The sequence below is a fragment of the Corvus cornix genome, chromosome 6, assembly GCF_000738735.6.
Source record: "Corvus cornix cornix isolate S_Up_H32 chromosome 6, ASM73873v5, whole genome shotgun sequence".
In the NCBI taxonomy this organism is placed as follows: domain Eukaryota; kingdom Metazoa; phylum Chordata; class Aves; order Passeriformes; family Corvidae; genus Corvus; species Corvus cornix.
In genome coordinates this window covers 16,224,767-16,449,983 of record NC_046336.1, presented here as the reverse complement: position 1 = coordinate 16,449,983, position 225,217 = coordinate 16,224,767, and the positions used below count along the sequence as shown (strand labels likewise).

The 225,217-nt window shown below is 37.7% G+C and overlaps 3 protein-coding genes across 8 annotated transcripts; 2 read left to right on the top strand and 1 right to left on the bottom strand.

Moving 5' to 3' along the window:
- The first annotated feature begins 9,416 nt into the window (after positions 1 to 9,416).
- Positions 9,417 to 51,254, top strand: TBC1D12 (TBC1 domain family member 12). 2 transcript variants are annotated; one of them, XM_039553864.1, is made up of 14 exons: positions 9,417 to 10,315; positions 26,710 to 26,833; positions 33,563 to 33,619; positions 38,458 to 38,573; positions 40,252 to 40,334; positions 41,955 to 42,072; positions 42,413 to 42,519; positions 43,133 to 43,213; positions 44,691 to 44,785; positions 45,473 to 45,544; positions 47,387 to 47,515; positions 47,843 to 47,952; positions 49,076 to 49,334; positions 49,574 to 51,254. In XM_039553864.1, the coding sequence occupies exons 1-14, from the start codon at positions 9,486 to 9,488 to the stop codon at positions 49,640 to 49,642; spliced, it is 2,250 nt and encodes a 749-aa protein (XP_039409798.1). In that variant the 5' UTR covers positions 9,417 to 9,485; the 3' UTR covers positions 49,643 to 51,254. The 2 variants fall into 2 exon arrangements, with proteins under 2 accessions (XP_039409798.1, XP_039409799.1); XM_039553865.1 differs by lacking the exon at positions 33,563 to 33,619.
- A 127-nt stretch (positions 51,255 to 51,381) lies between these two features.
- NOC3L (NOC3 like DNA replication regulator) lies at positions 51,382 to 67,829 on the top strand. 2 transcript variants are annotated; one of them, XR_005602149.1, is made up of 22 exons: positions 51,382 to 51,434; positions 52,696 to 52,903; positions 53,264 to 53,390; positions 54,806 to 54,963; positions 55,080 to 55,136; positions 56,121 to 56,251; positions 56,698 to 56,859; positions 57,601 to 57,694; positions 57,896 to 58,071; positions 58,284 to 58,412; positions 58,874 to 59,005; positions 59,375 to 59,455; positions 59,996 to 60,096; positions 60,560 to 60,632; positions 60,705 to 60,768; positions 60,856 to 60,927; positions 61,902 to 62,083; positions 62,318 to 62,446; positions 63,056 to 63,153; positions 64,962 to 65,046; positions 66,758 to 67,534; positions 67,628 to 67,829. XR_005602149.1 is itself a non-coding variant. In XM_039553596.1 (21 exons), the coding sequence occupies exons 1-21, from the start codon at positions 51,426 to 51,428 to the stop codon at positions 66,884 to 66,886; spliced, it is 2,397 nt and encodes a 798-aa protein (XP_039409530.1). In that variant the 5' UTR covers positions 51,382 to 51,425; the 3' UTR covers positions 66,887 to 67,829. The 2 variants fall into 2 exon arrangements, 1 of the variants encoding a protein (XP_039409530.1); XM_039553596.1 differs by having other exon boundaries at positions 66,758 to 67,829.
- Positions 67,830 to 71,275: 3,446 nt separating this feature from the next.
- Positions 71,276 to 218,068, bottom strand: PLCE1 (phospholipase C epsilon 1). 4 transcript variants are annotated; one of them, XM_010410588.4, is made up of 33 exons: positions 217,986 to 218,068; positions 183,704 to 185,301; positions 146,108 to 146,399; positions 119,966 to 120,282; positions 110,759 to 110,904; positions 108,708 to 108,966; positions 107,818 to 108,026; positions 102,921 to 103,587; positions 102,208 to 102,390; positions 101,239 to 101,356; positions 100,704 to 100,857; positions 97,407 to 97,529; positions 97,185 to 97,321; positions 96,017 to 96,255; positions 94,953 to 95,014; positions 94,619 to 94,784; positions 92,730 to 92,837; positions 92,198 to 92,314; positions 91,957 to 92,115; positions 90,824 to 90,947; positions 88,573 to 88,697; positions 87,772 to 87,889; positions 83,385 to 83,516; positions 81,967 to 82,257; positions 81,085 to 81,248; positions 79,912 to 80,173; positions 78,889 to 79,007; positions 77,634 to 77,762; positions 76,677 to 76,886; positions 74,733 to 74,894; positions 74,356 to 74,574; positions 73,405 to 73,616; positions 71,276 to 72,196 (listed from the first exon to the last, which is right to left on the bottom strand). In XM_010410588.4, exons 2-32 carry the CDS (start codon positions 184,889 to 184,891, stop codon positions 73,437 to 73,439), a joined length of 6,879 nt encoding a protein of 2,292 aa, XP_010408890.3. In that variant the 5' UTR covers positions 184,892 to 185,301; positions 217,986 to 218,068; the 3' UTR covers positions 71,276 to 72,196; positions 73,405 to 73,436. The 4 variants fall into 4 exon arrangements, with proteins under 4 accessions (XP_010408890.3, XP_039409527.1, XP_039409528.1 ...); XM_039553593.1 differs by lacking the exon at positions 217,986 to 218,068 and adding an exon at positions 209,674 to 209,815; XM_039553594.1 differs by lacking the exon at positions 217,986 to 218,068 and adding an exon at positions 209,674 to 209,815 and having other exon boundaries at positions 107,824 to 108,026.
- Between the last annotated feature and the right edge of the window lie 7,149 nt (positions 218,069 to 225,217).

Sequence of the window (225,217 nt, the reverse complement as noted above, 5' to 3'; positions counted from 1 at the left end):
TCAGACTTAACAGAAATGATTTGAATTTGTCATCCAATACAGAGTCCACTCTGTAGCTCTTCATATATATTTTCATATATATATGGTTCTCTCAGTGATTTCACTATCAGATGTTTAACAAATCAGCTCATGAGTTTGGAATACCTTTAAAGTTAAGTAAGGATGAATAAAAAATATGTAATAGCCAACCAAATTACTTTTCTGGGAAAAGTGCCTGGCTTCTCTCCCAGATAGAAAGGCCAGAAATACCAAATTCACTTTTTGGAAAGCCTTGCCAAGCATTACTGTTTGAGAGCTTATGTGTTCCAGTCTGGAGGGGTGCTGTGATGCTTTCTATGACCTAATTTGGAGAGACACTATTTGCATTTGGGATTCTTGTGTAAGGGCATTAGGACAACAAAAACTATAGGTAAATGGCTTTCCTGCAACACTTGTTGGTATCACAGCACAAGGGGTACTCAACAGTGAAGATGCCCCCTTTTTCTGGCTGGACCACTAAGCAGCTGAACTGATTTCCTAGAGAGATAAAGAGAAGTTGCACTATTTTGACCCTTCAGGTCTCACATGAAAGCTGCATATTTTTTCTAGCACCAAACCACTTAATGTGTAAGTGCTTTCAGGGTTCTTGGGTATGCCACCTAGACAAGATGACTCTTATACTTTTAAAATTATAGGATTGCTCTGATTTATCTTACAGATATTACTCAGTTTGAGAGAATGCTTTCTTTTCATTACTGAAAAAATTAGAGCAAGAGTAGCTCTCTTCCCATCATGTCTTCCAGTTTACAACTGACACAGAGAAGAAAACTCTCCCCTTCCCAGGACTGCCCAAATCCTCTTTGATTATCCCCTTTAACCTCTAGTGATACAGGAAATGCACAGAGCCATTTAGAGCCTTACCAACCCTCCTAATTGCTTTCTTATTCTCTCTCTGCTATATTCTACTGTTCCTGGGGCTGTTCTCAGTATTCAATTTTGGAGCTGAATCCCAGAATTCAAAAGGACTGCACTTTGGTTTAGCTTTGAGTAGACATCAATCATTTAGCCATCTTGGGGTTTTTGGCATATTGCTTTTCAGTGATAAGGTCATTCCATTGCTTTCTTTTATCTTGATTTTATTTATTTTATTATTCCTCAGAACTAGCATAAGTGAACCTCTTGGTTTTTCCCTTCTGGTGTTCTTAGAGGCCCATCTTTTATCAGCTCTCTTGGCTCAGTTCTAGTTAGCTGCCTCCCTCAAGGCAGCTCAGATGAGAGATCAGGGCCGGCAGTTTATCCCCTCTGGCCCACCAGATCGGGCCCTCCTGGGAGCGTGCCAGTGCCTGAACAGTATTTTTCACCTTCAGAGCAGATACCCTTGCCAACTCAGGCAGGGATGAAATGCCCATTGTGACATTTAGGTACAGTCCCAAATCTAGAAGGTAAAACCAGAAGCTTTAGTTGCAAGACAGCCCCGTGACAGTGCTCTTAACTCTCCTGATCTTGAGCACCATTCTCTGGCAGCTGTGGAGCATCTCTGCAAGGCAAAGCAGCACACATCTCTCTGCAGGAATGCTGGGATGGAGTTGGCTCCTGACACAGCCCAGTGGTTTAGGAGGCAGAGAGATGGTTTTAATTCAGTCCTTGCTTTCTTTGAGTTGCACTTTATTTAACAAAGAAATGTGTTCAGCTGCTTGGATATTTTATGACAGTGCCTGCCATTTTCCAGAGACACATCACAGACAAGAGCTTTTTGATTTTGTTTTCTAAAAAGAAATGCAAAACACATGGCACTGCTATAGTAATCTGTACCTATATTATTTTGACTAGTGTTTAATCTAGTTTAGAGTAACCAAGATAATGTGAAAATCAGTCTATAATAAAGTGCTGACCATTTCAAAATGCTACCTCTGTATACTTTAAGATACAAATGCCTCATTGACTGTTATTGCATTTATAAAACTAGCTTTAAAATTAAGATTAAAAGATGCAATCCACCCCTTGTTTCCAACAGAGGGCACACACAGATCTTGAAGAATGAAAGATTTTTGAAATTCACTCTTACCAACTGATGTGGCAGAACTATTTCCAAATCATACTCAGATCCCTGTAGGAAGTATTAATTTGTCTCCACTTATGATGACACATTTCCAACGTAGCAGACAAATGATGTCTTTGGTTTGCTTCAGAATATATGAATTTTAATAAACTAGAAAATCAATGTGTGTTTTCCTTATTTTTTGCCCATGTCCCCACAATGTGTAAATAGTTTTATGAGAGATGATATGCATTATTTTTAAAGGACAGGCTGCAAATGGATTTTCTGTCTACATGGGGCAGTGCCCAGCACTCAGAATTAAGAAGTCAAATTTAATCTCTAATCAACATGATTTGACTTTAAAGAATTTCAGAAAGCCACAACATTGCTTTTTGTTTTGTGTTCATTTATTTCAGAGATTTAGTGAAACAGAGCCTGTGAGCAAGCTGGAAACCTTTCTAGCATCTGGGAGATGTGATACTTGATAGGCACTGAATTTCAGTGTTTCATAAGGACCATTTCAGTCTCATATCTTGTTACAAGTGTGCACGCAGCCCCTATCAGACCTGGTTGGACTGCACAGTCACACTACATGAGCATGATGCACAATTGTTTCTGTCCTGAAGGGAAGATCCTGCCACTGCCACTAGTAAGGCTTGGTGCTTGGAAAACCTGTGTTTGAGGATTAGCAGTGGAATACGGTACACAGAATATAAGCACGGCAGAAGTGATGCCAGGAGGCAGATAAAAGCCTTTTGATAAAAAACCCATATTCACTCTTCTCTCTCTGAAGATTCCACATCCCTATAATCTGTCCAACACATATTTTAGAGCAATTTTTGAATTCCTCACACTCATTTGACAACACAAATTTTCTATTACCTAAGTTAGGGTATGAGCCCATACTGGCAAGCCTAACTTACCCACTTACTGCAAGCTCATGGCTAGACCACAGCATGTAAAGTAACTGGGCATTTATGCTCAAGGATACTTACAGACATGTAGGCACAACAGATAAGGTTCCACAGCCTACACTTACTACTTTGGAAATTGATTCCGATTCAAGTTCTTCTTAATCTGAAAATTAATCTGGGTTTCCCCAAACTTAGTGCTGGTAAAGGACACCGAAAATGCTCACAGTAAAGATCATGGTAGGAATAACTACTTGGAAATTATCTCTGGTCAGAAACAAATCCAACCTGCAGGAGTCCCTTGATTATAATCTTTGCCCCAGAAGTTCCAACAGCTCACACACCTTGCCACCTAGTGCTCCACGTTCCTTCTCTAGTAAGAGCTGAACAAATTTTTGTTTGGGATAAACAAGAGATAAACAAAAGCCCTTATCTGTAGGGCTTCCTTTCCCATGGTAGAACATGCCAAATATCAGTTGCACTGGCTATAGCTTGATTGCATGATAGGTACTTTCCATGAGACTGTTTAGACTGGGGACAGGTCTCTTTCAATTCTTCCTTGGTGCTCCATCTATGGAAAAGGTTACACAGAGAAGAGGAGCCAGGATGTATGATTGGTTCTTAAGACTGAGTCAGGATAAAATAAGTTATACCCCTGGAACTGAAAAATGAGAAGTGTTCTACTGTCACGCTATTCAGCCACAGCCATCGTCTAATAGCTGCATTTACAGCCATTATGTGATGCAGTGTTGGATTGGGACACTTCAGTGATGAGCATAACATAAAGCTTTATAGAATAACTCAACAACACAAGCTCTCAGTGCTGTCTGGAAAATAGCTCAGGATATGTGTAGGATGCAACACTGCATAATTAGAAGGTGATATTTCTGCGTAGTAAATACACGCCTCTTCTTTTTCATTTTTTTTTTCTCATTTCCCTCATTCCTGTCCATCCATGGTGCCAAAAGTTGCATGTTGGTTTGTACAAATAGACAAACATTTCTTAGCAAATATACTTAACAAATGCCCTTAATAAATAATATACTTTAAAAGTTTCTCCCCTTTTGCACCGCCTGTGATTAGTCCTACTCCTACTGGCTGTGCCTGGCTGCAGCATTTCCTGAGGGACTGTCTGCCAGTTTAGTGCAGCTTAAACACACAGCAGTAAATTGAACCTTACCCTTTCCAACTTTCCAACCACTCCCTCTTATTCTGTTTGCCCAAGATAAGGGATACTTGTTCTTTTAAGAATAAAATTTTTTTACTATTATTTAGGACCTGGTTCAACATTCACAAGCAGTGCTTAGTAAACTGAGGTAGGCAGCTCTTGCTTCCCCCTATTTATTCCTGTATCTGCATCTCTCAGCTTCATGTGCTGTGAAACCAACAGAACTTCTAGGACAGTAATGCAAAAAAAAATAGGTAATTTTGGATCTATGAGTAAGATCAATTCACACCAATATTGTCACTGAAAACTGTTCACTCCTTTGGTCTTGTACATTCTGTGACAAATTCTTCAAATTTCTATGAAAGGTTTGAAAGATTCTATGCTGGTCATACCTCAAGACAATAATTTATAATAAAATCCAATTAAAAGTTTTCATGTGCAAATAGTCCTAAGCCCCTTTCAGTTCTCACTGAGTTCAGGAGGAAAGACTCTTTCAAGTTTCATCTTAGTGGACTTTTTTCTTACAGGAATTCTCTTGCCACTAAATTTATCAGACAGAATTTGAGAGCACCCAGGATCTGATACTCAGTCTTGGGAGCATTTTAGAGTCATGCTGTATATTCATACGTGGCATCTGTAGGTTCAGGGCAGATTAAAATCAAATCAACTAGATTATTCCTAAATATTTAAAGTGAACTTACCTTATGAAGTGAAGAGGATGTGTTTGGAGAATGCAAAGACAGAATTCTGTTCTCATAGCCCCCAATGTGTGTTACAACATTATTTTAAAATTTTAATTTCACAATATAAATGCAATATAACTTGACTAAAAAAAATTAAAAGGAAAATTCCCAAGAATCATTTTTTCCTGCTTTTGCTTTATTGGCCATATAAGTGATTTTATTAGTATTAATGACAAGTAAGCAAACAGCACAAGACTGAGACAGGAATTTGTTGTAATCACCATAGGGGAGGACTAACAAATCTTTATCAACAACATATTAACTTTAGAAAAGTAAACACTCTCATTGCACATGACAATATATGTTGGCAAGAAAAGTGCAAAGTAAAATCCCTGCAGCTGAATGAGCTCCCACAAAAAATGGGTACTGCTGTAGGCTAGGAATAATGCTGCTATCTTGCCTGAAAAACAGAAAGTTTTTAAAACCTTCAAAACCAGTTGAAACTGAATATATGTGATTCAAGAACAGTGGATGAAATATGTAGGAGAATAATTGTTCTTGGTCCTCTAAACCCCCTATACAAACCCAAAAGAGGTAGGTAGAGAACAGCTGGCCAAAATGTTCTCAGGGAAAGGAGAAGAGGGCTCAGGTCTTCTCCTCATTACAGTGACCTCCCTTTCACTTCCTTCCAAAAATATGTCTCCCCTAACAACACAGGGTTACTGCCTGAGCAAGTGAGGATCTCAGGCTGAGAAATACAAGGTCCTGTGTTACGTGTTGACACTTGTTCCTTTGCTTCATCTGTGTCTGTTCTCTGCCCATTTTGGTGCACCTCAAAGGGTGAATTTGTACAAAAAGAAAGAGAAAACTCAAAGTCTCTGTGAACACAGCGTTTCTGGCAGGCATGGACAGAGACTGTGGATCAGGTAAGTAAGTGTCTGATTGGTTAACTGGATAGAAAGAGGAAAGCAAAAGACTTTTGGATCATAACAGAAGTGGATTTTAAATTGCTTTCATTTGTTTCTTCTATGCTGTTAAGAACCTGTGTGCTTACAAATCTGTTTTGGATGTGGTAATAAATATTTCTGTTTGTTTCTGTTCTAAACTGGTTTCAGATAAGGGTGATTTCTAGATAACTCTCTGTCCATATGGGTATAGTGACATTTAAACCAGGAATATTTGGATACATTGCAGTCTTTGGCTTTTCTGTATTTTGATGGTGATATCCAGAAGGAAACAGAAGTCTATATATAGGTATGTCACCTAATTAGCCCAGTCTGGCAGTGGGAAACATGGAGGTTACATGAAAGGAGAGTCTTCCAGTGACTGTCAATAACCTGGAAAGGCTCCTGGTGCCTAACAGAGCAATGGCAAGTACAGCTTAGCCCACAGCAGTGCTCAGGGTGGTTTTGGCACTGTTTGAACCACCACAAGTGTAAACATACACAAACAAAGTAATACAGACTGAATTGCCTTAATACAGGTGTACAAAATGTTTGATCCACAAGCAGTGTAATTTAATTCTAGGACTGCAGCAGGACTGGGAGTGTGCCAAGGAGAAACTTTCAGTGTGCAGGATTCTGTCAAATAACTTAATTAATTGTTAGTTACACTCTGCGATGAGATCTTGTCCAGAGGGCTTTGTATTAGAAGTGCGAACTGCTACTAGTGGGGTGCAAGATGTTCTTTCCAAAGCAGCATTTCCAAAGAAGTGAAAGCCTCAGGAATGAACTGCCAGAAATCACAACTATATTGCAAATAGAAGAACATCTGAGGGTTTGGGAGCCCTAGGGTACAGCTCTTCCTATACATTGATTTGAGGAAGCCATTCCATATTTTAATTACAGAAGTAATGAAACAGCTCTGAGAAACCATCAGCTACATATTGGTTATTGGGTATACCTGTTAAGTGGGTATTCCTGTTAGCAGCATTGATTGGCATAAGAGTTAGACTAATATCTGAGTCTTTGTTATGTTGTTCTTTTGATAATGAGAAGTTAGTGATAGGCATTGGCTTATTAGTTGTACATTTTGTTGTTTGGGTTTTTTAACAGACTAGTGTTGTTTCTCAGTCTTTGGGAAAAAATTGTAAATTACAGTTTCCTCACTCATAATCTGCTATTTAGTCCCACTTCTTCCCTGTGGATTGCTGACGATGTTCTGCAGACTAGCTGCTCATTTTTGCTCATTCAAATCAGACTGAGCTGAACTAGATGAACACTTGCCTGTCAATGGGAAGTGCTGAATGAATTCCTTGCTTTGTTTTGCTTGTGTGCACAGTTTTTGCTTTATCTGTTAAACTGTCTTTACCTATGGATTTCCTCATTTTTACACTCCCCCAACCCACTGGGAGATTGAGCAAGTGACTGTGTGGGCCTTAGTTGCGGTCTGGGATTAAATCACTGCAGTCCTGGAGGTGGAAATAAATGCAAATTCAATTAACCAAATTGTCTTATTTTGTGCAATACAATGTGCTGTTCTTTGGAATCCCTGGCATAATTACCAACTATCCCTTCTGCACTGACTGAAATCAGTTCACCATAAACCAGCCCTGCGTTATACCCTCAGTGCCAGTCTCCATTTTGCTTAGCTTGTTTAACATCTAGTACTGCTTTGCTGCTGCTGCATTAATGAAATCACTGAAGTCTATTCAAAGGTGACACTGCCATAGAGCATCCCAGGTAAACAATGAACCCTTGGTTGAAAGTGAACGCGGACACTCTCTGGATCTGAGTGTTTCCTTAAACCTGAAATCCTCACTGGTAAAGGTAGAGAGCCTCCAGGATGTACATTCACTCTGCAGGCAGAGTGATCAGCCTCCACGTGTCTGAGAAGACCCGGATCACAGTGGAGAACAAAAAGCCTACCATCTTAGTTACAGCAAAAAACCTTAACTAGAAAGCTTTATCTAACCAAAAAGCTTAATTAGCTCCTCTCTGTTAATGGTTTCTTTTGGCCAAAGTAGCCTACAAAGTGTTCCCAACAAGCAGGTCAACTGTCATATTCGAAGGAAAGGCAATTCTGCGAATATTTACTGGGCATTTTTGCAAGCAGCCGAGATCAGTGGTCCCTTGTCTGGCACAGCTGTAGCTGGATGAGGCTGCATGCCTGCTATCAAGATAGTCAAATCAGATTTGAGATCGCAAGTATTTGCCAGTTAGTCACATCAAAAGGGATGAGATCAGACTTCCTGGTTGCATGTAGAACACCAGTGTTGCACATCTGACCTCAAAAGTGCAGTTACAAGATGACAAGAAAAAATCACTTTTTTTTTAACTCAAGCAAAGCCCAGAAGATTTTTTATTGCAAAGTGCTAACAAGAAGTCATAACACAATAAAATGCATCAACTTTTTATTTAGATGAAGATTCCCAGTTTAAATCTTTCTTTCCAAAATGCTCACAATTTTTAGGAAAAAAAAACTAAAGAGAGGATGGCTGTTTCTTCCCCGTGGTGGGTGATGCCTCTCTCTGGGCATGCCCCACTTGCCTGCCTTTAAAAGGAGGGCCCTCCACCGCACTGGAACACATTAGAAGGTGGGTTTATTAGATGGAGAATTTCTTTGGCCAAGGATTCCCAGAAGAATGGCACTTCCCTTGCTACGAACTGTATTTACTGTTGGAATACGTAAGTTATCTGTTGGGTTGAGGTGTCTCTTTTTGTGTTTGCCTTGGATGAGGGGTAGCCTACTAGACCAAGCATGGGACCTATGCTGTTCCTGCTCTTCTGGGGACTTGAAGCCCCTTTGCCTTTTCTTTTGCGTGTGACTTGTGCCCTGGCTCTCCTGCTGGGCAGAGGGGACTGTAATAACTTGGTTTATTTGAGAGATGTGGTGGGAAACAGAGCTGACAGGACCTGGCTCTGTAAATGTCCTCCATCCACCTCTCCAGCGTTAACCTGAGGAGTTGTGACACTCCATCGCTTGCTCAGGAGAGGATTCACCCCAAGATTTCGAAGTGTCGATCTCATTTCTCTTTTCTCCCTTCCCGTTTCCCCCAAAGCTCAGGTAGGTCCTATCTACTCCAAAAAGCGATGCTGTCCTGCCCTGCCCGTCCCCGCGGGGACACGGGTGCCGGGGCTGCCCGGACCCTCCGCCGCCCTCCTCGGAGCCCGCCCCGCTCCCAGGGCTGGGACAGCCCTCCCCGGGCTGTGCCGCGGCCGGCTCCCCGGTTCCGCAGGCGGGGCGGGCGTGTGCAGTAGGTACGCCGGCTCCCGGCCGGCGGCGTGCCGGGACAGCTCGTACAATCCCAGCAGGAGCGGCTCTGGGGCAGGGACAGAGGGACGGAGGGATGAGGCCGCCGGGCTGGGCTTTCAGCAGCCGCGGCATATCGGCGGAATGCGGTACATGCTGCGCGCCGCGAGTCTTTCGATGCAATACGGTAGCGGGGGGGCGGGGGCGCGGCCTCCATAGCGCCTCTGGCGGGGAAGAGCCTGTCTGGGTGCCATCTCTATGGTTCGGGGTGCGGCCCTGCCGCGAACGCGAGCGAGCGGGCGGGCGGGCGCTTCCTGCCCGGCCTCTCTATGGTGACTTTCCGGGGGGAAGAGCCGGCGCCGCGCGCCTGCGTGTGTCGGGCCCGCCCGCCCCCCCGCCGAGGCCGCTGCCCGACGCTCAGAGCGGCGCCGGCTGCCAGCGCTCGCGGCGCCGCCGGTGCGGAGGAAGGCGCGCGCCCCGGCCCCCGCCGCGCCCCCGGGGCTCCGCGGCGGCAAATGGTGGGGCCGGACGATGCCGGAGCTCCGGGCGGCGCAGCCGTGCTTCCCGCGGGCCGGCAGGACGCGGCGGCGGCGGAGGAGGAGGCGGCGGAGGAGGAGGAGGACGGGGAGCGGGATGGGAGCCGGGGCTCGAGCCGGCGGGGCGGCGGGCCGGGGCAGGAGCGGCTGCTGCAGCGGTACCTGGCGGCGCTCGGCCCCGCCGCGGCGGCGGGTGGGAAGCGCTGCCCGGAGAAGCCCGCGAACGGGGCCGCCTGTGCCGTGGGCCCGTGCGGGAGGATGACCAACGGGGACGTCGGCTTCCTGCTGCCGCCGCAGGAGCCGCCGCCGCCGCCCCCTCGGGCAGGACGGGATGAGCCGGGGCCGGAGGAGGAGGAAGCGAAACTGCAGAACGGGGGCTTCCTCCCCTGCCCGCCCTGCCCGGCGGGAGGCGTCCCTTTGGGAACAGCCTTGGAAGAGCCGCTGAGGAGCTGCCGGCTGCGGAGCGAGGCTGAGCGGCGCGGGGGGGCGGTGGCCGAGAGCCCCTCGCCGCCCCGCAGCCCGGGGGGCGACGCCGGCAGCCGGGCGCTGGCCGCCCTCGGCGCGCGGACCTGCGGGGACCGGGCGGAGCCCGCCGCCCTCCCCCCGGCGCCCCTCGGCTTCACGGACGTGAACCTGAACTCCCGCAACACGTACGAGGTGAGCCGCCGCCGCAGCGCCCCAGAGCACCTGCCCCACGGAGGGACCGCGCCCGCCGAGGCGGCACCGCCGCCGCAGGAGCCCGCGGAGAGGGCCCGGCACCGGGTGGGCATCGCCGGCGCCGGCAGCAGCTTCGCCGAGTTCTTCACCAGGTAAAGAAGCCGGCGGCGGGGCCGGTGAGGGCCCCCCCGGCAGAGCCTGGGGCGAGGGGGGTGCAGGTTTGCCGGACCAGGTCACGGGCAGCCGCGAGTGGTCTGCAGGAGCGTGTCTCGGGTCAGCAGGGTCTTACTGTGGGTTACACGAAGAGCGATTCCAGCCCTGACAGGCTCTTTCGCCAGCAAGCAGATACTTTTAGGGCAGGACAGAGGCTTTGGACGTGGGAGTAATATGATAAAGGACCTTTTACTGCTGCAACTACATGGACCTCAAACTGGAATTTGCTTCCCGTACCAGGGCATTTCATTGTCTGAATGATCACAGTGGTACTGATTAAACCGCTTGGAGAATAAGGTGGAAGTTGTTGGTATTGGAAACTCCTTTCAAATACCCGTGGAAATTGTGAAGTGTTATAAATCCTTTGCTACTTGTTGACGGTGTAGATAGAGTTTACTTATTTAGTTCAAAGTGTGTTACGGAAAGCTTCAAGGACTATGCTTTGTGCTTGAATTGACTTCTCTTAAGTTTCTAGCACAAAACTAAAAGCTGTGGGCTATCCAGCTTTGTCGCCTAGGATCTTTGTCACATTACTCACTCTTCAGCATACTACACAGGAGGTGCAGCTGGACTCTAATAGTTTATGGCACATTCTATATTACCTTTATCATGTACGAAGTGAGGAGTTTAATTTCCAACAGTTTTTATTCTCCCAAACTGAGGGGTTATAGTTATTGTTCAAGTCACTCTGATAGAACAGTAGGCCCCTAAATGTTTTAAAATGTCAGAATAAGATGAATCTATTAACTGAAGAATTGAGATGGGAGAGGTTTGATCTCAAAGTGGGATCCCAAACGGAAAAACGGGCTCCCTCTGCCAACTCTCAGGAAAGGAGGAGATGGACTCTTGATGATAAGGATAGTAGCAGTTGAAGAGAAAGTTTGGTGCATCCACTTCGTTTCAAGGATGGACTGAGAGATGTTCTGCTATTCCTACTATTCCCTATTAGTGTTCTTCCCTCCCATGCTTTTTTTCTTTTTCCCCATGTTATGTGAACTGCAGTATATTGTATGAGATTAGCTCAGCTGGTCGGAGCAGGTGCTAATAACGCCAGGGGTGTGGATTTAATCCTTGTCTGTGCCATTCAGTTAAAGAGTTGGACTCAATGATCCTTGTGGGTCCCTTCTAAGTCAGAATATTCTGTGAAACTACCTTCCTTTTGCCTCACTACTTGAGCACAGTGACCAGTAACATTTATATTGTTGCTTTTTGCCTCAAAGAGATAACTGATTGAAATTCTGGAGCATTTTCCTCATAGATGGGTTAACTCCAGGTGGCAACTAAGCACCATGCAGCTTCTTGCCTACCACCCCCTTCGCCCCTGGCTCCTCCTCCCTGGAGGAGAAGCAAAAGTAAAATTTGTAGGTTGAGGTAAGAACAATTTACTAATTTAAACAAAGTAAAATATAATTATAATAGTAAAAAATAATAATGATAATATAAAGAAAAACCCAAGTGATGCACAGTATAATTGCTCATCAGCCACTGATTGATGCTAGACCCTGTCCCCACACACTGATCAGCCCCTTCTGGGTAACTCCCTCAGTTTATATTCTGGGCATTAGTTTTTATAGTGTGGAATCCTTTTGGCCGGTTTGTATCACCTGTCCCAGCTATGCTTCCTTCCAGCTTTTTGTGTACTTCCTCACTGGCAGAGCATGAGACAGAAAGTCCTTGACTTAGGATAAGCACAACTTAGCAACAAACACAACATCAATGTTATCAACATTGTTCTGGTACTGAATCCAAAACAGAGCTCTGTACGAGCTGCTGAGAAGAAATAAACCCTATCCCAGATAAAACAAGGACAACAGAAAAGTTAGAACTTGGTGTGCAGTAGTAGTCGTTGTCAATATATATATATTGATACTCACTGTTTTCAGTAAAGGCTTAGGTAATACATGAAAAAAATTAATTGCTTCTATCCTGACAAAAGCTATGGTACAGACACCTCAGTGAAAGAGTGGCTCTCAGCAAATGCTATTTCACAGCCCATGACTGGTCCAGCTGGCTGTGCCTCTGGTGCATTTGGCCTGGTGAGCAATACTGGCTTCAGAGACTTTACCTTCAGCTCTGCCTATACATCCATAGAAGAGCCAAAGTTACAGCTGATTTAATCTCATCAGGTGAAATGAGATTGATTAATGAAAACTTTCAGTGATTTTCTTTAAAAACAAATTCAAACTTGTGTTGCTTGATAGATTTGTCACTAGATACATAAATACTAGAGTGGGTAATATCCGTTGTTATGAAAAGTGGTAATAAAACTTTTTTAACTTTTTCAGTAGTTAGTGCTTGTCTTCTGAACCAGTATTTCAAAAGCTTAGACTTCTCACTTTTATTTTAAACTGCCCAGATTCATTCAAATTCATTCAGTTGCCAATGTAAGTGGGTTATCCTGCAGTTCTTAAAAAGAGGATCTCAGTAATGAGGGCTGAAATGGTATAAAAATTGTCCTGTGTTTGAATGTTTGTAGCAACTCTACTTCCTTGTGAAGCTTCTCAGGAGAAGGTTGCTTGTATTTTTGAGTGAGCACAGAGCCATAAAGGATGTTGCTCCCCCAAATTTAAGTTGTACCAAGTGGCTGTGTACCTGAGAGAGAACAACTCATTTGTGTTTTGTCAGAGTGTGTAGCTGCTCCCACAATGTCCAAAAAAAAAAAAAAACGATTCTGGATGTGCTACACAGGTAGCCCAGCAGCCTGGACTGTCTTATGTAGGATGTTTTGTCTTGTCGAGTTTGCAAGCTGTCTAAAATTTGGTATCTCCCGTTGGTTTTTTTTCTAATAGCCATAATTATATGGAAATTCTTCCAAAAGCTGGACATTTCTTGCAGTTACTTAATAAAAAAAAGAGAGAAGGCAAGGGCGAAGTCCTACTGCCCTCAGCTTTATTGTTGTAATTGCAATGACTGAACAGTCTGATCAGACAGATCTGGGTTAGGAGGCTGCTGTTTCCAGCTGTTCCAGTTTGTTCCCAGCTCTTCAGCTACCAGGCTGACCTGCTTCATAGTTCTTTGAAATAATCCATGTTAATTGTCTGTTGTCATTTCACTAAACCGGAGATGAAACTGATGAGCTCAGGTCGGGGAAAAAGCAAGCAGCTGTCTTCAGATGCATCTTGTCCAAACTCTGTGACAGGGAGAGTGGCTGTGCTCTTGAGATCGTCATTAATAATTAAGATTCTAGGAAAGTTTGCATTAGTGACTAAAACTTTCTCTTTCAGGTAAGTCTTAGGTATGATATTTCGCCCTGGGATCTCAAGTTGTATTTGTGCCAAATCATTAAGCCTGTCAAATCAATGCTGGCAACTTTTAACTGCTCTGCATCTTGTTTCTCTCCACATGTGAAGTGGGATGCCAGAAGTAGATCAGTATGTGGAGCAGAGTGCCATGGCAAGGAAAATTGCATGACTGTGGTCACTTGTCTCCACTGTGCTACTGTTTTGGTCAGAGTAATAAATGGATTGTTGAAAGTCACCTGTCACTGCTTTGTAGTCCTGTGTATGATTCATAATATAGTCATATACAGGCATTGTTCTTATGGTTTGTGGTCTTACCTAGCAGCTTACTAGGGCAATGCTCTGTTATTGGATCACTTTTGGGTAGGCCCAGTGGGTTGCTATTGGGTGCACAATGGTTCAGTGAGCAGGAACATTGCATGGATAGTTGAATTAAAGCCATGATGATTACCTTGACTGCAGTATGCTTTGCATGTGCTGCTCTGGGGGACAGAGCAGAACAGTAATACGAAAAGGTCAAGCAGTAGCAAGTAATCCAGGGCTGAGATAAAGACATGGTGATTCTGAACCTCTTTTAAAGATGAGTTTTACTTCATAGTCCTGCAGGTAGGTACCACACATTTTTCCAGCTCGTATAGATATTATACTTTTCTGAATTGTGTATTTGCTATACAAATCTAGGTATCTGGTAGTTGGCAAAGTTTCTTATTCCTGGATTCGAAGTTGACAACTGTTATATTTGTATTATTTGTATATTTGCATTTTTGTAGTAGAGCACCATTTCCCCAAATACTTTTTTTCCAGTATTCACCTAACAAGATTCACAACAAGCTTAATTCATCATTTCCACTTCTTGTAGGTCTTTGGGATGTGATGTGAGAAATAGGTGTAAGGGGTTATAAGCATGTATGGCTAGGTAGCACACATATTCTTATGGGAACTGTCTTTAGTCTCATACTTCCTTCATTGCCCAGAGTGGTTGTGTTTATTGTCCAGAAGTTTTGAAAAATACTTGAGGAGATGATGGAAAGTTGGGAGAAGTCAGTATTTATAGGCACAAAGCACTAAGAAATCACTGAAGCTCACATCTTTGTCTCCCTCATTGTAAACACAGCCCTGTGGTTCCATGAGTAGGTAGCTCTTCAAAAGCTGCTAATCTTCTTGCCTTTACTAATGTCCTTGGCAGAGACTGTGGAGGGTTGCAGGGAGGTTCACTGAGTGTTGTTACTCAGTGCACAGTAGTGTCTCTAGCTCTGAAGTTTGTATTTCAATGTATTGCTAAGTAGTGCTTGCAGCTCTTTGCACTGCATAGACATCTACCTAGATGTGCCTTGTGAAGGTTTAGTACCAGAGTCAGTGTTTCTCTTCGAGAAAGGCTCTGCGTACTTAAATCAGCATGAAACTACAGGGGATGTACTGTGCATCTATGGAGAAGAAATATGTTTAGTGGACTTTTGATCAAAAATGAGTCAAGTGGGAATGAGCTGTCTTAGTTGTGACATATCTTCTAAACCTTCCGTTCATGTAAAGATAAGAGAACAGATTGATGGGGTCACTTCACAGAGCTTAACTTCTATTGTGGTATTGCTTGTGCCTTTATCTTGGTCAGAACTTGCTGAAAAAACTTGTGTGTTTTATTTTTGATTTTGGTGTTGTTTTTGCATTGTCCAAATTAAAACAAACCAAATGGAAAAAAGTACAAATATACTGTCAATATATTGGAAAGAGAGAGAGGAATTAAGGGAATACAACAAATCTTCCCCCCAGAAACCATGAGGGCACCCTTCACCGTTCTGTTTTTGGGTGCAGTATGTTTGCTTTCTCTGAGTAATCTTGTAATCTAAGAGAACAAATGGATACATATAATAGCTTTGAATTAAAGATGACTGGAGAAAGTAAGCAAGAGTACCTGGACCCAAATCTGTGGGTAACTTGAAACAGTATTTTTTTTTCCTGAGTTACACACATAACTTGATATAAATAGGAAATGGCATTCATATTATCGAGTTGAGAAGCTCCTCTGTAGATTCTTCGCTGTTTGCTAAGAATTATTTATTTTGTGAAGTTGTGTTGGCATGTTGGCCAGTTTCTGGCTTTCAGTGGGTGTTTCATCATAGGTAAGATGCTATGCACCCATAGAATCATTTTGGTTAGGATATCTGTTTAGTAGCAAATCGAAGTTGAATTTCAGGAGTGCAAGCAGAAGAATGTTATGCTGATTTAGTTCTGTATAGGTTTTGGAAGGCCATGTGGCTCCAACTTCTGTGTGCAGCAAGTCTTTCCCCAGCTACCCCTTCTAGAAAAAGAAGCTGACTGAATAGATGTCACTTCCAAAACCTTAGAGCCATATGTATAGTCTTCATCAATCTATAATGCCTAAAGTATTATCAGCAGTTTTTCTGTTCTCCGTGGTGGACAGCGTAATGGACAGTGTTATAGTCTACATTGATACATGTATTTACACTAGGAGTTTTTTAATCCTAATATGAGTTTTCATGAAGTAAGTTCTCATTAAACTAATGCTGTAGTTTTTTTGTGGGGAGCTGTGTGGGTTTTCTCAAGCCCAACAGCCTAAATTGCTGCTTAGTGTGCAGCAAACTGTTGGAATTGTAGTTTGTTTTGCTAAGGAGTGTTTTGCAGAGGCATTTAAACTTAATCTGAAAGCATCTTCTCTTCTCCCCTGCCCCTTCATTTTGCAGAAGGCCTTTTCATTCCGTGATCTCTTCTGCTTATTTGGGGTCACAGGATTTCTTACAGACTCAATATATTGAGAGTAGTGTGACAAAGTGAATGGGACATCTCTTCTGAATAGGCTATGACTAAAAGGAGAATGTTTTACATGGGAAATAACAACCAAAGGAGGTCACTTAAATCACAGCTGGCCTCTAAGAAAATGATCGTTTTATGCTTTTGCTCTCTTGGCTGTTCAATTATTCATTAGGTTATTTTGTCTTGATTGCTTAAGAATAAAAAAGAAGTTTAAGAGTTTTTGGTCACATTTCATTCACATGGATGTAAAAATTGTTACTTCTCTCTTCAATTTCTTGGAACTACTGAGACGTTCATGATATATAGTCTGTCCTTTTTTTCTCATAATTGGTCTTGTTTGTTGTTCAGCTGGGAAGGGACTAGGTTTGTTGCACTGGGTGGTTGTCATTGCTTTAAACTTCTCAGCCTCTGTGTGTGCATCTGTCTCTTTATTATTGCTTTCTAAGGAAGTGAAGCGTGGTTTCTGCTTCATCTCTCTCGTACTGCATGCAGCCTGTTACGAGGTTCAGTCAAACCTCTCAGAGTTTGAGAGAGCTCCAGCATAAAAATCCTACAGATTTTTGAATGAAGTCTGAACACAAGGAGAGCCTGCAAAAGAGACTGATAATTTGGCTCTGTATTTTCAGAAACCAGTCAGCTGTGCAAGCCACCTGCAGAGCATTTTGCTTCTGACTCGATATTGGAATAACAGTCTGAAGAAGAGTGTGGATGTTGTGTGTGTGAACTTATGACTTCAATTAGTAGAAAACTAATTTTCATGGTTACAGATGAGTTTATTCTTTTAGAACTTCTGAGAGCTAAACACTCAGACTGGTGTTCTTCTAAATTCCTTTCCTACTTTCTTATGGCCTGACTGAAAAGAATAGCTGTAGCCTAGAGGAGTACTTTCCTACCAATTTTCTCCCTTCTCCAAGGTACTCCTTTATTAAGAAGAAGCTATGTTCAGTTTCCATTGTTATATTGGGAAGTTTTATTTAATGTGCTCTTGGGTAAGTGAAAGAGTATCTTTTGATCATGTAGCATAGTAAAAGCTTTCTTGTTGGCTCTCCTTGCCTGGGACATTCTGCTGGTCAAAACTTCCTGAAGGCCAGCTGTAGGAATAGGCAATCTAAGCTTGGCTCTGGTCAGGCCTCAGACCTTGCAAAGCTCTGTCCTATCTGTATTGCTTCAGTTGCCTAATGCATTCATTAACGCAGGATCTTGTCTGTCTTGCTGCTGGGCAGTAATGTAGCAGTTTGTATGCTGGATGCCAGAATGCTTTAAAACTCAAACAGTCCACTAGCTATCACAGGTATTTGTGTGATTGGCATCTGTGAGATGGGAAGCAGTGGAGATTCCAAAGCACAAAGTATCTGCTTTAGGTAGCTGAGGGAAGTGGGGTGGTTTAGTCTGGAGAACAGGAGGCTGAAGGGAGACTTGTCACTCTCTACAAATACCTGAGAGGAGGTTGTAGTGAGGTGGGTGTCAGCATCTTTTTGCAGGTATCAAGTGATAGAATGAGAGGAAACAGCCTCAAGTTGTGGCAAGGGAGGTTTAGGTTGGATATTAGGAAAAACATCATCACTGAAAGGCTAGTCAAGCATTGGAACAGGCTGCCCAGGGAAGTAGTTGAGCCACCATCCCTGGAGATGTTTAAAGGTCATGTAGGTGTGACACTTTGGGACAGGGTTTAGTGGTGATCCTGGCAGTGCTGGGTTAGTGGTTGGACTCAATTATCTTAGAGGTCTTTTCCAACCTAAATGATTCTATTATTCTAGCTTTTTGTTGTTGTAAACTGTGTTTTGCAAATGGCTTGCTGTTCCTCAAATTCTGTAAGTAGCGGAGTGGTAGATTAGAAAATTTCTTCCTCATTTTTTAAGAAGCTATCAGGCAAAATTGAATGAAATCAGGCCCCTGCATTCTCATATCAGCTAACAGATCAAAAATGAATTCTTGTGTTTTTAGTATTTCTGCAACTGATCACTGAAGCAATGACACAAAATATATTGTGAATTGCTAGCTGCAGCAGAAACCTGATGCACTGAGTGGCTGTAAAAGTACTACAGTAACACCTTGTAGTGCTACATTGTGCAATTGCGTAGTTGACAGGCACTCTGTCGGGCACCAGAAGGGAAAAATACTAACTGAGGCTTAACCAGGCTGGTCAGAGTAGCAATCACCCCTGGGACAGTCTTCAAAATAAAACTCTGCCCTGTGTTTGAACTTACAGTTCACAGACTTGTAGGCCATGTCAAAGGCTGGAAATCTTTACCACCTTTTTCTTGAAAGTATACATTGTATAGAAACATTTGAACTATAGGCATAGTGACTGCCCTGATAAAACCGGTGAGTTTTGCTTTAACTGAAAGTGAGTCACTGCTAGAACAATTTCAGGTAGTTTGTTTAATCAAGTTGTACTTGGTGAGTTATCTTGGTGAGCTGATTGAAGAATTTGCTATTGTCAGGAAACAAAGAAAATGTTTCGGCCCTGCTTCTGGTATTTATATGATCCTCAGTGAGCTGTTGTAGCTCATTAGGCTGGAGAGTGGGAAAAAAAAAAGCTGATGGTTTTCTGTGGGATTAGTGAGTTGGATTGACTTCTAAGGTATGGTCTTGGAATTGATACAGCAGAAGGGATTGTAGGACATTACTTGTGCAAGGAGGAGAAATGGGCTTCCCCATTATGTGGGTTTGTGGGAGGAAAGGATCTTGTTCCTCTAGCACTGTTTTGCTTGGAGCATGTTGCTCATTAACTAGCTGTGACTTTGCTGGAGTAGATATTCCTGGCCATACAAAAAATACCAGAATATACAGATATACAGAATATCTGTAGTCAGCTGGTAAAAATTCTCCACTTCTTGCAGGATTTTGTTTTAGATACTGTGGCCAAGTGACATTTGATCTTTATTAGAGAAGATTGACCCTAGTGTTTGGTGTAGTGTCAAAATAGCTTCTTAACTGCCTGATCAAATATGAAGATGATAGAGCAGTTTGGCATAAAGCTTTGTTTTGCTACTTCACTCTGAAAAGTAAAGGCTGATTCTCTTCCTTTATTTGTATTAAAGCATTCTGAAATTTAACCCTGTCAGTCACCTTGCTTATGTGTCTGCTTGTTTATGTATGTTTTTGAATGCTTGAGCTGTTTGTAAAGCTGACCTGTGCAACAGCTCTTTGTTAGGAGTATAATGTAGTCTGGTAAAATACTGTTTTTCAGTAAGTGTTCTGTACAAAGTATTCTGTAATACTGCTAAACATTGTCAACTCTTAAAAATTCCCAAGTGTTTGTGTACCTGTAGTAAAACTGTTTTGCCAGCAGAGTTTGTAAAGCCCCTTTGGGACTGGTATCCACTAGGAACTTGATAAGAGAGTTGATTTGTTGATTTAATTTAGTCTTGTCAGTGCAGTTCCATGATAGTTCTGTTAATCTTTCTGTCCTCTCCAAGGCGCCAGAAGCCATCTCCTTCCCAGCCTCTCAATCCTTAGCAGCTAGTCCTTGACAGTTCATTAAATTTCAGGTATACCTAATTATAGCTGAGGCTTTAGTTGACCACTAATATAAATGGAAACAACATATTTAATTAAAAAAAAAATACTACAGTCTTGGTCTTGCTGAATGTGGTTGTTGTTCTGGGTAGGATTTTTTTGTTTCCTTATTTTAATTTTTTGGGGAGGGGGGGAGGGGGAAGGAAGGAGCCAAAAGCTTGCTTGTATAGCACTTCAGACTGCAAGTTTAGAGTATTACAAACATTGGAGTTCCATTGGAGAGGGTGGTTTGGGATCTTCTTTGGGTTGTTGTGGTGCAGAGAGAAAGAGGAGATCTTCTACTTCTAGAAGGTGCTAAAACTAGAAACCTCCTGTAACAAGTCTGTGGTTGGGGTAATAAAATTAAAAGAGAAGCTTGTATCTAGCTGCTGCTTGTAGCACAATGGTGGAAAATGTGAACTGTAAAATTGATTGGGTCACATCTCTTCCAATACAGGGCAGAACTTAGAAACTTGTGCTGAGAGCAATCATAAATGTGTTGGATCAAAATGGGCTGACACTTGAAGCTATTGAAATTAAAAATGTAGAATGCCTGTTGCTCTCCAGGTTTTGTAAGTGGCTAACCAAAAAGGTTTAATTTCCTTTCAATGATTCATTATTTATACTTAGAGTTGAGTTACATTTGTTTCTGCATGTAAATTATTGAAAAGTCTTGTTTAAAGCAGAGGGGCTAATTCTGCTTAATAAAGCAATGGTTTTTTATCTGCTGTTATTTCCAAATTATTTCACGTAAGGCCTTAACAGAATGGCCAAGACTGGAGTATGGAGAAAAATTCTGTTGTGTTCTTAAGCAGCTTTTGTGATTTGCGCATGGTAAAGAGATAGCCAATACTTGGCTATAGTTGTGACAGAATATGGAATTGCAAGCTTGTAGGGGTCTTCAGAATTTGTTCTAAAAGCATGGTTTTAAGTAAAAACTACTCATTTCAGTGTGTTCTATCTGTAGAAATCTATCTATAGCAATTCCTGGACCATGCCTCTTCTAACTCCTCGCTGATACAGCTCTCTGGATGAAGATTATTGGGTAAATAAGTAATTTCTTTATCAGCTCGTCTTTCAGCTAATTCAAATTTCAGCAAGTTTCAAACATAGACCTATGTTTTTATGCCTATGAAGCTTATTAAAAAATTAGCATGGGGTGGAGCAAGAGCAGATTGCGTGCACAAGCAGAACTCTGTTCTTTATGGAGATGCAAAATCAGTTGTTTTGTAATACAAATGCAATCTTTAATGAATTTTGTTACTTCATTCCTCTACAAGTTCTGAGGTTTTATTGGAATCAGTAGATTTTTAATGTTATTGCAGAGAAATTTAACTTCAGGGCTTTTAATTGCCTTTTTTTAACTACATTAAAAACACAGAGAAAGCTTACTGGGTTTTTTTGTCCAACTTGATGCTCATTTGTAGCATTACTTCTGTGCTGGATCTTCCTTCTAAGCCTTTGTGATTCTGTGAGGAAAAATTATATATGATAGAGTGAGCATGTTCTTAATAGGATGCTGATTCCTTCCTGTTTGTGTGTTGCTTCCCTGGATTTAAAACGATGCAGTTGTCTTATGCAGTGTTTACTAACAGGTACTAGGTGCTTAATCAAAAGGAAAATCTAATCAGCCCTCACTTCCTCTGTCAGTTCTTGTGGCTTTCAAATCTTGTTTCTCAGCATAACAACTTCCCTGTTATCAAAGCTCTTGAAAGGTGGATGCAATGAGAAGAAATGATTGATGATGGAAAGTGACAGTACACCAGATTGTTGTATGTAAAGTAAAAGTCAGAAAAATATTTTGACAGTTAGCTTTTTTATCTAAAAAAAGTAACTTTTACTATGCTAGTATAACTTGAGGTCTCTTTTTGGAGCTATTTTATTTGTAAATTAGTGAGTAAACATTTTGAACAAGCTCAAAGTTATGTTGTAAGGATAAGAAATCAGAGAATAGTAGTTTACCTTTCAGCATTGAGATATAAACACAGTAGTAACTTATTTGTAAGAGAACCCTAAATTCTGAATATTTTATTTAGAAAGAAATTGATTCTTTGGTGCTGCACTGTGTGTTTGCTTTCCAGGGATGCCCATAGTTTAGTGGGGGGTGGGTTGGTTGGTTGGTTGGTTGGGGTTTTTTTGTTTGTTTGGGTTTTTTTTGGTGGGGTGTTTTTTTGTTCGTGTTTTGTTGCTTTTTTTTTTTTTTGGTCTAGCATGATGCAGCATTTCAAATTAAAGTTGAAAATTTAATTTAAGGAATTAATTAAATTAATTAATTTAAGGAAGCATACTTTCCTCATGTGTAACAGTAACGATGATCACATGGTTTATGCTCTCTTCTGAGACCACTTGAATTTTGCCATTTTTCTGTAGTGCAGGATAAATAAATTAGAGAAAGGTAGGCTCATTTTTAGTATGCTTTATACTGATATTTGCCTTAAAAGGCTCAGGTGTAAGATCCAACCTTCCTGTACACCTGAAATCTGCCTACAGATTGCTAAAAGCGTCAGAATAGGTGAAGCTTGAGCCTGAATGTGGAGTTCGAATGACAGGGAAGGAAAGCTACTTAAGTAGCTGGGATACACAAAGCAGTGGAATACTGATAGCCTGCTGTTTGTGGCACCCAGTGGAGTTGTACAAAGGGAAGATCCATATATGTGATCTTTGTTGAAAGAACTGTAGCAAAATGATGTCTAGCTTGAAACTAGATTAGTTTGACATTTTTGGTCAAACAAAAGATTCTTGTAAGACTCCTGGTCTTGTGGAGAGGTGACTCAATTATGTCTAGAGGCAAAGTGCTCGAGATGTATCCACCCTGGAGCCTTTCCTACCTGCTGATGTTCGTGGTTGCTGCTGTTCAAAGCACTTCAGCTTTCTTTGAGTGGCTGTTGTGCAAATATGGCACAGTCTGGTTTTGGATAAAATTTAAGGTCAAGCTTGAAGTAATTGTCATATTTTCCCCTAAATCTTGGAAATCTGTCATCCTCTTGGACTGACCTATAGCTAGCTTGGAAACTGGAAAAAAGTTTTTTGTGTTGAGATTTTTGAGGGGGGGAGAGGGGAAGCCAAAACCCCAAAGTAAATAAAAAAATTCATTAAAATATCAAGTTCCACCTATCCCCTTCTGACACATAATTCTATTTGCATTTAGACTACAGTAATTTATCTTAAATAGCAACAAATGTGATTTTTAAAAGCAAAAGTGGAGTGGAAATAAGCAATTTCATTAGTTGAGCATAGTGTTAATGCCACCTGTAGAAATGGTTAACGTTTTTTAATTACTGTACCACCAGTATGGTGAAACTTGCCCAGACTGCTGTGGGCACAGGCAAGAATAGTTGAAGCAACACTGTTAAAACAAGGAGAAAAACCACCAGTCATAGCTGTCGTTACAGCCACTGTAGTTGTGTGATCAGAGCCCATAGGTTTTTGTTTAGTGTAACCCAAACCATGTTAGCAATAGAAGTCTTGGTCTGTGCCAATGACTTCTCATTCTGTGGTGCTTCATTTAATTTTTGAGCTCTTCAAGGCACCTACTGAAACATTTTGGTGTGTCATTTGAGAGTGTTAATATGTGTTATATAAAAGAAGCAGGGGAAAAAAACAACCTTGCAGCTTTGCCCCTGGGCTTTTGCAAACTAGAGCTTAAATCAATGAACTAATTTAATACTTCTATCCCATGGGTCCTTGCAACAGAAAGCATTGTCTAAAGTGTAAGCTCTTTTTTAAGGAATTTTGAGGTTTTTGCGTGGATTTTGAGATTCTTTACCAAAATGCTATTGACTCTTCAGCCATTTCAATGGTTGACTCTTCCCAGGACCAGTGAAACTCATTAATATTCTAAGCAGCAAAAAATACATCAAATGTAGTACACTTCCTGCAGTTCAGTGAATGCAACTTGTAAGCATTCACAGATGCTGTTCCTTAACAGGGCTTTTGTAAGGCTTTACTGCTGTCAAGAACACATCAAATGTGATACTGTTAGCTGCCAAAACAATGTATTAAAAAGTGTCCTTTCATCTTCAGCAAAGTTTATTTGTAATCTCTCATTAGTTTCTTTTGGATTAGAATTCCTATGTGAAGTTTATTCTGACATGATACAAAGTTTTACCAGCTTTCTGCCTTCACAAGAAACAGACTTCATTGAATATGTGCTCAATAAAAGTAAAACTTCTTTCCTTCCAGACTACATTCTGGAAGGTTTGTTTTAATGTTTTATTTGTTTAAAAAAAATTAAAAATGAAAACTTATAAAAGCTATGAGCATGCCTAATTCTTTTATATAGAAATATTAATTAAAACCTTCTGTATGTTTACACATTTTTTTCCTTTTAAAAATCTACCAGCTTCCTGGTTAATAATAAACTGGCTTTGATACAGTGACAGGTTGCCATCAATATTAAATGCAGCTTTCAGCTTCTACAAGTGCTAGAAGCAGTGGAGTTCAACTGCCAAGTAATCCTGGTGGTATTCCATAGTAGGTACAGAGACTGGATGGTTATTGCTACCCATGAAGTCAAGAATGGTACTCCAGAATGCACCTTCCTGCATACCTGCTTTTGGGGGTAAAGGTCTTCCCTAGTTAGGTTCAAATACAGCTGCTGCAGAAGTTGCAGATTTAAGGGCAAGGCTGTGGGGTAGTGCATAGTGGCATGTTGTCTTTAGAAAACGTCTGTCTTGTTTTGTTGATGATTCTTTGAATGCTCTTCTTTCCCTCCTGAAGACAATGTAAAACACTGTGAAAGGTGTCTTGTACTTGTGAAATGAGCCTTTGTTATTTATGTAAGCACACTCTTTTTTTGGTCTTACTGAGTGGATCTGTTCATTTCACTAATGGTGTGCAGTCCTGGGATTGACTGAGGATAGTATTTTTTAAAGGCATGTCTTTTTCACTGTTCCTCCTTTCCAGGCTTTATATCAGAAATCACTGTCTTGGAGTTTCTGAGTGCTTACTTCGCTTCCACAGGGATGGGCTAAGATATTGCAAGTTTCTCTGATGGGGACAGAGTTGTGACATGTGTGGTTATCAACCAATGCTTACTAGAACAACTCATGTTAATTAAGTTATTATTAATAGCAACAACTAGATTCCATTGATGACAAACAACTATTCAAACCATGCAACCAATTATTCCCAAGTGTGCTTTCTCAGTAACTGGGTTGGAACAACATCTGGGAGACTTCCACAGAAGTGGCACAGTGTACTGAGACACCAACAGCTTCCATCTGGGCATTCCAAAAAAATCTCTCATGGTGTTCTCTTTCATCAGGTGTGCATGTGTAGTCCTGTACTCCCTGTCTGCTTATAGCAACTGCTGTTTTCTTGAATGCAGTTTTTTTGTTTGTTTGTTTGTTTTTTGACAAGCTGTTGATGATGATGATAGTAGTGTGCAGCAGTGGCCTCAGATGGAGTGAAGAGAGTCTTGGTGTTCTGGGTTTCTTGATTTTTCCTGGATTCCACAGGACCACCAATCTTGAGCTTACCAGTTTTTGGGAGGCTTCCATGCTCTATCTACTTCTCCATCTCTCCAGTTTGCTGGTGGCTAGATCCTCAACTATGCCAAATATACAGTCTGTAGAGTTCATTCACGCAAACTTGTACAGAAGGGATTTTTGACAGGCATTTGCTCGTTTCCCAAATAACAAAAAACATTCTGGGAACTAAAAAGATAGCTTGTATTTGAAGATCGTACAATGCCTTAAAAACACTAACAGTTCCTAATTGTAAAACTATGCTGCCTGGCTAGAAACCCTGACAGCACTGGAATTTAAGAGCCCTGAGCACTTATCATCCAGATTGTGGTTGTTGAATCACGCTTCTTTTATCTGGGCAAAGCCAACAGATTGTTTGCTGTGTGTGTACGTGACTGCATCCAATTTGAAAAGGAATTATATTTTAAAATACAGCAAATACTTTAAGTGAAGAAATCTGGGATCTCTTTCCAGAAGAAGAGTGTGAAGTTAGCTAGTTAACACTGTACAAAAACATCTTCCACTAAAAGTGCTCCATATTCTGCTCTCTGAGGTAAGCTTCCTGAGAAATAACCTTACAGACTACTGAGCTTTTAATCCCTTTGCGTTATGAGTTTCTGGAAAGTAACTTTCCAATATTCAGAATAAATACACTTCTTTCATTTTTAAAGCACTCGTACATAACATGCTCTGTGGGAGCTTGTGATTGGAGTCAAATAGTACAGCTGAGTATCTGACAAGTGGTCACTAACACGGTCTTGTGATGGTTGGCTTTCTAAGAAGTAAGAGCAGTGCAGTCATCTGCTCTTTGAGTGTAATTGCTATAGGCACTGCTAAAGGTTATCTGCCAAACCGAAGCTGTGTGATTGTTCCCTGGTTTTCTAGTCCATGCTATGAAAGTTGAAGGTGAGAAGATTGATAGAAGTAATAATTCACCATTTTAAAAAAACCTCTTCAATTACAGCGTTTTTCAGCTGTTTTCATTTCAGTCTCCCAATAAGTTAGGAAGATACACTTAAAGCAAACCCCAAACAAAAGTTTGAGAGTCTGCTGTATGCTGTTTATATTTAAGGAAATGCTTGGTATTACTAAAAAAAGCTCTGATACTGCATAAAGTAGTTTAGGGGTAAGGTTGAATGTTAAGTACAAATATTAGCATCAAAGCACCTGTAATGAAAGATGCTCCACTTCAAATTAATTATTTGAAAGTAGAATGCACTATGCATTTTCTGAGCAGTAAATCTCTACAGTTCATCCAAGTGATAAACTGGCGGGGAAATTGAAGAAATTTAAGTGGGCACAATATACTTTTATATGCTTATAATAAACAAAAGGAAAACCTTCCTCTCTTTTCAGAAACTTTTTCACTAAAAGGACAAAGGAACTCAAACCTGCTGTCCAAAGTGCTCCTGGTTGGAAGTTGTTTGGAAAAGTCCCACCCAGGGAAAACCTTCCAAAAGATTCCAAAATTATCCAGCAGGTGAGTAAACATCTCACAACTCTAGGTACGGAAATTGTAAAAATGACACCCAGGCACTGCATTTCCCTGCTGTTATGTCCACATTGGTGTTGTTTGACCATGGGGTGCTCTGAGAGCACTCTTTTGGGGCTTTGCTTAAATAATAGTAATTACTAAGGAATCTTGTGTTTTATGATTAGCTCGTACATTCTTCAGTACATCTCAGTACTTACAAAAAGTACTTACAAAAAGGTGGTGGTACATGTTCAAAAAGAATGTAACCTGTTTTTGTCAAGACATTAGAACTTGTATTAATTTCCCATAAATTTTTGTCTTATTTAACATGGTATGCTGCAGTCTGGCTCACTTTTACATAGTCATCCTTGCCTGGAAGACTTCCTATGTAGGTAACTTGTGACAAATTGCTTGGAATTCTGAAACAAGTCATCTTTTTAAATTTAAAGTGTTAATTTCACTCAAGATACTTTGTTGCAAAATAATATTGTATATTGAACTTGTTTTGGAGCTACTGGGATTCTTCACAAAGGTACCTCTGATTTCCTTTCTCTGTCACAAAGTTGCACTTCCATATATTTGTTCCTGTGGAGTCTGTCTGTGGTAAAATGTCAGTCTTCACAGGTGAGCAATTGGTAACGTATCTTTGGTGTAATGTTAGCATGCAAACCTGAAGCTGAAACATTAGTTGACATAAGAAATATGAATGTCCCCTGTGTTGGTTAAAACAGTAACTTGAATCTCTTGAGAGCTGCTTTCTCTGTCTCCTTTCTTGAATTCCAAATAAGCTGATGTGTTTGCCAGGTGCAAATGGCTGTGAATGACGCAGTGTTCAGTTATCTCCTTGAAAGAGCTTTATGGCAAAGAGGGTGTTTTGGGAGCAACTAAAGTGAAAAACGAGAGAATCTTTTTGAAGGAATTCAATGCAGTGGGACTTGTGACTCAATAAAATGTTGCAAGAAAATGATGAAATTACAGAAAGTACAGTCTTGTCCGTTGAAACTACGTGACCTTTAAAGGTCCCTTCCAACCCACATCATTCTATGGTTTATACTGTGAAGTAAACTGAATGCTTCTTGTACATTTTCAAATACAATTTTCTTTTTGAATGTTTTTCCTCTTTGGGTGGGAGAGGGCAAGCATTCTTAGTTTGCGTGCAGGTGGATGCTGTTGGCCTTGTGCTGTGAAAATACTGTGGTAAAATCCAGATGTCTCTTCCATCCTGAGAAATGAAGAATCTGCACAATGCAACGTGTCATCTGCTTACTGTTTTCTAGTAATGAAGATATTTGTTCTGGAGACCATGTTATAATAGAATGGTTTGGGTTGGAAGGGAGATCTACTCTCCCTGCTATGGGCACCTTCTAATAGACCAGGTTGCTCAGAGCCCCATCCAACCTGACAGGGATGGGGCATTCACAGCTTTCCTGGGAAACCTGTTGAAGATGATGATCTGAAGAAATTGTCCTACTTTCCTGTTCCATTGTCCCTCAGTGATTGTGTTTGTTTTAAACTGTAGTGTTCCCATTTTTTTTAACTTCTCCAAAGTGTCAGAAAAGCAAATGTATTACAACAATGTATCTTTAACCATGATTGAGTTGCTCCTAGTCATGTGGTTTGTGCTATAATGTTTGCCAGATTAGACTCACTGCTGGATTTACATGATCTTGAGTAAAGTATCAGTAATGGCTAATATTTTTAGCTTTCTATTTGGCTAAAGCATGCATGGTCTTTAGATAAAGCCTCATGAGCTAAGAGGCACAGTTACCAAAGGGGAACCAGCCTGACAGTATGCTCTGCACACAGTTAGAGCTACATACCTAAGGAAATTGGATATTAAACTGAGAAATGACCCTTATGTCTCCATAGTTAGTATATGTCAAATGTCTTGCACGTGTGTTTAGAATTTACTATATAGCTCCTTGTGCATATGCCTTTGAAGAAAAGCCAGTGGTTTCTTTCGTTGAAAAATGTTCAAATTTGCTAAGTTGGTGATGGGTTAGAATGAATATAGGCACACTTGGTTATTGAAGATCAGTGGGGAATAGCATCTTCACTTTCAAATGGCTGACTGTAGTCTCTAGACTAATTCCTCATTAGGCAGAAAATGTGAGTGAAAAGAATATAAGGCCTTGAAGAAGCTAATAGAAATATGATTCAAGCTTAATATGTTTTGTTCACATGCAGTTCTGTGAACCTGTCAGGTTACTTCATAACCTGCATGGAGTGTGTCTCAAAAGCTGTACTTCGACTTTCTAAATTAGAGTGGAGGAATCAAATGTGTTCTGAAACAGAAACCCCACATTTTCCCCCAATTTTTCTAGCTCTCTGTGGTCAGAACCATGGTTACTTCTTGTTAGCCAGCTTTTGTACAATGAACTTTAGGTGTAAGACTACAAGGCAGTAGGAAAGCTGCCTGTGAGGGAGTTTATGGTAGTCTATTGTTAGCCACAAATCTTGCCGTTCCCGAACATTATTTTTCATGGTTGGACATGGTCCTTTCACTCTGCTGATGTCAGTAGCCAGCTTTGGGAGGGTGCAAATAAACACTTGATTAAGGAAACTCAGTAATGAGTCAGCATCCTGCGTGTAGAAGATGAGATTTTAAGAAGCCCTGTTGCAAGAAAAATTAACTCACAACAGGAAAAACTTTGCAATTAATAGGATGAGGAAGTCTTTTGGATAAGGATAATACTTACATAGAAGTTTTATGGCAATATCATGAAGCATGAAGTACTTTCATATTAGTAAAACTGAGAAATTGCGTCACTGTAGATTTACAGCCAAAAGACTCTAGTAGGGCTTCTGTGCCCCTATTCCATCCCGGCTGAAGGAAGCCTCCTTTGTTCTCTTTGTTATGGTAAGGATGATGTAGTAAATTGCTAATTACATTTAAATGAATGCTTGTGGCTCCCAGTCACTGTCTATCAACTAGACACTGCTGCATGTGCCTCTCCAGAGAAGTCAGGTAGTGATTGTAATATCTTGAATAACCTCCAAGAAAATCTGGAAACCTGATTGCGGATACTGTTTCAGACATTTTTCAGATGACGATGCCAGCCAGCTGTGCCTTCAGAGACTGCCTCATGAATATTATTGCAAATTATTTCTTTGCAAGCCTCTTAGCCCGTGTAGAAGATGATGAATGTTTTTGTGGCACAGCAGCCTGTGGGGTTTGCCTGCACGGTCCCCGCAGCTGCGCTGCCTCGGGCGAGATGCGCTTGCTCAAACTGGGTCAGAGGTTGAAAGTTCTTGGCAGCTGCATCTCCCCGCTCGCAGCTGCTGGCATGCTCATCTCTCATTGGATTTAGAACTGCCCAAGCAGGATGTGATTGAGGCCAACTCTTTTGCTGGACATCTCCTTCCTCTGGGCTTCTTTCCTTCACTGTTTTTTTGAAAAGGGAAAACAACTCCCCAGGACTGCAAATGTCAAATACATTTGATGGTTTTAGGAAGTGTGCCTTTTTTCATGAACTGCAGCTAATAAAACTAGCTATTATAAGAAGCATGTTGTCATTAATGATGAGTTTGGTAAATTCTTTTCAGTCTGTACAGAAATCTGCTTTAAATTAGACTGCTGAAATACTTTAATGCAGAAGCATTTAAAGCAGAAACAGACTTGTGGGCTGATATATAACATTTTGGAATGTATTCACTAAAGTCCAAGTTCTGTTTAAAAATGCAAGCTCAATTTCAGTTTTTGTGCTTACGGTTAAAGAAAAGAGCTTTTAATCTATGGTAAATTTTTTTCTGAATATTAAGTCATTAAGTTTAGCTTACTTTATTAAAGCAGGCATGCATACCTTTTATTAATTTTATTAATTTGTTTAAATTACCCTAGTATGGTGGGGTTTTTTTCTAATATGCCTGAATTAAAGTAAACTCAAAATATGCAATTACACGTTGCAAAATTTAAAAAAAGTAAAATATACACCAAATTAGCTTTATCAGCAGTTTTAATAACACTGTTCTCAGTGGCAGCCTTAAATGAAGTGGAAAAATAAAAGCTTCTTTTCTACTTAAATCTGCCACACCATTAAAAGCTTGCAGTGAATTTAGAAATGACTGCTTATTCAGAAGTGAAGCCATCTTTTCCAATAGCTGTCACCTTGTGTACAAAATGGAAGGCTTTAATCTTAGGCCTGTAAATACTAGCTTTGACTGGGTCACTGTTTTACATCTAACCTCTGAAAATGTGCTGGGGTAGCTCTGAAATCTTTACAAAAAATAAATACTTGAGGGCTAAAAAACTTTAGTGTCTTCACTTGCGTATTTTTCCAGTGTTGTTATCTCCAGTCTGAGATCTAATGGAGAAATTGCAGTCACTGGTTCGGCAGAATTCCCGTGGTTTCCCAGGGACAAGGGTTTTCAGAGGCTTCTCTTCAGAGGAGCAGATGTGTTTTGAATCGGTTTTTGTATGACTCAAACCTTCTAGCTTGCAATATTAACTCTTCACTCCAAACTTGGTTGTTAGAGTTTAGAAGTGCACAAAGCTCTTAATGCTTATAAAAATGTGTATGTGTGTAAACAAACAATGTAAAAATTGTAAACAAACCCAAGGACTGACTCTCTCAGAGAAGTTGTAAAATGCTTTTTCACAGGAGTGGTTCTTAAGTAGATTGTTATTTAGAGGTCATGTTGGCTCACCTTGAACTACTACTGGAGAAAAGAGAAAGGCAAGACTTCTGCCTGTTTGCCAGATACAGGGTAGAAACACATTGGTAACAAACTGCCTTGAAAAAGGACAGATAATAAATGGGGGTATTGGGTCTTGCAAGGAACCTGTAACACCTGAATAACAATTAGTCCTACCAGAAGCAGTGAGGAGGCTGGGATGGTTTTCTTTGTAAATGCTGTAGCAGTTCAGATTGTCAAGAAATTTCCCACGATTTGAGAATTGCATGTAGTTAATAAAATATCTATTCTAGAGGTAAACCAAAGACATTCCCCAGAGTTTTAGATTTCATCAGTGATGATCTTGTCAGTAAATGGTAATGAAACTGGTAGGACCTCAGAGTGACAAATGCTTTCTTTTGTTTTGCATAAAGGCTGTAAAGTACAGTTCAGCTCTTACTGCCAGGACATTCCCAGTTTGACAAGGGAATGTTGTTAAGGAGAACTTCTTACTGTGTCAGTGCTATGTTGGTGGCACAAATGTATCTTCAGGGAAGCACCTTACGGGGGGGGGGGAGGGGGGGAGATGGGGAATCAGTGTTTTGAAAATAACATGGAGGTATTGAGTCTGCTGATGTGAATTCTTCTGATTGCTGTTTTTTTTAAAAAACAAAGTCTTTGAAGACATCTACAAAGAGTATTGAAGCAACCTTTCGTTTGCTAAGGCTTGAAAAATAAAGCATAGGCATTGTATGTATTTTCATTTCTGTTCCTGACAGTTGCTGTATTTGGAGGAAACAAAGAATATAAATTGAGGTAATAAAATTATAGAACTTATTTTGCTTTGATTTGGTGGGACATGATATTTTATTTTTTGGTCTGCTGGATTCTCTTTATGGGATCCATCCCCATCTATGGGGCCTTTGAATTTCTTTAGCAAAGCATGATACATGGATTTTTTTCTTCTCTTAAAGAACTGAGCATTTGTGGGTTAAGCAGACATGCTGCTGAGCTTGAGGTGCTGAGATAGCAAAATTATCATCTAGGCAGGCTGTATCAAATTCCAAAAGGATAGGTTCAGGTGGTAAATCTGCTGTCTTTCATGGACATTTTTGTAAAGTGTGGAGTTGTGGGGTTTTTTTGTTGGTTTGTTTTAATATAAACCTTATCCTTCCAAGGCTGGCATGGTACTTCAGTATTGGAAAGGAAAAATAGTATGGCAAGGGAGAAGAAAGACATTAAAATTATTTCTGTTATTGGGGTATGCATGGTACAGAACACTGTAGATATATTTTGTTGAATTCATGATAAAAATCTGATTTTTCCTTCTTCCAGGCGGTATAATTCAATGCTTAAAAGCAGTGGGCTGTGTTTGTCACCTCCCCTGCACCCCATCTTTTAGCTTGGCTTATCTTTCTGTTATAAAACCAGCTTTGACTTTTGATTGGAAATCTGCAGAGCCGTGGTTGTACAGGGTCTTCTGTAGCTGGGCTTGCTTTTACCTGGTTGCCTTGCTGCTTGAGTGGTGCTTAGAATCTTACTTTTAATGGAAGTGACTGTTTCTCAAAGCCTTACAGATACGTCTCAGTTCTCACCAGCTCACCACTAAGGCTGAGGTGTAGCCCACTTTTGAGCTTTCCGTTTAGAAATACTGATTATAACATGGCAGGGGGAAGCAGGGGACAATGTTTTGTTTTTCCTTTCCAACAGTGTGTACCTTCCAAGGCTAGTGGTTAAGTAAGACTAATATCTGTGAGTAGTGTGTACTAGGGAGACACAGGGTGTATCAGGGACTGCCTTTTGTCATGCACCTGGAGAAGCACCAAGGAAAAAACATCCCTTTGGGCAAAGGTGCTGAGTACTGAAAACATAAAACATCAATTAAACCAGAAAAACAATCTAGTCGATGTCTGTACAGATCTTGCGCGAGTGGGAAGGCTTTGTATATGTGTCTATTTCGAGAGCTGGAAAAGGAGGAGGGACAGACACATCCGTGTTTTTTCAAACACACAAGATAAATACTCTACATGTGAATTTAAATTTTGGCTTGCATGTTGCTGTATTGTAATGATCTTTTCCTTCATTTGTTCACTAAGGCTCTGCTTCTGTTTTTCTTATTAGGATGACAGTTCTGGCAGTCTTGCGTCGATATCTGCTCTCAGTCTATTAAACGCAGGGGTATGAAATTTAATATATACTTTTTCTAGTTGTATTCGATGCCGTGCATGGGACTGTGTAGCACTCATTGAAATAGAACAAACATCACATTTTCACAGTAGCATGAATATTTTATGGCACTAACCATCAACTCATTAAAAACCATTAGTAAAATAAACAAGTTTCACATGTGAATCTCACTAACAACTTGAAGTGATAGAGTATTATTGTTTACTGTTTATATTGCATGTTCTTGAATAGCAAGAAATAGGTAATCACAGAGCTTGACAGTAATTTACTTCTATGTTTGCTGTGCCTCATTACTTAATGGTGAAAGTTGAAAGGCTGATGTGTAGTATTTTTGAACACCTTATTAAATTTGAAAATTGATATATTAGAATCTTTTTTCTGTCACTAAGCCACACAACCTATTAACAGTGGCACTTCAGAACTCCAGATGCTTTTAATCACTATTTCCAATGTGAAATTGGAAACCTAGAAAAGCATAGCTATTGAAATTTTTGTTACATTTTACATTATTTATTTGCTGTGTCTGGGATCCTTCTGAAATTGCACATGTCCATTACTTTGTAGACTTTTTATGTAATTCTGCACTCTATGCTAAACATGAATAGCACAGATTGGCTTTTTAGTTCTATGGAACTGTGAAACAGAGCAGTCACGTAACTGCTGGTTGATTCTGATGCCTGTGGTACACATTACATGGCCTGGCCACTCTCAGCATGTCTTTATTGAGCCCAGGGCTGGTGGCTTCTCATAAACAAAAGAAGATGAAACTTGATGCACCTTATTAAATATCCAATTGAGGAAAAAATACAGCAAACAAAGAATTGAAGGTGGATGGTGTTAACTTTGGAAGATTGTCCTAGAAACTCTTAAGTGTCTGTTTGGTTGTCCTTTTGTACTGTGTGAAGATTAGTATTTTCTTCTCCATCAATATATTTATTCTTTCTATTTCACCTGCAAATTAGGCAAGAATGTACTGTTCTGCCTGTCCTGACAGCATCTGGAATTCTTATTTCTGGGAAGGTGTCTAGTTTATGACTCACAGAATTTTTCAGTGACATCTACTCTTGCTGTAAACACTTCTTTGTTTATAATCACCTTGTAGTCAGTGCTAGCTCAGCAATTTTAACATTTAACCTGGAGGCAGCGTGCATGCTGGTGTAAGATTATGCATTAGCAGAAATTCTTCTTACATGGATGCACTCCTAGGTGATTCTATTAATGCTTCTATTCTTGGATGATCAACCTTAATTCAAATGACAGCATATAATCCTTCTGATGATATATCTAGTTAGCTGTACGTCTTGAAAATAATCATATAGATGTTTCATAGACCCATCTGCTGCAGTCACGTGTGTAGAGAGGAGAGAGGTTTAAAACCATTTGCACAATATATGGCAATCCCCATTCTCTTTAGTCAGCAGAAGTCACAGTTGATTGAATAAAATCTGTTTTAGTATCAGGCTTAGCATTAGAGAGGAGAAAGCATGTTAGAAGAAACTGTCATACACAGGATGTTTAACTGGAGTATTAGTATGCCTTGACATCTACTTTAAATAGAGGCAATCCTTAAGATAGGGGAAGTTTATTCAGTGTTGTGTTCTTTAGTTGCATAAATTCTCTACATGTCAGATGCCTTTCTCCTCCAGCATACTTAAAACATAATTGGATGTTTGGTGTTTTGTCTGTATAATTGGTACTGTGAGAACTTCCACAGTCCTTGTAACCAAAGGCTTTTATCACTCCTTCCCAGGAGTTCAACTTTTGTTGCTGGATCATAAATAGATCAAACTTAATTCCAGATTCATGTTAAATTTTATGGTTGGTATTTATTCCTTTACAGCTGTATAGTTTGGCCTCTGTAGATTCAAGTTTGTCTTCTAACACTGAATCCCTGTGTTCACACTTAGCTAAATATTTTATCCCAACAAGCATACCCTACTTCAGGTCTCCTAATGCTTTTGGAATGCTGCAATGCAGCTGGAATTCCTTTCTGTAAGGACATTGGCTTACGTGTTGGAAGAAGAGGCTATGAGCAGTTACTTATAAATGTTACACAGAGCAATCCAGTGCTGTTTAGCGATACCTAAAATTATTCTCAATGGTCTGTCCTTTATGGTACTTCAGCAGAAGGATGACTGAAACTTCAGATTTGCATGTTTTCCGTGTAGATATCTAAAAGGTGCAAGCAATAAAGACCTCTGTGGCTTTTGTTTTGGTTTGGTTTTTTTTTTTCACTTAGAACACCAGGGCATTTTTGTGGTGTTCTTTGCTGTGGTGGTGGATTTTTTTGGGGTTGGGTTTGTGGTTTTTGGGTGGGATTTTTGTTGTTTTGTTTTAAGAAGATACTGTTCGAGATATTTTTATCTTCTTAAACAAATGCAGTTTATAAGAAAAAGACATTTTCCCAGCCCTGGTTACCTGTCTGTAGGTTAATAGGCTTATCTATATCTCTGCAAGAATAAATACCAGAAATGCAAGTCCCTCCACATACCAAAAGCACTCTTAAGTATATTGTCACAGTGTTTTCCAGAAAAAACATGGTTTCAGCTTGTTACTGGGTTAATTATTGGCAGTGGATAAGAGGCTGCAGTTCCAGACATAGTAAGAAGATAACTGGTTTTACTTTATATTAAAGCTGAAATTTGCTTTTCTTTATTTTGTAATTGTGAAGTGTTCTGGAATTTTCAATAAATGCCTGATACGTTGCAATAAAGATTTTTAAAAATAACCTTCTCTTAAGTTTGTGAAACCATACATGTGACACTTCCAAAATAATTTTTTTACATATACAGGTTTTTACATAATCTTGAATCTTAGCTGTCAACTGTTCTGTCTTCTGGCACATGCCCTGCGTATTAAGCATGTGACAAGACATTTGACTTTAAACTGTATTTTACCTTGTTATGGGAGAGTATTAGCTCACATCTTTCAAAGTGAAATTTAATGTCAGCTCAAGCTTTTTAGATTCTGCATCAAATGCACCATTAAGGATATTGGATTCTTTACATCTAGTCATACAAAGTATTCCAGAAAAAAAATTGATACTTTATTTGCGTAAGTTCTCCAGACATCTGATGATTGTGGGATCTAATCTTCAAATAAGTTTTCTAGAGCACAGGCTTTTTGAGGAAAAAGCCTCTTCCTTTGGAAGGTTCTGATACTTTGGAATGTATTTCAATTTGGGGAACGGGCAGCCATGACAGTTTAAGCCTGAGGCTATTTTTGTCTCTGTTTTGACTCTTTCTAGTAACACTTACAGTTTTCCTTCTCTGCCCATGTGATCTCTATTTACAAAACCCAACTGTTCATGATGTGTACTTACTTTCAGAAACACAGTTGGATGATGAGTTCTGCCTTTTGTGAAAATCTCTGTTGAAGAATTTTTAATTTTTGGGTTTTTTCTTTCTCTGTTGCTTTGGAAATAGTGTATCAGTTCTTAGCACAGGTGATAGCTGGAAGCACTAGCATTGTTCACATGTATTGCTTGTATTAAAAAAGGTAAGTGGCTTTGTTTCTGATGTACGTCTTGCAGTGATTTTTTTCTTTTTTTTTTTCTTAAAAATTTGCATACAAGTTAGATATGTAGCGATGTTGGAAAGGTTGCTGATGTTTGAGCTTTCTCACCTCTGACCACTAAATGAACTTGATTATGTGGCTCTTGTTACAAAGGAGAATATGGAAGTAAATCAGAACTTCTACCAAGAGTAGGAGGGATGGCATTGCTACTGTATGGCAGGCTGGATGCTGATCTCGAGGTGTTATCACAGGATACGTTCCTAATTTACAAATGTACTGGAGTGTCCTGAGGTATACAGCATGACAGGAGTACAGATGTTGTTTCTGTTTTTAAGTGGAATGAAATAATTTAGGCTTAAGAATATGTGTATTCATTCATATGGTGAACATGGATTTTTTTTGATTTTTCTTGTGCTTGTGTGAATTACAACAGAACTCTACCAATCCTGTGTCCAATTGTTCAAGGTACTTGTTTGTATGTGCTGAATAGTGTTGATGCATATTATTCCATTAATTTGGTAGCACATTTTTATTTACAGAGGCTAAAAAGAAGGGGATGTGAGATTTGAGGTTTTTATCTGGCTCCGTTGAGCTTTTTTCCTAAATATTGTGTCATATTTCTGTTTTGTTGAGTTGCTGTTGTGGTAAAAGGGTTAGAATTCTTTCTTCCTCAGAATCTTGTGTGTATTGAAAGCAGTTAAATATTTCTTTCTAAGTAGATTGCATGTGTTAACCTCGGAGAAAGGAAATTACATGAAACAGACTTGTAGTGATAAATACTGGTATATTGTCACTGAGTGTAGTGTAGGTGGTTCTGGTTAATGTGGGTGTGATTGTGTTGCTAAAGGCCTCAGGAACATGAGGTGTACTGGATCTTAAAGGGGGCTAGAATCAGGAGGAAGAAACTGGGAGAGACAGATGTTCTTGATTAGTGGTCTTTGTTGTTAGTGCTGGGGGTTTTTTTTTGTCAACTTTACATATTCATATACTTGTGCACTAGCTAGGCTGGGAAGATTATGCAGATTTCTTTACTACCTGATCCTGGGATGCTCAGCTGTAATATTGAACTAGAATAGATCAAAGGTTAAGTTGATACAAGAAACTGCTTTCTCATTCATCTTTACTTAGCAGTCCTGGAAAGCTGCACTGTTGCTATCAGCAATTTCAAGTTTTAGTGTTTGCTGCTTGCTGTCTTATTAAGTAATGTTAAAATATTTCCTATGACATTATTTATGCATTAAGTAATACTGTGCTTACTAATTTGGAGTGAGGCTGAAAGTTGAAATTTAATTTTTATCAATAATGTTGTTTAGGAATATGAAGCACGGACAGGAAGAATGTGTAAACCTCCACCCCCATCAGCAAGACGTAAAAATATTGAATTTGAACCACTTTCAACTACTGCTTTGATTCTGGAGGATCGACCAGCGTAAGTATGATTCTGCTGTGCAACTGAATGACTGAATTTTAGATACATTTCTGATGAGCTAAAATTCACACGTCTTGTGTGAAAGAATCTTTGTATTATTCTGTCCCACATAATAGCCTAACAAATACTTCCAGAAGTATTTGTTAAGTGTATCACGGTCTATATGAGGAATTCTTTCTCACTGTAATGGAGGCACCATTCTGTTATCTACTGTATATCACAGCTGTCTGTGGCCATGCTCTGGGCATCCTCAAAGTCTTCAGTAATTTTCTTGATCAATTTAATAAAAAAACATTAGGTAGGTAATGCCTAAAAGTGCACCTGAAGGCAAGGAAACAGAAGGTGAAGATGTAACAAAACTCACATTAAGTACAAATAAGAATAGTAATGAAAAATGGGTAATAAATTGGTCAGTATTTTCAGCTATACAGTCTTCAGCAATTTGAAGAAAAGAGAAAGGACCTGCTGACTAGGAACGCAAGCTGAGGAAAACAAATGGAGCAACACTTTCAAATTGCACCATGAAAAAGCTTGTGATGGCACTGTTAAATGTTTGCTCTAATCACTTCCAGTTAGGAAATGGAAAATAGAACATATTCGTGTTTCTTTCAGTATTCTCTCTAGGGGTATATAAGCTCATTCTGTGCTAAGACAGAAATATCCTGAATGGAATTATGGGTTGCTATGAGTATTTGTTTTCATAAATGCATTATTTCTTTTACTGTATGGTAGAGAGTAAGATATGCAATAACTGGATTGCTGATGTTTTTCTTTACTTTCATAGTATTACAATTCACAAGCTAGGATAAATATACTTTTGCAAATGACACTTGTTTCAAATTGGAGTGCTATCCCAAGCGTGTAATGTCTTGCTGCAGTCTAGCCTTTGAGAATATATTCTGCACTCACTTTCATTGACAATATTAATAAGTGATTCTGTCTGCTTGTATGAGAGGAGAGAGAAAACTTTTTTAATATTAAAGTGATAAAACTGTTTTGTATTTATTTTGGACCAAAGTAGACTAGAGATTGGGTAAGAGGCTGAGACCAAACACTGTGTTCTAATTTGGTTTGAAGTGAGTTTCCTTGGTCAGGAGGTAGTGTGTTTGGCAATTAGGGGATCATTATGCAGCCGAAAAACAAACACATTTTTATCTGGTGAACTTTTAGACTGCACCAAGCTTCCTTAGCTTTAGCTCTGACATCAGTAGTGATCTAGCCTTTCTTCCTTTGGGAAACCTATCATCTTTTGTGAGAGTTTTAAAGGGTTAACTACAGTGATTAAAAACCTTTACCTTTTATTGAAAATATGTCATCATAGATTTCATATGAACAACTGGAGTATCAACAGGCAGGTATATTTAATGATTAAAATACACATGGGCAAAAATGCATTGGAATAAATAACTATATGGTATATCAGCATTTCCCTTTTGTCACTTCATTTGAGCATCATTCCAGGTGTTCAACAAATTTAATAACCTTACTTTGGGGGAAGCTCTAGGAGAACCAAAAACAGGAGCAGCAAACATCTAGTAGTTCTCTACAGCTGTCACTGGAACACTGGCAGTGTGACAACCCCGGAATTCACCTTAGAGAGAAACCAAATTTAAACCTGTTCTGAAATGGTCCAGAATGTCATTTGTGTGTATTGAATTCAGGAACAACTTGTTTTCAGAAATCTTCCTGCCAAATCAGTGGAGGAGGCTTTACGTCATCGACAAGAATATGATGAGATGGTGGCGGAAGCAAAAAAACGAGGTATGTTAACTGCCAATAATCACTGTAATTCCTCTCAACTCTGCAGCAAAAATAAAGTAAATCCTGGCTTGTAGGCAAGTAGATACATTAAAGAACCTCTTGTTTAGTATCGGGGTTATTCTGTGGTGCATAGGGGCACGCAGTTTAAAACAGAGCTCAGTTACAAAATTGTTATTCTGCTACAATGAATGTAGCTGGGTTCAGAATGCAACTTAACCTTTCATTTACTTTTTTAAGGAAAAACTTCCTTTTTTTTTTTTTTTTTTTTTTTGTTAAGGTACTTACATAATGTGGTCACCTAGAAACTTTCTGGATATTTGGACTCTTTGTTCAAGCTGTGTTGCTACAGTTGCCACTAAGGGCCAAAGTATAATAAAGCTGACTGCTTAAAGATCTGGTTTCTTAAGAATTTCAGATCAATTTCAATGTGAAGAGAGATGAAAACTTTGGGGTTATTTTTCAATCAGCTGTACCTGTGTGAACCTTTTTACTCCCACTAGACATGATTAATTTAAAAAACAGATTTGTAGTATCTGGTACTGTGTCAATCTATGAATAGTTGTTGAAAGGGCTTTTGTAGTCTTGTGCCTAGTATTCAGGGAATAAGCTATTTTAAGAACCTGTGCTGCATGTTTTACTTGGGCTGTTGTCAGAGATACAATCTTCTGAACTGATTGATCCTCTATGGATTCATGGCAGCTTACTTTGAAAGATGTAATAAGAAATCCATGGCATTTGACAATGCATTTCACTCTGCTCTTGTGATGTGTATCTTTTAAGTTGTGATCTGTCGTCTGTGTTCTTTACTAACAGCATCTTTGGAGGTTCAGCCATGTGTAGTGTTTTCATGTGTGTGCCCTGGTTTATTAACTGTTGCTACACACCCAAAGCTTCAGTAAAAACTTGATTAAGCTGGTCGGCCATATCTGTTTACCAGGGAGGGCATGTTTACTCTCTTGATGTGTCTAATGCATGCTTAAATAGAAAATGTCTTGCAGTTTCACAGTGGTTCTAAGTGATGTCAGGAGAGCACTGCTCTGTCCTTCTTTTAGCCTTTTTAATAGGAGGAATCTACAAATGATCCTTTTTTAACAGAAGGCAGGACATTGTTCTCTTGTTCAGCATTGTGACTTTGTCTTAGGTCTTTAGGTCCTGTTTCCAGAAAAGAAAATACAGAATCCTTTTAGGTGGAAGCTTCAGTAAAATTTGAATAATTTTAAAATGGGTGTAGAATTGCACTTTTAAATAATAAAATTATCTATAAATATTGCTGATTAGTCTAAGTAATAAATAAGGCTCAGATAGAATATGGTATGAAAATCATGAGAGGAAAAACAGCGCTGATGATGTCCTTGCTTTTTAGTCATCCTGTGTACTGCAGAAGAGAATTCTCTGAGTTTCCTAAACTGATTTTTGCTTGTCTAAATCACTGTATTTGAACAACTTAGCTTAAAATAAAAAATGTCCAGAGAAATACACCTACAATCAACAGAAATAGTATGTGCAACTGTAATTTACCCTTGATCTTTTAGACACCCAAATACTTGGGTAATAGCTGAAAAACTTGCCTAATAATTTCTGTGCACTAATACAGAATTATTAACATGTTATGCCTAACAGAAATTAAAGAAGCACATAAAAGGAAAAAAATAATGAGAGAGCGTTTCAAGCAAGAAGAGAATATCGCTAGTGCTATGGTGATTTGGGTCAATGAAATACTACCTAACTGGGAAGGCATGTAAGTAAAGTTCTATTTTGTAAGTGAGGCAAGCGTGGTTTGTTTCTCCTCTGGAAACTGAGGACCCACATACCTTATTTTCCTTTTCTGTGTTGTCAAGAAGTCAGTTTTTGTTGCCATGATATAGTGTGAGGTCATTACAGAGCAACATGAAACGTGCTTTCTGGGAGCTGAATGTTTGGGGGTTTTTAATGGGGCTTTAGCATACACAGAGATCCTTGAATACTGATTTGGTAAATAGTATGTTATTTTGCTTGTAAATTGCCCAGTGATTTTAGAAAACAAGATGTGCAATATGTGCCTTTTTTCTTTCTTTCTTCTCCCTGCTTCCATATATTAGGCGTGCTACCCGAAGAGTTCGAGAGCTGTGGTGGCAGGGATTGCCCCCAAGTGTTCGTGGGAAGGTTTGGAGTCTAGCTGTGGGAAACGAATTAAACATCACTCCTGGTATGTTCCTAACAGATCACATGTTAATGCTAAATTAAGTTGGTTATTTTCAAAGAAAAAGGTACAGTTTTGTTTAAAAAAATATAAATCAGGGTATATTTTTCCTGAAGAAATGTATTTTGCAAGGTTAGGAACATTTGTGTTTTACAATTAGACATTGTAGCCTCATAAATTATGGAAACAAGGTTCAAAACCTGCTTACATAAACATTTAGTATTAAAAGAATTAAGGTAGTGCTTCCCCCCAGAAAATAATTATGTTTAAAATTGAGAATTTGTAGCTTTGCTTTCTTAAGGGGGTGAAAAGGGGAATTGCTTTATTTCATAACTAATGAATGATGAATTGTAAGCATTTTATTCACAAAAATAGAAATCTGAATCATGTAAGGCATGATTTCCCTGTCATAATTAGCATGTTCACCTCAGCAGAAAGCACAATACAGTCCACACTATAAAACTGTGTATAGTGGTAAACATCTAATAGATTCTTCTCCTGCCCTCAGTGATGAAACCAAGTAACCAGAGTCAAGAATACTTAGCATGCTTTTATCTTGGATGGGTGCTTTTCTTACTACTTCCTTTTTGGTTATTGGTTTTGTTTTGCTTTCTTGCAGAACTTTATGAAATCTTCTTGTCAAGAGCTAAGGAACGATGGAAAAGCTTCAGTGAGACAAGTTCTGAGAATGACACAGAAGGTGAGATCTCCTGAGTGCTCAACAACTCAACTCAATTCACTTTTACAAACCCAGGAAGTCTCACAAGTTCCTCTGCAATTGCAGCATTAGGAATATTTGTTAAAAATTCTCGAAGTCATTCCCTACTTAAATGTTTGCTGTCTTTCAACAAGTCAATGAGTAAGGGGCTTGGCAGTACTAACTGTATCAATAAATGACACATTAAAGTAGTGCATGTGCTACTTTCAAATTAATGTTTTCCTCTGAAATACCAAGACTCAGCTCTCATGAAAATGTTAGATGAAATACAAAAAGAAGAAATAGGAAACTACATTACATGCTCTTGCTTAGCTCTCCTTAGATGGCTTCTCCTTAGTTGGTATCCCTTCCACGATTATGGGAAAGAACAAAAATCTTCTATTTTTTAGTTCTGAAACTGAGAGGTGAAAAATAGGAAACATGACACATTTCAGATCCCACTTCTATTTCCTTGCCTGCCCAGGTGGCCTTTCCTCCCAAATCTATGAAGTGGAGATATTAGCACTCTTGTGTGTAGAATGCAGTTTTGCTGTCTCCTGTGGATGTTCTTTCTGTGAAAAATAGTATCAGTGATGTTTTTAACGTTGGATATACCCTTGTTATAAAGGTTAACTCCTTGTGCTGTTGATAAATATTTTTTTTAATGCTGCCCTGTGATAGTGTCTTTTCCATTACTTCAGTTGTTTGCACTTGCCATAGCCAGTTTGACTGTAAATTATTTGGTTCTTCCATAGGGATACCTCTGTGATTCATTTGAAGGTTGTCTAGAGACAAACAATTTATAAAAAATTCTGTGTATACATGACTGTAAATATGCTTATCCTTGGAAAACATGTTTGTAATGCCTCTTGGTCTGTGGGGTGGCAGTTTCCTTGTTCTGTTGTTGTGGGGGTGTGGGCTGTCTGTGGGGGAAAGCTTAGGTAATCTGTTTCTCTTGGAAAGGTAGTAGTTCTGGATGGGAATGAAGGGAGAAAGGGCTATTTTAATTGTGCCGGATGTCCTGGGAAATGTAATAATAAGGGAAAACGTGAGAGTGATAGAATTTTCATCTCTGGCTGAAAAGCAAGCAAGCTGATAATGCTTACTACTAATCTTTGGTATCAAAGTCTGGAAGACCAACTATCATAGTTTTAGGAAGACTGGAATGAAATGCTGCTTTCCAGGCTTCAGCAGAGCAGGTTCTGTTTAGCCTGTTCATCAAATCGTCATCTTCTGCTTTCCAGTTGGCTCTTGTCTGATTTAAGCCCTCTGAAAGAGCTTTTTCCCCAGGTGCTACCTTTTTCCCCACATCATCACTAGTGTTTGTATCACATCCCTATGGCCTATTCAAGGGTCAGCAGAATTTTTTCTGGTGGTTCTTGAGTGAATGCTGCCTTCTTTATCTTTATGTGCCTGCAGGAGTTTTGTTCTGAAGTTTGTAGAATTTATCAGCTTTAATAGGTGTTGGTTTTGCTTGCAGATGCAGGTGCCTCTGTTGCTGATCGTGAGGCCAGTCTGGAGCTAATTAAGTTGGATATATCACGCACATTTCCATCCCTGTATATTTTCCAGAAGGTGAGATTCCTTTAAATTTAGTTATGACAACTTTAGAATTCTGAATAGTTAAACAAGAAAAGAAATACAACTGGTCAAATACAGAATATTTTTAGGAGCTGTTTGGACTTCTTAAATGTTTTTAAGTGAGAATAAAGTAGAGACTTAATGATGGACTATAAGAGGTTTTTTTTCTCCTTGAAAATCATTAATAGGAGGTTCCTATTAATGATTATGAAACTACAGGCAGAAATGAGAATATTCTCACTGCTACAGAGGTCTTGATGCTTTCTAGTACACCATTTCAGGCTTTATGATTTTTATATAGCTATAATATGTGCACATGCATGTATATAAAATAACAGATAATATTGTAATATGGTAACTTGTGCTGCTAAGTATTAAAATATCCATTGTCTCTGAAAAGGAAAGACCAACCTTGGATCTGTACCAGATATCCTCATTTTCCATTATGTACTGATTTCCACTGAATTATTTCATAGGTTTGTTGTTACTTTTCTTTTAACATCTCGAAAGCATTTGTGGTAATGCTTGGAGTAAAAAATGGTATTATTCTAGATGTGAATAAAGCAACAATTCACTGGCTCACTTGCATCTTAAAATATCAGCTTGTTCCTTTCCTATATTTTTAATATGATTTTGAAAATAATTTTTTTTTTTTCTTCTTCCACTCTCTCCTCCTATTAGGGTGGTCCTTATCATGATCTCCTGCATAGTGTTTTAGGAGCATATACATGTTACAGACCAGACGTGGGATATGTAAGTATTTGATGTAAAATGTTTATAACATAGCAAATAAGCTTAAGATGTCATGTATTAAAGTATATTAAGTAAATAGGTTTTCTAAACTTTATGCTACTAGCACTTAAATAAACTTTGGCAGTTATTTCCTAGCAGTCACCATGGTGGTAGTTCTTAGAGATAATGAAATAGCTGAAAATGTACTGAATGTCAGTGATGGGTGTATTACCTGGCTCACATGGAAAATTTTAAATGGATGTGTTCACAAGGCATTATAGTTCTGACAGAGTATCCACAGGAAAAAAAACTCCATAAGACGTTAGTGGACTTCCAGTTAGCACTTCACTGTTCTTACTGTTGCTTCCACTGTTGCCATTTCCATAGTGATACTCCCTGCTTCACTAGTGCACATCCTAAAATCCAGAAACTCCTCCTTGGTGTCTTGCTGACACAGAATAATCACTCCCTCTGAGTTCAGTGAAGATTAGACAGTTTTTAGTGAACATTACTCTGTTTAAAAACAAGCAAAAAAACCCCCAAAAAATAACTGTCAAAATCCCCTGAACAAACCAACTAAACCTAACATCTCTCAGAAGCTTTTCAATAATGCTTACAGAAGCATTTCAATAATGACCAATAATTAAGAGAAGGATTTTTTTTCTTCTTTGTTCCTGGGGGTATCTAGGAACATCTTTCACAAGCTCTAATGCTTTGGGGCTCAAAAACACTTGAGAAGTTTTAAGTCATATCCATGCAACAAAGCATTATTTAGCACAGGGTGTGTCTTCCTCTCTAAATCAGATATGCTTGGGACTCTGCATAACTAACTAGTCGGTTTTTCATGTTCAAATGTTTTTAGGCCTGAATTCTGTCATCTGTGACCTCATTTTTGGAGACTCTCCCATATTTTTTAAGTGAGATTACAAACTCTGCAGGTTCTGAGACTGCTTGTTCCCAGGGTAGAGTTTCAAAAGGAAAATAAGTAATTTTTCATGGATAAGTCTTCTCTTTTTCATTAGAAATACAGCTAGTCTCAATATTTCTCATCACTTTTTTTTAATGTTAATATGGCAGTAAATGTAGTGTAATCTTATTTCCACACCTATTTATCCCCCAGAAATGAAAAGCTGATAGACTATTTCCGATGCATATCAATACTCTTTTCCCTAGTTGGTTAAAATGCTGAGTGCATTCTTTTTTTTAATGAGGAGGTGGCAGCATGAATGTTTAGAGACAGTGGAATAAAGATGATTGCAATTGAATTTGGTAAAATTATTGTTAGCATAATGGGTATTCAGATCATCACTTAGCTACAAGAATCATGCTCTTCACTTTTATTGCAGGCTAAAGTGTTTTGGGAGAGTAATGGTGGAAAAATGTAAACTTGCATTGCAGCTAACCACCAGCAGTAATTTTATATATTTGAAAAAATACGGTTTGGCAAGTGGAGAGACATGTATTGACTGTTCTGAAACAGAATTTTGTCTCAATTCCAACATATCTGTCTGGGTCTAAACTGTCCCATATGTGAAGTTTTTCTCCATGACTGCTTTTCCCATAATTTAACAATGAACTTGAGGCCAGGTTTTGTCTCTCATGAGCTCTGCATTCACCCTGTGTGGTTTTAACTTTCTTGTATTTCAAATCCTGAGGACTTGTGGTCATGAGACCTCCCAGAGCGTCTGAACTGCTGAAATCAAATTGATTGCATGCATAAAAGTAATTTATCCATGTTGTTTCTATTCATCTGGAAATGTTATGCAATGGTATTTGATAAATTGCAAACAGTAAATATTTCCATTTCCAAAGATGTACTGAACCTACTCACCTATATTTGCCTGATGCTTTTCCCACTTGAAGGTACAAGGGATGTCCTTCATTGCTGCTGTGCTCATTCTCAACCTGGAAGAGGCAGATGCTTTCATTGCCTTTGCTAACCTTCTAAACAAGCCATGCCAGCTGGCCTTTTTCCGTGTGGATCACAGCATGGTATGCACAGAGTTTCCAGTTTTGAACCGTAACGTTCTTTTGACTTGAAGAATAGTTGTTTTATTGATGACTTCCTTTTGTCCTACTGAATAATGGAGAACTTTAACTTGTGATTACAAAACTGAGAATACCAGATACTAATCCATAAAACTCATTCTCATGTTTTGATTTCTCTTCTAGAAGCATTTAATAATTTTACTTATCCTAAGGAGTCACATTGTGCTGACATTCTCAGTTCTTGGTGGGGTTTGTGTTGGTTTACAACTAAACATTCTTCTACAATGAAACATAACATTTTGCTTATGATGTGCTTTACTATCTCTACAGATGCTGAAATACTTTGCAGCCTTTGAAGTGTTTTTTGAAGAAAATCTACCTAAATTGTTTCTTCATTTCAAATCATACAGTCTTACTCCAGACATATATTTGATAGACTGGTGAGTTCACAGAACATAGAAAACCTAGCCTTAGAACTGTCAGAACACTGTCTATTTTGCTATAGGTTTTTCAGCACTAGAAATAAAGCATTAAAAAAGGCATTCAGTAGGTCTTGTGAAATCATGATGAACTGTTTTGTGCAACTGCAGTTCCTCTGGCAGGCTTCAAGCTTTATTAGAAGGGATGTATTCAGTTAGAAAATGAGACAAACAGGAGTTCTCTGTGTTCATTTTCTTGTTGCTGCAGTTGTGTGACATAAGTAGGGGAGAGGAGGCTACTACACCATAGTAGTATGGTGTACTGTGATTGTAAGTGACTTGATGAAATGAGCATAGTCAGCTACTGAAGGAAGTATAACTACAGGAATAGAGACTTTAAAACAGAGGGAGGATGAAATTTAGGACCTGGTTTGGGGAGGAATAAACTTGAAAATACAGTGAACAGTTTGAAGTAACGAATGTTCTAAAGCGGAGAGTAGCAAGCTGTGTTGTTTGTAATGGAAGGTAGTAATGCAGGCACCCATGAATCATGGGCGTGCTGTCAAAGACAGACTATCTGTTTGTGTGTATAAGGATGAGCTTCATATAGAATTATTATTAGATTTTTGTGATTTTAATGTGGATAGAAATTCAAAAATGTATCACAGAAATGTAGCTATTGATTTATCATTGGTACGTTAGTGGGATGCAGCCCTCTATTGAGATGATTTATGGCTTTAGATTTAGTTTAGGAAACAAATGATGAACAGAGCTGTTAAACAATGTGGCTTAAATGGGAAAGGTTAGGTTACACAGTTGTGATCTTTGTTGCTTATGTGTGTTTTATACTCTGAGTACTAAGAGGTTTGTAATTTCTTTAGCCAGAGCTTTCTGAAGTAGATGACATTCAAATGGAGGATTTCCTGTTGCATAAAAACAGATGGGTTTCAGAGTACAAGTCCTGATTTAAAAAACTGGAGACTTGTGGATCATTGAAATAGGGGAAAAAAATAAGATTGTATGAAATAACTTGTCATCTGCTTACACTGAACTAATGTAACTGAGATTTAAAGGAAGTTGTCATTCCATTTTTCTGAAATAAGTTGTAACTGTTCCTATTTGTTTGTTTTTTACTCATTTGTAGGATTTTTACACTCTACAGCAAGTCATTACCACTTGATCTGGCCTGTCGTGTCTGGGATGTTTTCTGTCGAGATGGAGAAGAATTTTTGTTCAGGACAGGATTAGGAATCCTGCGGTTATATGAAGATATTCTCCTACAGATGGACTTTATTCATATAGCACAGTTTCTAACAAAACTTCCAGAAGATATTACATCAGAAAAGCTTTTTAGTTGTATTGCAGCTATTCAGATGCAGAATAGTAACAAAAAATGGGCACAGGTGAGTTTCTTGGAGAGATATATATATATCAGTTAAATCAGACATGTCAGCACATGAATATGTGGGGCTCTTCTCTTCATAACTATTTTATGCTGCTTGTCTGACTCCCGAGCCATGGGCACTTCCTTTCTAGTGTCTCATTCTGGAAATTAATCTCCATGCTAATATTGTGGTGGTTAATCTTGATAGTATTAAAACACTGGCAGTTTTTATTTTCATCAAATAATTTACTTTTTCAGGTCTTTTCCTCACTGATGAAGGACAACAAAGAAGGGGACAAGAACCATAGCCCAGCACCGAAAAGCTAATGTGGAGGTCAATTGGAAATGTGGAAAACCACTTGATGACAAAGAAGTCTTCACATCACTTCTGTATGGAAAAAGCACTATAGAAAATGTGAAAATGAGATGGAAAAAAGACACAGCTCTCAGTGGAGTAATGAACTGATGAAATCTTCACCCTTTTGCCAGTATTAATTTTTGCCATGGGAAGATCTGATTTCACACAGAATACTAAAACCTATGAGACTGAGAAGCGGGGAGTTCATATTTAATACTTTAAAAGAATCAGCTCAATGCAATAAACATTTGTAATAACTTCTGTTGGTACTTTAAAAAAAGTTTTTGAGGCATAACTGTTTTTACAAATACCGCAAAGGCACTTTTTGGAGGGGATGAGGGAACTGCTAAATCTTAAGGCCCCTGAACTGCTATCCAAACGAAATGCTTTGGTACAAACATTACCTCCACAATTAACGATTTGCAAGTATTGAGGACCAAATAAGGTGGTTTGGTATGTTTATGTGCAAGGTGGTTAAAATTTGGGAAGGGGTATTGTCTTACTTACTTGTTTGGTTGTTTTTTTTTTAAGTTGCAGCTTCGTTCTTCAGTCTGGGCAAATGTAATTAACTCAGGAACCATAGATGTATTGTGCCCAAACCTAGAGCAAAAATAATATGAATTTTGAACAGTGGTAAGAACAGGGCTGCTATTTTCACTGTACAGCTTTCAAAGCAAGTGGTGTTTAAGCATTTGTTTTGGTGTATTGGTTGTGAAGTAAATGGAGTAGGTATTCTGTGAAAGGGTTTTGTCACCAGAAGTTTTATTTTGTTGAGCCATTTCCAACTAAAAAATACTTGTATGTAATGGTGAACACTAGAAAATGACAAGGCTATTTACAGCTTTTGTGTTTTCAAAGAAGCAGCCACTTTTAACACTTGGAAATAATGCAGACACAGAATTGTTTTTGAAACTGTCTTTTTATTTGTGTGCAATACTGAAATCCAAAAAGCATCTGGTTTAGTGATAACTTAATTCTTTAACATCTTTTAACTGTGAGACATAAGGTCATACTGTATGTGTCACGGCAAATATTTTCAAACATTTCCTGTTCTTGAAGATGCTGTACAACAACCTGTGGTTGTAGGGGACAGAAATTTAAAATGGATAGCACTGCAGGTGAGGAACACTTGCACTCTCTTGATCCATTTTTTGCTAATATTTAATGTAAATAAATTCCTTACATGTGGGTTTTTGTAACTGGTCCCTCTGGAAATCAAGTAAAAATTACCATTATGTATTTTTAAGTGCAGGAGGCTTCCAGTTGTCCGGTGTTTTAAAAGCAGAGTCTGCATAATCGGGGTAAAGATTTAGTGTGGTGTAACTTGCATTGCTATCTGGTTTAAAAACTACATATATGCTACTCATAACATTACAATTTGAAATGTAAATGTCAGATTTTCTTAACTTATGTATTCACTACTTTAATTGGATCCGATTTGTCTTATATTTTTGTGTTATCTTGTACAGTTTTCTTACTTTTCAACTATAAATCTGTATATAACTGTAAATAGAAGGATCAAGCCTTCCTTTAAGACCACTAGTAACAATTCCTGTGTAAATAAAACTTAAGCAGATGCGCGCTGCTGTTGTGTTCCGTTCCTGTGCCGTTCGCTGCGGGCCGGGCTGCGGCGGTGGCGGAGCGCTCGGTCAGCGAGGGCGCGCTCGGCCTCCGCCGCCAGGGGCCGCTGTGGCCGCGCGGCGCCGCGCGGGGAGCGCTTCCGCCGGCGGGCAGCACGCGCGGGCCGCCGCCATGAAGCCGGTAGGGGCGGTGAGGGGAGCGGGGCCCGGGGCTCACGGGGGGGACCGGCGGGAGGGGGAGCGGGGCCCGGGGCTCACGGGGGGGACGCGCGGGAGGGGGGGAGCCGTGGCTGGTAGCGGCCAGTGCTGCCGGGGCTCCGGGAACGGCAGAGCAGTGCGGGTGCTTTGGGTGAGCACCGGTGGTGAGCCGGCAAAGCGCAGGCTCGTCTCTCACCTCGAGGCGAACGCTGGCCTTTCAGCGCTCTCCCGATAGCCCAATGTAGAAAGGGAAGCTAAACTTGAACTGACTCAAATTCCGGACTCAAAGATTGACAGGATTTTGTTCTCAGTTGGGAGGGGCCCGCAAGGATCATGGAGCCCAACCCTTAAGTGACTGGCCCGTTCAGGGAGTGATCCCACAATCTTGGTGTTACTCGCACCATGCTCCAACCAACTGAGCTAAGGATTCGAGAAACCCCACACTGATCCAGCCACTTGTCCCCTTTGTGAAGGGACACATCACCCGTACCAGCGCTTCGATGCCCAGTTTCTCTGCACAGCCTTTGCCTTCCCATGGCCCTCGTTGGGTGATCCCTTCTGTGTCCATTCCCATCCCGAGCACTCTTGGGAGTGTTTTGCAGGTTTGGCAGAGGCCGCCTATATTGACCCGCGCCTCTGGGCTTTCCCTGAGCCCGATTTCTCATACCCACCGTGCCTCCCCCAGCTCTGGCCTCCGTAACCCTGTTCTGGTACTGCTGCTGTTGTGAGCCTTGCAGCAGGCAGCCTCGCCGGGTCCCTGCCGCTGCTGGGCAGGGGGAGTTTAAGGGAGGAGGAAGCCAAAGCTCAGCCTGAGGAGGTGTGCTGCAGGAGGACATTTGCCCGAGCCTGTGGCCTTGGACATTAAAGTCCCCCGAGGTACCTTATCATGTGCTGGGGAACAGCAGCACCCTGAAAAGAGAACAAAGTGCTTGGGAGCTCACAAAAGATTGTGCCCTAACAAACTGTGTACCATACCTTGAGTGTCCTTGCGTCTAAAAGTGATGGACATAGGGTTTAATAACAAAGTTGTCAGAGAATGTTTCTGTAATACATTTGTCATGGTGCTCTCCTCTCAAAGATGTAACACAGTTGTGTAAATTTGAGGCTAACTGATGATACTGTTAGCAAGAAACGTATTGTTCGGTCCTGATAGAAATAGAAACTCAGAGATCTTAAACAGTGAAATAAATTTTACAAAGGCTGTTAACATGTCAGTGACTTGTAGTTTTCTGTTTGTTTTCTAGAGAAAAAATACAAAGCGAGTTCCAAGTTTTCGCAAGTTACTGAGAACTAGTCAGATAAAACTTGACAATAAATTAAAGAATAAACAGTACAAGCAGAAGAGTGCTGCTAAGAAGTATCGTAAAGAACAAAAGAAGCTAAGGGAGGCTGTCAGAGATGCTATTTCTAAAAAGCCTTTTCCATTGGAGGAATGCAAGAAAAAACAAGTTGGTAAGTGTTTGTTTAGGTATGGGTGTTACTGAGTATCCTGCTGCTTCCTGTTGTAAAATTCGAGAAAAATACACTTCATTTTCTGTATACAGATAGTTACTGTTTGTGTTGAAAGAGAGGGAGACTTGTGAAAAATACAAAATGTAGCCATTCTGGTACCTAGAACTGTCTGTTAAAGATGGTAGAAATGTGTTTGCACTGATCACTGTTGGATGTCACACTAAAGGGGCAGTTTTCTGGGATAACAAAAACCACATGCATAAAGGTCAGTGAGCTCCAGGTTGAAGTAAAGTGTAAAATGGTCTCAAAAGTGACTATGCATATAGGATCTTAATCTGTAAACATCTTCTTCTAAAATAGCTGGAAAATGGGAAGAAAAAGAGGAAGAAGATGCTCTTCCACTGGACATGATGGATGAAGATGACTTAAAATTAATGGAGGATTTGGCCCAAAAAGCATCCTTTTTAACCAGAGATCTTTCTTCTAAGTGAGTTGTGATGTCTCCTTTTCACGCTAATTCAGCCTTGCGTGGTCAATATGTAATTAATACGTAAAGTCATGCATTTATCAGGAGGTCTCTTTCAGTCTGGTGTTTCTTTGCAGCTCTGGTGTAGTGTTTCCTCAGCCTGTCAGTACTTCAGTATTAATGTATTGATGTGTATCAGTACATTCAGGTGTTCTGCCTGACCTTCAGGATACTGTTTCTGCAGTGTTCCTGGGAGGTCCCTGGCTGTGAAGTGAGTAGCATCCCTCAAACTGAAAAGAAGTGCTTTAATCTGTAAACAGTCTTTTTTTCTATATAGAGTATTTGGGACATTCCCTGGACAATGGACCACTATACATATTGCACTGCAAATTGGTGGAAAAAAATAAAAAGGGTTATGTAATCCATGTCTATAAACACATGCAACACCAAAACGTCCATACAAAAAGTTTGTTACCAGTTTTGTGGACCAAAGCATTGGGTAGAGTTCAAAGTGACAATGTAGAAAGACAATGCTCCTAGTTGTAGAATAGTCTTTACAAATACACTTCTACAGAGTTGTCTGGTTACATGATTGTTTGAAAATCTTAGCTTGCTTTTTTTTATGGATGTGAAAAGACTCTATGCCTAGCTGCTGTAGGGTGGTTTTAATTTGTTAATGCTGATTCTGCTTAGTAATTAATAATTTTGTCTCGTTTCAAAGGAAAGTAGTAGATTTTTTATTTCCAAAATTGCAGTTTTGCTGTATTCTACTACATGGTTTCTTGTAGCCACGCTGCAAGTTCTTGAATTAGAATTTTATTTTAAACCTTCCTCTTTCCCCAAACTAACTATGCGTGACATAAGTTTAAAGTCTTATAAAACTCCAAATTTATTGTGTGGTTTTATTTAGAGACATATTGCAAAATGTAGTTCTGTGTGTCTTACATTCATTATACTAGAATGTTTTTAGAATGGTAGGAAAACAGTGGAAGTGGTTGCTCTTTTACCTGTTTTACTGTTACAGGCTTTTAGCTCCTTTCATAGTGTTCCCTTAAATTGGAGAGCTTGTCTTTTCAATCTGCTTTACTCTGGTCAGCTATAATCTGTCTTAAAGACCTGTCAGATATTACACCACTTACAGACTGTGTATTCATAGTAGCACAGACTAATTACTTACCTTCTTGTACACTTACATGTTGTTTAGGAGCATATCTGTGGAAGGGTGACACGCCACACTGTTACTGCTGTTGTCCTTGCAGAGAGGGGTGTGACACAGGCTTTGCCAGTAGTCAGAGTGGGGGAGCCCAGAAGGGAAGGAAGGACAAGTAAAACAGCACCCTGGCCTGGGTGAGAGGCAGACACTTAATCCAGCTGGTCATACATGGTTCTTGTCTAATTACATGGCCAGTTCATTTAGTTTGCCTCGTATTTTTCAGTGAACCTGTTCACGTCAAAAAACGAAAACATGAAAGTGTGATTGAGAAATACGAGAAGGTGCCAAGACGTTTGCAAACAGAGCCAGAAAAAGAACTCATCCATCTGCTCCCCATCAAAGATAAGACTGGCATTATTCCTCAAGCTGTGGAAAAGCCAGGTAAGACACAGATTCTGGAAATGGTATAGTATAGTAGCCAAGAAGTATATAATTTATTCTTTTAAAATTTCACAGTGTTGATTATGTGCTTGACACTAGAAACTCTATTTTTGCAGTTCTCAATGTTGCACATGATGAAGAAGAGGACACAGAAGATATGGAGGAAGCAGAAGGTAATAAAACATTGTGTTTGCTTTTTGTTGGTTTTTTTTTTTCCAAATCACTGACGTACCTGAGCAGTACTTTGCTGTTTCCCAAGGAAGTCTGTAATTGAAGTGTATTTGTTCAGGATGTTTTTGAATATGTTCACGATCATGTTGCCACCAAAGCATGACCATTAATCAAAGCTTGCATTCTTACTTGTTAGAATCTCAGGAATGGCTGGCTTCAGATTCTCTTTCTTCAAAATCATTCTGATTTTTCACTTGGAAGTGATGCTTGCATGAAGTTCCTTTTATCCTTGTATCATCTTTGCTAGTAAGCAGGAAGATATTGGTCTTACATAAAGAATGTCTGCATGGTTCTATTTTGATTACTCTGAGATCATTTTGAAATGCAGTTCAGGACAGACTTTTGTAGGCTTTAAGTGTCTGTCTTTGTCTTTGAAATTTTTACTTAAAACATCAATACCAGAAAACTGAGATTTTGATTTGCAATTGGCTATCGAGTTAATAGTAATTTTCAAGAGTCGTTGCTACTTCTGGGTCCTTACTGTCTAAATATAATCTGAGGTTGAGGAAGGAGATACTTGTAGCAAAATAATATTCAGAAAACACAAACAAAACAATTGGATTTTTAAAAGAAAAAGTGAATGGTGAATAATTTGGTACAAATTGCAGAGTGCTGCAGTTTTTTGGCATGGTTGGAGTAATATGCTGAGTTTATATGTTCCCACTGTACTCAGAGAGCACCATGGGCAGATTCAAAATCATTTAGTCCACTTCTTTTTGCAAGCAAAAGATTTTGAAGTGGAGCAAAAATTAATCTGTGGGTTAATATGAGCTCTAGCAAAGTCATTCTTAAAGCTTCTTTGACTGTGGAACTTCTTGTGTTACTCCTGTGTGGGCTTACCAGGGTACCCTTCTGAAATGCAGTATCTGCAACATGGTATTTGTTGAGTGACTTCCCCTCTTTTCTAACTCTCACATCTGTGCCAGACTTTAATGAGGAACCCCTGCCTATTCTCACTCCTGAGGAAATGGCTGCTGAAAGGAGAAAAAAGCTGCAGGAGAGGAAGATGCACATAGCTGCCTTAGCATCTGCCATTCTCTCAGAGCCAGACAGCAATGTAGGTACATTTACTTAACCTGCATGCACCTGTGTCTGTGTTGTGCACTAAGTCAAGAAGTAAAGATATGAAGTGAGCAAACAGTAGCAAAAGCACAAGAACATGTGGGTAGAACAAGGAAAAGGTCAGTGTTGTATCACTTCTGTTATTTTCTGTGCAAGCTACTTTGTTCCTTAAGCATGACCCCCATGTAAGCTCTCATTTCGGGGTTGTATCTGATAGTTCTCAATGTTTCAAGATATACTAATAATTTTCTATAAATATGTGCAAGTTTGGAATAGCAGGATATTTTGAACATTCCTGAGATTAAAATTTCGTTGGGATATCTCCATTTCATGGCTCTTCATGCAGTAGATTCTGAGTAACTGCTGAGTTAACGTACATTGTGCTTGTCCCTTGGTTTGCAGTTGATCTTCATTCGATGTCTGCCTATTTTCTTCAATCAGATTAAGAAGTTGAAGGAGCTGCGGGCCATGCTGATGGAACAGGATCCTAATGTGGCTGTGATTGTTCGGAAGCTGGTCATGGTGTCTTTGATGGAGATATTCAAAGATGTTGCGCCTTCATACAAAATTCGGCCTCTGACCGAAGCAGAAAAGGCTACCAAGGTGAAATATCAAGTCTATTTATAGTGTATGTGAGTAGTTAAGAGTTTTTTCAGCTATGCCAAGTACTAATACTGATTTGTTTAATATGAATTTATGGTTTTGAGCAAAGGGGACAAATACACAAATACTTGTGGAAGCTCTGAAGCTATGATGCTTTCAGGAGCAGAGGTTTTTGTCTTGAACCTTTAATTATTCCTTCAATAAGTTGGTGACATGCAGGTGGTAATGGAGGGAAGAAGTAGTGTCTGAAAGTAGTATACCACACCTGGGTGACTTTCCTCATAGACCTTGGAATAAGGTCCTGTGCTGAAGAGCATTAGAAAGAAAGCAAATGATGCAATATTTTCACCTAACTGGCATGGATTTCTTTGAAATGTGTTCACCAATTTGCGAAAAAAATGCAGAGCAACTTGTTTTCTGGAGCTTGTTTTTAACCAATTATTTAGAAGGTTGAGTATAGGTTTAGTGCAGTTTAGAGTCACGGTTTTAAAATAACATCAAGTTGATAATGTTACTTCAAGCTCTATAAATGAAATAGGCCTAGTTGGAAAAGGCCCTCTGAAGACATCTGTAGAAAAATGCAGAAGTATATATTTTTTAATACATTTCTAGGAATGTCTGGCTAGAAAAAAAAGCTACCTAGATATCTGATACTTGGTTTAAAACTTCTTTTTTTTCCACCACTGGCTAATTTCAGTATTTAGCTCTCCAAATAAAATCTCATTTCTGTTATGTTTAAAGGTTAAAAAAGAAACTCAGAAACTGAGAGAATTTGAAGAAGGTCTTGTAAGCCAGTATAAATTTTATTTGGAAAATCTGGAACAAACAATTAAAGGTACAGTCAACACTTCCCATTTTTTTAGTAAAGGCAAGATTGTTTGCAGCGGTTTCCCTCCTCTGAATGTATGCTACCTTCTGTCTTCGAGATAGCACTTGCATGAAGTATGCAGGAGAATGCCTGCAATCACTGAAAATTTAAATATTTACAAGCTCATTATCTCTGAACAGTAATCACTAAAAATAACATTTTGTGCAGATTGGAAGCAAAGGAAGTTGAAGAAAAGCAATGTCATCTCATTAAAGGCATATAAAGGTCTAGCAGAGGTAGCAGTGAAGTGTCTGTGTGAGCTGCTTGTGGCCCTACCCCACTTCAACTTCCACAATAACATTATTGTTCTCATTGTTCCACTCATGAATGATCCATCAAAAATGGTAAGTGATTTTCTGATTAGAGTTCTTGTTTTGCATGAAAAATAATTCTTTCTGAGCCTTATTCCACAATATCCAGATCTTGTGGCTGGATCTTTTCACTATTTTAAAGGCTGTGTGCACTTTGTAATTAGTAAATACCATGAGTGTCATCTGTTAGTAGCTGTTGTTGTGGACTTGGCTTTACAGCACAATTTATGTGTTTTGCTTTTCAGATTTCTGAATTGTGTGTTGAGGCAGTTAAGAAGCTCTTTAAACAGGACAAGTTGGGCTATGCTTCTCTTGGTGTAGTTAAGGTCATTTCTGGCCTTGTGAGGGGTAGAAATTACGATGTCAGACCTGAGGTAAGAGTCTTTCTGTTGTACATCACAATATTCTTCAGTCAAAAGTTTAAAAAAATCCAAATGTTAAAGTTACTGCAGCTGCTGGCTACAGACAAGCAGAATTTCGTCACTCTGTCAGACCACAGACAGTTCAGGATTATGCTGAGCCAGAGAGTTAAAGAGAGGTATGGGACAAGGGAAGGAGGAGGTGGAGATCAGATCCTGCCAGAGATATGGGTTAAGTCAGGCAGGGAGACTTGAAGTGAGAGGCAAATGGAGGAATGGATAGAAATGGACAGTGCTGGGGAAGGAACTGGGAACAGGGATTAAGAGATACAGGTATGAAGGAATGGGAGGGGAATAAACAGAAGAACCTTTGACCAGCAAAGCCCACTAGCTGGAATGGAATTCAGGATGTCTTACCTTTTGTTCCTATGAGGTTGTAGATCACCTTTCATTGTATTTATTTTATTTTACAATAGGTGTTAAAAGTATTTCTTCACTTAAGAATTAAGGAAGTAGAATTACAAAAAGATTCCGAAGACATTGCACCTAAGAAAAAGTTCATGACTTACAAAGAGAAAAGAAAAAATCTTTCCAGAATGCAAAGAAAGGTATGACATGTGGTTTCTCATGCTCTACTTCTGTTACTTTATGTAGCAATTTTTTCCAGCAATGATTGCACATCTGCTGTTGCCATTGTTAACTCTCAGCATCAGTCATCAGATTTTACATTATATTTGAAAATTTATGAGGTCCTACAGGGAATTTAATTATCTTCCTATTTTTTTCCTCTTTCCTGTGTTGATAATGCTTTTGACTGGTTGTTTGTGATAGGGGGGTTTATCCTGTAGAATCACAGGGTGACTTAAGCAACTCACCAAGTGTGGAAAATTTGTTCTCTGGGTATCTTTGCAACCTGGGTATCCAGACTGGTTGGAAACATTTGATCTGTTGTCTTAAAATCAACTGTATATTTTCAGTGGAAGAAAGCTGAAGAGAAACTGGAACGAGAACTCCTGGAAGCAGAAGCATCAGAAAGTAAAGAAAAGAAACTGAAGTTGGTAAGTAATTGAGAGATTATTTCCCTATTTTTGCAGAATGGCAGCTTCTAACCCTTTTATAACTAAGTGTCTTCCCTTCATCCCAACCTGTCAGCATTCCACATCTTTAAATCATGCTGTCAGCTAACAAATGCTTTGCCTGTGACAGAGATTTCAGTAAACCACTCTCAGTTTACCCAGGAAGGCCAACAGCCATTTCTATTCCCTTCTGCTCTCTGCTCAAAAAGGTATTGAATCCATTAGCAAATGTCCTCCAGGTGCCCTACTCCATAGGACACTATGTAGTGGGTGTTACAGCCTCTCGGAGTGGCCTTTAGGCAAAGGAGGAGTGTGGCTGTAGTCAGGTGAGAGTCATGGGCAGGAGGGCACGTGAGGACTTGAGCTTTTCAGCACAAGAAGAGCAGAGAGGGCAGTGCCAGGACTGGTTTGGAAGGCCTGAGTGCAGGTTTGGACAGAGAGAAGCATTTCAATTGAGTTTAAGTGAAGTGGAAATGTCTATTTTACATGATTAAGTATTTAATTTTGTTTTCTTTCCTTTAGCACACAGAGACCTTGAATATTGTATTTGTAACTTACTTCAGGATCTTGAAGAAAGCTCAGAAGTCTCCACTTTTGCCAGCTGTGCTAGAAGGTCTTGCAAAGTAAGAACTGACTGCCTTCTCTTGTGTGTATTGGAAAAGACATAAAGCACTAAAGAAATTTTTGTCTCTGAAAGGGATTTAAGCAGTGAGAAAAGATAGTCCCTGACAAATAAGTTGAAATTCTTTTATTTCTCTGCTGAAGTTTTCAGCTGTTTCCAAAGGCATTTCAATGTGATTTGAAATTTTCCGTGATAGAATTGATGCGATGCAAATGCCACAGAGGATGATGTGATTCCATTATTTTGTCTGATTAATTGCTGAAGGACACAAGCATGTTGTTAATGCTCTAGAAAAGCCATGATTAGCATTTTGGGGCTGAATTGTGCTTTCCTGTGAAGACAGTAAATGTTCAGCATTTGATTTAGCCTGCTTTTAAGATGTGTGTCTTGGCAATTCAGAACACTTTGAAGTGAATTTTCAGATAATGTCTATAGTTTAAAAATGAAAATCTCTTTGATTCAAGGTTTGCTCATCTGATAAATGTGGAATTTTTTGATGACCTATTGATTGTCCTTCATTCTCTTATTGCATCTGGGGTAAGTTGAGTTTTATAATAGTTTTCTTAAAATTAGTTTCTTTTGGTTACTTAATCAGTTTTGTATTCTTAGGATTTAAGCTACCGTGAGAGTCTTCACTGCATTCTCAGTGCTTTTCATATACTCTCTGGTCAAGGTAAGAGATTTTTAAAATCAAACTTTTGTTTAGTATTGCCATTTAAATAAATGGAGTAAATGTGTTTATTTGGGATTGTATTAATAGGTGATGTTCTTAACATTGATCCGATGAAATTTTACACACATCTTTACAAGACACTCTTCAGCCTACATGCAGGTAATTCCAGAGTCTTATTTTCACTGTTCACCTAGATGTTTATTCTGTTTCTTTGCTATCAAAGCCTTTATGTAGCATTAATAAACTACACTTTTTTAAAAATACCTGATTTCTGAAAAGATTATTGTCTGGCTTAAGCTACTTTTTTTCTCGGGTTGCACACTGCATTACTCCAATACAAATACTTGAAGTATTATTGTAATACACGGTTCTAATTGTGTAATTTCAGTAGGAAATGCCAAGTATGTGATCTTGGATAAGCATTTATCCTGTCCTCAGTTTAAATTTTTTTAAATCCTTATAATTACTTCTTTCAGGGGTATTTTAAAAATTCTTGTCTTTTTTCTCTAATTCTTTCTCCAATAAAGAAAAAAATACCCAATTTTTCCAATATAATTAAAAAAAAATTAAATTTAGATTCTGTTTGCTAAGATTTTCTAGTATATATTTCTGATTTTTGTAATTATAACATTTTAATTTTCTAATCTAAATTTTCCAGTAATTATGAGAAGTTGAATAATTGATGAAAAAAGAGATTTATAAAATTTGAAATTAACATAATTTTAATTAACTTCAGAAATGTGAATTCACTAAGAATTAAAAGATTAAGAATAAACATTCTGCAGATCTGGATGGGTAAAAGACTAAACCTTTGCGCTGTTTAATAGTTTATAGAAAACGATACAATGAGTGCATTTAGGATTGAAACAGTAGCTGTGTTTCATGTTTAGACATTTTTGATGGAACAAGTCTTTTCTTAGAAAGGAGCACAGAAACAATGGTACATTTTTTTTGTTCAAAGCTGGACTATTTTGATCAAAAAAGGGTGGATGCTTAATGTCTGAATCACGAGAAGTGTCTGAGCCTCACAGCTTTCATGCTGTTCTCAGTTTCCAGTGCCCAGCCTGTAGCAGATTATCCAGCTGTATGTCCATGATGTGGTTATTTACTCTGTATGAAATTCTGCTTTTGAGGTGGCACCAACGAGGACATTGAGATTGTGCTGCAGTGCCTGGATGTCATGTTTGCCAAGAGGAGAAAGCAAGTGTCTCAGCAGCGAGCTCTTGCTTTCCTAAAGCGACTTTCCATCCTTGCTCTTCATGTACTTCCAAATTCCAGTGTTGGGATCTTGGCAACAAACAGGATATTCATGCAAGTAAGTTTTACTTGTTGAAATGTTTAGCTTACTGGCTAAAGGTTATTGAATTTTTTGATAAATTGATTTTATGCAAAACTTTTTAAAGCATCTTTAACTAGAATATGAAAACAGAGTATCCTTAAATGCTGCTGAGACTGAATAATGTGGAATGAATCCTGAAACTGACTTAGCCGTGTTATAATTGGGTGTGTAATATAAACAACTCAGTTTCTGGTTTTTTTTGTATTGTAGACATTCCCAAAGATGGACCTCTTACTAGACAATGAATCTCAAGGCAGTGGAGTTTATCTCCCAGAATTAGAGGAACCAGAGCATTGCAACGCCCAGAACACAGCCCTGTGGGAGCTGCATCTACTGCAGGTTCATGAGTAACTCAGGGATTTGGGAAGTAACAGCAGTAAACAGCTGCTCAGTGTTTAGGTGCTTTACACAAATGGAGAACAGAGGTCTTCAGCCTTATCTGTCAAGTCTTGGCTGACATGAGCCTATTCCAACAGAGTGGAAGACCAACACAGTGGTATGGAAGGATGAGCTCAACAGGAGATGTTACACATCCCCTATGATAATACCACACTGGGTCTACTGCAGGTTGCCTTATTAGATTCCTTTGGAGACTTTTTAAATCTGTTAAGTTCGGTTACAGTCCAGCCCTTGTTCCAGGAGGAACTGACACCTTGATTTGTCATTCCAGTCAGGGTTTGGAGAGGGCTTCCTCTGCCCTTTCTCCCTGTTTTCTGGGAGTAGGAGTTAGATATGTAGCTATGGAGAATCATGCTCACAGCACGATATGAGTGAATAAATGCATGACTGGGTGTTCTTACTCAATCCCACAAACTGACCGATTTTGAGGTGCTCAGTTTCTAAACTAAAGGACCTTCCTTACAGAAATGGAAATAAATATGAGAATCTATAGATAAATACATTATCCCTTACTGTCTGTCTAGTGCCTTCTTTCTTTCTTTCTTTCAGAGACATTATCATCCAACAGTGCAGAAATTTGCATCTCACCTTATTGCTGGAGCTCCAACTGAAGGTTCAGGAGCTCTTCCACTTGATATGACCCAAAGGTGAGTTATCAAAGAGTTCTTATTTTTTTCAAAATAGGCCCTGAAAGGAAGCTGTTGCTTATACTATATTAAAGGAATTCCTAAAAATAATTATCTATGAAATTAAGGACTCTGATCTTCAAACTCTCTTTGTTCTTCTGCCAGTACAGAATGTTGGCTGCCTTTTTCTTTTTTTTTTTCCCTTTTGAGACTTGTTGCCAGGCTGTGACAAGGGTAAACATCTCAAAGTGCAGTGTGTTTTCTTCCCCCGGGAGCAAAATATCTTCAGCAGCAGCCCTGATCTGAATATGGATCAGGATCACTGAACTGGGGCTGTCCAGTGGAAACTAGAACCCAAGTTGCAGTGTAAGGTCTGTAGCAGGTTAAAACATGAGAACAGCCATCCAGGCTCAGACGAAGATCTAATTCAGCATCCTATCTTTGGCAGTGGCTGGCAGCAGGTGCCTTGTGAAAAGTAAAACCAGGGCATACACGTAAGACATGCTCTGAGCAGTGTCCTGGCCTCTGACAGGTTTCAGCTTGGTGGATTTCCTGAACCTGATACCATTTTCTGTTAGTGCCTCTCTCTTCATGGAGTTCTTTCCAAAACAGTTCCATGTTCCTTGAATCAGAGCACACATGTTGCAAATGCAGCATTGTTTGGAAAGGGTTCTATGAGTTCACAGCTCCTTATGGTAAGATCTGCTTTCTTTTGTTTTGAACCTTGTGCCAGTTTGCTTAATTTAACATCCTCTGGTTCTTGCTCTGGGAGCTAAAGTGAACAGTCTGATCCATCACACTCTTTCTGTGCCTCATAGGACTTGGCAGACCTCAATCATAACATACCTCCATCTACTGTCTCTCCTGGATGGAGGGATCCAGCTCAGACAGGAACTGTTCCATATTTTCCATCAACTTTATTGCATGTTCCTGTACTTACACCAATTTAAGCATTTCAAGATTAAATTGGAGACTTGCTTGCAGTATTTGAGATGTGGGTGATCTGTGGATTTATACACTGATGTAACTAATTTCTATTGTGTTTGCTGTTTCTTTTCAACTCCAAACAGCACTAAAGTCACAATCCCATAAAAGTATCTGTCCTAACAAGAAGATTTTTTTGTTTAAGTGATAGTGGTCAGCTCAGAGCATACTGTTTTTATGTGGAATTGCTTTTTCCAACACTAAATTTCATTTGCCATTTTTCTGATCATCTCATAGAGTCTGTCTGCAGTTCTCCACCCAGTAGCTCATTCTTACTACTACAAATAACTTGGTCTTCTCCAGCTCTTTTTTGAGCATGTTGGAAAGCACAGGTCCTGGAAAAGACCTTGTGGAAATCCAGTTTCTTCCTGCCGTTGCAAAAACTGACCATAGACTCCTGTCCTCTGTTTCTTGTCTTTTAACCAGTTCTTTTCTGTGATGGTCTTCCCTGTTCTCCCATGGATGCTTTTTCATAAAACCCTTTGGTAAGGAACTGTTGGAAATTCTGGCAGATTGTGTCAGCTACATAATCTTTACCTGCCTTTTTCCTCCTCCCCTTTTTCAAATATGCACAGAGCAGAGCTCTGGGAAGACAACAGAACAGTTTTCTTGTCTCCCCCAGCTGAGTATTTAGACACATTTTACTTACTTTGACTCACATTGTTTCCCAGCCCTTGGCTTCTGATCTTTTCCAGGTGATACTCATTACTCTGAGGAGTTCTCCTAAAGTGTGGTGGAGGGGGGAGAGTGGGGGGAGTGTGAGAAGTTGCTCTTGGAGTGGTGATAGATCAGCTGAAGTTGTATTTATCTAATGCCATTTTTCTTTCACTGTTTATTTACTGTAGGTCTGCTACAGAACTTTTTGAGACATACTGTATGAAGGGAATGACCTTTAATCCTCCTGTTGCATCAGTAACACCTAGAAGAAAGGTACTGTCTCATCTCTCTGTATCCTTTTCTAACTATGTGACACACCAATGTAACCTGTATCTTCTAGCTCACTATGCAGTGCCCAGACGTTGGCACACTGAGTTTGGCTTCTGGTTTCTGTACTTTTTGCATCAAGTATATTTTTTTAACTGGCATAAGATAGGACTGAGTATAAGGAAGGAAAAAATAGCTGTATAAATAGTCCTACCTCCCACAGCATCAGTTAACATAGCAAGACTAATACGGTAGCTGTTATTTTGCACTGTGCAGTGGTTCAGTGCAGATTTCTTGGCTCTTTTCTGTAATGATGAACTAATGTTTGTTCAAAAAGCAATAATAAAAAGCCATCTCTTTCCCCAGGGTGGGTAGTTGCCAAGACAGCTGGATTTCCAGAGCATTTGATTCAGTGTGTCGAGGGATACTGATCCCTGTTAGTGTCACTAAGTGGAAATTTGAGGGGAACGAAGAGTTAATGTAAAAAGAGGAGAAATGGGGAAAGTGTGTTTATATCCTCAGCACTGGATGTGTTCCAGATGCCAGCCTCCATTAAATGCCCAGTGAGTGGTGTGTCCTTTAAAAAGTGATAATTTTCCTTCTTTCTAATGTAAACAATATAACCTATTAACATTGTCAGTGCTCCACTTTGTAACTCAGTAATGTCAGTTGAAGCCTTGAAAGCACAATTTTTCTTTCCATTTTAGAGAAGCAGCTTCTGAAAATGTGTTTGTACTTAACCTATTCAGTTGTTTTATAATGACTTCTTGATGTGTGTGTCCTGCTAGGGAGTTACACGAGCGGCTCTGACAGAGCAAGGCTGAGAACAGCAGATGGGAGAGAAATTTGGGTTGAATAAGAAAATGCACAAGCTCTTTTAGGTAGCAGGAACAATGGAACAGGAAGATAACAAAGTGTCCATAGATGGCTATAATGGACCTAACTGGGAAAATTACCTTGGGGTCTTGCCTGTTCTATGGTTGTTTGGCTCATTTAACAAATTTTGGCAGTATCTAAGCTTTCCACACTCTGTCCTGCGTGTCCTCTGTGTGCCAGGCTGCCAGTCAGCATCTCCCTGCTCTTGACAGAAGCTCTGACTTAGAGCCCTGTGCACCACTAAAGAGAGGCTCTCATTTCTCTATGAGTGCACAAAGTACTTGACTCTGGGAATTTTAAGACTTTCACAGGGAAGTTTAAATCATGTGCATGACAATCATTCCTCATCTGAGCACCAGGAAAATGCACGGCTCCAGGTGTGGCTGGAGGCAGAAGGGCCAGGGGATTCCTCTCTGACTCACAACCTGTGCTGTGAGCATTGTTGCTTTCACTGGCCTTTTGGTCAGAGACGCTTGATTGATAAAGGTGTGCTCTCACCAAACTGTGCTTGATTTGTATTTATAAGGTGTGTTGAACAGGAGGCAGTGTGTGAACCCCCCAGAGCTGGAAGCCATGGCTGTGTGTAGTAGGTAATCTTTTAAGGCCCAGCTTACCGGAAAGCAGAAAACCCTCACCAAACCCATGAGCTTAGGAAGGACTGCTTGACAGTGCTTGCGTGCAGCCAAGGGAAATTTACTGCAGGCCAGGGAGGAGTGAGCTGCCAGTTCCAGTCTGGTCCAGATGACTGGGACCACGGGAGAGAAACAAGACTGCTAATCTAAGGTAGGCATGGAAAACATGGCCTTGCTTAGTAATGCAACTAATATTTTGTATTTTTCAGGATACCTTCTCACAAATGAATTCATTTGTAGATGAAGAACTAAACAAACAGCTTCAACATGTCAGTCAGACTGCTGCTCACAAACCCTTGGATTTTGCTAAGCACTTGAAGGAATCATCCTTGGCATAAATGTACCTATCAATCAAGTTCACTTGGCTTCTTAATTATGGAGAAAGATTGGCTGAAAGAAATCACCACTCATCATAAAAGGAATAAAAGTAGGCTTTTGTGTGAATACAGAAACACACAAAAATGTACCAGCAGTTTTTCACACAGCTACAAGCCTGTGCCCCTAACCACCAGGCCCATGTTCAGGGGGCTGGGGCATCACAATGAACTGTCGTGTCAGTATTTTAAAAACAAACCCACATAATTTAAGAATTGTTTCAACCATGCATAATTGTATTTTTGTTTATGTATTTTTCTAATTTTTATAACAGAATACAGATATATGTGTTTCTGGGAACTCACTGGGTTGTGTTGATAACTTAATAAATATTTTGAAAATGTTAACATAATACTGACTTTTTGATGTCTAAGTTACCTAGACATTTGGAAAATGTATTGCGTTTTTCCTGTTTTTCTTCTGATGACTTCTAACCATTTGTCTCATCTTGAAATGATTTTGCATTTGGTGGGTTTTTTTCCCTCTGATGAATCTTGGTATTAGCAAATTAAGAATATTGAATTTCAGTTCTATACTGTCATTGTGATTGAATGTTCTACTGCAGTGACTTGAATAAAGCATTGCTGTCAAGAATACTGGACAAATACAAGGTAAGAATGTTTTGAGGTTTTTTTATGTAGGTAATTCTCTCCACATTCCCCAAATATTATTTATTGTCTGATTGTTTTCGAATCCATTTTCAGCTGCATGTTGGCTTTGCGAAGAGCAGGTGAAATATATGAAATAATTTAAAGGTGAGTACTGTCTCTATGTGAATTCCACTGTACAGTGGAATGTAGCTGGCTGACAGCTAATCCATGTCTGTAGTGCCTAATCTGTGATAATGGTACCTGTGTAAGTTTTGCAAAGCTTTCCTGTAAGTCAAAAAATATCTTTTTTTCTCTAGGTTATTTAGTCCTTTATCCTGATTTATGGTTCTTTGATAGTTTTGCAATTTATTTCTCTTTTAATATGTTTTTAATATTAATCACACTGGTTCACCAACTTCCAAATAATTAAACATAAATTTACAAACATTTTTAGAACAGACAACTGTGTATTAAGGGATTAGAAAATACCTATTTCACTATGTAGACTGCAAAACTGCATACATAATCCTGGTGGTTATACATGTGTTTCTGTCTGCTTGGGCTGTCATTCCCATAGTTTTTGAGTAGTTCTTTAGTTGTTACGTGTTTGCAAATACAGATGTGATTTAAATTCTGCAAAATTCCAAGGGGGCCATTTGTCAACACCACTGTCAGTTCAGGAAGGCAAAAGCAAAGAGTCAACATCTTAAACCATTTATTTTTTTACAACATATACAAATACAAGTTTATTCTTCAAGTCAGCAAAGAGAAAACAGTCCAGGTGGAAAAGTCACTTTTAAAATCGTTCATTTTACATAGTTTCCAAACATATAAAGACTGGCACGTAGTGATGTTGCATTGTCAGAATATTTTGACATGCTTGAAGAGACAGAGGAAGACAACTGTACAAATTCTGAAAGAGCCTATACATCTACTGGAGCAAAATCTATTTACTGCTGTCTATTTTTGTGTTTAATTTGCTAACTCTGCCAAATGTCTATCACTATTTTAAGTTACAAAATATTTATCACAGATAGGAAAAATTGCCACCATTGGTACATTTAGTGGGCTACCCTAAAAGTAAACTGAGTTTTATAGTGGAATAGTAACAGACAGTGATTAAAAACCAGATGTTAATTGAAGCATTTGAAGAGCAGAACAGACAGTTGAGTTTCAGAAGCTGCAGATTTAGCCTGTAAAGCTACCAGCAAGGTCTTCTCCTTTTGAAAATAAACTATGAATGTAAGAGAAAGTGTTCTTGAAATATTTGGATATTGCTGTGTTTAGATGTTTAATTCTTGAAAGCCTGTGAATCCTAGAAGCAGACACCTTTCTAAAAGTGGGTATTCAGACACCTCACCTAGTAATATTTGTAGCAAGAAAAAAGTCACTAGGCTTAAAAAAATTAAAACTGAGATAGTATTTTGTAGTGTTCTGACTGCTCTAATCTGGGGTCAGTAAGATAGAAACAGGAAGCCCTTTGGGCGGTAGAGGAAGCAGCTCCTGGAGTGCTCCAGTTCCTACATGTGGAGCAGCTCTGCACGCACACAGGAACTGCGACTGCCCAGCTTCTGGCCCATAGAGGCACACCACTGCAAGCAGCACGTGCTGCACAGGGAAAGGGTAGGAAATTGGTAGAAAAGTAGCAGTTTTTAAATAGTACAGAATAAAATACTTCTGTGGTTTTGCCAATAGGCAATGGAGCATGAGAAGCAAGAGATTTCCACCTGTAAAGTGTGCAGTGCAAGGCCTGCTACTGCTCGGAGACTGCCTGTTTCTGGAAGATGTTGATTATTCACATTCCTTTCTTTCAAACTTTATCCTGGAAGCTGCTTCCTGTAAATAGTTTGTAATGTAAAAATGAATGTATTTTCCTAATTGATGTCCATACTCAGCCAAAAGCATGGAAAAGGACAAAGATTTTTTGTCAGTTTTGTCATAGGAATGTGTGGAGAGATTCCTGCAGCAATAAAATCCGTGGCTAAACAGAATAAACTTTCCTATTAGCATAATAACTTAGCACATGAAAGCCCTTTAACTGGGCTTTCACAAAAGTTAACAACCCCCCCTTGCTGTTTAATGCTTCAAGTGGTGGTGTATTTCCACTACTTGGAACCAGCAAAAGGAAGGGCACTGCAATTCTTTTCCAAATTCACCCCAAAGTGTATCATGTTTCACCAAGACAAGTTTACCTGGGTATTTACCAATACTTAAGTTAAAAATCCCGGCACAGGTTAATTAGCCTTACACAGTTCCAGCTGTCTATATATCTACAGTTAGGGTTTTTTAAATAAAAAGCCAAATATTTTGCTGTTTTCTTTCACTGTGATAAACAGCAGTAAAAGGAGGTTTTGATTGTGCTTGATGAAGATACTTGTAGTAATAAGCTATTCCCACAGCTAGAAAAATTGTGTTAGCAGAAATAGTACAAAACTGCTGACTTTAAATGGCCACCAGACTTCAGGCTGGTGTTAGGCCTGTGGTACACAATGTGACATGACTACTGATGTCCCCTTTGACTTCCCATGATTGGTTTTTTTGCTTTTATATCTGGGTGACAGAAAAGCACTAGTGGATGACAACATGGACATAAGACCAACATTGAATCCAATTAATTAGCAAGGGTATCCTCCAGCCTACTGTGACACTACAGGTGATGTTTAGAATTTTCAGAGCTGCTAGAGATTAAACCCCCCCCCCCCCCCCCCCCCAAAACCCAAAAAACCACACCACCACCACCAAAAAAAAAAAAGCTAAACAGATAAGGGCAAACTACAGGAAATTAAGAGTTGTTTCTAAAATGCCATAAAAACACCAAAAGGGAAAAATTGTCAGTGATACCAAACTGCTATTGTGTTAAAATAACAGAGAGAATGAAGCTAACATTAAAAAAAAATGATTGCATTAGTTGAATTGTGCAGCAGGTTGATGTAAGTATTTCCCAGTAATTCCAAAGTATTCCAAAGCAAACTATGCCTATAAAACTATGGGTAAGTTGTCACTTTTAACACTTTACTTGGGATCAGTCTTTCCTTGGGCAGGGCAGGGAGGGAGCACACATCTCTCACAGCAGCTGCTACTGTTGGAAATGCTGAGCTGGTTGGGGACTTAGCTGGGTCATGTTGCTGATTTGCAAAATGCTGTTTTGGTACATAAGTTCAAAACTTTACTTTTGTGAAAGATGAGCAGTGGGAAGTGCATGGACTCAGTGAGGAACTGCCACTCAGAAATCAGACTTTTTTGTATGTCTGTGGTTATTTTTTCTGAAAGCTGGAAGTGACCTCAAGAGGGCACTTTTTTGCTTTGGTAATGGCTACTTTATAGGCATTTTCTGTAGTGTATAGAGAAAGACTTCATCGCTTCTGGTGACAGAACGCAGATTCTATCTGTTTATATGCCAGTTAATAACTTTGCTTTCTTTTAGTTCATTTTCTTATTCATGGGGGGCCATTAGCTGTCATGAGACTACTGCCTGTAACTTTGTTCCTCTGTTTAGGGTTTGCTGTACTGAAACAGAACATGTACGGAGCAATTTGTTCCCCACAGACACATTTCTTGTGGGAGATCAAAGGGATGGCTGATTGCAGCAGCTGTTCAATTTGTGCCCCTGTAATGGATTGTTTTAAATAACTAAACACATCAGTAACTCCCATGGAGGGAAAAAAAAAGAGATTACCACAACTAACTTAGATAACAAAAGATGAATTCAGCACACATAAAACTTCACAACAGTGTTTCTATGTAAACAGAAATTGTCAAGAGTTATAGTGTAAAGTTCTTTATACTCTCTGGGTTTAACAGACAAGTAAAAAGACAGTTCCTGGCTATATGCAAAAATGTGGTTTGAATTCAAAATATTGAAACATTAATCACACTTACCAATGCATTATTTTGGATTTGGTCAGTACTGGATATTAAACACCTTGTGCTGAAAAGAAACAACCAGAAACGTTCAAACATTTTTTTCCTCTAAATCCAGAGAAAGATAAAAAGTTTGCATTTTCTAAAAAGTAGTATATGATAAATATACTATACAATGGCATGTACTTTGGAACATGATAATAAATATTCTTTCTTTAAACACAAGCCTGGAAAACTAAAATTTATAAGAAGGAAATGTTGTTCCTTGTCCAAGTCTCACTACCAGTAAGGTGTATTCAGCTATTGTACATTATTTTGTTAATGTAGATAAACCATAAATAATTTCGAGTGTTTTGTGTATATTCACCAAAGTTAAAACAGACATATGAAGGAAGTTACAGTATATTTAAATCTCTTTACAATCACTTAACACAGTGTTTAACAATGATCTTCAGGTAAAAGTGCGTTATTTTAATATAATACACATAAAAGAACACTCTGGTTCTCTGCCTTCAGATTCTTTAGAGGCAATGAGCTAAAATTATCTTTTGTTTAAAAAGGGGAGGGTGATGACACGTGTTTGTTTACAACATACAGTCCAAGAAAACTTCTCCATCCGCCTATGGACAGTCTGCAGATGCAAAGATACAGGAAGAGAAGAATCTTCCAAGAGCTGACAGGCATCTTTCCAATCCACAGTATCCCATTTAGGATTCCCAGATTCTGGATGTTAATCCAGCAGCATTGCCTGGATTAAGCATCTGTAGCACAGGGCACACAATTGCTGACCAGTTCAGTCCACAGCAGGATTCTTCAAAGGCACTGCAGAAGGATTCAGTGATGTAAATTCCAGGTTTGAGTTTCACAATTAAAAAAGAAAAAAAAACAAAGCAAAACAAAAACAAACCAAAAAAACAAACAAAAAAACCCAAAATACCCCCAAAAACCCCAAACAAAAAAAAACCCCAAAAACCAGCCAACCAACCAACCAACTTACAAAAAAACCCCAAACCAAACCAAAACCCCAACAAAACAAAAAACCAACCAAATGCAGAAGAAGGAAAGTGACTGTGATCTTCCTGTAATTTACTTTGCTTTCCTTGAATTCAGATTGTTTTAACGCATTAGGGGGTTTATAGCAGCCTAGAAATAAGGTATCAAATTCATCCCTTCCTATTTGAAATACCTTGCAAATGAAAACGGTGCTTGAATTCTGGTAATTTAATGGCTTAGCAGCAGCATTACAGTGCATGTCAAATAATGCTTTAATAATTAGATGTATACAGAAAAAAAAATATAATCTTAAATTGGCTGTATGTGAGGTGGGATTATCAACACTGAAAAAGATTTCTTCATTTATAATGAGCTGCAACTTCCCAGCTGCTGTCGCAGTGCCGTAGTAGCACTGTGCAAGTGTCTGGTTAGTGTACATGGCTGGGCAAGTGGCACTTACTGTCTCCATATAAATGGGACAGTCTTTGTTGTGTATTTCAGTTGTTTGAAGTCAAGCAAGATGGAAAAAATTGAAGAGATACAGAAAGGATAAGTGTAAATGTTTAAACAGTTCTGGCAAGATGTCCACAGACAGAAATTAACACTATAAACTTGTTCTAGCTAAAAAAGAGATAACCAATCCTGATGATTTTATTATCTGGATGTAACAAAAAATAGTAAAAGCTCTACTGCTCACTTCCATTTGCCATGGCTCAGAGCAAAAGAGTAACAGAACTTCACTAATTAAGCACAATTGTAGATAAAAATGCATACTGCAAAATCAACCAGGATGAAACATTTTGGATTAAATGGACAGAGAAAGTGGATGAAACTCCACCATTCTGATTCACTGGAGCAAATTCCATAATAAAGGATTGGAGACCTTCCTGATGTCATTGTGCCTGTGCACACCAGTCTATGAGGCTTTTATGGATCATTCTGCCAGTGCTTGTGTCTCACTTGGTTTAATCACCTACAGCTTGGAGACAGGAATGCTCTGTGAATGCCTGCTCAGTGCTCGAGCTGGTGTCTCGTACCTGGGCAGGCCTTGCCGAGGCAGCAGCCAGCACTACTCCATGATGTCACTGAAGGCCAGGGCGCACGCGGCTCTCTCGTCCCTGCCCTGGGGACTGTCCGACAGCACCTGCAGCGAGGGCGACACGAAGCCCCGGTACTGCTTACTCGACTTGGTCAACTTCTTCAGTTCGCTGGTGAAGGAGATGCCTTTTCTCTTGTCATCTCGTGCTGCCTGGAAGAATTAAGATCATAGAGGTGGTTTAACAGCTACTTGTTCACTGTGAAATACCAAAAGAATATGAAAACACCTAACATATTGCTAAGCAGGCCTCCCTTTAGGAATTTAGTATGGCTGTGCTTTCATCCAGGCACATCCTTCTGATTGTTCTGAATAAATTAATTTAAAATTACGCATTGTTAAAATATGTTTAGCAAATTTGGTAATCTGTGTTTATAATACAGTTACTTTAAAGCAACAGCGGCTGTGCATTGGTGGTGTCTGCTGGAAAGAAGAACACAGCTCCTTCTCCCAGTAGACACATACTTCATTCCTGCCATTTTTTAAAGCCTGATACAAAGCAACAGAACAACTTTTTCACTGGGCAGGAATAAAGGGGACCTTATTCCAGTAGCTTATAAGTTCTGCCCATTTGAATGGTCCTTTATTATGATGGGGAACATGCTCAGCCAGAAGGTTTTGAGAAACAGAAAGCTGGTAGCAGACAAAGGCTGTCCTGGATTTGCAGGCTGTGAGGGAGTTGTGTTGCTGAGTGTAACTGATACAGTTTTGCAAAGGAAAAAGTAAGAGGGGGTCAGAGAAAAGAGGAATCTGCTTTTTGCTGTAGTCTGTCAGTCTGTCCTGCCCACCTGCCCTCATGCCAGTCATGTCTCCCTCCCACCGAAAGCAGGTTCCCATTAAGCTGAATCACACACCACCTATAACACCTACAGCAAAGTATTGCATCTTTTACCTGAACCTGTTCTTTGAGCTTAAGGATAAATTTTCCTGCTCCCTTCCACTTGCTTTGGGCCTGAAACACACACTCTTGATCAGAGAGAATCCTCTGAGATGGTTTAGATGTTGAAGACTTTTTATTTGCTGGTTCTTTTGTCACCTCTTCCAAGAGCACATAATCACTTGGGTTTGGATTACTCAAAATGCTGTAGGAGTATTTGGCTTTGCAGAGAGTCTGTTTAAAAGCAGAAAAAAAAACCACCAAAAAAGAAGGCACTCCATCAGATTCAGGTTGGTAAACTGATTCCTCAGCTAGTGCTGAGAACAAACCCCACCTTGGCTTGTTTGAAACCAACTTCCACCCCACATGTTAAGGTGGGCACGTGCCCTTACCTGCTGTATGACATCCTGAGCCGTGCTGAGGCGTGGAGCTTTGATCACGGTGCGTGGTTGCTCTGGGGAGACATCATGTACCTGAACAAAGAAACTGTCATCCTCAGAGCTGATGGCTGCTTCTTCCTTTGCTTCTTGAAAGATGTTTCTCTCATTTAAATTCTACAGAGAAAATGAGAGACAAATTCATTTACTTCAGAGAGGTAACTAATAGCTGGTGGTCACAAAAGGTTTTTACCACGTGGAAATTGGAGACTGTGCAGTTGCCTCAGCTCCATTTCATTAAATACATTATTAGAGAGTTTTAACAAGCCACTATTGCTAATAAAAAATAATAATAATGCTAGTAAATACCTGTATTTTCTAAAATCAGTATCTGAAATACCTTTCATAGTAGGTGAGGAATGGAGATGTTTGCATAGCACCGTATTTCACAAAAATGGTCCCTTAAATCCTTTCCTTATGTGTACAAAATGATATTTTGTCATGTAATGGTGCTAGTACAATGTGAGATGGTGGAAAGGGTTATTTTCTTTCCTGTCCCTGCACTAAAGCCAAAAGAATTTAGAGAGCCAGAATCTGAGTGAACATTTTCCTGTGATGTGGAACAAGAGGAAGGCTGCTTGTTTCTCTCTCCCTCTTCAATGACTACTGCAGACTTTAGACAGAATTCCTCCCTGAGCCTTCTCTCAGGGAGTGCATTCCTGTCCAACGCCTTGGAACATGGCTGGGATTCATAAGGGGTAAATATGTGCTGTGTATTGCACCCTGCCACTGGACCTGCTCCTTGTTTTCCAGTCAGATTTGCAGCTTCATTGCCAGCTCCAGGATCTGAGGTGCTGCTGTCTGCAGAAAGGCTCAAAATTATGGATAATGCTTTGAGGTACATCACAGGACAGAACTACAGCATAATTGTCACGTGTGCTAAGACAGATTTTAACCCGTTTTCTGAAGGAATGGGGCTTGGCAGGACTGTGTGGCAGCGTACACTGACAGAGGCAGTGCTGCAGTCAGTGGAATTCAGCAGGCTACTGTTTCCATAAACAAATTTCTACCTTGTCATTTTTGCTCCAATTATTAGATGTAAAGGAAACCCAAATGTGGACTTGCGTAATATAAAAGCAATTTGTCAAAATTTGAAGCTGTATCAAAAGTTCTGTCAAAATAAGCAAAAATACATTTTTTTCAGTTTAAAGTATACTAGAGGACCTCTGTAATTTATGTATGTAAAATCTGTGTACTAAGCAAGCATTTTTATTTGCTGAACTGACCAAAGAAAGTGCCTCTGAAAATGGGATCATTAAGTGTCTTTCTCCTGCTTTTTTTGTCTCTGTCTCACAAGCCTGGGCACTAGCATATTTTAAGCTGTAGATGCTTTGCTCATAGTCTAAACTGAAGTCATGTTCCACCTTTAAATTAAAAGAAATCACCTATTTCATTATTTTAGGCTATCATTGGTAATTTAATAATCCTTTGAGGCTTTTAGACTTATCCTTTAATATTAAAATTATTTCTAATCTTTCTAGACAGATAAGAAGTTGCTGCCATCTAAATTGATGGTGGTTGTCTGGAGTTCTGTTATCTATGATCCTTTGGTATTAACTATTATCTTTATATTAATTTCCAATGATGGCATAATCTAGATTTGCATTAAATTAGAACTGTCACTCAAAACAGAGGCACTGAGCTGGTGACTGAGCCATAATGAATAAACACCCCACAGCTGCTACTGGAGCTGAGGGAGGTCCAGTTGGTGTCACATAGGTGTATAAAGTCCAGCTGTGGTTGCTCACTCAAGAGTTAAGTTTGTTTTTAAATAATGTACACAGCATTGACATTACTTACCAAGTAGTGAAATAAATACTGCACACGCTTTTGTTTCCTGGTCCTAAGAGCTATTTTTAGCTACCTTTATAAATAATAATTTATCTAAAACAGACTTACTTCCTCTCGGGTTTTAAAGATAATTCTTCCAACATATCCTTCTTCTGGGAACCAACTGTTCAAAAGCTGCACTAACCCTTCTTCAGGACCAATCACTCTCTGGAATGGTGGTTTCCTGCATTCACTCTTTTCTTTAGATATAAAACTCTTCTCTTCCATCAGAAAATAGTCTGCAGCGCATGACTTGGTGCCTTTTATGGTAGCCAAGAGCTAAGACAGACAACACACAACAATTAGAATGCTAAATATAAACACTGCATAATTAGTAGTTATAAATGAGAATGAATAAGGAAGCTTTAAGAATCAGTAACTATTCTGACAGTGCAGGCAGGATTTCTGATGTGCTATTTATTATTCAGATATTTCACTCCGGGGTAATGTCCTGTTCTCTTTAGCCCAGCCAAGCAGTTCAACTATTCCAGACAAGGCAGTACTATTTAAGCTTATTTCGGTCCTTTTTGGCTGGCCAGAAAATTTATTCATAATCCCAGGACAGTACAGTCTTTTCCCACTGCTAGAATAACAATCCCTGCTGAGTTAACTGGTTTTTCTACTCATGAACTTAGCCCTCTAACTTTTACTCTCTCTTCCTACAGTGCTTCAGTTCAAAGAATTGTGCAGGAATGTTTGCCCTTGTTGTAAGGAGAACCCACTGCCCCCATCAACTAGAGAGATTGTTCTTCTCATCTGCATATGCCCAAATATTAAAATACTAAGAGGGAATATGTTCTAAGATTATAAACCCATTCTCTGAAGCCAAGATTGGGAAAATTCCACTGATTATACTCTGTGTTTGCAATGTAATTAATTCCACAGCAATGCATTTCTAACCACCCCTTGCTGTGATGAATGAACTACAAGGACCCTGTGTGTGAGAAGTGCAGGGAGACAGAAGTCCAGAACGATGTTAGTGTGGATTCTTGCAATGAAGAGTCTGCAATTCAGCAGGAAGCTCACCTGATGGAGCAGCTGTGCAGCCGTGGTCCCTGCACTTACATTGAAAACAGTGAAAGGCTCCGGGCCTGGAATTCCATGAACTGTCACTTTGTAAGTCACAGGAGCTTTCCGTTCTCCCAGGCTAAACAACTGTTCAGACAACATTCAACAGGTTACTGGATGTTTTCACACAGGCATGTTATTTCTAGGTTGCTTAACAGAAACTGTACAAACAAGTTGTAAGGGCCTTGACAAAGAAAAGCTGTTCAGTTAATACATGGCTCTTTCTTACACTATGGATTGAGGCATTTAAAAACCCCCAACAAACCCTCCAAAAACCTCCATCCTACCTTGAAGCTGAAGAGAAAAGGGAATTTTTCCAGTGGGAATATATAAACTGCCACTGGACGAAGGGCCAACCTCCATCACTCATTCCCCACGCTAGCTGAGCTCAGATATTTGGATTCAGCACACAGATTACTGGATGAAAAGGTATTGCCTTGTTTTAACCTCCAAACAACTTGTTCTTCCTTTCTGCCCCAGTAATTCACCAAGATACAAGTTTGGTATGTATTCACAGGAGGTAATATCTGCAACACATCTGCTGCACACATGGGAGCTCAGGAAGTTTTATGACACTTTAGGAGTCAGTAAGATGATAAAATACATGTTTACAGTTGCCAAAACACAAGTAACTCAGGTAATCTAACAGTAAGGGCTTTTAAACAAAAATCACATCCATCTATGCATGCATACATACGTATTTTTAGATATACAAATACCTGTATGTATGTATACATATGTGCACATACATACATAAATCTGTATGTATGTACAGAACCACAGAGTTCATCTTTTCTTGTAACAGAAATCAATTTTACTCTCATTATTTCAAAGTTGTTGGTAATTCGCATCTTTCTTTTTTTGGTCTCAAATGCTTTGCTTACAATTCATGGACAAAGGAATGCACGAAGCAGCACTGAACCTCACTGCTCATCCACACTCCCCCAGTCAGGAGTGTATTTCTTGTTCTATACCTAAATACAGCAGAGAAGCCAGACTTTGGAAAGATTTACCTTCCCACCGTTTAAGCCAGGTGGGATAACCTTAATTCCACCAAAGCCAAGAAAACGATAGTCATCAGGGTATGTCTGAAGAATGTGCAGGTTTGAGGGCTAACATCTTTGAACACTCTGGCTCTAGAGATCTTCACATCATAGTAGTTACTAAACTAAGAATACAGGTAATTCACACACACAAACAAAAGTTAAATTACCATAGATGCAGGCAGATTGTTTCCAGAGGGACTTTCTTCCATTCTCCGACTGTTTATGAACAAACTGGAAATTTCCAATGTTTCATTGTGTAGGTTATGGAGCTGGACATGTCTGTAGCCTAAAGAGGAAAAATCCTTCTGTATAAATACTTTGCCACATCCTAGGACACAAGTCTCGTAACTGGAAAACTCAAATTTGCTGTATTTATAGCTACACTTTGCGACATGGGTAGGATTTAAAGCGCTGTAATAACACTGTGTTCACACTCTGTACAACAGTGTGACACCAATCCTGCTGCCAAGTGGCTCATAGAGCAACCTATGTTTTGCTGTAACATTCAGTATAGTTATACATTAAAATATCTAAATGAATGATTTCTAAATATCAGAACATGAATGAAGCAAGGTCAAATTCTTACTGGAAAATGCATGTCTATGGCCAGATCTCCACATATACCAACCCAGATAATTGTGTGGTGTTACAGTGGCACAAAGCAAATGTAGAAGAGCTACTGGCAACATGGAAACTCCCACCCCCAGGTGTCACACAATTAGTGATGTTTCCTCATCTCTCTCTCACTTTTTTCCACCCTTCCTTCAACTCCTCTCCAGCCATGGCTGCGAGAAGTGCAATTCCCCTCTGCCCAGTGATCAGCTGTTACAGCAGTTTCTTGGGCAAAGAGCAAGGCAGAAGTGGAACCACTCCAAGCCTCCTAAGGGAGCAGCCAGTCTCCTGGTGAACATAATCTCAGGAGCACCCCCAGAATTGGAGCAGGTGTGTACAACACGCCCCTGCCTCCACAAAAGCACAGGATCAGACTTTTTACAAGTCACTGGGGCCAGCTCCCAGGAAGCCTTAGATCAGCCCTGTACTGCCAGGCCATGGTATGCTGTCTGGCGTTTGTTCCCTGTCTCCTCTAGAAAAATGCAATCAGCTGATTAAAAATTTCCCTCTGGAAGGACCCAGCCCAGGAATCTGCTGGACCATTTTGGTACAGGGTGCCACCAGGAACTACACTGTACCTCTCTTCAGCGCTTTTAGGGGAATGATTCTCTGAGCTGTAACAGCTGAGCTGTTGTTTTCAACAACCGCAAACCGCAGAAAGACCAAATCTTCAAAGTGAACCCGGAAAAGGAACTGCTCGTTCCACATGGGGTTCAGAGTGTTGCGGTGGATGGGCTTCGTGCGGAAGTGGCAGCTGTCCAGGGGCATCCCCAGCACGTCGATCTCGATACAGGGGCTGCCCGTGCTATTGCTGGGGCAAACATTCTGGCCAGACACAATCTGAAGCCGAGGAGGACAGAGAACAATTAGTGCAGTAATCCCTATGCTGTCATGATCCTGAGCTAAATACTGCTCAGCACACCCCTAAGCACAGTTCGTTAACATGCTGATTTAATTACAACACTCACTTTTGTGATTGCCAGGGCAGTAACTTCAGAAGCAGAGCTTCCTCAACCCTCCACCCCCAACACTACTTCTATGGTATCTTTCCCCTGAAAAAATACACTACACATAGTGAGTGTAACTGTTCAAGGCATCTGAACATTAATCCAGAAAGAATGTACCAGTAATGTAGTCAAAAAGGATCACATTTTCTTCTCCATTACTCTGGGGTGATGGCACTGAGTTCTGGCTTGCTTTGGCATACACAACACAAGAATTAAGTGTGCAATTACCACAGCTGGGAGAATTCTGATTCTTACGAATCTCACTTTTCTGGCACATTTCCTGGAAAGGACTAGCTTCTGAGAATACTTTGTTTTTGGCCACAAATCCATGAATTATATATATTATATAACTTACAAAAAATATTTTTTCAAGATTCAGTACAGCTTTCCATAACGGCTTTTTGTGCAGCTTTTCAAGTGTTCACAAATGTGTAAAACATCAAGGCACGTGTAATTTTACACAATTGTGTAGTCCCAAGGAAAATGCTTTCAGAACTAGGTTTCAACAAATACTGTGAAGGAAACATGAAAGTAACTACGGATACAAATCAGCCAACACAATAAAATAAAGACAAATCTTTGTTCCTTCCCTCTCCAATTTCTGTTAGTTAGGCTGACCTTTGGAAGCAACATTTAAAGATTCAATCTTTTCATTTAGAAGGATGACTGTAATGCTGGTTAAAGACTGTAGTAGCAAATTGTCTCTCTGTTTGCCTGTATGAAATTCCCTTTTCATGTACTTACTGTTAAAGAATATATAGCTGGCTCCTTATTATCAAGGTCTCTTTCCAATGGACAAAACTGCTGGTACATTGAACAGTTTTTATCCCACAGAACTGGAGGTTTCAAAACATATCCACAGCCGCCGTTAGCCTCAAACATTGCTGCATTGAGTTGCAGAGGAAGGTCTGTGAAAGTAAGGCAGCCAAAATTGACAGAGAGCAATGATACAATGGAAAAACTGTAACAGTGAAAACAACGTCCTGTTTGAAGTACCTTTCTAAAAATTATTTTAGTTGTGTGCTATTCCTGGTTTTCAGAATTAGCTGTGATTTATGTATCCAATCTATCCAAGTAATTACACAAAACTCTAAGAACAGTTCATTCTTTTCCTTTCCATTGTCTTTAATGAACTGCAGAATGAAAGAGCACTGTAGATGACCTAATGGATCCCCCACTGAAAACGTGAAGGAACACAAGATAGGATAGCCAATAGTCCAAAAATGTTTTGGTCAACATTAAACCAGCATCCAGGCACTTCCAAGTTAAAAATAGTTCAGTACCTTTTTATTCTTGAAATTATCAGAAAGGGATAATAGTTACTCAAATTGGGGGAAAAAAAACAACCTTCAGCAACAGAATAAAAATAAAAATGGAAGGTGTTGCTGTCCAGGCACTTCTGGTTTATCAGGGGACCTGGTGCATTGGCATAAAGCTCCTGGACTCTGGGGTCAAGGCTCTCAAGGACCAGATTGTTGTGGTCTGAACCTGCTTGTGCTGGGTTGCACAGATACAGGTAGATCCCCTCAGGAGAGCAAGGAAAAGTAAACAGGGAAAATACAAATTCATTACTTAAGGCCTCCTAGCACATTTAGAACATTAAAACCTGAGTTTGTGTAGCCTTACCATCTGTTTGGTAGTTAAGAGCCACGAGCTGTACCCCGTGGAGCCAGAAGATCAGTGGGTGGGGATTGGAGGAGTCGATGCGTGTGGCAGCGGGGTAGGTCCTCAGGAGCTGGCAGGTGGTGTGCTGGATCAGCTTCTGGGAATAGCGCCTGCAGAGCCGCTTGGCAGCGTTCTCGTTCAGGGACGAGATGTGATAGCACTTGGGCGTCCTGATAATGGCACTGAGGGAAGCTGGAGAGTTGTAAGGAGAGCAAGGATCTTCCCAGGTCTGCCGCATCGCATCAAAGGGACCTGGAAAATAAACAGTGCCCTCAAGGTACAGCTGCAGGTCCAGAGACTCCAAAAATTCAATGTTTTCTAGTGGGTGTGTGTGTGTGTGCTTTGGTTCCAGTAGAAAAAGGTGATCCTGGAAAATGACACTACTCAGGGCAAGTGTCACAGTCCTTACACAGTAAGAACAATCCATAGGAGGAAACACAACGTTCAAATATTGAAGTAATACCATGATTAGATGTGCTAACAACCACTTTCATAAATAAATACCTAATTAGCATTTGCCTGAATAAAATAAGAGAATAAAATTCCCTTCTTCTCATTTATATATTTTACATGAGGAAGAGAGGCAAGACTGAAAGCCATCTGCTAATTGTCCAAACAAGCAATCTACAGAGACCGCAAAAGTTAGGGGACAGAGGCAGCAAAATATTTATATGCCTTACAATTAGGCACCAGACTTCTTCACTTTTAGGACACTGGCCACAAGAAGGAAATCTTTTCTGTCTGATGCAGTTGTGCCCTTGGGCTGTAAGAAATGCAACCCTCCTTGAGTCAGAAAATGAGTTCAAAATATCTGTTTATGGCAACCACTTCAAAGGCAGGGGATCTGGGTCTTATTTCTGCTCCAGAACCTTTTCTGTACTTTCTTTGTATTTCTTTACATCTGTTCATAGGCAGAAGCACAGTTTCCAGGTTCACAAACTGAATTACCTGCAGAGTCTAATTTGCACAATTACACATTTGGACTTGGCTGAATTTTAGGCCGCTAAGTTCTACTTCAGACAATAAAAATTCTTTTCTGGACCAGCCCAACAGTCCTGGCTTCCATTTGTACTTTGAAAACACTCACTTAGATCTTTTAAAATACGAACTTCAAGATACATCACTTAAAATGTACATTAGTTTTGAACTGTTTATGAATTAGGGTCATCATATTTCTGACCAAGTAATGCTAGTATTCTGCACTCAACACTTCAGTTGTAATAGTGGTACTGTAATAGCTGCCGTGCTAACGAGAAACCATTCCAAAGTTTAACGTCTTACACATTGCAAAGCATTTGATCTTTAACAACTTGGTACGGTACATGTGTTGCATTACAGAGTCATTCCATGTGACTGGTGAAAGAAGATGCTAACTTTACCTTTTCCAGATGCTTTGGCAAGAGCAGCTGACTCCCCAGGGCTCAGCCTGCCAGGATTGTTGCCAAAAATGGACTTCCTGCTTTTTCTTTCTTTTCCTCTGTTAGAGCCAGATGGGTTTAGAGTTGACAAGCCTGTTCCCATAAATGTAAAATAAATGAGCCAAAAACATGACCAAGAGGGCATGACATTTTCCATCGTATTTTACATTATTTTTGAAGGCATGAATACTCTTGTTATATAGTACACAGGACAAGGGTACTATAGTGTATTTTTCCCCATAATTTAATTTTAATATCTTTACATATATACACACTTTTATATATGTATATATTATGTATGGTTTTATATGTAATATATATATGTATGTATTTCTATCATGTATATAGAAACTCATATGAAGCAGTACAATATACAGCTCTCTCTCTGTGGTATAATTTTTTCTCCATTTTACTTTTTGGCTTGAGGAAGGTGGCTTTCTGTCAAATTACTGAATTGTCCAAATTGATACTAAAAAAATACAGTCCCAATGTATTCATCCTAGGAATAATTTAAAAAAATAAAAATCTTTTCTACAGAAGCAATAAATCTGTACAGTAGTGAATATCATGGAATTCATCAAGATTACTATATCTATATAATTAAATAAATGTAAGATTATTATTTTAAAACATAATATAACATCATATAACACAACATAACATAACATAACATAACATGACATGACATGATATAATATAATATAATATAGAATGCCCAAATGCTGTTGGTTAAACAGTTTAACTTCAAAATGTTTTCAGAGTCATCTTCTGTGTAGGGAAATACAGTTAGGTGTGCAAAATCCATTACATATTTAATGGCCAATATGTACTAGGAGTGGAGCTGGAAAACTCATGCTATTATTCAAACTTCTTCATTCTAGAAACATAATCATTAAAATCATGACCTGAATCCTGGTGAAGTAAACAGACTTAATCCCACTTAAGGTTAATTTCTTTCTGTTGGCTTGGAGAGAGCGCACAGCAGATCAAAATTAAAGTGCACAGTAATTATTCTGACACCCACAGCAGTGAGGTATGGGATGCTCTCAAAGACCCAAGATGCATTTGTGATATAGAATACAACAAAGCAAATACACTGTATATGCCTAACTGTGACTCCTAAAACGTTCCTCATTAATTCACATCAATTCACACCTGCCTAAAGACACTTCTGGATTTAATACTTATATTTCAAATACAAATATAAATCACAAAGAGGATACATTGGCCTCTTTCTGACTGAGCTGCAAATTTTCAGCTCTCAATCTTTCTGGCATGTGTACATGTACTTACTAAAATTACGCACACAGTTTCAGTGGAACTGCTTGGGTTAGTAACATTTAGAATATACATAAATGTTTTCAGCATTGGAGATTATTGTCTCTTTGGGCCCAAGCATATACATAAACCACAGAAGATGGTAGAAACTGAGATCAAGGAATATGAATTGAACTAGAAGAATGAGGAGTTATGCACTATGTGCTTCCAGCACTATTTAAACCCAGTTTTCAATTGATCAAATGGATTTGGCAAGTAAGATCCAGGTTTCAAAATGCTATTGTGGAGACAGTCACTGAGGAAACAAACTAACCTCATAAATCACCAGAGAGTGCAGTGCAAAGCCCCAGGGCTGACTGAAGCCAGCATGATGGCCACAGGGTACACTGCATCTGGGAGTTTCCTTTCAGTCTTTCCCATGCTTTGCATGTTACACATCTCTTCCCAGAGACAAGCTCAATTTTTCACTCCAATTTAAACCTGACTTTAGAATATAGCTTTACCAATTCATAGAATCATAAATTCACAAAATAATGGACGTTGACAAGGATATAGGAGTCACCTGGTTCAACTCTCTGGTCAAAGTAGGACCAGCTTAGATCCCACCATAATGTACATAAATCCTAATGTACTACCACAGTGACAGAGTAAATGTTTTGTGTTTCCCTACAACCCCTGTGCCATGTTCTTTGAGTTACAGAGTTTAGTGCCCATCTCATGTGTTAGATATAAGCACACTGCTTTACTGCTTCTAGATTTTTAGTCCACAGGACTGAAAGCTTCCCTGCCCTTCTCATTCTCACCATACTAACTAACAGGTTAAACTGTAATTGCCACTTTCTCACCACATCTTTCAGACCAAGAGAAAGTCTGCAGGTTTGAAGACCTTGAAAGAGAATTTACAGCACTTTTATATGTAGGGTTCCCCTTTCTATGTTCACTGTAATTTCTTGAAAAGAAATTAATAAAGGGGCAGATAATCTGATATGATGGAGATGGTGACCAAATTTCATGCTGGTGAGCTCAGGTGACTCCTTGCTCCCTCCACTTGGTTGTGCAAATCCTGCTTTTATGTACTCAGTTTCTCTAGTCATTGTGTAAGAATCTCAGCTCCAAGGCGACGAGCCAAGTGCCAGTAGCAGTGCTCAGGGCTGCTCCACTGCCCTCAGCTTGGGTGAACCCAGAGAACAGACATTCAGCCTCTCAAATAAGGGTGCAGTGACATCTAACACACTGAAATTCAAGTTAAGCAAGGACTGTAAGGTCAAAAAGCACAGAAACAACATGAGCTATGCTGGGTTCCTTGTTACCAGAGGTTTTATAAACAAGAAATGCTATTTTCTCCACATGAAAAATTCTGTTTTGACCAGGGAACACTTAGGGAAGTCTGTGTTACCCAGTAGGTTAGGGAAAGTGAACATAATGGTCCTTGTCCTTTTTTATAGTCACAAATCAGTGATTAGCATTCAGGGATGTAGGCAAGGGTAAACACAGAACAAAAATACATGAAGACATATGGAGAAATAAAGTATTTACACCATTGATCAGACACTGACATGAATTCTGCCCTCTCTATTTCCAAAACTCTTGGATTTTTACTGCACAGGCAGTAGGGCTACATAGTCATGGATCTACCAGCTTTGCTCCCCTCATTTAATGGACAGTACTGGGGCAGGGCACTGCACCATGTCTGTGCCCTCCAGCTGAGCAGAGGAATCCAATCAGTGGCACGGTGGCCATGGAAGTCTACGTTACCTCAGAGGAGGCAGTATTTGTCTCAAAGGAGACAAAGTTTGTTGGAAAAGTAATTTCTACAGTTTCATGTGTTTATCTGCGAAAGTAGATAATTTTCTTAATTGTTCTATTCATGATCTCTTTAAAGCAAGAGGAAGAAATTTGAAAAGGAAGCAGGTATTTCTTTTATAACCAGTATTACATTAAAAATTAAATATTTCGAAGTTTTCTTAGAATATCAGAATTTTTCTGTGTGTCAAAATGCTTGGAACAACCCTAACTATCCCCATTTAATCTTGAATATCTTTCTTTAAAAGAAAATATTTTACTTGAAAGATATCTCATTGCAGATTTCATTAAAAAGAGTATCAGATTTGAATTTTTAGAAGTCATTATTTTTACAAGTGACACCTACAATTCTTAAAGTTATAAAAGATTAGAAAAGAATGTCTGTCCATTTTCCAGCATGTTTATCTTGCCTATTTGACACTATTTTATGTTTGGTTAGCTTCTCTAATCTGATTATAGTTCTATTTGTATAAGATCATGTTTTGGCAGAATTGCTCACTTTTCCACAGAAAACCATTCCACTAAAAAGCAGATTTTTCATTTAAACATTAAACACATCAATAAACAATAAATTCTCAATTTAAAAGTATTTATGTACACAGTATGAGCCAAAATATACCCAGCCTCACATTTCAGTACTGAACAAGTAACTATCAGTGATCTCTTCAGTCACTCCCTCTCCTTTTCTCTGCAAACATTATTCTTCCTACTGTACAGAAGAAGATTCTCCTATTTCCGTAACTGCTTCCATGAAGACTGTGTGAGAGTGTGCAAGCAGCTGCCCTCTCTCACCCCAGGAAAAGTTGCTTTACCCCTGCAAATGGCTCCTCTCCTGTCCACTTGGGAAAGAACAGAAGATGCAGCTGCAGGCAAAGGTGAAACACACTAAACCGAGGTCACTTAAAGGAATGTGACACACTCCTCCTTCAAGGTCTTAAGAGTATTTTCCTTCTTAATTCAGTAGGTCCTTACATGGAAACTCGGAGCTCTTAAGATAAAGCTTTCTGTCATCTGGCATTTGGCAGTGAAGCAGTTGTCTAAGTTGTGAAGACTGGCAAATTTCACTTTTGTAAACATTTTAATATGACAAACAGTATGTATTCACATAATTTATGAACACTACTTCTCAGCCAGGAGCTGTTACTAGGAAGACTACCAAATCATGAAGAACGAACCTCCTCGACTACTTCAAACTAATTCAAAACATAAACATAATGTCTCCAGGAATTAGAAAGCTTAAAGCAATAAAACAGGGCAGTGTACTTACCCGGGAACTTTACAGCTTGACAGTAAATGACAAGATCTGATAGCTCTGGAGCTATTTGTCTGCTTTCCTTCTTATTTTGAGGAAGATAGAATTCTTCACCCAGCTCCATGTCATAAACCTGAGTGACAACACCAAGAACATTTAATAATAGTATTACTGAATGTGGAAGAACTCTTGCATATCTTACTTATGTCTTTGAAATATTTTCTCTCTTTTTTCCTCAATGGTTTCTGTTCTCACCTAACAAATCTCCCTCCCATGCGCAGATTTCTGCATAAATACCTGTTACTGATTCTGCAGTAGTGTGTAAAGGCCTTATTCAGAGTGAGTCCTACAAACATTTAGACAAAACACATCCATGTTGAGAAGAATCTACAATATACTAAACAGCAATACACTGGTTCCTCTTTCAGATGATTTAATAAGAGGTGTTGTGGTTATCTGATATTTTAGTGTGGTATTTTAAACTTATTTTGAAACACAAAGATGCGGAATATTCAGATGAAATCTTCAGTTCCATCAATATCAATGGAATGAAATATCTAAATAAGCTTCTGGATCTAATTTTCAGCCAAGCAGCCTATATATACAATAAATTCTGAGGACTTTTCTTGAACAGTATGGTGAGCATCTATTCTATTTAAGCTATTTTCTCTGCTGTCCTTCCATGCTTTCTATTATTTCTCTTCTCTAAAGTGCATTTGCCATCTAAGTCTCAGTTATCTGAACTGTCCAAATCCTTTGGAACCTGGTTATCTATCAAAGCATAGCTGAGAAGAAGGGGGGAAAAAGCAGAACTACCTTTCCTTTATTATTGTAAGTAGCACAGTCAGCCTTCTTTAGTCGTTTGGCAGTCTCTTCATTATATTCAAACTGCAGTTTATCACTTGATAATTTATTCTCAGGTCGGTCTTCAAGAATATTATCTAAAAATTAATGGGATTTTAATAAATCCAAACAATTTCAAATGAAAACTGAATTTGAATTAACAGTATTTGTGGACAGTGCTGTGAATCTTATATGAATAACCAGATGGTAAAATAATACATTTGCTGGTCAAAGCATCATCCTTGAGTAGTAACCTTCTGTTTAAAAATTTAATGCTTGTATTTAGTTGAGACATTGCACTTCCTTTAAAGCCCATCCTTTTGTGCTCAGATCTTTAAACCCAAACCATCTAATGATTTAAGTTTTCCATCTAAAAACAACTGATACTCCTGAATGACAAAAAAATGCCAAAGTCCAATCACAGTTAACCCCATCAAATATGTACACATTTTGTACAGCAAGTTTTGGCTTTCCTCTGCTTGCTTTCACCATGCACAAGTATTTTTTACATCTATAGAAATACCTCTTCAAAGCTACATATTTTTCAGAGAATAGTATGCCTAATAATGATGTGGTCTTTCTGGACCAAAATACTGCAGTTGTCACAAAAGGAATGGTTCAATTCATTCCTGATATTCCTGATGCTTTGACCATATTCTTTTTATGCATAACAAGTGTCACACATGCAGGTTTCTAACAGTTCCTGAACAGTTAACAATGCCATATAAGAATATCTACTTGCATTTATAATATGAAGTAAAAACTATATATTCACACTGTCACATTGAACAGGCTGAAGATGCAGTGCTGATTTCATGCAGTTAAAATGCTCAACCAAATGGCTTTTACCTTCCTGGCTGTTAGGAGCAGGAGAAGCATTAAGGACATCAGCTACAGGGAAACGAGTCAGAGAGGGAATAAGAGTACAGGGGATTAAGATTTAGAGCCAGAGAAATGAAAAATAAGTGTCAGCTGTAAAACTATTAGCCTTAAGCAAAAAAAAGTATCAGTAAAAAAAAAAACCTGAATCTGTTTTAGAAAGTTTACAGACCATTATTTAGATTAGTTTTAACAAAATATTAACACAATTAAAGACTCCAAAGAATAATCATTGTAATAAAGTAGTATACCATTCTGCAGATTCCTTTGTATACTGGAGGTGTGAATGTTTCTTGCTAGTTTCAGATTTCTCAAACCTTCTCTTAACTAGAACAGTGCTCAAAAGTCACTTACTGCAATTAAGTTTGCAATATTTTCTTGGCAAGTCTGTTAGCAAAGATCTAAGTTTTCACAGCAATTTACTATCTACACTACCTCTACTCTGTTCATCACGAAGAGTATGCTCAAGTAGCCAGTTACGCCAACTTTCAGGCAAAATGCAACTGAAGGCAGCATTGACATCAAACTCATAAATAACACTGCTATTCCACAAGCAGTGTCAAGTCCTGAAATGCATTCATTAATTTTATGACTATTTTTTAAATCCCTAAACACAGAAGAAAGTAATGTAAGTAAGAGACCATCTGGAAAGAAGTCCTGTGCTGCAGGACATGCTCAAGCCTTACATCTTCTCTGAACACGGTACCTAGAACAGGTCCCCACTAGACTTAAGGTTCAGTGAGTGAAGTACTTCACTGATCACTCAGGAGACCATCCCCAGCTGTGCCAGTTGTCCATCTAGCCTAGTATTCTCTTTCTGGCAGTGGCAACAGAGCAACCAGCCACTAATCATGGTCCACTTCCCTAGTACCATCCCAACAATCACAGCTGCTGAATAACAGGGATGTTGGACCAAATACTGCTACTGGTAACATTTGCTTATAAATCTGCCCATGAATTTGTCCAATCCTTTTTTTTTATATGCTAATGCCATTTGGCTCTGCGATTTCCCACAGCAGCAAATTCCAAAAGTTTACTATGAGCTGCACAAACATTTTACTTGTTTTAGACTGATCTTCCACTTGTTTTACTGAGCACCTCCTAGATCTAACGAGTAGCATTCTCTGCTTCCCTTAATCCACCACTCCATGACTCAGTAAACCTGCTTCCAATTCACCCCTCAGTCCTCTTCTCTACCAGCTGAAGAATTCCAGCCTTTTCAGACTCATGCAAGGACACTGTGTACCTAGCTCATTCCTGAACTAGAATATTCACATATCTTATTACTACAGTTCTAAAAAAAGCACTGTAATGAAAAAAACCCAAAAAAAATAACTATAGTTACCATCAGAGAGAGATTCATAGTCATAGTCATATTCATCCTCTTCATCTTCTTCCTCTTCATTGGTAGGTGTGGGGTTGCTAGCACCATTACTAGCCTGTGCTTGCATATGTGCCAGCTGGTGAGCCTACAAGAACAGAAGCACTTACTACATTATTGCTAAGGACTTTTAAAAAGAAAAAGAATTTTCATCACTCTTTGCATCTTATTTTGTTTATATGAAAGCAATGAATAGATTAAGTGAGAAATAAATAAGATTGTTAAGATCGAGATAAAATACCCCTTTAAGGGTTTGAATATAAAGAGAACTTGTATTGCAAGAAAAAGACTTAATAAGATATGAAACCTAATTAATTATGGGAAAATGGCCACGTTGCACATCATTCAAGACTGCCTTTTTCTAGTCTGAGGTATGCTGTTTCAGAAACAGTTAAATACTTTTTCAGAAGATGGAGAATATCCATATACTGGTATGATCAGTGTGATTTACTCCTCTGATAACAAGAATTTAAGTCTAATGCAATTGTGCTTACATTTTGGGTAATGGCTGTTAGTTTTCAAGGATTCCATCTAACTGCTGACTAACCATAGACATTATTAGATTGAGGCTACTAGAGATGAAGCCCTAATTTTTAGAAATCAAAAAAATTCTCACATGGGAATAAGCACTATTTGAGTAGCAGAGTCCCCCACAAAAAGTCAGTAAGAAATTGAGTATTTGCCTGGTTTGAATATGAAAAAAGAAACAAAGCAGAACTCTACCAAAAATTACTACAATTATACACACATACTCGATGCATATCACTACTTCTCAAATAAACATGAACAGCGAATGTTATAGCCTCACAGAAAAAGATTCATTTCTATTTGTCACGTAGGGCATGTGGTGTTAATCATAATATTATGAAGTTTTATAAAATTAATATACACTAAAATTTAGTTAGGCTGTAGCTATAATTTACTGTATGTGTTGTCTACTTATTTGAAAGCACTGCAATCCACTGTGAGTCTTCCAAGCATGAATGTGTATTAGATTATTCTGCTGTACATATGAGATTAGCAAAAACTTCAAACACAAAGGAACTATTTCTAACAAGAGTTGGGTCTCACTGCTTGCTGTTAAGGAAGGGCTTTACCTTTTGTTTCAATATATCCACTGGTGTTTGATGGGCTTTCAGCTTCTTGTTTTTAAGCAGGATTTTTCTTCGTAGTTGGCCAGGGGAAGGAAGCATGGGATCATCGGAAAAGTCGCTCTCAAATAAAAACTTTGTCACCAACTTATCTCCAAATACATTCTGAAATATCAAGAACACGTGAGGTATTATGGAAAATCCCAAGGCATGAGCATGGAATAACTTCCCGCAGTTTACGGCCTACCTTGAAAATCTCGGCCATCTTGCGCTGCTGAGGCAGCGAGCAGTGGTTTTCTATGGAGATGATGACTGGCAGGTCGGAAGTGATGAACGCGTTGCGATCAATGGCTTCAACCACCTCCTGCGAGAGAGAAAGGCCATTGAAAGAATGTGGGATCATTCTGCAGCACTCAGTTCAGCTACTGTTAGCTGAGAGGGGGGTTGGACATCTGCTTTCCTCTGGAAGAAGGGAGAGGCCACAGTGTACTTTCAAAGCAAGCTGACATCTTGTTACAACACAAGTGGCAATACCCACTTTTGTTACTTATGTAACAACAAAACGACAGAAAATTACCCTATATATGCTACAAAAACTAATTTGAAAAGTGTAATATTTACTGCTGAGAATTTAATGTCTGACATAATCTATAGTTTATATTCTATTAGAATTTAGCCCATCAGAATTTGTATTTTTCTAGTAGGCAATTACTTTTTCCCTTTGTTACAGAAAAAATAACTTCTCACTTTTTTGTTTCTATGTGCAATTACCAGCATACCTTAAAAGAGATCTTTGTAGTAAGAGTGTGCCCATGATAAATGATAGGCATCCCGTCATCACCATCCCAGCAGTCTAATTCTACACTTCTGCAACCTTGTAAAAGGACCTACAATGCAATTGAGCAGTGTAAGCACATATAAGACACAGCATCATACCATCAAAGTAGAAGACAGACATTGCAGAGATGAATGAAAGCCCAGTGATTCAACAAAATTGCTGGAAAGAGCAATTTCTGTGAAGTATACAGCCCACAGAAGGTATAGTGCCCAGATAAGTGCATTCCCTAACTGAATTCCTTATTTCCCAGTGAAAAACGATGGGAAAATTAAGAAAGCACATATGTTCTTGGAAAAATTACCATAAAGCTTTCAAATTCATGGTATCTTAGAGGACACATGGAATCTGTTTGCAGAAGGTGGTTCTTATTGTACAGCTTAATTTCCTGAGAGAGAGAAACATTTCCATATTTCTACCTGCAAAAGCAGCTATAAAGCAACATAGCAATTTATTCCAGGTTGCTCCCATGACAGCTTAGGGGGAAAGCACGTGCAGTTTGTTTGTTGGGGGCTTTTTTGTTATTGTTAGTTTTATAAATAAAAGTCTGGAAATGATGTCTTAAAAATTTCTGTGAGGATAGTTAAAATGGAAATGTGCCAGGCCATCTTAATTATATTAAGCTAATTTACAGCCATCAATTCATTCATCAATTTTTAAATTATTCATTTATTTATTTAGAAAGCCATTGCTAAAAAAACCAATGAAGGAAGCAAAGAGGAAGGATGAAGGGAGAGATAACCCATCTTGTGGTAGCCCAGTTTATTATTGCTATCAGTATTTAGCATGCCTGTCATCTGTACTACAATTTAATATTTTACTGAATAGAAAGATCTCAACAATCAAACCCATTTGCAGCAAAACCATTCATGAACAAATAAAAAATTATTTCTACTCAAAACCTGAATAATTTGATTTCAGGCAGTTGTGTCCATAGCTGGCACTCCACCACTTCTGTGAGAGCCAGACTAAAGGAGCCAGAACAGAGCCCCTTCAGCAGGCAACAGCCACTTGAGGGACAGGAAGAAGCTCTTCTTAATCATGCAAACCTTGAAGGCAGTTGATCTCTATCTCACTTCCCATCTATTACCAACACAATACTAAGATCACTATGCAGTGCTACTGCAGGAACCTCTGCAACTGCATTACTCAGTACATTCATGTTATTCAGGATTTCCTAACACGGCCTCACCTCTCTGTCTATAGCCACAGGTGAGACAGCACATGGGACACCAGATGAGTCATTTCTCAATGGTGAGTCATTAACTCAGCATAATGAAAACACTACTGATAGGAAGTTTGATGCTTTCTCCAGCATTTTGCAAACTCACAGACATACAAATATATATATACAAACAAACATAGAACTGAAAGCCCAAGGGAGAATTTGTTCCTCGCCTGTTCACCACCAATCAGGCATAAAGTCTAAAATCTGTATAATATTCCTAGAAGTAACCTTTGTAGAAGTTCTATTTGAAATTTGTCTTTGCAGTGCAATGTACAGTATTTCAGTAGTGTTTTTGACATCTGAATGAACTAAAATATTAGATCAGTCTTTCCTGTGGGAAAGTCTAATTTTAGTAGGTTGGGTCAGACCGACTGGTGTCTAAATGCTATGAATCTCAAACTAAACCCATTTTTTTGCCTTAGAAAAGGCATTTGAGCACAACTGTTCTTACAGGCAGCTTTCCCACACATCATGTTTTCCAAAGTTTTGCAAGCAGGGGTTTAGGACATTTAGATTTTCAAAGCAAAAGGGTCATGTTCCTGAAACTTACCAGTAAAACAAACAAGTTCATGTTGAAAGCTACAGAACAATCCAATCCTGCATACCTGGCTGTAGAGCTCCACTGAGGACTCCCCTTTAAGCTGATGGCCAGTAAGGTAAGTATTGTGTGAGGATTCTATGTAGTAATATGAGAGAGGAAAGTGCAAGTCCTCAGCATTCTCCTGTGATTCATCATTTTTGGAGGCAAAGTTGTCTTTATCCATCAAAAATCTAGAAGTGAGAAAATGTGAGGAAATTTTATGCTGTGCTGAGCATTTTCTGACTCTCCTAGAAACATCAATACACTTGTATCATCTTTTAACATATATATATATATATACACACACACATATATATATACACACACATGTATATATAAATTAGTGCATAAGTAATTACCTTGCAAATCCTTCAAAAGATAGCAGCCCCTGCTGGCACATGTTCACACTAGGCTCAAATTTCTATAAGGAGGAAGGAATTAAAGAGATATATAATAACAATTCTTAGAAATACGTCTATGTCATGTTTTTATATGTAGTCTGCTCATAGCACTGAACAGTTAGTATGTAAAACCATGTTTTGTGGATAAAATAATCAGGTGCCTGCAAATTGTGTTTTACAAATCACTAAACAAACATACTAAAGTCATAATCATAAATCAAAGAATTATTCAGGTTGAAAAGGATGTTGGGAGATTGTGCAATCCAACCTCCTGTTCAAAGCTGAGATGGCAATTAAGTTGAAATTAAGAAAGATTTGTGATCAGGTATCCTACTCCCATCTATTATGCTTAAATACAACATACCACCATCTCAAGTTAACAAGATTTGTGGTATTCCAACTTGAAGTTTCTTTAGAATTTCTGTCTTTCAAACTTTGCAATTCTGTCTTGCATGTTGATAGTTATATATAGCTTTTAGCCTTTGTTAACTGCTAAATGGGTGCTTAGTTTTGGAGTACATTAATCATGCATGTTTCGAGGAATAAAAATTTTTCTACACACTTTCTAAAATCATCAGCCATTGTACACAAGGGAATAAAATGTCCATGTTTCCTCTGGAAATTTTTTTTACAATAAAATAAAAATACATGTAAATGGTGCTTTTTAAAGTTCCAAAGCAGGGTTATGCTCAATCAAATGTGGTCACAGACAAGGAGAAATAAATGAACTGTCACAAACACTTTTCCTAGCTAGTGACATCCCCTCCCTGCTAAAGTACACATAGCTAATAGAACTATTTATTTGCGTTTTTTAAAAATGGATATATTTATGGACATCCATACAATTTTCTAGCCCAAAATAAAGATAGTATTAAATTTTAAATTCAAGTAAACTGCAGAGACAATATCACTGTGAAAGGAGATACCCACACAGATGCTATTCTGAACAGCATACAACGTTAATGGGCAAAATGGAACTACCACAAATTCTAGTAAAAAGGAAAGATATTTGTATTGCAGACCTGGATAATACTGAGGATTTCATCATAGGTGCAGTGTTCTCCTTGACAATTCACTAGGAAGTCATTCAGCTGCTGGATTCCTACTCCAAATACTCCCAGCGATGTGCTTTCAACTCCAGTACCATTGGTTACGATGCTGGCAGCAGCAATAGCATCAGATATTTGCCTCTGGTTGTCTGATAGCTGCTGCCGGCTCTTAATGAACAAACCAAGGTCTGAAACATTTCTAGTCAACAAATCTTAAAAGAAAAATGAGGAAATAAAAATATAAGCTAAATAATGATGCGTATTATATATCCCATATAGAATATAATGTAGTGTACAATACACACAAGTATTTCACTGAGTGTTTTAGCACTGACACAGTCGATCAGAACAAAACCATCTTGTTTCTATCCACTAATAGAAGAGAGAACATTAAGCATGCATGTGAGTGGACTACAGGTGTCCAATGACTCTGAACAAAATCCTGGAACCTTTAACATGGATCCACAGCCTCTCACACGCCCAGGACTCTCCTGCTCCCTCTCACCACCATGTACAGCCTCAAAGCCTTTCCTTCACTGTGTGCAACCCCATACCCTTCCTGTTCAATCACCTTTTATCTTCTTCCAGTCTCCTGTGCCAATTGCTCTACACCCTCCCCACAAGCTGCTTGGCAGAAAGACTGTTTTCTTTACATGTGGCCAAAGTCCCAGACTTAGATTATGGTGACTGAGAAATGTAAAAGGGGACAGAGGCTTCCTTCCCCCTTATCCCACATAAAGCAGATCCACTAGGAAACTAGATAAGAAAAAACAGCCAAATGGGACACAGGGTACAGCCTCCTCATTTCTCCTCCCTATATTTGCACAGTGTTTTAGCCCTTCCAGGGCTCCTGCAACCTGATCCCTGATCCTACAGATCCCTGGGCTCAGCCATTCAGCAACAAGCTTTATTCTTCTGCTATTACCAGTTACAAATATATCTGTCTAGTGGAAAGCTGGAATACTTTTCCTTCACTTCATTTTTGTCTTAAACCCTGCTAACTAGGTATTAGTGGAGGCATGGCAGCAGCCCCTGACTTAAACTTATAACTGATAATGAGACTGACTGAGATGCATTTTTTTAAGGCCAATAACTGAAGTTGCTCAGCAGTCTAACAGCTGCATTTTTCTCTTTAACAAACCTAAATCAGGCTGGAATCCACTGCTATTTTCATCAATCTTCAAATTAGTATAAAGTGGAGTAGGCTCTAAGCCAGACCGGTTGCAAGGCACAGCATAAACATCAAAAAGGTCTTTCAGATCCTTGCGGCTACGGACACTGCAAAAAGAGCAGAGAAGTTCAATTTTTGCTCTTTTATAAACTTGGATGAATGAAATTAGCATAGAAAAAAAAAATCTTTTACCTGAAAGATTTGAAGAGCTCTACAAATTCCACAAAAGTCATGTTACTATCAGACACCATGAAGTTCTGAAATCCCTTCATTCCTCCTTTGACGCGGCCATGCCAGCTACTGCTGCTCCAGGTGCTAAATCCAAAAAAGACTGCTGTAGTTTGGTTATATTAAACCTCTACTTAATTGAAATATTATGCATTACTGTATTAACAGTTTATTTGTGTTCTCCTTAATGCATTTGTTAACAAAATCTGGAAGAAGCAAATTAAGCACTATCTCATAAGATGCATTATGATGGTTTTTACCTTCTTGCTTTATAGGAGCTATTTTTTTCCTTCAAGACAACTGAAAACTTTACCAGAATGAATAATGCATATCATGCAATTTAAAACTTTCATGTGGAAAAAGGCCTGATGCACATAGCACAAATGAAAGCACTTATTTTCCCTTTAAAGAAAACAATGCCAGTATTCTTGAAATGCGGGCTGCGTATAAGGTTCATTGAAGATGAAATAATAAAATAGATTGTTCAGTAACTGCAATCATTAATCTAAGTTGTGTAGCTGAAAAAGGCTTTTGAAGTAGAACCAGCACATTTCCAAAAGTCACAACCCAAAATCTTTAGGCTACTAGAGGATTTACACTGGTAAATACAGTTAGACCCTGACTTGAGCAGTATGAACAAGTCCTTAGTGAACAACATGTAGTAACTTGCAATGAGGGGCTGAGCTCTTGAGCCCCTTCCTGGGCCTAAACACCAATGAACACACATTACAGGAATGGGATCTGCCAGCACCAGCATCCTGAAAAGGGCAGGAACTAAGCAAACAACACAAATATCAAGAACTATCTAGTTTAAACCATAACTAACTGCAGAAGTGACAGTATTTCCTTCAAAATATCAGACCATGTGTCAGATTTTATTGCTCTGTAATGTTCAAATATACAGATCCATTAATCTATTAATTTTGCCATCAGGTTCAATACAAATAGTTCCAACAGCTGTGATGGCAAAACAGGACCAGCTTGTTGTCCAGTGTTCCTAAAGACTTGCCTGCAATCAGGTGACTTCTTACATAAATATGCTGGACCAGATTCCTGAGTTTACTCCTGGCATGAGATGGATGCATGCAATTGGAAACACAATGTGATTTAAAAGTACTAAAAAATACCATCTATTTTAGTTGATAATGTTCGATTTGTTTGACATCACTATGGCAAGTACTGAGACATACTGCATATAACTTTTTTTAGCTAAAATAATTCCTAGCATTTTTATCAGAGAGGAAAAATAAACCATGATGAGGAAAGTCTCTAGACTCCAGAAAACAGACTGGAACTGCAGAGTACCAAATGGGAGACCAAGAGCAGAAGAAAATGCTCAGCATTTCATCCTATCTGATCAATAAGATCATCTTCCAGAGTAGTGGGAAATAATACAAACAAAAAGTTTTCAAAAAAGAAGCCCCAAACCCCCAAGAAAACCCCATCATCACCAACAACCAAAACTGCAACTAGTAGCAGTCTGGATTACACCTGTAAATAGTTAATGAGACAGGAGGTTTATTCTCTCTTCCCAAAAAAGCCCCCATCTCTAGTGCTCTGTGTTCCAGTGGCCTTATCAACCATTCTCCTGCTTCCTCCACCTTACAAGTGGCACTAGATTTCCAAGGAATGTGGAAATTTGTCGGATGCCCATCTGCTTTGAAGGAATGACAGAAGCAGGTGCAAGCTACCTGTGTTCAGAATAAAACTCTCCAGTGCTCCAAATTTATTAATGGCTCATGAAAACTGGGTCACGATAATGGGTAAAACATGCAAATCTGTTCTGAGGAAGACTTCTTCTGGACATATGAAACAGCCATAAGCTACATCCTGAACAAGTTCTAGCAAGAAGGGTCATAGCAAATTTGGGATTTCTCTGCGAAGCAATGCTGAGGAGGTGCCAGACAACTTTTCCAGGGAAAACCTGTGATAACTGGGGGAGGTCCACAGTGCTTAGCTACAAAGAGATCCATGCAGTTCTGAGAGGATTTAAAGGAACATTAGCTGTCCTTTCCCAGGGAATGCGAGTTCTCCATTGAGCCTTTTAATCTCATTTAGAGACAACAACTATTCTGGCATAAAAGCAAAAAGAAGATTTGCAAAACACGGAAGCATTTTCCAGAGATAGAAAAGCAGTATTTCTTCAGTTCAATGTGAAAGAAAGCTGTTCTCATCCTTGCAAAAAAATAAAAGAATAATTGCTTACCAAGACAAATCCAAGTTTGTGAATGACAGTGAAAAACAAGAAGAACACAGAGCCTCACAAACCAGTGTTAAGCCAACCACTTATGTTCACAGGTGGCTCTACTACTCATACCTGTTGCCAAATCCAACTATTTTTAGTATACATATGATCCCCGAGAAATACACAACAGAAACCATTGCACAAGACACAACTCTTCAAAAATAATGTTCTACCAGCAGCAGTAATCTCTTCCACTGTTTACTGTTGCTGTCCTGGAACCCCGAAGATTCATGTTCATAACGATATTTCAGCATTCCTTCTCTGAAAGGCACTGGAAAGCCTCTGTTGAGGCTGTCCTCTTGTATGTCATGAAGTACTGTCCACATCCCTGACATATTATCATTGTTACATTATATTGTTAATACTGTAATTACTACAACCATCACCATTAGTATTTACAGCATTAATAAAATAATGCACTGTTACTGCACACATTGCAACAGCATAACCTTTAACATTCCCTAAGTGACACAAAAAGGATGAATGTTCAAGAAAAAGAGGCCTGTAAGAGGAAGATTCCAAATCTGTTCCTCCAATTCCCAAGACAGTAGTGCAGTCATCACCAGGAATGTCAGCAAAAGTTATTACTCCCCCAGGTAGAAATTATTTATGCTGAGAAATCTCAGAACTTCAGTTCACACATCTATAACATTTCTGTTGATTTTTACTATACAGAAGGTGCCTAGAACTATGTTTTGGAGAAGATCTGGTGAAAGAGTTAAGCTCCTTATTTGTGTAGTTTTGGAACAGCATTCCAATCTGCTTCTGTAACAGACATAAACTGAAGCGTGCTGCACAGGGACCTGCTACAAAGCCATCCTCAGATTCATGGCATTTTAGCTTAAATGTTTTGTGCTGTTCTACAATGTGTTTTAGATGTCTACAAAAAGGCTAATGACATTTCTGGAGCTGTTTTTGTCAAATTTTGCCAGTTTGGCACAAACCCCACATTTGATGGTAAGTAAGTAATAGTAGCTTCTTTTCTTTTTAAATCAAAGCATTGATTCTGTCCTTACCTAGACTGACTTTTGCTTGATGATATTACAGGAGAGGAGACTGGTCTTGCTGGTGATGTAGCTCCTAAACTGGGAGATCCAGATGCTGTCAGAGAGTGAGCTCTTCTTGATGGCAGGTTGTTAGATGGAGAAGAGTTAATAATAATATTTTGATCTAAGGAGAAAACAAAAGTTTTCATCGCAATTACAACATCTGTCCCAATAAAAATGCTTTTGTCCAGAAGACCTATAGGATATTTCATTAAAACATATAGTAAGACACTAACAGGATTCTAGATTTGTCCCAAAACAGTCAAAAAAGTACATATTGAACAACACTTAAAAATGCATTTTATCTGAATAGAAATGGAAAGCTACTGAAACTAAGTTAAAGAACAATCATGAACAACTGCAGAAATGAATTTCAAAGTTCACAGCATTTGGAGTTTCAACTGCAAAAGTAGGTTTATAAGTTTAACACTATAAAAAATGTCTGCATAAAAAGACTTTCAGCAAAACCCTGATGGACTTTAAAGTACTGAAGCAATATATTTACCTGGTTCTTCTTGTTCATCAATATCTTGAGGATCTGAACCACTTCTATTACGATATTCCTTACAGCTTTTTGCCTTTCGAGTTGCCATTTCATCATCAGTGGCCTCTCCACTTTCACCCTAGAAATAATGAGCACCATAATAAACATCCCAAACCCCCTATTTCCATTTCTTATCTGTACAATCTGTAATGAAGCCATGATATAAATCACCTATTCCTTACAAAACAGGTATTGTAAGGCCAATACCAGTAGAAAAGAGACAACTTAAACAGATACATAGTCAAGCGTGGGACCATTAGGTGTTACCTCAGTTTGACATCACACAGAAGATGACAATGATTGTGCTTCTCTAAAATGTTGCAGCTGGTATTACACTATTTTACTGGTGCACTGGAGCCCTAAAGAGGATGGACCTTTTCATCTGAGAATCTTTCTACCTGCCCGCTGGAAAATGTGGGTAGCATAGAGGTGCTAGTCCTGCATTTTCTTCTCTCCTGTCTAAGTTTAAAGCAGTTTTCTCTAGGAAAAGAGAGGAGACTCCAGACTAGGTCATGTTTCTGTCACCCACATGAGATAAAAGTGGGTGCTAATCCGAGGTGGAATAACTGTGGTAGTGTTTTTCGAAACATGAAAACAAAAAGGATTAAAAAAAATTACACCAACCTCCAGACATCCCTTTGCATGTTAAGATTTTTATTACCACCAATATTTTTACCTTTATGCTGAGGTAGCACCTAAAGGTTGCAAGAAGATTCTGTCCCCTTCTGCTAGCCCCAGTACCTACATGTCCTAACAATGCTGCAAGCATGAGAAAAGAAACACAAACTATTGGAAAACCATAATCCCCAAACTTGAAACTACAATAAACAGTTTTAAAACTATCATCTAACTTCTTTCCTCTGGTTCAGAACACAGCTACACAGTAACTGAAAGAAGGAAACAAAACACATGAATAACAAAATATTCTACCCTGATGAGTACTTTCTTCTTTTTCTTAGCTGTGCTGATTCCCAGAGTGTTGTTTCTCTGTACATTGGGCTTCTCGGTGCTTTTGGTGAGAGATCCCGTGCCTGTGTTTCTTGCACTCCATCGTCTGCCTCCGAACAGCTCAACAGCCTGAGCCAAGGTTGGGCCTTCAAATCTTCCATCCTCCTACAAAGATTCTCAGCGTTAACAAAACAAGGAGAATAAGGACACCTTTTTTAAGCAATAATATAGACTACTCTGAGGAACCAATGAAAGAAACAATCAAGAGGAGGCAATTTTTGATTATTGAGTGAATTCCCCAGGGCTATTTTGTTTGCTGCTTTGGAGATGTTTTTGGCCCTAACTATTATCACTCAGTATTTTGGTGCCCTTTTCAAGTACTGTCATTGCTTTTTTCTTTAATAAAATACTTATGTTGTTTACTGTAATTGGAAAAGCTTAAAAGTGAAGATGAGATCAGGCTAAAACTCCAAACATATGAAGAGCTTCATAAGAAAAAAAAATTTAACCTCAGTGTATTGAAAACTTACAAGGTTTGACATAACCTTGTGTGGAGAATCAGATCTTACTGCTTAAGCCATGTTACAAAGTTGGAGATTTATTAATCTAATCTTACTTATGATAGAAACTAGTTGCATTACATTAAGTTGTTGATATCTTTGAACTTTTTTATAGAGAATCACAGCATGTTTTACCTGGTAAAGGCTGACATACTGTTTCCGTAGCCACTGTAGTCTTTGATCAGGGAATCTCCTCATTTTTCTTACAGCTTTAGTCAATTCCAGCAATCCATCATACAGCATTCTGGCAGTGTATTTTGGAGCAACAAAGTGCAGCAACTTATTATCAGTAGTCTGAAGTCCATAAAGTAGTGTTATACCATTTTCTTCAAGGGACATATTGCAAAGTTTATTTTGAACACACACAGTGTGCATATCAATGCCCGAGTGTCCCATATATACAGCCTTGGCTGAAAACAAGTCCAAAAAACCTTCCACCAGTCCAGTATTACCAAGAAACTGGTATTTACCAAGCTCAGCGGTATTACCCAGCACACTCAGTTTTACCTTGGCATTTGCAGGGCAAACTGTTGTGGGTTTTGTCCAAGTCAAAGTACTATTGTCAGGCTGGAGCTGAAGAAAGCAACGAGCTGAGAGATGTGTCTCCTGGTCATAATGAATGACGGTCGCCCCTTGTTGCATGAACTGATGGACGTCAGCCCTGATGGACAGCACGTACCAGGGAATGAGTTCTATCCCATGGCAGAAAGCCTTTTGCTGCTCTTCCACTGAATTTGTGTCCCATTCTTTCAACTGCTCAAATATGTCACTTTCAGAATCTGAAAGATCTCCAATGAGAAATCTGCATATGAGCAAAGATGAGAGAGTTATATTTAGTAATACATGTGCTGATTTATGCTATGCTTTATTAATATTTTTTCTGCTGTAGTTTAAATAAATTAACTACTATCATCACTATATAATTGGGACTTACAGGAACTTGTGTAGTTTTTGAAGTATTACAATTTATGTTATTGCAATTTTGCATTAATTAATAGATGCTGCTAGAATTAATTATAACTCCTGAAACAATATGATTATATTTTCCTAGAAGTTTCCAAACTTTGCATTAATAATAAGAGGTGTCTGATTGGTTCTTAAAGCCAAGTGATTCCAGTTTTTAAATACACTGTGTAAGATTGCTTCAGTTGAAATATCAAGTACCATATGTGGAAGATGTTAGCAGGATGTAGTGGATTTCAGACAGGACTTCTAATCTCTATTCTATTACTGATTTAATGTGCAGACCTTTCACATTATATAATACTCTGACCAACACTAGCAAAACTGTGGTTAAAATACATACCTTCCTCATAAGAATGCAGCGAGAATTTTATCAGATACTTTCCATCAGAAATTTTATTTTACTTAAGGAAAATATTAACATAAAACTTGTATGCAGCAACCAGAACTTCTGAAATATTTTGCCAAAGTTAGAAACAGTAGATACAGAGCAACAATACTGAGCAAGTAGATGAGGTAGTTTAAATAAAATGCCTTCCCTGCAGAAGCTTCTAACATGTATGAATGTACAAATGTTCAATATTTGGATACTTCAGTGAACATAAAAAAGGACAAACTGTTCTGTGTACAACAGAAATAATGAAGCATATTTTCTTAAGGATATCCGGCCAATAAAATCCAAACCATCTTCCTCTACATATTCTTCAAGACATCTTATCCTAATACCTCCGTGCTTCCCCTTCCTATCACCACAGCACTCCCAGTTCCTGCCCCTCTCCTACCAACCAAGCCAAAGATGACTTGTGTTTCCAAGTCACATACACCATCTCCCCCAGTGACCACCAGCTTTCCCTAAAACTCTTCCCTACCTGGATGACAAATTAACCTGAATTTTTCCCTTATTCCATACAGCAATTCTAATGATTCCTCTACAAATTCATTTATTGGTGAGATCTCTATCTCTTCACCAAATTTATAAAAAAGGGACAAATAAGCTGAGGATTTATTGCTTGTGGTGAGGGGCCCTGGCAGAATAACTGCAGTCTTAACTGTAGCTCTATTTATTTAAGAAATATTCCTAAAAATAACGGTCAAGCATGATAACTGAGTTGGTATAAATTGCCTTACTAGAGTCTTACCAGACACATGTAAATAGAAATATTTACCTGTATTATACACAACAAACATTTCAAAATTAAAGAAACAACTGAAGCAGCTCCTTCTCCCCTATGCCCTCAAAACAATCAAACAAGTCTCTGTAAAAATGCTATAAAATGTATTCTGAGAGTAGATGTGCATGGCTGGAGGAGTCTATTATAGCAGAGATGGCAGAGCTTTGTTTATGCCTTGTTTCACATGTGTTGCATGCTGCAGATTAAAACATACAGGAAGCAGGTAAGCCAAGCACACACACACGTAACCATACACAGAAATGGAGCCTCTGACACGAGCTGCCAAAAGCCACACCACTGTCAATTACTGAGAGCACTTACAGAGCCTGGGGTGGACCAGGGGCTTTCTTTACACGTGCTGCACTGAGAGGCAACGAAATGAAAAGATAAAGGAAACAGTGACACAGATTGCAGTTTTAGAGGAGAAAATTGCAAGGTACACAAAAAGAAAAAAAAATGGGAGGTTTTCCTCTATTATTTTATATGCTATTTAGTGTCATTGGAAAAGCTTAAAAGTGACGACAAGATCAGGCTAATAAAGCAATGATTCAAAGTCAGCAGTATCTTCATAGGTCACTCAGTAATTAACAATTCCATAAAAACTGTATTTCAAACTTGGTTTGTTTTTTTTTTTTTCATTTTCCTGCCTACCTTTTTTTAAAAAAAATTATTAATTGTCGAAATTGAATTCTAAGAAAGATTAATGTTTGATATTTATCTGGCATGTACAGAAATCCAGGGCAATTAGATGGGTCACTGACTACAGAGTGATAGAGCTTATTTGCTAACGCAACTAGGAAAGTAATTATACCCACTGCCCATTGATTCTATTAGATGCCTTTCATTTTCTTCAAATCAAATTAACCTACCAGCTTTGGTGCATTCATGTTCCACAATACTGATCCAAATCATCAAAAGAAAAACTAATTGAAAATCTTTCTTGTAATTATAAAGTAATGAGAAACATGTTATGCAGTGTTATTTTTCTGCCTTTATGACCACAACATTACAATTATCAGATAATGCATAATTATGATATAATTTGGATTTTATAACACTGTATGCAAATATGACATGTCTCACAAGAAAGAGGACTAAATTTCTTCCTTAGAACTTTTTAGCTGTTCATAGCAATAAAAATAAACCAAACACAGCCTCCTTACGAGCACAACAGAACATGCCTCTGTTGCCATTTGCTCCTGTACCTCACCCATCTTTCTGCATGCCCAGGAAAGTCACGGCAAGTGAATAAGGAATTTCCAAAGCCTATGAGATACTTGAGTTAAATCAGTACTTTCAGAAGTATTCTCCTACAAGTATTATACTGTTAAAATCAGTATTTACTGCATCAGAAGTACAGATACTCATAACTGAGTAGTTAGTAGCCTGAACCAGGAAACATAGCTTTAACTACCGATCCGCAGTTTTGTCCATTCAAATCCTAAATTTTCATTTCAGATTCACACTGGGTTTTTTAAAAAACTGAATTCCTACTTTATTTTAGAGCAGAACTTCCCAGATTCTATTTACATATAAAGCATAAATAAGTAAATTAACAAAAATTATTTCATAAACACATAAAAAAAGGAACTCCATTTAATATCTTTTTGTTCATCCAAGTGAAATGTTTATATGCCTAGCTTATTCACCATTTGAACTGTGATTTGCAAGTTGATTTTAAAGCATATTTATTAACAAAAAGTAATTCCTGGAAGAAAGTATTTGGATTGAAGTAAGAGATAACATAAATGGGCAGAGAAGTGGGTCTGTCTTTCTTGGCTTAATCTACTGCTCCACTTCCCAGAAGCAACTAAAGCCAGATGTGAATAATTCTATTAGAAACCATTCTTTCAGGAAATAATGATTATTTATTTGAAATGAAATTTAGAATTATATGTTAATGAAATAAATGCATTTTCAACAGGAAGATAGTAGTTGCCTCTCAGGCACTTATTAGATTTAATGTTTAAGTAGCTGAAATAAGTTGGATAGTTCTGAACATATTGATATTTCTGACACACCTTATCAATAAAATAAATCAAGCAGTGACTTAAGCATGCTTTTTTTATGCAAGCCCTCACATAATTTTACAGTGCTTCACCTCAGAGCAGTACAGTTCTGTTACTTAATTTGAAGTTAGTCTAACACAGTTACTCAGCTGAAAGCTGACCTGACCCACCTATCTCTACATGAGCTTTGCAATGTGACTTAATTGCAAAGCAACACTCTAGAATATCATGCAATGTCTTAAACTTTGCATTTACTGTCTTTCCTGTTGGTGACTAGTACAGTCTTCAAAAGTGGTCTTCAAAGTGAAATCAGATTACTGAACACTGGGCTATTTTTACACAGGGCACAATGAAGTAAACTTCTTTGCAAAATAGCAGGACTATAGCAACCTAAAAATTCAAAATGTGTACTCACAAATGAATGTTTTCTGGACAAAATTTAAACCCCTCAAACTAACATGTCCTTAAAAGAAGAAGTCTTTTGAAGGATAATAAATAATCTTTATTTTGGAGGGGCCAGAACACTCCCTGAGCATGCAGAATATAATGTTCTGAGCTCTGATAACAAATATGTCCTGGTGCTATTCCTGTCACTAGAGATCAAAATTGTAATTGTAACTGTGGATTTTTAAAGCTCTCTGTGTAAGACAAAAAGGATTTACCCTTATCGTGAGAGGAAGTAATTACATCATGAGGGAAAATATAGCTATACAGAGACTTTCCAAGAAGTTGAGTATCAGGGGAGAAAAGTTCTGAATTGGAAGTGGATAAATACAAGGGAAGATGTTAAAGTTGCTCTTATTTCTAAAAGCAAGCCTTGGTAAAAGAAAATCAAATATTAAAACCATGAAATATACATTTGATGATAGAAAATAAAATGAGACCTACTGGTACCGGTTTTTTTCCTTCAAGGAGTTTTTCCTTGAATTGCTCCCTTCACTAACATTGTCTTCACCCTCTTCAGACTCCAAACTGCGATTGCAGCTCCGAATAGTTTGAAAGATATTGTTTGTTGTTGATTCTTTCTCTGGATTATTTAAACCATCTTGGCCTACTCGTTGTAAGAAATTGTCTTGTCCACTGTAATCTGAAACAAACTATATAGATATCTAAAAGATTAGTATAGGTATAAATAGAACATTGTGTCATCTACTTCTCACTGTAGAAATTTTTACTATTAAGATTATTTAGTGCATATTTCCTACTTGCTTCCCAAGAGATTTTGTGCCTACTTGCAACCCAAAACAGACCAAATCATTTCATAAATCAAGTAACACAAGTTAAAGTAACTCCTGAAAACTTTTAAAAAACCTCAGTCTTTAACTTTTCATCTAACAGGGGCATTTTTCTTTTCAAACCAAAATAATAAAACTCAAAAGAATTGTTTCTTTCCATAGAGAAGCTTGACCTGATGAGCTTCTAAATTCTGTTTTTAAGGAACTGAAAACTTCCAATTCCCAGTGAATTAAGTGGAAGGTCAGAGTACTTAGCAGAAAATAATTACACATTTCAGGGTTTATATACTTACTTAATCCAAAGTATAAATATGATCCTTTGCTCCTAATGCTAATTTCTCAGTACTCTGATATTGAACTAGGTAGAAACAACCAAATCTAAATTTCTAAGTATCTCTGGAAATTAAATTGAGGTCCATGTAACTGACAAGTCTAGTAACAGTCTGGTTTAGAAAACTTTAATTAGATGATGTTTTGTGTAAGATTATATAAAATAAAGCACTGGCTAAGAACATAACAACTTAGAATATTCATCTCATTTACCTCTAATGTTTCATCCTGGGAGTTATACCGCGGACAGAGACTGATGAGGCTTGATGCTCCATCCAAAACTTCACAGAGCTCTTTTAAAAATACACCACAGAAAGGAACAACTTTACAGCCTGGAATATTGAGTGCCCGGTTGACCACTTTCCTGTATTCAGATGATGACTCATGTTGTGCCATAGCATCCTTCAGACTTCGCATGGTTTCAATATCAGACTGGTCCATAAATTGCCACATTTTTAACACTTTTCTTGACCTATTGCAAGAGGAGATCACCACATTTATTTAAAAAAATGGAACAATTTACCTTCAAGTTCAACACCTGCAGCATATCTGTAATAGAGGAAGTTATCATTGCTCAGAAATGAATGCATGAAATCAAGGCCATTATTTTTATGAAAATTCCCTCCCTTGAATTATCAAAGAACAGAACTAAAAATTAAAAACTAGCAGTCTGATCTACTGGAGTAGTATTTCACATTTTAATAAAAGCCCAGCTGCATAAAACATACCAACAGGCTTTCTAACATTTTTATTGTGCCATTGCCTAAAATTTCTAAGGGCCCAGAAAGAAATAAGAAAAGATTAAGGAAACAGCATAAAGATAAACCAGAGTGTTTCTTACAAATTCCTTCAGGTTTATTATGAACAATCCATAAAACTAGCTAAAATTGGGGGGTTTTAATAAAATTAAATTTATTTTTTAAAATTTACATTGATTTCCTCCCCAGTTTGCTCACAAAATAAATTATTTATTTTCACAGAAATAAGGACATCAGGACCATGTTCCAGCTCCAGTGCGGAGCTGTAGCCGGAAAGAAATTCTCATTTCAGACAGAAACAGCTCCAAGGACTGTGAGTACCTCTGGGAGTTCTCTTACCTTCTGAACTGTTTGTCTATGTAATTATACGGCCTTTCTTCCCACCCCTGGCCTCAGACATACCAAAAGATCCAAAGATACACTCACAGTAGACTGCCCTTAACCCCACTTTCCATCCCTGGCCCGGAAATGCTGCTCATCAGGACTAGCCTTCCTCTCCTCTTCCTCCCTTGTGCTGTGCAGATACATTGGAGATAAAATCAAGCCCTTAACTGGCTTTGCATTTTCCCTCATAACTTATATGGCTTGGAGATTGTGGATGTATTCTGCTGAAATACACTCCCCATGCCTATGAGTGTTCCAAATGTGCTTTATATACCAAAAACATAAACAAATAGCTCAGTAAGAGCCTTACTAAACCACAGAGAACAGCAATGCAAACACTTTTGAGCTTTGTTACACAAACATTTTATACAACAAGGGTCAAAGCCAAGAGATGGGAAATTTGATCTTAACTCTTCCCTGTTCAGTCCCATTTCCTGCCATCTGAATTGCCAGTGCTAAGGCACTGCTTTCCTGCTCCCCTGGCCCTACATAAACCTATAATTCCAGAGGCAAGCACACAATGAGCTGTCTTTGACCCCCTACTCTCTCCTCTTTGAGATAATGCAGGTCCTTCTACATAAGACCATGACAGCATGAGTCTGTCTAAGTACATCAGTCTGCATAAGTAAAGGAGAGGGGTTAAAAAACATATTTGGCTGTGTGGTTTTGTTGGGGTTCTTTTGTCATTTTGGGGTTGGTTTCTTTTTTACACTTAAGACTGATCCTTTTAGAGCATCACCATGATTATGTTCCACTTATATTCTGGAGACTCCAACCCCAATTTACATTAGTTGTAGCTCATTAGATAAACCACAACTGCTTTCCCATCTTCTTTGTTCATTTTTAAAAATTTCTGTTAAAAAAAAAAAAAAAAGTTTTCCAATGCAACACATTCATGCACCAGGAAAACTGATGGAGTCTTCAGAGCATTTTGAGAAAAAAAAAAGGCTTTAGCATGCTTCATTTCTCCAAAAGGGATTACTAGAAAGTCACAGCATGAGATGATGTGGCTTAGCCATGGATTTTTGTTTAGTTTCATTGTTCTCCAGAGACATCTGCTTAACAGAAGCTGCAATGTAATCTATCACTGAAAAGCCATCTGAAAAAAAGAGTTGCCAGTACCTCAGCCCTGCCAGGAATTCCATTACAGCATTGTAGTTGCCCATATTCCAGCAGCATTTTGCCACATGTACTAGGTATGAGAAGACTTCTCGTTTCTCCTCCATAGAACCTGCAGTCAGGATCAGCCAGGTAACCCACGAGCTCACCTTGTAAAATCAAACAAACAGTATGGTCAGCCAAAGCAATGTCACTTGGAGCATTCATGTGTACTTGACAGATAACGTGGGGTTTTTGGTTTTGTCCATCAGGAGGGTATCAGTCAAAATTCCACTTACACGTTCATGTCCAAATCACATGTGCCTTGCACACACAACTTACACAGTGACATATTCACATCACAACAGTAAAATCATTAACTAGTCTAGAAAAACTTTTATTAAACAAAAAACGACTGCATCTTAATATAAGATATTCTGAATGTGCATTGATGCCACAGAAGAAAATGGACAGCTTCAGCTAGCACTGATTTCTAAAGCTGCTGGAGCAATCTGCAGTATAAATTCTCATTAACATGACTTACAAATCTCAGCCTGACAGTGAATAACCCTTGTTAACAATATGAACAGTGAAAGTTGATAAATTTGACTTTTTTTGTTTTCATTAGTTTCATAAAACTAGATGCATTTAATGCGCAATTTTGCTAATTCCTATATGCATTGAACATTCCAGATAATTTGCATTATCTGTTTGCAAGATCACAAATGAAGTAAATAAAAAGAAATCCCACCTTCCAAAGTGTGCCCATACTACCAACTTCTCTTTGGTAATTAATTAATGCCAGAATCAGAAAGCAACTTAGTACATGATTCTGTTTGTATTTAAACAAATAAAAATCAAACCTTCATTTTATCAGTGTGCAGATTTTCTTTCCAGTTTATGTTCCCACAACATCCATAAAAAGTAGATATATTTCACATGGAAACCTAATTTAAACCAACTGTTTCTTTTTACAATATGACTCCCTGGTGGCTTGACTTTTGTCATTGTGTAAACACTTAGGAGGCATAAACGTGATTTGTTTACTGACACTGTGTTCCATTCTTTGGTCCTGAAGGACTCAAGTGTTTAGAGATAATACCAGCGTGAGGAGAGGCTTATAAAAATTAGAAAATGCTAGTTCACCCCTCAGGGGCCATAGACTTTTATTTTAAAAACCAAGCATGTGAAATAAAATGCATTAAGTACTAACAAGAAAATAACCCCAGTGAAAATATATAGGGCTTCTATTTATGCAAGTCTATACAGACTCAGAGTTCCAAGCCACCCATTCCTGAGGGAGGACAGTCAAAGAATATGAAGAATCTAAGTTACTATTTAACCTTTCTGATGGCCAAATCAATCAAAAACAATAAATGAGAAAGGTCCAGATGAGAAGAAAAGTCTTAGTCCCTATATGCAATGTATATGTCTGCACAAAAAAAAAAAAAAAAAAAAAAATCACATTTTTAGGGCTGAATTCTTGAAGAAATTAATTTACTGGGGAGGACAGTAATTCACAAGTGAGGACAATGCTGCAGCAGCTCATAATGAGATTCTGAATTCAGCTAAAATTTCATTTGATGTGTTCAATTAGTTACTCCTAAAACATAAAACTCAATCAACAAAGAAGAGCATACCTGAAGAGCAGGAAGGTATGGAAAATACAAACCACCACAGCACTGTGCGGCGCAGGGGTCAAATGAGGGCAAAACCAGAATAAAAGGTAATAATATAAATCCACTAAAAATTCAGAAATTGTGAAACAAAACAGTCAGATCTGTGATTCAAAGCTGGCACAGATTTGTTTTTGTATACTGGAATAAAGTGACATATTATTTTTGGATATTATTCTCATTTTCCAGAAATGGCTGTTAGGGAATGCAACTTCTAAATGTGCAACCTCACAAAAAAATTAGTATTTGTTTTCTATGAAATACCAAATGTGGTAATGATTCGATTAATATGGCTGTAGACATTTTAAAGAATCATATCACTTTAAACAGATATGTTTTAACCTAAGGTAGTAAAGATGTAATGATCAGGAGAAAACAGTATCAAAATTGAGAAAGAATGTCTCAAAAGGCAACTGACTTCATTCTCTCCCTTAAGAGGAAACCTTGAAACGAGGGCAGCCACTTACTGAAATTACATTTAATAGGGAGTTTAGGACTGCTATGAACAGTATGATGAACTTTTATAATCTGTAAACACAAACAAAAAATTATAAAAGGCAGCATGGGTGAGCATTTGCAGCCTCAAGATAATGTATAACATGTAAGAGCAAAAGAAGGGTACAAAAAGCACCATGAAGTTTATGCTCACTCCTCTTGCAGGACAACAATTGGGAGTAGAAAATATTTTAAAAATCTTTCACTAAACAAGAAGAAAAATAAAGTGTCTGAATCTTTTAATTTTAAAATAGAATGGGCAAAGGGAGATATAACACATTGGGCTGAATCAGGGGACAGATGATACAATCCACTCCTGAAAAATAATGAACGTGCCTGCTTTAAAAACTCTGGTATTTTATTTTTTTCCTGGAGATCAGGAACAGAGGATATTCAAGAAATAACAAACTTATCAAATTTTCATTGAACTGGAAGTTCAGAAGTGGGATTCCTCAGATGCTGTCCGCGTGCAGCTGAGCTAGATGCACCTCACACAGAAGAAAAGCAGAAAACAACTCTGTATATTTACTTATTTCTTGGTGGCTATGGAATTCACCTGGAAGCTGAATTTAGAATCTTGTTTTTTCCACTTTGGCAAGCAAGTAGCACAGATGGTATTTTTAATGCGGCACAATTTCTCTGCCACTAAAACCAGGGGTTTTCTAGCAGGGGGAAGAGAGCAAAGGGAAGCCCCACCCCGGCAAGCTCTGACCTCTGGACACTCCAGCCAAGTGGATACAGAACAGCACCTCCTCTTGCAGCACTTCCCTCCTGGTTGGCTTGCAGAGCCACCTCCCCAGCTTCACCACAGCTGAGGAACACCTGACCTGAGATGAAGCACCGTCAGCTGCCTTGGTACCAGGCTGCCACTACAGCAGCACGAGGGCTTCACGACTCAGGCAGTGCCTGAGCACAGACAGCACATCCCAGCCAAAGACTGCGCAGGAGTAGCCTTGCCAAGGAGATCAAAATACATTGGAAGTATTTCTCAGAATGAGCACTAAAGCTTTTCGGACCAAGTTTTTGTGTTGGACAGCACTTTAACATCAGATCACAATCTACATATCAACATAGTAATCATTATTTCCTTAGTTTACTTCTTTTTCACACTTGACTTACATAGTTCTGTTAATGTAACTCATTTTAAGCTCCCTTCAGAACAGAAATCATCACAGCAAACCTATAATTAGATTTCCGCTGCACTGCTGATGAGTCTGAAAAGCATGAGAAAATGTATCCTGGCTTCGTTACGATAACCCACATGATTGCAAGACACAAGAAAAGTAATAAATTAAAACACAATCCACTTAAACAAGTTGATAATAACATCAGTCTTTTCATTCAGATGGATAAAAATGAGTGTCTTTCAGGATTACTGGATACCAGTACTAAGTACTAAACAAGCAAAATCGAATAGGTGTTTGCTTAAGACTTAAATATTTTCCGGTGCCCTAATAGAGAGAAGCACTGACAACATTGAGCCAAATTAAGTTCAGATACATAGAAAGTAGCCTCATTTGCAAATTTTCAGAGATATAGGAATCTCCTTTGAATCTGAGTCTGAGCACACAGGACCTGCACCAGATGTCTTAGCAATGCAAGCTGTACTGAGCAATATGTATCACAATTTGTAGTACAAAAAGATCTGTACAGTTTCAGGTTTTCTGGAATTATCTTTTTATATCACCTCTACTATTTTAACTGCATCAAAATCTATACTATTCAATAACTCTTTTTTTTTAAGTTTTTTGGCTTATCTTACTTTGATCAAAGACTTCAAGTAAATTCAAGTTAGATATTGCTAATACATTTGGGAAAGGCATATTTTTACTCAGCATTAATTTTTCTTTACTTTTAAACATGGTAAATATATATCAGTCATTTAAAACGTAAAATGATCCTATGTTTTTGATTACCTAAATACTGAACTACCACTGATTTCAAGTCAAATCTATATGCAGGCAAAAATCTCCCAACTTGTCAGGGGTAGGATATAGCTTATTACTGAGGCTCAGCTGCTTTTACTAATAAAATATGAAGGACGTGAAAGAGACACCCCTGATGGAACTTGATCCTCAAGTTACGGTACATGACGTTAAATCTCTTTACAAGTGCAATCTGTGGGACTGTTTATCATTTACTCTATGGGAACCCTGCTACATGTAGTACACGTGAAGGAACAGCATTTAATGCATGTTGAATTATTAACTGTATCCCTAAACTTGCCATGGATTGTCTTTACTCATTCTCTTATTTCAGTCTTCTAATACTCAAGATTGTGATAATTCATACATATATATTTGGCTATATTTTTATATATATAGTTTCTTTACTGTCTTCTATATAGCTCCTAGAGAATGTATTATGTGATTTTTTTTAAATGGGCATTAATTTATTGTTTATATTTTATCAGAATGTAAATGTAGTGGTGCTATCGAGGGAGGAAATTAATAGCAATCTCCACTTGCAATGTGCAGTGTTTTATCATTTGTAGTGTTTTACACTCATTTCCCCAGCACTTAAGTTTGTAAAATTTTTACAGCAATTCCCAAGCTACATACTTCAGTGGGTGATGCTACATGGAAGAAATGATGTCTTCTATTTTTATATCACATTTTTAGGAACTTCATAATACTTGAGAGATGCAGCTTTCAGAGGTGAAATTACCAAACACAGCTGCCTGCCTGAAGTTTAACAAATACCGTTGCTAGCAAAGTAACATAAAGTCTTCTGGTTTACCACAAAGTAACATTACAGTACATACCTTCTTTAACACCTAACATAAAAATTAGCCATGGATATGTTTCTATAACAAATTGCAGCTGATTTAAATACTGCCTACACTGGAGCGAGAAAGCAAGAAACTTTAATACTGACAAAAGAAAGTATGTGTATGAAAAGTCTCTGAATACAAAACAAGAAGATGATTTTTCAGGTATCTAAAGGATAAGCACAGCAATCTATAACCCATTTAACCAAGTCATTCTGGTTTTAGTAATTTTGTTTGACAAAAATCAAGAAATCTGAGTAAAATCTGAAGAACATGAAAAACCCATGTAAGAAACAACCTTCATCAGATATCATGCAGTAATTATGGCAAGAGGGAAAAACATGATTTTGTTTAAAAGCAGAATTCTGAGTGTATCAGTATAGTCCAATTTCTCCCTTTAAAAACAACAATTAAAAAACACTAGCAGTGTGCAGCACTAGCACTAATAGCTGGCTGCAATGAGTTCCTCTGCACTGCTAACTGCACAAACCTGTCAGCGCATATTGATGAATATCTGTGTATATATTTATACACAGTTCTGTGTATAAAACAGAACTGGAATTTTTTACATGGGTTATACTGAGGTTTAAGTATTACATTTTTTTTGGCTCTTGGTATAATATGCAAAATAATTTTCAGATGCATTTTTAAAATCTGAATATGTTAAACTGCATATCTTATGAACAGACGGTTTACTTTACATGCTTTTGTGAAATTATATAATCTTACAGAGAACATTTACCATTTAAAATCTGATTAAACACTATTCCAAACAAGGACTGGAAACAGTTTGATATTTTTACAAACACAATCTTTTTAAAAGCATTATGCAAACCCATTTAGGCATTGCAAAAAAATGCTGAACTAAGAGACACAGTGCAATATTTATTTACATTCCATTATTTCAGTAAAATGATATGTCTCTGTTTTGCTAGTGAGGTTTAAATTTGTATTTTGAATGAACAATGAAAAAACCTTACAAAATTTAACCATTAAAAATAAAGCTAACATCATCACTAAGTGTCCTAAGTACCCATATTTTAATTAACTTTACTGATACTAAGAATGACTTAGTGAGTGGTGAACCCACTCCAGTAGCAGGGCTATACTAACACTGTTCAAACTTTTCTACCTTCTTAGCTTATTTTTTGGCAGTCATATCTTTCCAAAAAATCATCTTATCCATTCGACTTCTTATTTTGCATTTTCAGTTCAGTAGTGGAACTACCTTCAGTCGGCTGTCTGAATGATCTTCCAATCTGGTGCAACCTTCAATCTAAGACATCGCAATTGCTTTGTATGCGTATCTCAGCATGGAAAATTAAATGTTTCAGTTTAAGTTTTATTGGTTTTCTTTTACTTGAAGCTTAAGCCAGAAAGATTGAGTTACAAGAGACTCTTTTCATGTTTATAGACAGCAATTATTGAAATTATTTTAAATGTTTACATAAACATAAATGTTTATAACATGTACATTGTGCTTGTGTCTCTGTGGTTGCTTTGCTGGTGAGAGGTGGAAGAGTGGTTGGGAGTCAGTCATAAAGGTGCAAGAGCCTGCAGGGGTAAAGAGACAGAAAAAGAAACAGAATACCAGGAAGACTGTGACATATGACACTGAGTAAGGAGCACATGTCACTCCAGGTAAAGAAGTACGGCCAACTCATGCCATACAGGAATCAGAGAAAATAAAATGAAGAAGAGAAAGGCACAGTAGGCAACAAGGAGAGATGGAGAAAAAGTATGTCACAGTTGTCAGGGTCCTACAGCATGCTTAGGTACCATTTTCCTAACTTCTTCCCAGCTGCCAGGGCTCCACTAACTCTGCAGAATCTCAACAGTTTCTTCCTACAGTTTTACGTCCTTGAAAACTAAACTTCTGATAGAGCTCCATTAGAGCAGAAAAATATATTACTGCTACTGTTAAGTGCACAGTCTAAGAGACTTAGAGCCAATAGTTTTGTAAAGGTAGATGTTACTGTATGTCACTCTTATCCTCCCACACTAGCCACTAATTCAGAATCAGCTTTCAATTACATTTAGTAACAGGAAAGAATATCTGTCTTTAGCTTGGTCTACAGTCTTGCTCTGACAAGATTCTATGATCAATTGGATATTATTAGCAGCAAATGAAGTATCTGCTGTGTCTCATTGATAAGTATGTGTTGTGCCCAAGGTCCCACTATCATGCAACGGTATTTTTAATCAAAACTTAAAGACTACAGGCTTTATTTATAGCTGATGGTACTGAATGCATGTAGCCCAAAATCTTTGGGATTGACTGTCATTTTACACAAGTATTATAAAGTGCTTCTCGTTAATATGTACTGTCAGAAAAAATACTAAAAAGTATATTTCTTTATGAAAAATACTCTAAATAATATAATTGTTATTTAACAGAACAATGACATGGAATTGTTTTTACCCATCATGTATCAGAAGCCTGTCATCCTAAAAGTAATTTTGGCTCCCACATTATAAATACATTTCAGTATTTCTATAGGCAATGCCAAAAAAATCAGCAAGTGCTCACTGAGTTTTGCCAACAAAATCATGACTCTTTGTACAAGAATTTTCTTTCCATTTATAAACATAGACATTTTGAGAGTTCACGCTTGTGATTGGCTATGGCAACTGATATACTTCATCATAAGATACAGCATATAGCAAAACAGTGATTTATTACAAGCAGTGAATATTGTACAATAACTCCATTTAAACACATAGCATCTATGTTTTTAAAAAGTTACTCCAGATTACACTTCGAATAATCTATTGCACTAAACACCAGAGAATCTGTGCACTGAATATTTAGGAATTAATTCAAATTACATAAAAAACTATCCTGTAGCATTACCAAACAAGTAATGCTAGACTACAAAACCTGCAAAGTCACAAACCTCTAAGACTAAAAGATAATGCTGACTGTTTTAACAAAAGGCAACTTTAACACTAAAATTGTAATTGGTATGGAACAGACTCAGTCATTTCTGACAAGACTTCTTCAGCACCTACTTTCTTTTCAAGTGACCCTTCAGTTCAGAACACAGTCATGGTCAGTCTAATTTGTACAGCTGATGGGAACATGTCCTCAAGAAACTGCCCTGGCATTGTGCCTCATCAGCTTGTAGCCCAGCTTGGCCAGTGCACCTTGTCTCCCCTGGCCTCAGCACAGTGATCCCCGTAAGAGAAGCCCCACAGGAAGCGGGGCCCCAGCTGGGTCAGCACCTACAGTCCTCTCCAGCAACACACCAGCCACAGTGTCTTCTTAAGTATTGCTACTACAGCTAATTTAAACTATTATGCCGTTTAAAGACTGAATATTGTAGTTGCAACTTTTATGTATGTTCCCATAATGGAATGAGGTGAGAGAAGCCAATATATTTACCCTATTTTAGCTGCTAAATCTCAGCAACTTGCAAGAATCAGGAACACTTTGAAACATTCTAAATATTCAGTCACTGATTCTTCTTTGCCCAGCAAAAGGAAGTGCACTGGGGTTTAATACACAACTGCTAATGTTGCACCTAATTCACACCCCCACCCCCACCCCCTCCAAAAAAAAAAAAAAGAAGAAACAACTGTTCCATGTTTCTGCAGATGAAACATGAGTTTTTACTAGGGTGGTTTGATTTTGAGTTGGGGTTTGGGGTGGATTTTTTTACACTTTTCTCAATCCTTAATCAATTTTCTAGTAAACTTGTCAGAAGATCACCTTACTAAAAACAAAATAAAATCTTATTAAAAACCTCAAGATTTGGCTTGTAAAAATGTCATGCCAAGTGACACTTTTTTGTATAACAATGCTCAAGACACACACAGTGATTAAATAAACAAATAGTGCAGATTAGCATAGTTATATTACCAAAAATATAGAAAATTCTAGTTTATAATATTTCTGTGCTGACTCCTAAGATCATGCTTAGTCTACAAAAATCCAAAACAAATAAATATAACTCCAGCACCTAACAAAATAATAAACTGACTGAAACTGTACTCCGTACTGTCAGTATAAATACAAAGAATTAGAAGTCTGTAATTTTTTCTTCATGTTTACTTTACAATGTGCAAGAAAAAGTTAGGCCACTGTTTCCCAAACTCACTGAGCAAATTGGTCACATAGCTCCTATTAAATTCAGTGCCAAGTTATTTAGCTAAATCCCTGGTCATCTTGATTTATATTTTAAAAATTTGTCATTCCAGCTAAATTCATCTCTGAGAGATAAAGGAAATAACTAACCCACACATCAGGTAATAACCCTTATGAAAAGCAATTTAAAAGTTTTGTTTTACCTCATTAAACCTTGTCACAAGATCTTCTACAGCATTATGTTCACCATTGGGAGAAGAAAGAATAGTAGCAGATATGGAAGCCTTAAGAGATGGCAGCTTGCTTTGACATTCAGCATTACCCAAATCCCTGGTTAGAAAGCAGAGGTAGTCGATGGGTAAGACTTTCCGGTAGAGCTCCTGCTCCTGCTCAGTCAGAATGCTGGCAACCTCCTCTGGGAACTGGATGAGGTGCTGCAGTTCGACCAGCTCCTTGCTGATACCGGCCACGCTGGAGGGAAGGATGCTGGAGCCAGCCATAGATGTACACGCTTGGCGTTCTAAAACAAAACAAATAAAAAATTTATTAGGCTCTGCCTTTAACTCTTGGACCATGCTGTGCAAAAGCAAGACAACTTGTTATTTTGGTTTCATTAAACTGTTCATTCATTTACTCAGCAATACACTATATTCTAACTACTTTCTTTCTATTTAAACTATCTAATACATTATTTTACGTGGGGTTTTTCTGCGCTCTTTATATCTGGTGTTGGCTAGATAGAGGGCAACTAGAGTTGGGAGATTGTTAAACCACCCACCAAAACAGACTTGCTTCCTGAAACATCCAAACACCTGCTTCTGGCACCTGCGGCCTTGTCACAGCCTCAAATAAAAGCGTCATCTGGCAGAGTGTGCCTCTGCTTTGCCTCCATGTAACAGCTATAGTGCAAAGCAGTTTGAGTCCTTGGCTGGGGCACTGAGACCCTACTGCCACAAGAAATAATGTATAATGATAACTTAAAACCCATGTGGGTCAGCATTTTTCTTCATAATCCTCTTGCTGTAAGATAAATTGCATCTGAGCTCACTGCATTGTGAAACCAAATGTCTAAGGCTACAAAATATTTTTCATTCCTCTCAGAAAATGCATATATTTGGGAGTATGCATGTTTTATCCATTAATACAAAACATTCATGGTAGTTTTATAATATCCCAGCAGTGATATCTCTTGAAAAATAAAACTTTTCCTAAGAAGGAAGAAGGCAAGCTTTCTAAGATCGTGTGGGAAGCATGAAACATCATCACAATGATTCCAAAATAGTGAGTGAGTCTTCTTACTAGATAAGTTTAGAATGAGTTCTCTGAACAATTTTTCAAGAATTACTTAAATGTATAAACACTCATAGTCATATATTATGTACTCTTTCTCATTCTCAGAAAAAGAAGTTTATTTTTTTGCATTGCTTCACAAAATATCTTCAGAGATTTTTTCCACACATAATGGAGGTACACCCTAGATCTACCCTTTACCTAATTTTTTTAATATATATATAAACTCTCATTTCATAGACGTAGCAAATATCCTTTCTTTTCTCTAAAAATGAAAAAAACAAGTTCATAATGACTGATTAAAATTCAGTCCCCTATAATAAACATAAAATATGCTACATGAGTTTTTCACTCTCAGTCACTTTGTGCAAACTATTATTAATCAGAGGGAAGTTTAAAAGACAGAAAATTGGCTTTTGTTAATATATTCTACTGAAATTCAAAAGATAAATTGCAGCAGCCCTAAATAAAGTCTTTGGGCTAACAGAACCTATTGAGAAATATTCAAACACAGAAGAGGCTTCTGAAAGAACAAATTGTTTCTGTCTAGACTCGGAAGCAAAAAAACTAATGGGCTTAATTTGCAACAAGCAGTATCTCGGTTATATAGTGGGGAACATATGTAACTTCGGTGATAATGAAGAAGTGCTGTACAGTATCTGTAGATACTGAGAAATCTCTGTCATTGAAACACCTGCAGGAAAGATTAAGGGGGAAAAGCCAGGTAAGAACACCACTGACATGACTCTGATGGTTTAGGCAACAGGTGGAGCGCAGTGAGCTTCTGGGCTCCCTTTCAGTTGTTTGCTTCAATTCTACGTGAGACTTCAGTTCTGTTTCCTGCTTCAATCTGCCCAGAACTATTCTGAGAGGTTTCGTAATAAAAAGCACTAAAAGCTCATGTGCACTATCCTTGACTTTGCAACAGAACATAGGCTTATGCCAAAATAAAAACAATGCAAAATACCATGTTCATTTTATATGACAAGGATTATTTACACATGCTTTGCTTATATGGACTGAACTGTCACTGTCCCAACCAGCATTATCTCGGCAAGAGAATGATATCTAAGGCATGACACAAACACCCACCAACACCCATTTGCTACCTAGAAGTCACAACGCCTCTCTGACTCCACATGCATGACAGCTCTTCCCACTCAAGGCAGAGAAAGTGCAGCCTGCACCAGCTTCCCCTGTGTCTCACCACTGAAATTGAGGGTGTAATGGTTGTGTCTATGTTGTACATTTATTTTAGATCACAAATGGACTTCTGAAGTGACATCTCAAGCATCCTCACTTACTGTGCTTTAGTTTAGTCTTAGTGCAAAAAAGTGGATCCTTTTCAGAAGAAACTGCACCAGAAGATGCACTACCAGAAGGCAACTAGCACATCCCAATTTGTAAAAAGCTGTAGCTGTCAGAAACATTCAGTCTCTGGAACAGGCACTGAGGTCAGGAAAGGACGGTTGGCCCAGACAGCTCAGATTATGGCCTGGCTGCAGGTGATCACATACCACAGGAGACAGACAGCAAGTACTGTGGACAGTGCAATGCCACAGCAATACTGGTGCTTTGGAAATCCAACGTTATTTGGTAACTACAGTTTTAAACACCTTATAGCTACCAATATGGCAGGAAAGGAAGATATAACTCCATAAGGAGTGCCTATTGACTGATAAAAGAGAGATAACAAATGAATGAAGATGAGCTGTTCCCCAACGCACTGCTTGCTGTGCATTCTTAATAATTCACCTTCTCCATCACAGTTAACAACTACACCATGCACAAAGACCTCAAAATCTGGCAAAGGTTGACACTGAATTTGCAATACGCTAGAGCACTGATCATGCTCCTTTGCGCATTACCTTGCCTAACTATAATCACCCTTCAGGCTCCACTTAGTACAACCTCTCATATCTAAGAACAAGGCTCAACACCACAAGCTGACACCACACAGCTAAGGCTGGCTCTAAAGCATATCTCCATACTGCCAGAAGACACCAGGAATAAATGTCTCATTAGAACTTGATTTCACTAAACTGACTGCCCATTGATCAAATTCAGCAGAAAGCTAGTGCAGGGAGTTTGAATGCCTTTAACGAAATTACTTTTAATGAAACTATCATCTTTCATAATGAAATCTCCACAACTCAGCTTCACTCTAACAGAAAAAGTAAGCTGTCAAAAAGAAAATCTTTTCATGGAAGCTAAGCCAAGGTGATTCAAGAGCAGCCACTGATATTGCTGGATTTGGAAGAAGATCGAAGACAAAAATATATAAAACACTTCCTGATTCAAAACACTGAATTTCAAACTAGCATTTCTCAATTCTTCATTAAACTGGAAGAACTGTATGTAAATTCTCTGTGTAATGTGAGAGTCCATGGAACAGGCTGCTGCAACAAAAATGCAGCTGATATCCAAGGAGAGGAACACAGGCTAAACAGAAATCTGAAGGCGCACAGCTCATGGCTAAAGTATGGCTATAAATACTGAAGAAGTATAGATAACTTATTTAAGTAAGTAGAGTAACTTATTCCTGTTGACATTTTCTACACCTATAAATATTTAATTCTTCCATAATTCACATTTTTGCAGGTCTTGGTTGCTGGCATATTCAGACATTTTATCTTTCCTCATTCCAGTCTTCTGTGTTTTATCACAGAAAATCCAGGATCCTTATTCTCAACTTCACCACCTTCCATGATTTACACTCTGCATGAAAACCTATTCCTTTTTCTGTCTCTTTGCCTGTATTAAACTAGGTTTTTTTCCTGGACTATCTTTTTGTGTGTGCATGCTTCAGACTGCTACCATTTTTCACTCCAGGAACTGATCTGTTTCTGCTATAAAACTCCTTATCCAGTCTCATACACAAGTCCTCCAGCTTTGCGTTGTCAGTTTATGTTCTTCAGGAAATAGTATCATTCTGCTCTTCAAAGAATGGCCAGGTCCTTCGAGTAACTTGCAGAATGGAACTGCTTTCAGACCAAAATCACAGTAGTTTTTTTAGTTAAGGCAAGATACAGTCCTCACTAAAATTAGCTGCTGCTGCAGTAAATGTTACTGGTTTTTGTGTTCTACCACACCAAGTTAATGCTAAAAGTACTACAAGAAAATGAGGACCCAGACTATTCATTTGCGAGTTGCTTAAAGCCGAAATTGACAGCTTTGCTTATCCCTCTGATAAACAGCTGAAGCAGATAATCTTTAACATATCAAGTATTGAGTTCATTAATCAAAACAAGATAACCTCTGCTTAGCTCTAACAAAGGACTCGTGGACTGACTTAATCATTGCTGATGCCCATGGGAACAAAAAGGTCTCTTCTTCTGTAACAAAATAATAATCTTTTTAAGAATGGGAGAAAAATACAGAGTGCCTGCTTCAGGATATTACTCAGCCTAGGCACATCATAAGTAATAAAACACCCTGTCTGAAGAACAACGTGGTTTTGTTATTTTTTAAAACTTTCTACAAGGCTTAAAGGAGCTCTTCTGTCAACAGAGTAACTTAGAATTAATTCAGCCTTTATTACTATAAAACTTTGAATTTCCATACATCTTGTGTAACTACAGGCTCTAAAAAGCTTTACTGAAAAAATGAATTTCAAGCAGATAAATATGTAAAAACTGTGTGTGCATTTTCGTGTATGTATGCAGAGAAGTTTCAAGACAGTCTTAAGAAACTGGGTTTTGTTCTGGTGTTTTTCTCTATTGAACCATGTTATGTTTGTTTGTTACGTTACCAAGAGTGTTGATTGATTCAGTACTGTATTAATTTGAAAACCCGAGAAGTTCACTTTAAAGAAAAAAGCCAAGAAACTTTTATGAATAAAACAATGTAAAATACTGCTGGAAAGGCTGTGTTAATTATCTATAATTGTAGAATTTTTCTATATTTGTATGTTCTACTAAACATAGTAGCTATATGGCAAGTGATATGTCCTAACAAAAAAAAAAGTAAAATTGTCTGTATGTTTATTGTATTTAAGCTAAAATTAAAAGAAGTTGCTTTATAAAATTTTATTTCATCATGCATACAGATATTTTATTAATACACAATATGATGTAAATGTTGGACTGCTGCCATTAATTTCCCGTAGGGCAGAAATTCAGGACTGGGTTTGAACATGGTAAGTGGAATCTATACAAAAACAGAAGGGAAATAAATACAGCCCTGACAGAAATCACACCAATGTCAAAGTGCTAATCCTACTTAAAATTACTGTGGTCAACCATGTAATTTGTACTTTGATAAAATCGCATCTCTTTCCACATGAGCTGTGACCAAGTAAGGACAGTGGTACAGAATTACTTCATCCCAACTCAGTTACAACAACTCTTACATGTGATACTTGTAGGAATGCACTGTGCATATGGGAGCTCATCCAGGGAAAGCTCACTGCATTTTTTAAATGAATGCAATTGCAAAAGAGTAAGCCTGCCTAGAATATGAAAATTTACTTTCAACAAAGTTTGATGAATTGAAAAATTAAATAAGTGGATTTCTTTCTTAGTTTTATTTCTAGATTCTTTTCTTTCTACATTACTTTGATTAAAAAAAAAGTATTCTCTCCATTCAAAAAACAGTTTTAAAGCAGTAAAGAGAAAATTATAATCAATAACAACATGCTCACTCTCTAGAAGGCTACTGGAGATGATCTTGTGATTATGACAAACTGTGTTCTAAAGCAAAAGATGGATTTCAATAGATGTAAGAATAAAAGTAATTATTCAACTTACTATAACATCTTTTAACTTAGCTGGATTTTTGATAATAGACTTTGCTTCCATGACATTATACTAATGTAACCGAAAGTACAGAAAAATCTTAGAGGATTATTTTTCTCTGCTGGTATTAAAATGTGTGCAATAAATGGATTATAATAGAAGCCTTTTTAACAAGATATGCTACAGATATCCTGCAAACTGTTCATTTGCTTTAAGAGAATATATCGATTATGTGTACAGTGAGAAAATAGAAACAGACCAGAGAAAAAAAATTTTAAAATAGCCACAGATAAACAGCTGTCAATATATAAAAAGTGGAAGCGTTCTGTTCAAAAAAGAGGAAAAACACAATAAAAGCTCCCCCAAACAGAAGACACCTATGCAATATATGGCCGTTTAATTGAACACCAGCTTCCAATACAGATCAGCATAACTGGGATAGCATTGTTTTGCTGTCCCTTGGATGTAACATATCTCAGTACCATAATAACCAACCCAACAAGCTTTTGTTAATTTCCTGTTTCTCTTCTATCTAATTAAAAATATCTCTCTCTCCCTTAATGAACATGAATTCACTGTTATCAATTTTGACTGCAAACAACTCACTCCAGTATTAAAGAGCCTGATATTTAACTTAGTGGGAAGCTTGGCACAGAATAGGATCAAGTTCAAGTTTAATTTCACTGTAGAAACCACTGAAATCAATAGACCTGTTTCTTCTTCAAATTTGCTTATGAGTCAAGTAATCAAAGAATGAGAAGACGCACAGGCTCTCTCTCCATATACCTATATCTAGCAATATGGGCTACTTCTTAAAACTGCCTATCAACATGCATTGGAAATTATTATCACCAGGGGAGCTCTGATCTACAGGGTACTTGCACTAAATAAAACTGGAGTTCATTACGACCTGAGCATCAGTAAGCAGAAGACATAGAGATGACTTGAAGAAAAGATGAGCTAGGGTCTGTAGGAAAATGATTTTTTTTTATTACACCAAGTAAGATTACTGATAGACTCTGAGGGCACGGGATCTTTTTCAGGCTTGGAATAGAAACAGCAAACTTCACAGCTAGTTCAAGAATGCCTGCTTCGAGTTTAATACAGTCACAGTAACAGCAAGACATTGAAGAAGGTGACGACCTCCTGGGGAGCAGCAGCAAGTTACCACATAGGGCCAGCTGAAAAAACCAATCATTTCTACAGTACAAAGAGAAACAGAAAAAGGTAGACATCACCTGTAGAAAAGAAATTGGCTGGAAATAGAACACCCGAAAACTGCAACACACAGATATTTCTACTTAGGCTGAGATTTTATTGTTGAACAGATATATGAAACCTCTGGAGAGGATTTTTAAAAAAGGCAACTAGCGTGTTGAAGTATAACTGAATGAAATTACATTATATACCACAAAATCCTGACTCATGAACTGACTGCACAGTGGAATTCAACAAAAAGAAAGATATGTATGGACTGATCATAACAACAGCCACTTACTCCTAAAATCACTTCTTGCTTTAGGAACTGGCAAGGAGTTCAGTTTTGAAAACCAGACTCTGAATACACTTTTTTATTTTTGCAATTATAACATCAATCACGTGAAAACCTGGGGAAAAAAATTGAAAGTACTGTATAGTTAGAGATAGCCTGCCTATATAATTTCTGACTTGAAACAAATTTAAGTTGTCTAAAAAGTGACAAAATTATTAGGATAGTTGAGATGCACGTGCATGGGAAAGAATTTTTTTTTCTTTAACCACAAAAGTTGGGTAAACATCTTCACAGGGTAAAACCTATGCACAGCAAAACATTCATTCAGATTGTAAAGCTGATTGAAAGACAATCAGCATAAAGTATTTATTAATATATTAACTTTAAATTAACAATTACATAGCAGTCCTTACATTTTTCAGAAGTTCCTACCCATAAGTATGAGCTTGAAAACCTATTTAAACTCTGTTTATGGGTGGATTAGAGGATCCTGGTTGTAAGCTATATATAGTGAAATTAGCTCAGTTGGCTGGAGCATGGTGCTAGTAACATCAAGGTCGTGTGTTCCATCCCTGTATGGGCCATTCACTCAAAAGTTGGACTCAAAGATCCTTGTGGGTCCCTTCCAACTCAGAATATCCTGTGAAATCTCTGTGAAATATGAGCACTGACATAACACATGAAAGGCATTCAAAGCATCACCATGATTTCACCACACCTGAACTGCCATGCCTGCCTCCCATCATCCCAAGGGTACAGCTACACTGCCCTGTGTAATTACATCCATTACTGCTGCTCAGATTTCTGGAAGTGTATCCAAGGGCTTTTACCACTCCACTAGCCTGAGTCATTCATGGAAATATTTTGCAGCGTACAAGAGAACTTGGCTGCTTGTCTCTGAATTACCATATACTGTCAACACATTTAACCAACCATTTCCTCTCTGTAGGCAGGTTGGCTGGTACTGGCTACAGCTGATAAAACCAAAGACATGTCCATAATAAATAGATCCACTGGGTATTCTTCTGGCTGTAAACTCACAAGAAAAAAGGTGCAACTAGTAGCAGTGTAACAGTAATTTTAACTTTGCAAAATCAGCAGATCTCAGGACAAAATTTATCCAATTTGATGCTGATTTTCCAATTCCTTTCCATTTTCAGGGCAGTTAGCAAAGAGCTGAGACTTCATTCTCATGCAGAAAAGTGTAACTAGCAATGGCTCCAGAATATCTGCATAAGAATCAGTGTCGTTTTGTGTGTTAACCGCAGCCAGTAAACATTTCTTCTGCACCTGAAATAATAGGATTTGAAGACAGTGCTGCAACAAATGACCCTGAGGCTACCAGGGCAGCAAACCGACCCCTCAGCTACAAAGGGCACTCCATGTTACGCAGGGTTTGGCTGAACATAGACATAGGTATTATGGAGAGATGAATCAGCAGTGTGTACTGCCAGAAGTCTGAAGAGATCCACCATCTACATGCTTAGTCAGAAAGCAGCTTTAGTGCATCCAGACTACATGTATGGCAATGGGCCACCTGCAACCTGCTATTTTAGGGGACCTTCACCTACTGCTGTAACTCATGAAACTATATCATGATTTCAGAACACCTGCCAGAAGAAGGTTTAATTATAATTTGGTAGATAGACTGTGAATGTCTGGCTGGCTGGTTGAAAATTAGCTCTCAAAAGCTGTTTGATACCAACATGCCATCTGTCTTGCTGTGGCATGCTGCAGCATGCACTGTGCAAGACCAGACACAAGATTTCATTGCTTCAGAGGCAACTATCATCAGGAAGGCTGGGTGAAGGGATTCTGGGCAATAATGACTGATCTTCTAAATCTACACCTTTATATCACAGTGTAACACACATGTGAAAAGGCTGGAAAGTGGTTAATACAACACCACCGCACTTGCTGTTTAACTGTTTTCGGGTTTTTCATTATTTTCCTGCAATGAAATCCCATCTAACGAATCCCATCCTCTGCAAAACTCCTGAATTATTTCAGAAATATTCCACTTTCACATACATTTCATAAATCTTTCTCCTAAAGGCTGTCACAGTGGTAGACTAACAGGATTTTGACTTGAGTGACACACCAGCAGGAGGGTTCTCTGTGCAGCATCTGTATTCAAGACCTTTTAAGATCCTGGATATAAACACAGCATAGCATATGGAATGTTAAGTTCAAATGCTAATAAATGTACAAGTAAATTACCAGATAAATTCCAGCCCATAAGAACGAAATGGTCAAAAGGGAGGATTTACGAGTTTACTTTGGAAGAAAAGAGTATTGTAGAAAAAGAACTGTAAAATTCTCACTGCAAAATGAACTACTTACTGCTTGAGTTAAAGCAGAACTCAAGCTTTAACCCCACCCCCCAAAACTGATGCAAAGCATGTCCAAAATCAAAGCAGGAGCTGCTGTTCACTGACAGAACAGAATTAAATTAAAATGCATACAACTTTGACTTAAGGCTGCAATGGAGAAATATCCAGCAGTTACATAGAGTGCAAGAATCTCAGGTTGGGTTCCAATATTTGAGTATTTTGATCAAGACAATTAAAATTTATCTTATTCCTATTTTTTTTCCATTTATGTAAAGCAGAAGCTTTTCAGTTTTAAGAATGAAAGAACTCTGTTATAAATCAGTGAGAATGGGAGAAAATGCAAACAAAAATGTAATTTGGGAATGGAAAAAAAGGATGTTAAATACAACATGTATATGAAGTTAGGTACCCATTAAAGCAAGGTCTTATGATACTGATTTTCTGTATTTTCTTTTTTGTTGTTGTTTCAGGAACTTTTTAATTTTCAAAGACCATACAAACTGTAGCAAAATATAGCATTCATAATGTAAATAACTGTAAAACTGCAACAACAGGCATTTTCAGTACTTCAGAGCCTCAGCCTTGAGGCATTCCTTTCTAGCCTGAGACTTTGACATCAGCAATCCCTGCATTTAATTAATGATCTGTTGAAGTTTGCACCTTGGCTGCACAACTTTTAAAAATTACCACAAGCACAAATTCAAAGTGCATTTTTGGCTTTAAGATCCTCAGAAACACAATTTGTAAAAAGCATCATCTTCCTTACTTTGGTCTTATCCTGAAGACTAGATTATACGTGACAGTGAACCTTCAAGGATAGGTGGGAAAGAGGAATGGTATGTTCCCATCTGGTCCCGTTTACCAAATACTGCACAGGAATGCCTAAGTTCAAATAACTATTCAAATGAAAACTGTTTCTATTTGGAAAACAATCATTAAGTATAGTCCTTTAAGGTAAAAACAGTAAGAATGTTTCCTATGTCTTCAGTGATCATACCAAGTGAAACAAATACTAAAATTGCCATTGATGTTAGCAGTACAAGACGAAGACTAGATGCCAATCCGAGCACTTAATTTTAAGTATAATTATGTCAAAGAATAACATGAGAATTAAGTAAGATAAGTGTACAACACTTACAACTCATTATTCTTGCCATTTGAATCTTCATATGAAAGACAATCCAGTGCATGAGACACACCACCAGATTTTCCACATAGACCAAAGGGCACACAAATCGGCTGCATAAGGTGTTTTGGTTATTATTCTTACTGATGATTGGAACAAAATTAATCCAAGCCACATCCAGCAAAAACAACAACACTTGATTAGATGTTCCCGATTTAAGCCCTGAAGCTTAGCAGTGAAAGAATTTTAAAGGAACGGAACACACTTGAAAAATGTTTGATCAGTTCAGAGTTTTCATCATTCTGGCTTGCTTTCAGCAGTTACCTAAACAGAATCTGTTCCTAAAACTAGCTTGTTTGAGACCTGTCCTCTACGTAATTATTTCACAGAAAATGGATAGAGAATAGAACCACTAACAGCAGATAGTCTCGACTGCGCACTTGCGTACAAAATACCTTCGTATGATCTGCTAAGGAAACTTTTCCCTTATTCTATATTACACTTTGAATAATATCAATTCAACCTCTACATAACTGAAGCACCTACAGAATCTACAGCTTCACCAGTTAGTTTTGGTGAGGATTTGATTACTGACTCTACTGTGTGCCCTGAATATCCCTCATGATGAGAACATTTCGTGAATAGCAGATTTACTGTAGCAGCTATAATTTAGTTTGATATCCAAGATTTTTAGATTTCTAATGAAAACAAAATCCAGAAAATATACCTGTATTTAAAGGAAAACATACACATAGAAATGCTTAAGACAAATCAGAGAATACAGCAAGATTTACTAAGGCATCAGTCAAAAAGCTGTAATGGAACATCACAAAACTATTGTGATAATATTTTTGTATTATCTGTGTCAGCAGAGTACAGCAGCAAGAACCTAATAACAATATGGTCTTTCAAAGTGCTCTTAAAGCATTTTATCATCATTTATAAAGATACTTAACGAAGTTAATAAGAACAGTAAATTCTATGCTGTTACAAAGAAATACTGCAGTAATTCTACCTTGTAGTTCAAAATTCACAATGTAGAGAAAAATATTAAAAGGTCCTCTCACAAAAGAATATATGAGTGAACCAAGGACATTCATTGAAAGGGATGCTAAAAATGGAGAAAAATTATGAACTGGAAATAAAATAATGGATTACATAACAGGGTGAAGGGCAAAGCTAATACTCATAATTCACAACCATTCAACACTTGCACTTCATTATTAAAGAAATGGCTTAAAAGTATTTTAAGACATACTAAAAAAGTATTCACCGAAATTGGTCAAAAAGAGAGGGAGATGTTTAAGATGTGAAAATGAGTACGTCATTAACTGATGATGACCCAGTCAGTAACCTGCAGCCACTGGGAATGCTGTTCAGCAAATCCATGGCTCTTTTCACATGTCCTGCAGAGCACTGTCATGGTGGTCAGCTCCCTCGACTCTACCCCAACACAGCCAGAGCTGTGCTACTCCTCCTGAGGTTTCTGCATACAAAATATCATTTGATCTGTGTCCTGTTTACACTGCACAGAAACAGAGATGCGAAATCATAGTCGATGCCCTTGCTGTTATCCTTATGTGTATTCCTAGATAAAAACATGCACAATCTCTTAAATTTAAATTAAAAGAATTATTATTCTATTGCAGTTGGACTAGATTATCTGTAGGTCCCTTCCAACTGAACTATTTTGAACTACTGTATTGTATTCTACATATTATTTACATTTTTTTTCTTGTGGTTGGAATTAAAAGTGGACTATCTTCAAAGCTAGTATTAATAGCCATTTCTGAGAAATCCAGTATTATGGGCTAAGTATCATGGGTTGAGTGCTCACAGGACAAAAAGCATGTTACTTAACAGATATTTTAAAAGAACAACAAAAAAATCAGAGTAACATAAGATGTTTCTTCCACAAAGATTCTGCAATATCAAAGAAACAAGCAGTTGGAGACACACATCAGATGAAAGCTGTGGGAACCTCTAGAAGTCTGCCAATGCAGTTAGCCAAATTCACTGGGGGAGCACTTCGTGGATAAAAACTACAATGCACAACATGCAAAGGGATCCATGCAGGGAAGACACAGATGGCTTTCCTAATACATGTTTATTGTTTATTTTAGGGTGGATTCGTTTACGTTCTTTTTCTCTTCCCCCAGACACAGTCTTTTCTCAAGTTCTTTGGTGAATATGTACTGTAAATGTACAAAATGTTGAATTAGCATTTTTTCCTATAGGGTTAAAATACAACTCAGGAAGCCAGCCTGAAAAAAGGGAAGTCTGTAACCACAGAGGAATAAAATAAAATTATTACCATACAGGTTTATTTTCAGAAGGGAAGTAATTCAGCTCTTTTCTTCTGTAAACTATTTCCTCTCATAATTCAGGAAAAGTAAAACCAATCTCTCTACCCAGAAGAGCAGCAATCCTCTTAGTTACCCCAGTCTCACATTTTCTCCTAAGCTGCAATTTGAATGCAAGTTTTCCAGTGTAGTACAATACCTGTTTGGCAAAGTCCAAATACCATTGCTAAATTTACTGAGTAAAGAAAAGGACTCTGTAGTTTACAGAATTAAATGAAAGAAGGTATTCCTTACTCTAGAATGCAATTTCCAAATTTTAAAAGGTAATTTTGAAAGGCATCTTTCAATGCAAACATCTAATTATGCCAATTACCAGAAAATTTTCAAAAGGATTATAACAGCAAGCATCCTGAATAAGCTGATTTTTCTCATGAGGAAGCTGATGGGAAGCTAAGGGAAATTCATATGCTGTTTTGATAAGGGTTTAACATTAATTTACAACTTCCCATGATAGTAAGTCATGTTCATGATGTTATATAAGTATTATATCATGCCAGATTTCTTTTAATAAAGTATTGCTACTAGCCAGCTATTCTTAGCAAGGTTTCTGGAATCACAAATGCTGTGCCAGAAGCACAACTCAAAGGATGCTGAGAGGCATTTTAAAGGGGAAAAGAGAAATATGCACCAAACCCGGGTCAATATGATCAAAGTCCTACCACTGACATACAGAACACATCAAATGCACAGTCACAAAATTCATTGGCTATACCAAGGACTAAAGGACCGGTTACATCATGGGCTACCTCACCACCAGAAAAGTACTGTACTGCTGTGCAGTACAGACATGGCCAGGTGAGCTACCAGTGGAAATGCTGATATGCTTAATAAAACTCAGAAGTCCAAGAAACAATCTGTAGTACTGAGACAGCAAAAATATTATGCAGCTTAATGAAAGGAACTCATCACAATAACAAGAACTGCCAAAAAGTCAAAGCTGAAAAGATTTTGATTCTTTCTTTCGTATGTTTTTAAATTACAGAGTGGAGGAGCCTGTGTGATTTAAGCCTTAGAACTGAGATCTGTTCTATGATGCAGGAGTTTAAGCCAGAGAGGGATTAGTGGAATACAGCAGACAGCAGAGAACAGGGCAGGCGCATGTCTGGAAGCCAAAAGAAGTAAAACAATAGACTACACAAAGTATTAAATCAACCTTAACTTCATAATAGAGATCTAAACAATCTCAACATCTATGACTTGCCTCAATATTACTTACTTCTTCCAATGTCAAATATAAATGTTCTAAGTACTTATTTATCCTTGCAAGCTTTTTTACAACTTCACTAGTAAATTGCTATAGTTCTGCTTAGACTAAACCCTGCTATAAGCAACTATTTTCTATAATTGTTTTTGTTTACATCATTCGGGCATCATAAGGTAAATTAGCAAAAATATGTTTTTACAAAATCGTGTTCAAGTGAACAGAGGATAGCTATATGTATTATACTGCTGGAACTAGCTACCTTGTAAAAAAATGGAAGTATGTATTACATTTGGCTTTCACAGGATTAATACACTTGCTACATAAAAGCTATTCTAAACAGTCACAAGACTCCTTAATGAATTGTGTCTTTGTCATTAAGCTTCAGCAGATTATACTAGAAGGGGTGTTTGCAGTCCTTTCCTAACATGAAAACCTTCAAAGCTAGTGATTTTACCGTCTGAAAACCAACTCAAAGCTAGTACCTTCCTCAGATTTTAAGAAATCTCCCTTAACCTGAAGATTTCAAAAGCAATTAATTCCTTCTCTAAAAGTGCATAGTAAAAATTAGCTGTTCTCTTCCTTCCTTGTGGTGCTACGGCTACCTGTACAGCAGCTAAGGTTTTAAATGAAGTTAGGGCCAATCTTGTCAGCAATATTGTTAATATAGTAAAAAAATAAAACAGCTGGGAAAATAAAGCACATTCGTCTTTAAGACCAGCACAGTCCCTTCCAACTCAAATTATTCCACGACCATTACATGGCAGTTTAGCATTTTACCTTACAAACCTGACTTTAATAGAAAAGCAAGAAGCAGTCAAGTCAGCATACATATTATAGATCTATTGGAAATAGGAAGTATTCTACACAAAAAAATTGCAAATACTGTGTATGAAAAGTTTTGCTTTCCGAAAGTTCACGGCTCTGAAGAAATAAGATGGGACCCTAAAACTAAATGTTTTCTATGAGCTTTTAGGAGGTGGTGGTGGCAAAAACAGGTCCTCCTGAATAGATCATGGATAACATCAATAATACACAGTTACCTTTTCTGTATTTTTAAAGCCACAGACAAACCACAGAATATGCAAAGAGCTATAAAATTATTCCAGGCTTGAATAGTGAGACCCAGAAAAAGAGATCAGAAACGCATAACTTTAGTTCAATAAAGTGAAATTGAGAAGAGACTTGACTTTAGTAGATATGTAAGCACCTCCCAACAGGGGAAATATATCAGATTTTAAATAATGAAATCTAGCAGAAAAAATGCGTAACAAGAAATATGGTTGGTCCTTGATGACAGACAAACTCAAACTAGAAGTGTCACCCTTCTTTGTCTTGGAGTTTCAGCGACTACTGGGAAAAGCTGTGCATGTTCTCAGGCTTCTTCTGAAGGCTGTACAGTAGCACAGTCACCATTCAACTACTGAGCTTAGAATTGAGACAACTTAGAAGGATGTCAGACCAGCTAAATGTCTCCATTGACATTAGGCTTTGCAATTCTATGAGCTTTCTTACTTTCCCAAACAACATGCTGTTACTGCCCTCCTGTTTTCAAATTTGATGTACCATCATCCATGCAATCACTAAACCTTTTTTTTTCTTTCTCAAGCTTTCTGAAATATTTTCTAATATTTGATGTTCAAAAAAAGTTTTGGTTTTCAAAGGATCTGTCTGTTTCTTTCGAACAAAAAGAAGTATAATATTTGTCGGGTTTGGAAGTAAGCAGAAATCCTAGTTACTGACACAGTTCTAGTTCTATCTTTGCAAACAAGAATTCTAAATATATTTTTGTTTTTCCTTGATGTCTTTTTCAGGGCAATTCATTCTATATATGGTTATGGAAAATACCTGAAGATTTTTCTCCCAAACACTGAACTTGTATGCAAATCCTACCACCATCTTCCAGAAAACCAGTACCTGAAGCAGCACCTCTTCTTTTTTTTTTTCTTTTGTGTTCAATGCATATTTAAAAGATTTGTTAGTAGCTGTTAAGAGGTTTTATATTCACAAATCCTGTACCTATGAGGTAGACATGAACTATATGATTAATTTGATTCCTTCTACTTCATGGCAGTTACAGAACTGCACACTATGAAGATCTAAAGCCTAGAAGAAAATTCTACTTTTAAGGTTCTTTTTTTTTTTTCAAATTGAAAACACTTTAATTCAAATAACAAGAAAACTACTTCATGGTGCTTTAAAGTATGATACCACAAGTAAGCTCTAAAATGTTAATTACATTTTATCACCCAAGTGCTACACCAACACAAAACCAGAACTACCTCTTCTCAGCAAATATGACAAAAGCGTTCTTTTTAGGTATAGCTATTTTCAGAATCAAGTATCAAAGATTAACAATGTTTCAAATCGGAATTCTTCTGAATTCCAACTTGAAACTTCTAGAAACTCATAAGCAGAGCAATTTATTTGAAAAAAGCATATAAGAATTTTTAGAGTAAGTTATGCACATTTATGATACTTCAACAATTACTCTGTTTTTAAAAGGAAATATCTATATTAAAGAAATTTTTCACAGAATCACAGAATATGCTGAGTTGGAAAGGACCACAAGGATCATCCAGTCCAACTCCTGGCCCTGCACAGGACCACTTTGCTCTATTTCTCTGCAGAGCTCTGCAATTTAATTTTGAACAAGCAAATACAGGTGAACAGCTCCAGGTCAAACCTTGTCTAAAGCTAACAGTAACATAATTAAAGGCATTTAAAGCAATAGTTTTTCCAGACAGAGAATTCTTTCTCCCATCTCAAAGAAAAATGCTCTCAGAAGACACCACTCCTGCCTGGGGATAAGGGTGAAGAGAGGAGACCTAATGCAACAGCATCAGATCGAACCCTTTTCTAGAAGATCTCAACACTTTACAAAGAAAGCTGAAAATGTGCATGAAATCTGTTGCACTAAGTCTGTAGGAAATGTAGACAAAAATATGTAATTACTGTATAATTGTGCAAAGCCCTTAAAATTAAGCTCAAGAAAAAAATCAAAGTACTTTTAGCATAAAATTGTATCCTAGTTCTTCTACTGTTGCTTTGAAACATTTTCAATTTGCGCTTGATAAATCTTCCTGGCAAATTACTTATTTCAGAATTACTAAAATATGTAGCAATGCTTTTATATACATAACTAGTATTTCAAAAGCAAATACTTAAACATTCGAAAACTATGTCAATATGAAGCCCCTGAAATAAAAGCTAAACCAATTACGCCCTAAGAAAATGCCCAAATCAGCTTAATTTTTAGAAAAATGGTTACACCATTCTGCCTCAAATCAAAGCTAAGAACATTACCAAACAGCCAAAAGGCAGTGTCTGGGTTGGAATTAACTAAAATAATTTTCATTGCCTTTCTAGTAATACTTCTAAGTATCTCAGATTTGCTATCAGTGACTGAATAAAGACATCAAAAACACCACTGTTTTGCAATTAATACAGATACACTTGGTATCAGGGAGTTTTTTTCTGTGCTATCTAAATCACTGAGGTGAAAATAACAGTGTTGACAACCAAGACAACCTTCCTATTGCAATGGGGTACTATTACCTTGAATGGTGAATGTTTGTCATAGCCTTTAGCTAACAGCCAGATTAGGGAAATGGGAGGGTTAGCACATAAAAGACATTCCTTTCACAGAGTAAAATATTATGAACCTTCATTAAAGTTACAGATGCCAGTTTAAAAAAACGTGCAAACAGAGGTGTTTCTTTATGACCAGTTAGTAGCAAAGCATTGCTTTTACATGCTGCTGTGCATTTGTGCCACTCAGAAAAGAAAAAAAAGGTGAACTCCCTTAAGCAACCATGAAACAAAAATTGATTCCAAGTTTTAAACTTGTATACTGAAGATACAGGGAGAAAAGCTCACTAAAGAAAAAAGCAGCAGTGCATTTACATTCAAAAACATATTACTAACTTACAACATTTGAGTAATTTATGTACTTTAGGAAAAAAATACTTTTACCTTGTTCTAGAACCTTAAAAAGTACTGAAATTCATATTTTGTCCAGCAAAAAAAAGACACTTCTTTTTTGTAGAATAAGAAACAAAGGAATGTCCCACAACATAATTTAACATTGAAATAGTTGCAATGTGAACCGGATAAATGCAAAGCATTTTGCCTAAATTAATTGAAATGTTGTATTCCATTTCAAACAAGTTGAAATACAAAATACACAGTCACAACATTATTTCATATTCCTTACTTCCCTTTCCACCTAAAAACACTTTTGTGTCCTTAAAGCACTATTATTAAATGCAGCCATTATAGATCTAATATTAGATTAGAAAACTGTCACCCAATTTACTTCTCTGGAAATAAAACTACCACTTTGATTAAACTCCCCGCATATAATCAGGGCCACAGATGGGCAAATCTTACCAGCAAATGTACCTTCCATTGAATCTTAGATTCCTCCTAAAATGCCAGGAGAGCAGGTACTTTCAGTACCATAAAAAGTCTCCACACTGCACTTGTCCAAACTAACAGTCAGGCAACAGCTGCTCAGTTTAAAGCTACAAACTGTGGCAAAATGCATAACTGACATGCCTTGTGTAAGCCATGAAGAAGACATGCATTTGGCTGGCTCACTGAAAGGTCAGATTTCCCACCTCCCCAGATAAAAGCTGAAACACTAGGATTCAAATGGAAGGAAGTTTAGAAATTAAGGATGAGCATACATCCCGCTAAGACTAAAAGCATTTGATTTTGACAGCAGAGTTATAAACAAGAGTGATTTTAATTCTGCTGCATTTTTGTCTTTTAATATATTAAGAAATAAGTTACCCTACACTCAGGCTTTTGTACAAGTTATATTTATAACAGTGTTGTTTAAACAGCCCAAAAGTAATAAACGGAATTACTTTTGTTTTAGGAAACTTCATCTGAAGCATTACAAAAAACACAACATGGGTTTCTTTATTAGCAAATGCCCTACCTTTACAGCTATTATGCTCTCTGCACTAACGACTCTAGTAAAAGGCAATAGCATTAGCTTTAATGGGACAAAGGGCTATGACTTAGGCAACCATCCAAAAAAGTTTCTTTGAGAGGCAAAGTAAAGGAAAACCTCCCTGAGGCTTCCAGAAATGTGATTAACCGTAAAGAAATTACAAATAGGGGGAATTAAAAAGACAGCATAGTCCTCACATTGCATCTACGTTCAGAAAGTAAGTAGACACAAAACGCCTGCCTTCATCTCACAGTCATTATCTGGCTCTGGCATTTTTATCACTTCTTTTCTTCATTCTAACCTTACGCTTGTCTACACACAGTTTACATCACTTTTACAAGCAGCAGGACTACATCACTGAAAAGTTAGTTATGAAATTTGCTAGAGTACACAAGACTGAAAACCAATATGCTGCCACAAGAAAGCTTTCTCCATTTCCCCAGGAAGTCTGAGAGAGAGGTCTGTGCAGAACTGGAATGCGAGCAGTACACTCAGAGACACTCTGTTTATACGGTGAATATACGTCTTGTCTGAAAAATCTCTACTGAAGGAATGACCATGGGACCTGGCCAACACACCATTATTTTTTCATTGACAACACAAGCATATTATTTCTTAATTGGAAGAATGACAATTCAGTGTTGTATCCAACTTCCAGCTGGAAACTAGGACACTTAGATTTTTTAAAAATTCATGTTAAATATGATAATGTAAGGATGCCCATGGAGATGGAATAGAAAAATTTAAAATTAATTTTATTTATAAATATCAATTTTATTAATGCTATCTCACTACAAATACACAAAATAAACCATCAAATTAAATATTTCTCATCATTATAGGGTCAATACTAAAGTATTTTTCACTAGTCATAAAAGCAAGTATTTGAAAACACAAAGAAAAATATCTGAATGTCTTTGATTCTGCTAAGTAAACTGTAGAGTATTTCTTAGAATTTAACAACAACAAAAAAATGTGTCTGGAGAGAAATAAAACAGCATTATCCTACAAAACTTGACTTTCTCTCCTAGTTTGTTTCCTAAAACCAAAACTTCAAGAGATGACTTCTGAGTCATCTTGATGCTTGAGTCCTTGGGGTTTTTTGCTCATGATTGACATGCTAACATAAACATACAAAAAATTTCCATTCTACACTTTAAAAGTTCCCATGGACACTACTTTTACAAGGTCCATTCAAACAAATGTTCAGACCTTTGAAATAATAAACAATAATAAGCATTTCAGGGATTAACTATCTGCACTCAGAATCCCATTTCTTTTTTTTTCAGAAGAGTAGTCGTCATAAAAAAAATAACAAATTTGCTTTTAAAACTAACATCATTTTGCACAAACTTCTGCTCTCTCAGTCTTCATCCAGATATTAGCATGTCCTTTATTACCTTCCTCACAACAAACCTCTAACAACACAAACTCATTCTATGTATTTAAGCTGTTCTTTTTCTTGTGTTAGAAGTAACAGCTATAGACTCCCAACAAAATATTGCTGTAAGCTGAGACTCAGATACACAGGTTAAAGGATTATCAGTACCAAAACTATCACACAGTATGAGTGGAACCAAAATCTATATAAAATCATCTGAAACTCAGTTCTGTTTCTTAATGGCTTACCCCTGTACACAGGTTAGGATATCCAGATCCATACAGACATGTACCTTGAGTATGATAGCTATTACATACAAAGGCGGAATTTTACAGATGAAAATATATTACATTTTTTTATTTAGATTACTTACACTGGTTAACTTCGATCTACTGCCTGGTTCAATTATGTGTCTATCTTGCAGTAATACAGCTTACTGAACCTGGAAAGAAGACTGTAAGGACAAGACAAGCTATGCTGGTAGAATTTGTATCTTTGTCCCTATAATGTATTAAACATGTTGGATTAAAGGAAGTTTTTGTTAAATTAATGTTGTCAAGGATCCTCCTTAAGTCTTTCTCCCACTACCCTTGGTGTGACCAATATGGCTGTAACTGGGCCTGGCCGAAGGGTGACAGGTCCAGGAGACTGACCTCAGTGATCTTTCCCTTCTGTCAATTTGCAGGGACAATCATTGTAGCCAGCTCCAGACGGTCTCACGTGTCCCTAGACTTACAGCTGTCCTCCAAAATCCTTCTCCTCCTTCCTGACATCTCAGTCTTGATCTGTGCTTCCTGCCATGTCACTCTTCTTTCTCTTCCTAACCAGATGACCTGCACTTGTTCCTGCTCTTCCTGACCTACATCCTGGAGGCAACACAGCAGGCATGAAATCCTTCTTTCCTGACTCACACCCTTGCCTCAGGCCACATTATCTACATACAGTCTGACCTATCTCCAGTATTTGATTTCTTCTCCTACAGTGCATTGCCTGGCTCATCTTCTTACCACAGATTCTCAGCCTAAGACACATTTTGTCTTTTCAGGTCTTAATGTCAGCTCATTTGGCTTTATCCCTCATTCTAAATGGTCTTAACCTTTGGGCCCAAACACACACCAACTAAATCATGCTGGCCTTTCTAAATCTATGTACCTCAAGCTTGTTATGACCCATTACTCCGACATATAGCTATCAGACAACTGCCCCAATTTCAGGGATCCTGGAATTTTCCCAATATTGTAACAATACACTTTGTGCAAAGGGTGCAAGAAATAGCAGTGGGAAAAGCCACAGAGACTTGGGCACCTGTTTGCTGTGCAGTCTTGCAGATGGCAAAGTCTGATTACAGATAAAGGGTAATCACTAAATTCTGTGGTATGAATGAAGTAGGTTTGTTTAAGATCAATGCAGTCTGCCTCCACATTCACGACAAATTAGTTTCCTTATGTTCTTGGTCAAAACCTGCTACTGTCTATTTAACAAGTCCTGCCCAGCTTTCTCTGGAAGAGGTAGTCCGATTTATATCACAGAGAGTGGCATCAGACTCATCAATTCTAGAAGATGCTAAAGTCAAAGAATATTGATACAAAATGTTTGCAGTCTGCTCCATCTTCAGACACCTCCTTCTACTTTCCTTCCCTTTATCTTAGACTACAAATTGAATTAAATTGGGGTGGAGGGAGGAGTACAAGTTTCTTTCAAATGATAACTCTATCAAATGTAAAGTACAAACATTTTCACATACTCTATTTCCTTCTTTTTTTCACTTTCTGCATAAAAATGTCAATACCATATGAACTGTGACAATGACTGGCCCTTCAAATATGACTCCAGTGAAAGTTCTGGCCCATTCACAACTATGAGCAAACTTCTGTAACAATCAATTTGTAAGACACAGAACAGGCTGAAAAGCAGGATTTCCTTTCGACAGGAAAAAAAGCTGGCTTCAATCCAAATCCCACTGAAAGACACTCTCAAAACTTTTTACTAACCAAAAACTCTGAGTTACATACAGAGGTACTAAAACAGTGCAGGATAAATGTCTTCAGTGTTCATATGTGAAAATTATGTTCTCTGTAGCAACAAAGATGCTGACAAGGATGTGAATGTCACTGACCAGCTGTGGGAACTCCAGGCATCTCTGGTTCCCGGAGTCCACTCTCAGACTGTCCCTGCGCTACCGGGACCGGAGTCGCAGCCCCTCAGTCGGGAGCCTGACGGCTCTGTGAGCCGTCTGAGAGGAGGGATTGCAGGCTCCCTGCTCCAGGCCCAAGACAGGACTCTCCTACACAACAAGCCTACATGAGTTTCTGAAAACTCTCAGTCTCAGATCCATGTGACTGGGGATTCTGGCTTAGGAGGTCTGGTATGTTTGGAAGCCTTCTGTGGAACTAACAACACTGGCTGATCTGCCCACAAAACCATCCTAGCCCTGGGGACTCAGAGCATTTAAGGTCCTTAGCTACCAAGCAAAACCTTAGAAAACTATTCCCTGGAGTTGGACTGCTTGTGACTGCAAGGTTCATTGCTCAGGTCACTAAGTAACCCCTGAAGGACTGAACACAAAGAACTCACTAAGTGCTTGGTGCTAGGGAGACAGAAATCCAGGAGGCTATCCCAGTATTAGGGACTTGCTGTTTGCAGGATCCCTATTTCCAGGGCAGATATTACGTAAAAGCCCTAACTAAAGAGAGTATAAAGTTTTTGAGAAGTCTTCCTTTTTGAGAAGTCTTCCTTTTGAATCATGAAGGCACTCCCCATTAAAGTAATGGGCTCCTCTTTAAATAGACTGGGCAAGAGAGTGCTGAACTTTGTCTCCAAAAATTGCAAACATTTTGAAAGAAAAGTAGTGGAATACTGTCTCATCCAGAAAAGGTTCTCCAAATACAAATTCAACAGCCCTTGAGATCTTTTCAAGACTTGATGATACAGACTGGTTCTAATTAACAAATTTACTTCTGCTTTGGAAGCTTTTTAACAACTGTCTTGAAAATCATTTGAACTGCAGTAATATTTACTCTTCAGTTGACAACTGATTTGGAGTTACAGTGCCTGTCTTCCCAAGAAGTCATTAAATGTGACAGAGCCCTACTTTCATGGAAAGGGCTAAACACCTGCCTGCTGATTGCAGGTAGTGAATTAATTATTTATTTTCGCTTTGCTTGCGCACACAGCTTTTACTTTATGTATTAAACTCTCTTCAACTGAATTTTTCAATGAATTTTTGCACTCTTACCCTTCTGATTCTCTTGCCATCCCATTGTAGGGGAGTGAGTGGCAGCACAGTGCTACCTACTAGGGTTAAACAACAGCAACTATTAAAGCACAATAGGATCAATATAGTCCCTTTTCAATGCCTCCAAACTACTGAGTGAAGTGCTCCCATGACATTCTGTATCCTGTGATAAATCCTCCATTGCATTTGATGACAGAGCTCTTACTGATGTGAATTAAAAATTCTCAGGTTTAGATGAGATTAGCTTATTGACGTTAAATCCAGCCATGGAGAGGATGCTGGACCGATGAAAATAACCTTCTTATCAATCTGTATGGACAGGACAATTTCTCAAAAGGTACACACCCAGGAATAATGACCACAGCTCTGAATTCAGAATATGGTTGGGTTCCTTGCTAATGTGAATGACTCAGCCACATCCCCAGGTAACACTCCATAAACGTTTTTAGAGAGGACTCTGTCATTTCTCAGCTATAATAGACCACCACAACATAACTAAACAGGAAGCTTCCACACTCAGAAAACTTCAATATCCTAAAGCTGCAGCACATCTCTTCCTCACCAGAGACCAGTAGAGTAAATCATGCCTAGACCACTACAGTAAATCCAAGCTCTACCATGTACACAGGCTATCAGTGGAATCACAAACTGAGTTCAAAATCCTGTCTTTTATCTTAATGTCTTACATCCTTTGGCTCAGAATCCAACAATATACACCATGTAATACTGTCGGCACAGATATCCCCAAACTAGTGCAAAGTGTGCTAGTACATAGAGTACACAGAGCACTCATGTGCACTCGCTAGCTCAAGCTCCATAAAAAGATAAAGCCATATTAGCAGCTCAGTGAGCCTAACTATTGCTGCTGCTTCCAGTTCCAGAACTCAGTTCCAAAGCACACGCCTTCCGAGCTGTTGCAGGAATGTCCCTGTCCATTTGTCTAAAGCACTCATGTCCCCAGAACAAATACAAACCAAACAAAATAAAAAGGAAAACCCTAACAAAATAGGACACTATACTATATATATCTGTCTCTTACAGACAATGAGGGTATATGAAGCTTAGTAGTGCTGCTCAAGGTACTACTGAAATTCATTCAGATGCTACAAGTTTGCCATCTGTACCTGTTATTCTTAGATATTTTACTGCCTCTCTCTGCCCTTTGATTCACCTAGAGAGAAACTAATTGAAACAAGAAAGGGCCACTCTTTGGGATAAAAGACAGCCATATCTGAGGATAAACTATACCTTTATTTGTCTGTAAAAATGAAGTCAGTATCTGCATTAGCTAAGGAACCACGCTGATTTTGCACTTATTTTGTCAAATTCCTGTAAAATTTTGGGCAAGCCATAATATCCACATGCATCACTTCTACCATGGTATGACTGAGATACTATATCCTTTAGTTATGGTTTATCAGATGGTGATAAATCTCCAACTGCTTGAGTAACTTATGAAATATTCTAGGCATTAATTAAAAATTAATCAATAATGTAGGTACTATTCTATACAAAACCATCTTTTAAAGCACAGAATTTGTACCAAGAAGGCTTTATTTAACTTCCAAAACTGACTAAACTAAATCACATTAAGGATACTCTTGCTACATAAGAAGACGATCAGCATGGAAGTTTAGCATGCAACATCCATTTTCCAAAAGGCATTTTCCACGTAGACAATACCCACGTTATTTGAAATGATTCAATACTAGAAAGATGATGGACCCGGGAGAAGACCACCAATACATCAGTAACGAAGTGTACATACTTCACAACACAGTGCTATGCTGACAGGTACTTGTATAATGACAACAGTAATAACCAAGTAGAGCATACACTTCTTTCTCCAGTTCTGAACCAAGCCAGCCCATGAGCAGGAGCACTTGGTAAATGAGAAAAACTACACATAGGAACACGCTAAAAACAATGGCTTGGGCATTAAATTTGGATGCAGGCAGAAAAGATTCCAAGAAAAAAACCTGAAAAGGTGTTTGTTTTGTAATAAGACTCTTTTCAGTTTAACTGCATTTTTACTTTAGTAAACTAAGATAGCTAGTCATTATGACACATCAATGATTGCAAAGGAAAATATCTGAAAACATGAAAACCTTTTTTATCTGTTAACTTCATATGAGTATATAAACTACAGAATACTATACAGTATTAATAATTCTGCAACTCATTCTATAATTAAAGCAGAGATAAAAAAAATATATCTTCATTACCTTTAAGCATTGTTCTTCCAGTTGAGCCTCCAAAGATATTTAAAAGACCGCTTCTTGCTCCTAACGATGTAGTTGCTTCTAGCAAAGCACCAGTTATATAGTTAGAGAGTGCAGTCCTCTGTAAAGTGGCACGATACTGACAGTAAGCACCTCTTACACATGGTTTTACACACAAACCATCTCCTTCGCATATACAGTCTGTAACAAATGTTGGGAGCTTTCTCAGAAGATGAGGAATATATTCAAAAATATCTTCTGCTCCTTCCTCTTCTTCTCTCACTGTACTGAAGATCTGTGGAGAATGCAAAAGCATGGACCGTTAGTTCATTTGCTTAGGATAACACATTGAATATAAAACAATTCCAAATGACCACAACTTCTTGCGAAGTTCAATGACCTGCAACATCTACTTATCCAAAACTGGTTTTTGAGGATTTTGTGTTAGGCTCCCGAACAGGATATTTAAGTAAGATGTCATTCTGGCTTTCAATCTATGGTTAAAAGCATTCTAAGGATAACTATTAGACTAAAAAAACCTCACATCAATATACCTCATCAGCATTTAAAATATAGAATATGCAGAAATTTGTTTATAATAGTATTAAATCTATTGTACTTCCAGAAAATCTTAGAGGTATCAGTAGCAGAAAAAACAGATCAACTCAGAGCTGGCACTTTTTCTTACTGAGTGGGTGGGGTTTTGCAAACAGAAATGGCTTTAATCCCTCTGAACCCTCTTTCAAAATGTTCCGGTGTCACGTTTATTGCGTTAAGTCCAGCCTACCCACAGGTCCCCTATCTTATATTGGTTTAGTACTCTTTTTCCAATATTTGTGATAACACATTAATGAACTTCAGCCTGTGGCTTAGCAACTAAGTAGTGTTTGCTTATTTAAAAGAGTCTAACGATCAAAGCAAGAATCTGGAAGAAATCTCTTCATTTAGTATACAAGGGGAGACTTGATTCTTTGCATTCTTCTATGTTGACTTATTCATTAACATTAATAATTTGTTTCAGTGATCTGTGCTTCGTAATTACAAAGTGTAAACTACCAAACTAAAAATTAACACAGGGAAAGGTCAGTACAACTGCCACCAAGACAGGTGCTGAGAAAATTTTCATGAGGTTGTTCCCCACCAGTCTTGGACGAAGTCTCAGAAGTAAGCTGATAGTTTCATGACAGTTTTTTTCAATTAATGCCTTGTTTCTTGTTGCCACCCTTTCCCACATACAAACAAAATACAGCTATCCATCAACATGGCAGAAACTGCAGCGAGTCCTACAAAGCAAGCACGTGTGCTCAGTCAAACGATAAGAAACTGTTTGCACAGTCTGTGCATGCCACATGTCAGAGGCACCGGCACCCTGCCCACAGGACGCACACGTGCCCAGCCACAGATCCAAGGAGGGAAGCGGCTCCCGGTACAGGGATCTCACACCCATCCACTTCTGCCCTGAGACTGGCATTTACCCTGCCACATAAAAGAGGAGGGATCAAAATCCCTGCTCCCATGAGGGATCTGACCCTCCACTAACAGAAGAGGTGAACAGTGCTGTACTTCTTTCATCCGCGTAAACAAATTGCAGAAAATCAAACACAATCCAATATATTAAGTACATATTTGTTGTCTTAGCCTTAATTTTTGTATTAACCATGTTTGGGAGAAACCAGTAAAATTTTATATTATAAGAATTCATTAACTAGTAATGTAATTCAACGATTTGAAAAAGAACCCTGACATATTTGTTAACATAAAAAAAGAAACTTTCACATGTTGACTATGGCTATATATAACGCTAATTCCATTAAAAGAGAGCTTCTGTGATGCACTACACCATGAAATGCTGTGGCATCTTTTTTCTCCTCTCTCTGCAACTTTTCCAAAATTTATTTGATCTGAGGTTTCTAGAAATATTACACCTGCATTTTTATCCTCTTTTCTTTGCTATCTGGCAGTTTTATGGACTTTTAGACTGTCAGTACAGACACATTTCCACCTTAGTTCAGAAAGAAAACGTGCTCTTACAGCATGCCTTACCTGAACAGGATGTGCATAGACCTTTTATTTAGCTAACTGTCTGCAAGTACCTTTTCAAAAGGTGTACTGTGAAATAGTGAACCATTGGACTATGAGCGTGTCATGCACAGCAGACATAATTAGTCTTTCAGCTTGTTTAAAAAAATATTTAGTTAATGAATATAATTTAACTTCTCAAAACTGCAGTTACCATCCAAAATATTTTTAAAATTGGGTTCTGCAACTTATAAAGGCATGTTCTGTTGCCTACACAACTAAAATTTCTTTCAGCTGCCAAAGCAAAGAAACCATTTGTTGACAGAAATAGGCGACAGTGTTTTGCTGGAGAGATTATACATAGAATAATGGTGTTAATCTCTTCTGTGTAAAGTAGACTTCAGGGCACTAGCTGTCTCCAAAGACTCTGCACGTCACATAACATTTTCAAATTTTGTTTTGATGTGTTAAAGTTCTGAGCGTGTTACCTCTGCTGCACACAGATGAGGTTACGAAAAAATGTGAATACTTATCAGCCCCTGTAAAAGAACTGAAACAATCAGAATAGCCACAAATCCCTCAGGTAACTGATAGGGGAAACCACCTTTCAGAGAGATTGCACCAGACAATTGGGGAAACTTAATCTTGCCTGGGAGACAAAGAAGTTTATTCCAAGCCAGGGTTTATAGTTCATCCTAGCAGACTCCAGATCCTATTGATCCACATCACTACCAAAGAATGACTAATGTAATTAAAAATGAATGTAAACCAAAAAGAGGAAAATGCAGCACTAAACTGACAGCTACCCATCAAAAAACAAAGTCTCACTTTTGCCTTACATATCAAATTAAAGATTTCAAAACCATCTGCAGTCTGATGTTGCCAAGTCTCACCTACTGCATATAAAACAGTAATTCAAAAGAAACTCAGGACAGCATCCGAATCTAAAAGTGCTGTGATATTAAACATTCTAGAATGAGCATACAACACTTTTAAAATAAGAACTGAGATGAAACAGGAAACTACATATACTAATACACCAGTATTTCAATCAAAGTATACTATGGCTTCAAGAGATTTTTACTTTCTTCTATTTTTTAAGGAGATTTTAACGGAAAGTAAAAGGAAAATAAAAATTACCTGCAACATACAATATTTCTGATTTCTACAGGAGAAAAATGTCCTCCAACTCAAAAATGGAAATTAGCATTAAAATAAAGATTAAATTCAGGCAAAATTCCATCCTTGTAGCTTTACAACCAAGTCCATATTTGGAAAATACATGGAAACAAAATAGATTTTTCAGCTCTTAAAAATGTATGCAATAAATCATCAAAACTTTTTGAGGGACTTCTAAAAAGTCCCTCAGTTTTGCTTCAAGTAACTTAAAATGGTATCTGCAAGTTAACTTATTGATAACCTTCAGGCAATAAAACTTTCTTACAGTGACAACAGACATATTTTGCCAGGATACTAAAATTATCTTTAAAAATAACTGTAAGAACAAGGAACTTATGCTAGCCTTGAAACTATTCCTTATTTTTCTCTTGCAATCTTTTTTTCTGTTTAATCATCAAGCAATTGCAAATTGCAATATGTCCTTTTCTCCACGACATTACTATAGGTTTACTGTGTAGAAATGGTGGAAATCTAAACACTGCAGCTATTTATTGCCCAGTTTATGACAGATATTCCCCCAAAATGAAGCTGGAGTTCATGGATGCTGCTGTACTGGAAATATCAGATATAGCAGTTCATAAGAAATAAAAGTGATTTCTTACTTAAACTTACATGTACCTCTTACTGTAGTCTTTTTTTGTTTCTCTTTTCATATTTTGTTCTGCCTCAGGTATTTAGCTTAAAACTTGGAGGCATGTTACCATATTGCCAAACATTTAGCAGCTGCTGTGCTTATGAAACCCAGAAACAGGAATTACGAACAGACAAAAAATGTCCCATTATTAGGAAGCAAGCTTAATTTCTCTCACTTTATTAAAATAACGAAGAATATGTGTACCCAAGAATTTCATTGCAAAGAATGGTCATGAAAAACTATGCTTATTGCTAGTACACTGTAAAAATATGAGAAAATAGGGTGTAATAGAGCTTTAATACTTCACTGCATCTGTCCAAACTCTCTCTAAACATATCTATAAAGATATCCTGAATGATGAAGATGAAATACTGAAACGTAGCAGGTGTGTGCACGTGCTCAGTTGGTTTGGCATATTTCAGTCTGATTTCCTGGCTGTTCACCGACATAGCATTTCTATGATGGAGGGCTGCTGATAGCAGCCTGCCTTCATTTGCTGCACACTTTAAAAGCAATTTTAAATGCCTGTAAGCCAGAATGGTATATCAAGTAATAACTCTCAGGACAGCATGTGTTGAAGATCAGTTAAATATCTCCTTTGAAAACACAAAGGTTTTACAGAACATACAAGCCTAAACACAATTAACATCACAGGAAATGCTGCTCTTTTCAAATTTGTTCTGCTCCAAGAAAAATTACATTAAAATGAGGAAACTCTGATGGTGATTTTTCATTTTGGCCCTGCAGGTTTTTCAGAAGAAAACCCTTACCAATACTGATCAAATGAAGCTAACAGTGATCTCTTGGAAGTCATGACCAAGGACCATTCCAATTGCTTTTACAGGTATTTATTCTACCATTTAATTCAGATATCTGTAGCATGGAATACAAGCTATGAAAAAACCCCACTTCTGGCAGAAAGAAAGTAGTATGCAAGGTGAACTTGGGTGAATAAGGCATTAGTGCACAGTTGGTTAATACTTCAGTTTTACGTCTTCCAAAATGGTACTCCAGCATAACACTTTGGAGCATTTATTAGTACAAATGTAAAAAAGAGGTGATGCTGATTTTAATTTTCTGAGGTACACTGGATTTTCTCAGCTTTATCTCATTCAGGTTATGACCATACCCACATTGATTAGTTCACAACGTTTCAAGATCATTGCTAACGTACAAATCTTTAATTCAAGGTCTTTCTAAAATATTAATCTCTTGTAACAACTTCTGATTATGTATCAATTATAAGAACTGAAATACATTAAACACTGAATGCTTTTTTCTTTATCCCTAGAATAGTGTATATGTTGTCTTTCTTCTTACTGTATATGTGACATTCTCAAGAGTACATGCCGGAGCCCATATATCAAACAGTTGTGCAGGTTGTTCAAAGCCAAAGGATATTACTGTGTTCGACAAAGAGGATGCTCTGAACAGCTGAAAGGTCTGCTCTGTCAGGACTATTTCTTAGTTCTGTTCACTGGCAAGTCTTGTTCACTTTAGAAATCGAATAGGTGAGGTCTTCAGAAATCCTTTCAAGAAACTGGACATTTTGGTAAGTGTTTTTCAGTGTTTGGAGTACAAAAGCCAGACATTTAGACTGTTAGAACATTATCTTCTTGGTGGTACTCAGCAGTCTGTAACCAAATAAGCACACACCAAGAGAGCTGATGAAATTTTTGGCTATGTATCTTATGGAGTTCTGGTATTTTACAAATAGGGCAAGGTTTATGATAAAACCTGTGGTCAATTAAATTCCATTCCTAACTTATTATTCCAGGTGAAGTGGACGAATACAAATAGCCAACTGTAAGCTTTTCTAAATTCTAGCACCAGTGAAATTTGTGAGAGACTCATGATGGTACAGCCCAGCAGGAGATGAAACACCATTCTCATTCCAAATCCAAAACAGAGCACTGTAACAGCTACTAAGAAGAAAACTCTACCCCACCTGGATGAGGAAGGATGAGGAATATGTTGATATTTACAACGTCAGGACAGAGCACAAGACAACAGTACTGTGCTACAGAGCAATAAAGTGCGCTTTTTCAACAGCAAGTTTTGTTGAGTATTCAGTTCTACACAGTAAGTTGTAACTGGGCAATGTGGCACAGAGCAGCAGAGGACACACAGAAAACAGATGAGTTGACCCTGGGAACATGGAAATCAGTGTTGATGGCAGCTGGAAGGCTGCCAAAAGAGCGATCAAGCACAGATGTGCCCAAACACTAATATTCATTAAGTGATGTTCTGTGAACTTTCTACAGCTTCAACTGCAATTACAGAATCTGCATTACCTCACCAGTCAATATTTCTTATGAATTGCATCCTGTTAAGGATGAGATAATTTCAAGGAACAGAAGCAGAATTTAATGAGGATCAAACTATCTTGCACAGGCGATCCTTAAATACAGTTCAACATTCTTCAGAAATATTAGCCACCACTATTCAGTTCTGATATCTGACAAGTGTCATTAGTCGAGAATTTTTTTCATCTGTTATCATCAGGAAATGATGATGCAGTGTTTTAAAAAATTAATTTGAGACTTGGGTTTAAGACCAGAAATTATAACAGCAGGTCCAAACTTCCAACAAGTCATCATTTTCACTTTTGATAAAACTTGGTGGCTATTACTTACGTATTTTCCATTTCTGTAAGGTAACAGTACTAATTTTAATAGCCCTTACCAAATGAAAGATGGACTTCACAGAATCAGAAGATGGAAAAAGCAGTGTAATTGGGATACAGATTTAACACAGCATCTCCACCCCCAGAAAGTCCTGCTTTTCAAGGCAGGTAACACAATTTAGATTAAAATAATTACTAAGAAGAGTCAAGATATAAAACAGAGGCTGATGAAAGGCATTAATTAACTGTCATTCAAAAGTTTTTCCATAAATACTTGAAATTTCAAGTCAATTATGGAGAAAATGAAAGGATGACACCAAACACAACACAGGAGTTGTTCACATCACTTTTCAGAAATGTGAAACAATACCCTTGCCAGTGAGAGAAACCTCTGTAATCTCAGCCAGAAAAAGCCAAAACCAACACTTTCTGGTCAGCTGGGTCAGATATTTATACCTCTGTTGGTACAAAAGTGTACGTGAAAAAATACATAGTTATTAGTTATTTTATTACTAACTTGCTAACTTCTTCATTTGAAATATTTTATCTTTTTCTAGTACTTCGCAACTTTCAACTTTTAGCTGTTTACTGTTCTACCCCTGTCAACTCCACATGCAGACAGTACTCTTTTTATTTCCTGAGTGCTTATTTACTTCCTCCAAACTTTCACCAACAATATAATTTACACACAATATGCTGTCATAGTAACTAAATAAATTAAATTACTCCTTCAAATAAACATCTGTGTTATCTCCACCTAACTAATGCACAACTTGGGGTTTTTTTACTGAAAAGCTGCTAGTTTTACTAGTCTGAAGTGGGTCACGTCTTTGAACGCCCTGATCATGCAGACTAGAATTTCTTGGGTTATCCTACTGTGTTAAATTACCTACTGTGTTTTTAACATAAAAGTATATGCACCACACACATAGCTACTTTTCAAAAATATTTTTTAATAATGACTTTTGATGCACCTTACTGATGAAAAAAAAATCATTCATATAAAACTTCACAGGTGTGTTATAAAAATATTTAAAACAAGAAGATGACTAGCAAGTTGAATTTTTGTTTCAGTATAGAAGCTTTAATGTAACGAAGTACATTATCTAAAATAGGCTAATTAGGCTTAAAACTATGTCAGAAAGACTGAAATAATTCACTCAAACCATTTAGATGTTAGAATATTAAATGTGTCATGATTCAATAATTTCAATTCAAGAGAGATGAACATTCTCCTTTCATCTTAGGAGAAAGGTCTTTGGTACATCAAACTGTAATGGGACGTTTACTATTACAATGGATCACTGAACCTTTCAAATGCAAGTAAGAAACAGTAAGAAATTCTAACAGAAGCTACTGAAAACTCTATTTATACATCCTTGAAAGCTTTCTTTCTTCAAAGGTAGAAAAGAAAAAATTAATTCAATTAGTTCAATGAAGGTTTCAAACAGGCATCATGTTCATATTTTTCATTTCGGAAATACTGACGTGATGGGTGCATTCAAAATAGGTGAATACTGAGCACTCAAAGCAGAGGAACCCAACAGCCCCCTTCCCTTGTCTTCTTTCTATTATTCTATATGTGGAGCAATACCAAGTCTAGATTTTCTCTAAAAAACAAACAAAAACCTCACACACTCATCAGATACAGGCAGAAATCTGTATGGGTTTTTACCTTAGTATCAACTGTATCCTTCCCATTTGAGGAAAGGCTTCCACAGAACTCACACATTTAAAAATAGCTGCATTCTCACTCATGTGAACTGACTATTTAAACAACTTTGAAAGATGAGCTTAGTTGCATATTCCTGAACTACCAACTGACAATAAGGTTGAGGGGTAACGCACAGTACAGAAAAAACCACTTAAGAGATCTCCTATCAACATGATCATCTCAGAACCAAACAGAAAAACCTAAAAATTATGGCTGTTGAAGCCCACGTCTCACCACCCTTTACATGTTTGATTTCTCATCCTCTTTCTACAATCTCATCTATTTGTCAAAGTTCACCATAGCTGCTTCTGCCAAACTCTGGCCTGACGTGTTCTTTAAAAGTATTACGTTAATATGTATACTTACATAACTGATTCAGAAAGCACACAGTCTGTTCCATTCCCATGTCTCTCATATTAAAATTCATAAGATAGCCAATGGGAAGGGTTAAAGGTCACAGAACTGGCTAATTCAGTTTTACACAGGTGATGCTGCATCCCTGTGAGTAGAGAAACTGCTCAGAATTGATTATGAAGGTCTCAAGGTCAGAGTAAATGTGCCAAGGCTCAAACACAAAGTACATGTAATTAAACTGTCTTTGTAATTATATAATCACTATTATTATTTGTATCAAAAAAGGCTCACAATGGGACTTTGTTGTGCTTTACATTCTGGACTTACATTGAAAGGTGGATCTTGCCAAATCTATCAATAACAGTCTATAGTTCAGATCTGTAATCAGAAACCTAAAGATTAAATAAATGTAAAGTGCAACAAAACCTTGCTGTATCGCTAAATATTTTCATTTATAACCAACTGCAATTGATATTACAGTAAAAGATTGGTAGGCAGATTACTACAGCTGTAAAATTTATGCATCCTACCCACGGCATACAGCTAATAAAAGAGCAAGTTTTCCTTAGCACAGGAAATCTAGTTCTCATTTTCTAATTTTATAGACACTGAATCCATGCCTATTTATTTGCTTGTACTTCAGCTGTTGGGTTCATAGGGTCACATGAATAATTATAAGATTATTTTGGATAGTACTTAGGGGCCAGGAAATTCTCAGAGTTTTCATGACTGAATTGTTTGATAGACTTTTAGGTCAGAACATGATTTCATGAAACAAAATAACTTTGTTCTATAAAGAGGCATTTTCCACTTTAAGAGGTTTTTTTTTTTTAATTACCCAGAAATAGGAAACACAAAATTCCTTGCCCAAACTCACAACAGAATATTGACACTTCAAACTTAGTTTCTAAATTACATGTTTAATCTAAATTTACTGATAAAAAGTGAGTCTTCATTCATCACTCTTCACAATGAACATTTAATAACAACACTAAAAAAGATAAAAATAAAAAGGGCAATTTTGTAAATTTTTAGAATAAAAATTTTGGCTAAAATTAAGCAATCACAATAATCCATCATGGTACAATGAAGCGATTTTACTTATGTTGGTTTCTTGAATCAAGAACATAGTACCTTCAACACTATTCATCTTCCCTGTCATTAGCTGCTAAGGAAGACTGTGCTGGATCTATAGAAAGCATCTCAAGTGTAGAAAAGCTAAAAATGTGAAGACAGTGTGAACAACTAATAAACAATGCAGTAACCTAAAGAAATAACTTCCTGTTTTCCGTGTTTCCAGCTGGGGTGTTCAGCTGCTGCCTTTAAATAACTGTCCTGCAGAACACCATACATTCAATTTTCACATCATATTTTTATTTTATGACACAACTTTGATGACAGACACCTAATACACATCAATAGCCATAGTTACATTAAGACAACAGTATATTGGAATAAAACTGAATCTACCAAAGTAATTGTCACTGAAAGAATCTTTGATTGTCATCTGAATCCGCTAAAATGATGAAAGGATGGTAACATTAGATTTAATTAAAATTGATGCTGTCTCCAAATGGAGCTTTGGAAGCCAATTCCAAGATTAAACACAGGGCATTGGTTCATTAATTTTATTTCCAGTTCAGTTTAACTTGACTGAAAATCACAAAATAGGTAATCCACTGTTCTGCAATTTTCAAAAGTTCTAATTCCTTCATCACATTTAAAATATGCTTTCTAAAGTAAATATGCTTGTTTTAAGAGAATGAGTGAAAAAGTAGAGTGACTGAACAAGGTAGAGGGAATAAGAGCACATTAGCTCAGTATTTAAATTGCAGGTTTTTGTTGTTGATGAAGAAAGTTTCTGCAGGACCAGAGTGTATGTTCTCCTTTCTTTTCCCACTGGAGTGGAATGTCACTGGAGGCTTGATTTTCAGAATTTAAGGTATCTGGCTTAATACCAGATGAACAAAAATATTTTAAATTAACTTTCCTTATTCTCTGGGGATTGCTACAGACCCAGGGGCTAGAGTTTAGTCATCCATGAGATTTATTTTGCTTTAGCATTAGCTTCAACTAAACTCTGTATATACAACAGCTTCCTTACCAAAATTCATAGCCACTCTGCTCAGTGTAATCATTTTTATAAATTGCAATTATATTATACTGAATTACATGCATAAGTGACCTGTGTGTATGCTTAGCCTCTCAAAATGAAGGATAAAACTTAGATTCCTATTACAAGCTTCTCTTTCATACTATCACACCAGTTCTGAAAAAGCTTTGACTCATTTATCTGTAAGTACGTGTGCCAAATTCAGGATTCTTTAAATTTCAAAAGCTTCACCTTAGTGAGAAATAGTGCTCTTCAACAGCTTTGGGAGAGCTGAGTACAGATTTGTTTTGAATTAACTGCAGCAAGTTTTCATGTACATAACAAACTACTCACGTACTTGAGGGAGGAAAATTTGTAATGGATGTTTCAGTTAACTATTCAGCAAAAATGGTTGTTTGCTCTTGTTTTAAATAATTATCATAGAAAGATGAAAAAATGTTGAAAGCATTGTATGTTTCCATGAAACTCTAGTAGTAGCTTAACATTTTACTAAGTCCCAAATACTTTCAACTTGACAAGTACATTCTCAAGATCTTTAGAGGGCAATTTTGCCACAGCGTCATCATTCTGAGAATAAGCAGGAAGACTTGTTCAGACAGTGCTGCGATAAGAACTTGAGGCGACATCAGGGACAAAAACTCCCAGAAAAGCAGTACTTTATAAAGATTATATAGATCTAATGGATCTTTACTGTAGTACAGAATAAACAATCAGAGATCATTTCCAGGCCCCTTTTTTCTCAGAGTCACATCAAGGACAATCTATTCTGTTGAGGGTAAAGTGTACATATCCTTTTTATAACAGAAATCTCATCAAATGCCAAATCTACATTAAATCCATAAACCTATTGTAATACTGGTGCAGAAAAGGGCAATACTGTGGTGAAAAAAATTAATTTCCATCTGAGACAGGTACTTCTAAAGCCTATTTTAAAACTGAGTCTTTATATTCCAGAAGTTACTCTACAAACTACACTAACATTCTTCTACAATGAAAACTGCTTATGAAGATGTATTTATTGAAGACCACATGAAAACAAAAGATGAAGCAATGATGGAGGTCTAGCTGCTTATGCAAATGTAAGATATAAAGCTTGGGCACTAGTTTAGTTTTATTAAAATGACTGATATAAAAAAGACACTAGCTGAGAGTCATGATCCCCCTCTAAATTAAGAGAGGGAAGAACCAATAAAGATGGCAACAAATACAATTCCATAAACTAAGAATGGTTTTGCTAAGTGCACCCTCAATATGTGCTTAACAAATGTGTGACTGTAATTCAACATTTTGTCTAGTCATTCTTTTTTTTTAATCTTCTGACTAGCTAAAGATGTATTTTATTCATTTACAGGGCATTAATGCCCTGGACTTAGTAATATATCAGCAAAAGCCCATATTCACATGCTACTTAGCAATATGGTCATTTAGTAAAATATCCTATCTGTATATCCCACAACTCTCCTTTTTTATCACTTTAAAACAGGAACTTTTACCTTCCTATCCATTTATTCTGCTTCTTGGAGAGTAAGTCCCACAACCTAATGCTGCCAGGCATTATCACAGTATATATGACTTAACATTATTTGTAATGTATCAACCTTTAATTCCCCTTTGTGTTACGATTTTTTAGCAGCACAAAGAAAAAATTGGTATTTTAGACCCTTTACTGAAAGCATCAAAGCTTTGTCATAATGTTCCCAGGTCATTTGCTTTGAACATAATAAAGCTAACCAAACTACAAAGGTATCAGAAAGGTAAAACTCCTCCAGCTATTTAAGTGAAAATAAGACAAGTTGTCACAGAGGTACACAGTTTGTGTTCATTTAGTGTAACCATCACAACTTATTCTTACTAATCATCAGAGCTTATGTACAAAAAAGAACATTATCGTGTTATTTTTATAAGTAGGTACTTGGATCCCTCATTAACCAACCTACACAATAAATTGCTTGCGCCAAGTCAAAAGCACTGTTCATAGTTTAAATTCCTGAAACATATTGCTTTACTGGAAGACTAGTCCAGTACATTTAAACATTAAAAAACTTGGAAATTATCTAGACTATTTAAAAGTACAACATATGTTTGAGAAAAGGAAACAATTGTCTATCATCACTAGTGGGTAGTGTAATTTTAGCTTCACATGCACATGATGGGAAAATAAGACAAAACAGTATTTTTAGCATTTATAAAAATATACATAATAATCAAATGTCATCCTAACAGCATTTTGACTGAACAGTTTTCTATTGATTACACTGGGTAAAGTGATAGGTACAGAATTTTTCTCATTTATATTCTACTGTATATTCAAAAAACCAAATCTTTTATATTTTGTTTATGATTGCAATATACTTTACTAAAAAATATCAAGTGTTTCCTATAAATCCTTGCTGTACTTGGAATATTTCTTCATCAAGTCACAGTAAGAGTCAGATATTCATTGGGGGGAGTTAATGTTGACTTCATTAACTGTGTCTAAGTATATTATAAAAACAATAAAGTAAGAAAAAGAAAAGCCTGAAATTAGTAATTACTTTATTTATAGAGTTAGAGCCAATACTAAACAAAACAGTAGACTTTCATAACTTCATGTGCTAAAATTCTATAAGTGGCTTTACAATCAAGTAAACACAATAAGCCAGTAAACATTCACATGCAGTATGCCTATTTTAAATAAAAAGGAAACAACACAGACTTTTCAAAATTACTAATTGTTTACATCTACAGGGTAAGCACTGACTGAGAAGAAACTCATTCCAGAAAGAAATATCTTGCTTAATAAAGCAAGAATATATTTTTCTCCAGCACTGCATTCTTCTTTCTGACGAAGGAAAGCTTTCCTATTATTCCTGCAGTAAGAAAAACTTTTTAGCATTTTATATTACATGAACCATACCTTTTTCCCTTGTGTTTCACCATATCCATATCATATCAACTGGCAGGAAACATGACAAAACTGTACAGAAATTGAAACAAGCCAACACAAGCAGAAACTGCAGGTTGGCTTTCAGAAACACAAGATGACAGTCTGTTCCCGTCTACAGAGACTGCCTAAGAGCCCGGAGAGAAAAGAAGTGTGTTGCCAAATCTTAATCCCGTCGCTGCATTTCACATGGTGCTGCCTCACCTCTGCAGCTCCTACAAGTCTACTTCCCAACAGTCAGTGGAAATTTGTTCCTTGTAAAAACTCCATAAGCATTTCAATGTGATCACAGACACAGATAATAAAATCTGATACATTTTATGTTTAATTTTGCAGACCTACTGGAGTTTGTGTTTACATTACTGCAAATGAAATGATGCAATGCTAAATTTATCTGAAAGCACCGCCTTAGACTCTTGGTATTGTATGAATTTATAGAAAAAAATTAATTTGCAATGCCAGCCATTAAGCAGTTTCTAAAATGTATTTATAAATACAGAAAATAAGGTCACTGGCATGATGTAAACTCACTCTCAGTAAAATAATTCTTCCCACATTAAATTTCTCATCTCTAAGCTACTAATACAATTATATTACTTCAGAAAATATGCAGATTATTAGGAAAAAAGCTTTGAGACAAATTCTATAAACAGAAGAGGATTATTTCTAATTAGGGTCCTCTTGAACCAGTTCCCAAGCACACTGCTGAGGCCGCCACACACTGCTCTGCTCTCATGCTGCAGTATCCCTTCCTGCTAACTCACCATACTTCTTCACAAGGGGGCACAATTTAGAAAGGAAAGGCCTGGTTCACAAGTCATTTTTGCAAGCCAAAAAATTCCAAGGACAACAGTATACAACTTTAAGAGGGTCACAGAGAAACACAGAGTGGATGAAGGAGAATTTTTGCTAGTGCAGGAATTGAAATGAGCAGCTTTACAAATGTATTTTTTTTGGTGATTAAAGATACATGAAGGAGCCAACATAAAAGTACTGCAGCACACTGGGTATTTTGTGGCTTTCCTCAGATAGGGTCCTTAGAGTGGCTCACACTTTAAATCAACATGAATAATTCCATATCTGGTAACCTGGGTAACTATCTCAGAAGTGGGCCTTGTTACTATTTAGTTAACCCTCAAATACAGCTCTTCAGTAACTTGATCTGTGGACAAACACTGATTGAAAAAAGACTATAGGTGAGAATAACAAGTTATGGAAGGGGAAAAAAAAAGAAGTATGTGATAAAGGTAATGATGACAAAGGTGAAAGTTGCAAAGGCACTGACTAGCAGGAGTTTTGAAGAACCACTGAGTAGTAGAAGGTGTGAAGTAAATGTGAGAGTTGCATATCTTCTGAATTCTTTTTAAGTAACATGACACACCACTTACTGTATTTAAGATACCTTCCTTTACAATTATGGAAACACACAGAAGAAAAACTCTTAAAAGATATGCCACAGTTGCATACTAGGGTGCTGGGAAAATAAAAAGCATGCAAAACATCCAACTATCAGTAAAACATGATAGTTTCATTCAGTATTCTCTTACAATAATTGACAGACTGCAGCAAGTACATAAAAAAGTTCACATGGCAGAGAGCATTATGCTCAAAGAAAACAAATATAATGATTTCTGAAAAGAAATCTGTAACAAGTGTTTTAATATTATTCAATTTATCAGGACTATCAATTTTAAATGGAACATCATCTAGGCAAGTAAAGCAAAAATAGCAGGAAGTAGCTAAGGTCTATACAAAAAATTTTACAAAACTTCACGACACCTTGTCATTAAACACCCCATAGACCAGTACATTAGAAGCATTTTAAGCATTGTAGGCTCTGGCATTACAATACAGTTTTTTCACTCTTCCAAAACTGAAGCAAGAACAATTTCACATGCATGCTTTTTTTGAATAAGACCTCCTGGAATAAATATGATATATTTTCCTACAGAATCTTTCCTTTCAGTAAAAATAATGAAATATCATACAACAACTACATGTGAAGAACTTTTCTTTGGAAAAAATAATTTGTTTAACTCTAATAACTGATCTTTCCCTAATACCAATTTGTGGTTTATTTTCTCAAGTGCTGGAAGCCAGAAGAAATATTTTAGTGGTTATATTCAGGGAAAATGTATTTTTGATTGACAAGGCATGGTGACTTTAGGATATTCTAAAATTTGGTTCATTTTTCCCACACAAATTTGTGTCTAGAAGACAACCCCTTGGAATTCCTAAGCATGAAAAGAACAGGGTAAAAACCTCTCCCATGTATACCAATTTCATTACTTCTTTTGGAGACAGAGATGGATCAATTACTTTTGAGCAAAAGGGCAACAAGAAAACTATGCTGGAAGGAGAATCCATATGGCTAATGAGCAAGAGGAACAGCTATAGTCTATTCTTGCCTATTTTATGCCCAATAATGAGTGTTTTTCTACACAGAACAACAAAACAGTAGGTACACACTCAGCTATCTGCTTTCTTGCTACTGATTAACTCATGCTGAAATGCATCTGTCAATATCTAAACTCTTTGATAGAGACACATCATATAAATATTTAAAGATACCTCTCCTACAGAAAACATGTTGGACACACTTCTAACCATGCTGAGGTTTGCAATGCAGATTAGCTCCTCAAAGAAATCCTCTACCATTATTATATGTTTTGAAACTACAAGTCACAAAACCCAACTATTCTCCCTTAGCAGGCCTGCCAACTGTTTTACTGGAAACAGAGAGAAACATCAACAGATGTTTCAACCTGCTGATATTTTTAAAAAATGGACATCTTAGATGATAAGCCTGTTCCTTCATTTCAGCAAAACCACTTTCCGTGTAACAGGTGGCCCTACTGGGAGATTATCAATGAAAAGATGATCATCTTTACTATATTCATTCCAGTCTCCATGGCAGCTTCTACTTCCACTGCGAAGTAGGGGAACAACTATTATTCTGAATGAAGAAAACTTAACATAATGAGTGAATATAATACAGTTCAGACAAATAGTTGTAATTCTTTTTCTTAACTACAAGGAAATTTATTGCAAGATAAACCTGAAGTTTGTGGGAAAGCATCTATGGGCATTTAGTTCATAATGTATTGACATTTTCAAGTATATGGATATTTCAAAGGAGACATTAATGATTTCTTAGCAAAATGATTTTGAAAGAAGGTAGCAGAAAAAAAAAGTTTAAAAATATGTAATGAACTTACCTAAGCAGATCTAGAAACTGTAGCTTTACCTATATATACTGTGTGCTGCTAAGGTTCACAGTCTTTCATAGCTACTACTCCACAAATGCTGCAGAAATGTTCTTTGAGAATTTAAAACAAATCACCTGGTCAAAAGATGTAATTTGAACTGAAAATTCCTAACTCCTGGTGCTCATAATAAAATCTTCATTCTAAGTGCCTATGCCCATATCATTATCCAAGTGTGAACCTTGATACCATCTAGCACAGAAACTGCTTTCCTCTTTTAAGCTTCTTTAATGTGCAGTATGATCCACTATGCAAAGAAATACTTCAAGACAGCCAATCCACTCTTGGCAGTCCCAACAAAACAACAATACTAACAGATTTATTCAAATACAATTTAAGTGCACTTCTGGCAGATAAACAATGAAATTCTCTTTCCTCTTTGGGGACTTAGGGTTTGTGTAGAAAAACATAATGCTATCTAAATTCCACGTATAATTTGGTAATGCTCTCTATCAGTTGAATTTAATATCATCATGCCCCTATGGTCTGGAATATATTCTTTTCTACACAAGTAGGCTTGTCAAACTAACTAAACTGACAGCACTCTGAAGTGAGTCCCTACACACACATACATGCACCAAAAAAAAAAAAAAACAAAACAGGAAGACTGGGAGGAGGCAGCTGACAAGTCTACATTCATTTAAGTTGTCAGTTCTGAGCAGTTTCTAAGATCTCATCAGGAACTCCAATATCACATGCAGGATGTGAGGTAAGTATTGACATGACTAAAACAGTCAGGAGTCAGGCATCGCTAAGACATCCTTGCTCTCTTCATCTTAGCACAGGGTCAGCAAGAAAACCAAATGCTTTTCCTGTCAAATACACATTTCATGTATTTTTTAGTGCCATAACATATGGACCTAATAGCATTTACAAGAAATTCCATTAATCTGTGGAACCCAACAGAAGAACAACACTGTTCCCTCCACCCACGTCAACAGCTTTTTTGGTGTTTGTCGTTCTTTCAGTCCAAGGAAGACAAGCAATGTTTTCTCAATAATGTCAAGGAATTTTAGGTAAATAAACCACTACAAAATGCCCGAGGGATGAGAGTTTATTGTGCCAGCACAAGTCATAAATGGTGTGACCTGTCTTCAGAGAAGGTGACATTGTCCCCAGCTGCAGGATTTTCTTGACAAAAAGGTGAAGGTGCACTATTAGCCAGCTTTGTTTTCCTTCCAAAGAAAACAATCCATCTCTGCAGAAGACTGACTATATGACCTCGTAATTAAGAGTTGTCAGTTCTAAAATAGCTTTAATTTCACAGGGACCTTCTTTGACATTACAAAAAGCAGGAACTTTGTGCTATGGAACAAAAGCAAACTCTGTATTTCCTACAAATCTTTAAATGCCTATCTCATTAGCTTTCCGCTTCTCTGTCTGAATGGAACTGGAGAGAGCAAATATCTGCAAGGAATTGTACTACAGTATACAGCCTGGGAAAAAAAAAAAAAAAAAGACAACAACAGCCAACATTTTCCCTTTGGTCTCCTTGCCAAGTCTGTCCCAGAGCAGAAAACCCCAGATGCAAAACTCTGGTGTTACAAGTTCTCCCACACACCTTTCATGAATTTTGTCTGTGTAGGTTTGTCCCAAAGGGCTTTAGTTTCTTAGATATTTTGGAACCTGTGTCCATACCAAGACATGTATTTGCAATACAGTAAACACCCCAGTCCTTTCACTGAGAAAGTGTGAGCTGCATTTTGAGCTCCAGTAAATTATGCTTTTCATCACCAATACTCTGTATGATTTGATCCAAAGCATCCCTGGAAAGCTTTTCCTCAGCAAAAAGGCAAAAAACATTCCCATGAAAAATTTCCTCCAAGAACATACATGGGAACTCCCCAGTACATAAAATTACACCAGTAAAGAGGATGAAAGGCGAGAATTCAGGAGACCATTTTGGCAGAATTAAAAAAAAAAAAACAAAACAGACTGAGGTCTAACTTGCACTTTTTATACCTGCCAAAGACCAGCTGGAAAGTCTGCATTGTCCATCATTAAAGACCTTAACATTTTCTTTCCTGTATAATTCCTAATTTCTAAAGTTTATTGAAAAGTTTTACAAGTGCAGGGTGGGTGAATATTTTCACTTACTTTCCAAAATACCCAGGAGGAGAACAAACTATACCCCAAAATCAGTACATAATACTACTTTAGGTTTACAAATACAGAGCACATGGAAAAAATAAGTATGTAAATAACATTTCCAAAATGAAAACTACTCAGAGGAAAAATATGAAGGAAAAATCTGTAACTTCTAAATTCAGTGTCTTGCTCTTTGCTCTTGCTCCCTCAACTGCCATGATTACAAGGCTGGACAAACCTTTTTCTACTGCTTTCCAAAGGATTCCATACCTCTTTCAATCAGCTCGGTAAAGATAAACTGGTGTATGAATCAGTCAGTCTTCAACTGAGTTTTCTGCACAAACTCAGGTTTTTCAGGGGAGATATGAATATGTGACAACCCTGTTATTTTAATTACATGTAAAACTAAGAGTTAACACTGCCAAAACCTTATATACACTATACAACCAGGAAACCTTTATTCCCTCTTTTATTCTGAATGCTTCTAAGACATATAAAAGAAATTATACTGATAAACTTCTTTATAAGAGGTCTGAGAGTAAATCTAATATGAAAAAATTACAAAGATGATCAGAATTATTTTCTAAAATAGTGTTTACAAAACCCAGATGTTCATAAGTTTTTGGCATCATATTCTTTTTGTATTGTGTATTTGTAATTTGAAGATTTAATTCTCAAGTTTTATGAAAAAGTCAGTCAGAAGAGTAACTGCCTACTGAACAGCTATAGATGTTAACAAATAACAGCATTTTCTTTCACACAACATTTTTAACCTATCCAGGAGTACTCTCCAAAAGTGCATGTAAAGAACCAGTGTCAAAGTCATAATATTCTTAAATATAAATAGTAACAACTTTTCATTTATCTAATTTGTATTCTTATGAGCTAAATATTTTTTAGAAATCTGCTGTTACTTGTGAACTTCAAAACTGGAGCTACTCAGATGTTTTCTCTTGGCTGGATAAGAAAATACAGCTACATGCTGTGTTTAATAATTAAGATTTTCATCTGATTCCACCTACTGGTAGGAAAATTGTTTTCTATAGCCTTGACAGTGGTATAAACAAGAAAAAAGCATTGCCCACAATCTTATTCAAGTAGTAGAGAGTAAAATGGACAATTGGTTTTTTCAACAAGGAAACCAGTTTTAAAAGGTGCTAGTAAAGAGCTGAAGGAGTGACATTCCATTCTTTTTTTTAATTCACAGGCTGTATTGAGGCTTGACTAACTTTAAAGCCTAAACTTGTTTGAAATACATAGCATTTAGGACTGAAAAAAAAATTAATTTCATTTTAAATTGTTCTTTTATACAATCTATTCTAGTTAGTGTTTGTACTGTTCTTTACATGAAAGAAGTTTCTTTTCATCATTTTGCCAAGAGCAACATTTTACTAGAAACAGATTCTAATCTGTTTTTAAATACATATGTGAACACAAAGGACATTTTAATCAACAACACGAAGCAAACTGAATAAATCTTTTATATTAAGATAATTCGCTCAAAATAAAACTTCTTATTGTTTATATTCATATAAACATAAGTGCCATGACATAAGACTATCCAAGAGAAAATATCATCTCTTTTCAAGCCATATAAGCACAAAAAGCCAGGAAGGTTGGCTCCATGATGGGCAAATTCACCTTAGGAAAAGATTATTTTGTCTGGTTTGTAGAAGAAAGTCAGCAAAACACTAAAACTCAACCTTAAACCATTTTCTGAGGATTCCCAAGCTCGTAAAGGGATGGATCTCACAAAACTAAGGTTTGACATATACATCATAGACCTAATTCTCCTAAATGAAATATGGGATCTAGGCCAATTGAACTACATGACATTGCAAAGCCTGTGAAAAGACCTGACTCTTCTACTTGGTCCCACAGGATGGAAGAAGACCTGCCTCTCTAACTGCACTCTTAAGTTGGAAAAGTTCTACAATGACAGTGGAGGGGGGCTTCCCCACAAACTGCCTGAAGAAATCCTTGAATGCCCTTTAAATATCATAAAAACACTCCCCCCAAAAATCATTAGAAAAATATATCTATATATGTTCCCTTTTTTTTTTTTAATGACCTCTTCTGGGCTTCTCCTTTGGCTGCCTATCATTCAATCAGACTGGGAAGAACACTTTTTAAAAAAAATATAATATGATAGAAGTCATTCAGAACTTCAAGGGGAGAAAGCAGCATACGGAAAATGCTTTAAAAATTGATGAGAAAGGATCTTTTCAAAGCAACTTTAGACACCAGTGTTTGTTGAACCTTTTGAAGTGCTGTGGCCTGAGGGTAAATAATCATACAAAACATTTTAGACACAGTAAGATTCATAGCACAAACCACAGAATTTACTCCCAATATAGCATACATATGTTTCCACAAGAGTGCAGACCATGTGAAGTATAAACCTGTAAACATTTTAGCAATGTTCTACTGAATGTATTTCCCAACCAGTGAAACAGTTAAAAGGCGGGTAAGCCTGTAAATGTTCTTTCATCACTAAATATTCGACACAAAAAAGTGCCAAAGCATCTTAGTTCAGAAAGAAGCTCTGTTATACTACAGTGCAAATAACATTTCAACTCTAATTTTTGCAAATAAGCGGAAAACTTGTCCTACTGCATTTTTAAGCATTATTTCTCTTTGAATGTTGAGAAATAAATTAGTTACAAGAAGAATAACAGAGCCATGAAGTTTGGAGTCACATATAGTAAGTCTGTTGAGTCCACTCTAAGCAAGTTTACTGTCAAGAAGAATCTTTTAAAATATTTCTAAAGTAGTCAGTTACTTCCAGTAATAAAATAAACCATGAATACTTCCATGTGCAATTAAATCTCCCTCTTGTTTGTGCACTCTTGTGTGGGAATGTGGTGCAGCACAGTGCCGACACTTGAACTAGTGTGAACTAGTGAAATCAGGAGCATGTGGAAGCAATACCACTACCTTTTTTTACAATGTTTTTTCCATTGTATTGTATTTCAGTTCCTTTCCTTGCCTTTTCATTAGCTAGTGGAACAATGACATAACATGGTGATGACAATTCCATTTCACACATGCACTGATTACAATGTATTTAAATAATTTGTTCCTTTTCAGACTATAAGCACAAACTTGCTTTTATTAGATCAAATCTGTAGTAAATCACAGTATGAAAGGCATTATGAAGCACTTCTTTCATTATTTTCTAATATGCTAAGAATAAGTTTTGAAAAAAATAATTTTAGATATTTGATCAGTCTGAAGAAAAAATGAGGGAGCTGTACTATCAGTCTTCCAGTAGATAACAGGATGTTAGATTCCTCCATGTCCATAAAAGATCAAATAATAAAAACTATTCACCTGACTGCTCCACTTGTTATCCCATACTATGTCTACTCCATAAACTGTCCTGAGATGCATATCATGAAGTCATGCCTCCATGTAGCATTGTGTGCAAAGAGAAATATTCAATAGGGGCCACACTCTTTACTGTATCTGCCTAATCTAGGCTTTTAAAATAGCCAAGTCACAGCTGCATTCACACGTACTAGAAATCCGACATTTGTAGAAGCACGGCTTTCTGCACAAAATGGTACTTAATGAAACTGTGCCCCAAGTGGGGGGCAAAATGGAATTCTGACCTGCAGGCAAAGGCACCTGAATGCTGCTGTAGGACATGGGCCTCCGGGCTCAGAAAGGCTGCCCCAGTCTCATCTGCCATGTCACAGCAACAGCCAACCTGTCTGCAAAGACCATGGCAAACACCTCATAATCTGCAATAAGCCAGAGGCTATTTAAGGAGAAAGGTCTATCAGGCATGATCTTTGACTAGTTGGTACAAAATTTTAAATCTTTAGAATTCTTATTTGAAGTGGGGGAAAATGGTTTCATTACCATTTGGGTTTTGGGGTTTTTCTTCCAAGCATCCAGTTGTCTAATCAAACACCAGTGCCAAGTTTGGAATTCCATTTTCCCTCAAATTCAGTTTTTAGATTTTTTTTTCCCTTTATTTCTGACTAAAGAAATATCTACCAATGGCAATTAAAAGTGATAATGCAGCAGAGAAAATGTATCACAATTAGCAATAAAACTGTATGAATTATTCTATCCACCAGATGGCATATGCCTCACATTTTACTTCAAATACAGTAAAACTTCAATGGCAGGCGCAACAATCAGATTTTTCCTGTTTCTTTCTCTTCTAATGTACAAATTTCAATAATATTTTAGTATTTACATAGTTTCAAAAAATGAAAATATATGAGCTGTAACCATGGTATGGAAAAATGAACTAATTTCCACACTTAAATACACACAGCCCATCTACAAGCTGTTTTGAAACCTTAGCCTTTGCTCTCCTAGCAAAGAGATGCTAATACAGTTCTACTAGGAAAGTTATACCTGTAAAACTATCCTTGCAGAGATCTGGGTCAGCATAAATATAGTATAAGGATTCTTCTCTAGTGAAGTTTTATTGTCAAAAGGACTGCAGAAAGACAAAGACATTATCATCAAGGGTATCATATCACAGACTCAGTTATGCGTGATTATATATGCATGTGCATGTATATATGCATCCAAACCAGGTCTAAGTGGAAATCAGTGATGACAGTGATGCAGCAGCCCTGTCAATACTTTCAAGGAGTGTTTCAGTGGAACTTAAGCCCAAATTTTTTAACTGGAGTCCTAAAAATCAAACCTGTAAATCTCTAAGACTTCTAACTGTTGCTGGTCTGATTATGAGGAACACAGGGCATTCAGCATGTTGAAAATCATGATAGTAGGTAAATCATCCAGTAGACTAATTAAGAAATTTATGTGTCTAATTTAAACACACAATTGTGGCTGCATTTTTTCTGAGTAGTACCAAAGTGTGAATTCTAACTTCAGAAAAGTATAATGAGAATTATTGTATAAACAAAGCCTTCTCAGATCATCTCCCTCCTGTTCTGGAGGATCAACTGACAAAGAATAGTTTGAACCCTCATACTTTCGTTGGCTGATCTCAGTCAGACCAATTGCATCTGTCCATGGTATTAGGCTAAGTTAAAAGCACTATGTTGAACAACATGACAACAGTTGGCTGACAGGAGCAACTTGCAACAATTAGCAAAATGCAAATAGCCTTTGAACCAGGGATGTACGAAGTCTAATGGTCCTAGAGCCATTTGATCCAAGCAAATCTTATAATCAAACTTGATTCAGGCAGGACACATAAAATATAATTTCTTGTATGCCCTTCATTCTTACCTAGGTCATATGTTAATAAATGCAGAGGATTAACTGCTGGACCACATGTTAATGGACATACTAATAAGATCCTCTAACTACAGAAGATCATCTAGAAGAGAAAACAAAGTAGAGTACTTTAGTAAGTTACTTCTCTCTTGGGCTAGAGAAAAGCTGTTACCAGTGACTTGCCTATAGTGCTTGCTTACATAAAGAAGTTAAAAATTAGAAAAGTACAAAAATTAGAACTGCAGAATGCTCAGTGGCAAAAACATCTTTCAAAAACAGTGCAGTTTCAAACTTCCAGTTAATATCCTGTCAATGCTTAATCAATTTTATGAACGTTTCTTACTTAAAAAAAAAAAAAGATGCAAATATCGAGAAGAAAAAATAATATGGTTTTCCTTGTTACAAAATAACATTACAGAATAATCTAGTCTATAAAAACATTCCCCAAACACTTTGTTATCCTACAGTGGTAATCTTGACAAGTCATTAAGAAGTTTTTTCCCAGTCTTAATGGATCTTGAAGGCTTTAATATCTTAACATCTTGGCCTAACTACATGGCAAGGCTTTTTAAAAAATATCTGTAAACTTTGAAACTTGTTTTACAATTCTGCAGACATGCTGTGTTATCCAGCCCCTGCTCACCTAGCAGCTGCTCCAGTCCCTGGTAGAGCTGTGTGATTCCTTCCCAAGCACCTGGAACTGACACAGGCACCAAGAGAAGCTCTATGATGTGATTCAGGACAAGCCTAAGAGATAAGGGAATGTCAAGAGGATGAACAGCATTTTCTTTATCCCATTTAAATGTGAACATTAAATGGCAGATGTGGAGGGTGTGCAAGGAAGGCCCTGCAGTAACTCCTCAGCTCAGCAAGGTTTCAGTAAACCATAGTTTTAGTGGCTAAAAATTTGGACCCTGGGCTTCAATGCCCTCAGGCCAGTCACAGTGTTGAAAGAAGTCATAATGCCTGACAAAAAGATCACAGCTATGGCAGCAGCAGTTTAAGATCTGAAATTGAAAAGTACCCACATCGAAGATAATAGGGCAGAGAACATATGGACAGGCCTGGGGTAGAGGCATAAGTTAGACTACAGAATGATGATGATATGCTTAGGGGGCTTCTAATTTTAATTTCGTTTTTAAAATTTCATTAGATGTCAACTTTTCTTCTGTTCTCCCAACAGGAAAACAACTTACGGTCTAGATTGTCTTTATGGGGCCTGACATTGTATTTATCAACACAATACAAAGCAAATAATCTCATCTCAGCCAAAACCTGGAAAATTTGGTCCAACAAAGTCATGGTCTCAGTCATGGGTTTCCAAGCTGCGGTGCACATACTATTAATGACACACAAACGTCAGTTAAGAACCAAAAATCTCTTCTTGTATGTGCACAAGTACTGTGGCTACTGTGGCAATGGTAATATATGATCTAGGTAAAGTAGAAAGCTCTGCTCCTTGTCTTTGGGAGAAAGGTGGAAGTCTGCAAGTCTCTGGAATGCACAGAGAGTCAAAGTAGCAGCAGTAGTGTTAAATTTTCTGATATGCTTCATCTTAGTCTTCTAAGAAACTTTGTTATTCTAAGCTTTCCAAAATTAAGTTTCATTCTATTTCATTATTTAATTTCATTTGTTGACCAGGCAAGAATTTGAACCCAATTTTTATCAAACTTGAGACTCAGTAACTCTTCCTGAAGATCTGTTTTGTTTAAACTAACATCCATTTTATAAAAGCATGTTATTTTTATCAAATACTTTCCATAGCAGAAATATTGTTAAGGAAAAAAAACCTATAAAATATCATCTAATTAAAACCCCAAGAAGGTAGTAAAATTGCCCAACTACTGAGCCCTGCCACACTTGCTTGGCCTTGTCACATCAAGCCTTGCCAAAGTGTCTCAATTCACAATGATTTAGGAATCAAATGATGACTAGTAATCTCTCTCAAAATTCTATTAATTTTCATTACATTTCTACTTGAAACTGCAAACTCTGTATGTAACTAGCATGATAGCACTAGCACTACTTTACATATGCCTTAGTTCCACAGAAAATCAGCAAATCTCTTAGTTCTGGTTAGGTTTGAAAACAAGATTCTGTCGGTTTTTGCTCTCAACATTTTTCAAGTCCCAAAACTCAAAGGATGCTTTGTCAACTATCTCTTTTATTTTCCTTCCAAGTTTTTCATAGAACACTGGCTCCTTTTCATTAGTTCCTTCAGTTAACTACCTTTCATATCCCATTAGCAAATTCGCCCACTACTGTTAAATCAATTTCCATGTCTTTTACTTAATGAAAAAAAGGAGGTTTTAAAGTTTTTGTTCTCTCAGATCCACTGAGTCACAACCACAGGGGTATGTCCTGTGAATCTGCTTTCATCTTGGCTGTTGTTTTCCTTGTGTTTTTTTGCAGACTGGAGAAATTTAAATTCAGCAAGGATCAGAGGAATCTGGTCATTAATGCCTAATATAAATACTAATTAGCAAATACTTTTTTCCTGATGAGTACAGTAGAAAAAAAACCCTTACAAATGTAATATGCTCTATGATAGTTTGATTTAACTTTGGCCAAAAATACCATCTCTTTTGAAAAACAAATTGCAGTCTAGAAGTGTAATAGTACAACCATTTGCATATCAACCACCCAACGTAAAGTTTGAATGCTGTTTACTAATCTTCACATGAAAAAAAAAAAATCCCCTAAAAGAACATGGAAAGAAAGAGGACAAAAGAAAAGTTTAAACTGAAATATAATAGCTAAAAATGGGACAGCCACCACATGGGAATTTATATGAGCTCCACAAAGCTGGACTTAAGGCTGATATAAGTAGGAATGCCCACTAAGACCACGCAGTTGCATGAAGAAGGAATTTCAGCTTTAAGTGTGAGACTCAGCTGAACATAGATTGTGAATATTGCCAAAAAAAAACCTATCTAATAGTAGAGAACTAAAGGGAAATAAAATGGGAAGTTTTTTGTCTCTATAAAAGATTGAAGAATAAAGGAGACTCCATAAAGACCACCAGTGTAGGGAATAGTAAGCATGTTGGCTGTAAATTCAAGAATGGCACTAGGAGACGAGATAAGACAGCTACTTGATCGGCTTGAAGTACAAACAGCAAAGCTAGTTAGGAGGAGTTAGAAATAACTAGAATTTTCAAGGGAGAGAGGAAAATGTTTCCCCCTTCCCATCACTGAATTTAATGAGAATTCCCATGGAGACTTCCAAGATCAGGAAACCTCGAAAGAGAGAGCAGATCTTGGAGTCATCCACCAAAAGGAACTTGGGGAGGAGGAGCCTGGAAGAGCTCTAAAGCAACGAAGAGAGTGCAAGATGCAGGGGTGAATCTTTCTCAAATGGCAATAGCTGGTCGATATCCTGAGGTAAATGCTATTAAGGCTGGCATGTGTAGAAGACTGCAGAGCCCTTAAAATGGCATGGGATAAGGCCTATAAATGGGTAAATATAAAAAATAGTTCAGGCACCCTGTCCAGGGGAGCAAATGCATACTCTGAGGTTCTGGAGCTGGGACTTTCACTACAGACCCAGCTCTTCCTCTGCTACTCACTGATAAGAAACCCAGTGACCTAACAGGTAAGGAATTATTTAAAGCTCACAATCCAGGGGATTGGCCATGGGAGTAGAAATGCAACCAACGGTCTCTGTGTGCTTTTCTATCATGCCAGAGGGGTGCAGATTAAATAAAATCTGACCACTCAGGTCCCAGAGAGGACTAAAACAGCACAAGGGACAGGTGTGGCTGGATGCCACAGAACAGCCTGGTACACTAAAACAAAAAGAAGAGCCAATGGGTGATCCTTCCACAATCCTACACAGTAATGACCTCAAATCTGAATATAGGGGACAATATTTTCTTTGCTATCTATATAAACACCTCTTTGGTTTAGTAACTAAATCATTTAAAGGTCCTGAAGAAAGATGTCTGAAGCAAGGACAAAACACAGCTGCTGTCTATGTGGATATGGAGTAAGTTCACCATGAACAAAACAGAAACAAAGTGTACTGCACGAGCCAGTCCTAATAGACGGTAATACCAGCTATTCCCTGTCTTCCCCGATACACCTGCCCTGCTTTATTCTGAAAATACACATATACAAACTCAGTTCTAAAATTCCAAAGCAATTTGTATGATTACAAAAATGAACGTATCATCTATCCAAAGCAGTCCAAAACCTGGGGGGTGGCAGAACAGGACAAATATGATGTAATGGTCAGGTAATTATGTTGATCATTTATCAGATAAATCAGAATATTCTCATGCAAACATAAAAACTTGGAACTGCTTGAAAAATTCCAACACACACCCCCAAATTCCCCACACACAGCTTCATCCTGGTGTTTCCGATGCTGGATTACTTCTTCTATATGAAGTGAGTTCCTGGTGTGGCAAAAGCTCTGTAGTATATGAAACATCTACGTACAGCAAACAATACTTCATCTTTCAAATTTCAGCATAACTTCATACTTGTAATGGTGTCCAACATATTTGTTTTACTTTTCCATCATTTTATAAGGGTAATTTAATTCTGAAACGAACCATTGATGCATTTATCTCCTCAGCAGCTGAACCACTGGCAGGAAAAACAGGAAACAGCTGGTCAAAACTAAAGTGTGATGAGAAATTCATTCAAAACTAAAAAAAATATGACTCAAAAGTGATCATCATTTACAAAGGCTGGATTTGCAGTTTTTACAAACCAATGGCAAAGAAACACGGTGCAAGCTAAATTACATATGCAGTGATTCACAAATGCCTGCTAAAGATAAAAGAACTTTGTTGCTCAAAAGCAGTCAAATTACAATAAATGTCCATCCACAATCAGTTGGTTAAGGAAAACTGTAATGAAAAAGAAACAAAATCCCTCTATTTCTGGACTAACAGAAAATAAGAAAATTAATACACTGCTGTTAAATATGGTTCATGTTATACTTCGTGCTTATAGATAACCTCTATCTTTCCTACACCCCCAGCCCTGCTGAGTGACTTGGTGTGAATAGACCAAAGCCTCCTTTATGCTGATGGCAAATCACTACATCTCAATGAAATGTTCACACGGGAAAAGTTTTGCACTCTTGTAGTTCTCCCTGACTGTATTTTAAGTAAGGTAAGTTTAAAAAGGACACATAGGTAAGCCAGAATACGAACTAATTTCCTAAAAGGGAAATATTCTAAATGCTCATGAAATAACACTTTTTTCCCTTGAAAATATATACATTGACATACGCAAGCCACCAGTGCAATCCCAAGATTGCAAACAACAGACAGGAAGTCCAATGTTACAGCTCCCATGACAACAATAATGTGCTTATATAAAGTAAAAAATCTCACATATGCACAGGGTCAGAACTAGAATGGCCTCAAGCATGCTGCAGGATGCTCTAAGTCTGCAAAGTTACTCAAGATAAATTCCTAATTTAAAACAGAAGATTGAGGACAGTTTGCTCTCGGGAGTCTTTTTCTTGATCCAACACAAAATCCCATTTAGAACAATTCTCCAGGCCTCGGATACATTCTTATGTTCTTGCTGAAAGACGAACCATTCAGAATTATCATTCAGACCTTTATTCCGCCTAACCATTGGGGATGGGTTATATACATTTTTATTAAAGACTTGGTTTTTACTTTGCTCTTATGCTCATAACTCTAAAATTCCCTAATATTAATATTTGGAACTGGTGGGTACATTTTGGTTCCCTCCCCCTCCCCCCACTGGAAACTTACAGGATATGTCTCTTCTGCAGACTACAGTGCAGCACACAGCTACTGAGCTTGCTGAGATAAAAGGAAATCTAGCCACAGCATATGGAGAGTGTTTGGGAGAAGTTTATCTTCTCCAAACTCTGAGTGAGCTCACTAACAACTAACTGCCTCTAAGTCTAGAGAACAGATGAGATCATTACTTGTTTGTAAAACAGCTAGGACACAGATTCAAGTTCAGAAGCACAGCTTCCAAGCAGTGTGATAACATGAACAGTAAAAACCAGCATAAGCAACTGAGGGAAGTTTTATTTATTAAGTTAATGATCCCACCTGAGTTATATTACAATGCATTACACATATTTATATAGAGAATATTTTTAGTTTAAAACTATGGTTTTAAAATTGCTTAATCCAAGTTTGGCACATGTCTGTCTCTTAAAACATTTGACATAAAACTACGGTTCCCATGAAGCCAACAGCTCCATTCTGCACATCTTTTTTTTTCTCCCTCCAAGTAGCATTATCCCAATAGGAGATTTTAAACAGATTACGGTATGACCAGGATTTCACCCATTCTCTAATATTTGAAGGGAATTCCTAAACATTCTAAGAACTAAGACTGCTGTAACATGAAACTAGTGCAGCTAATAATACATCTTTTGTTTTGCCCACAATTTACTAATGAAGGTTGGTATCTGTTGTGATTGCCTGAAAACAATTTTTACAGTGTCAGGAGACTAGCATGAAAATAACCAGTACATAACAATCACTTTTAATCACCTTAAAAGAAGCTCACATTATTTTACTGTGGATTCAAAGTCCAAATTGTAGCAACACTCAATTGCATTACAGTTACTATAAAAGCTAAGAGGAAAAAGAAAAGCCCCCACTTTTATGAGAGTTCATTAGAGTATTCAGACTCCTGAAACAAGTGCAGATGCTGATTTCAAGACAAAAATAAACTTTTTCATTACTGTTGCATGCTTCCGTGCTATCACAGCAACCTTCTCTGTAGGTCTCCATCTTTGAGTATTTTCTATAATAAAAGCAGGTCTTCAATCTCTCAGTTCAAAAATTAATGTATCTGGTTACAGTTGAAAATATTAAACAAATTGTTACTTTCACACAATTGGCAGGGCAATAGAAGCACTGTCAGATACATGTGTTTTGCAGGTAAATAATAGTGTCTAACTATGTAATTGTCTAGTGAAATTATTAGGAGAACAAAAATTTTAAAAAGAAAAAAAGAAAAATAAAAAAGTGGCTACAAATACCAGGTCCTAATGTTTGTTTCCAGCACTGCCCCACTTCTGACATTCCTGATGAAGGCTGTGTGCTGTCACACTGCCCTGAGTCATTAGTTTAGACTGGTGTGGGAGCACTCTTGGAGCCCCCCGTCACTTGATAGTCCAGCTCATAAATACTTGGACAGTACTTAATGGCTGTATTACATTCAATTGTTATTCTGATTTTTAGGCCGTCACCAATTCATATTTTCAAGAAAATTTCATGACCAGAGGGCTCATAACCGTACATTATCCAATCACTTTTGACACACAGAGGAACCAAATAGCCTCATATCTCATGGAGGACGCCTTAAGATATTGTGGCAAGTAAAATTTTCCAGTAGAGATTTTTCCTCTAAACTGTGTTTTAAATTTCACACTGGTAAGGTATATGCCTACCAATTACTGTCAACCCAACCCAATTTTAGAAAAATTTCTTTTTAAAAGATTCTGAAAGATTGTAGAAAAGCAAGATAAATTCAAATGTATATGAAATCTCACAAATTCAGATTTTAGTTATTCACTCACCAACAGAGTGATCTTTATGTGGCACAGATTTATTAACTTACACCAGAGTAAACAACCCAACTTTTCAACAGTTCATACAGGTAATGGAGATAACTTAGTTTCAACTGAGAAAGAATTTAGAAAAGTGTCCAACTCTAACACTCTAAAATGAACCCTTTAATGTGCTGCAGGGAGATTTTCTAAACCAGACCTTCATGCTTCTTTACAGTTAATGAACAGTCACTAGAAGGAAAGTCAGAAAATGTGGAAAAACTGAAGGCATAATATAATACTCTTGCCAAGACTCCCACACTATTGGCTCTAAATACCTAAGTGTGCTCACAGCTAAAACTTATTGTTCATAATTTGGCCCAATGTTGTTAAAGGTATAAGGCAACTAAAAAATAATACAAAGTATTAAGCAATTTAGCTCAAACTCTGTGGCACATTATGGTAGTAAAATGACTTCTTCTACAGACAGAGGGTAAATTTTCTATTTTTAAAGCTAGCCTTTAAAACTGGAGTAACTCAACCCAAAGCAAATATAAGTATAGAGCCTCATTTTAAAAAGTTCAATTTATTTTTACAGCACTTACTGAAGGGAAAACATAATTTCATGCCTGTTTGGCTTCTCTCCTGCTTCCCTGATTTTTTTCCAAATAGTCAATTCTGCTCATTAACTTTTTTCTTCAAACAAAGAGACAACAAACACAAGGTCCAGGTAGAATAAATACCAGCTTGTCCTTACCTAGCAACTACTTTAACATAAGTAAATAAACCTTTATGTCTAAAAGCACAATGGCATTTTAACAGGCAAAATACTCATGCACAGTCAGATAAAAAAATTACTGTTAGAGTGGAGGAACACTCCAACCACTTGCAGATTATTTGCTTTATGTCATTATTTCCTGTAAATTCCTTTCAGCATGCTGGACTAGAAATTTTATTTCAAAATGGAAAGCTGAAAAATCTCAAATCTGCCTGTAGTCCACACCACAGAATCACAAAGTAGCCTTTTTTCTGTTAAATAGAAGTACAAGTAAAGCATTAAGTTTAGCATAAAGAGCAGTGCTACATTTTAGGTATGCAGGCAAAACTGTGAGGGGAGAGAATAAAAATCCATTTAAAGAATTCCATCTTTTAAAATAAGTAGCAAGAAGTAACAAACAGTGGGAAAAGCACATAATTCTAACAGAAAGATGGTATGACAGCAAACCCAGACCTGAAATTCCTACAGAAACAATTAAAAACAACCCAGAAGTGAAAGCCAGCAATAATTTAATTTTTTTAGGCTGCTTTGTGGGTTGTGAATCTCTGAGTTTGGCAGAATAACTTTACTAACAAGACTCTTATGCCCAGGTTTCATGTGGACACTCCATAAGCTTTGTGTCTACTAAATCAGACCAGTCATCTGAATGAAACAGCACATAAACAGAGACTCTTATGCTGCTTATCCCTTTTAGTACAGAGGGTAAATCAGATGCTTCCAAGCTTTTGTTTCACTTCTTAAGAATCAACATGGGCCTCTTCATGATATAAATTATGTTTTGAATGCACTGGAAAAGTGTATCTTCCAAGATACTACTAGATATAAAAGACTCTAGATATAAAACACTCTTCTTTCTGACAAAATATTGACAATTAAAGGTTACAATTAACTCAACACCTGAGAAAAATGACCAACAAAATGTTCTCCAAACACACTGCATTACTAACTCTTCCTTTGTTCATAGTCATGTGTTAGCATTTGCAGTAACGAGCTCCTGCATTCGGTTAGTGCAATTGTTGTTGAAATAACCTAAGCAGACATTATTTCCATGACTGATAGTGAAATATTCAATCTATCTATATTTTCAGGAATGCCAGAAAAGCATGCAGACTAGAATTGCTGATACAGCTCTGGAAGGGAGGAGGGCAGCAGAGGGAGGAAACTGAGCTCTCTATAGGTTCAAAATTAAAAACAGTATTTATATTAATTACAAAGTATTTATTTTAGTAAAGAATATAGTCAGAATTAATAATCAATTATAAACAACAAAAAAAATCAAATACTATCTATTAAACAGAAAAAAAATTGTGCCTAGCTCTATTTTTTAAAAAATATTATCCAAGATGACTATTTTAGATTCAACATTAATAAAACATGATATAAAAATGTTTTACCTCCAAATCTTTTTTCTCTCCTTAACTTTTTATTAACAGATACCACCAACTGACTACAGCTCAACTTTATGGAAATAAAGAAATCTTAACAAAGGGCTCCTTACATTAGCCATGCGTATCACAAATCCTTGCATTACATTCATTTTACACAGGAGTCATAAAAACACTATGGATACTACAAGGAAAAAAAAAAAAAAAACCTGATGCTAACAGATGCTGAACTACTATACCAAATCATTACATTAACTATGAAACACTCCCACAAGATAAATCTATAATAGAATCACTATTCTACCTGGAAACAGAGTGGGGCAGTTAATGTTTTCTTTAATTGTTGCCTAATTAGTATTTGGCATTTCAGTAGTGCCTTAGCAACTATGATGAATATCAGGTATATTAGAGTGCCAACTTCTATCTGAGCAGAGTTCAGCAAGCCAGCAGAGTTCTTGCTTCTTAAAGCTCAAACTACTGGCACCAGGAATGTAATGACACAGCAAAGATAGTACTGACGCCTAGAAAATAAGCTTAACTAAAGAATTCAGCTATGTTGTTGCAGCTGCCATCTGCAGATCTTGAGGTCACTTGAGAGAATCAGTGAAAGTCTAGCGAGCTGCCCAGATTTAATATCTTAGTCGATGGCCGACATGGTTACTTTTGTCACACTACCTTACCACCACAGCCAAACCACCACCATATCAGGAAAAAACAAAGTGTATTTCAGCCCTATGAACCTAACATCTCACAGATCTCAGAAACTCTGACTTTGGGAATTAGTCAGGTTGCTAACATGGTGCAGCTGAGCTGAACCCAAGCAGTGGATACTGCCCAAGCAAAGCCAACACCAGCGCCTGCACTCTCAAGATCTGTTTCCATGGCAAATGCTTTGCACTTGTGACTTCTTTAATATGTACTGATGTGTGGGGCTTGCACTGTTCCAACATGGACAAGCAAATGTCTCCTGAACTGATACAACACCCATCTGATAAGGGTAAATGCTGCACTGTATTTAGCTACAAAAACTAAGAGCAAAACTAGAAAAAATATTCAACATAAAGATCTTCTCCCCTCATACAACACACACATTCAATCCAGAGGGGTCTAAATCTGTATACAAAATACCTACAGACAGTAATAATATGCTACATGAAGCAAAATATAACTTCATGTATTTTCTATATAGTGCAAATCCTTAGTCCCACCTCCCTATGTAGAGGAAGAAAAAAGAAAAAATCATTCAATAAGACGACAGTTCAGTGCCTTTCCTATATTAGGGCTAGAATTTTTATGTAAGGGATATGCACAAATGAGACCCACATTTTCCTACTTAGAACATAAAGGTCTCTATTGTTCCATGTTACACCAGTACTGCTATGAAAACTTAATTTCTTCAACTTTTTTTCCTCTTGAAGAACAGAACTACTGTTCCCTTAGCTGTTCCAAACAGAATGCATGCTCAAAGGGTGAGATAAGGGGAAAGGAAGAACAAATTACCACATTCATTTACTACTTTTTCCTTCTTCCTTTGATTATTAGCATGAAAGATTCCTACAAATGCCCATAATTCATTAAATTATTTTAACCCAGTGCCTATGTTCAACAGGTCCATATATTTGTCACATCCATTAAGTTAATTTCTGTTTGTGTAAATCTATCTATAGTGCTAATAATATAAGCCATAAACACATAGAAATATTACTGCAGAAATAATATTTGACACTAAAATAACAGGAAAACAATGCTAAGAGAACTTGATGCACGTTATACATAAAGAGATTATATACAGAGGTTGATAAGAAGAAAAACAGTTTTGGTGTCCATTTGGATCAAGAAAGACTTAGAAACATGTGGTTTTAAGCTTTTTCTGACCATGAGGAAAACATTTTGTGCCTTGTAGTTCCGCAAAGTGCTTTACAGTGCCTGTTTATCTTCTGCTCACTTGTAGACAGAACTTTTTCTATTTAAAATTATTCAGTGAGTACTTACTACTTTTGTTTCTGCGTTCATATAAATAAACTACAAAAAAATCTTCAAACGCTGTATGTTCAGTAACATACAGCAGTGGTAGAAAGTGGTGAAACAGGCACGCATGATAAAAGCTAAGGAACTCATGTCAAATTGGAAATGTCCAGTGAAGAAACATGAACACATCCTTCAGCTACCGCAGCTACAAAACATTCTCCCATCTCTCCTCCAAAAAAGTTATAATGATACTGAAATGTACTGAGCATACACCACGTTAAATAAATCCACAGAATTATATTCACTCCTTCATGGGAGCATGACCATTCACCCTGCAGTGCATCTGCTGTCCCAGCAAGTTTGAACTTCCACTGACCAGTGTAGTGAATTTCACAATAATGAACAGTACCGCAAAGCTCTGCAACCTGGTAAAAAACCTGACATACACGTTTATAGAACTCTCCAATCAACTATTTAAATGGAAAAATACTAATTTCTAGAAGGACATGAGGATATTACAGGAGGGCACAATTATAATGAAGTCACAGAGTCCTCTCTTCCCTTATAACTGACAAAATTTTGAATTTGTTTGATCAATTTTACCATAGGACTCTGTGATCTTAAACGAACGTAAATGATAAGATGATTCTGTGATTCCATTTCATGAAGTTTTCCTCCATTTCAGTCCTACTGAAAGTTGTTGAAGACTCTGAGCACTAAGTGCGAGAAATTTCTTCGAGCAGAAGAGATTCCCATTTATTCAGGACCAATTTATAAGCATAGCTTATATGACAACACTCTCCTTTACCTTGATTATTTTCCCCTCCCTAGAGCTTATTCATACATTTTAACAAAAAAACCCCACAGCTCCTTTTTTTGCTAAGCTCAGTAATCAGTGGTCAAAATCTTTTATAGATTATATTGACAACTATGTAATTTTTACCAGCACAGAAAATCTTTTACCACTTAAAATAATAAATTAAGAATGTGCTATGTAATTTCTATAATAATAATTTATGCATTCATGATTTCATTCTAAACTTAGAATGCCTTGCATTATGTAACTTAAGAGAACACAAATCAGGGCAATATCAGCACACTACTGTATATTATTCAAATATTACTCGTTTTCTTATTTGCAAGTGTAAAAGAAATAGAAATACCTGTAACTTGGGGAAATACTATGCTTTCTTTTCTTGAGTGACAAATTTTTCACTGTAATCTAATACTCTCACATATAATGTTATTACTGTATTTATGGAACAATTATATCATTAATATATCCATCAAATATTTATACGCACATATATGCTATATATATTCAAATGCGTAGAGCTATAATATATATTTATACACCTATCATATACATGGAAAAATATAAATGTATATAATATACCTTTTCTATTTAAAATACAAATATCTATAAAATGCAAATATATTTTTAATCTGTATATAGGTGCGTTATATTCTTATATGTAAAGAATCTTTGTCAATAAATAAATTTATACATAAATCTAGGTATAAATATTTACCTACACACATTTTATACAGATACATATGTATATACATATATATGTATAGCTTTTATACACATATAGTTATAGGCATATCTACTACATGTATTTTAAACCAAAAGAATTTTAAAGGATGACAATAAATTTTTCTAAAAAGCAGTGTTCAGCATAAGGTTGTTCAATGTGGTAAGTGAAATATCCCATTCATTGTTACTAAGTGTTTACTAGTTGAAGGCACTTTTTTAATGGAAAGGACATCAGGTTATCAAAACAAACAAGGAAACAAAAAAAAAAACCCCAAAACCACTATGAAAAACGTACCTCACACCATAAAGACTTCTCAAGACAGGAATTAAATTTCCATTTTATTAGGGACTGAATCATGGTTAGCTGTTCTGTTGTAATCCTAGAAAGCTTCACACCACTGTTGTTCCTCCTTTGCTCAATATAATTCCAAGCAACGGTTCCTATGTGCCCTGAAGGTAAAGTCCTAAAAATTGCTCTCGTTCCAGTATAAACTGATTTTTTAACCTCTCTATCATTTTTACAGAAACGTCTTATTAATAGTGTAGAACGTTCCTTTTTGCTTCTAAAAAAATCCTCTTCCAACTCTTCTTCACAGTTATCATTACAGTCCTCAAAATGGCTCAGAAAGGGCTTTGAGGGCATTCTTCCAGTAAAGTTATTTCCACAGAAGTTGTGACCTGAGCATGCCACTTTAACCTTTCGTGGTGCTCTTTCCAGACATAAATACCTATCCCTTAGAGCATCTTCATACAACTGCTGCCCATTTTCATTCTCACAATTATTTGTCAACTCCATTATGCTGCAGGTGCAGGCTGGGGAACCAGTGCTGTTACCATCACCATCACTCATGGGCTGCAAGCAGTCATCCAGAATGAAGCTGTTGTGTAAACTGCACAAAGCCTTTGATATATTCCTTTCACTAGCACAATGTAAGTGAAAAAAGGCCACTTTATCGGGATCACTGTTGTCATTCTTATTTACTGCTGTCTGGCTTCTTAATGAAGGTCCATTCATTTTCAACTGAATTTCAGCAAGCATGGCTCTTTCCAGCGAAACAGGAATTCCAGTTTCCAGGCATGCCTCTTCCCCTGCTAAAGGATCACAAGATTGATACAACTGACTGCACGGGATATTGCTCTTGTAGTTTTTCTGCACAATGTTACAGTTAATGTTAAGAAATTCCACTGAATCAGAGATGGAGCTGTTCCTCTCCCAGAAGTTTTCATTACTCTTGTCATTAGTCAGTTGTTCTTTGGCCAGAGGGAATATTTTGGGCACTGAGCCCTGAAGACTTTCTTCTTCAAGTCTGTGTAAGTAAGACAGAGTGTGTGTGGTTTGCCTTCCTGAACTGGCAGTATGTCTTTTTATAGCACTGGTGTCCAAAGCATTTTCAGTATTTTCATCTCCAGCTGACTGGGCAGGTATCACTTTACCCTGTACCACAGAGAGAAGAACAGATGCTGTCATCTCCTCAGAGGTCATCTTGACACAGTCTTTAGTTGCTGGATGTGTGCTGGGGATGGGGGGAGGACCTTCTCCACCAACCCTCACACCATGATTTCAGTGTAATAAAAGATTCAGTGCTAAAGAATCAGGGTACACATGGTAAAATGTATATTGACTGCTTGTTCTTTTTGAAGTGGCTTTTACAAAAAAATGTATTTTTTTACTGTTGGGCTGCTAGGCTTTCCCAACCTTGGATTACTGGCATGAAACACTAACATTTTAAAACCAGTTTCTTATTGTGATGTAGCCATTCAGCTGGACTCTCTCCAAAATTAATTCTTCTGTCATATATAGCACACCCACTGTTGTCTCAAATTGTGGATGACTAAACACGTACTCCATGTCACAGATGCATCTCCCCACTGGGCATCCAAAAAGTTGGTTTTCTGTAAAGAAAAGACATATATAGATATATTGAACAACATCCATGGCACAAAATCCACCATCACAACTACAAACACAACAATGTGAGTTAATTGTACTGAGATCTAGAGAATTCCAAAATACACATTTAAATTTGTCTTAAAATTTCACAGAAGAATTTTGGAACATCACAGTCATATTTTACATATTTAAATAGCTTTCTTCACTTCACTATGGAAAGCCACATGACTGCAGAAAACTAATTATACTGAAGCTGTAACAATTAAATCAAACACATAAATAAAAAAGGGAAAAAAGAAAATGTATTTTACATATTTTTTCTGACTCATAGCCAGGATAAATTAAAACATTTTCAAGAACACAGTAAATTTTAAACCCACACTGTGATTTTAAATAATTCTTTTCTTGTTCAGAAATACAATTGTTTTGGTGTTACATGGTTTCTGCTTTCATTAAACTGTATGCTGTTATCATGAAATCATGAAGAAAACAGTATTTTTGCCACAAGTTTACAACTGAAAAAGCACAAAGACAGATTAGAGCAAGACTGAAATACAAATAATCTTTTGACTCCTTTACTTGTATGCCTTAAGCTAAAAAGTTAACCTGCATTTCAACATTGTCATTAATTCTCAGCTTCTTTCCTGCAAGCAGCATGGTAGAAGTAAATCTTGGAATCAGAAAATATGACAGCTCAACAAAGGAAACAGAAGACTAAAAGAGACACACCTAGATAATTCATGAGATAAATCACGGTGAATTAAACAAGCGTGCACTTACACTTCAATTTATCATACTTAGCACTGAAAAACATAAACTGTATTATTAAAAATGTAGAAAATGTAGAGCTGTACTAAGGCCTACATTTACTAGAACAGTCTAAATTCAATAGAAGCAAGCAAAAAAAAACCTTTAGAGCTTCAACAGCAAAAAGTAGCAGAAAACTGAGGCAAATTATGAAATCACTGGTTCAGCTACACATAATAGTTAAATCATCTGTAGTGGATAGAATTAGGAATGACGGTAGGGATAAAAAGCAGAAGAGCTCAATAATTAATTTGAGGTGTAAAATCTATTTTGATACTCTTCTCAAGTAACTATGATTAACAATTTTATTTTAATGCACTTTAGAGTGTCAGCTTTCATTTTTATTGGTTACTAACCATCATCCAAAAGCAGTCTAGCACAAATCAAAAGGTAAATACACTCATTACTTCACAGGACATTTGACATGCTATTTTCTCACATAATTAAATTTGTAACTAAATGTATCATTTTGCCAGGGTGGATGGAGGATCACAAAAAAAGGAAATACAAATTAAGAGAAGTTACATTTTGCTACAAAACAGTGGCTTAAAAGTTTGCTAGGCCACCAACAGCATTGTTTCTTCATGCAGTACAGCTACCACAAGTGCGTGGAAAAAAAAATACAATTTAATACTTCAGTCAAGATTTCAATTTTATTGGTTTAATGACAGGGAGGGTTGTAAAGGAAAGTGACAGAACAAAGAGCCACAAGTTTTACATTCTCCACCCATTACAAAATGCATGTGCATGCCAGATCAGCCGGAGCAGAGTCCAGGTGGTAAACTCAGATCCTGTACTAGACAGATTTAGCACCAGAAAGGAAAATAACAGCTCCAGTTCATAGAAAAGTTTTGTAGAAGGAGACAGCAGTAGTTCAATGGGCGGGCAAGCTTGGGTCTTTAAAAGAATCATTCATGTTACCAACACAGCTCACAGAGCAGCCTAGGTAATACTGCAACAGCACAACTGCAGAGCACATGCAATGAAAAGGCAACACTCAAGCAATTTTCAAAGTCTACATTCCCTGGTTACATTGTACCCTGAAATGCATTCCACTTTCTTCAACTCCACCTATTTCACTTTAAAAAGAACAAAAAAAAACCCCACACCACCACCAACCCAACACATCCACAAAAAAAAAGGAAAGCACTTCATCAATTTTCTTATTCTACCATTTCCTATCCCTCTTCCCTGTCCTTCCTTTTCAAATCCACAGGTGACAGCTTACATAACTTTTTGCCACTGCACACTTGATGGATCCCATCTTATTTTTTTCTGGCAACCACTGGCCTTTCAGTTCACATCTACATATGATGATGCTGATCAAAGGAGAAAGATTTAGGAAGGAGAAGCAGCTGATTTTTTTCTTCATCTCTTTAGTTTCTTTCTTGCTATATCAAGTAACAATAATTCTTTGTAAAAGGTATAAAACATGTATATGTAGTAGTAGTTGTCTTCAGCATTGATTTTTCAAGGAATTCTGTTATCTATCAAAATGTCTTAATCTACTGATTTATCTTTCCTCTTTGGACCAGAACACAAATTTCCACACAACTGAAAGAAAATACAAGCCACCGATATATTCATAACTGTACTCTCTGTATTTAATAAAAATTAATGAATTGGATTGTCACTGCAAATATTATACCTCTTATTACATCTGTTGCAAAATGAAACTCTTACAAAATATCACTCTATTATGCAAAAAGACAATATTATGCAACTTTAACATCCCACAGTGATTTTAGGATAAGGAAATTGACCATGTTCGTTAACTTACATTGGGTTTTTATGAAGAAACTTTAAAAAATAAATATAATCACATAACTGATTTGCTTCTCTAAGCAGGTTTTGCTAAAACCAGAAGTCCATTTATATCCCAGACTATCCACAAAGCTCATTCAGAGACTAGGACTGGTCTTTCAGTCCTCCTTCCTCCTACATAATTTTCCTATCTTTCTCTTACACCTAAGTGTTTCCACACATCCTCCCCAAACAGCTTCTCTCAGACCTTTTTCTTTTCTCTAGAAATTATCTCAAATCTCCCCCAACACTTGTTCTGCTGGTCACCTCTCCCCTCAGCTGCTGAGGCCACACACCTGCCCATTTCTCTCTACCAATATCATTCTTCTCTATCTGTGCCTGTTTGAAATCCAATTCAAGAATAATGTCTGCATAAGAAGCTCCCACTGCATGTCCAGCTGTTCCCATCCTCTTGTGACCACTGCAATGTGACTGCAATGCAAATGTGATCCATCTCAAGAATCTTTTACTCAAGTTACTTCACAGCTAAAACACTTTCCCAATCTAGTTCATAGTATGGCTGTACTAATGCGCCACAACAGCACAAGGGAGAAAATGAGCAGCACAGGCAAGGGAAGAAAATGCTTCCTGATGTGGTTTACACATTTCTGCAATTTGAAAACATAATTTGTTGTTTCAGCTACGTCAATCTAGCAGGTAGCTGCCACCAAAACTGGTAGACCTACCCCTCCCCTCACTCTTCTCTTTTTGTCCCCATTCCCACCATCTCACTCCTCTGGAGATCATGAGTCCACAGAGTTAAACTGATTCACCTGGCTGATAAGTCACAAAACTATTCTTTTCATCCAAACAAACTGACTTACATTGCAGTCACATGATCACTATATTCCATGAAAATAAAATATTAGGAATGCCTGGTAGAAGCTTCTCAGTAGAAGCTTCAGTTTAGACCATGTTTGCTAGGATGTCTAAATGCACCCTGAAATTTCTCTTAGTCTGGTATGTTTAGTGCATGAGTATGCAAAACCTCATGAGACAGCAAGTAAAAACCATGATGGTAGAGCCTCTGATCTACGGACAACTGCAAAAATATCTGAAGCTGTGGCTCTGCTGAACAGATGACATGGGTTTCATGTGTCCTAAGTTATACTCTTCTCAGTGTCTGCTTTCCACAGCGATCAACAGATTTCAGTTCAGTGTGCCCAGCAAATTCCTGAAACTGATGGAATTCATTACACATGCTGTGAAGTGCGTTAACACGGTGTTATAAATGCTATCAACTGTAAAACTCACAAGCTCAACCAATAAAACTGTATTTTGTATCGTACTGTAGATTTGCAGAATTATCACTCTCTGTAGCTTCCTTTACTTGCCTGTCTGCATATGGGTGGCCAAAGCCTAGATCTTCATATAAAATCCTCATACAAACATATACATGCACTTGCATATAAAAATGTTGAAATTATTCAAAAGAATATTCTTCCTGTTGTACATCCACACTGATTTAGACTTACAGTTAAATCTGAACATAAAAGCACATGAAGTCAACAGCAAAGCCTGCACTGTATTCAATACATGCTGGCATTTTCTAAAGCCGCTAGATTAGCTGATTAAATCCATTAATAACTACACTGGTTCATTTTACAAGGCTGAAGTTATGTCAGAAATGTAATGTGCTCCTTCTATCAGTAAAGGAAAGTAAAAATATAAGAAACTAGATCCAGCATTAGTGAATCATTGTGGATGCAGAGGTCAGCCAACAAAGACAAATGAGTAATTAAAATAAACAACAGCACATGCATTCACAGAATGTATTAAGTCTGAAAACATGTGACACAAAAGTAATTTGTCTACAATTTGTCTGCTTTTTTTTCATTTACACTGACTGCATACACTTTAGGACTCCAAGTACGAGCTTGTTCTAATTAGTATTAATAACAATCTATAACAACATTCAAAGATTTCTTATTCCCCAGATATCAGGAATTGAAGTCTACAACAGTCTAGGTAAAACATCGAATATAATCAAAGACTACAAAACTGTATTAATTTACTATCAGTTTAACCTATAACTCATTACTCAAGGTAATTTACTTCTGAAGTCAGCAAGAATTCTGCTTCAGCAAAAACAAAACACAGTATGTTGAACTTAAGAGTATTATTTAGTCTTAGGAAAGGCATATGAAGGACCAGAACCATCACATGATGTGGTAAGTTAGAAAGCCTTTCAGTTCTAGGCTGTCAAAGGAAAAGATGATCATGTAAATATTGGGAACAAGTGGCAACTGCATGAGGGGCAAGTAAAGGATGGGTATCAAGGTGAAGATGGGGATTGTTTAGAGAAGTTGCATGCTGTCAATGATGCCAAGTGCAATTCTGTATGTACAATGCTGTGGGAGCCGGACACGAAACTCAGTGACTCCCTGGTAGGGCCAGGATTATGAGTGCAGAGAATAAGGCGGACCGACAAACAGATACAGGACATTACTAAACACATACTGTGGTTTCCATGGGCTAACTGCTATTGGACTGGGACAGACGGTAATTCAAAACAGCTGAAGGGCAAATGCAAGCAACCTGACAATCCTCCCCTCTACCCTGGCCACACTCAGACATTTATAACTATTTCTTCAACTTTCATCCTACATGCTATGTATACAAGGTAACTATCCTAAGCAAAGGACATTTCAGCACACAAATCCCCTCCCAACAACCAAATAATTTTTTTAATATTTCAAATTCTTAAGTATTTACATATTATCTAAGGCATAAGCAATCAGTTAGTGAGAGATTCTTGGGAAACAGCAAACTACAGAAATAATTTGGCATGGTAAGTGGATACAAAACAATTGATCATCTTCGCCACATCACCTCAACAACATGCTTGACAACTACAACCCCAGTTCAAGCTCTTAAGGAGAAAACTAATTCATTAGGAAAATTGTTTGTATATTAGAACTATCATTTTACAATTAAAAAAGAATAATGAGCTTTATTTTTTAGTAGATAAGCTATAGTTTGTTCCAGAGCAATTCCATGAACAGAATAAGAAACCACATTTATTAAGTCCTCTTTAATTTATGCTGTATTATGCACACTATTAGTTTTTCATTACAGTGTTTTATGTCAGAAACAAGCAGGAGATACTAGAACAAGAACAGGGCACCAATATGTCATCACCACTTTCTAAACCTCACTTCTCCCTAGGGAACCACGGGCAAACAGTAAGGAGGAAATAGCTAGACTCTTAAGAATCACTTGTGATGTGCACAAATCCTATTTGAACAGTTGGAAACAAGTTATAACAACATTTGATTTGGCATAGAGCATCATGCAAAACCTCAGATTTACCACCAGCATCTGTGTTTCAACAACAAAAAAATCTCAAAGAACTACAGTATTTATATATCCTGTCAAGTTAGAGCCTTTTTTCTAATTTCTAGAATACTTATCTAAACATGATTGTGTATTAGATGTCTCAAACTATGCAAATGTCTGCCAGATGGTGAACCCTCTCAATTGCCTCATCATTCATCACTGCATCAGGGAGAATGTGAAGCTTCTGCCAGATACCAGCTCCACTCATTATTTCTTTACAGAAATTCCTGTTCTGCACAAGTTGATGCACTGAGAGAACCCAAAGCTGCATTTATGTTATTTTCAGGACCAGTTCTGTATTTCTTTCTAGATGATCTGCAGTAAGCTGTTTAAATAAACTTTCTATTTAGCGGTTACTTGAATTTCATGCTAAGTGACCTTATCTGAAAGCTGTAATTCCATCATCGACACTTGGATGAACAAGTCCTTCTACCTGAGATGCACAACAACTCTAGCTGTTAAAGGCAGTATAATTCCTCTCCATCTTTGAACAAGTACTTCTGGAATAACTTTTAATTTTTTGAGGAACGTGAAAACAGTCTTAAATGCATAAAAAGTATTTTCAAGCACTGAGTCACACTAACAGGAAAACGAAGTGCAGCACAATTCAAAATAAAAATCTTCAAGGTACAGAATTCAACAGACTTGTCACTGGTAAGTAGATCTCTTAGAAAGATTAGACAAACTATAAAGAAAATGACTGACAATAAAATGTATGTATAAAAGACAAGGATAAATAATGCTTATACAGAAGAAAACCAGGAAATACAGTGAGAAATAATTTTTTTTAAAAAAAGCATGTAAAAGATGAATGAACTAGTGCATCAGGATTTATTTTAAGATCTTAAAATTTAAAAAGTAATCATACAAAACCATGCAAAAAAATAAACACAATTAAAAATGAGGTTTGAGATTTAAGCCAAGCTACTGGCAGGCTCTAGCCAAACTAGCTGATCCCTCGTTCCCTGTCACTCTCAGTAAGGTATCTCCTGAATAGGAACTCCTGCAGCGAGAAGGATCAACTAATCCAGAGGAAAACTAACCAAGAAAGAATGGAAGAGTGTCTTCAGGTAGAATTACCTGATGATGCTCATGATTCAGTCATGTAAATTGACAGAGACAGCATAAGCATAAAGCAGGGCAGAGACTAAGGGAGAATCCGAGGCCAGAGTAGAAATGCATCTGCAGCATGTCACATTGAGACAGCTTAAATAAGTCATCAAAATACATTCTAAAAGTTGATCTATAGGAATATAGACATGTAAGTATAAAAATCTGAGAGGTTCAAGCAACACAAGTTAAAACTAACAAATAAGACAAGCCAAAACAAATCAAAGACCATAACAGTAAGATTGGTACTAGCTGAAAGGATCAACCATTTTTTGAAATTCAGATGTTATCCTCTGCTTCACTGGAATTATTCACATAATTTGCAGTGAACAGCAAGAAACACATTCACAGCACTGCCCACACGTTGAGTGTGTATTTGAATACCAACAATCAGTCTTTCAGATCCTTTGAAACACCTAGAGCTTCAGACTTGAAAATAATTCAACCATCATCCTCTTTCAAGGCTTTGTCCACTTTTGAAAACTTTATGATTCACCCTGAACTCAATGCCATCATTCATATCTTCATTTTACTTTAACAAATTCCCAAGTCCTTCATTTGTGTGGTTTCTCTTTACTCAAATTATGCCATTTCTCCTCAACTGATAAAACACAGTAAGTCTCTTCATTAAGGCCACCCAGTAGTAAATATGTTGGAAAGTAACAGGAGACTCTTCTACTAAGGCTCTAAGTCCATCAAACAGAAGTGAAGAAGAAGAATTGAAAGTGTTTTGTGCACAAGACATCTTGATTTCAAATTATTTTTAAAATAGTGCAAATCATGTTTCTGTTAAAATATGAATGAAAATAATTGTTGTCATCAAAATACAATTAATAAATACGGGGGAAATGACTGTATATACTTATTTGCCAGTCACTTCTGTGGCCTTTAAACATTAATACAAAATGGAAGGCTTACAGACAAACACTACTGTTCTGAGAACTTGGTTATCATATTCAAAATCTGCCACTTGGAAATATGAACTGTTTATGACTGTAAAGAGTCAACAGTAACCCCGGATTACATACTAATGTAGTAGTAATTTGTAAACATGGTATACCCCATCCATCCTAGTTTTTACCAAACTCTGTCTTCGAAGAGTCATTAGCACATGCAAACTAAGTACATGAGCAGGAAAAATTACATTATTTGAAAACCAGATGAGTTCTTAAAATCGAAGGAAAAGTAAGTAGGAAACTGATTGCAGGCCTTCACTTATAAAAAACATCCAACCATAGATTCACAATGGCACACCAGTGACAGAATTAGGTGTTCCATGTTCTGATCTCATTCTCTTCCTACTACACTTTTGAAAGATGCTTTTGGAGATGCTGCCTTTACTAGAGGATACCATTTGTCTGAGTCAGTTGCTCCAAGCCTTCAGAGGTTAATGCCTTGGTCAGCCAGCCATTGGCCAAGCCCTACAGCAGGCTGACCCATTCGGGGTAGTGGACAGGGTTCAGATACCACAGCACGCCAGCCACACTCCACACCCTACCTGGAGCACCACCTATGCCTCCCAGCAAAGTTTCACCCCCTGTACTGGGATCCACACTTGAGCAGTGATAGAAACCAGCACATCAGTTTCTACAGCAACAGGTTTATTTGCTTGGACACTGGTAACACAGTGACAGTTCAGCCTTGAGGTAAAGAACCATTTACCAGCTATCCAAACACTGTTATCTCTCATTGTCCTTTTTCCTGAAGCGATACCAGAGAGGTTCACATCACAAAGCAAAACCCCACATCCAGCAGGAATCTCCAGCCCTGGCAATCCTCTTTCTTATCTAGTTCTGCTTAACAGCAAAGTGCTGCTAATAGTAGTCTTCCCATCTGAGCTCACCAGCATTTCTATCTAATGTGAAACCATGCCTTCAAGGGACTTAATGTGCCATACTGACACATATCTCAATAAACAGCACTTTGTCGTAAGAAACTGTCACCCTGCTGAAGTTTAAAAATTACTCCAATCCAGGTGTGACACAATAAGCAACAAGAACACTTCACTTTCCCTGTCTTGTTTGTGCTTCCTTACAGTATTTTTCTCCTGTGAACACCCAAGTCTTCTCTCATTTCCCTCTCTCTCTGTCCTGGATTAGCTGTAATTCAAGCCACACTGGTGAGAACAGAACAAACCTGTAATAAAAATATTTTTGAGTACTAAAATGTCTGAGGGTATGTTAAAGGCGCATATATCACTACAGTTTATCTTCTGTAAACCCAAGCTACCACTTTTACTCACAGTATGCTAAGCCACAGTAGTCCTATTTAAAACATTACTTGAGGAATAATTTTTATGTTATTGTTCAGCCGTCATAACTACAACAAGAGTGAGTTTGAAACCCCAGTGTATGTTTCAAATAAAAATTAAATGCTAATCTGTATGAGGACAAAAGTTCAGTCATTTGTCAATTTATGCATTCACACTTTAGTTCTAGAAAAGCAAAGAAAAATAATTCAAATGCTGAAAACTGACATTATTAAATTATTACACTACTATTCCCCTTTCTCAAAATACGTTTTCTTTGTATACCATTCCTGACCTATTCATGCCATTCATTTAGGAATCTTAATATTTAACCTCTTATTCTTTCTCTTTTGAACATCTGCTATGTCACATGCATATTATTATGCTGAAGAGAGAATATAAGAGTAAAAAACAAGATAAGAGCAAAAGGCAAGAGCAAACAACCTGTTTGCTTCGATTGTAATTATTTATCTGCTTTAAAATCATGGAATTTTCAGAAGCCTATTGATTCAGCACCCTTGAAGATACACGAAACAATTTCTATACTACTATTATTGTTCTAACATTTCTAGATATCAAGCACTGTGACACTGGAAACAGCACTACTCAAATATAGCAAACAATATTTGCTCAGCAAATCACCACTACATTCATTTTTTTCCTATGATGGCTTTATCAATCACATCATTCTCTGGGAGAAAGCCCACCCTGACGTCTAATTCAAGCCATGAAGCAATCTCTGAGATTTTCGCTCTTGCCAAAATTAAATGTGCAAGCAGCAAGTCACCACACAACTGCAAGTTATTTTTTCAGGATGTTTCAAGATGTTTATTATGTTAAGATAAAATTGATTATGTTGGGAATGACCTCTTCTGTGATCATTTTAAATTAAATGTTTCAATATTTTAAAACCCCTGTAGGCCTCATTGTAATTCAAAATATAAATACTATTTATTCAATCCTACTCAATAAATAAACGGGACGGAAATATACCCATGATCAAAATTAGGAGGTTTCTTCTATAATATATTGTCACATCTTCCAAGATAAACAGAATCAAACATAGAAAATACACAGCAAATTCCACGTTTGTTAAGCTCCAGTTGCATTTCTTTAACAAGCTAACCCATTTGAAGGAGAAACATGCCTGAAGATTAACATAGCATGTCTTCATTAATGACTGTGACATATTAAGGTTTTCCTTCATTCAAGAACCTTTAAGATCATCATAATGAACACCTACACCCTTGCTGAGGAGATATTTATTTGCTGTTCCTGCTTATCTTTTAGACACTACGAAACTAGTCCATTAAGTATTTCTGCCTACTTGTATTTACAATACGTGGCTTATAAATGTGCATTTGTACTTCACCAATTATTTTAGGATAAAAAGATAACCTTCACCCAGTATTCAATTTAAGTTCAGTCATCATAAAACAGCTTCAGTTTGGGTAGCACAGTCAAGCTCCTTGCTTCAAGAATAGTAATATGGAATTCTAAACATGAAAATCTGCTCCCTTGATGAGATGGGACTTTATGCCAAATTTTTAGTCTACTTCAGTCTTCACAATTATAGTTAATTCGAGTAAGAATGTGTGGCAAAAGCTAATTCTGTTATCTAACACAAATGATCACTTGTTCAAAGTTTCTTACATTTCTTAAAAGTTCTTGTACTTTCAGCTGAATAGATGCAATTTTAACCCAATGAAGTTCTTGGTAAAATTAATGGACAAGTATTTCAGAGGATATTTAAGGTTCATGTAGAGTAGTTAAAGGTACAATCTAAAACAAGAGAATGCATGATAACCAAGCATAATATACCTTAGTTACTCCTAGAAGTAATGAATTTGAAATAATTGTGATGCCACTTGGAACTAAAGCTTTTCTTAGAGCTGAGGTATTACTAAGGACTTTCTCCTATATGGACCTTCAGTTAATGTGCAGTTTCTTCACAGACAAAATGATTTACAGAACTTCTCTTCTGCACCTGAGTAACATCTGCATGAAATTTATTGAGTCTTTAGCATTTTCGAGATCTGCGCTTTGTAATAAACCCAATTGCTACAGGCCAAGTTAAAAGTTGGAAAAAAGTATGTACAGACACACAGTGTGCCTTTGCAAAGTCATTTCCATATGAAACTAGGCTAAAAACTGCAGTCATAATTTGGAAAATGACACTTCCTTCTCCAGAACACCTTTTTTTTTTTTTGACTTAGCTGGCAATATGTGCCAGAGAGTCCGCTAGTATCCAAACAAAACTGTTTCATTAAAATCTGAAAATGCTGCTAGGCAATCTTCTCAGTTCTTTTACCTTAGGATAGAGTCTTATTTTCATATGCTTGTGTAATAACATATTACATAAAAAATGGGTGTTACATACATACTTTTTTAGTCAAGCAGAAAGATTTTTTTGCATCCATTTGATTGTGCATCCCTGCTGCTAACACATTAACTCAATACAACTCAACTCCTTGTATTTAGGTCAAAAAGGTCCTAGAAGGGAGGAGGCATGCACGTATGCCTGATCCACGCTCTAAACTTGAGCAGAGAAGGGAAAGCACCACAGAGGAAGCAGTTGGTGCCACAATTAAACAAGCCAAAGAACACAACCACAAAAGGACTGTAAAAGATAACAAGCCAGCAAATGCATGTTGAAACGCTCAAGGTTATTTCTGCTGTAACACTTAAAGAAGATCAAACCACTCTGTTTTCTGTAACGTATTTGGGCAGGATAACAACGAACCAATGCTGCAACCAGCACAGAACGCCATGACGTTAACCCAGGATAGGATCAATGTGGGTATTTATCAGAGGCACCGTCAAGGCTGAAGAACACCAAGTCCGTAAACGTTGTAACCAGCCCCACCTGCAACCCCCCCAGCAGGCCCAGGAGCCACTTCAGCTCAGGACTGCTCCCATTTCTGGGCTGAGCTATGATGTTGACATCTCTGGGCTCAGGCCCTGCTCTCTGCCACTCCTCACCATTTGATCAGACTTGTAGATCAGAATCAGGACCCAACTCACCCACTGGTGCCTTTCTTGACCCAAGTGGACTGCAGCAGAGTCTCAACCCTTGGCTTGTCCTCCCACTGACCCCTCCTGTAACTCTCCAGGATGAGAGGTCATTGGTCTCACCATCAGGCACAACCACAAACGATAAAAAGAAATTGAGTGAAATTAATTATTGAACAGCACAATGAATATGGACTTTTCTAAGTCGCCAAAAGCAGGGATGAGGAGGTTGCTCTGAAACGCTGAATCAAACACTCTCAGGCCAGTACTGAAGCAGCAAACTGAAAGATAAGGAGCAGTCCAAGGCCTTGTAATCGGACTTCTCTTGGGCAAGACGACAGCAATTACTTCATCCCTCTGAGAGGAAAACCCTGCAGACCAGCGCAGAGGAGGCTCACCTGCAGGACAGACCGTTCAAACCAGTGATGACCCCAGCAGGCGGCTGAGTGCATTATGAAGTAATAACTGGCACGAGAAAAGATCCCTGAAGGGAGGCAAAGCAACAAGGAAAACTAATGCTCTGTGCAAGCTACACAGTTCTGAACAAAACAATGGCTGATGTTGGCAACAGAGCTCTGCTTGCAACAAAAACCTATGTAATGTCTCAAAACGGTGCAAAACCAAAAAACTACTTCAAGGAAGTTTGCAAGGTGATGCCTACCAGTGGCTTGCCACAAATGTCAGTGACTTGCCACCACTGTTCAAGTCCATTGATGATACGAAGAGAAAGCATTTACAAATGATAGCTCAGTGAGGGTACCACCTGTACCAGCATTCACAAGGTGCAACAGGCAGAATGAAGCTCTCCTTTTTCCCAATCAATATCTTTCATACTATACAGAGATCTTTGTTTAAATAGTAACAGTTTCTAATGTGGACGGTATTGCTTTCCTCTCCGGCACTTTCTGGTTGATAGAAAGCCAACAAGGAAAAATCAATTTCTCACAAGGTTGTGTGAGAAATGTGGTGATGAGAAATAAAGATATAGTACCTGTACATCTAGAATAAAGTTCATGGATAACAGTAGAAAGAGCATATAAAACCAGCATACGTAAATGAATGCAGACTAACCTGTCCTTTGAGATTTCAAATTAAATATTGTTCATCTGTCTTCTTAGGCAGGCTACTGCCACACCTCAAAACAGTTAGCTGCTCCCGTAGATCTTTTTCACTTTCATTCTTTCCTTCAAGGTCTAGGGCTTTTTTCCTTGATTCTTTACTTTTTTTATCAGTAGTCCTCTAATTTTATTATGAGCTTATCTTGCAATCTTGTAAGTATCTCCTTACACCTGTTAATTTAGTTCCTGTTAATTTAGTGGGGACTATGTCACACTCAGACCCCCTGTATTCAAGACGTCTTTTTCTTGATTTCCAAAACTATCTGTTTTCCCTTTTTACCTACCTTTAAGAAAAATAAAATCAGTAGAATGAAATACAGTTTAGAAAAGGCAAGTTCTACCCTCAAAACCAAAATCTACCTTAGACCTCGCAAAGTATTTGACAAACTTCAACAGTTCATGAAAGTAATCTGAGAACAAATTAAATTAGAAACAGACAGCACACTCCTTACACTAAAGTATTCATGGATTCTGTAGTTTTCTGGCTTATTACTTGTTCATTAATGCTGGTTGCTTTTCCTTAAGTGTTCTAATGCTTTTATAAAAGCAGAAACAGCTATGGAAGTAATAAGGCTAGTAGTACTACAACATTTCAACATATTTTTGAAAATACAATGTATGTATTTCAGCACTTCTGATCTTACATGTGACCTCTCTGAAAAATAAAAATTATATCCACTACAGAAAATATGTCGTAACTATAGAGAAAAAGCCAGAAGGGTGTACATTGTTTATATAACTTTATAATAGTTGTACATAATCCAGGTGTGCATAATTATTGCCTATAATAACCATAAAAACCAAAGCACTTGCTTAGTTTTCATGATTCACTCACCAGAAAAAAATTACACAGCAATCTTTACATAATCTTAGTTATGGTAAAAAGAATGTGCAAGAGATATTATTACGTACTAATTATAAACTCCATATTCTTACTTTTAATACTTTAAGTTCAAATATTTGACAATAACTAATTAAATATTTTTGAACCATACCAGAAAACATTAAAAATAAGCCTAAATTTTATTAATAATCTCCTTCATAACTTAATAGTCTTATTTTATATAGTCACACATCATTCAATGGATTGTCAGATTATCTAAACACTGAAAGTTTTAAGGCCCTGAACATGAGAAACTCAAGTACTAGAAGTGCCTACACACAAACATACAATAAATAGTACAATATCTAGGCTTTTTTAATTACACACTCATATGTACATCAAATAGTAAAAAAGCAAGTAGGTCTTTAGATTTAGTAGAATGAGAGACAAGCCACGTGCATAAAAATCGTAATTCTGTAGATATGGAATTAATTGTTGATATTTAGGACCACAACTAGAGGGAAAAAACTACTACCAAACTGATAAGCAGAGGAAAAAGCCCAGGTTAATCTACCCAAGTTCACTGTAGATGGGCAGTCTTTTCCTGGGGGTTTTGGGCCACATCTAGCAAGCAAGAGACAGACAAGTCATACCAAGAATATGTCAGGGACTCAATACTTGCAAAAATCTGTATGCAGAAAGATCAGAGCTTCCCTTTTTCTCTGACAGAGGAGGGGCCCCAGCTTTCATGCTTTTCTGGCAAATAGAGGGAACATGGCCAACTTTCTTTGCATTTGCTGGCCAAAAGCTGAGACAGTCTCTGTCTCAATTCAAACTTTAAAACCTTTATTGGGATGCATATGGTTGCTCACAGAATAGAGCTTTATTGTAAGCAAAATGGGTAAGGCAGGAAAACCAGGACACAAAGGCTTTTTTTTTAAATTATCCATCGATTTCTTTGACTCAAATGCACAGAATATGTATGGGAGAGTTTTGCTAAGTGTAAATTCGAGCAAGAACAAGCGAATGAAAGTTGGTTTTTTTCTTTCGTTCAGGGCTTTCCACTCTTCGCAACAGCAACCTCAGAGCTCCAATGCTGTCATACCAAACAATTTTCTTTGCTTTAAATCTGTGTACACACCTTCCTCAAATATTTTTACAGCTCTCCCAACTAACTCCTAAGTTAATTCTGTGCAGCTTTCTATAAAGCACCATGGCTGAAATGAAGTTCAGGGGTGCACTGAAGCTGTTATACAGGATAATATTGTGCTGTACTGTTGTAACTGTGGTACAAAATCTTTTGTCCTCAGAAATTTTAGCCTCAAAACCAGCTTTCTGTACCTAGACAACAGGACAACTGACTGTTCAGGATAAACATTTTTATTATTAACTTGCATAACAGAATAAAGAGTATGCAGAACAAAACAAGGGAATGACACAAACATGAAGCTAAGCCTTGGGCAAAGTAGAAGACATTCGCAAATTTTAAGAGAATACACAAACTTGCCTCTTCTAGGAGGGTGGAAGACCTCCAGAAAACCCATTACTGTCTGTGCATCTCTATCATTCCTACACCTATCAGGTAACAAAACTCCAAACAGATGTTTTGATCTGAATCCTGAAAGAGAATTCAGGCAGGCATAGTAGTCTAATACTATACAGACATTTGAAGGATGTTACCGCATATTTTAACACTGACCTGTTTTATAGCCTGCTGTCTAGGGAACTGTTTATTTCTGCACACCACTACTGAACCTGGCTCGCAAATCTAGAATCACAGTTCACAAAGTATAAAGAAATAATTTCTGAAGAGGCATCCCAGTATTGCCAATTCTTACAGTCATGTAAGAAAGGCACTGTTCTTACAGTCATACTCAGAAAGGCACTGTTTTTCCAGAAGCCCTAGTTGTACTAGTAATATAATTATTCATAATCTCAACCTTAAAAACAGAATGAAAATGGGAACAATAATGGTTTAAGGATTTTAAGACAAAAAGGAAGGTCCCACACTTATCAATTTTAAGCCATATCAATCATAGAAGGCGAAGGATAATGAAAATTTGGAATTTGATGCTCTAAACAGCTGGTGCTGACAACACATTTTCCATACTACAAGTTTGTTGGCATGCCCCCAGAATGGATTGGAATGACTAGACAAAACAGTGAAAATACACCTCAATTGTAGATATTATCCATTCATTAATATCACAAATCACCCAATTATTTTTCTAATTCTCCCGAAGTTAATCTAAAATTTTAGTATTTCCTTCTCTTGGTAAAGAAGAAGGACCATTTACAACCCAAAATGTTGCTGATATCCAAGGTATTTGAATTCCTTTATACAAATGAATCTACAAAATTTTAAACAACACTATTTTCCCTGATCCCTCAAGTTCTTATACCTCCTATTACACAGAAATAAGAAGTTTTAACATAGAGTGTTGTGATTTGACACTGGCCCAACGCCAGGCACCCACAAGAGCCACTCGCTCACCCTCCCCTGCCACAGCTGGGCAGTGGAGGGAGAAGGAAAAAAAAAAATTAATGAACACTTCACGAGTGAGATAAGGACTGGGAGAAACACTTCAAGGGCGAAACAGGCTCAACTTAAGTTGCAAAGTGAATTTATTACTAACAGAATCAGAGCAGGATAATGAGAAGTAAAATAAGCCCTTAGAACACCCTCCCCCCACCCCCAGCCCCTCCCTCCTTCCCACCAACAGCACAGGGAGACAGGGCACAGGGGTTTGGTCAGTCCATCCCCAGATTTCCTTCCGCTGCTCCGGGAGAGGAGTCCTCCCCATGAGGCCGTGGGGTCCCTCCCAGGGGAGACAGTTCTCCGAGAACTTCCCCAGCCTGGGCCCACTCCCACAAGCAGCAGCCACACCGCACCTGCTGCAGCCCGAGCCCCTCCCACGGGCACACAGCCCTCCCAAAACTGCTGCGCCGTGGCTCTCTCTTTCCTCAGGGTGCAGTCCCCCAAGGACACGCTGCTCCAGCCTGGGAGCAAGGGCCCTCTCTCTCCACCAGGTCTTCCACTGGATCACAGCCTCCTCCAGGCATCCACTGGTTCCAGCATGGGCACCTCCCCCACGGGCTGTGGGTGGATCTCTGCGTCACCCGTGGATCCCCATGGGCTGCAGGGGGACAACCTGCTTCACCATGGTCTGCACCATGGTCTGCACCACGGCCTGCAGAGGCATCTGCTCCGGCGCCTGGAGCACCTCCTCCCCCTCCTTCTCCCGTGACCTTGGTGTCGCCATGGTGTTTTCCTCACATGTTCTCACCTCCTCCTCTTCTTTGACTAGAATCCAAAATCTTGTGACTTTGATTTTCTTCTTACATATGTCATCACAGAGGCATTACCGACCTCTCTCATTGGCCCAGTTTTGGCCAGCAGCATGTCCATCTTCAGAGCCATCAGCCATTGGCTCTGCCGGACACGGTGGGAAGCTTCCAGCAGCTTCCTCACAGGAGCCATCTTTGTGGCTGCCCTGCTACCTAAAACCAGGCTGTGCCAAACCAATACAGAGTTCCAGAATTTGCTGCACGAACATAATCACACCAAGCAAAACGTTCTTCCAAAAAGTATTCATAATTGAGTGACAGAGGGATCCTGCTAAAAACTTTTGCCATAGCTCAGAATTTGCTGGAACAAGAAAAAAATTTCAGCTGGCCACTAAGAACAAAAAAAAAAGGCATTGAATAATTTAGAAGACTCATAAATACCTTCTTAGTTGTGGGCCGAAACTAGCGTTTTACAAGAATATTGTCTTTATAGCAAATCCGAAATGTTTCCATAACTATATATAAACAAATTTAATCTGTGCAATTTAATCTACCAACAGATTGGTAGTTGACGATATCTGCTTAATACAAACAAGAACAAACAGTATTAATATTATACTCTTTCTCTACAGTGAAACTGGCTGCTAAAGCTAGATTTTTAATGGTCACCACATTCCTATACTAGGTTACTACGTATACACTTTTATTTTCTTTCAGAAAAGTTAGAAGAGAATGGAAACAACTGAACAGTGCATTTTGGGGTTCAACTGTATTTCCAAACTAGTTTCTACTTTAGATCTTTATCTACAAATGTTTTCTGCTTAAGTACCTAAGGCTAGTTTGGCTTAGGTAAAAAAATTCCACCTTCCTCTTCAACTTGACACATCTAAAAAAAAATAATTAAAGAATTAATAAACAATTCTGTTTCATACTGCAAGTTAGCTTAACCACGTATTGGGATCTTGTCATACAGTCTCTGAAATCTGTTTTAATTAGGGGGACAAAGGCATAAAAAGTATCACAATGAAAACAACAGCATCCAATGCTACATGGACTTGGCCTAAGCTATATAATTTCATGAGATGATGAAATACTGATAGCTACTTTCTAAATCCATCCAACAAAAAAAGAAAAAAAAGGGAAAAAAAATTTAAAACACTATAATTGTACTTAAATATTTAAATTACCCAGGCTAATGATATTAGGAATGCCTCTAAATGGGATTGTCACAGAAGTTTAGTAAATGACACACACATGAAAGCATCCATTTCTATGTTGTTTCTCCCTGAGACATTTCTAAGTCTACTGAGTGAACACCACCACTGAAGTTGAACTTCTTGCTTATACTTTTCTGAATTAAAGCACAGAATGAGAACAGACGTATATTCAAATCAATAATGACAGCAACATTTTGAGTGGCTCTTAAGACAAAAATATTTCCAACAGGTGTCCAACTGTTTGATTTTATTGTTTTTATTTTTGTTGTCTATTCCATAAATTGATTATTAAGAAAAACAAAAACAAACAAAAAGGTGCAATCATAACAAAACAAAGGTAATTAGGCAAGATTCTCCCCTTTTTGCATGTTCTTTGGGGGTAAAAATGCAAACAGACTATCCATGCTACACTGAAAATCTTCAAGGGCTCTAAAGGAGCCATATTAAGAAATATTCTTCACCTAAAAAAATGCAGAAGTACCATAACACAAAAGACTTCAAGAAGAATTATCTGCCTGGTCCTCTTTGACACCTTTGCCACTCAATATGTTACAAAATCATGGCGCATGGCATAACTACGGAGTGAACTCCAAAACCAAGCAGGGACTCAGCCTGTTTGCCAGCCCCTCCTGCAGTGAGAAATCCAGGGGGTTCCAGCCTTGCAAAGATACTCCTCTATGTTTACTGCTTCCCATAAGTCTGCTGAACTAGAATGGGTGCACACTGAGTGATCAGAAGCTTAAAGCTTTCACAAGAAATACCTGCAATGAGGTTATTTTCCCACAGCTTTCAGTAGAAATAAGGCATGTACTCACAGAACATCTGATACACTTGAAAGTCACCGAAAGTGTGACTATTTCCAGAAAAAGTTAGAAAAATACTAACCAACTATTAGAAATCTCTGCCCACCAATGCAACAATCTGATTATAAATGCATTTTAACATACTTGTCCAAACTGACCAATAACTAACTGGTTGAAAATATATCTTTGAAAAATGTCAGAGTATGAAAATTACCTAAAATTAGAACAGAAGCAGAATACAATCTTCAAAACACAAACCAGCCTGGATATTAAAACACTGGGTTTTCTTTTTCCCTTGTAATTTGGTACATAGCTAAAAATCCAAAACCCTAAAGGAATTAAAAAGGAGGCATTCACATCAAGAAAGTTTCTCAAGAAGAAATCTACAGGTTGTTCTTTGATGTGAACTGTTGGTAGTGCACAAAGCAGTAGCTGGTCTGGTATGACCCCTTTTTATCTTGCTAAATTCCAAAGGGAAACCAAGTTGGTTTTCCCCAAAACACTGCTGAAAGGTATTTGTACCACTACAGAAAGAAATTAACCTAATCCAAGCAACAGAGTTTTGTACTTGGAGTAAAGGAATGCATTATGAAAATGTTTGAAAGAAGATGCAGTGTAACAAAAACCTCAAATACCAAAGATCACTGCAGCAGCATTCTTGCTGTATGCTGTAGCAAGACAGAGAAAAATACTGTGGGAGGAGAGATCTCACATCAGAGCATTGTCTGAAACAGCAGACAGCAAGGTCCTACTACACAAGGCAAGGTCAACACAACTGGAGAGTCATCTGTTTAAGAAAACACACTATTATTAGATGCAAGCTATGCAGCACTTGTGCATACTAATAGAATAAAACCATTACCCCAAAAATAAATATTTTCAAATGGTAGCTTCAAGTTCGCTCTCAGTGTTTCTACTTTTTGTGTCTCATTTAAAACATTGAAATGAGTAACATAAAGAATCCTGAAAACACCTGAGCATTTAATTTTTTAATTACTTATGAAAATTTACACCTGACAAATATAATAGTATATTCAGTTTTCTTTTAATGAGGAGGCACCACTGAAAATGTTGTAACAAGTTATTAAATACTACTTACTGATAGCTATGTAGAATAAAAAGTATCCCACAGTGTACAGCCTATTCAAACTGTTATGATATGCCTCAGACTACTGTGAGTAAAATGTCACAGTACATATACTGGCCCACAGAATACACTTCCTTGTACAAGACTCAAGCCTGCACTGTCTCAATACCCAAATGCTAATCCAAGTACACACGAGTTTCGGGTGTAAAGAATGCAGGAGGAAGCTCGGTGGGGCACGTACCATGCTCCACAAGGTTTGTGTCCCTGCTGCTCTAAATCATTTAATGAAAGAGCTGGTATTACCTGTGGCACCATCACTGACACCTGATAAATTGGAGCAATGTAGCGGACTCTGGAAGAAGTATAATTCTGGGGAGTTGAGCTCATTCCTCTTCGCTCTTGGAGTTTACCAGTTTTCAGTAAGTGCTGCCACATCAAGCTCTTGCTTGAACATGTTGGATTATTTATGAATGACTGGGCAGTTAAGAAGAAAGTACTGTGGATGGCCTAGTTTAAAATCGGTGACATTAATTATGTCTTGCACCGAGATGTCAGCATGGCAGAGTATGCGAAACCAGTGGATCAGACTTTGATCCCACATTGACATATTTACAAATTAACTTATTTGTTTCAAGTAAAACCAAAATTCTGTGCCTCGAAACAAAAGAAAAATATTAGAGACCTCCCAAATCAGGAAATTCATAGAAAGTCTATCAGTACTTTATACTCAGCTCTTAAGCACAAGTCTTGTTTCAGCAGATAGATGCTTTGCTCAAAAAAATCAAGGAGTGAAATATGACCAATATCTGGCAGAAGCATGACTACGGAAAACCCCACCCACAAGCAGATATATATATATAGGTTTGCCAAGATAAATAAAGCAGTATGCAGAGTTAGCTGGACTGCTCTCACATAGTATGTACTCAATCATGTAGGTCCTCAAGTACATGTGCAACACCTCTCAATGATTAAGAAGGCTCAGAAAGGGACAAAATTAATCTAAGGAAAAACATGGATTTCATATTAGCATGCTAACAGCTTTCTAAAACAGAGATGTGATGAAAAGTGTTATTTACAAATGAATCAAACTGCATATTAAAGGTACAGACAGCTGTTAACCTGCTGTCTGCACAATCAAATTATAGCCATTGCTCAATGAAACCATCAATGGCTGCATTGTGAACAGGCGTGAGAGTAAGACTGTCCATGCTGGAGCTGCATAATTTGTTCCAATATTTCAGTTACCGGTATTTTCAAGAAGTATATAAAACAAAAAAGAGATGTGAATTATTGCTAATAACACATATCATTGTCATTTATAAAATTTAAGAGTCATAGTCATGACCCAAAATCCATTTTGCAGTAAGTGCTGTAGAAACAGGAAACAAAATGACAACCCCTGTTCTGAAATGCAGTTGTCAAGTGTTTTAAAAGAAAAAACACTCTTAAAGAAATGCTTTTGTAAATATGCACATAAATCAAGATGATAGCTAAAAAACCCCTTAGTTTTAATATTTAATGAAAAAAATCCCTATGCAAATCACGGAACTCTAATGAAATAATAGTTTAATTATTTTTTGCCTCCTTTATAACCGAAGTTTTCCTTTAACTAATTCTCATTGCAAATCCAAGAACTATTACTAAATTATAGCTGCTGTTCTCCAAAAAAAGGAAGAGCTGCTAACTTAAGCAAAATGTTTCCAGGGGTTATAAATCTACAACCTTCCATGAACAGTCACACCTGTCACTTTTCAATATGTGCCTTGCTTCTATATTGGATTTCAGTGCAGGTTCTAGTAACCAGTGGATCTTAACATTCATATTTCTCTTAAATAAAACAGCCCTTTGATAAAAGAAATACTCACTTCTACGGGTACTTACGAACAGTGCTCAAACCATTCCATGACATTCTTTTGGATAACCTAAATACCGAGAATTTCTTTTTCTCATATTACAAATCTCCCAAATCTCAACTTATCTTATCATCTCTTTCATGAACTTGCTCAATGATCTCCAGTAAACACAGTTTTGAGATTTTTTTTTATTCTGCAGTAGGGCTTTCATGTTTCTTCACCTAAAAGTTTTACCTTGCGGCATTTTTTTCCTACTTAATGTCTTGGAGCTCTGGTTTGAACATCACACTTTTATTGGATAAGATGTATCACATGAAATCAGTGTTAACTGACAGGACAAGAACTGCACTACAGTGCCTCATCTACAGTCACAAAATCTTAGTAACAAACTTTTTACCATGTATGAAAACACGAATGAACTCATTATAGAATCTGAGATTACTCCCTCAATATGGCAGAACAAGAATGAATTCTATATAGATGACTAAGAAAGCAAGACTTTTAGTAATCCTCTGCAAATTTATGCAGACTGGACATGCTCTTTTATGTCTTGGGAATTTCTCTCAAGCACTTCCTAATACACGAAACATTGTGTCTGTTTCTGGTTTCACCTTGTATGTTTCATTGCTCACAGATTTCCTTAGGTGTTTTTGTAATGATCACAAACATTGGTTATTTGCCATTGACTTTTCAAGGGATGCAATACCACAGATCAGAGATGATTATTTGTAGCTGGAAAGACATGACTTCTTAAACTACATAGTAGTCACTGCTCTGCAACAATTACTAAGTGGTTGCTTCATAATTGGCAGGTTCTCTGATCCTCTTTCAAATATACAAATGTAAAGAATGGAAATATTTAGCAAACTTTTATCATACAAACGTAGAGGACTGAAATATTTGGAAAACTTTTTATCAAACTTTTAGCATAATAAATACAACAAGAAGGCCAATTCTGCTCCTTACACAAACACCTCACTATGAAACAAAACATTTTACTGTTCCTTGAAGTACAGCTGATCCTTCAGGCATTTCTCTACCACTCTTAATCCAGCTCTTTCACTTCCTTTATCAGAAGCCCAGTTCAGTCACCTGTATAGGCTCTTCCCTTTATCACCTGTGCTGGTGGCATCCAAAGAGGGTGCAGCAGAACAGGTAAGCATCACACCTAGACACTTTGGTCCTGATCCTACAAACACTTCAGTGAAACTACTTCTGTAAGTGTTTGGAGACTTTGAGTCTTTCTAACTCAACAACACTTCACCAAACAGGGCAAAGTGAAGTCTGGAGCTGGGAGGAATGCATTGCCCCTTCACGCCTGGGTGTCAGGGCCTGCAGCACCCCCAAAGAGCAGAGACCCACTGAAGGGGGGAGAGAGACAGCACCCCTGTCGCTTACAGCCACAGGCTCCTTCCAACGCTACATCTCCGATGCGCTGCACCAATCTTGGACTACAACTTGCCAGACATTAACGTAAAAAATACAACTGTTTGTACAATCACAGTGGAAGAGAGAAAGTGAGGGATCAATTTGTAACAATTTCTAGCATATGGGCTAAGGGCAGCCCACCCCAGGTTTCTTTTACATTTGGGATCTTCTTGAACCCTCCCGGAGGAAGGGGGAGAGCCTTTAAGCCGAAGGTCAGGCGGGGAGGGCGCGGGCAACGGGGTCTGCGGAACATGGCCGAAAGCGGAGCCCCCGCCCGCCCCCGGGCACGGCCGCAGCGAGCAGCCCTCGGCAATCCCCCGGTGCCACAAGAGCGGGGGGGCCGGGACCCGGCCCCAGAGAGCCCCGGAGGAGAGCCAGCCACGCTCGGGAGTCAGGGAAAGAGCCCATGAAAGCGGGCGGGGGTGAGCACGGACGCACCTTTCAGCGTCCCCCCGGCATCTTGTCCTCCTCCTCCTCCTCAGGTCGGCGGTGACTCCAGCAGCGGCGGGGCCGCGGCGGCGGAGGGCTCTGCGGGACGGGGCCACCCCCGCCTCGCCAGGGCTCCACGGCCGCCGCTGCCCGGGGCGGCGGAGCGAGTGAGGCGCCTTCCCCGGCGGGCCGGGGGCGGAGGCTGCGGGTGCGCACCGCCCCGCCGGGCCCGGGAGGCACGGGGAGAGCTGGGGAGGGGCCGCGGGGCAGCGCCGCCGGCTGAGTCAGCCGCGGACAGAGGGCGCGGGGCCGCCCGGGAGGGTTGCCCCGGGACCGCCCCTCCTCGGTGGTGCAGAGCGGGTTTCTCCCGCCGGATGCCTGCCCTCGGGACGGGTCGCTGGGAACATCCCCCGCACACGAGGCAGACGGGATGCGGCAGCTCCCCCTTGTCCGCGCTCCCACAGGCACGGCGCGCTGCGGGCGGCGTGTGGAGCACTCCACGTCCCGCAAGTGCAGCACCGGGAACCGCTGCCCCCGGCTCCGCGTGCGCGCTGCTGCTCCTGAAGGACCAGGCGGCGCCTGCTGAAGGGACCCCCAGAGCCAGAGAGCGCGCCCCGGGTCCCGTCCCGCCGCTGGCAGCTGCTAGCTGGAGCCGCCCGCGGAACAGCCTCCTACCTCCCGCAGACGGGCGCCATCGGCCGAGCGCCCCAGCCCCGCGCCTCCGCACCGCGGAATAGCGGCGCCGTCCCGCGCGGCTGGAGCCGGTCCAGCGCCATCGGCGTGCGCGCCCTCCGAGCGGGGGCCGGGGCGGGGGCGGGCCGGGCCGCGGCTGCCTCACCGCATCGGAATGTGGGCCCGCGCCCCCCGCTCCGCAGCGCCAGCGCGGCTCGGCCCCGCAGCGCCCCGGGCGCGCAGCGGAGCGCGGGAAGCGCAGCCCCGGCTCGGCGCCTCGGCCCGGCAGCACCTCCGGGGACAGCACCTCCGGGGACAGCACCTCCGGGGACAGCACCTCCGGGGACAGCACCTCCGGGGACAGCATCTCCGGGGACAGCGCGGAGCCTGGGAGGGCAGGGCAACGCGGCGTGGCTTCCGTCGGTGCTGCGGGACTATGCGGTTTGGTGAAGGCAGCAGTGCATCTCTGCCTGCAATTTTTTCCATAAGAAGTACAAGAAGGAAGAGCGTCGTAAACTTCCAGTTTAAAGGAATCATTCTTAATTCTTAAACTGGCGAGAGTTGGCTATAGCTAACACGGGTTTGTTTAGGACGTTTTTATGTGAAGGGCACCGATTCTCATAAAGAAGGTATGCGGAGATTGTGTCCCAGTGTGGAGCTATAAAACTTACAGTTCATTTATTTCATGCTCTTTCAAAGCAAGGAACTCGTCGTACCATTTTACATTATACTATTTACATTATACTTGAAACATCAGATCTATCCCTAAGTATTCTACTTTGTTACCTGAGCAAACACTCATCACCTCATTGCAATAATTATCTTGTGAGCATAATACAAGAGTATTAATGTCCTGTAGATAGTAATAATAGTGGAGAAAGTCTGTTAGCAAATAGTCTATTCAACAAATACATCAAAAAACACCAGTGAGGTTGCCCACTGGTAAGTTATGTATTTTTAAACAGTTTTTATGTTGTTATTTGGATTTTTTAAACAATTTAGGTCAGGTATAGTATGTTACATATTTATTCACTTATTACTTCCTGGCTTTACATTTATTATCTATTCTGAGTCTGTCCATGGCTTACAGATTCTGATTATCAGAACAGAGAAGAAAATACATCACTATAGTAAAACACCTTGATCTTTTTAGCAGAATACCATCTAAATAATTTATTGTTAAGGAGACATGAGACATGATCAATCTGAACTAATTTAGCTAATTAACTTGTAATATTGGTCATTCTATACTGAAATACAGTACATACTGGATAAAATCCAGGTTCTGCAGAAAATTTAACATTCCCTTTGCCTCCAGCATGGCCTGGATTTCATTCACTGCATATATATAGTATCCAAAAAATGCCATAATACAATATTTTGAAAAAATTAAAATTTGAGTAGTGAATGTTTTCCAACTCATGTTTTGTGTGGTCTGTGTATTTTTCAGTACTTTCATATACTTAGATCCTGAATATTGGCTCAAAATACATTCAATTAATAATATTCTAGTGTACACTGCAACTTGTGTCAGTTGCTTCATAACAGGTCATGCAATGGATTTTCAGCTCTACAATAGTGATAATGAATTATCCTCCAAACACACAGGCAACACCAACCTTTCCACAGAAGTTTTTTCCAGTTTCTCTCTGCTTTTCCATTTGTTTTAAAGAGTGCAGGAAATTTGCTATCACATTATTCCAGGGGGAAAGATATATAATTTTTCCTTTACAATGTGTTTGCACTTTTTTTCAACTTCCAAATTTCCAACAATAAAAGATATCCTATACTGAAAAGAAACTTACATTTTACTGAATGGGAAATTTGGAGAAATCACCAGATCCTTGACTTGCCAAAAAGGCATCGGTCGTCAGGCACACATCAATGGGCCAACTTAGCATACCAGGGATCAATAACAAGCTCGAGCAATTTGTTGCATTAAGGATCTTATTCTTGAGATCCAGCTCTTCACCTGTAAATTGAAAACTTCTTGTTTCACCAGGACACTGGATGATTATTTAATAACAGTAATATTTTTGAACACTGTAAAAGTTACACGTTAGATACAACAGTGAGAAGTGCTCTCTACAAAATAATTAGATGCTCATTTTCTCTGGGATGACATTTGCTTCTCTGAATACTGTAGGAATGAAGAAATTATGAATATCACAAAGCTGCAGGACTGCTCTTTTCCTAAAAAGTATTTATGCAATTAACAGTTCAGAAATTGCATCCCTGCTACCAAGCATTGCAGGATGAGAAAAATTTGAATATGAATAAATAATGGTGTCTAGATATATCTAATAAAGTTGCTGCAAGCAGACTTACTTGGGAAGAAGCTCATTTCCTTGATGACAAGTTGGAAAGCTGCTGTTAGGATTGTTACCCAGGATGTCTCTCCCTGGTTGTACACACAATGAAAGTGACTCCCCCCCAAAAAAGTCACTGACCTCTCCTCAAATTTGTTCCCAAGGTGGGAGAACTCTGCAGGCAGCCAGAATTCCACTTTCTGTTGGGTACTCCCACATCTGAGCTTTGCAGAAGTGAATTTTGAGCTGCCTGGTAACCTCAGCATTAAACAGATGAAGAAAGTATTGTTTTGCTGGACTTAACTCATGGGTCATGGTTTCTTTTTAACATTCTTAGCCAAGCAGAGAGTGTCTTGAGAGTGCTTCAGTTTTCTCCCTCATTGTACATCAGTGTCTACCCTGTTCTCACGAGAACTCACTGTTAGTCATCACATTGTACCCTACTGCTCCATCAGGCTTGACAATATAGAAAGACAACACATCCAGCTAAAATACAGTATTTATAGGGAGAGAAAAATACAGGACTTCCAGAAAATATTGATGTGTCTCACAGTCTTCTATCAGCCATGCATTTTGGAGTTTGGGTTACAGAATTGATTTAGAGATGAACTTCAAAGTGATGCATGAATATTAAATTCCACACATTCCCATGAGATGGTAAGTATTATTCACATTATACAGATGGGGAAACTAAAGCAATGTGAGTTTACTTGGGCAATTTTCCCATCAGGAAAAAAGTAACTACAGTGGTAGCATCAGTACTCAAGAATACCTGGCTTTTTTTCTGCACTCAGTCTGAGCTATGTATCACTTGCCTAAACCCTGCAGTATAATGTACAAAGGAATATTTTGTTTTTAATTGTGGTATTATATAGCAATATTTTCAAACAATTTATTTAACAAATTACATAAAACACTTAAAATATGCTTTTGATTTTAAAAAAATAGCCAAAAGGTTTTTCCTTGGGCTTTGCTCCAAAATTCACCCTTCAGCTAGGACTAAAGAAAAGCACGCACACTTGCACAAATGTAAACAGAAATTCTAAAAGAAAATTAGAAACACATGAAAGTAAGGACTGAGAATGTTTTCTTAACTGCACTCTGGTTTCAGTACAGCAAACTTTTCATTGATTTACAAATGGATAGACAGTTTTCTTGTGAAGGAACACACAGGCCTTATCTGCAATTCATTCCTTGCTTCCAATAAACCAATTATCATTCTGCAGAAGTACAGCCCATGGAGGCAGGGTGGTGACTGCTCCGTCAGGGCACCTCAGCTCTCTCTGTAAAGCACAACCCTACTTCAGTCATGAAGGGATTCTGCCCCATGAAACCAGTTCTTACAGAAAGGCTGTTTCACTTAAGACAATTATTTTACTAAGAGCCCAATTTTGAGACTGTTTGTGATTGCTAGATAAATAATCCCAACCAGTACAACTTCTATACTGATTCAAAATAATAAATAAATACAGGCATAAGACAAACTACTTGAATTTCAGAAATTGTTTTTAAATTATTAACTCTGAACTGGAGCTTTCTTATGAAGTCTGCTATTCTCCAAAGGTTCCAGAAGCTTTGTAACTAAATTACAAACTTAATATTACTTTATGTGATGTGAGGTCAGTTTTGCCTGACTATTAACCATCAGTCATAGAGGCAATTCTGAAAGTCTAATGAACTTGCTCAAAGACTTTCTGACATTTAAATTAGAAAAAAAAATGTATCTAGATTTAAAAAAATAACAGTTAAAAACAAGCTGAAGCAATGAGCTTTGGAATTGACATCAGCTGTTTGACTTTCAAATCATTAATAAAGTCATGCCCCAATTAGTCTTTGGAAGAGATACAAAAGGTTTTGTAGTAAACTTGAAAAAAGCTCACACACTTTTTTCAATTATCTCTAGGAGAGAACTTTTCTGCTAAGGATAATTAATTATAAATATGGAATAATTGCATTATCTTTTTTTTGGCTACACAAGTTGTAGTCCAAGAAATTTCATATTTCAGTGAAGTAGCTCCTGATATAGATCAAAGAAAGCCTTTTATGCCTTAACTGTATTCCCATTGTATAACTTAGCTATGTTTTTAGTATACCATTATTTTCTGACAGTTTTTTAAGTTAGAGACTACATTAGAATACTTTTTAATTTCATATTACACTTCAGGGACAATGGAAGTCTAAGTATTAATACCAGTAATTGAATAAAGTTAATATATTTAATAAAATTGAATACTATACCATAATTTTGTTACTTCTCCCTAAAAAAAAACCAAAACCCAGAGGATGGAAAATACATAGCTATTAATTGATTAATCTATGAGAATTTAGGGGCCAACAATATACATAAAGATTAGCAATATTAAAGTGGCAAGGAACTAGCCCTTTCATTCCACATCAAATTATAGAGTCATGATGAAAATGTATTGAGAAACCTGCTTTATTGCTTTCCTCATATAGTTTTAGATTTGAAGTTCCTCAAATACACAGTAAAATCCTCAATACATTTATAATGATAAAATATGTTGTTTCTTGCATAAAATTACATGGTCCAACCAGAATGGAGTATTGTCCTGAGCATCTAAACAATAAAGCCTGATGGATCTAAATTATTATATGTATTTGTCTTTGTTTAATGCCATTAACTGTTCAAGTTCACCTTATTAATCCTTTTGAACAGTATTTCTAGTACAGTATTTCTCTTCTAGTATTTCTAGAACAGTATTACTCTTATTTGTCCTGACTGACATTTTCAAGGGAGCTTCACCAAAAGGTAGTTCATGATTGTGTCTTTAGTTTGAATACCAAATTATCACTGCACTCACGGATTCCATTCATCTGCAAAGCAACAAATTGCCTGACTTGCCCGTGCTCTGTCATCCCTTTAAACAAGCAGCCAAGACAATGAGTTATTCATGTAATAAATTATAAAATCTGTATTGTCTTTAATGCTCACGTCTAAACAACAACCAGTCTACAGGTTGAATTTAATATTAACCCCATTCAGCTCCTTTACTGGCAACCTGCCATAGTATACATTTCACCAAATTCAAGAACCAACACAAGAATTTGTTTAGGTAAGTAACCAGAATAGTTAAAGCCATAAGATATTTTAATTGTTTGTTTTTCTTTTAATAGTTGAAGAATATGGTGTCAACACAGTGGGCAATCACATTAGAAAACATGTAATTACCCAGTACGTTAGTATTTTTCTCTTAAGGTATTTCACGTTGGGAGATTTCAAGTACCCTCTATGTAAAAGTGTAACTCAAAATCTTGTAGTGTTTTCACTGTGTACTGTAATTCACTGCAATTTTAATGCAGCATTACACTAACAGGATAATTGAAAAGGAAAATAAAGTGAGTAAAATCTTTTAGTGCTGTAACAGCACCCATGTTTTAGTCTGGTAAGCACTTCAGTGCTTTGCTGAAATATATAAGAGGTAAGTAAATAACAATCTAGTGTTTTCTACAAAGTCAGGCTGACTGATTAGGTGTTGAAAATATGAGAGCAAGGGAATGCTTGTGGTTGATAGTTCTTGAGAAATGAACATTTATGACTAGGACTTTCCACGGAAGAAGCCAGACAATCAGACTGCAAAACGGGTAATCACCATTTTGCTCTTTGCTCATGAAATTAAAAAAAGGATATTAACTTTGCAATATCTATTCCAGTCTTCTCCCCCAAAAAGGAACATTATTAAATTTCCTGTAAATTCTAAAAATACGTATTTTACAATCCGCTTGTACTTCTAGTACTAAATATTTAAAGCAAAAACAATTGCCTTGTTCCATTGTCCCATCAGTGCACATAGTTTCACAGCTAGTTCTAAACAACACAATTTTATGTAACCTTAAATACAACAGAACTTTAGTAAAATGTTTTTTCTTTTATAATAAAACCAAAATAAACTTCAGCTTCTGTTTTATATGCCAGTTGAGATTCTTTGCAGTAATTCCTTCCACATCTGCTCTGCAGCTTTCAGGTTTATAAAAGCAGCATCTCCCAATTTCCTTTCATCAAGATATCCATATGCTGTGTTTTATAGACATGTTGGTACAGTTTAACACTGAGTCACTAATTACAGCTTGGAGTCATATATATACTAAGGCTAAGAAAATAAATACATGTGGTTATGAGGCATTTAATACTGAAAATCCCAGACAGCCTAGTCGAAAATTCTTTGAAGTGTGATAACATACCAATAAAAGTACCCCTTAAATTATCACAAAAGTCATAAAAACAAAATTGAGACTTAAAGTAAAAAAGTCAATAATAAAACTATACATAAGCACCACCAGATTCTAAACTAATGACCTAAGATCATGTGCAGAAAAGTTACCAGGAAGATTGTGACAGCAAAAAAAAAAAAAAAGGGCTAAAGAACCAAAAGGTTTGTGAATGGGGCTGTTACGGAAAGATCTTCATAAAACATTTGTCCAAAACAAATTTCTAGGATTTCTGAAGACAGTACAGTGTTGTTATCTCCCGTTTTCAAGTTTCTCAGTTGCCAGTGTATTGTAAATGTGATCAGCTTTCCAGTGAACAGTCCATCATCCATGGCAGCATTTGAGGGGAGAGAGAGCATAAGATGACCTCAAACCCCAATAATCTTCCCTATACGCTGGATTAGGAGTTTTGCAGTGTCCTGACTGATCTGCAGTGCTGTATTCCATTTCCTGTGCACCCTCACTACACACCCAATATTCCTGTGCCCTTGAGAGTACAACCATAGCAGCCCCCATCAATTCCACCTCTGAGAGACAACAGTGTAAGCACAACTGAGGAACTGAAAGTAGCCGCTGTTCTTTACAGCACATTGTATGTAAGCACAGTATGATCTATATAAAAATTTGGGGGCCTACACGTATCTGTTAAGCTCCAGAGAGAGAGATCTAGGCTGCCATTTTTAAAAGTGCAGTGTAACCCTTCATTCTTCTGTCTATAAGCTCCTAATGCACTAAAAACATTTAAATGGGAGAAATGAAAAGTGAATAATGCTTCTTCATTAATTAGCTACCTGGAGCATTATTTCTAAGTGTGCATATGAAAGAGGAAATCTGTCTTGTCACAAAAAAACCATCAGTAAAGACTGCAAAAATGCTTTCAATCCTGAAATGAAGTTCTAAATATCCAAGGGGACAAAAGGCAAATTAGAAAAACATGCTACAAAAATATCTGTGGGCATCGGAGAACTTGGAAAGACCAGAACCCTACAGAAAATTTTAAAGAGAAGAATCAAACTGGCAAATATATTTCTTTTGAGAAAAACAGCATTTAAGTTTCTTGATCAAAACTGACATTTAGAGAGCTACAGGCTAAAATAAAGTAGCATTCATTACCTTAAGCCCAAGGTTTCCAGGTTTCAAAAAAGGCATAGTAAAGAAATAGAAATGTGGGTATAACTCTAGTTTTCCTATTTTTTTCCATGCTAATCGTGGGATACAGGCTGTAACGTGAAGCAAGCAACATGCTGTGAAGAGTATTCTTATATAATCAGCAGAGAACAAACTGTTCCTTCTCTTCCTTAAATCTGTACCCAATCACACAGACAGGCTTCACTGGGACAGCTTTGCTACAGAGTACTTGCCAGTGAGAGAACAAAGATTTTCCCGAAGACTTTTCCTTTCCCTTTTCTCTCCCTTCTCTCTCCCTCCTAAGAGAACAAGAGATACAAGAAGCTGTTCTGTAAGGCTCTGTCAAGATGATTTATGATAGACATTGACATTAAAATGTACAAGTCCTGTTGATGCAGAAAATATGGCTAATCTGTAAAGTTTATAGCTTAATATATATACGTATATGTATATGTTTCACACCTTCCTTCTTTCCTTGAAAAAAACAACACAACTGTACTGATAACATCTGAAATTAAAATTAGCCACCTTTTCTGCAAATTAAGAAGTAACGAACTGCAAAGGAAATAGAGCTACATGGTTCTGGCAGGTAAAGCAGAAAAGGGAGAGGAATCACGTAAGCAAACAAGGCTTCTGGGGAAGAAAAGGCTACCTTGCTACTTGCAGTCCTCCCATGCGAGATTTCAGATTGTAGTATTGTGTTCTCACGCTCCATTTTCAATAACGAAAAAAGTGTTTTGTCATACGGCAAGAATAAAGAACACCAACTAAGTGTTTTCATAGGACTCCCCACATACATTACTACGAATAGCAGAACATAGGGTCTTATTCATATTACATAAAGATGATGTTTAATGAAGAAATTCAACACACATCTATTACAAGGCGTTGATTGACATGAAATATTTCTGGCAAAGTGAAAAAAACCCAATACAATCAGGTTTACTTCTTAAAAGCAAACGGCTTTTTCCTTCACTTCCTGATCAAAACTCAATAGTGACTGAAAAATTTTTATGGTAATATAAAGGAATATTTGTTTTAAGAAATAAAGTACTAATGGGAAAACAAGAAAGAAAATATTAATATCTGATTCAAAGTGCATTGTGTGTATTTTTATAAATTAAAATGGATTTGCCACGTTGCCTTTCCAAATAATATTAAAAAGGTTTTTCTCTTCTCTAACATTACTCAGCTTCCCAAAAATTGTCCAGTACTTCCTACGAAGTAGAACAACACCTAACAGTGCCAGTTAACACCAGCAAAAAATACTCCAGCCAACCTTCCAATGGAAAACATGTTGACAAGTATTTTTTCTAGCTCACTGCAGTACTTAGCTATGTCACCTCCTCCCTTTCTAATATTTCTCTCCCTTAATTTAAGTTGGGACAACCTTTCCCAACTCTACCAGGCTTTAGGCACAATATGGTGTGTCTATGCTCAAAAGCTTGCACATCTTCCTTACTTAATCAGCTGCTCTGGCTGAAGAGACTCTTCCAGCACACCTGCTCCTGTCCATAGCCCCGTGCTGTGGTGACCAGAGCAACAGTTATTGGGAAACCCTGGCATTGGAAATATTTGGCAGTAGGGCCTGGGGATGAGGTATGAGATGATGTATAAGGCCTCCCTGCCCCAGCACCTGCACCAAGAACCAGCTCAAGAACTATGTAGGGGTCTCACCCCAGCCCCAAAATAAAAATTAAGAGTGGAACAGAAATATTTTTTATATCCCCCAGCCAAACAGGAGAAAAACAGAAGGCAACAATTACAACCTGCTGGTCAACTGCTCAGACAGTGTATGTGCTCTGTTTCTGTGCAACATTAGAACCAGTAGCCTAAATTCATCCTAGCCCACCACAAATTGCCACAAAGAATTTAACAGCAAGGATGTACTTGTTATCCCTCCCTTTTAAATTTTTTTTTTAATAATAATAAGAATGTTTAGGATATATACTACATATCCAGACTGCATCATACCCAGTACCATCATTACTGATAAGATGTCCAATCTCATTACAAGATCCCTGCCAGCTCACTGATGCTCACACGAAGGGGGCAGACCCTCTCTCCTTGCTCCCTAGAACTTCAGAGAGAGCCTTGCCAAAGTCCTCCAGCACCATCTAGAATCTTTTGCTCTGGGGGGGTGCAGGATACAGTTTAAAACATCAGAGAAAAGAGTTTAAGAGATTATTCAAGGGTCTGCTGACCTGCATTCTGTGTAGTCAATAAAATGCTTCAACAACATTTGGAATCCTACTTAAATTTAGTATTTATACTACATACATCACATTGTACTGAAATGTTTAATGTCTAGATCCGTGGATTTTTAAGAGGATTTAATCTTACATCCTGAGGAATAAATTAAGAAAGACAGCCCCACCTGCCGACAGAACAGTCACAGTACAAAGGGAAAATGAACTTCCTACTCACTGGCCAGAAAATACAAGTTTTCTTTCCACCTCTTTCATACAGACCCCAAAACCACTTCATTCCAGCAGAGCAAGAACTCAAATCTCTTTTTCCCTTTGCTCAACAAGTAAATTCAGATGACAAATTAGTTTGTTATCCTTTCTAGAATTCACTGCTCCTTGACAGGGCAATGTACAAACTCCATTCCATAGTGTCCAAAAATACAGTTCAATAAAAGCTAATTGAAGAAAAATCAACTGAAACCTATTTGAAGAATTCATCTGCACATTTTATCTCAAATACTATTTCCTGTGCTCAGGACTGTAAGAACTCTTTATCAAATCAATAAGGGGATAACTTGCAGTGCTCGTATTTTTACAACTTCAGTGAAGTTTGTTTCCCAAGTAATAATGGGAATGCTTTTTAATTTGAAATCCTTTGATCTCTTTTCCTTTTGCTTGGGTTTTTGAGTGAATAGCATAATTCTGTAATTTTGTTTCAAGAGTTTTATTATCTAGTAATAGCCTTTGTCTCTTATGCTATGTCACTAATAATTCCTGAATAAATATTTTAATACTATCCAAACAGCTCTTTTCCCCCCCTTCCCTTGAAGCCTAAATTTCTATTATATATTTTTAGCTATTCCAAAGAACACACAGGACTGCCAAGAGAAAGTGGCAAAGTTTCTTTCACAAATAATCTTCCCTTGCCTATCTGTGGCACAGTTAGATCTCTAGGAAGTACCTTGCTTTTCCTTTACTTTAGAGCACGTGAAACAAACAGCACTGAGTCGTTCTACAAGAAGCTAATTTTTGAGCATACAAAATGAAGAGGATGCTGGATAGACAGGCTAACACTGCCAGTAATTCCCCACGATGTAACTCATAGCCCCTCATCTATTTTTCCCTAAGTTACACCCAGAAAAAAAGATTTGTCATCTCCTCTCAAAGCTCTCAAGCGCAAGCTTGAGAAGTTCACTTCTGCTATCTTCTGCTCTTACAAAAACTGGCAATGCTGTAGAACTAGCAGTGCTCTAGGGATAATAAATTTTGCAATCTTTTTGTAATACTTAGCAAACATGAATTTTTTCTTCCTCTTTGGTGAAAAATTAATTATTGACACACTAGATAATGGGAAGCACAAGGATGAATTAAGTATCACCTTGTGACAAGAGGGACAAGAGTTGGATTCCAATCATGATGTACAGTAATAAAACAGAACAAAAAAATCCACAGAAACAAACTGCCACTTGGACACAGGAAAATTTAACTTTACTGATCTGTCAATGCTACAGTGTTTCCAGTTATGAAATGAACGTATGGAAGTTGATGAAGCTTCATTTTGTCACTAGCTTGTTGCAAGGCATAAGATGCCATGCAGCATGCTAATATTAGCAGAATTTGAGGCATATGTTCATGTTTACCAGGGACTGTTTCATTAACAGTTCTTTCATTAAGTTTTACAATCACTACATTCAGTTATATTCCACTAATCAATACAAAACCAGAGACTAATTCTTCAGGATCATTTTATTAGGAATGAGGAATATAAATCTCTTATGAAAATATCTTAACATTTCAATATATAAGAATTGTCTATAAAAATATACTACTACATAACAAAGCCAGTAACTTCTACAAAACATATAATTCAACATATATTTAACAATATATAGGACATAGTAAAAATCCTTTAATTAATGCTGAGGGTATTTTTACCCCCTTTTTGTCAAACAATAATTCACATAACATAGGAAATTACTCATTCTGATACACAGAAGTTATCACCATAAAACTCTATGTATGTTCCCCCCTGAAGTCACCTGCATCTGCAGGAACATAAAGCCACAACTTTTCTTTGGATGGACAGGCAGTTATGACCCCAAAAACATTCTTCTGGTAGCTGCAATGTCCTGCTGAAGTCAGTGTTCACATCTGCTGTCAGCACTGCCAATGCTGAATCCACACAGGGACAGAGATCGTGTTTTTATTACCCTTGTGGGGCTTTTATTACCCTGATGAGCCTGCCATGGTTATCATGGTTAGAGAACTAAAAGACAGACTCTTCCTGGGTAACTACTGCTAGTTAGCAAGGAAATAACTTCTAAAGAGGCTGCCTCCCTAGAAATAAACCTTCCAACAGACAGCTCTTAAACAAAAGCGCAAGGAAGAGAAAGTAACGATGGGGGTAGTAATTTATTTTAAATTATGATCAAGGGAAGTATGATCCATTTGGTCATTACCAATTATGGGAAGCACCATCTTGGAACACTTTTTGGAACTGGGAGTCTGGTTTCAGAATAAAAATGACACATTTAACTAGTAATATCACCTGTTATGTTGAGGTTACTTCATGCCTGATGTTTGACAAATGCTGGAAATCCACTTTAATTACATAGACCACCCTTGTCTACACAACGAGTTTGTCAAATTCTTGGTGTAGATTTATTTAAAGGGCTTTTAGAGCATACTTTAAACAACCAACTTAACCTGAAAGAAATTGGCTGCTGCACAGTGACAGTACAAAGCCATCAGCTTTCTATAGAAGAGGTGGGTACATAAGGCTTTAAGGCTACAAAGTCTCACTGAAGACCACAGGCAATTACAGTGTCTTGCATAGTGAAGAACACATGGAACAAACTTATGATGCATCAGTAACAACTAAATCTTTTTATCCCTACATTTCTGTGCAAAATAACCAATAATTAACTATTATTCTTTCTATTCAGAATCAATGAATGAATATGTTGAAATTCAAGAGAAACTTAACATTTTAACAAAGCAATTGCAATGCAACAATATTTCATCATATTACAAAGGAAAGAGTTTCTATTAGAAAAGTATATTTATCAAACTTTAAAGTAAAGATAACAACAGGACACTGCAGACAATGAACATCAATATATTTCTGACTCAAAGCTCAGAAAAATAACTTTTGACCCTGAGAAACTTGCTGTATTAAAAAGCTAAAAAAGATCAGAATCTAAAAGAATCAAGGCTCAGTTTCATTTCAGATTCTCAAACTGTTAAGCTTTGAAGAAGAGTTTTACCATCCTAAGAGAAATTTAAAGAAATATTTTCAATTAAAAAACCCCAGAATTTCATGGTATCCACACTTTTGTAATTTCTTTAAGGCTTGCAACTAATATTTATGTTTTCAGCCTATATTTAAGAGGAAGAAAAATTTTTAAATTGAGGTGGTTGAAGAACTTAAAGCTTAAATGTCTTTCATTCTCAACATCATCTAAAAAACCGATTACAGAAACTAGCTTGTCATGCTTTATGGATAGAGAAGCCCTAGTCAAGTTCTTCATTCTCATTCCAGTTAAACAGTTCCCTAAAAGACAGATCAAAATCAAAACAGTGTTCCAAAACACCGGTTTAGATTATTATTTTAACAACTTAAATATTTAGGAAGGTTTAAGAACAGCAAGAGGAAATAAGCAGATGATGCCATAAGGAAACCCTGTATGTTTGAACAAAGAAAAAAATCAATCATCTGGGGGTTTTGGCACTAGAAATATATTGAAAGAGTTTCTGCAAGAATGTGAGACAAAAATTACAAATCACTGTACCTAGATGTTGATTTTTGGTCATGTAGCATATTTTCTACATTTACTTATGTGTTAAGGGCAAGAAAACAATCCTTTCTTCAGTAGCCTGTTCTTCTCTACTAAGTGTAAACAAGATTCATTGAAATCATATGAACTAAAGATTTTTATGTAAGCTTCCACATAATTTTTATTCTGTACTGACAAAGCAGCATTCATACACTGTACTTTCAACTATTACCTAATTCTACTTCCTAATGTTTTCATACTGTCATCAAGTTTAGGCTACTCTGGTTTTGCCCTCTCCAACAACCTTACTAAAAGATCGTACTGGATCAGCTCCCAGGGGTAGCTCATCATAACCACATAAGCACTGAGCCAAGTGGAGAGATCTGGGCTAGCTGACAATACAAGTTTGCATCAATCTGAACTGCTTTGGGACCACACCTTTATAAGTGGCAATTCAAACACATGCATATTAAACATGAAGTGAAGCAGTAAAAAATGCAGCCTGTTTTCTTTCCCTCCCCTGAAAGCTGTTGCTCAATGGCAGTGATGGTTAAGCAGCAGAAAAACAATCCCAGTTCACAGTATTATGCAAAAAGGGTGCCAAACTGGAATTTTATTATTATGTGAGGGTTTTTAGAGATAGTAAAGCAGTTTCCTGACCTTGTCAGCAGTAGCTGAGCTTCAGCCTTCAGGAAAAGCAGAGAACAGACAGCTGTAAGCAGGAACTGATTCTACCACTCAATCTGCTCATATCCATAAACACATTCAGATTCAGGGTGCTGGTCTTACCTACAGAAACTTGGACAAAGACAGTTCCTCATGATACGTGGAAAAGTACTGTGAGGTACTGAAAAACACCTGGAGGACAACGCAATCATTGGTCCCAGCCAGCACAGCTTCATGAATGGCAAGTCTTGATTGTCAAACCTGATTTCCTTCTACTACAGGATAGCCCACCTAGTCAATCTAGGAAAGCCAGTACATGTCATCTTTTTGGACTTCAGCAGAGCTTTTGATACTGTTACAGCATCTTTCTGGACAAACTGTCCAGCACACAGCTGGATAACTCTGGTGCATGATGGGTGAGCAACTGGCTCACGGGTCAGGCACAAAGAGCTGCAGTGAGTGGGGTGACATCAGCCTGGCATCCAGTCACCAATGGGCTCTAGCCTCAGCCCAGTTCTCTTCAGCATCTTCATTAATGACTTGGACACAGGACTCTAAGGAATATGAAGTTTGCTGATGACACTAA

What these genes read in the sequence shown, in the direction of transcription:
- TBC1D12 (XM_039553864.1), top strand. Translation starts at nt 9,486, where the DNA reads ATGGTGGGGCCGGACGATGCCGGAGCTCCGGGCGGCGCAGCCGTGCTT. An exon ending in CTACCTAACTGGGAAGGCAT is followed by an intron (nt 42,073 to 42,412) that starts GTAAGTAAAGTT and finishes TCCATATATTAG; the next exon opens with GCGTGCTACCCGAAGAGTTC. An exon ending in CGAATTAAACATCACTCCTG is followed by an intron (nt 42,520 to 43,132) that starts GTATGTTCCTAA and finishes GCTTTCTTGCAG; the next exon opens with AACTTTATGAAATCTTCTTG.
- NOC3L (XM_039553596.1), top strand. An exon ending in ATGCAAGAAAAAACAAGTTG is followed by an intron (nt 52,904 to 53,263) that starts GTAAGTGTTTGT and finishes CTTCTAAAATAG; the next exon opens with CTGGAAAATGGGAAGAAAAA. An exon ending in AAGAAAAGAAACTGAAGTTG is followed by an intron (nt 59,456 to 59,995) that starts GTAAGTAATTGA and finishes TCTTTCCTTTAG; the next exon opens with CACACAGAGACCTTGAATAT.
- PLCE1 (XM_010410588.4), bottom strand. Translation starts at nt 184,891, where the DNA reads ATGACCTCTGAGGAGATGACAGCATCTGTTCTTCTCTCTGTGGTACAG. An exon ending in TCTTAACTACCAAACAGATG is followed by an intron (nt 81,249 to 81,966) that starts GTAAGGCTACAC and finishes TTACTTTCACAG; the next exon opens with ACCTTCCTCTGCAACTCAAT. An exon ending in AGCTCAAAGAACAGGTTCAG is followed by an intron (nt 73,617 to 74,355) that starts GTAAAAGATGCA and finishes TAATTCTTCCAG; the next exon opens with GCAGCACGAGATGACAAGAG.